Below are 288,358 nucleotides of genomic sequence, written 5' to 3' on the forward strand. Positions count from 1 at the left end.
TCTGTCATCGAAATCTTGGTGAGTCCATTTCTAACCCCAGGCCTGTTGCCACCCAACTTCAGCTGCAGCTCCATCACACTCTCTCTAGCTTTTCTAAAACAACTAAAAATTTGCTTTGACATTTCATTCCTGTAATTAATATCTATATATAATATATAATAACAATAATATCTATGATCAAGGGTATGATTCATCACTGGAAATAGCTATAATAACTTTTTAAGAATGATTCAGAGGGTTTTATTATGTAAAAAAAATAAAATAGTTTCTATTCTCATCCTAAACAGACACATCTCAACCAGATTCTCCAGAACCAACAATTTCTACTAACTACATCAAAATACTCAATGACTTCATTAAGGTTGTTCCTCAACAAATGAATTGGGATAAAGCTGCAGAGTACTGTAAAAATGACGATGCCCTCCTAGCTAGCCTGAGGAATGAGTGGACGCAAGCTTATGTTGAGCTCCTGGCGCTGAATCTCAAGGCTCCTCTTTGGTTTGGATTACACAAAGCGCAGGTAAACTTTTGAAGACATATAAAAAGTTCATAACTCAATAATAGGGCCAACCACTTCGAAACTTCTGACTGCAAATTCAATCAAAAATCTACTTATGTGCACAAAAAATTATTTCAACAAAGATTTTATCTAACGAAATAATCTGTAATTATGAAAATGAAATCTTCGTTGATGGATAAATATACTGGCCTAGTTATTTATCCAATCATTCGGTTATTTGTGAACTGAGATTAATCATCCATCCATTTCAGTTAAATCTAGCTATTGCTTTTCATAATACGTCTGCCAGCACCACGTAAACACATTTGAAGTTGCTGTGTAGCACTTGCTAACTTGATTACAAAGATGCCAATAAAGGTCATATAAAGAAGCAGTTGCACATTATGCTGCATTAAAAAATAAACACTTTTAAATGCAGCAGTCATTAAATAAGCATTGTGGAAAGTTTCACTGTTTTACTAAAGTGCCTACCTTACCCAGGGCATGATCAGTGCAGCCTCCCTAATCCAGCAGGGAGATGCTCTGTGTGAGGAAGGCATGTTGAGCAGCAGCACTTCTTATGTAAACTCTTAAACTGTTACTTTAAACTCCATCATTTTACCCAGCTCCGGCTGTCTTAGCTAAAGGAGCAGATACTGATCCTGCTGATGAGTTAAGGACCTTCTAAAGACCTGTCCACCTCTTCCAGAGTAACTGTCTCCTGGAATCTCTTCAATGCTCTTGAGACTCTGCTGGGAGACACAGCAAACCTTCTGGCAATGGTACATTTTGATTTGCCATCCTGGAGGAGCTGGACTACCTGTTTTTTGAGCAGTATAGATTATCATGTTAATTTGAGTCAACTCCGTTCAACTGTTATATCCTCTGTGCAGCTATGCTTACTAAGGGAAATATTCCTAAAAGCCGAATAAAATAGATAAAAACAGGTGTGGGTCACAATCAGCCAAGGTTTCCGGTGAACCCACTGTTAGATCTTACGCCACCCTATCATTTGAGTTACTCAGATCAAATGACCCAAGATGTGAGAGGGCGTTAAGGCGTGTGGGAAGGGATCTCAAAACTGGATTACAGATGAGAGGGTTCCTATGGTTCTGCTAGTTTTCTTGATTGGTAACTGCTGTCTCATTAATCTTTTCTTTCAGATCAATGGCTCTTTCCGCTATGTTGATGGATGGCATTTAATATTCAGTCGATGGGGTAAAAATGAACCAAGCAAGGACAGAAGTTGTGTATACATGGATGTGGATGGAAAATGGAAAACCACTCACTGTAATGAGACACTAATGAGTGTTTGCATGAAGTCTACAGGTACGACCAAACACTGGCTAATAGATACCCTATAACCCTGTAATGACTGGCATGTCTGTTTCATTTAAACTTGAATCACTGTTGAGAAGCTTAAATTACAGATCACAGGTACTGATGTCCGTAAAATTTCTCTCTCTCTCTCTCTCTCTCTCTCTCTCTCTCTCTCTCTCACACACACACACACACACACACACACACACACACACACACACACACACGTTTGTTGTCAAAACAATACATTTAAGAGTTTTAAAAGATGTAATTCATTGATCTCATTGACATCATTGTCTCATTCACAGATGTGCTGCCAACAGAGTCAACTCTTTTTCCAGGAGTTTGTCCTCTAGACCCAGAGGCAACAATAGAAAACAAGAACTATATCTGGGTACCATTCAGGGGTTATTGTTATATTTTTATTACAGAGCAAAAGCGCTGGCAAGAAGCATCTACCAGCTGTGTAGCACATGGTAGGCGACTTATCTGAAAGATACTTTTATGCAATAAATTGCTGTAGTTTTCATTAACAACTGATTTGTTTTGTTAAGGTGGAATGCTTGCCAGCATTGAAGATTCCTCTGAGCAAAAATTTCTAGAAATTAACCTGAGAACTTTTCAAGATGGCTACACATCTTTCTGGATTGGCCTGTTTAAAAAACAACACAAAGGTGAGTCATTATTTATTTTTATGGTAAATAATAATAATAATAACAATAGTAACATATTTTTTGATCATTTGTTTTTAAACCAAATTTTCAGTTCAAAATAAATATTTTTTTTAAATGATGTACACTGTTGTTTTTGTCTATTTGCCTGCAGAGGAATGGCTCTGGTTGGATAAAACAGTCATTAGTTACACTAACTGGGCTGAAGGTCAACCTGTTAATGGCAGCAGATTACCCCGCAGAGGAGAGATTAGTACATCAGATGGGACATGGACAGATATTGGCATGTGGGTTCAAAGACCTTACATCTGCAAGATACAAAAAGGTAAAATAATCTTTATTTATAAAAGTGTTTTCTCTTTTTCTTTTCTGTAATGATATGAATCTCTAGTAAGATGTTCACAACAGACATGACACAGTCATATGAATCCAAAAGGAATAACTCTTGTTACCGTGTTACAAATGCAAATACCTGTTTACGCCATAGCAATTTACTTTTATTTTTAAATGAAGTAGAGTTACTTTGTGATAAAGTGTCTTATTTGATTGTTCTTTTTTTCCCTTTTGTAGTATTGCTACCAAAGCCATCACCATCATCGAGTAAGAAACACCTCTTTTAACTATTTATTTTACATATCTTGTTTCAAATTATTACAAATGTTTTTTAGCTGATTACCATCTACTTTTTCACTCTGTACAGAAACTGGATTACCTCATCATCAGCGTGTCTATATAACCACTGCAGTTGTGTTAGTCATTACTGGAATTGCAGTGGTGGCAGTCACTGCTGTCTTCTTCTTCAAGAAATTTGGTCATCAGTTACCCGCCCCTAACACTTTCGATAACCCGCTCTTCTTCAGTAGTAGGGTGTCACAGCCTGAGCAAGCTGACACCAGTATACTGGTAGAGAATGCAGCAGAAGAGAACACTGGAGATTTAATCAGTATGTAATTTAAATATTTTGGGCTCATTTGCATGGCCCATGTGATTCCTAGTATGTTATGAAAATTTGAGCTGAGGTGGCAGTAAATGGCTAAAAGCATATTTGAAACAACACAGGAGAATGTTTAACCAAATATGTATGTTATGACTGTGAAAATTGATTAAATTTGCTTTTGTTACGAAATCAGTTTTACCCCGGTTCTTTTTATTCCTCGAGCATCCAGAGACGGCACCGGACTCAGTAGTCATTTCACAAAACCTTTATTCATCTTTACTCATCTTTTACTCATCTTTACTCATCTTCTTTACTCATCTTTTACTCATCTTTTACTCATCTTCATTTAAGCATGGATCTTCTAGAAGGGAAGACGAGGCCGGTGTGTCCCTCTCCAAATCTTCACTCCTTTGTCTGTGAAACACAGTTTTGTAGGGGCGACCCTATCATAAAACCCCCCACGGTGTGCTGCAAACTCTGTCTGTGTCTATGTGCACGAGCACATGAATGCCTACATGTGCGCGTTCCCGCGTGTCTATGTGAGTGCTCGTGTGTGACTGTGTACGCATACCTGTGTGTATGTGTGTGCACATGAGTGAGTGTGCGTGTGGATGTGTGTGTGCACATGAGTGAGTGTGCGTGACAGTTAAAACACTGTGGGTGTAGGTGACTCCCTAGGTCATAAAACCCATCTCCCTTCCAGACCACAGTTATCCAGTTACAAATGTTGAGACTCCCACCCAAACATCCTCTGGGGAATTTCCACTCAGCATTAACTCCTCTCTGTTTTACTTTCACAGTTCAAGTGGGGGAGGGGTCTCCTACAATCTACTCCTAAGTTCACAACACAATGAGGCCTTTATTATATTAAGGTCAGTGTCTCTACAATAGTTCTACATTCTATGTTAACACATTTCTAAACTCTAAATCAGCTAAACATTCCTACACTTTATTTTCTGAATGTAAATATTTAAAACATTGTATATGGACGGTGGCACAGTTTCCTCACAGTATGAAGGTCCTGAGTTCCATCCTTTCTCCCATAGTCCAAAGACAAGCAGTTAGTGGGGTTAGGTTAATTGGTAAATCTAAATTGCCCATTGGTGTGAACGTGAGTTTGAATGGTTGTCTCTGTGTCTATAGAACCTGTTCTAATCCGGTCTTTAAGTCTGACGTCATTAGCCATGTCTGCAGTATTGCCAACTTAGCGACTTTGTCGCTATATTTAGCGAGTTTTCAGACCCCTTAGTGACTTTTCTTCTAAAAAAAAGTCGCTAAAAAAAGACGTGAAAGTGCGTATCGCTTTTACTCTCAACAAGCAGCGGGTGCTGTAACGCAGTCAGTTCTTCTTTTACTCTTTTACTCTTATGCTGTTTTGTGGACCACAAGGTTTAAAACTACTTATAAAGACACACACACACACACAAAGTAACTCCACCAGAGTGCCTATTTCGGGTCACTTTTGCCGGTCCAAGCCCGGGTAAAGGAGCAGGGTTGGAATTGTGACATTAAAAAAAACAGCAATTGCTAAAAGAAATTTAATTTGTAGTTCTAAATAAACTCTAAATGCATTTAGGACATTTTTTACTCACTTTATGTCTCTTCCACGATGTTATTTCGCTCTCCAACAACATAGGTTACAATTAGATTAGCATGACCAATTATGCAAATTAGGCGATGACGTCATTTAGCGACTTCTAGCGACTTTTAGGACAACCAATAGCGATTTTCCTTACTGAGGAGTTGGCAACACTGCGTGTCTGGGCCCAAACTCCGCTGCAGGTCCATAAGTCAAGCAATCACTGAGGAAAACTGTCTAAATCATGCCTATTCAACTACGAAGTTAGTTGGGCCAGATTTTCAAACCGAGGACTTTATCTGGGCCAGATATTTTTTTTGCAGCCAGTAAGCAGCAGATCATGATCAATTTCAAACCCACACAACTGTACTGAAAAACAAGTATTTTTTTTATTCCTTTTCCCCTGTAAATCTGGTGGTGACCTCTCACAAATGCACACCAAAAGGTCCATTTAAAAAAAAGGGAGCTATAACTAAACTATTTTTTGCACATTTGAAATAATAATAATAATAATAACAACAAAAAACATTTTGATAATTTCCTTTCAAATTAAAATAAATATTTCGCTGACCACTCACTTTTCCTGCCATGGATGGAGCCCCATCGGTCACAAGTATACAGACACGCTTCATATCCAGACCATTTTCCTCAAAAAGAGCTTAAATCTTCTCAAACATCATTTCGCCAGCTGTGTGTCCCTCTAACGGTAGTAAACCGAGCAATTTCCCATCCAAAAAACGGACATATACGCACAACTGTGCATTATCAGTTCTGTCTGTGATCTCCTGCTATAGACATTACATCAGTTTTCTTCAGGTCATCTAACAGCATTTCAAACTCGTCTGACGCCAGAACTTCAATTCTACGAATATTTGAACTGTCCTACAGGGGTACGTTTTTAATAGCAGATGTCACACTCACTTTTCACCGCATCCACCACGGCCAGCATGCAGTCTTTCATTGTTTCAGAATCTGTGAAAGGCCTTTTCTTCTTCGCCAAGAAGCAAACACGAAGGGAAGATGCTGCAGCTCTATCTTGGGCTGTACAGGACCCTCACCATGGTAGTACAACTCTGGTTGTAAGATTATTAAACTCGGTAAAATGAATAAGTATTTGTCAGTCCAGGCAGGGTTAAACCGACAGTTTTCATTGTCAATTTTGCGCTTCTGGAGTGAGAAAGACATGCTGTTGTCGCATCATATATTACGATGATTGTTTAATATGTTTACATCACGGTGCATTGTGGGTTAAATATTGCTAGGCTACTAGGAGTGTTGCATTCACGGTCTACACTACGCTGTAGGAATTTTTAATTTTTTAAAATTAATTAATGAATTAATTTTTTGCGTTTTCTCTGTGTTTCTGCCAGGACCACAGGCAGGGCCACTCGCAGGTTGCTTCTGGGCCGCATTTGGCCCGCGGGCCGCCATTTGAATAGGCTTGGTCTAAATCCTTTCATCTGTTATAAAATGATCAGTGTGGCTGTTCTACCAGGTGTAACAATTAAGTTTAACATCCAGGCATCCATGAAAACGGAATTTTCATGACATTTTGACATTTAATGGAGTTAGAAGTTAGCAGGGAGTTAGCACGGTAGCTTCCATCTAAATACAATATAGCATGTCCTGACTGAGGGATTTCAGAAACTTTTAAAATGTACAGCTATCACTTCCGACATTCAGTGGGGCAAAAAAGTATTTAGTCAGCCACCGATTGTGCAAGTTCCCCCACTTAAAATGATGACAGAGGTCAGTAATTTCCACCAGAGGTACACTTCAACTGTGAGAGACAGAATGTGAAAAAAAATCCATGAATTCACATGGTAGGATTTGTAAAGAATTTATTCGTAAATTAGGGTGGAAAATAAGTATTTGGTCACCTCAAACAAGGAAAATCTCTGGCTCTCACAGACCTGTAACGTCTTCTGTAAGAAGCTTTTCTGTCCCCCACTCATTACCTGTATGAATGGCACCTGTTTGAACTCATCATCTGTATAAAAGACACCTGTCCACAGCCTCAAACAGTCAGACTCCAAACTCCGCCATGGCCAAGACCAAAGAGCTTTCGAAGGACACCAGGAAAAGTATTGTAGACCTGCACCAGACTGGGACGAGTGAATCTACAATAGGCAAGCAGCTTGGTGTGAAAAAATCAACTGTGGGAGCAATCATCAGAAAATGGAAGACATACAAGACCACTGATAATCTCCCTCGATCTAGGGCTCCACGCAAGATCTCATCCCGTGGGGTCAAAATGATCATGAGAACGGTGAGCAAAGATCCCAGAACCACACGGGGGGACCTGGTGAATGACCTGCAGAGAGCTGGGACCAAAGTAACAAAGGTCACCATCAGTAACACACTACAACGGCAGGGAATCAAATCCCGCAGTGCCAGACGTGGTCCGCTGCTGAAGCCAGTGCATGTCCAGGCCCGTCTGAAGTTTGCCAGAGAGCACATGGATGATACAGCAGAGGATTGGGAGAATGTCATGTGGTCAGATGAAACCAAAGTAGAACTTTTTGGTATAAACTCAACTCGTCGCGTTTGGAGGAAGAAGAATACTGAGTTGCATCCCAAAAACACCATATCTACTGTGAAGCATGGGGGTGGAAACATCATGCTATGGGGCTGTTTTTCTGCCAAGGGGACAGGACGACTGATCCGTGTTAAGGACAGAATGAATGGGGCCATGTATCGTGAGATTTTGAGCCAAAACCTCCTTCCATCAGTGAGAACTTTGAAGATGAAACGAGGCTGGGTCTTCCAACATGACAATGATCCAAAACACACCGCCCGGGCAACAAAGGAGTGGCTCCGTAAGAAGCATTTGAAAGTCCTGGAGTGGCCTAGCCAGTCTCCAGACCTCAACCCCATAGAAAATCTGTGGCGGGAGTTGAAAGTCCATGTTGCTCGGCGACAGCCCCAAAACATCACTGCTCTCGAGAAGATCTGCATGCAGGAATGGGCCAAAATACCAGCTACTGTGTGTGCAAACCTAGTAAAGACCTATAGTAAACATTTGACCTCTGTTATTGCCAACAAAGGTTATGTTACAAAGTATTGAGTTGTATTTTTGTTATTGACCGAATACTTATTTTCCACCCTAATTTACGAATAAATTCTTTACAAATCCTACCATGTGGATTCATGGATTTTTTTTTCACATTCTGTCTCTCACAGTTGAAGTGTACCTCTGGTGCAAATTACTGACCTCTGTCATCATTTTAGGTGGGGGAACTTGCACAATTGGTGGCTGACTAAATACTTTTTTGCCCCACTGTAAATGAAGACAGAAAACTAAACAACAGTGACGTTTGTAGGGTTACTGAAGTTTGGCTAGCTGGTATATAACGATGTTCTTTGTGATCACTAGCGACACAGCTATGTTAGCATATTATAAACAGTGAAGCTGGAGGATGAACGCTAACTTTTTCCCACTCAATAAAAGTTAACGTGTGGATTCTCGGTGGTCAGGGACCAGAGTTGGGACTAACGCCTTATTAAGTAACGCGTTACAGTAACTACGTTATTATTGTGGTAACGAGCACGGTAACTAGTTATTATGCCAAAATCAGGAACGCGTTACTCGTTACTGGGATTTAGATAGGCTCGTTATTCGTTACTCCTTGCGGTGGCTATCGCGGAGCTTCCACAGATTCAATAACATTAGCAAGTGGTGGAGGCCAGCAGGTGGATGAAAGAAAGGGGAGGCAAGAGGAGAGACCCGAAGCGGGCGCTGGTCCGAGAGTATCAGGTGAACTGAACTTCAGGTAAGAAGTTATGACCTGCAGTCCATCTGGGTCAGATATAAACCAAGTTTAGTTGGAGTTTATTTTCGTTGTGCTGACTTTTTCGTACTGCATGCTAGCTAGCATGACAGAGTTTCTATACAGCTGGGTGGGTGCTATAATGTTACTGATGTTGAACTTTATTTTGTTCATAAGGTTAATTATTAGAGTTGCCAACCATCCCGTAAAAAACAGAATCGTCTCGTATTCAGAGAAAATATTACGTGTTTCGTATTGAGGTGAAAAGGAACAGTTTGTCCCGGACTTCAGCTACAATGAAAAAGACACAAAGCTGGATTTATTCTGTGTTTACGCTGCACAGCTGCCTCTTATTCTCTCATTCTCTCCTCTCCTGTTTCTACTTCAATCATAAAACTGATCAGTGATCAGCGTATCGGCTTTTCTCTCTTGTCTGTTTATCGCCCACTTTGCGCCAGAAAGAGGAAACCGCGCTAAACAACAGCAGCACATTTAAGCTTGATCAGCTGATGTTAGAATTTATTTAATATTAATTTCTAGTACAGCTGATGTTTGCTGGAGCCACAGCTGTAAAGCTGCTGGTCATGATATGGTTTGGTTATCTGGTGAGACGGAAACATGAAGATGAAACCAGGAGATGTCCTTACTGAATCATCAGAGCTGAACAGGTGATGGAGAAACAGGTTTACCTTTTAGGTGACATGAATGAGTTGAAGGGAAGTTATGAACTGTTTCTGAGAGACAAATAACACCAGGATCCTTTTCTATGTAGCTGACATCTGGTAACGGTGCAGGGGCGGATCTAGCAAAGTGTTGCCAGGGGTCCATGTAGGGCATTAACAGGGAAAGGGGGGCACAAGGAAATACTTTTCTTTCTTATTCTCATTTAAAATGTCTAGCTTTTAAAAAAAATAATTATCTGAGTCTTACATCAAACGATTGATAGATTGCTACATATATACATATATACCATCAGAATAGTGAACATCACTGTCACAACAGCATTTGTTTTCATTCAAAGGCTTTATGATTTTTCCTATAATGGTGGGCCGGTCTCTAGTCATATTCCCCGGGACGATTTTTTTTTGTTCCAGTCCAGCCCTATAAGCAGCTCATCTGCAGTCTGGTGTTACCTACATCTTCCTATTCAGAAGGCAGAATTTCCGAGTTCTGAGTACAATCGAAAGCACCTCGACTGCAGTTTTTGTGTTGGATGTAAAAAACAGGCTAGAATCATGCGGCGGTCAAAGACGGTCCAGGCGTGGGATTTCTCTTGTGGAAATGTGCACATTATTTTTTTCCTTTCTATTGGTAGGTGGCACAATGCACTTGTGGCAAGTAAGCAAGCTAGAAGACTGGCAAACTTGCTGGGTATCCAGTTACGGAACCAACACATTAACAAGAGAATTCTGAGTAAAACCAAAGTTACTTTCCCTAGTAAGTAGTTACTCTGAAAGCAACGAGTAACTTGAAGTAACTGAGTTACTTTTGATAGAAGTAACTAGTAATGTAACTAAGTTACTAATTTAAAGTAACTTACCCAACACTGCTTATCATCTTTGTCCTTTATCTTTGGTTCCTACATTGGCCTCTACATAACTGCATGCATTGGTGAAATGGAAATCTGGAGAATGTGCAAACAAAATGGGGAAGTTATAAAAGGAAAAAGTGAAGTGTAAGGACAGGAAATTCAAAGCAATATGGGTTGAAAATAGGAAAAAAACATGAAACATGCTTGACATTGTAGTTTCAGATTGGATATTACTTTTTATTACTAGGTTATGATTTCATTTTGATCTTTTAGTTATTGAGTTTTTCCTGTCTTCCTATTTTCCGAATGCCTAGTCTCGCAATAGTCCAACTGTCACGGTTCTGGGTCCGGTGGACCCAGTATTTTGAGTTTATTATGTTTTGGTTTATTTCTGCTTCATTGTTTTCTTCTCGTAGTGATGATGATGATGATTATTTCTTGTTTCTGTTTATCCGTGCTTAAGGATTTGTTCTCAGTTATATCTCACGTTTAGTTTAGTTCAGATTCCATGTGTCATTCTGTCTGTCTCTCAGTGTAAAGTCTGCATGCTTGTTTTGTAATTCATGTTTCCTGTTTTATTGTGAAAGTCTTTGTCTTATGTTAGTGTGTGCAGCTTAGCTCCCCCGTCTCGTTAGCCCTGATCTCTCCCAGCTGTGTCTCCCTCCTGTTGCCGATTCCCCCGTTACTACCCTGTGTATATAAGCCCTGTGTTTTCCCATGCTCAGTGTCGCGTCGTACCCTCAGAATTATGCCTGTGTGTCCTTGGTCTCAGTGTTCCATCCTCACTCCATGTTTGTTTTTCTGCCAGCAATAAAGCTGAGGTTTTTTGAGTTTCAATTCTGTGTTTGAGTCCTGCATTTGGGTCCTCATCTCTGCCTGCCCGCACACAGAGCCCTGACACCATCTGAGAGATGATAAATTAATGGTTAACAGTTTTTAAGACCTTTAATGATATAATTTGCTTTAATTTAGCAAAGGTTCTTTTTTGGTAAAAACTGACCTTTACAATATTTTGCCATTAAATAAAGTTTTGATGTATGTTCCTAAACAATTAAGTTCTTTGGAGAGGATATTTGTGGAGCTTGGATTCCAAATAATGTGACTTCCATTATGCTATTTGGATAGTACAGATTATTAGTTTGACAGTAGTGTCTTGAAAGTTTTTTTTCCACAGTATCATTTAAAAATAGGAACTTCCCCTTTTTGAATAAGTATTAATCACTGGGCCAAGTCATTCTATTTGATGGTAACTCTGACATGTCTGAGGGCACAAGTACATCACTTGTGATCAGAAGAGGGTAGAGTTGCTACAGAGGGGGGGGGGGAGGTAAAATAGCCATTATCTTGCACTCCATAACATTTGAAACAATCCGGAAGTGTTTTTACAAGCAGTAGTTCACCAATTTAAACTTATAATGACACAAGTCACAGAAGACAAAGATCTAATTGAAAGTCTAAATCCAGACAGCTTTCACTTACTTACACATCAAACACTATTTGTAGATGAAGAGTTTCATATGTCAAGGATCTATTTGTAACATGTTTTATTTTAGTACTCATTAGAACTGTTTTTATCTTTTTTGAGTGCATTATCAGCAATCTTAATAGTCTTGACATGTATACACAATAGTGTTTATTACAACAGAAAACCAGAGATGTTGTTTTGAAACTTGGGAGTAAAAATTACCGCTATTGGAGCTCAATGGGACATGTTAGCTTCAGCCTCGCCACCTCTGATGCAGAGATTCGAGGAAACATGCAATGGGTCTATAGAACATACAACTAGCTCAAAGTCTTCTCTTTATCAGACTGTTAAATGTTCAAAACCGTTTTATTGAGCAAGTATTTGCTAACTTCATTAAACTTACAAGCATCACTGATACAGAGATTGTTGAGTACAAATCACAGCTTGTGGTTATCTGCACTGTTGTTTGAAATCTGAAACTACAAATTCTAAACCCAATAAGGAAGTAGCAGATATAAATTGAGAAAGTTTGATACTGTTTACTGAGAATTTTACGTCCTTCCCTATTCCTGACAATGTTCTGACTCACAACAGGAAGCTTTTATGCTGGGCTGTGAGACCGCTGTAGAGGACACTGGCACTTATATCATTTAGAGTTCTAACTTTTTAAATAATTGCACAATTTTGCAATACAACAAAATCTGATGGTCATGTAGGTAGGATCCTCGAAGGCTGGGTATGCAGCTAGAAGCAAAAGGAGCTAGAAAGACTTTATCATCATCGCCGGCATGTTTTGTACCTTAGGCTCATCAGAGACAATCAAACAATTTTCTTTAATTGACACGCATTTAGGAATTACTTAGCTAATTTCATGAATAATTTCAGCGAATGAATTATTGCCGGGGTGTTGTGCCAAAAAGTGTTTGCCTGCCAAAAACTGATTTCCAATGTTTCTGTGTGTATTTTTATGTGTGATATCTTTATCTATGTTGGTAAATAGACTTCAGTGAACAGGGTTTACAAAGGGGTTATATATATAATTTAAAAATGACCTGTTTTTAATTGCAGACTGTGATTTCTAATCAATTTAAAGGTTTTTAAGCATACCTGAGACCAGAAGTTTTGGTCTAGGCTGACTGATAAATCTGCTTCCCACTTTGCAATAAGAAGGGATATTGATTCATCTATTTTAGAAAGTGTTCTGTATATTTTAGACAATAATTTGGGGGATTTAAGAGTAAGAAAATGTACCGCACTTGGTGGTGTTTGTAATTCAACTTGACCGAGGTTAAATTTCTTTTTTACTATGGATTTAATTTGTTGATATTCTAAAAATCTTTTCTTGTTGATCCAAAATTGTATAACTAGTCTGTCAAACGGAATAAAGTCTTTTCCTTCTAATATTTAATTCCTTTATAACTCCAATCTGGAAAATTAATCATATTATTGTTTTGTAATATGTCAGGGTTATTCCAGATAGGTGTACGTTGGCATGGGATTAATGAAGACTCCGTTATTTTTTAGAAACTCCCACCATGCTGTCAGAGAAGAGCTGATGTTGATGCTTTTAAAGCATTCATGTCTTTTGATGTTTGAGCTGATAAATGGTAGGTCTGAAATCTCTAGATTATTGCATAGTGCCTGTTCAACATCTAGTCAGGGCTCATCTAAGAAGGTATGTTTTAACCATCCTGAGATGAACTGAAGCCTGTTGGCTAAGAAGTATTGTTGAACGTTAGGCAGATCTAGTCCTCCTTTATCCTTGGTTCTTTGTAGTGGTTTTAAGCTGATACGTGGGGGGTTTATCTTTCCAAAGGAATTTAGAAATATACAAATCAAGAGATCTGAACCAATCTTGTGATGGTTTGTTTGGGATCATTGAAAATAAATAATTTATTTTTGGCAAGATCATCATTTTTATAGTGGCGACCCTTCCCATGAGTGATATGGGTAGAGATTTCCATCTAGTCAGATCGCCTTGTACTTTCTTTAGAAGTGGGATGTGGTTTAATTTAGTTAAGTCTGAAAGCTTAGGAGAGAAATGAATACCTAAATATTTAATATTTCCAGATTGTAGTGGGGCAGAAGAAGAATTATGGAAGGAGCAGTTAATGGGAAGAACTCTAGATTTTGACCAATGAATTGAATAATCTGAAACTCTTGAAAACCTGTTTATTAGTGTAATTACCTCAGAAAGGTTGGTTTGTGAGTTTTGGAGAAAAAGCAATACATCATCCGCATAGAGACTGATTTTATGTTCTACGTTCTTACATTTTATGCCCTTAATTGTTGTAGCCTGTCTAAATGCTGCTGCTAGTGGTTTGATAAAAATTGCAAACAGTGAAGGGGAGAGTGGGCATCCCTGTCTGGTGCCCCTCAGGAGACAGAAGCTGGAGGATGTCTGGTCATTTTTTCTGACACAAGCTGTTGGGGAATTATAAAATATTCTTATCCAGTTTATGAAAGAGTTTCCAAAACCAAATTTGTGTAAAGTTGCAATTAAAAATTTCCAGTTAACTCTGTCAAATGCTTTTTCTGCATCTACAGATAATATTGTGGTTTTAGTGTTTTTACTGCATGAGTAGTCTATTAAATTAAGTAATCTACATGTATTTGTTGATGAGTGCCTGCCTTTTATGAAACCAGTTTGGTCAGGATGAATTAAAAGGGGGGTTATCTTCTCTAATCTTTTTGAGAGAGCTTTGCAGATTATTTTGAGGTCTACATTTATAAGGGATATTGGACGATAGCTTGAGGGAAATAAAGTGTCATGATCCTGGGTCCTTTTGACCCAGCATTTTGTGTTTTCTCTTCGATTTTGGTTCTGTTCTTCCTTTGTTTAGTGTTTACTCTGTTCTGCCCGTGTGTTCCTGTTTTATTGTGAAGGTCTGCGTCTTATGTGAGTGTTTTCAGTTTGCCTCCCTAGTCTCGTTATGTTAATCACTCCCAGCTGTGTTTCCCACCTGTGTGTAATCTCCCTGTCTTCTCTGAGTGTATTTAAGTTGTATTTTCTGTCTTAGTAATTGCTGGTTCGTCTGTGTTGTTTCCCCTTGGTCTCCCTGCGTCTTCCCATATGTATTTCTCCGGACCTCCCTGCATCCTCGTTCTGGTTTGTCTTATTAGTTTACCCAGTTTAGGTTTCCAGTTTCATGTTTTGTCGCCACCGCTGTTTGTACTTACCCACCCCTGTTAATAAACACTCACCTGCACCAGAGCTGCTGCCTTTTGGGTCCTTCCTACATTCCACACGGCTTGCCCCGGTAATCCGTGACATAAAGGGTCTTTGTCTGGTTTTAGCAGGAGACTAATGTTGGCAGAATACATATTTGGTGGTAGTCTGCCATTTTTCTTGATTTCCTGCAACATTCTGTGGAATACTGGTGCCAAAATTGTCCAGAATTCTTTGTAGAATTCTGCAGGATAGCCATCTGGACCTGGAGCCTTATTATTGGGCATACTTAGCGCTTCCTGGAGTTCACCTGGTGTCAGTGGCGAATCCAGTGCCATTGCTTGACTGTCTAGTAATTTTGGAAGAGTAGACAAAGAGTAGACAGTAGCGAAATAAAAACAACAAAACAACTCTTTGTAATTGCACATTTATTAAAGTGTGTTCTTAAGAATTATCTTCTTGATAACACAAGTTATCCCATGTCTTCTGGCCTGCAAGGCGGTGACTTTCCCCTGCAGGCCCATCTTCTCCAGAATTGTCCTGATCACACACAACAAATAGGAGAAGAGAGGAAACCATGGCAACTATGTTAATCCCTAAATCCAAAAGTTTGCACAGGATAACATAAGACAAATACCGTCTGGACATCACAGGTTCTGTACAGCAAATAAAGTTGTACCCAGTAGCCACCTTACAATTTCTGGGCCGATACCAAGTCGTTTGGTATCGGGCCGTGAGAGTTGAGGCTCGGTTGTGAAATTGATGGTTTTCAGGGTTTTTATTGTTAATTCGGTTTCCCTGGGTCTTTTCCCGTGTTGTAGTTGTGTCTCTTATTTCGAAAGAAATATTTACACGTTACCATAGCGACCAGAGAGCGTTAAAGGGCAGAGAGGAAGATGTTACTCTCAATGTTGTTCGTGCATTTTCAGGAGGATGCTGCTAATAAAGTTGCGCAATTACACAGTGAATTCACATTTATTGTTATATTTACAAAATACCACAGTTTTTGTCTTGGTCCTATCATTTTATTTTGTTGTTTTTTTCCACAACACCTTAAAGGCTGCTCCGTGTCTGACATTAAACCGGTCCATGGCACAAAAATGGTTGGGGACCGCTGCTATATAGCATGAGGGTTAATAAAACTGTACTCATATGAATATGATGTGTAAATTGATTTATTCTTGTACCTCCATGCCACAGTGGCTGAATTCTTCACCCCAGTGAAGAGGTGATCATTTTCTCCTTGTTTTAATAAAATGAGCCCTTTGGTCTTTGTTCCCTACAACATATCACAAAAAGGTTAATTTGCAAAAATCAAAATTGGCTGTATGGAAGCAGTAATATAGGATAAACTGTGGGACCCACCTTACAAGCTAGTTTACGATTATTTTAATTAAAAAAAAAACACGTCTATGCAGATGCCCACTGCTTAACAATACAACCACTATAACAATTTAACTTTTGTACCACCAGATGCTTCATTTTAAATCATGCTTTTTATTGGTTTTTGTTTTTTATTGTCTCTGTAAAGCACTTTGAATCACCTTGTTGTTGAATTGTGCTATTTAAATAAACTTGCCTTGCCTTGAATTTGGACACAGCCTGTGGCTGTATCTCAATTCAGGGTCTGCAGCCTTAAAGTACGCAGCCTCAATGATCCTCAAGGGCCGCGTACGTCCTTAAAATTCAGGGAAATTAAGGACGCATTTGAGGGCCGCATTTCGAGCAGCCTTCGAATTGGGACAGCCTTCGTTGCGTCGCGGTGACATAATCGGCCTTAAAATGCAGCCTTTAAGGCTGCAGACCCTGAATTGGGATACAGCCAACGTCTCTAGCCTTGTCTCCCCTTAGTCTCGTCAAGTGTGATAAGTCCCAGCTGTGCTCTCCTCCTGTGTCTCATTCCCTTGTTATCCCTCAGTGTATTTTAGCCCTGTGTTTCTCTCTGTCAGTGTTGTGTCGCCCCCTCATGCTGTGTGTGTGTTTCCCTCTGTGCTCCTAGTCTCTTGTCTCCAGGTTTCTTAGAGTTTAGTTTTAGTTTCTAGTTTTAGCTTGTTTTTTGCAAGTTTATTGTTTTCGGAGTTTTGTCCTATAACTGCAATAAAGCAGCCTCTTAGAGTTTACTCCTCTGTCTGAGTGTCCTGCATTTTGGGTCTTACATCTTGCCTGCCCCAGCTGTTTCATGACAATTACCCTATGCTTGTAATTATCAGTAATAGCTGCTCTCCGGAACAGATGTGAATCATGTTTGGCTATGCTTATGTTATGTACGGCCCAAAATGGCTTAAGTACCAGAACGTGGTAAGCTCTAATATCGACCAGTAAGGGACCACCACACTCACACTGCAATGGGGTACACAAGATTTATTTTTTCCCTCAGAGTCAAACTACTGGCTGAAGACACAACTCTGGCCGCAACTGTTGCAACTCCGCAACACTTAAATCACAATCTGAGTCCCTGTATCTTTCTAACACAACTGATGAATCACTCAGATGATGAAAACCTATCCTAGCTTCATGTCGATATCTACTCAGATGACTACATGACAAACTATTCTGTATTTTTATTGTTAGTGTTTTCTTTAGGGAAAATACTGTACACCACAAATTTATGTTGAGTTTTTGAGTTTGTATCTATCATAGTTGGAGAGTTCACTTACATGTATCTATAAAGTGAAGTTTTAACTTTAATTAATATTTTACTTTTACTATTTCAACCAAAGAGTTTCAAGGTTATTTATCTACACTGTTTGCTCAGTTGTCCTTAGCAAAATTCACAGTAACTTTCCCTCCCTTCTTCTTGTGAAACATCACTCATCATGATGAGGCAAGACAGGATATATAAAGACTCATGGTCGACAATCATTGCACAGGACCTAAACATATGTTTAGGTCCTGTGCAAGTAGCTCATATAAAAATATAAGACATAGGAATGGGAATACTAACAATGAGGATAACTTCTACAGCTTTTGTACTTCTCATCCAAACATTTGTCTGTTTGGCTTCAAATGGTACTGTAATTCAACTATTAATTTTATTTTTTTTCCTAAGCCTTTTACAGAGTATCGTGCATAATTAATGTCCTGCCTATCTGTACTATATGTAAGATTGTTATGTCCTCTATTTCTCTATAATCCTGTATAACCTATTCTTTATTTTTTACATCTCCAACAGTACTGTTTTTCAATATTTTTTTCTCTACAGATTCCCAATTTCAACTAATTAACAGGGCCACTGGTTTTTGTTTGGTAAAATTAAATAACCACTGCAATGACATTCGCTGGACATCTGGGGATCGACTTTTGGTTCAGAATAAGAACAAGTGCCTGGGTGTTCAGGGAAAAACTGTGGGCAGTGAAGTAAACCTGTATGATTGTGATGAAACCAGTGAGCTCCAAAAGTGGGAATGCATGAATGAAACTGTGATCGCTCTCAAAGGCCAAGAACTTTACATTGACCTCACTGCCGATAACACAGCTGTGCTCTCAAATAAAGTTGTGCCCAATAGCCACCTTACAATTTCTGGGACTTCCAGCGGTGCTTGCACAAGAACATATACAGGTAAATGAAATAAATAAAAATACATTGTAAAGTAATTCATGATAACTTTTATGGAAATAATATTAGTGGCATAATAAATTTGTAGATTTTCATATTTAGTTCCAAAATAATTGTAATGCAAAGATAGTGTGTCAAATGATTACAAGATGTTGATAAATGATAAAAGTATCATTTTGCTTAAACTATTCAAGCTATTCTTTGTTCTTTTCTTATATGTTTTCCTTATTTTGGTCCTTCAGAACTTTACACCATTGAAGGAAATGCAGCTGGGAGGCCGTGCATGTTTCCTTTCTTTTACAAAAGCAATTGGTATTCGGAGTGCACTGCATTTGACTCTCCAGGGAACCGTAAATGGTGTGCGGTTGAAACAAAATATGATCATGAACTCTGGGGTTACTGCCCAACTAACTGTAAGTACACAACAAATTCTAATACAGGTTTTCAGAGTAATAAGCAGAACCTGGACATCCAAATTTAAATGTTGAGGAACGCCATCTTGAGGTACAAGTTCAGTGTAACACTATAATACCTTAACTGTGTTTGTGTCACAGCCAAAGAAACCTGGAACAAAGACCCTACAACAGGAGCATCTTATCAGCTGAACACACAGTCAGCGCTGACCTGGGATCAGGCTGATGCCAGCTGCAAACAGCAGAGTGCCTCCCTGCTCAGTATCAGCAATCCTCATGAGCAGGCTTATATTTCAGGTAAGGAGACAAGTCTCCACACTACACTGAATATATTGAAAACAAAACATTTCATTTAAGCTGAGGTTTGACAAATAGCTAAAACTTGAAACATTAAAGTTACTGTGTTAGGGCTATGCGATGTGACCAAAATTTTGTACTCCAATTTAAGACATTTATCGTCACAACAACGAAATATATATATATCACAAAAATTTTAATTTTTATGTAAATTCTGTGAATCTCGGGACACTCAACTTGCTTGAAGTGTTTTCAGCTGGGCGTTGTGTACCTGGAGTCAAGTGTTAGGGTTTAGACATAAGTTGTAACGGCCACCATTTTCTTTGTGAGTATTTATTACACGGCGTGCTGCTGGGAAAAGTCTGTTCTAACGTTTGAGTCTAAGGTTTATTTTTTAGCACCTAAAAATACACATATTATGCATATTCTGGCACGCTGGGTTTACCGTCGTTGTTGCTAACCACAACGCGTAAAAACAGTTGCTTGTCCATCCGTAGTGTAGTTATTTTAAATATAAGAGAAAGAGAGAACTTTAAGAAACTAATATAGCCACTACAGTGACCATCAAAAGGATTAAAAAAATATTGCCGTAAACAGTTTATTTTGCAAAACCATGAAACAAATGATAACGTAATATGTGGTCTGTAGACTGTAGACACTGCTCCAGCTGATGATTATGTTTTGAGTATTACACTTGGTAACTTTTGTTTTCTCTGTCTCTTTTGTCTGTTAAACTCTACTGACAGCACTATTAGGGGCAAATTGGGGACAGGAGTACAAGCTCTGGGTTGGACTGAGCTTCCAGGATTTAGATTATGTGTGGAAGTGGTCTAATGGGAATCCTTATGCATATCTGAATTGGGATTCAGGTAAGTTTACTTTCAAGTTTCAGGAGCTTGTGTTACCATTCTGATGATAATTTATCTTACTATTGTTAAATTATCTCATCAATTCATCTTGATCATGTTTGCCATCTGTTTTATTTATATAAGAAATCTTGTCTGTTAGCAATTAAATAATTTTTTCCCTATTTCTTATAAATTTCTTCCACATGGGTGTGCTAGCCACACTGTAACCTTTTACTGGTCAGCAATTTCAACCACTGCTAAATTATTGTGGTGGCGTTGTGTGTCACATAACCTTGTCACTCTTGGGTAGAAATCATAGGCCTTTACTTCTTTTCCACTAAAACTAAAATGCTCATACACAATACACACCATGCTTCTAAATATCTTGAGAATCCTGTGAATGGAAAGTTGCCGAGTCTCATCTCATAAGTGACAAGTTTCATTTACCATCACTGCTCTGTAGGACATCCAGTTTCTAATCCAGGATATAAGTGTGGAATTATTGATGGCGCTGTTCAGTTTTCTTGGCAAAGTTCAAAATGTAACAAGAAACTGGGATACATCTGCTACAGTGAAGGACCTTTGGATGCACCTACTGAAGGTATAGAAAAAAAATCCCTTCTCTACCCTTCTCTTAAAAAACTTGATTGACTCTATTTCTTTGATCTTCTTCTTTTGTTCTTTTGGTTCATAGCTCCCGAGAGTGGATTTTGTACAGCACCCTGGATCCCCTACAATGGCCACTGCTTTTACCTTTATCGTAATGAAACAAAAAAATGGTCTGATGCTCAGAAAGCTTGCGGTAAAGAAGGAGGAGACCTAGTAAGCATTCGTAATGTGGAGGACCAAAGCTTCATCATCTCTCAACTTGGATATGGTATGGCAATAAAAACTTCTGAGCACCATTTGCATTCCTTCAACATAATCTTCACACAAGACTTCATATCCATCTTGTTGGTAATTTCCCCACACGTCTGCCCTTTTAAAATGAAATATTTTTGAGGCACGATCTAATATGATTATGTTGGTATGTTTCTGGATCAACCAAAGTAATGTTTGTCCAGGTTTAACGTTGCTTGTTATCAATCACATTGCAGTGATGTCATAGTGTTGCGATGTGGAAACACCATCACATCGCACACCAAACTCTAATCCTAACCCCATTACCCAAACCACGATCACATACTGATGCCCAACTCTAATCCTAACCACTCCCTTTTCTTTTCCAAGTTGAAAAGCTATGACATCATAACAATGTGATTGGTCAGTTGCAATTTCAGTCCTGGACCAATATTATTATGTTGATCCAGAAACAACACCAACATAAGTTATTGCTAAAGTTCCAGGAAGTTTTCAGCTTGTGTTTAAGTCATAAGAAGTTGCCTCTCCTTTATTTTCCAAATGTCTAAGTTGGGTTGAACATCACACTCAAAAGTTAAAGACACACCAAACCCAGATATTAATGAACATCTTATAGCTACACACTTCATAAGAATGTGAGCAATCTTTTCCTAGGAAAGAGGTCTACTGCTGTAGTTTCAATGTACAACTCTCCTCCAACTTAAGAAAATGCAGTTCTCTGACAACAGGTAATAGTCATTTCCAACTGTTTGCCAACAGGTAGACTTCCTCTTTATAATAATGACCATTTGTCAGTTGTTAGTTTTTGGAATCGACTAATAATTTGGCAGGTCTTTATGCCTATCTCTTCATAAGCATTTAATCACTTCCTGTTGTTTTCTGATCCCTGTATCACTGCACATCTCACATATGATAAAGTTTCCAGCAATTCTGGCAGACAACAATTAGCAACAGTCTAAAATTTAGATGTAAAAGTAGCAACTAAAAAGTAGCAAATGAGCAGAATGTATCAAGAAAATTATACAACAATTAATGTTATTTTCTGTCTGCAGCATCCACTGATGAACTCTGGATTGGACTAAATGACAGGAAGAGAGAGAGGCTGTTTGTCTGGAGTGATCATTCTCCTGTGAGTTACACTAGCTGGGACTCTCAGGAACCAACTGTCACCTCTGAACAAGAAGACTGTGTTCTGATCAGAGGGGAGGTAAGGTGCACAGTGTGGGAGTGATTATTGATGATTATGACACACCAGTGTTTTTCTGTAAAACTATGCAGTTCTGTTAAAGAACACTCTCTCTAAACCTATGCAGCTATGTATCACACCTTACTTCACAACATACAGTATACACATATTGGCCAAAGTAAATTTCAAAACCTTTGCCACATGTTTAGTCTGGGACCTGTCTTTAAATCTCTTCTATGCACATATGTATATAAGCACATATTTCCACTATATTCTAACAGTGTGAGAAATGTATTGTTTCAACATCATAAACATAAAAAAGGAAATGTTATGCAGGAACTTCTTGTAGGATTGTTAGGAAGGCAATTTAAATCAGTTTCACAGCAAAAAGATGATTTAGCACTCTCTGGAAGCTGCCCTGCTACTGCTCAGCCTGCTAGTAGATGAACCTATGGTATGAATTTGAAAGTCCTATGTTACTTCCTCTTTGAGTTATCGCATTCACATGATTTTTGAAACAAACAAAAGAAATACAATAAAAAAATAAAAATAAAAACCCAGTCATATCAAAGAGTATGAGGCTTTTGTTTTATGATATGCACCGCAGCCTGTCTATCTCTTGTTAATTTCAGTTTCCACATATATTTTGTTCTTTTCATTCTTGCAGAATGGAAACTGGGCTGACCGTGTGTGTGATGAGAAACATGGCTTTATCTGCATGAAGACAAGTGACTCTGAACCCTCTGGAGATGAAGTGAAGCTGAACGCAGGCTGCAAAACTGTATGTGAACCTTTCATATATTTTCCAAAGAATGTCTGCATCTGGTTGGTCTGAATGCACACATTCTGTTATCTGTTTCTGTTTTGTAAAGGCTGTTGTATATTTCAAATGGCACAATGTCTAAAGCTACTTTTGTGCCTGTGGTCCAAGAAATAGCTGGGAAACCAGCATACACGTGGGATATGATACCTAATCAAATAAATTGTATTTGGATGTTGTTTATAGGAAAAACAATTAAGAAAAAAAAGCAGGCAGATTCTCTTGATTAAATTAGCACGTGGAGTGAGTGGAGTAAGCTATCTCAGGATAATACAAAGTATTATCAAACTTTAAATTGTACATTTAAAATTTTACCCTAGTCTTAAAGTGTATATTTATTTTTTACTCTTCTTATATTTATTTTTGTGTTTTGCACTGAATGTAACTGGAGTCGTCTCGTCTCGCTATATACTGTTCTGTATATAGCAGAGATGAAAATAAAGTTTACTTTGACTTTGAAGTAGTCACACTGATGCAGAGTGATTCTGCATGTGGGGTCTTTCTTCTTGCTATCACAAAAAGATATGTACACAAAGACAGCATTTAACGACAGGCTTGAATAGTTCTTCAACTGTTGTTTCTCTGCGATGCAGGGTTGGAAAAGACATGGATCCTACTGCTACTTTGTAGGGATTGAGACAAAGACGTTTCATGAAGCCAACGATGACTGCAAGAGCTCAAACTCTTATTTAGCTGATGTTTCAACTGGGTAAAAAAAAGTTTTTATGATTCCTAAAATTTTTACCATAAAAAAAGGTAATATACAGTGGTGTAAAAAGTGTTTTCCCCCTTCTGATTTCTCTTGTTAAATCACGAATTAACTGTGATTAACCACATTTTTTGTAAAGTTGTGTTCAGTTTCACTAAATACACTCATGCCTGATTACCGGCAGATCTGTTGAATCAAGAAATCACTTAAATAGAACCTGTCTGAGAAAGTGAAGCAGGCTAAAATATCTGAAAAAGCAACACACCATACCACAATCTAAAGAAACACCTGAGAAATAAGTTCACTAACATCTGTCAGTCTGGTAAAGGAAAAGGTTTCAAAGCCATTTCTAATCTAATCCATTTCTGATCTAAAACACACCAAAAGTCCACCTTTTAATGGTTTAAGAAAAACAAATTAAAACATTTGAGTCATGACCTAAATCCAATTCAGATGCTGTGGGATGATGTTAAAAAGATGGTTCATGCTTGAAAACCCTCCAATGTGGCTGAATTACACCAATTCTGCAAAGGCAAGTGGGTGAAAATTCCTCTACAGAACTGTGAAACACTCATTGCCAGTTATCACAAAAGCTTGATTGCAGTTGTGTCACGGTCCTGGGTCGGTGACCCAGTGTTTTTGGTTTTGTACTTTTACTTTTGAATTTACGAAGTATGACTGTTTGTTTTGGTTTCTATCCTAGTATTTCAGGTTTCTAGTTTGGTAGTACTTCCTGAGTTCTTGTTTTTAGGTTTTGTTATTTGGTTTCCCAGTGTTTATTCTGTGCTCCCTCTTCTCTGTGTTCCTTCTGTCTGTCCATGGTGTTATTTTGTCTGCTCATGAGTCTGCGTCTGTTAAATTCTGTGTCTCGTCTGGATCTCTCTGTCTGTCGTGTACTTCCTGTTTACTTTGTAGGTCTGTGCCTTATGTCTGTGGGTTCAGCTTTGTGCTCTCCCTGTCTCATCAGTGTAATCAGCGTCAGCTGTGTCTCCCAGCTGTTTCCTCTTAGCGCTGTTCACCTCTTGTATTTAGTGTCTGCGTCTTCCCTGCTAGTTGTCGTGTTCTACCCTCACTTTTACTCTGTGTTCTGTTTGCCAGCCTGCCCACCTGTTTAGTTTGTTCCGTATTCACAGTTTAGTTAGTTTTTTGTTCAGTTTCTTCCCAGCAATAAAGCTGAGTATTTTGAGTTACTTCTGTCTCTGTGAGTGCTGCATTTTGGGTCCTCTCTTCCTGCCTGCCTGCACAAAGCCATGACAAGTTGTTTCTGCTAAGGGTGGCCCAACTGCTTAATAGGGAGCAATCACTTTTTCACACAGTAGGTTTGGATTTTTTCTCCTTAATAATAAACGCCTTCATGTTAAACTGTATTTTATGTTCACTTGTGTTGTCTTTGCCAAATATTAAAATTTGTTTGATGATTTGAAACATTTAAGTGTGGGAAAAATATTAAGCAAATCATCAAGGGGATAATCACTTTTTCACACCAATGTATCAAGTTGCAGGCAGTCTGTAATCTAACTTGTGTAAATATTTCCAGGGTGGATAATACTTTCCTTGTAAGTTTGGTGGGGCTGAGGCCAGAGAAACACTTCTGGATAGGTCTCTCAAACCTGAAAAACAGAGAATATTTTATATGGACCAACAATGCCTACGCGAGATATACTCACTGGAACACTCATATGCCAGGTAATGAAACAATCTCATGATCTATATGTAAACTATAGTTGGCAGGTGTCTTCACAAATGACAGCTAACATTTTCTTTTATAACACAAGGTCACGTGCAGGGTTGTGTTGCTATGGCAACTGGGCATTCTGCTGGCCTTTGGGATGTGTTGCCCTGTACCAATAAGGAAAAATACATCTGCAAACACCTGGCAGAGGGGGCAGCTTTAACCCCTGCTCCACCAACCACTGCCACACCTAACTGCACAGATGGATGGATTAAGATGCAATCCAGAGGCATCTGTTATAAGGTGCAGCATGTCTCTCTCTCTCTCTCCCTATGTGTGTGTATATAATTCTATTGAACTTATTCATAATAGGGATGACATAAAAACAGAGATGGCTGCCCAAGTTTAGTATATAGTTTTAAATGTACAAATATTACCAAAGCTTCAGATCACAATTCAGTTTCTTATATTTTGTTTAAGATCTTTCCAGAGGCTTCAGAAAAGAGAAAGACCTGGTACGAGGCTAGAGATTACTGCAGAGCCATTGGAGGAGACCTAGTCAGCATTCACAGCGGTGCTGATTTACTACGGACATACAATAACATCTACAATCATTGGTATAGTGTTTTCTGGTCTACAGTTAGAGCTACATAAGATGAAAATGTTTTGTATAGATTTTTATCATTACAAAAGATTAAAAATACAGTATTTTTTATATATCGTTAGCTTCATAGCATAAGTGCCTAAGTCATTGGACTAAGTCCAATGACTTAGGCACTTATGCTATGAAGCTAACGATATACAATGTAATTAATTACTGATGTAGAAGCCACCCCCATTTTATCCTCAATGATTGTTCAATGATGGTCATATTTTTGCAGACTAGTGCACCATTCCTCCAGAGAGTGCTAAATCAAGTATTAAACTTTGGAACATACATTTGTCCATTATAGGCCTAATCAATACTGGATTGGACTTAGTGCTCCTGACCCAGACACAGGTTATGTATGGAGTGATAGATCCCCGGTGAGTTTACAGTTTTTAACTCTCTACAATGGTTTATGTAGCCTAAATGATGATAACGATCAAGATGATGATTATTAACATTAATAATGTTACAGCTACTATTACAACTGATACAAATACTACTACTATTAATAATTATCTTGTTTTTGTATAAAGGTAAACTTCCAAGACTGGAAAGATGGAGAACCAAACAATAAAAATAACGCTGAATTGTGTGTTGAAGTAGAACCCGTGTATTGGGATAACATTTTGCTTTGGAGTGATGTGCCCTGTGAGAAGTACAATAACTGGATTTGTCAGATCCACGCAGGTAAAGCATGGTCACAGTTCTAAAATTCCTTTGCAACATATTTTTGAACTAGACATTTATTGTTGTCGGCCTCATGTATTCTCACAATGTCAAGCTGGAGGTGGTCACTAGTAATTCAACACTATTTTGTTTTTATACCTTTACAGGAGTCACCCCAAAGCCGGCTCCAGACCCTGTCACCCCTGGTATGTTGAGGAATTTGACCACATTGGCGGTCAGCATCTTTACATGACTTTTGACTTTCTATTATGATTACCAGGCCATGAGGCATACTATGCTGACACGAAACTAATGGATGCTGATTTACTGCATGGCGAATATCTGTGGCCAAACAGTATTATTAATTTTGTTTTTCTTGTAGAATGCCATGTAGAATTATATATGATAACTCATATAATACATTGTTTAATGTAACCCAACAACAAATCCAAAATATAAATAGGAACCTAAAGTTGCTCTTCTGAAGTCTCGTAAGATAATGAGATATTGGTTAAAAAAACAAAAAAACAAAACATCTGTTTACCTGATTGATACAGTATGAGTATAAAACTTACAGTGAAGAAAGTGAACTATGTAGTGTGAGCATAAGATCAAAAACATGCAGATTTTTTTTACTTAAAAAATTGTTCACTTTAAAATCTGCTCATCAGCTATATTTACAGTGGGTTTTTTTTTTCCTAAATTCAACCAGAGAACCACACACATGCACATTTCTTATCTATTCTCAGAGTATAACACGACCTCTGATGGGTGGCTAGAATGGAATGGGGCTCAGTATTACATTAATGAAAAGGCGATGGCCATGGAGGACGCTCGTACGTTCTGCAGACAGAGGCATGGTGACCTGGTATCTATCAACAGTGAAGCAGAAAGGATATTTTTATGGAAACAGGTAGGCAATGGCATTTGTAAAAGATTTACCAAGGCAATGGGTAAGGTGTAACTGAACAAACTGAAACTTCCACACAGACAGTTTTACTATGCATCCATGCTTTTGTGCAGATTTCAACAGGTTATGAGAATTCTTGGATTGGCCTATCTGTAGATCTTGATGGAACATTTCAGTGAGTATGAATTGATTTATAAAATTTAAATGCAACAAAATAAACTTAAATTTATGTGACACCATGTTAAAAATAGAGAGTACTTAGTGCAAGGCAGCATGCCAGATGTACGAGTATACCAGTTTTAATTTCATTTAATCATATCTTGATTGTTTGATATAAAATCTGATGGCTAGTATACAGAGACAAAATTACCTATTAACTACCTAAATACATATTAACTGTAAATTGTGGTTAATTTACATTTCTGTTTGTGATCTTTAACTTTTAATTAATATTTGTAAAATGAATCAGTTACTATTCCAGTTTGCTATCTTTCTTACTAACTTAATTCAGGTACTATAACTAAAACCAAAAAACTGTGACTAAAAGGAAGAAGGCAAAGAGTACTTTTACTTAAACCAGTATGTGACTGTGTTGGTAATATAAGTTTTTACAGACATATTTAAACCATGTGTCTTTTTACATTAAGGTGGATGGATGGTTCTCAAGTGGTGTTTCAAAGGTGGGATGAAAATCAACCTGAATTCAAGAACTTTGATGAAAACTGTGCTGTCATGACACATCATAATGGTGAGTGTACCGAAATAATAGGTATAGCCATAACAAGAAGAGCCCATAGAGAGTTTTTAGAGCACCTCTACAACCATGTATTCTGATCATGATTCTGCTTATTACATAAACTACAAGAACTGATAGCTGGCTTGTGTGATATCAAAACTGATTAAAGATAGTTGATTTGATTTTTTAAAATCTATCATTCGAGTTGATTATATGATTAATTTACTATACTCAAATGGCTAGCAGGATTCTGGCATGACTCCAACTGTGGGCTTGAGTATGCGTCCTTTTGTAAGCGCAGCAGCTCAACTCCCACAAACACCACTGCTGCAGTGCCTACAGTGTCCCCAAAAGGTGGATGTCCACCCCCTTGGAAAAAATTTAACTCTAAGGTCAGATATCTTTCATGTCTTTTAATTTTTCTGTTATTTACTGTTGAAGGGATATGTTCTCAGTGCTTGGAACACTATATTGATCTTTTTCATGTTTCAATTTTAGTGTTACAGCATAATTTTTAAGAATCAGAATTTAACGTGGCAAGATGCAAGGGAAAAATGCAAACAAAAAGGTGGACAATTGGCATCTATTACTTCAAGACAGGTGGAAGGTTTGTTTCATTTTCATTTTACTCAAATATGTATTTAGATCTTGTGAACTTCTCCTCTTATGTGGTCCATTTACTGTCATTGCAGATATCTGTTCTTAGTAGCTAAAATTACCACTGAATTTCTGTTGTTGTGCAGTTCTGGCATACCTACAAGTTAGAACTGATACCACGGTGCACTTTAGCAAGAAAATACAAACATGAATCAATTTTATTGAAAAGTTCCATTTTGGTCTCATCTGACCAGAGCAGCTTCTTCCACATGTTTGCTGTGTCCCCCACATAGCTTGTGGCAAACTGCAAACGGGACTTCTTATGGTTTTCTTTAAATAATGGCTTTCTTCTTGCCACTCTTCCATAAAGGCCAACTTTGTGCAGTGCACGACTAATAGTTGTCCTATGGACAGATTCCCCCACCTGAGCTGTAGATCTCTGCGGCTCGTCCAGAGTCACCATGGGCCTCTTGGCTGCATTTCTGATCAGGGCTCGCCTTGTTCGGCCTGTGAGTTTAGGTGGACGGCCTTGTCTTGGTAGGTTTACAGTTGTGCCATACTCCTTCCATTTCTGAATGATCGCTTGAACAGGGCTCTGTGGGATGTTCAAGGCTTGGGAAATCTTTTTGTAGCCTAAGCCTGCTTTAAATTTCTCAATAACTTTATCCCTGACCTGTCTGGTGTGTCCTTTGGATTTCATGGTGTTGTTGCTCCCAATATTCTCTTAGACAACCTCTGAGGCCGTCACAGAGCAGCTGTATTTGTACTGACATTAGATTACACACAGGTGCACTCTATTTAGTCATTAACACTCATCAGGCAATGTCTATGGGCAACTGACTGCACTCAGACCAAAGGGGGCTGAATAATTACACACACCCCACTTTGCAGTTATTTATTTGTAAAAAATGTTTGGAATCATGTATGATTTTCATTCCACTTCTCACGTGTACACCACTTTGTATTGGTCTTTCACGTGGAATTCCCATAAAATTGATTCATGTTTGTGGCTGTAATGTGACAAAATGTGGAAAAGTTCAAGGGGGCCGAATACTTTTGCAAGCCACTGTATCTCAACCATAAATCTTTGTCTACATTTTCAGTGTTTCTACTGTCTCAAATGGTTGATGCACCTACTACAGACTTGTGGATTGGTTTATTTCGGTCACAGTGGAAAACTTACTGGACTGATGGACAACCAAAGTCATATACCAATTTGGGTAATAATGTACGTGGGATAATCTAAATATATACATTAACTAATGAATAATTAAATGAATGAATTATAATAATAAATTATTGTGTTTCTCTTTCTGAGAAAACATTATACTCATTAAAAGTGAACAACCATAACTATATGTGCAACCTCTGTAGGGTCCAGGTATGGCCTCATGCTACCAGTAGTGACACTAACTCTAGTCAATGACAAAACTAGTGAAAAAACAAAGAGAAAGATGAGCAGGGAAAAAAATGTGAGGGTAAACCATTCCCGTTTTGGAGGGTGTCTCACTGTTGCCTCACTAGTGCACCTGTTGATAATGTTATTAACAGCAAATCAGCTGAAACCAATTAACAGCCTTCTCTGCTTATTAAATGATCAGTATCCCAGAACTTACACTGACTCGATGCTATACTTTGTTTAAAAAGTGTTTCTTTAACTTTGAGCAGTGTACTTGCACCATGTAGATACAGAATATAATTACCTATTGTGAAGGGTCAGATACTTAGAAATAATCTATAACTGTATATTCTTGTATAAATATTTAAAATCTCTGTGTTTACATTGCAGTATTGGTATTGGTACGATCAAATGGTAAGTAGTTTTTAAAACTTATTTGTAAAGTACAGTGACACTTTATGGCATGACAGTTTACAGTTCTTGTTGTATTTTACAAGTTCTACAGTGACAGAACTACTATTTAATTATTTATCTGTTATTTATATAGCTATATATTATGCAAGGGCACTCAAATGTTTGCATGTTTAAATAAAATAAGAAAGAAAACTTTCCTAATATAATCTGCTCTGATGATTAGACAGTAACCAATAATACAGTATATTGTATGTAGAAGTATATGTAAATTCCCTGTGTCACCACATAGCATCATTCTGTTGACCCAACTCTGTTTCCACAGAAAAACTGTTTTGTGATCAATACCAAGCCTTTGGTTGGTATTGGGAAATGGATTCAAAAGTCATGCAATGACACCAATGGATTTATCTGTCATCGAAATCTTGGTGAGTCCATTTCTAACCCCAGGCCTGTTGCCACCCAACTTCAGCTGCAGCTTCATCAGACTCTCTAAAACAACTAAAAATATGTTTTGACTTTTTTAGTCCTATAATTAATATCTATATCTATAAGTGATATATAAAATCTATGATCAAGAGTATGATTCCACATTGACAAAAGCTGTAATAGTTTTAAGAGTACCGTAGAGAGGTTTGTTATGTAAAAAAAAGTCAATAAATAAAATTGTTTCTATTCTAATCCTCAACAGACACATCTCACCCAGATTCTCCAGAACCAACAATTTCTACTAACTACATCAAAATACTCAATGATTCCATTAAGGTTATTCCTCAACAAATGAATTGGGATAAAGCTGCAGAGTACTGTAAAAATGACGATGCCCTCCTAGCTAGCCTGAGGAATGAGTGGATGCAAGCTTATGTTGAGCTCATGGCGCTGAATCTCAAGGCTCCTCTTTGGTTTGGATTACACAAAGTGCAGGTAAACTTATAAAAACCTATAAAAAGTACATAGCTCAATAATAGGTCAACCAGTTTGAAACTGACTCTGGTAAAAATTCTAAAACTTACCTATGGGTACAATAAATTGTTCCAACAAAGATTTTATCTAACTAAATAATCTGTGATTATGAGAATGAAATTGTCATTGATGGATAAATATACTGGTCCAGTTATTTATCCACTCATTCAGTTATTTATCCAGCACAATTTTTGCATGATAAATTTGAACTGAGATTGTGATCCATCCTCTTCTTATTATCCAATATAAGGATGTTGGAGGATGGAGCCAGCCTCAGCTGACATTTCTTATTAAAAGTCTAGAGCTAGCTGATGTTGTGATTCCGTTCTAGCTAGAAATGCACCACACCAATGGGATGGTTTTCAGTTTTTTGGCCGCAATAATAGTCCGTTAATGTAATAGTGACCAGTATTAACCTGTTACCTAATGTCAGCTAAATCTAGCCATCCCTTTTGACAATAAATCTTCCAGCATTAGGCAAACACATTTGAAGTTACTGTGTGTTTACATTCTGTACTCTCAATCATGGTTGGAAATGGCTGACTGTTATAAAGCACTGGCTAACTTGACTACATTTAAGGAAGGTACCAATAAATGTGATGTAAAGAAGCAGTTGCACGTAACACCAACAAACTCAAGAACACTCTTAAATTCGGCATTCATTAAATAAGCAGTGTGGCAGTGCAGCATCCCTGCTCCAGCAGGGAGATTCTCTGTGAGAGGAAGGCATGTTGAGCAACAGCACCTCTTAGAGTAACTGCATGTCTCTTTGGATTCTCCTCCGTGTTCTTGAGACTGAGCTGGGAGACACAGCAAACCTTCTGGAAATGGCACATATTGATGTGCCATCCTGAAGGAGCTGGACTACCTATGCAACCTCTGTAGGATTTTTTTAAGCAGTATAGATCACCATGCTAGTTTAATTCAACTGTTTTAACAGAAAGAAATCTCTTTTTATTGACTGTTTTACCCTCCATGCAGTTAAGCTTACTAAGGCAGATATTCCTGAAAACCAGAAAATATCGGTAACTGCTGTCTCATTAATCTTTGCTTTCAGATCAATGGTTCTTTCAGATATGTTGATGGATGGCATTTAATATTCAGTCGATGGGGTACAAATGAACCAAGAAAGGACAGAAGCTGTGTATACATGGATGTGGATGGAAAATGGAAAACCGCTCACTGTAATGAGACACTAATGAGTGTTTGCATGAAGTCTACAGGTACGACCAAACACACACACAGTTTGAAAGATACTGTTTTGACAACACAGTTTTAAAAGAATGTAATTAATTGATCCCATTGACATTACCTCATTCACAGATGTGCTGCCAACAGAGTCAACCATTTTTCCAGGAGTTTGCCCTCAAGACCCAGAGGCAACAATAGAAAACAAGAACTATATCTGGGTACCATTCAGGGGTTATTGTTATATTTTTATTACAGAGCAAACACACTGGAGAGAAGCATCCACCACCTGTGTAGCACATGGTAGGCAACCTATGTGAAAGACACGTTTATGCAATAAATTGCTGTAGTTTTCATTAACAACTGATTTGTTTTGTTAAGGTGGAATGCTTGCCAGCATTGAAGATTCCTCTGAGCAAAAATTTCTAGAAATTAACCTGAGAACTTTTCAAGATGGCTTCACATCTTTCTGGATTGGCCTGTTTAAAAAACAACACAAAGGTGATTTATTATTTTTGCTATGTTCTTTAAAAATATTATTTTGGGGAAAAAAATTACATTTTTACATCTCTTTTTTTTGTCTATTTGCCTGCAGAGGAATGGCTCTGGGTGGACAGAACAGCCATGGGTTACACTAACTGGGCTGAAGGTCAACCTTTTAATATGAGCTTTGGATCGCGCACAGGAGAGATTAGTACATCAGATGGGACATGGAAGGATATCGAAATATGGAATTATAGACCTTACATCTGCAAGACACCAAAAGGTAAAGTAATCTTTATTTATTGCAGTGTTTTTCTTTTTTTCCTTTTTATAATGCTGATTCAAATCAGTTGTAAGACTTTGACTGCATACATAACACAGTCATATGAATCCAAAAGCTGAAAGAAATACCTCTTGTGGGTCAGAATCTTGAGTGCACAGTCAAAATTAGATCCATTTATAAATGCCTGTTTACTCCACAAGAATCTTGAACAATTTATTTTTACTTTGAAATGAAGTAGAGCTACTTTTTTTTTTATAAAGTATCTTATTTGTTCTTTTTCTTTTGCAGTATTACTACCAACGCCATCACCACCAGCCCGTAAGTAACACCTCTTTTATCTATTTATTTTATGTAAAATTGTTACAAATGTTTTTTTTAGCTGATTACCATCTACTTTTTCACTCTGTACAGAAACTGGATTACCTCATCATCAGCGTGTCTATATAACCACTGCAGTTGTGTTAGTCATTACTGGGATTGCAGTGGTGGCAGTCACTGCTGTCTTCATCTTTAAGAAATTTGGTCATCAGTTACCCGCCCCTAACACCTTCGATAACCCGCTCTTCTTCAGTAGTAGGGTGTCACAGCCTGAGCAAGCTGACACCAGTATACTAGTAGAGAATGCAGCAGAAGAGAACACTGGAGATTTAATCAGTATGTAATTTAAATATTTTGGGCTCATTTGCATGGCCCATATGATTTCCTAGTATGTTATAAAAATTTGAGCTGAGGTGGCAGCAAGTAGCACATAATGGCTTACTGGAAAATAAAAGGTGAGAATCATCTCATATTATCATATTCTGTGAATGTAGGTTACATAAATGCTGGCTTTTGTTATTTCAGTTATGGTTAGGATAAAAGGTAGGGTAAATGGAGTTTAATGCATGTCCTAGTCAACAATCATATATGCATGCAGCAACCTGAAATATCAAGACAAATCAGGAAGGATCCATGGTTTCATGTTGCTGAAATTAGATTCTAACCATACCATCCAAATTTCACAACAAGAGCTCAGACTCACCAGACCAGGCAACATTTTTCTTCTATTGTGCAAGCTGACAGGCTGCTGTAGTCCATCTGCTTCAAGGCTTTACATGTTATACATTCAGAAATTATTTGAGTTACTCTTGCCTTCCTGTCAAGTTGTAGTAGCATCATCATTCTCCACTGACCTCTTACATCAATGAGGCATTATCATCCACAGAACTGCAGCTCACTGGATATTTTCTCTTTTTCAGACCATTCTCTATAAATCCTAGAGATGGTTGTGTGGAAAATTCCAGTAGATCACCAGTTCTTAAATATTCAGACTATATACACTACCGGCCAAAAGTTTTAGAATACCCCAATTTTTCAAGTTCTTTATTGCAATTAAATTTGTTCAAGTCCAATATATAGCTTGAAATGGTACAAAGGCAAGTAATGAACTGCCAGAGGTTAGAAAAAATGTAAGGTTAACCAAAACTGAAAAATAATAAACATTTCAGAATTATACAAACAGGCTTTTTTCAACGAAGACAAAATGAGTCAACAATTTAAAGCTGTTCTGCAGCAATGGAGGTTGACCCAGCCTTGAAAGCTACTACTAATTCCTACAGGTGTTCCAACTTTTCTGCATTACTTACAACCCTTTCTGTCTCAGTGTTGCAATACACTGTGGTACCTACCAACTGAGCATCGGTTGAACAGTATTGTACTGCAGAAAGTAGTGTGTTGCTAAAGAAAATGGCAAGAAAAAGGCAATTAACAATGGAAGAGAAACAGACCATCATAACACATAAAAATGTAAATTTTCCTACAGAAAATTTTCCTGCAAAAAAAAAGTCAAAATGTCAGTTAGTGGCTATCCATTTAACCATTTGCACTTGCTTATCCAGTTTAGGGTTGGGGGTGGTCTAGAGGCAAGGTACAACCTGGGCAGATTAACAGTCTGTCCCACAGTAGTGGCTATAGCTGTCAAAAATGGTATTGAGCATTTTTCTGAGTTTCTGCATCAACTTGTAAATTCTAACATTGTAACATTTGGGATTTTTGTATGCTTTTGTAGCTTTGTTGTTTGCTGTGGACTTGCTCAACCTGCTGAATTAAAGTTTTGTTCTGTTTAACCTGTCTACCTTCTTTGTCTGTGATTCATGACAATAAGTTGACACAAGTTGTATTCATATCATCATGATTCATGCTTAATAAAACAAGCAAGTAAGACCTATTCAGTTTGAAAAAACAGGCAATAATATTCACATGACGGCACAATTAATGTTTTGATGCTGAAACCTGCAAATTTCTCTTACTGTCACTCTTACCCAGCTATTTTGTCTACTAAGCAGTTTATAATTTGACATCTCAGCTGCTAAATTTTTGGATTTCTTCCTCTTCGTTAGGGTTCATTTCTCAGAGTTCCACTACCCACTTCCTCTTAACTAGGGCCTCTAAACAGTGTTTCAATTTTTAATTAGCCACTATGCTGTAGAAGATAAATAACTGTAATTGGCTGTGTCTGTGAAGGTTCTCAGTCATCCAGGTCATCGTAGTCTAAGGAGCTTGGAAAGAAAAGCGTCTGGACTTCTTTGAGTTGCTTGAAGACGTTTCACCTCTCATCCAAGAAGCTTCTTCAGTTCTAAGGTCAAATGGTGGAGAGTCCCAGATTTAAACCCAGTGGGAGTTTCCCCCCCAAAGAGGGACAAAGGACCCCCTGATGATCCTCTACCTAATCACATGAGCCAAGGTGTGAAAGCAGGTGTGGGTCCCAATCAGCGAGGGTTTCGGGTGAGCTCATTGTGAAACCTGGCCCCACCCTATCATGTGATTTCCTGAGGTCAGATGGCCCAGGATTTGAGTGGGCGTTAAGGCGTCTGGGAAGGGATCTCAAAACTGGATTATAGATGGCAGACAGATGGTGTCGTAAACCACTGCCTCTGTTCAAAGATGGTTGCTCACAGTGGACGTGGGACTCTCCACCATTTGACCCTTAGAACTGAAGAAGCTTCTCGGATGAGAGGCGAAACGTCTTCAAGCAACTCAAAGAAGTCCAGACGCTTTTCTTTCCAAGCTCCTTAGACTGTAATTGGCTGTCATCAGATATGTGTGCTTAAATTACCATTTCAAAAGAAACAATAATCTATTACCTTAATAAAAACCACTCTCCAGCCATGCAGACAATTCCTCTACTCTCTTTGCAAGCCAAGGCTTACATTGTGTGTTTTCTCCTCAACGTAACACTGATTCATCAGCTATACTCAATGTTGAGTTTTAATTATAATAAAGCTTTAATTGTATTGCACGTATCAAAACTGTTAATGTAAAGTGTATAAGAAAAGCACATGTACATCCATCATATAGGTAGGGGGCAAAGACTAAACAGGATAAATGATAAAAACCGGTGCATCAGTTTAACAGAACCAGTGCATCCATGGAAAGTCCACTGAGTTCTTTCAAGCATTCACAGAAGGATATCATAACTTCCTCAGTGTGGTTGTTGCAACATAATTGTAACTGTAATTCTAGCACTTCCTGTTTCACACACTGATTTGTTTATTACTCAGTTTCAATCACGTAGTAATTTGTGTAATACTGGAAGTCGACAAGGCCCTCCTTGTTCCTCTGAGACAGAACAAATAATACTCTTAGGACTGGTGGTCAACAGTCATTCACACAAGCCTTAAACACTTTGCAAGAAATGCATGTATAAAGTTTTCTAATACAAATTGCAGGAATACTAACAATGAGGATAACTTGTAAAATCTTTGTGATCCTCATCCAAACATTTTATTGTTTGGCTTCAGATGGTACAGTAATCCAACTTTTAATTTTAATCTTTTGTCAGATTTTATTGATTTCCTCTGCTCTGTGTTTTTAAAACGAGCATGTTTATCCTGTAAATTTATGTCAGCATATCATTTGGCTCTTCTTGTCAGCAAGAAGAGTGAAATGATTCAGAGTCAATGAGGCACCAAAAGCAATCCCAGTCATGGAAATGAAGTGAATTTATATCAATGATTTTTCAACAGACTCACCATTTCAGCTAACTAACAGGGGCACTGGTTTTTGTTTGATAAAAACAAATAACCACTGCAATGACATTCGCTGGACAACTGGTGATCGACTACTGGTTCTGCAGAGGAACAAGTGCCTGGGTGTCCAGGGAAAAAGTGTGGGCAGTGAAGTAAACCTCTACGATTGCGATGAAGCCAGTGAGCTCCAAAAGTGGGAATGCAAGAACGAAACAGTGCTCGCTCTCAAAGGCCAGGAGCTTTACATTGAGCTCACTGCAGATAACACAGCCATTCTCTCCAGGACAACAGGACCAAATAACCACCTCACAATTTCTGGAACATCCAGTGGTGCCTGCACAAGAACTTATAGAGGTATTGTGCCATGTGAAAAAGAGTATAATGCAATTTTTCTTAGATAAGAGGGTTGTATTAAATGGATGCACAGGTTTCTACCTAGCTTCATGTCTTAAAGCTGTTTGTGATAAATGTGTTTTACAGTCTTTGTTTTGTTCGTTTGTTTATTTGACCTTTTAGAGCTTTTTACCATCGGTGGAAATGCAGCGGGAAGGCCGTGTATGTTTCCCTTTCTATACAAAACTCAGTGGTATTCAGACTGTACTAAATTTGACTCCTCGGAAAAGCGTCTTTGGTGTGCAGTTGAAACAAACTATCAAAGCGAACGCTGGGGGTACTGCCCAACTATGTGTGAGTAATGAAACCAATTGAAGGAAATAATTGAACCATTAGGACCTACAATTATTTTTCAGAGCTCTTACAAGGATTAACTGATTTATTATATACTTTTAACTTAAGTCAACTCCCATAGCTGAACAGAGGCAAAAAAAATCAACATTAAGTTAGAGAAGTAAAGTATTACCTTTACTATTGCACCAGTGTTGTTGAAGACCGGGGCCAGAATTGGCCTGGGAAAGACTCCAAAACAACCCACTGGAAGACTCTGGAAAATATGAAGAAGTGCATAGACTTTAAACTTTTAACTGTATTTTGATAAGTTCTGCTGCTTTTCTTATATTCCCAGTTTTCCTTGATCATGACTCAATCACTATTTCTATTCATACTACAACAAAGTCGTTAAATTACAGAAAAACAATTAAATGACAGAAAAGCTGCCCCCCCCCCCCCCCCCCCCCCCCCCAGAAAAAAGATAATTTTTCTATAATATTTGAATTGCATTGAAGGAAAGTTGAGTTTCACTGGTTAGGCCCACTAAAGATTAAAGTTACCCATGATCTAAAATGAGTTTGACTTATAAACATATATGCATTTTGTATATACAGCCAAGGAAGACTGGAATATGCACCCAACAACGGGAGCGTATTACCAGCTTAACATACAGTCAGCTTTGACTTGGCACCAGGCACAAGTCAGCTGCAAACAGCAGGGAGCTTCCCTTCTCAGCATCGATGATCCTCACGAGCAGGCTTATATCACAGGTAATCTGCCTCGGACACACTGAAAAAGTGATCATGTATTTATGTGCATACTTTAACTCCTGTAAAGTATATGTATCCAAACATAGTATTTTATTCTATTTTATATAGTATATTGTTCTTTTTATCTTATTCTATTCCATTGTTTTTCTTGACTGTTGCTCCCTGTAACTTTGCACTGTCCACTTTCTGTCGTGACTCAACAAATTTCACACGTGTGACTAATCAGAGTTTATCTTATCTTTTCTTATCTCTTATCTTTGTGTTATGAATTACATGATTTTCCCCCCATCATTTAAAAAAAAGAACATCAACACTAGTTTTGATTATTGTTAAGATAAGATAAGATAACCTTTATTAGTCCCACGCGTGGGAAATTTGTTTTGTTACAGCAGTGGACAGTGCAAAGTTACATAGAAAAATTAGAAGAAAAAAACACTGGAATAATATATCCATAAGATAATGTACACAATATACACTATAATACAACGATGCCAGAAAGAGTATTGCACTTAGTGTTATTGCTATTGCACATGTGTGGATGTGTGTGTTTGATCAGTTGAAGTCTTTGTTGTGGAGTCTGACAGCAGTGTGGAGGAAAGACCTGCGAAATCTCTCCGTCCCACATCATCGGTGCCGCAGACTGCCACTGAAGGAGCTGCTCAGTGCTGTCAGAGTCTCCTGCGTGGGGTGGGAGATGTTGTCCAACAGGGATGATAGAGGTTACAATTAGAGATTTATTTAACGCAAAGTGAAAGACATTTTTCCTTTTTCATTTCTGTACTCAATGGCTCCAACAGCACTGCTATGGAAAGGGGGCAATACACTTTGGATTGGACTCATCCTAGATCCAGAACATGGCTGGAAATGGATAAATGGCAGGCCTTACCGTTACATGAAATGGGACTCAGGTGATATAATATATTCTAGCAGATTACTGGTAAAACAGCTGTTTAAGTTAGCATAAAGACATGAAAGAGGCAGAACAGCCTGACTCTCTATGACGGCAACAATAAAACATATTAATAGAAAATATACAATTTGTTAACTGAAAAAAACTGAAATGCATCTGCAAAAAGAAAGATAGAAATTGGAGCCCGGGTATAAGACTGTTGTAGAGTTAACATGTAAAGTATATCTATCATCATGTTTAGGACATCCACTTCCTAATCCGGGATACAACTGTGCAGTTGTTGATCCTAGTGTACGGTACCTTTGGCAAAGTTTACCTTGTAGCAATAAACTGGGCTACATCTGCTACAGTAAAGAGGCTGAAGAAGCTCCTACACGAGGTAAATAAAAATATCTTTTTTTTTCTTCAGATTTTGGTTATAGCATAACTGAAATATTCCTCAACACTTATTTTATTACTTTGTTATTTATGATCAGCTGGGACAGGTTTTTGTTCAAACCCCTGGATACACTACAATGGCCACTGCTTCCACAGGAATCAGGCTCAGAAAACATGGTCTGAGGCTCAGGTAGCTTGCCACCAGGATGGAGGAGACTTAGTGAGCATCCACAGTGTGGAGGACCAAAGCTTCATCATCTCTCAGCTTGGATATAGTATGTATGGATATTTATTTTAAAAAGGATCATTGTTAAGGAACAAATAATTAAAACAAAAAATCCCTGTAAATCCTCAGGTGCTGGTCTCTATTCCTTGAATCAATATTTTGACATCAGAAAAATATAAAGACCATTGAGGTTATTCAAAAGATTTACAACCATGAATAAAAACAAGCAAACTGCATGGAACATGTTTTCTAACATGCATGTAATCCATTTGTAGATTTGGAAAAATACAAAAATGTCCTTTTGTTTTTAACCAACGTCTGCAGCATCCACTGATCAGCTTTGGATTGGAATGAATGACAGGAAGACAGAGGGGTTATTTGACTGGTCTGACCACTCGACTGTCACCTTCACCAGCTGGGAGTTTGGGAAACCAGCTGTGTCTTCTGAAATAAAAGACTGTGTTCTCATGCGTGGAGAGGTATGCAGCATCATCGAGTGCATACGGTGCACATATTACTTCAATCTACACTCACTGGCCACTTTATTAGGCAGTTTGGCAGCAACTCAGTGCATTTATAGGGAGCCGTTGAAGTTTAAACAGAGCATCAGAGTGGAAAACAAAAATGATGATGAATGCTTTCAGCTTTGTCTACTTTGAGAAGACAACAGTAACTCAAATATTCAATAACCAATACAATACAACCTGAGGCTGTAGAGCATTTCCGAACACTAGGGATGGAAATAGATAATAATTTTGTGATTCAGATTCCATTATCAATATTACTCATTGATTCGATTACTTGTCGATTCTCTTATCAATTCTTTTCGGGTTCTCATTGGCTCTGCTTTGAGAGTCACCACCATTGCTGAGCAGTATATCAAAAACATTATAGTCATGCAAATTAAGTGCACACTGTGTGGTCAGATGTTTGTGCATGTTGGAGTTATTTCCCTTCTTTGTTCTGATCAGTGTAATCATCTTCTCATTACTTTTGTTACCTGTTGAAGCTCAGATTCTGCCTGCCGGATTGGGGTCAATCTGCTTTCTGTGCAGGTGTTTGCTAAGAGCGTGAGTTGTGTCAGGAGCGTTATACATTTTTTTCTGTCCCGGATGCAGTTTGCATTTTATCAGCGCGCTCTCTTTTGTGCAATAAATATAACAGTCCATAAGCACACTGTAGACTGTACCACTGTCTTTGTCTTCCAACATACTATACTGAACACACAATGCACAGCATATACAATAAATATTTACATTAACATATGACATTAAATTTGTAAAGTTTAAAAAATACCAATACCAGTACTTCCAGATCTACTTATGGTACTTTGTTACAGAATGGAAACTGGGCAGATCTTGTATGCGAGGAGCAACATGGCTTTATTTGTAAGAAGATGAGTGCCTTAAGACCATCTGGAGAGGAAGTGGAGCAAAACACAGGCTGCAAAAATGTGGGTATAATTATGAATTTGTTTAAAAAATAAACCATAAGAATTGTGAAGTTATTAGGTTGGGGTTGAGGTTGCATGAAATAATGATTATTTAATTAAATGAATATTGTTTTCTGCAAAATTTAAAGCTAAAGAATAATTTCGTACAATGAGACAATTAGGTGAAAGTTAGTGGACTGGGTTGCTTGAGCGTGTTGACAGTCATTTTTAACATGACCGATGTTTGACAAATACCGTTGAACCTGTTCACTCATTTCAAGCTCCATATTATTACTCGTGGGAGCCCCACACAGCTGCTGGGTCATAATAAGAACTGACCATAACTGAGCTTTAAAAAAAATCTCCTTTTCCTTGTCATTGTTAAAAATCTGAATCATTTACAGTGTTTCTTCATGATCTTCTTTTCCATCAAACCAGGGGTGGAGGAGACACGGCTCATACTGCTACTTTATAGGAATACAGACTAAAACATTTGATGAAGCTAAAAATGACTGTAAAGGTTCCCTTTCTTACTTAGCTGATGTTTCAAATGGGTAAGATTTGTTTTACATGTCTTTATTCCATATGTTTTGAGCGCACAAAACAAAATGTGAACGAAAAACAAACATAAATAATCACATCAACTTTTGAAGCTTTTTAAACGGCTGTACTCTTGAAATTATTTTCAGGGTGGATAATGCATTTCTTGTAAGCTTGGTGGGGATGCGACCAGAGAAACACTTTTGGCTGGGGCTTTCAAACCAGAAAAATACTGAAGAATTTGTATGGACCAACACAGACTCAGTGAGATTCACACACTGGAATGCTGAAATGCCAGGTATGGTGACACATTTAACTCCGTCAGTAAGACATTGCAGAACATAGCCTCACAACTAAATTTTTTATTATTTCTCTGACAATGAAAGGGAACAGACAGGGTTGTGTTGCGATGAAAACTGGGATTTTTGCTGGCCTCTGGGATGTGGTGCCCTGCACAAATAAGGAGAAATACATCTGTAAGCACCTAGCCGAGGGGGCAGTTTTAACCCCTCCACCACCCACTCTTTTCCCTCCTGAGTGTGCATCTGGCTGGACTCGCCTGGGGTTTAGTAACCGGTGTTTTAAGGTACAATCTCAAGGAAAAACTTAATTTGATCAGGTTGTCCTAACTCATACTAAAGACAAGATCATATACTTATATATGAAGGGTCATCAAAAAGTTCCCAGTATAGATCAATAAAAGTGATTTAAATGTGCTAAATCTCCCTTTTAAACCAGCTTCTATTTTCACATCACTTCATTGCAGTCCTGTGATCTTCCTTTGTGCTTGTAACTCTGCAGTGCATGCTGGGTCTCCTCCAGTTGTGATACTCAACTTAATTTTACATTTTGCGAAGTGGACAATGTTCCAGCGAGGTAAAATTGGGAATGTTTCAAGTTGGCAAGCAAAGATTATGCTGGTACGGCCAAAGTGCCGCTGTGTTTTTCAGGGCTCGCTATAGTAGTGTACGCTAGCATGCTAGCATACACCATGTTTCAGGCTACAGTTCAGGTAATTCTGGTCTCGGTCTTCACACGGCAGTCTGTCATTGTGGTTGGAAACTGTTCAGCTAAAACCTGCAGAAAACTGCTCAGTCATAGCAGCAGACCCAGCTCCCATCAGCTGTGTTGATCCTTTTTGTAAGACATTTGCACCAATTTAAAACAGAAGTTGTTTTTTGCTGTTTGTGCAAGTTTAAGGTCTAAGTTGAAACTGCAGAGAGCACAGTGTGTATGATCAGAACAGCACTTCCAGAAAACAATTTAAAAACAGCAGCCTGACAAAAATTTAATTGGGTAATATTTTTTAATGTTTAAGTCCAGTAACCTTTTGATCACCCCACGTGAATACAACATCTTAGCCTTTGCACAGTATATAAAAGTTGTGTGACCTTGACATTACCAAATCACACTGAGCATCTTTATGCCGGTTGGTGTTAAGTTGTTTGATAGGTATTCTATACAAAAGAAGACCTGGTTTGAAGCCAAAGATTACTGCAGGGCTATCGGAGGAGACCTGCTCAGCATCCACAGTTCTGTTGAGCTTCAGTCCGTACCTAGGTACAGTATAAAAGAAAATAGAACTAGTTGTTATAATAATAATAATAATAATAATAATAATAATAATAATAATAATAATAATAATAATAATAATTGCTAGCAAGTTCTTCCACAGATAACTAATGAGTTGGAAAATGTCTAACAATTATTTTTTAAGTTTATATCAATAATGTAAATTTCTATTACAGATTACAAGCAGCTTGGATTGGACTTAGTGCCCCAGATCCTGACACGGGTTATGTATGGAGCGACGGAACTCCAGTAAGTTGTTCATTTTTATGCATTATTCAGAAGATGCAATTAAATAACTTTTTTTCATTGTTTCCTTCTTTTTAAAGCTAAATTTCCAACAATGGAAGATTGGAGAGCCAAACAATAAAAATAATGTTGAGTCTTGTGTGGAAATGAAACCAGAGCGCATATTCAGAAGACAATCTTGGAGTGACATACACTGTGAGAAATACAGCGAATGGCTGTGCCAGATCCGTGCAGGTGAAATTGCTAACCAAACACATTTATGCATTTGTTGAAGGTGAACTCAGTGAGAGTAACTTTCACACAATGTCTTCCTAAGATTTATTGTCCTCAGATTTTGGAGTAAACATCAAACTATTGATAAAATCTTTATTTGGGAGCTGATTTTGTGTACAGATTGGTTTGTTCCTATATGCACAATTTCTTGGTTTAGTATCCATGTTCTTGAACACTAGGATGCACAGTCATATTTCTTGACATATTCTCTGCTTAGAGCTGTGTTGCAGAACCTCGAATTCTCTGTCCAGTGCACTGTTTTTAAATGATTTTATAACAATACAGGAATGACCCCAAATCCGCCTCCAGACCCCATCACTCCAAGTAAGTCTGGCATTTTTTTCATCAAACCTGAAGAAAATCACCTTTATCTCCATTTTTTTTTGTTCTTCTAAGCACAATAAAGCTTACAATTGTGGGTTAACTTTTTAAAACCTATAGCTGATCTGTTGTTCAGTCCACTAAATTTTCAACCACACAACCACTATGTCTTCCTAAAAAAACAACAAATCAAAAAAACAACAGTTATAGTGAATATAATCCATATTGCAAGTTTTGATCTATTTCCAGGCTATAATAAAACATCAGATGGGTGGTTTGAATGGAACAGGAATCAGTATTATATTAACAGAAATCAGATGGGCATGGAAGATGCTCGTCGGTACTGTCAGCAGAGGCATAGTGACTTGGTAACTATCAGCAGTGAAGCTGAAAGGGTCTTTCTATGGAAACTGGTGAGCAGCAACATACTGTACTACACTACTAGCATCCATTTCCACAGAATTTAAGTTCAGGTCATGCTACAAGTTAAATATTTCTGATTCAGCCTCCTTTCTACATATCTGGGCTAGATACAAGACACAGGTCATCACCCTTACTGGATTGGCCTCATTGTAGATCTTGATGGAACATTTGCGTGAGTATAAAACAAATAATGTTTCTAAGTAAATTCCAAAAAGTTGATTCTGTTCATCTGTACAGAGCGTTTTCAGTGGGAGAAATGTCCAAGTGGCTTCTTCAGTCTCAGCTGACTGCAGGTTTCACCAACCTCATAAACAGTACATTTGCATAATGACTGAAAGCAGCACTACTTAATGAACAATGGGCTAGCCCCACCCAATCATGTAGGGTGAGGCTAGGTTTCACAATGAACTCACCCGAAACCCTGGCTGATTGTGACCTACACCCGTTTTCACACCTCGGCTCATGTGATTAGAGGATCATCAGGGGATCCTTTTGTCCCTCTTTGGTGGGTTACTCCCACAGAGTTTAAATCTGGGACTCTCCACAAAAAGCTTCTCGGCTGAGAGGTGAAATGTCTTCAAGAAACTTAAAGAAGTCCAGACGCTTTTCTTTCCAAGCTCCTTAGACTGCCTTGAACATTAATATGCAAATTCTCATTCTAAGTAAATTACATAAAAATGTAAAAAGAGAAAGAAACTTAACAAAAATAGTTGACATATAGCCGATATTACCTGTTGAACACTGTGTTGTGTTATTTGCAATTTGAAAATTAGGCATCAGAATCTGTGAGATGTCGGTCAGGGTTTTGTCACTATCCAACCAAAATTTACTGAACCAGCAGCAAAAAAAGTTCGAAACTACGCTTCACATTTGATAAACATCATCGTTAATTCTCTCTTACTTTTGCTGTTTTTCTTTCCCCATGATAAAATCACACAACCACATCCCAAAGTGTTCTATTGGACTGAGAGCTGGTGACAGCGGAGGCCATTTGAGTACAGTGAACTCACTTTCAAGTTCGAGAAACCAGCTTGAGATGATTTGAGCTTTGTGACATGGCTCATTATCCTGATGGAGGCAGCCATTACATGATGGGAATACTGATTCATGATGTGGAAACTCTTTTTTACTTTTAGGAGTACACTTAAAACTAAACTAGAAGTTTCCTTTTTTGATAAATCCTATAGTTTAGACTGGTCATCCTAATGAGAAGTGACTTGGCACTATTTAAAGATTTTTGAATTGAATTGAATTGTTCCTAACACACAGTGAGTGTAGAAGGTATGCACATTTATGTTTTTGAAAATTTGTGTTTCAAAAAGCTGGATGGATGATTCTCCAGTCGTCTTTCAAGCGTGGAGTGAAAATCAACCCAACTTCCAGAACAATGACGAGAACTGTGTGGCTATTACTCCCTCTAGGGGTGAGTAAGCTGATACATTTTCACTAGCTTTCATCCAAATATTAACATGAGTATAAAACACCAATGAAGTCCATTATCTACATATTTATTCTTTCAATTACAAAAAAATATTTTATATTTGGAATCGGCTCACAGGGTTCTGGCATGATTATAACTGTGGATTTCAGCTTTCTTTCATTTGTAAACGCAATAGCTCAATGCCCGAGCACATTTCAGTGGTACCAACTGTTCTTCCAAAGGGTGGCTGCCCACAGGACTGGAAAAAATTTAATTCAAAGGTCAGAGTCGCTCCTAAATATTGTCTCCTAAAGAAATGTGATGTAACTCATGAGTGCGTTATAACACTGCATTTTAAAAACTACAGTTATGCATAAGAATGAGCAAATCTGAAGTATCACAAGCTGATCATTTTTCAACTACAGTGTTACAGCATCATTAGCAGGGAATTAGAGACGTGGGAAGGAGCAAGAACACAATGCAAAAACAAAGGAGGAAATCTGGCCTCTATTCTCTCAAAGCATGTACAAGGTTTGTCCTTTTTATATTATACATTCTCTTTTATAACAAAGGAGTCAAAAAGTCTGAACCCATTCATTATTTGTGTTTTTATGCTCTGTCATACTAATAGAAAGATGTATTTTATGTTACCAGGAAAAATATGTAGTGGACACATGAAAGTGTGTCCATAAAGTCTGGCATCTTTTCCTCTGATCCCCTCAGTCTTTTGGTTGCTTTTCTTTATTGCATACATTTTCCCTGCAGACATGCTGATGGGTTTCCCAATCATGCTTCATTAAGAAACATAGTTATGCTTTTGTGTGATGTGCATGTAGTAACCTGTGATGTAAACTGTCTAGATGTGTGTAGGACAAGAGACTATTTTATTGCATAAAATAGTGCTGATCATGTCAGCTTATTGCGCTGCTGGATACACTTGGCCAGACAAGGAAAAATAATTTACTGACTCCAGTTTGTTGGTCTGGTGAGCCACCTGTCACCTGACTCACAGAGACTTTCCTCCACCCTGTCCTCATTCACAAAGTGCTTTCTAAGCCTGAACATTACAGCTAACAGGTGGATTTTCCTGCTTCAGTCCAGCTAGCCAAACAGCATACAGCCTTTCACTGCTAACAAAATGGAGAGTAAAAGTGGACAGTATATCCTCAGTCTCTTAACATAAAACTCCTTGTTGCAGTTGCAGCCAGGGACAGCACAAAAGTGATCCCCTTAAACTGATTTTTAGTTTTATTTTCTCTTGAATTACTGGTTCTGTTACTAGTTAGCTAACATAAACTAATTTAAGTCTATTGACCACAACCAACCAACCAACCAAACTGGTCATGTAACATTCCATACTGTCAGAAGATGGCAGTAAACGTGTTTTTAAAGTTTAATTTTAAGCACTTATTTCTTAAATCCAGCTACACAGGCAGTGTTACATCTATGTAAGTTTTTGAGAGCAGGGCTCCATAATGTAAAACCATAAATGTAAATGATGACACACAGTGCTCAACAGTGCCCTGTCCTACCATTTTCTTAATTTAAACTGCTAACATGAAATTCAAAATAAGTATATATTTGTGACAAACACAAAACAATGTCTGTTTTTTATATTATTTCTAGTGTTTTTGACTTCTAAAATGTTGGACGCGCCTACAACAGACCTCTGGATCGGTTTACATTATTTGCTTGGTTATTCATTTTACTGGACCAATGGACAACCAGTGCGGTACACCAACTGGCGTTCTGTGAGTGGTCATCAGTGTACTTGAAGTTTAACCTTGTCAGTTTTGTTATTCCCCCTACTTTACCACAACAAAAAAATATTAGCATTATAGTCATTTGTATGCATCTGAATTGTATACACTGTATTTCTGTGCATTGTTAAGCATGTTTAACGTACCAGTCTTCAGTTGCAGATGACTGGGCACTGGATGTTTTTTACGGATGATGAGGATGAGGTACTTGATTATTTAACTGGAAGGTGCAATAACACTTAATTTGTTACAACTCACAGAAAGGTCTGGTGTAGTTAATGATTCTAGCACATGATACATTGAGCTTTTTATTTAATTGTCATTATATGTAATATACTTTCTCCTTATATTCAAATATCACTCTAGTTCATATCCTAATTTTCATTGCAGAGAGATCATCGTGGTTATTTCTCAAGAGATGCCAAGGTAACTACTCTCCTTATGCCACATTGAAAAAAAACCAGTTAATATTATTTACCCTTGCATACTATTTGTATTCTATATCTTGATCCAGACCAAGAATTCCATCATAGTATTGATACAATAATAATTTTGAATAAAGCTCAATTTAGCACGATAAATAGTCTATCTGGAATGGATGAGCAATCCATTACATAACTGGAAGTCTGGGACTTCCAGATACAGACAGGCAAACTGGTGATGGCTAACCAACCAGCCATAGTATTGTGGACAAGCAGTGGAGGACACCCGTAGTGAAGGCAACAGTGGTCCTAGTGGTAACAAGGGCACCCGGGGCAGTGACCCCCAAACTTGGCGAGTATGTGCGTTGAAGAAAATATAATCTGATCAAACATTATTCAGCTTTAAATATTGTTCAAGCTTTAAAGTTACTGTGCAACTGTGTAATAAAAATGTGCTCACGACTTTGGCCTTGAGAGCGATAAGAAGCGATCGCCTCATCCTGCAGGTGCAAGATATCTGCAAGCGAAGAGACTAGAACACCCAAGGCCGATTTCCTTTTATGGAGTTGTTTTTCTGCTAATGCAGCACTTTCCTCACAACCCCCTCCTGTAAGTTTTAGAGAATATATACCCATCCTCACAGCAAATCTTGGGAATCTCCTGATGTGAGCTGTGTTGAGAGGTTGTCTCTGTCTCAATAAAAGTTCACTGATTCCCCATCTGCCGCAGGTGTCCGGTTGTCTTCATTCTCCGCCAGCCTGGTTAAGTCAATTCCTCCTTAACATCTAAAAGAACCTATTTAATGAAGGAAGACGGGTTCACTTTGTGTTTAATATTATTCTATTGTTGTTGTTGTTTTTTTTATATCCTTCAATTGGCGTCACGGAACAGGATCCGCTCCAGGTCAACTGGAACGGATGGGAGGACATCGGCCGTGGTCTGAGTGAACGGAGTTTGGACAAAAGCTGTGCGCACACAAAAACAAGGTAAGCAGACCTTTTATTTCTGCTATATTGAACATTATAAAAATACTTAGTGTCCAAACTCCTAGTAATTCATAACCAAAATTGTCTGGCTTACTTAAGGCTTGTTGAGAATCAGACAAGTAAATAAGAGATAAGTGAATAAGAAATAAGTGAATAAGTGAATAAAGATAAGAGTGAACTGAGGTCTGACCACGGTTGCAGCCGACGGGTTGCTCTCCGGTGTCGGATACATACCTCAGTGCAGGTCTGGGACCTTGAAAGGGTTTATTAGTAACGCCTTTCTAAACAAATTAAAAGGTTAAAGGCCTTGAGAATATTTTTTAGTAATATTCTCTAAACTACAGAAGGGTTAGGAAGGCCCAGAGGACTTTATTAGAAAAGATCCTCTAAAACTTAAAAAGGAGAAGTACTGGTTGGAGTCCAAAGGAGGGGTCCCTTTGATCAATAGGAGAAAACGGATCTCTTCTTAAAACCCCGATGATTTTAGTGTTTTAAATGTTTTGATGTTCTGTTTGATATTGGACACACATAAATACACGCTGAATGCTTGCTGTGGAACACTGGGCAGGACAGTTTGGTTCTCCGTTGTTCACAGATTACACAATTAAAGGAACTAGGTTCCTCTTTTGGTTAAAATAATACACCACACATAGAATTTTTTTACACATTTATTACATACATAAGGAGGGTAATGAGTGACTGCAGGTAATGTATGAAGTGTGAATGAGACGTGTGAACAAGGTGACAACCAACTAGCACCCCTATCAGGAAGCTCTAGGCAAGGTTACCCGCCAGACTCCGGTTTGGTAGAAGCTTGGTAACACCTGAAGGGATATTTCAGTGCTGACTCACCTTTAAAGCAGCGCCCCAGCTGTTAGTGCCTAACAGAGGCAGAAACCCAGCTGGCCCAAATTCTCCTTTAAAATCAATAAAAGAACACTCCTCCATTGACAGTAAAATGGATGGAGAATTAGATCGAGAAACTAATGATGATGGTTGGGGTCCCGGTGTTATTCTTAGCACATTGGGAGAACAATTAACATGTGTTGAGACAGTCATCAACTCCACACACCAGCCTAAAGAAGCAAAAAAGCAGAAAGAGTCATTGAGGAAAACAGCTGAAAGGTTAATGAAAGAAAAGGGAAAGGACGAGGGGAGTAGTGGTAACTGGGGAATAATTTGGCAGAATAAGGCTATGCAGGCAAAAGAGAAAGAGGAAGAAGCCAACTCAGCAGCAGCAGGTGCAGGTGTGATGAGCGGGGTGAGACACAGAAAGGAAGCAGATAAGCACGCAGGCCGCAAAGCTAAATTTAATCACTGGGTGTGTTTATGGGAAACTGCAAAACCACACATGAAGAAAAATAGGTCTCAGCCACCTCCCTATTCTGCCTCAACTCCTCCCTCAGCAGGCATATATCCGGTACTTAATATCTCTGGTGGAATAATGACTATTGGAGAAGAACCGCCCGTAGCTCCAACTCCCATAGATACCAAGCATTTTTGCCCAGGAAGCTCCTCTCTGTCGGCGACATCCTCAGCTAGTAGTAGAGCCCCCTCTTCTATGTCCCATAGTTTTGGAACCGGATCTGAGGGCCTAACTGACCCATTTGCGAGCGCACCATTTGCGGTTCGAATGAACAGACAGGAACCCACTGAACAACAATTAACTGATCTAGAAGCAGCATTACGCAGCTGCTTAAATGAACATAGGTCAGTGGTCCAGGTGAATAATCGTGTTGCGTCAGCCCCTCTTTCCCGGTCCAACCCCTTTGCCAGCACTCCTGTCGCTGTTAAAGGAGATCTGACCGCTACTGCAAAAACTGAGCCTGGCACTTCACCAAATGTCACAGTTACCATGTCTTTGGTGGGCCGTCAGGATCCGGAAACACAGATGAGTTTAGCCCACGTTTTTGCTGACACTGCTACCCCACCAGGCGGGGAAGAAACTGAGGATACTGATGATGAACTCAGTGACCTTAACAATACACCCCCCTCTACCCCTCCCAGTCTAGGATATCAGACTAGATCTAAGGGCCCTGTGCCTCAGCCTCCAGGCATATTTCCCCTGGTCCAGACTAAAGCGCAACGTAGACCAGTGTATCAACCTTATTCATTCGGAGATGTCCAGGCCCTAGTGGACAAACTCCCTGACATAATGGAGGGAGGGAATGCCTGGTTGGCTGGTTTGGATAAATACACAGCTGGACAGGACCTCGCACTGGGAGATTTTAGAGCTATTATAACTAGGTGCACATCCCGATCTCAGGCAGCGGACCTGGAACAAAATGCGGGTACTACCATGCATGAGAACGAGGTGCCACTAATGCAGGCCTTGAGGTTTATTGGACCGGCCCTGCGCAAACAATTCCCACCCAAAAATCAAGGCACCTTACAGAAATTTAAATGGGAGGGAAAGCAAAATCCCACCCATTATCTAAATCAGGCTGTTGAAGACTGGGTGAACCATACAGGTCATCACCCCAGTAGGACTTGTTCACAGAGCATGTGGTTTAGAAGGGCGGTGCTGAGGGGCATTCCGGAGTCAGTAAGCCAGAAAATGGAGGATAATCCTGATTTGCAGGACTGTGACTTTGCAATCTGGAAGAAACATTTGATTTTTAATCTTAACAAAGTGCAGATTAAGTCTGATGATAAAGCGGAGAGCGTCGAAGATTTACAGTTGCAACTGTTGAAGGTTCAGCTGCAGAAAGCTAAAAACGACCTGGGTGGAAAAGGTGACAAGCCTAAAAAGCAACTTGTGGCCGCTGCGGCTCCCCCTCCTGGTCCAGTTGCCCCTGATTTGTATCCGAACCCATGGCCAACTGATCCACAGCCCCCCCAGTATGGTGCTTATCACTCCCCGGCCCCTTATGGGCAGAGAGGTTCCCCATTTGGAGGAAACAGAGGTGGTTTCAGGGGAAGGGGTCAGATGGGAGGTGGTAGGGGAGGCCAGATGTATGTTTGTTTCCGGTGTGGACAACCTGGACACTGGGCTAAAGCGTGCCCTTTGAACCCGGCTGCTGGAAGAGGCAGGGGAGCCCGTGGTGGGCCCTATCAGCATCCTGGCCACAGAGGTGGACCTCGTGGTGCTTTAGTTGAAGTGCCCCCGGCCCCACAGATGCCTGTGATGGGGTGGGAGTACTACGAGGGTGGTCCCCAGCTATAGGACACCCCACAGACTGCCCAGGACGGTGAAGGGACAACGGCGGACCCTATGCTGTCCATAACTGTAGATAGAAGAAGAAGCAGCTTTTTAGTGGACACTGGAGCTACGTACTCCACCATTAAGGATGTTGCTCGTGAAAGACTTACTGACAGAGTGATTACAGTGGTGGGCATATCTGGGGAACCTAAAACTCTGCCTTACACCGTGCCCCTCCCCACAACGGTTGGAGATCAGACCTTGTTACACAGCTATGTTTGTTCAAAACAGGCGCCTGTGAATTTACTGGGAAGAGACTTGTTGATTAAATTAGGAGCCACAATACTCTGCTCTTCACAAGGCCTAACTGTGACTCTCCCTACTGGGGTTGTACTTCCCTGCTCTGATGGGCCAGAGGGAGGTGGTCAGTTTCTGCTGCAACCCTCCTCCTGTTTGACGGACTCTGCTGACATCTACTGGGCATTATTGGAAGTTGAAACACCTGCTGAACCAGGAGTTTGTACTGCTTTTCAGCAATGGCGGCCGTGGCTCTCACTCCTACATCCTTATGTCCCTCCCCCTGACCCACCTCATGTTACACTGTTTTATGACAGGCATGACACCACCTGGTACCAGCACATGTTCCAAGAGCAGTGTGAGGGGCGGGCTTGGTCTCTGAACATGTCGTGCATTTTTGCGGCACCGGAGGGAGTGGCAGCAGCGGTTACTTTTACAACAGATCAATTACAGTGGTACATGATGTCTGATGAGGCAGCTCCCCATGTGTCACTGGCCTTACATCCTGGACACCAGGCTAAGGAGCTGGGTGGAATGGTTAAACGTTCCCTTGCGGCCACTGACTGGACACCTACAAAACTCCCACAGGTTTTGTTTTCTCCATCTACCAAGACATACCAAATTTTAAATGATTGCTTTAATTCCTCAACACTGCAACATGGAGTGGTCAGCGGGTCACATGGCAGAGAACACACAGACCACTGTGATGCTGCGCCTTTACTCGACTCTCTTCCAGATTGTTTGTGGTCCCTTGGACCCACAGATGTAGGTTTAGTTGATGTGGAGCCAGTCTCTTTTCAACTGTCATCTGCTACCCCTTTGTGGCAGCCTCAGTACCCACACAGACCGGAGGCTGAGGCTGGGATTGCAGAAACAATTTCTGGTTTGGTCACTGCCGGTGTCTTGGAGCCCTCCTGCTCTAAGTGGAACACGCCCATCCTACCCGTTGAGAAAAAAGGCACGGGGAAGTTCAGAATGGCACATGATTTGAGAAGGATTAATGCCTTACTTGGCACTCCTACTTTGCCTGTGCCTAATCCTTATGTTGCCTTGACCAACCTCCCACCATCTCATGCCTGGTTCACCTGCATTGACTTGGCTAATGCCTTTTTCTGCCTCCCACTTCGTGAGTCACTGCGTGACATTTTCTCATTTACATTTAGAGGCCGACAATGGCGTTACACTCGCTTACCACAGGGATTTGCCCTCTCCCCCGGACTGTTTAATCAGTGTTTGAAAGAACTTTTACAAACCAGCCCACTACCATCTGACTGTATGTTAATACAATATGTGGATGACCTTTTGCTGTCTGCCCCCACGGCTGACATCTGTTTGGAGGCCACCAGAGTGGTACTTCACCACCTGGCCAACACAGGTTTTAAAGTGAGCAAAAACAAACTACAGATTGCAAGAAAACAGGTTTCTTTTCTAGGCCGCATGGTCTCACAGTCCGGTATTTCCTTGTCCCCAGAACACAGGAACTCCATTTTGCACCATCCAAAACCTCTAACTGTAAAAGACATGTTGTCATTTTTGGGCCTGACTGGTTACAGCAGGACCTATGTCCCAGACTATGTTGGCCTTACTTCCCCTTTGCGCGTTTTGGTAAATGAACAAGGCATGAGAAACCTCTCTGCTCCCCTCTCATGGACTACAGAAACAGAACAGGCGTTTATAAAGTTAAAACAACAGCTTTCTGTCGCCTCTGACCTTGCTGTGCCAGATTATGCTTTGCCTTTTCATCTTGATGTTTCTGGAACTGGAACCCATATCAATGGTATCCTGTTCCAGAAAAAAGGGGGAGAGAGAAAAGTGTTGACATATGTAAGCGTAATGCTTGACAACACTGAAAAACGCCACCCACCGTGCACACAACACGTTTCTGGACTTGCAAAAATCATTCAGAAAACAGCACACATAGTGATGAACCACCCACTAAAAATTTTGACATCACACAGTGTGGTGGCCTACGTCTCCTCACAGGCCTTCACACTCACTTCACTCAGGCAGAGACGCCTCAGTACCATTTTGGAAGCACCACACATCTCCTACTCACATGAAGGCATAAACATGGCTGATCACATGGGATCAGGGGAACCACATATGTGTGAAGAGGTTGTGCAGGTACAGGAGAAAATCAGGCCAGATTTGCAGGCAGAACCTCTAATGGATGCAGAAAAAGATTGGTTCACAGATGGATGTTGTTTCAGAACTGAAAGTGGAATGTTGAAGGCTGCATGGGCAATAGTGGAACAGACAGACATGAGATGGAAAACAGTGAAGGCAGAGCAGTTGACAGGACAACAGTCTGCACAGAGAGCTGAACTGAGAGCGGTGATTGAAGCCTTAAGGATGGGAAAGGGACAGAAAGTGAATATATACAGTGATTCAGCTTATGCTGTGGGAGCAGTGCATGTGGAGCTCAAGCAGTGGCTAAGAGCTGGTTTTTTGACAGCCAGCGGAAAGCCTATTAAACATGAGATAGAAATGAGGGAATTAGCGGAAGCACTGTTGTTACCTGTTAAGGTGGCAGTGGTAAAATGCAAAGGACACAGTGCCGGATTGGACTTAGTGGCATTAGGTAACAAACAGGCCGACTTAGTAGCTAAGCAGACAGCTGGTTACTTACCCTCCCTGATTATGGTAATGGACCCAGAAGCCACACCCCCTCCAGAAAGACCACCCATACAACTAGGCCTAGCCACAATCAGAGAGTTACAGGACAAAGCCAGCCCCCAGGAAAAATCATTATGGGTAACAAGAGGGGCCACAAACACAGATGTTTGGCGTGGCCCAGATGGAAGGCCCATTCTACCGCCAGGGGTCAGACAGACAGCAATGGAAGAGGCACATGGAGTGGGGCATGTGGGACCTGCACAAATGATGAGGAACTTAGCCGCCTGGTGGCACCCTTATCTAAAAGACATGACAAAATACATGGTTAAAACCTGTAAGGAGTGCAACCAATTTGGAATCAAGCCCGCCTTCAAGCCAATAGCAGGGTACTTCCCCATCCCACTTTGCCCAGGGAAAGAAATAATCATTGATTACACAGACATGGTGGACAGAGTAGGTAGTTACAGGTACCTGCTGGTGGCTGTGGATGCATTTTCAGGTTGGCCAGAAGCCTGGCCGACAGCAAGTGAAAACAGTGGAACTGTGGTGAAGTGTCTGATTAATCATTATATACCACAGCATGGGTTTCCCGAGGTCATAAGGTCGGACAATGGTTCACATTTCAGGAACCACGATCTGCAGAGGGTTGAAGCCGCATTAGGTTTGAAACATAAGTTTGGCTCAGTTTACCACCCCCAATCCCAGGGGAAAGTGGAAAGGATGAATCAAACTCTAAAAACTAAATTGGCTAAAATCTGTGCACAGACCAAATTAGATTGGGTTAAGGCATTGCCTCTTGCATTAATGTCCATAAGATGCTCAGTAAATCAAACCTCTGGTTACACTCCATTTGAGTTGGAGCATGGCAGGCCTTTTCCTGGCCCCTCCTCTCGCCTGTTAATGTCGGATGAAGCTGATTCAGACCTCGAGCCGAGGACATATTATAACATGCTCCGCAGTTTTGTTGCCCAGTATTCCTCACAGGTCGCTGAAAGAAACCAGCAAGAGCTGAAAGAGGCGGCTACACCTGGAATGGACTACGTCCTCCTGAAAGTCACAAAGAGAAAGTGGGCTGAGCCTCGCTGGACAGGCCCTTACCGCATAACAGAGCGGACCTCCCACGCTGTCAGGCTCGAAGGGAAAGGTGACACCTGGTTTCATTACACACAGTGCGCTGCTGCCACCGAACCAGGAAGAACCTTGAGAGAGGTGCAGAAGGACCTGTCAGAAGGAGCTGCAACAGCATCACCAACCACTTGAGGGAGCCAAAACTCAACCTACAAGCCGGCTGGTTACAAAAGGGGGTGTTCTTCATACTGAACTAAACATTTTTATTTTTCTATTTTTAACATCTTTTATGACTTTGCTTTTATATTGGCTTGAGTTTTTAAGATTTACATTTTACATTGCAATAGTTTTAACCGCTGAAAGCTCATTTAAAGTTGTGTCACTGATACTTTTTGTTGCTCTTTAACTCCTAGAACACGCCCTTGGCGAGGTGGGGGGAACTGGACCACCTTTCTGTGCCCCATCATCCTCTATTAGAAGACATCCAAGCTAAGTAAACATGTCTTGGCCCTTTCCCCCTGAAATGACAGGCAGGCAAAGATGTTGCGTCTTTGTTTGCTTCCTGGCCCTGGGTCTCTAAACGTTCTCTAATCCCAGGTTCAGCTCATAATCCAACCTATATTGATGCTGTAGGTATACCCCGTGGGGTCCCCGATGAATATAAACTGCGAGACCAGGTTAAAGCAGGATGGGCCTCGATACTTTGGATGGTTGAAATAAATGCGAATGTAGACAGAATTAACTACATTCACTTTAATGTGCAACTGTTGGCTAATTACACTCGAGATGGTTTTGAAGCTGTGCATGCACAGTTATCTGCCACTTCCCTAATGGCTTTCCAAAACAGGGTCGCAACGGATTTTCTCCTCGCAGAAAGAGGCGGAGTCTGCAGCCTTTTTGGTCAGGAGTGCTGTACCTATATCCCCAATAACACAGCTCCTGATGGTTCCCTCACTAAAGCTATTACTGGTCTCACAGCTCTTACTGTTAAAATGAAGGAACACTCGGGCGTTGATACTGCCATGTGGGACTCTTGGCTTAACATGTTTGGCAAATATAAGGCCCTTGTAGCTTCCATCCTAGTTTCCATCTCAGTTTTTGTTGCTGTCCTAGTCACCTGCGGTTGCTGTTGTATTCCATGCATTCGATCCCTCTTCCAGAGACTGATTGTTACAGCTCTCACTCCTGAGGATAAGGATCTCGCCCGGCAGATGCCTTTATTGGCTAGTCAACTTCCCACCTCCTCGCCAACGGATGATGAAAACTCTGATCGTGAGGGTGACGAACATTATCGTCTTTCTCTTGTTTAAATGCTTCTAGAATGGTTGTTTCTCTGTGGTGTTTTGTATTAGGCTTGTTATTAATTGTTTCCCTCACCCACTTCCTCTTGAAGGATATATCTGGTTGAACTGTGTCTGGTCGGGTTGTGAGGGTTAAGCGATGTTCTCAGGGTCTCCGGACTTAAGCCTGAGCGAATGTGTACTCCCACCACTGGATATAAATTGTTTTTTTTTCCACACCCCTTCCTCACGTTTTACCATATTCACTTTTGAATGTCCTTAGCAGTTACCGTTCTGGGTTTATTTTACTGTTGATTTATTCTTTCACATTTTCACGTTTATATCTCTCATTATTATAGTATACTCTGTACTCTCCACATTTTTATCATTACTTATGCTTTTTGGTTGCTGGGTTACAGGAACTGTTAATTTTGTGTCACTACCCTGGTTGCACTGACTCGTTGTATCCTTGTGTGCAGGACAGCTGTTACTGCTTTCGTCGGGAACCGAGACTGCTTGCAGCCGACCCCTGGGCAGGGTGGTGCCTGGACTCTTTTCTCCTCATCTGCAATGACAGATAAAGACAAATGATAAGACCCGAGGAGTTTTTCGAGCCAGGCTTCGACACGTCTCTGTGTTCCTTTGAATGTTACTTATTTTTGTGTGTTGACCCATTTAAGATGGGTCAAAAGGGGGATTTGAAGAAAATATAATCTGATCAAACATTATTCAGCTTTAAATATTGTTCAAGCTTTAAAGTTACTGTGCAACTGTGTAATAAAAATGTGCTCACGACTTTGGCCTTGAGAGCGATAAGAAGCGATCGCCTCATCCTGCAGGTGCAAGATATCTGCAAGCGAAGAGACTAGAACACCCAAGGCCGATTTCCTTTTATGGAGTTGTTTTTCTGCTAATGCAGCACTTTCCTCACAACCCCCTCCTGTAAGTTTTAGAGAATATATACCCATCCTCACAGCAAATCTTGGGAATCTCCTGATGTGAGCTGTGTTGAGAGGTTGTCTCTGTCTCAATAAAAGTTCACTGATTCCCCATCTGCCGCAGGTGTCCGGTTGTCTTCATTCTCCGCCAGCCTGGTTAAGTCAATTCCTCCTTAACATCTAAAAGAACCTATTTAATGAAGGAAGACGGGTTCACTTTGTGTTTAATATTATTCTATTGTTGTTGTTGTTTTTTTTATATCCTTCAGCGTCAGATCCCAGGAACAACATACGAGATCTCAGGTTAGAACAACGCAGTCCTAGGAACAGCAGAGATACTGTGCAGCCTAATCCTTTATTGACCAGAAGGTCCCTTTCTCTCATGTTTAACCTGAGTAGCGAAAGACCGCAGGGGGTTTGAAAACGATGTGCCGGGAGTTCGCTGTTCTCGCCCTGGCTAGCTATCGAGCTGGTGGGTAACAGACGTCTCCAAAAAACGTCGGAGCACTTTTGGAAATATGTGATATCTTGATAAACCGAGCAGATATTTGAAGTTTACACAGCTACATTCAAGCCTGGAAATATGTAAAAAAAAATTATTTTGTGACCCAGAAAGAGTAAAAAGAGTAATATTAAAACTAGTAGCTGCCACCATTGTTGGAAACTGGAATTGGCTGGGCTGCGCTATGAATTCTGGGATATGGTAGGCCACGAAGGATACACCCAACCCATCCTTCAAATCTGGGGAAAAGGAGGACGCATTTGGCGGCTGCATTTGGAGGATTCTACGAATTTGGACAGCCTTTGTGACGTCGCTGTGATGTAATCGGCCTACAAATGCGGCCTCAGGAGGATGCAGCCTATGAATTTGACACCCCCATTGACCTGGAACAGCTTCAATGTTCAAAAATTCGTAGCACCTGTACAACATTCAAAACATAATAAATAACCACACCCCACCCCCCCCCCAAACGTAAAAAAAATTAAAGTAGTATTATTTTTGTTTAGTCATCAAATGTCATAATAAAATAATGACATTTAGGACATTTCTCCGGTCAAATGTCAAAACACATCAAATTTGACCTGAAAAGTATATAAGGGTTAATAATGAATTAAAGAAATTGTTCACAGTAGTGTATTGGCAATAAACACAAACCATAAATATGGAAAGTAAGGCCAGCAAAACAGATCCAGATATAACCTTAGTTTCTTTATTTCTATTCTGTCTGTCTCACCAGAGAGGATGTGCTGTGATGACAACTGATCGTACCACTGGTATTGGGAAATGGGACCAAAGGTCCTGCAGTGACAAAAATGGATATATTTGTCTTCGTAATCTTGGTGAGCCAAGATTTTCAAATGCTTGTTATATATATTTATTTAATTGTATTTTTATACTGTAGTGCATCAGAAAAATTGCTGTAGCTCTATGTATGTAGCTCCTCCTGTTCCATCATATCCCTAAGGTGCTCTATTGGGTTGAAATCTGGTGACTGTGGAGGCCAACTGAGTACAATGAGCTAATTACACATGTTCAAGAATGTGTTGTATTGCTGCCACATTAGAACACAGAAGTTAGTATATTGTTTGGAAAAAAATGTTTGACTAACTATCAGTGCATTTTGTGTCATGGTCCTGGGTCTTCAAATCAACGTTTTGAGTTTTTATTTTGAATTTAAGAGATGATTTAAGTTCATGCTCTGTATTATTTGTCTTGAATGTAGTATTTCATAGTGCTCCTCAGGTTTTTTTTTTTTTTTTTTTTTAATTTAGCGTTATTCCAACAGAATAGTGTCACAATTGGGCAAATAAGTAATTTCTTCTCGGAAGCAGAACAATATTCTAGCCTTCAGACATAGATGAAGCAAATTAAAATTGAAGTTTTTTAACCATTTTATTTATTTTTACTGTGCACAGATCCATCTCTCCCAGACTCCCCTGAACCAACAGCTAACAATGGCTATGTGAAAATACTTAATGATTCAATCAAAGTTGTTACTCAGAAAATGAACTGGGATTCAGCCAAAAAGTACTGTGAGCTTGATGGCGCTAACCTGGCTAGCTTGCGAAATGAGTGGTCACAGGTCTATGTTGAGCTGATGGCTTTGGAAATGGAAGGTCCTTTGTGGATTGGACTGAACAAAAAGCAGGTACAGCACACAAATGGTTTCACCTAATCTACTTGTAACTTTACTAATGTAAATGTTTGCGTAATTATTTAGTTTTGCTAATGTACCTGATTTTAATAAATCCCCTGTAGGGAATTTACACTCTGCATTTAACCCATTCACCCAGTGAAGCAGTGAAGCATGGAGCATGTTATATATCATCTTCATCTTTTTCCTTCAGACTGGATATTTCAGACCTATTGACGGCTGGGAAATGACCTTTTCCAACTGGGATCGATTTGAACCAGAAATGCAACAATCTTGTGTGTATGTGAATAATGAAAATGGAAAATGGAAGACTGCTGATTGTGCTCACAACATGGCCAGTGTTTGTATGAAGTCTACAGGTAGGGCTCATGTAAAATCTGATAAAGCACCATTTCTGGTGCTATGAACTTTTTTTTTTTATTTCCCTATTTTAGATCTGACATAGTTTGTTTATTGTATATCAGTACCAATTAAAGATGCTTGAATGCTCATTGGATTTAAACTATATATCTGGTTACTTTTTAATTCACAGATGTTCCACCAACAGAGTCAACAGAATCAGTCAGTTTTCCAGGAAATTGCCCTGAAGACCCAGCATCAAGAACTGGTTATACCTGGATACCCTTCAAGGGTTATTGTTACCTCTTTGTCAAAGGAAGTTTTGACTGGGGAGATGCATCTGCACTATGTATAAGATATGGTAAGGATATGGGAATGGTGTAATGCAAATTCCCAGTCCATCAGCTGTGTTTGGATTTAACAGTTTGTTTATCTTTTGTTGGTCAAGGTGGAACTCTAACCAGCATTGAAAATCCTGCTGAGCAAAGATTCATTTTTAACAACGTGCTAGTCTTTAAAGACAGCCAACCCCTTTTCTGGATTGGCATGTATCAGACTCACAAAGGTACAGTCATTTTTTCCACTCTTTCATAGAAAAATATTAATGTATACTTGAAGATAAATAAAAACAGAACACATAAACTGAAAATTGTAATTGTAACCGTGACATAAAATATCTGGTTAGTCTGTCTGGTGCTAGTGTATTTATTATCTCATTCTTATTGGCTGTTTATGCCCTGTCCTTATCTTCACTGTCATGCTGCTCTGTTGTATCTTAATTGCCCCTTGGCAATAAATAAAGTTTCTCTGATTCTGATTCGGTCCCATGCTGAAGATTCAAGCTGAGTGTTAATTAACACAATCTTAGTGTTTTAATATAACATGTGATTAGTGACAGGTTGCTGTGATTGAGAAAGTGATTTTCCTGGACTCTCTGCAGTGACTTGTTACTTACAAGGTAGACCAGCCTTTGGACAGATCCCCAGAGATCAAATTTCCCCAAATGATTAATGTTTCATGTTGCATTCAGAAAGACATGAAACAAACAATTGAGACAAACTCAGTGATTACTTCAGACTTCTAGACATCCACACTTCTTTTGGCTACCGATGACTCGTCACCTATTGACCATTAAGAAGGAGGGGAAAAAAGCAAACTGCCAAACACAACTATGAACATTTGGTAGTGGAGCATTAAGGTGCTAGTGTTGTGTTTTCAGTCACTTCTACTGCTCTGAAGTGGCTAATTAATGTAACTTTTCAAGTTATTCCCCTTCATACATATTTCCTATTGCAAGAGTAAAAATAAAGTACCAGTTTTCTTGCAACTGAACTAGAGCAAAAGAGAAATTCTGTTTGTTTCTAGGCTTGTGGAAATGGTTGGATAAAACAGCCATTGACTTCATTAACTGGGGTCCAAATGAGCCTGGCGGTTTTGGAACCTATGGAGCAATTGCATCTCTAGATGGGAGTTGGACAACAGGCAGGGTGTATAGTAGCAAGGGATTTATTTGTAAAGCACCTAAAGGTAAGTCCAGAAATTTAAAAAATGGTTTTGTAATAGCACAAATGTGCAACACATACACCTAACAACATGTTTCAATTAGTGCTGTCAGCGTTAATCTTGTTAAAATGATGTTAACACCATAACCGCATTAACGCGGCAGTTCTCCGTTAGCAAGTTAACGCGGATCGCCATGTGGGAGGAGCTGCATGGCGCTAATGCGTTAACAACCTAACCACGCTAACGCGTTGACACCGTGCAGCCCTCACACGGGGCAATCCGCGTTAACTTGCTAACGGAGATTTGTCGCGTTAATGCAGTTATGCAACATTTAACAACATTTTAACAAGATTAACACTGACAGCACTAGTTTCAATTGATTTAGCATTACAGTACCAGTCCCTGCAGTGACACAGAAATTTTTATCTTTTTTAAATCTTCTTTTTAGTATTACAAGCACCAACAACAATTGGTAAGTTGTGTCTTTTTTTATATTTGTCTTACATTTATAATTTAGTTGGACTAATCTATGTGCTCAATCTATACAGCAAGTTCTTCTATAGAGGATCCTAAAGCCAATGGCCACATGGTTTTGGAGGTTTTGCTTGGCATTACTGTGACTGCCATAGGGATAGTCATCATCATCTTCCTGTTGAAAAAGTCTGGTATCTGCCAGTCCATCTCTGAAAACTTAACTACCTTTGATAACCCGATGTTCTTTAACAATGAACAGGTCCAGGCTGGTGTGGTGGGTGAAAATTAATTGGTATCAAATGCATATGATGGGAACTCACAACTAACTGTTTAATGTGTATACCTGCATAATCTAATAGACCTCTGATTTAGAAAATTTAGTTTTATTTAGTCAGTTAGCAGTAAGTGGCATATTTTTAGATAATCTTATTTGATATTTAATTTTGTGTTTTTTTTTTTAAATAATAAAAACTCCCAATTAAAAGATAACTGATCAGTAATTTTAATCCATACATTTTTTAATTTTTAATTTTTATTTTTTACAAATATAAATGTTAGAATAGCTCTACATGGATAGATGTAGATTGATTTTTGTGTGTTAACCAAAGTTGGGATGTGTAGTTGATTGTAAATAATGCAAATACTGTCGCATGTCCCACTGATCCATTTTGTCTTTGAAATCTTGATCACAAGATCTCTATCACAGGAAATGAAACAATTTGATTAAAGTTATTTACAAGAATAAAATATCGGTTTCACTTTTGCCAAAAGATTCATCGGATTTATTCTAGTACTTCCTTTGCTTAGTTTACAATGTCTGAGCATAATGTCTGGTTACACTAGTTAGTGCAGTGCAGCGAGGAATGCCCAGACCTCTACATTGGAGAGACCAAGCAGCCACTTCACAAACGTATGGCACAACACAGAAGAGCCACCTCCACAGGACAAGACTCAGCAGTCCATCTGCATCTAAAGGCTAAAGGACACTCTTTCGAGGATGCCAATGTTCACATTTTGGACAGAGATGGCTTGAAAGAGGAGTGAAAGAAGCCATCTATGTCCACTGTGAGTGACCATCTTTGAACAGAGGCGGTGGTTTACGACACCAACTGTCTGCCATCTATAATTCAGTTTTGAGTTCCCTCCCCAGACGCCTGAACGCCCACTCACATCCTGGGCCATCTGACCTCAGGAATTCACATGATAAGGTGGGGCCAGGTTTCACAATGAACTCACCCGAAACCCTGGCTGATTGGGACCCACACCCAGTTTCACACCTTTGCTCACACGATTAGAGGATCATCGGGGGGTCCTTTTGTCCCTCTGTGGGGGGTTTCTCCCACTAGGTTTAAATCTGAGACTCTCCACCATTTGACCTTAGAACTGAAGAAGCTTCTCGGATGAGAGGTGAAACGTCTTCAAGCAACTTGAAGAACTCCAGACGCTTTTCTTTGCAAGCTCCTTTGACCACTTAACTAGCAAAAATGCTTTATTTTATACACCCATTACATTTATCTACTGGTTAGGTTAGTATTTCTTCATTGGATATAAATGGAAAATAACATTCATGGAGGCATGTGACACACGACACAGGAGCTCTAGTTTTACACTCCAACTTTATTCACCTCCAAACATGAACTGAGCATATTGCGCCAAAACAGCAGAATCTTTCCTCCCAGCTTGGGTGTGAGTGGAGCCCTCTAGTGGGTCACCACACATTTTATCTTGAATGTGTGATCATTCTTTTCCAAAAACAAAGCAATAACTTGTAAAAGTGGTTTGGTTTATTCACCGCTAACAGTAATTGAATTCTTCTGATGAAAGGTTTTGTTTCAGAGACCATGATGCTTTAAAATTATACGCTGTTGCATTCATAGGAGCGACCGAAAAACATGTTTTAGACCAAAACTAGCAATAATTTATTCAAGTGTTTCTGTTTCTGAAGCAGTGAAAATACTTAATAAAAAGAAAACTCACTTTCTCACAATGGGGAAAATGTACCGAACATGCATTGTAGGGCAATGTAACTGTTCTATTGTTTACTTTATATTAGGTGAACTTTAGCTTGAAACATTAAAGATACCCAAAAAAGAAACAAGACAAATAAAATCAATTGCACCGTAGATCAAGGAACTCTGAAACTATAGATGGGTACAAGAAATCTAATTCACAGAAGATTCACAGTTTGTCCTCTATGATTTTCTTCACATTTACTCTTATTACTTATGAAACATAATTCTATGCAGCTTTCAGTTCTCAGATCTGTCAACAAATCCAATAAAAAATTAGAAATTAGAGCTATGCATGTTGCTATGCTTTGTATTTGATTAAATATTTGAGTTTAGGGCTTAGTGGTTTTGATTTTCTTCTTTGTTTATTAACAAACTAGACTGTACTGCATCGTTTTTGTGGTTTATGATTGTGTTCTGTTTACTTACCCCTCATGTGTGATAGTGGTCTGATCAGCCATTATATATACCCTTGTGTCATTTCCTGTTGAGGTCAGTTATGTTTGTTTGGGCAGTCATTTGGTTTGTTAAGTTTGCAGTTGTTTGCCTGAGTTTAGTTTTGTTTCTTTGACCTCTTTTATGAGCTCAACATTTATTACTTTTGCTTCTACTCCACTGTACTTTGGATGTAAGTATTATTCTTTGTACTTTCATATTTATTTTAAAACTTTACTCATTATTTTGCAATTTTCAATATTATAGGTTATGCTACACAACAATAGTAAAACAATCAACAGCTACATTGAACTCTCTTGCAGCACCACCGTTATCATATTAAATCTATAATGGAACACGTGAACCTGAAAATTGTGCCCACTGTTTTCTGTGTCATTTTCTACATTGACTTTGTTTCTCTTTAAATACTGTGCATTAAACCATTCGACTATCTTGAGAGAAAATTCTCCAAATACTGTAATGGAAAAATAATTTGCTGACAATATTGCTCAGGATTTTATCAGCAAAACACAAATTATAAGTCGTGCTTTTCTCTTTCTTGGCACCTAGTCTAGTGGTTGTACCATAAGACCCAGGAAAAGTGTAGCGATAGGAATTTATGCTTTCTGTTGGTTTATTTGATGTTTTAAATGAAATGAAAAATATATATGAGCTTGCTTAAATGTTTGTCCATCTTGGTTCCCGTGACCTTAAGTGTTCGGGCAAGTTACCTTGTTTCTCTCTTGCAATACTGCTGGATGATCTTGAGTTCATCTTGAAAAAAAACTTTCGCTGATAGATTCAGTGGACAGTAATTATTGAGTGTGGTGTCATTTAACACATTTTACAGTTTAATGATTTTCAATAATAGAATGCATATTTGTCGAAATTAACTTCTGAATGCTGTACAAAACCAACCAACCAACAAACAAAGATAGCCAAAAAAAAAGTCTTAAAAGGAACAGAGTCAATCCCGTCTTGTTAAAGTCTGTGGTTCTACCAAAGTCTTACCAAACAGTGCAAGAGGCTCTCTGGTTCTCCTTACATTTACTTAACAAGGCAATTATGAAGTATGTACAAATGCATAGAGATTGTATTCAAGCAATATATTTTATCACAAGAAGATGCATAGAGTATCCAGCATATAGCACAGGTCAGTGTCACCAAAAGATTATTCATGCTTCCAGACACAGCAAACACAAGTCAGTAAATATGCTTGTACACCAGTGTAAAAAGTAGGAAGTAAAGTAGTGACTTCACTCTCAAATCATGTAGAAAAATAGTTTGACTTTTCATAACAGTGTTTAAAATAACTTGTCTTTGGACACACCAATTTAAATGAAGATGTGACACCGAAATGCACAAGTCAGTTGTTCGCCACAGTTGTATGAACATTTGATCAGACAAAAAAATCTCACTGTGCAGATATGTAGAAGAAAATATCCTAAAATACAACATTCATTGTTGTAACTTTTCTTTCACATTTTGTGCATTTAATGAGTTAGTTAATTGTCTGATAAGGGAGATAAACATTAATGGGCTGCAACTAATGATTTCGTTTAATTGATTAACCTGCCACTTTATACATTAGTAAATTTACTCTTTAGTCAATAAAATGTTAAAGATTCAAATTGCAGTTCCCCATAGCTTAAAGTGACATTTCCAAACTGATTGTTTTGTTTGGTTCAAGAACCAAGTTGACACAAAATAATGTTTCACAATATCAAAACAAAGTCACAGTAAAACATTTTAGTCTGATGTCACAGCTACTGTATACTGAATCAAAACATAATACATGTTTTTTGTTGTTGCTGCTATTCTGAATTACTGTAAACTGAGCATCTTTCGATATTTGACTGATGGTCAGACAAATCTATTGGCTGCTGTGATCATGACAAATTAAAAAAGTAACCTTAGTGGATACTGAAATTATATATGAAATTATTATCGTGAACGCTAGACTAGAGCGAGTCATGAGTGTTCTGATGCAGTTTAACCTTGACCACTGTTTGTGCCAAAACACGTATGGAGCCGTAAGACTTAGGATAAAACATACAAAAAATTTTATCTTACAAGAGCTAAAATAAGAAAGAACTAGATGTGTGCATGTGGGACAGGGTAAATCTTTAAAAAATGCAATATGAGGAGAAACATTGACTACAAAGAAGACATAACCTGCCCTGCCCATTAGTGCATTATAAGGTGAGAAGCATAATTCCATGCATCAACCTGGAGTAGAAACAACAGTCACTAGTGTATATAGGAATCTCTGTGCCACTGTCGAGCATCTCTGTCTCTATCTCTATCTCTACCTCGATCCCTATCCCTGTCCCTTTCCCTGTCCTTATGTCTTTCTCTATCCCTATCCCTGTCTCTATCTCTGTCTCTATCTCTGTCTCTTTCTCTTTCCCTGTCTCTGTCCCTGTCTCTCTCCCGGTCTCTGCCTGGGTAGTGGTGGTAGCTGTGATGGTTGTGTGCAGTATAGTGATCCGTTGTGTGGTGTGTCCGTGGTGGAATATGCTGGTGATGTCTGTGCTGCCGGTTGCGTTCATTGTGCTCCTGTTCGTAGTCCTCCCCAACATATGGCTGGATGTTTCCACGATGATGTTGGTGGTGGTGGTGGTGATGGTGTTGGTGGTTACTGTTGTGATGATGGTGGTTATGAACCCGGAAGTTACAGTAAATCTCCTCCTCGTCCTCCTTTAGGACATCGTCCACCTCACCATCCCTCTCCTCGGGCATGTACCTTCGAGGAGGCCTTGAGGCGTAATCCCTGCTCGACTGTATTTCCATGCCACCTGAAGTCTGGCTGTGCTGGACGTGGCTGTGGTGCTCCGTCCGCCGGTGGTGGTGGTGATGGTGATGGTGGTGGGTGTGCTGGGGTCTTTTTGGCTCAGTCTTCAGGAGCCGCTCTTCCTCCTCTCTCTGGCCCTCCTCAGCGGTCTGCTCCTGAGCTGGGACTGAAGGGGGCTCATGGTCTAGATGGTTCTCCCGTGAGCCTTTCCTCTTAGGGGCACCTGACTTCTTGCTTTTCTGCTCATCCTAGGAAAAAAAGAAAGAAAAAACATAGTGTTTTCTGACTAAATATAACCATTATATCACAGATTATACATCTTACAAATTTAGGCCAGGAAAAGCTTATGGACAGATCTTTATGAAAGTTCTTTTTGTATTATAAATTATAGAACTTGAAATGGTAATTGGGGCAAAAAAGTTAAAAATATGACTTTTAGACGAAATATTCTCATGAATTAAAAGATAATTGTGATTACATTAGTATAACTGGATCACTGGTTTAAAATGGTCATTCATGATGGAAACCATCATTTTATCTTAGAATAATATTTATCTTCTTATATCTAATGATCTGGTCAAAACTGTCGCTGTAATTGACAGATATCTTATTTTTGCATGTAGTGGAGGGTGGAGAGCTTAAATCCTCCATTACATTACAGGTCACGACTGTTTAATAAGTATTGCAAAGATCTGTGAGACATTTATTTTGATGTTTGACTTTTATTTTCTTTGTCAGTATTTTGTCCTCAAAAAACTATTTTCAGTTTGGTGAATAAAGACAAAGTTTCCACATTTACTGTAAAAACTACAACTTAGTATATGCACAAAGGTAGAAATGGTGCTGTTTTATTTAAAGCTCAATCGTTGAAACTGTATAGATGTGCGCAAGCATGAGCCTGATTTCCATAGTCAACACTCCTTTTTTAAATCATTTACATATTAAACTGTTTGCACCACAAATATTTATTTTAATCAGTTAGGACAATGGTAAAAAAGAAATGCAACTTCACCAAATGTTAAGAGATTCATCAAAGAAGAGAAGAAAAGTACATGTGTTTTAATTGATAGCCTTAGCTTGGGATAATTAACTTAATTAAATAAAAGTAGGTCAGCCTATCAATCCAACTATTGCCTTTTGTTTGTATCTACTACAGTATTAGTCTATCTTCATATAGTCTGTGTTATTTCTGTTTTCTGTCATTTTCCCAGGAAGTTTCACAGCACTATTAAGTTGTTTCTACATAGATTACACTATAGTCATGATAAACATGGTACTAACTACTCATCTCCACTGCTACACGAGAGTGACAATAGAGTCTGAAAATATCTCACTCACCAGAGGTAAGCCTATCTCATTTCTTCAACTTTCCAGTGAAGTACGATGAGAGGAAATGAAATGAAAGTGTTAGATGAATTCTGATGAGATTATTCACAGTTCAAACCTTTATTTTCCACACTCAGCTGTCTTTCTAATACATGAGATGAATGGGATGAGATTAGATGAAAGGAAGACTTTACATCTGTTTTTTCTTTGTAGTTTTTCTCTGTACTTGTTTGTGTTTTAAGTACCGGTATTACTGTAGGACTGGCAGGCAGTGTATTCTCAGCCAGCTGGGCCACCACTGCGTTGGCAGGCTCCATCTCTGGCGGATGAGTGGCTCTCCAATAGGACTCCAGGTAATCAGCAATGTGCTCACAGGCATCCGATAGCTGGTTTTCATCTAAGATGACATCAAACATTTCCTACAGGAAATGGAAAAATTCAATTGAAAAGTGTGTAACAGTCAGGAGACAAGGGCAAATCTGTGGTTATTTTTGAGAATCACAAATAAGGTCTAAATGATGTTTCAACGGCACACCAAAATCGTCAGATATGTTGTTGTTGGGCCCTCAGCAGTGCCACTGGAAATAACACATGTAGTATATATTCATGCACTAAAGTAGTCACAATTCTGCCAACTTTTCTCATCTGCCACTAGATGGCACTCACTGGTGGACATTGAGCAAGCTTGTCTGCTGCCACAAGCTGAACATTGAGATGTTTGGTCTGAGACTTCCCCCTGGTCTTGATCAGTCTTGTCAACACCTGTTTGTCAGGAATCAAGAGAAGGAGGAGAATAAAAGAGGAAGTGAAAAAAGGGACTTGCATTTTAAAGTTTCTCTTTATTATTAGTTCAAAATATTAAACGAACTGAAATAGTCCAAAGTTCACGTTTAGAAAAATCATGTCTCATCGGATTCCACAGTCTTTTCCGGTGAAGCTTACTTTTGGTGAGGAGATCTTTACATAGACAAGAATTGGAGCTAGGGAGGTCTTGGACACCTGCATAGGGTGGTTGACGGTGTCTGCGTCTAAAATGACCAACTGCAGACTGCGGGCGAGCTCAAAGATACGCTCCACCTCCCCTTGGATCTGAGCTGCAACACCAGAAAGCAAAAGCAAGACTTTAACATCTAAAATCCAGGAAAGTTACTCTGTGCATGATTAAACATTTTAACATGTACAACAATAACGCATCTTAAATATAACTTGTTTTTAGGTTCCGGATGTGTATCAAGACATACCAGTGACTTATCAAGACTGTATCAAGACAATACTTTTATATATTTTATGGGGAGTCATTCAGGCTTGATAATGTACAAAAAATAAATGTCAATATTAGTTTTAAGCACATCTCACTGTCACGTGCAAAACCACAGACACTCTAGGATATGTGCTTATTTGTAATTATTGTCATCTTTTCTCTGCTATACCATTTCTAATATAGAAAACAAAAGGTACGCACACTCACTTCACAAAACACATCAGCAGATTAAAAACTGTGTTTATGAAAAACATGCCATGCTTAATAAAACTTCTTTTAAAGGTTATTTGTTTTTATTTCTGTGGCAGCACGGTGGTTAGCACTGTTGCCGCACAGCAAGAAGGTCCTGAGTTCAATTCCAACATCAGGCCGGGGTCTTTCTGTGTGGAGTTTGCATGTTCTCCCCGTGTTTGCGTGGGTTCCCTCCGGGTACTCCGGCTTCCTCCCACCGTCCAAAGACATGCAGCTTGTGGGGATAGGTTAATTGGAAAATCCAAATTGCCACTAGGCGTGAATGTGCGAGTGAATGTGAGTGTGAATGGTTGTCTGTCCCTGTGTGTTAGCCCTGCGACAGACTGGCGACCTGTCCAGGGTGTACCCTGCCTCTCGCCCTATGACAGCTGGGATAGGCTCCAGTGCCCCCCACGACCCTGAAAAGGATAAGCGGAAGCGAATGGATGGATGGATGGATGGATGTTTTCATTTTCTTGGTGAGCTAATCCACGCGGTGAGTAAGACTTGTTACACTCATGGGAGTGTATTTAAAGACTGGCCACGAGAGGGAGCGTGAAGCAGGGCATACAGAAAATGTGGCTGCTTCTGTCCTTAATGAGTTATAGTGTTCACAAATAACAGTGAAGCACATGCATATCTCTCAACCCAGCAAACTGAGAAACTTAATAACAGTCGATTTCAATTTTAATGACAGTGAAGTCCACAAGTCAATGGCTGTATACATACAGAGTGTTAAAAAAGTGGCAGCTGAGACAGATGTGATGAGGTAATGATAGGAGAAGGAAAGTGGAGCATTCAAAAACACAAGGACTACCAGTGCTTTCAGTCAATACATACCGGCAGCATCTGGGATGAGACAGCAATGGGAAAGACAAGAGTAGAGAAAACCAAACAAATTTTTATCACGCTTCTGTCTGATACCAAATATTTACTCTTCTAGGAAAAGGCGAGATTTGCACTATCCTAGTGCACAGTGTCACTGGGACAAAGACATCAAATCCACAGTAAGTTTCCAGTCAATATATAACCATAACTGACAGACAACAGACTGCTTTACGCAGATCTGATGTCAGTGTTCTCATCTGAGTTTCTGTCATATTTAACTATTCATTTCAAACTCTTTGTCTTCATGGCAATGGATAAATTATTCTCTCACATTATGAATTTGGAATAATCTTTGGACCATATATAAAAGCAAACTCTGTGAGCATGAGCCACACTGTGTTAATGGGGTAAAGCAAGCATCATATCAAACCTGGGTCAGACAGTATTGGTTTCCTATTTTATCCTAATTAGGTTTCCAAAAGTTTTTTGCCACCAGAGACCAAAAAAGTGAGTCCCAGAACGCTTAAACAATTAAAGAAGTGTAGTCAGACCACTGTCGTTTGAAATGATTGATTCATTACAGCAGCAGACAGTTAAAGGTTGATGTCCATGCTCTGAGCTCATAGGGATGCTTCTTTATCACTATGTGTTTCACATTAGAGTGATAAGTTAACATGCCCTGGAGCCAGAAGGTGGATGCTGGGGTGGTGGAGGGGTTGAACTTGCGTGCAGGGAAGCCATAACACTGACATGTCAGAGGAAGAGATGCTAAATTGGGACATTGTGTTTTCATATATGATGCATTTTGAGTGGCTGTCATGATTTTCTCCATCTGTTTTTGTAATTGATTTATTTTCTTATTGCTACTACTGCTTCAGTTGTCTTTATGCTGTGAATGTCAACCAGGGAAGCTGTTCTGGAGATGACAGACGGCATACCTAAATTGGAGCGGGTGTTGGAGCGATCCATTAAGGCCTTTTTGCCAGGGTTGTTGAGGATGGATCGTTTTGCCAGTGAGATATCTGCTGTTACCCGCGTAATAGTAATTCTGGAGCAGAGACAAAATAACAATCATGATTACACAGTTATGATTTTTGTTGTTTTATTTTATTTTGGGGTTGTTGTTTTTTTTCAAATAAATTATGTGATAGATTATGTGAAGAATTAAATCAGAACTTACCTGCCTTCAAATCGATGTTTTAAAAAGTCAAATAGTGCTTTTTGCATCATATCTGTTACCTACAAGAGGGAAACAAATAAAGTTACTCCAAATTCAACAAATAATACTAGAGTTTTATATTTCTTCAAAAGTCAAATTAAGCTCACCTCTAAGCCCTTCAGTGATGGTCCCATTAGAACCACAGGGCGCATTGTAGGCACTACATCATACATAGCCACCTGCTCCCCCTGTAGCAAAAAAAAAAAATTAACAAAAATCCCCCAAAGTTAGATTTTTGCTTATGAAACAAGAGCTACATGAGGAACCACTATACCCATCATCTAAAGGCTAAAATTATCTTATTTTTATGAACAACCTCAAAGTTTGATAATGCATGATGATCACAAGCTCAATTTTGGCTGTACTCAAATGCTTAAACATATAAAGAAGAATAACTTATTAACATGTTATTAATACCACTTTGAGCATTAGATTTTGTTCTCACTTTTTAGCTGGTCATATGAGATAGCAACTTAGAAATTCATGAACTATTTTTTTAGCCCGTAATATACCAAGGTGATCTAAATGCAAGTCAAAAGTTCAGTTGGCCAGTGTCACGGTCCTGGATCGGTGACCCAGTGTTTTGAGTTTTGTACTTTTACTTTTGATTTTATCATGGATTATGACTGTTTGTGTTTTGGTTTCTGTCCTAGTATTTCTAGCTCCCTGGTTCTGTAGTACTTCCTGAGTTCTAATTCTTAGTTTTTGTTGTTTGGTTTCCTGGTGTTAACTCTGTGCCCTTCTGTCCTACATTTCAGGTCTCGATGTTCTGCCTCCCCAGTCTCTGTTAAGTTTACGTGTCTAGAGTTCAGTTTTACTTTGAAGGTCTGTGTCTCATGTCAGTGTTTCTAGTTTTGCTTCCCTTTGGTCTCGTCATGTCTCATTTCTCCCAGCTGTGCTCTCCTCCTGTGTCTCATTCCCCTCATTATTCCCCAGTGTATTTAAGCCCTGTGTTTCTCTGCGTCAGTGTCGTGTCGTCCCTCATGCTGTGTGTTTCCTTGTGTGCCTCTTGATGAAGTTTATATTTTCCAGCTTAGTTTAGTCCTGTATTATTTCCGTGTGTCAGCAATAAAGCTGAATTTTGAGTTATTCCCACGTGTTGGGAGTTCTGCATTTTGGGTCCTCTTCCTGCCTGTACACAGCTGAATCATGACAGCCAGTTTTACTGACACTGTCAGTCCAATGGACAACACACATATCCTTGCTTTAGTCTGAAAGTTAGAACAACATTTGTAAAATGGTACACAAGACAAAACCAAAGCTTCTGCATTCAAGAATTCACTGTATGCAGTGAAAATATGAATAAGATAAAATCAGTTGTTGTGTTTCTAGAAAGCAGTGTTCTTTATAATGAGGATCGATGGGCTGAAACGGATGTAAACAGAGTGTAAACACTTTCGTCACTTACCGGCTTCTTTTTCACCTGCTGATTGGCTGCTTGTGCAGAATGACAAAATCGCACACGTTCCACAGTTATTATGAATAAAAAAGTAAACATATTTATTGTTACTCCCTTGTATGCACATACTGACCTTGTGATGGAGGCGTATATTTCTTCGAGTTCATATCTTGAGCTACCTGAGATGCAGCTTTGCTAAAATGAGAGGAAATCTCTGATTTAGTTTAAGTCTGCAACAACCAAACGCTGATTTTACCACACTCTGAATTTCAGTGCTTTAGTAATGATAAAAATAGACCACCATGTTTCTACGCAATGAAGGATTTTGGTGCTTAGAGACTGTGTGTCTATTTATAGCATAAGACACAAATATATGAAGCTTAGAGGGCAAATCCCTCAAAGTGGTTCAGCGCAGTTTCCACCAAAGCAACATTTTTAAGATTCTTTAGATGTGTTACAGTTTAACTGTGTCAATCAATGAGCTTTTGCCTTCTGGTGAGGGGGGTGGGGGTGCAACCTTTTGAAGTAACAAAAGGAAAATATAGTCATCTCCGTTATAATTTACTACCACACATGATGACATGAAACAAACTTAAGTTAAACAACATAAAATACATAAAATAACTAATGTCATTCATACATGAACACACTAAATTACTAAAAAGTAAGCTGGGAAAGTGTATGATACAAGTTTTAAGTCAAAATGTTATTTGCATATCACTACAGCAAACTTGTTTACCAGTCTGGTTGATAATTTTTTTAAATTGAAAACTTATTATTCCACACCAGTAAAAAGACTTTAGAATTGTCTTTTTGTTTTTTAAAAAAGGTCCGCTACCGAGCCACCACCCGCAGACAGGCTGATATCACAACCTTTCCTGTTTTTTTTTCGTCTTTGTGCCAAAAGTATCAGTGTATACACATTCGAACCAACACTGTTTCCTCAAAGTCTCTCTGCTCCAGCAATTTTATTTATTTGTGGTCAATTTAAAACACAACTTTTGCATTGAAATTCCTGCATAAAAACCCTCATGAAGGAAATGAAAGAGCATCACGATGTACATACTTGGCTAATGCCTTGGCAGCTTTCCTCGCTTGGACTTCTCTTCGGATAAGAATGGTTTCCAGATTGACTGGACTGGGGACGAAGCCCACCACACCATCCTCCTTCACCGGCCGTCCGATCCACCAGTCATTGTTAAACTTCTGCTCATTCAGAAGAAAAAAAGAAGAGCGGACATTTAAAGATTGATGTTCTCATGTGACATTATTTTTATCTGATGATGTTAATGGTCCAATTTAGCAACTGTAGCTTTGCATTTTATGTTATCTGTCTCTAAAGATTAACCCAAATCTTAATTAACAGGTGTCAAGCTTTGGTAAATGGCCTGTATTTGTATAGCGCTTTTCTAGTCCCTAAGGACCCCAAAGCGCTTTACACAACCTGTCATCCACCCATTCACACACACTGGTGATGGCAAGCTACAATGTAGCCACAGCCACCCTGGGGCGCACTGACAGAGGCGAGACTGCCGGACACTGGCGCCACCGGGCCCTCTGACCACCACCAGTAGGCAACGGGTGAAGTGTCTTGCCCAAGGACACAATGACCAAGACTGTCCAAGCCGGGGCTCGAACCGGCAACCTTCCGATTACAAGGCGAACTCCCAACTCTTGAGCCACGATCGCCCCATAGCTTTATCAGCTAAACCACAGCACATTTCAAAATGTGCGAAAAGAAGAAGAATGCACCAAAAGTACGCCACTATCTGGACAATTTGGGATGTTGTGTTGCTTCTCCTCTTTGGATTTCTTTTCCGTCTCTTGGGTTACATTCCATCAGTTTGTTGTCATTTTGCTTCTCATTTTAAAATCCGTCTGGTTCTGCCCTGTCAGTTAGGTCCTTTTAACAACCCCCATTTGTACTGTTTGTAATTTTGCATGATATGTGTATTTGTGTTTGTTTCAAACCTCTTTGATATGTAGGAAGTCCCTGGCCTCAAAAGTGACAGCCTTGCCTGGTACAGGGACGTTGTCATCGTCTGCTGGCGTGTAAGAGAAGTTGCATCGTACAGCAAATGCCACAGGCTTGTACTGGGAATACAAGGCAGGAGTTATGATTACTAATAAATCATATTATATACAATACAATCTACATCAGGGTAAGAGAGTAACCTTGTGTATTCCATTTTACAAAAGCTAAAAGCTAAACTTTTATAAATATGACATTTAATGAATTAGGTCAGTAATAATAGGTAAGTAAAAAAATAGTAGGTTAAAGTTAAAAATACAACCATTAGTCAAGAAAAGAGAGTTACTGTGATAATACCACAAGCTGTAACGTACGACCAAACAAGTCACTGATCTTTTATCCTTGTATTAATATTCAATCCTATTTTACTGTATGTGAAGTTGCAACTAACTATTAGAGAATTTCAGAATGTTGACTTCATTCCAGTGTTTTAACATCATTAGATCATAACATTTATCAATTTTTTCTCCCTTTTCTACATTTTTTTTAATTAAGGGGTGTGGCTAAACTGCATAACTGTGTCAAGTACAATTGGCTGTGTTGCCAGCATTTTGTGTACATACACAAATATGTGGCCTGATGCACATATAAATCAACCTTTTGACAGATGTTAGGAAAACAAGTATAAGTTTAATGTGAAGTGCTATATTTTAGAAATATAGCTTAGACACAAATTCTGGAAGATTCTGCATTTCAGCTGTATAAGACGAAGCTACTGATGATTAAATTCCTGTTGTCTGACTGTCATAGGACACGATAATGTTTTGTTTGATTTTTCTTCCACCAAAGGGATATGTTTAATTTATGCTTAGGAAAAATGACCTGTTGCTGTTTCTTCTTTGTTGCACTGTAACTACTGTATGGTTCCTCCTGACCGAAGGTTGGTGTTGTAATCCAATCAGAATCAAATGTCAGTGGCTTGTCATTCAAGCTGCTAATTACTCCACTTTGGAAAGATTAGAGACTGTGGGAGAGGCTGCAGGGTCAGCAGGTGACAGGTCGGGTGTCTTTGCCGCCTTAATTACAAAGCAACAGTGGGAGCACATTAAATCTGTGGGGGAGGATTTAATTTAATATACAACACATCAGCAGGGTCTGCTTAAAGGGCAAAAGAGAGGAAGTCTGCTATCAACTGGGGCTTTAAAAAAATCACATCTCTAATGACCTTAATTGTGATTATGCCCCAAAAGGAAAACCTCGCAGATTGTATGTATGTAAGCCAGACTTAAAAATGATAACCATATGATATTACATTCATAGTATAATACCAGCAGGTTCAATCGTTTTACCTCATCTTGACTATCTACATATTGTGTTTATTATATACACACTGCAGAAAAATGTTGTTCCACTTATGGAACGCCAGGACTGCCATAATGAATTAATTAAATACACCATTAAATAATTAATTAAATGTGGCAATAATTAATTAAAATTGGAATTAATTAATTAAATAAATAGTTATGACACATGTAATTAATTAATTATTGACACATTTAATTAATTATTTATGTATTTCACATTTTAATTAATTATTGACACATTTAATTAATTAATTATTGACACATTTAACTAATTATTTATTTATTTCACATTTTAATTAATTATTGCCACATTTAATTAATTATTTAATGGTGTATTTAATTAATTCATTATGGCAGTCCTGGCGTTCCATATCCACTGTTGTTCTGAGGGCAAAGTAATTAATCACATATCAAATTTAAATGTTGTTGCATTACAATATAGTTTGTGTCAGTTAAATTGGTTATTTTGCTATCTTGCTAGAAAGCATATGGCTGAAGATGAAAGTATTGTAATTTATGTGAAGCAATAATCAATATCCTTGGTCATCATCCTTCTCCTGGCAGTGAGCACATAAAGGAACGACAAGGATGAAGACTGTGATGACTCATTTCAGTAGAAGAATATTGCTTCGCTAATCCAATGTCCTGATGTGTGTGTTTCATGTCTGTGATGTAATCATGTCCTTGAGAGCAGCCTCTCTCAAAAATGAGTCTGTAAGAGCCACAGTGGGTCAGATCAGGTGATACATGATGCAACAGAGCAAAAGTACCTTTGCTTTCTCCAGCTGCACCTGGGCGTTTCTTTCCTCAACGACATCTGTGTCCTTATGCTCTCCCTGCAGGAGATACAAAGGAGGAGCAATTAGTTTGATCAATTCACTGTAAATAAGACAAGAGAGGAATGCTGCAGAAGGAGGACAAGAAATTACATATTTTCTGCTGCAGTCATTTCAAGGGTGGTTACATAGTGGAGGACATATGAGACATTTAAAATGTATTTAAATCAATGCAGCAGCAGCAGGGTTACAGTCCAAGCATGGTTCAAATTCCAAAAACACTGGATTCAAAATAAAGACCTTAGAATAATAGAGAGGAAAGCCCACCAATCAGATATGAGCAAACATGTTGCAGCAGTGGAAAGGAAAACATTCATATTTTAAAATTCAATCCAGTAATGCAACTCAGCAGCGTCATTAGTTAGCCATACTCTTTCTGACGAACAAACAGCATAATTGACATGTCGCACTTTATTTTTTAAAGTTTCTCTGTCCTAGTCAAAGTCGAATCTATTCAAGTCATGTAGGGTGTTCCAAAAAAACGAGAGCTGCAGTTGTTCAGCAAACGAGAGCCAAAAAGGAATCGTTAAACAGCAGAGTTTTAGCAAGAGAAAAAACTAATGTCATAATGAAAGTAACAGGAAAACCCTTATGGAATTTAACCAAACAAAAGAAAACTACAGTAAATAAAATATTGCCTCACAATAAACTGTCCCTTCCTATACTTTTGCCTTCTCAACTGCATGGACTCTATCAGTTACACGGGTAAACAACATAACATAAACGACATAATATGTTATATATTATTTTTACAGAATTTCAGCAACAGAAAAACATTCTCTTATTCTACCTTACTTGTCTTGTGTCCCAGTTGCTCTTGGGTCAGTCCTATCAATGCAAATATGGATTTATTACTAACGACTAACAGCTGATTCCCAGGAAACACAGATGCAAAAGAGAAACTGATCATGTGATCAATAATTGCAATAATTAAACAACTTATCAATTAGTTTTCAAGAAACTTTTGCATGTAATTCTGCAAAAATGTAGCAGCAAACTCCCCCAGGGACACCCAGGTTTATGCACCATGTGTCCCTAAGATTAGATTGTCCTCTCAAAGACATGGTAATTAACGCTCTCAGTGTCATAGCCAGGAGGTGGCAAAGCCCATCGCGTCAATCTGGCACTCATGATACGCACTCGCATCCCAGAGTCACAAATCAGGTCTGTTGTTGAAGACAGTCTGCTCTGCCTGATGCATTTAGATCATGCGCCCTTGGTGGGTCAAAGTCAATATTCTCAAATCTAATCTGAAATTGGTGGTGCACAAAGTGATTTTTGTATTAGGTCCCTACCAATGATATAAAACATTAAAATTAGTTTGCAAATGTTTGCTCTGCCTTATTTAGATGCTCTTTGACTTGTTAACACATTGAAAATCATACACAGCTAAATGGAGAAGTAATAAATAAGCTCAATTATGGCAAGCCCAATTTTTACTCTTTAAGTGTGCGTGTGTGTGTGTGTGTGTGGGGGGGGGGGGATATGTGTGTATTCACATCATTTATGTTAATGAGAGTCTGGGGAGTGAGTTGGAGGGTGGGGTGGGCTGCTTTTAACTATGTAAAGCACTTTGTGCTACATTTTTTGTATGAAAAGTGCTTTATAGATAAAGATTGATTGATTGATTGATTGAATCCACACCCCACTCCTAGCTAAAGTGTTTTTTCTGCAAAAGACTGGAATTGCAACTCCTCGTCTTCCAAAGTGAAATGGAGAGTTGCTTTTGCTTGCCCGCTGCCCACCCTGAGCAATGCTCCCCACAGTGTTTCCACTTGATCACAGTAAAGGGAACAGTTACATTCTCCAGCAAACATTGCAGTCAGCTGCAATACCTGCCTCCTCGAAAATCTAAGAAAATGTCGACATATTTTAAACATTTAACATGAAGACTTTTACAATCCACTAGTTTATGGCTGTTCATATGATTAAGACTTTTTTTTTTAAGTAATTGAGAATATAGGCGGCTCACTGTGCAAACCCAAAGAACCTTTTTTTTCTGGCACACCTTTACTCTACCACCTGCTCCCCCTCTCCATGTTATTCTAAATGAGTGCACACTGACACTACTGAAACACTTATGATGATGGATTATGCACCATGTCATTACCATAGGCCAATTTTTACTTCTGACCTATCTTCAACTCCAAAATGGCTTAGCTTTAAAATGAAATTGAAAGAGAATAGCAGGGACTGCAACGAGGAAGGAAAGCATGAGGCGTGAGGGAAGCGACTGAGAGCGCTACAGTGCTACAAGAAGAAAACAAAGTAAAAGAAAAATATCTTCAGAGAGAAAACAAAAGCACATTCAGTGGTGGCACAAATGTGCACATATTTGCTCATTGGAAGGGGGGACACACACACGACTAATACTCGAGAAACAACAAAAGTATTGATCAAAGAATCACAAGGACATAACGTATCAACGTACTAGATTGCTGGTAATTACACATTACAGTTATGAAAAGCTGGTGGATGCAGTAGAGACAATGTCAAAACAGAAAATTGAAAATCAGAGAGAAGGAGGAAGTAAATCTCCCTGGGGCACAATTATGCCCAGGCAAGGATTTTTGTTTACCCATGCCTGGCAAAGACATCTGGTCGCACAGCACCCAGCTCTCCTGTGAGCCAGTGTCACCCAGCCAATAGTACAAAACGCCCCCGCTGAATTATTAAGCAACACTGAACTACTGCTGATGACTTTACGAGAATGAGTTGAGCTCTCCAAGAGAAAGGAAGCAAAAATCAATAATATATATATATATATATATATATATATATATATATATATATATATATATATATATATATATATATATATATAATTTTGAAAGAGATTGTAATTAATATCGCAAGTTAAGTAACCTTTTACTTTACAGTTCTGATTCACATATTTATTTAAGAGTTTTACATATGTGGGGAAGATCTTAATGGACATGTCTGTGGTCTGGCATAACAGTTACAGTGTGTGATTCTAGACTCTATTGCAGATGAAGACTGTGCCTGGTTTACTTTATTCACTGTGTTGCTGCATTGAAGCCATGTAGATAACTGTACCTGCTTGAACTGAAACATTTTCTCATTGTGTCTCATAATTATTGGATTATTCTCTCAGATTTCCCAACCTGTGCATAATCTGGCCCCGGCCTCTGAAATGTGAAGATCTGATCTTTTTCTTTGAGATAAATTACATTTAACTAAATGTTAAAAAAAAAGGCTTTTGTTTCATTGTGTTATTGTGATTTTAAAGATGTGATCAATTCAGAAAATAAATCTTCACATTAATAGATAATCATTAGTTCATTAGTTGTTACAGTCCTTTCTCTTTTGATATTAAATTGAATCAGCTGAGTTAAAAGAAACTGCATCTTTGTTGACCAATAATACCCAGACTTCCCTGCACAGTATTTTCTCTCTATCACTAAACTTTTCTCTTATATAGGTACTCCAAGTTGATTTTTCATTCCACTCTTTCAAAGTCTTTACCCTTAACTGATCCCCTCATCATTTCATTAAACCCCCTTCTTTCTTCTCTTTTGTCCTTCTCTCTCTCCCTGTTGGAGAATCTTTTTAGACCATTACTGTGATTACGTGGCTTAGAAGGTGGGCAAAGGAAGGTAGAGGGCAAGGATGACGTGAAAAAAAGGAATAAAGGCACGCTCTCTCATGTGCTACCTGAAGGTGACTCCTATTCTGCTGAAAAGTGTTTACACAGCTCTTTCAGCACACGCCAGGAGAGTGCATTAGGAAAGGAGCATCTGATTGGGGAGATGGACTCCATCCCCAAACCTAAATAATCAGAACCATCGAGTCACCAGGAGCCAGCTGGCTGCCCTGGAGGATTGTGATTCCCCAGAGGTCGAACTAAACTCTGAACCAGTTTTTAAAAGGATCCTGTTATACATGCAGCTTGCATCAACATCAGATATTTAGCAGGTATTTTAAGCCTTGCGTGACAAAATGTGCAAAATTATTAGAACATTAATAACCAAAGAAACCAAAGAAAAAAGGAAAGTGTGGCTTTGTACCAAGTTTGGTAAACTAAACTAATATCTTGATGCATGCTCAGTCATCTAGGCAAGGAAATCCCAGAAAGTTTCTTATGTTCATCTAATTTTAAGGGGGGAAAAGTTTCGTCAAACATTCGTCAAACATTTCGTCACTCATCCAAGTGGATAATGTCTTCCTCAAATGACTCAATCATCCAAGTGGCGTTCCTCTCACTAAAACACTGTGTCCAGATGTACAGAATCAACTTTTCAACTTTGAGTGCAGAAAGTGTGAACTGAGAACTCCACTGACTGACATTGACCGAATAGGAGATATATGAGGGCTAGTTACACAGCTGTCAGCTGCAAAACAATGGAGGAAAGCACATCTGTTTATACAGATACAGCTTTATAAAGTGCATAATTTTTAAAAAAAAAGTATTTTTCAATTTAATTAGTTAAATAAAATATCAAAAAACTTCCTTTCAAAAAGATCTGGTAATGAACGTAACCTCCCTTTTTTCATTACCTTACATCAACTGAGTGTTTAAGTTTCTTGATTGGTTGATGACTGGTTGACAGCTAAAGCAGTAACTACAGTCTCCCAAATGCTATTCAAAGAGGTGCATCGCCCTCTCTCACTGTAAGTCAGGTGAGGAGGGACCAGGTCATTGCCTGGTCATCCAACCATGTAGTGAAGTACTTGGATGCATGTGGTGGAGCTCAAATGATCATTTCCTTTTTGAATGTTGGAGACTTCTTTATGACATTTCCCTCCTTCTTTTCCTTTCTCTTTCATTTAGTTATCTTGCACTTAGCACTATTTGGAAAGCTTTTATTGCACTTACAGTAACATAAGTTAATAAGAGCTGGACAAACTTTTTCTTTGCTACACCTGTCTTTTATCTGCTCCATGTCGGTAAAACAGAAACACAAGTGGTGAAAAAGAGAGTAGGTAATGGCTAAAATGGCTTTGACACTCCTGAAAGTCCAGTCTTGAATCAGAATCAGAAAGGGTTTTATTGCCAAATGTTGAGCAGGTTTACAACATTAGGAAATTGCTGCGGTGCTTCAGTGCAAACATACTGTCATAAATTACGCTTAAATAGACATGAAAAAATAAATAAATAAATAAAAAAAAATAAGAATAAGAATTAAAAGTGCTAAGTAGATAGATATATACATGAGTGCAGGTGGTGATCAGTGCCAAACATGGAATGATGAACTGACAAGTTTGCCAAATTGCAAACCACACAGACCTTTGGCCCACCAGAGGATATAACTGTAAAAGAAGAAGATATTTTCAGTCTTTCACAAAGAGTAATGAAACATTAACTATCAAGGATGAAATCCCAAGTAGGTTGGGAGAATGTATAGAGTCTTCATGTCTACACATACTAGCTGTACACTGGGAGGCACGCTTGACTCTTTGCTGTAGGAAACTGTATCAAACAGTACAAGAACCTTTTCCTCTTGAGTTGAGGAGATGAGTTCAAATACAAGATATACGGTGGGAAAATTGACAATTTAAGATAACAGATGATCTTTCGATTTGATTTGATTTGTCAAAGGAAATAAAAAAAAAGATTACTACATTAAACAATTAAAATACAGTGATGTGCAATCCAAATTTCCTTCAAGGTGCAGCATGATAGGTGGTGACACAAAGATGAAAAGGCTCATGCATCATGATGTGTAAGTTCAGAATATAATCAGAGGGAAAATCCAGACAGCTATGTGCACAACCAGTCATGTAGGTCTCTGCACATTAATTGTGGGAAGACTCACATGGGGAGAGTTTACTTTAAATGACCGCTCTATGATCTTTGGCCATACCACCCACCATTATTCAAGAATAAAAATGAAAAAGGAAATATTACTATGAATGCTGAATCACAAAATACCTCCTCACAGGGTTAAAAACTAGAAAGGAAAATCCATCTATTATCTTAAGTTTCTTTCAGTGTCTCCTCTTGAATATATTATTCACTGTACCGTGTAGAGTGTATTGGCCGAAGATACTCATACAGTAATTCCCGCTTCATATTACTCAAAATACAGAAAGACATTTCCACGGCAACCATATGCAACGTGAGCATAAATTACTTCCACTGACGAAAATACGTCTGCTGTTACATTCTGTATACCACAATCCTCAGAAAAATATACATACGAGTCACAACAACCCATACCTGACACCTTAACTCTCCTTCAAATTCATCACATCCTTGTAGACAGACTAAAGACATTAAGTGAGCATTACATAAAACTCAATGGGAGATCCATCAAGGAGCTAGTTAAACCGTCATAAAACTTTCATTATATTTATGTCGGCTTTGAAGTGCTGATAGCACTTCATTACTGTACTTCCACCCTCAGATGACACAGCAGAAAACTATTACACCTGTACACTCATCTATAAATAGTATTTTAAATATGTCATAAAAATCAATCTTTTTATCTTTTCACGAAGTTCAGATGCTAATCCAACATCAGTGTAAAACATCAGCATGAAAGACAGGAAGCAGAAGTTAGTTAAACTAAAGATGCTTTTTGGATGAAGATAACTTTTTTATAGTTATTTTAACTGCTGAAAGGATGAAAGAAGTATCACCCTTTTAATATATTTAAAGAGCAGCAAAAGATTTGAATTCTACCATTTAGAGCTCAGTTTTTAGGGTATCTTTTGGCTTCTTTTAGCATAAATATATAGTGTTTGGGCTAGACATTAATATGTTAATTGGACAAACATGAGTGCACTAACACTAGTAAAATTCTAGCCCCCTAAACAGCAGAAAAGGACACATCTTAAATGGATTTATGTGATGGAGTACCCATTGTCAGCTCTAATACCACTTCAGAAGACAAGCAATTTACAGGACAAAACCCAGAGAAGTAAAACATAGTTATTTAGGAAGGTAAGGATATAGTTAATCCTATAGTGATTTGTTCAAAGCATTCATATTCATATGGGGAAACTTTTTTTTGGTTGATCTCTGGTTGTGTGAGTATGGAGATTTGCTACTACCTCCTGTACCCTCCCATGCATTCTTGGATACTCCTCGGGTACTGCTGTGATCTCACTCGTCACAAAAAAGACATCTTAGGCTAGGAGTTTCCACTTCAATGAACAAGACCAAGGTGAACAAATCTGTGGTGCCTTCATCCCTGTGGCAGTTAACTACTATAATAAGAGCCTTAAGTTTGAGAAGAGAGCTCAAACACTTGGCAGTTTATTATAGGACTGTGACTCCAGCATCATTCACTGACATACCACACAATGCAAATGAAAATTATGACAGCAGGGCTGAAAAAATGACAGTATGGTAATGATAACAGAGTTTTAAAACCACCCTGTGTATCTCATGTGTGATGGTGAATTGGTTGTTGCTCTGTCCACAGCTGAATAATCACAGGAGAAAGGCATCAGTGCAAACTCTGCATAAAAGCCCCCAAGGACAATACTGAGAAGAGATTCAGCATGCCCACAACTCCCAGTTCCCTGAAACTGCATACAGCAAAAACCATCAGGACTTTTACATTCTCAGGCAGCGCCACAGTAATTCTTTTCACTCACAGCTCACTTAGACAGCAGGCTTTGATATATTACTTTAATCCAGCTTTTAAGAAAGTAATGATACAATTCTACTGTTGACATGAATCCAAATTTGAATTTAAGTCAGAACCACAAAAGACCATCTTGAGCTGGGCAAAAATCAGTGGTGATAGCAATGAGTCTACAGACCACATTTTGGGTACTTGTAAAGCTTCAAGCATGTTTTTTGAAAAATTGTGATGCTGCTGTGTCGGTAAAATCATACAGAAAACAAAATATAGATGAGTCACAAATAAAAACAAAAACTAAAAACTAAACAAAAAGCAATGTGTTGGACCTTTTAACCCGCCTCTGAGCCATTGCTTTTAGTTAAAGGATGGCTTTGCCCATCTTTCAGCTTTCACGAGATACTGAGCAAAGTGTAACTATTCATAGGAACCACAGACAGTTTTTATTTCATGCTACACTATAGTGTGGGCTTACATTAAGAAGTAAGCTGTTGCTCCTATATGCAGCCACAAGAGCTTCAGTGGGATTTGGCATTGGCTCTTCAAGTCTCTGGAATTCTGCTGGAGGGAGAAACACAATTCTCCATCCATCCATTCACTTCCGCTTATCCTTTTCAGGGTCGCGGGGGGCGCTGGAGCCTATCCCAGCTGTCATAGGGCGAGAGGCGGGGTACACCCTGGACAGGTCGCCAGTCTGTCGCAAGGCTAACACACAGGGACAAACAACCATTCGCACTCACATTCATACCTAGTGACAATTTGGATTTTCCAATTAACCTATCCCCACAAGCTGCATGTCTTTGGACGGTGGGAGGAAGCCGGAGTACCCGGAGGGAACCCACGCAGACACGGGGAGAACATGCAAACTCCACACAGAAAGACCCCGGCCGGATGTTGGAATTGAACTCAGGAGCTTCTTGCTGTGCGGCAACAGTGCTAACCACCGTGCCACCGTGCTGCCCGAAACACAATTCTTCCTAAAGCTATTTCCTTTTTAATGTTTGTGGTGCAGACATGTCAGTCCAAACTCTTGCACGGGTTTTTAACTAGGTTGAGATTTGATGACTGTGATGGCATTAATACAATTTATTGTATTCCTACTCAATAAACTGTTCCACAGCTCCGCAGTGCAGTGGCTTACACATTTTCACACGAGGGAAGATCCCCAGGAAGAGATTGAATCCCTTGCGAGTTGCTTTAGGAAAGTAAAAATCTGCCCAATCATAAATGGTGGACCCCTGCCTGGTCGCTTGGATCTCCGACTACCTCACCGACAGACCACAGTACGTCAGGCTGAAGGACATCACGTCTGACACAGTGGTCAGCAGCACAGGAGCACCACAGGGAACTGTGCTGTCCCCTCTTCTCTTCACCCTGTACACCTCTGACTTCTGCTACAACTCTGAATTATGCCATATTCAGAAGTTTGCAGATGACACGGCCATCATGGGGTGTATCTGGGATGATCAGGAAGAGGAGTACAGAAGTCTGGTGAGGAACTTTGTCGCATGGAGTCACACAAACCACCTGCAACTCAACACCTCAAAGACTAAGGAACTGGTTGTGGACTTCGGGAGGTCCAGAGAAGGTCCACTGCCGGTTCAGATAGAGGGGGAGGAGGTGGAGGTGGTCAGCAAGTACAAGTACCTCGGGCTGTGGGTGGACAATAAACTGGACTGGTCATGCAACACAGAGCACCTGTATAAAAAAGCCCAAAGCCGACTGTACTTCCTCAGGAGGCTGAGGTCTTTTAACATCTGCAGGAAGCTCCTGAGGATGTTTTACCAGTCAGTGGTTGCTGGAGTACTTTTCTATGCTGTGGTGTGCTGGGGGAGCAGCACAGCAAAGAGGGACTCATCCAGGCTGGAGAAACTGATCAGGAGGGCTAGCTCTGTGGTCGGCATGAAGCTGGACACTCTGGTGACAGTGGCAGAGAAAAGGACATTAAAGAAACTGATGGACATTATGGACAATGCTGGGCATCCTCTGCACACGGCCATAAACAATCAGAAGAGTCTGTTCAGTGACAGGTTGCTTCTCCCCAAGACAAGAACTAACAGACTCCTTTGTCCCACACGCCATCAGACTGTTTAACTCCTCTCTGGAGGGGAGAGGGAGGGGAAACAGGAGGACAAAGGAGGGGGGAACAACTAAGCTGTAGTGCCTCTGCACCTCACTGTACAATACCTTGTGCAATACTTTTTGTAAATAGTCAACAGTGCAATAGACTCAATACTTGAAATGTGCAATTCACTTGTATTTTTATTTTTTATTCCTATTTATTCTATTTATCCCCTTTGTATATTTTATTTATATTTGTCTCTGTATTTATATATGTGTGTGTGTGTGTGTGTGTGTGTGTGTGTGTGTGTGTGTGTGTGTGTGTGTGTGTGTGTGTGTGTGTGTGTGTGTGTGTATATATATATATATAACAATTCTGTAACTGTAACTTCGGTCGTTGCTGTGCTTTTTTTGGAAATCGAATTTCCCAGAGGAACCCACCCGAGGGATTAATAAAGTTCTATCTTATCTTATCTTATCTTATCTTAAATGTGGGAGCTTCCTGCTATAGGTGACGCCTTGTAAATAAGAGAGAGGCTTAAAGTCACTTTATACAAACCACTCAGTGTGCTATGGATGACATCATCCAGGAAGAGACTATTCGACGTTCCAAATTATTATGCAAATTGTGTTTAAGTGTCATAAAGATTAAATAAGTTGTTTTTCAATTAAACTCATGGATGGAATTGTGTCTCAGGACTCTTTTTATCACTGATATCAATCTCGGACACCTATGATCATTTGTTTGCCAGGTGAGCCCAATTAAAGGAAAAACTACTAAAGAAGGATGTTCCACATTGTTAAGCAGACCACCATTTTCAAGCAAAATAGGAAGGAAAAATGATCTTTCTGCTGCTGAAAAGCGTGAAATAGTTGAATACCTTGGACACCTAATGAAAACCTTAGATATTTCACCAAAATTTAGGCGTGATCACCATAATGTAAGAGATTTGTGGCCCATAAAGGCACAATGAGGAAGGTTTCTGCCAGACAAATACATCAGATTAAGCAGCAAACACATATTTGAAGCTGCTGGTGCCTCTGGAGACCTGCGAACATCAAAGTGTAGGATCCTCCAGAGACTTGCAGTTGTGCATAAACCTTCTATTCGGCCACCCCTAACCAATGCTCACAAGCAGAAATGGCTGCAGTGGGCCCAGAACTACATGAAGACTAAGTTCCAAACAGTCTTGGTCACTGATGAGTGCAGTGCAACCCTGGATGGTCCAGATGGATGCAGTGGTGGATGGTTGGTGGACGGCCACCATGTTACAACAAGGCTGCGTCGTCAGCAAGGAGGTGGTGGAGTCATGTTTTGGGTTGGAATCAGAGGGAGAGAGCTGGTCGGCCCCTTTAGGGTCCCTGAAGGTGTGAAAATGACCTCTGCAAAGTATGTGGAGTTTCTGACTGATCACTTTCTTCAATCCTGTTGAGAACCTTTGGAGCATCCTCAAGCAAAAAAATTTGAGGATGGGAGGCAGTTCACATCCAAACAGCAGCTCTGGGAGGCTATTCTGACATCCTGCAAGACATTCAAGTAGAAACTTTCCAAAAACTTACAAGTTCCATGGATGCAAGAATTGTAAAACTGCTATCAAATAAGGGGTCCTATGTTAATATGTAACTTGACCTGTTAAGATGTTTTTGATTGAAATAGCTTTTGGTGTCAGTGAAATTGATCTACTAATGCTGCAAATTCAACAAAGGATCATTTTCAATTCTCTACAGCCTATAAAATCTTTTGAAACTCTGTGTGCGTAACAATTTGGAACAGTGCATTTTAAGTTTTTTATTTTTGAAAAACATACTGTTTTCATTGGGAGTTTTGTTTAGTAACATTTGAATTATACCCTATTGGTCGATGACTCGAAAATTATGCCGACTGTCATTTGAATCGACTATTTAGGAAAAACAGAGAAAAATATCATTTGCATAATAATTTGGAACGCCGTGTATTGCAGATCAGACAGGATGAGGCTGATCTTACTTCAGTTCAGGATTTCAGGATTTATATAGTACGAATTCACAATAACAGTCATCTCAAGGTATTTGCAGCAATCCTTACATCTACAGAGACAAATGGATTAGAAGAAGGTATTGCTTCTACAGACAGCACCATCAGATACCCCAAAGAGGTCAATGGTTCTGTTTTTGATTTTGATTTGTCACCTGCCTAAAGCACCTGCCAAAATACATTAAAACATAGCGAAAGTAGAGTGAAAGTTGCCACCACAAACGATGTTGCACACACCCAACTGCTGACACACACAGATAAACATATTGCCATCCCACTTCTAGTACCCTTTACTCATTACTCAATGGAGGGACCTGCACTCATCTTCACATTTGGCCTTCATTTTGGCCTCAGCTATAAAAGTGCCATGGCTCTACGGGTGCAGTGTGGTTAGTTTGACAAAATCTGTCAGAGAGGCATATAAATACCTGACTGACATGCTCTAAACTGCCTATGTAGACACTGTTGCTGCAGAAGGTATCTCAAGGACCATATTTTTCCATGACAATAGCGGCCTTACTGTTGCAGCACTTGGAAGAATCTTTCTACTGCAGCTGTTTAAAGTAGATGTGCTGCTTTTGGCTCAGAAAGCATGAGTGTAGAGTCTGTTGGTGAGTTTGACGTTTTTATCTTGTATGAGTCAATGATTTTTTTTTTTCATGAACAAGATCAAAGATGTAATATCTTTACTCATATCACACTTTTGATCTGTGCATACATGCTGGGATGGTTATTAAAAGCTTGCTGCTGAATAGAGAGCCATGCATCAAAAAGGACCCAAACATAGGCCTCTTCCCCTTCATTACAGTTTATTGTTATCTGCAGAGCAGGTCAGTGATCTAATTGTGACTAATTTCCTGTCGGACCACCAATGAGGCGCTGGCAACAAGCCCAGGTGTGGTGAAACATTTGTCAATTTTTGCCAATAAATATTTCCTCATATTTTTTTCTGTAGGTGAGGAATAATGGAACTCAGCTCTCTTACACCCATCTTCTTCTGCTGTTCATTTTTTACTTTGACATCCTATTCTGTATATTGTGATGATTTCTTTGCTACTGTATCTCTTGGTCATTAACAGCCAGTTCATTTGCATGCAGTGAGTGTTCTGATCCTGTTTTCTCCAAGCCCTGTCTAATCAGCTGCTTTGCATCATCTGTCTGAAGGAGACTGGCTCCATGCCCTCTCCCTGATGCTACCATAGAGCAGATACGGCCGGGCTGGCACAGCTATCTTTACTTTGGCACGGATCTCCGTCTGTGAAGTTTAAGGCTGCATCACATCTCTTTAGATCTCAAATTATAGATCAAAAGAGGCAGTAAATCAGTACCACGGTAAATGTATTTTAATTCATATATAGTTTGTTAATGTGGGCTTTATCATTATTATGGCTGCTGATATTGCCAGTAAAAATAAAGGGTAAAAAAAGGTTGCTGTTGCTGCAGTGAAAAATGTAGAAACTGTAGAAATTAGATTATTAGTAACTTAATGGCTCCTCCAATTCAGACAGATGTAGACAAAATCTGATGGCTGATACATGATCACATATTTAAGGGCCCATACTGAGCAAAGAGGAATAACAACCAGCAACATTCCAGCTTGTCAGGAGCTGAAATGTCCTAACCACGTGGCCAATGGATCATCCATAGTTTGAATACTAATGCTATATTAGTTGTAAGTGGGTTTTGAGAGAGTAGGCTTAATTTTCATGTTACAAGAGAAATGAGTTTTACATACTGTAGCAGACCAGTCCCCATCCTTAGCACACAAGAGGATACAGCATATTTGTTAGAATGAGAGGGTGGTGCAGTGGTGGGGTGGGCATCCTCTGCCTGTCTCCCACTGTTCAAAGGAAATTTTAAACTGGCTGCAGACGTGGATGTGAGAGTGAATTGTTGTTTGTCTCTTTATTTGAGCCCTCTGACGGACTGGCGACCTGCGCCCCGCCTGTTGCCTATGAGAGCTGGGATAGCCTCCAGCCCCTGTGACTCTGAATTGGATAAATGGAGGGAAATGGGTGGACATCTGTTAGATAAAGCTCTTCACCACCGTCATCTAAATTTCTGAAACTTTTAAAGGCACACTCAAGTTTCTGGCAACACGTGGTGGCAACAGCTTTTTTAATGCAAGCCCACAACTTAACCATACTTCTAGAAATTCTGTTAGGACATAATTTCTAGAAACCAGAAGAATAGGAGCATGATTTTTTAATTTCCTGGAGAATCTGTTAAAAGAGGGTAAAAAAAAAAAGGATTCACACGCAAAAAATTTATAAATTAGATTCCAACTGACATTGGATTTTTTAAGATATCTGATGTGTGGAGAAAACCCAATATAGAATAGAATAGACATATTCTTTATTTTCCCTCACTGAAGGAAATTCAAGTGTTGCAGCAGCAAAGTGACAGGCAGATTGAGCGGGCGGATTCACACAAAAGTAAAGAATATAATAATAAAAAAATCTGAAATAACAAACAGTACAGTAAGTATGGGATATGTCATGCTTCTAATTTTTTGCGTAGTTATTCTTTGGTTCTGCTAAGATCAGCTGGTAGCTGTGAAGAGTCAAACACATTTCATGAACAACAAAGTTGCAGAGCGCCCTCTGGTGGACAATCTATGTAATGCCAACACTCACTGTTGAAGGGTGTTTCAAGATCATTTATCAGTCATTACTAATGATGACACAAATAGATCGATATGACCAATAGTATGAGCCCACTAACAAATTGTTCAGGCTCTAGTATAAAGTGCTGAAAGAGTCTTGAATCACTGGACAACAAATAAACATAGGGAACTTATAGTAGTAGTCAGTGCCATCAACATGTCATGCTGAGAGAAAGAAAAAGGCCAACAAAGAAGAAATATCACTGAACAGTTTAAGATGGGCTTGCAGTTTCGTATGGAAGATTTTGGGATTACCCCTAAACTCCCTGCTTTATTAGCAATGTTCCAAACTACATTTAATGGCAGGATTTCATTTCATTCATGTATTCTTTTTTTTCTGATTTCATCACCCTGCAGTGTCTAATTACAGTTTGTAATTGCAACTAAAGAAATTAACAAACATTATTTGATTAAATTTTTTTTTAAACGTATGAAGAAGAACAGGTCGCTGCTCTGCTATGCCTGGGCATGAAATTAGAAGTCATCCTGCAAGAAACACATTGTAGCTGCTTAAATCTGTGGGAAACATTAAAACATACTGCAGAAAAAATACTCTTGGAGTGATTTAGAAAAGGTGGCATTACAACAGTTCTGATTCCACTGCTTGCAATACTCTTAACTCTATCAGCACTGTGTGCAGCACATGTAGCAGAGCATGCATCACAGCTGGACCACAGTTGTGTCCTAATATTAAGCTGCTAACCGGTTTGTGAAGCTCCTCTACCACCAACACATCAATATCAAATTTCTTTTCCTCAAAAATCTGTGTCTGTATCATCCTCATAAATCCAATATTGGTTAGTCTTTAAAGAGTAACATCTCATCACTCCGTCTCATCACTTTGCAGTTAATGATTACTCATTCATCAAGAAGTACAAAAAGACAAAAAAGATATTTGCTCATATTGAGTGTGTGTGTGTGTGTGTGTGTGTGGGGGGGGGTTATAAGCATAAGACGCAATGTGTATTTGGATCCTTTTCTATCTCTGTCTCTCTCTCTCTTTGGGTCATGATTGTCTTTGAGTAAGGAGATTAAGATAGCATGCGTCAATCCAGGATTTAGAGGCAGAGAGACAAATGCAAACTCCTCACAGACAGCCAACACTGCAGCTTCGACTGGATGTGCTCAAGTGCTCCCTGACAGTCATCAGATATACATAAAATAGAAGCATTTGTCGTATCTATATCACTTAAATCCTGGCTTGCCGGGCCCCCGTAATAGATACATTTCATCTATAGTTCACAGAAATCTCTCTGCTCTTCTGCTCTGCACAACGCTGTGATGCAACGTGATTAGAACTGGCGTGCCGAGAGGTGTGCGCATGTGTGGGGATTATAAAATATCATTTTGCCAGCCACTGGTGTTCTGATCATTTCTCACTTAGTTATTGCACAAGTACTGAGCAACCACTATCACTGGAACGTCACTCTATGAGCACAAAAACCTGACATCAAGCTAAACACAAAATAAAATAAATATAGAGTCGTTTTTGTTTTATTTTTAAACTGCAAAAAGTTTGATGCAAACAATAACATTTTAAATTTGGAAACAGCCCCAATTTCACAGGAAACAGGTTTACTGATACTTCTGGAACTTTCCACACAGCTCCACATCTTATTACTCCCCTTCCTGCCTGGAAGGAGAGCAGGTATCAGCATGTAATGCCCCAGTAACAACTACTAAGAGGCTTTTCCTATTCTAAGTAACAAGCAGTGGGCCAGCACTAACTAGCACTGCAATCCAAGAGAGTAGGCCAGCCAAAGTCTTCCTGCGATGTGTTAGTATTACATCTCCAAAAAAGGAGAAAAATATCAGCTTTGTTAAACCAAGAAGCGTATGTCCAAACACTTCCTCCTGTTCTAAAGGTATCCATGAACCTTTGAAGGTATATTTCCAATTATTTTGGCCACTACAGCTAGCGTGTTAAACTATACTTCATTTTACATATTCTGCAGCTACAGAGGAACATTAGTATTTGAAGTAATGTTTCTAGCCACCATGCAAATGGTATTCACTTTCCTATAGCCATTTTTGTTTTCCGGCAACTACTGTCTCTCACACTCCCTTCCCACTCTGTTTCTCTAACTTTGTGTTTTGTTAGGTAGTAGCACAGTTTAAAACAAAAAGGAAAAGCTGTATGTCACAAAAACAATGAACCTAAAGACCAAAATATAGAAGAAATTCTTATAGTTGCTTCTGGAAATGTGACAGACAATACTGGCACTGTATTTTGTAATATGAGATATTAGAAAATAAATAAACAGAGACCAATATGACTAATGATTAAACGTATATTAAACGAATACCCCCTAACATCGTTAATTAATGTTACATCACCCTCAAGCTGTTTAAAAGACTGAGAAGTGGGTGCCTCACTCTGTGAAGTTTACCTGAATACTGCAAACTGGAGCTTGGTTTCATAACTAAAACAAAACAATGCATGGACTGCACAGCATGTGCAAGAAACACAAAACCATGCTGCTGATGGCGTGCTCTACAGCTACAACACGTGAAGTGAAAAGAAAGCCAAACAGGTGCAGCACATAGTTTGGGGTTTAATACCACATGCCACAAAGTTCACCGCGAGTACAAGAGTCATAAATGAGAGGAAAAAGCTCGAGAAGAGATTTAATCCATTCGATTTTCACAGACTATTGGTTATGCAACCCTATCTGAAGTCTGTTTTTCAGCTGGACATATGACATGATACAAGCATGCGGATATGCATCTCTATCTGCCCTGCGCGCTGTTACATAGCGAGTGCAACGATGTGGAAAGGCCTCACACAAGGATTAACGCCCAGTGCAACAGATGGCGTATTCTCCAACCCTTCCTGTTCAGCACACGCGCACGCGCACAGATATGCACGAAAAAGAAATATCTGAAATGTTACCTTCTTTTTGGGCGGCATGGCAGTTAAAGGTGTCCTGTAGCGCTATTCCAAGGCTGTAACGACCACTTCAAATCACCATTCACCTGGCTCCAGTAAACAAATGGGCAAGGATGCCATGAGAGTGGTTCTCCCTCCACTCAGGTGGATAACTCCAAAGATGCTCTTCAGTGCAACAGATACGCGTGTTCCCTGCGCGCCAGTTTGAGCGTGAGGATGCAATTTCTTCTCAGAACCGCGACGCCGAGGACACCACCGGAGACTGCGAGAGTTGCGTGAAGGGTTTCACTTAAGTCGCTGATGTGAGTTGAGTGTAGTTGCCCCTTCCCGAGTCCTGTGGGTATTAAAGGCTTATTTCTCCGTGCGGCATCTGTTACGCGGCACACCGCTCACTCTGACCTCGGGCACCAAACACACCAGGAAAGTCTCCAACCCACCCGAGCTTTCTATGAGTTCTAAATAACGGAAAGTGAGGAAAGTCTTACTTTCTTTTTCCCCCTTTTATTAAAGAACAGGCTCCATCCTGTGTGCGTGCTGTCCCTGATTAGTGTGTGCGTGTGTTCCTAGGGTTTGTGTGCAAAAAAGAAAAAAAAGAAGAAATTGGAGTGTTATAATGGCATGGCTCCAAAATAGAAAGATGGAAATTTAAAAAAAACACGCAGACCATAATTCCATTGTGCGCCCGATTTACAGCATGGAATTACAGACAAACAGAATTCATCATCCAGAGAGCGCAGAGAGACTCTTTCATCACATTGGTTCGGTGTCATTATGTCACCACTAAAACTCGATGCCAAGTATCAGCCACACACAGACGCTGCTTCTTTTGAAGCTAAATCGACAGAAGGTTTGCAAACCAGTTATTAACTATCTTGTATATTATCCATATTATTTCGTCATTTTAAATAGTGTAATAGCTGTTTATTAAAGATCATTGAACACAATGCCAATTTACTTTTATTGCTTAACTATTTTGCTGATAATACCTCTGATTTGAAAAGGTTTATAATTTAATTTTATCATTCTGTCTTTACGCATTGCATAGGACCTAAAAACAAACAAAAAAACTGTATACTTCCTCTTCCACTGTTTAAAGGTAAGTAACAGTGTTTGGCCCATTTGTCACCATGGCTTGCGACCTGGACAGCTGGACAGGGGACATGAGCAGATGGGCGTGTGGTACCAAAATCTCCAGGGAGAGCTTATAAGGAGAAGAGGGACAAAGATGGGAGTGTTACATAAAACTGAGAATAGAAAAGAAAATGCAGACCTGTAGTCAGCTGATCCAGGTTGTGACTCTATGGAGAGATGATAATAAATCCTGGGTCAGATGTACATCTGGGCTCTATACACACATAAACACACACAGCTCTTGTCCTTGTCAATATCTATGCTGCTGATCAGAGGTCAGACAGCTGCAGTCACCTGAGCTCTAACAGACTTTGGCCTTTACTAAACTCTGATCTGTGACACCTTAAATCTCCTCAAGCAAGAGGAGGTTCCCCTGCAGAGCCAATGAAACACTCCAACAAAGTGAAAATTTTGGCTGAAATCATCATCAGTACAGAGGGGGTCAGGAAAGCGATATGACAGTGAGTGTTGACAGACATCTGCAAAACACTTTGGAGGCTCCATCCTGGTTTGGTGCTGCATTTAAGCCAGTAGTTTGGGGGATCTTGCCAAAATAGATGGAATTTTAAATTCAGAAAACAACAGATGGATTTTGAGCCACCATGCAATAACATCTCGAAAGCGTCCGAATGGCAACAGTTTCAATTTTCAGCATCACAATGATTCAAATGCGCTGTTAATGCAATAAATTAGATAGAAAAAGACAATGTGCAGCACTTTTAGACATGGATTTGCCTCCCCAAAGTCCAGACTGTACACTAGTAAAGCAGAGTGGGAACAAAAGGCAGCCAACATCCCCAAAAAAGTTTTGAATGTCCTTCAAGAAGCATGGAGAACGATTCCTGCAGACTACTTCAAGAAATGACAAGAAAGTTGCCTAAGAGACTTCAAGCTGTGATGAAGAATAAAGCTAGTCACACCAAACATTGCCGTTCAATCTGCACCGATTTCCCATTTTCCTAGTAAAATATAAAGAAATGAGCTCAAGACTTGTGTACCATACTGTAGCTCTATATAAACACTACTTTCTGTCTGCACATTAATCGGGACCATAATTTACAAAATGAAAATCATGTTGTATTAAGTAAGAACTGAAAATAGAAACTGAACCCACAGCGGTCAAAGATCAAGTGACACGAGCTATTTTTCCCAGAACTTTTTATACAACCAGATTTCTTCAAAAGAATTGGCCAGAATTTTGGCCATTAGACAGATAACAGTCTCTACAGCATACACTGGTTTCACTTATCAGACACAAAAGCTACGTGCAACATGTCTATACTTTCTATAATACCGCAATATTTTTTGGACTTACAGACAAGGATAACGTTAACCTTTTCTTGTTTTTTCCCTGAACTATCAAAGCCTTTAGAATAATGTTTGGCAGATTAAAAGAGATAAAAACTAGTTTATTCTGCTGCTGCCATATACCCAGTAAAAACATATGTAAAAACATATATTCAAACAAATGTACTTATCAAAATATTCACTATAGAAAAAGTAGTTGACAGAACTCACTACTCTAACTTAATCTGAGACATTGGACAGAAACAATTTTGTAGACTTCTTCACTCAGTTATCTCTCTCTCTCTCTCTCTCTCTCTCTCTCTACATATATATATATATATATATATATATATATATATATATATATATATATATATATATATATATATATATATATATATATATATATATATATATATATATATATATATATTATTGATTTTTGCTTCCTTTCTCTTGGAGAGCTCAACTCATTCTCGTAAAGTCATCAGCAGTAGTTCAGTGTTGCTTAATAATTCAGCGGGGGCGTTTTGTACTATTGTTCATGTGCACATGTGCTTTTACACATACATAAACAGAGACCTGTCCATAAGCTTCTTTTAACCTTTGTGTGTGTGTGTTCTGTCAATCTGGGGCCGGTACTGTGGGACTGCTGAGCCAGAGATGGACAGCATGCATAATTTTCAGGCAAGACTAGACACTCCACCCTCCCCAATGTCCACAAACCCACACACCTCCCCTGAACTAAAATAATAAATAAATAGATAAGAAAAGACTGAAAATTTTATTTTTGGTAACAAGTGAACACAACCAAAATTTTTAATCATCAATACTGGAAGCCTGGTGAACACAAGTCAGCCCAGAGTGAACTTTACAGTTATTTCCATTCATCGATTTCAGCCCAGTCAGTGTCTTTTCATACGTTTTTGTCAGTTGATGCTCTGACGGTGTACGACTGACACGGCAGGATGGTGCAAAGCAAGCTGAAGAAGAGCTGAGCCTTTTATCACCACACAGCTGTTGGACAAACCAAAGCAGATGTGCAGAAGAAGCATCACCGACAGTGAGTTTGTCTTTTGAATATACAAACCAAACTCTGATATACTGAAACTTCTACACGCATCATTCCTTAGAAAATGCAACCGTAGACGACAAATTTCAAAGCAGATAAGCCTGACAGAATTGAGAAGCATTAAACATTGAGCTGAAATAATCTGCCTCCCCCCATCAGCCTACCAGACAGGCAGTACTCACCCAGGACACATTTTTGTTCTTGAGCAATTTTGACATGACTTGCAGGTGAAAAGGTCAAGAACCCGGCTCGTGATAAGCTTAGCATCCACAAAGACCCAGATCTCAGTCCACCTTCAAGTGCAATAGCCCGTTTGGAGATGGAGACAGGATTTTCATTTGACATCCTCTGTTTCCCCCTGCGCCAACAACCCTCACCAGATTTACATCTGCCTGGAGCGTTGCCCTCCAATCACACCCGGCAGAACATGCTCCAAAACTCAGTCAAGAAGGAGGAGGAGGCGTGGGAGTGAGACAGAAACAAAGATAGGATGACTCCAAAAGTGCCCTTCAGAGGCAGAAATAGCACATGGAGAACGTTCTTTCATTCGTCCACCTGAGTCTCACTGCTCCTTCTCTTTATCAGTGGCTTCATCTTCATGAAACCTGTATGAATAACTTAGGAGGGACTGATGCCCCCATCCTTGCGATGCTGGTGGTTGGATGCTGATGCCAATCCCACCCTTCTTACAACTGGGAAAGAAGAGACTGACAATGGAATACGAGGGATAGGGCAGTGAGTGTTTTAAGATGGAGGGAGAGTGAGTTAGGAAGGAGAAGGTTATGAAGTGGAGGAAGTAGTACAAAGAACTGCAAAGACACAGATGTGAGAGTCAGTTACTGATCCCTCGTGTGAGATTAAAGAGGAAACATTAAATTGGCTGCTGTGAAATATCTCATTTTTCTTCATAACCTGCTAAAGCAGGCAGCAGTGAGAGTACTATAAGAAAGTAAAGTTCATCGGGAGTCTTGAAATCTTGAGATGAAAATTCCACTGCTCACACTGCACTGAACACCTAATGCAGAGAGAGGACTACAGGCAGCGCGCACCGATGCTCACTGTCAGACCATTAACCTGCTGACTGCTGCTTATTTTGAGACTCTGCAGTTCATTCACACTGCTGTATTGAATCATGCATTGTGTGAATAATCTGGCTACATTTACTGGATACACACAGCACAATATGATCCACAGCACATGCTGAACTCAGTCAAGTGCATTAAAAATACATGTAATACATGTGCAGGTAAGCACTCAACTGTAGTCTAAGTAAAAGTCAGCAAACCTATTTGTTTAAGGCGAGCAGTTTGGATTTTAAACATTTGTTTTTCTGCTCCCTGGAATTACAACAACTTAAGAATGTTGAAAACATTCGTAATTCCGGGATACTATGGGGATAGTAGTGGATACTACTAAACATTCACAGGATTTTTAGTAGTATCCACAATTATTAGTGATAACAGTGATATGCAGCCTCCCCTTGTGTTTGCTTCTTCTGTCCTTCTTTCTTCTCTTCTGTTTCCCTCGCTCCTCCCTCGCTCATCTCCTCTGTCTTTCTTAGGGTGGTGGTGTAACCCCACATTTAAAGGAGGCTATCTCCAGCAACCTCAGATCCCTGCTCTTTCCCTTTTGGAATGCTGATCCTGGTGTTTTTGTTGCTTTATTTGTTAGTTCATCTTTGCCAGACCTCCAGACCTTTCATTTATTTTACTTTATATTTTAAAAAGAACTCTTTCTGGTAAACTGAAACTCAGTTTAAACTCTCTTTGTATGCTGGGGAATCTGTGATAAGTAGAAAACATCGTTTTTTTCTGACTGTGGCTGAAAAGATCATTTAAAAATCCCGCATACAAGGATACTGCGACCCAGTGACCCTCAGAGTACAGCTCAGATAATAGGCATGAAGAGGTTTAACAGGTAGTATCACTGAAAGCAATACAGCTGCTGCAGACAAAGCAGCAGTGTGAGTATGCATGTGAAAGGAAAAGCACTACACAGTAGTTTAATATTAAAAGTGGGCCCTTTAAGTGCTTCAGTCAGTAGAGCTGGAAAAGAGTTACTATATTAGTAAAGTTTATCCTATTTGAAGCCAGGGAAGAAAGAGGACAAATATGCTGACAGTGTAAGTTAATAGATTTATCAATATCACAGCTCTGTCAATTAAGACACAGGAGAACCTGATGGATAATATTTGAGTATTTCATTAAGTTAATGTGTAAAAAACAGTTGTAGTTTTTATGCTTTCAGCTGCAGACTTGTTTGAGAGAAAAGAAAGAAAGAATATAAAAGCTGAGGTCAAACTTCGGCCACTATGTGCAAATCTGAAACGAGATCAGCAAGTACAAATAGATGCCCAGAATTTGGGTCATATATTAATAGCTGAAAATACAACTGTGGTCAAATTTTAAAAAGAATTATATTTCTCATTGATAGTCCAACAATTGAAGGTTAATAAAAAGCTTAAGAACCTCCTACTCTAACCTGCTCTGGAGCAGGTCATGTTCACAGTATGGGTCCGTGTGTGACGCACCATCATGCTTGGCCACATTATGTGATTTAATTTTGTATATTGTGTAAGTTTTCATACGCAATTTTGTTAAAGAAAGGCTGTAATTTTATGATTTTTGTTGAAGAGCCAACATATAGCGCGATCCTACCACACTACCTGTCGTCACTATCATTTAACTGGTCTGTTCAGGACCAAATATAATCTGTCAGTCGACCTGCCACTAGGGGGCGTGTTACATAAATTACTGTGGTGATATTCCCTGTAACAACTGAACTAACTTCATGCTGCAGACAACTTCAGCGTTAAATCTGAAATTACCCAGGTAGCAGGAAGTCATAGTGGTATCCAAGGGCCTTTACTGAGGACACCACCTAACAACATCAAATAGCATTTTTTGCATTCTAGCCTGTGTACATCAGAGATGCATGTTTGGGAGAAAACTGCTTCCTTCTGTCTTTAGTAATTTATGGTCCACTAAGCTATTAGACTCTTGTGTAAGACTCTGTGTGTAACACCCATTCTTAAAAAAACAAACAATCGTCAAAAATAATTTCATATTTTTATTAAAAAAAATATTGTATTGATTTGACCAAATGACCTCGAATAATTTATTCATTATAACTCTCCTTCAGTGAACAGTGGATCTATGTTTAAATACATAAAAAAAAGAACTATATTTGAGCTGAAGGGTTTTTTTGGCCTGAAGAGATACTCGAGTATGAATCACAATGCCATCGCCTCCAGTGAAGGAGGATATAGCAGCATGAGTGAAGAAACAAGTCAATACCAACCACGGCTTGCAGCGTGTTCACCAAATCCAAAAGGTTTTGATTGAACGTTATAATCAATGCCCACCCTAGCACAGTATAGATCTGTGGTCCTTATAGAGTCACTTCTGCAATATAAAAAAGAAGCCAAGAGTTCATGTTTAATGTTGGATTCTGTGCAGAAAATAAACCTAAAGGTAAAAATATAATTTGAAATGTTCAGAAATGCTGTTGGACTAAAAAAGGGGAAACATGCTGTAACAAAACCATATCTTGGCATGTGTGAGAGCCGGTAAATATGCACTGTTATTGTGATCTGTTTTGATTATATTAGCATGAGGAAGAGTCCCACTTAAGAAGAAATAAAAACAGAAACTTCTGTGTCACAGATAAAAAAGTGACTTTATCTGTTTGTTCAAACAGATCTCATAAAGTGAAAAAAGCGAGCCCCAAACATGTGAGTGTTCAAGTTTACAGCAGGAGTATCCAGGCAAAAAGCACGGCTGCTACATCTATCATTTAAAGCTTTGATTCTCTGCCAGAGCTGGTTTTAAATTCCCCTTGTTTTGAATATCAAAACCCACACGAGTCAGCTCAAATGTAAAAATGACTTTAACATGCATTCGTTTTGCCTGTTCCACAACCCTCAGTTTAAAATTTCACCAATGTGATAATGAATGAATGATGATGTGTCCTTGCATTAAACAAGCCCTAGTGGAATTATTATTTAAATGTGTTTTTATTTACATTTACTCTCAAGGTTTCATTTGTTAATGGGTTCCTTTTTTTGGTAAATGACATTTGGTTGGTTAAAGCAGCCAAACAACAAAATATTATGCTCATGTCGTGCTAACATTCAGATAATGTACAGTAATGAAAAAAGTAATGTCAATGTAAGTGAATGGGCACGATACTGGGCTGTGAGCACAGGTCTCATTAAAGGACATCGGGAGTTGGTTTCTAACAGTTTGGGCAGGAACATGCATGAGTACCCTCCTGCAAGTAATTCTCTAGGTCTAGCAGTGTGCCTCCTGTGTAACAGCCAATTTCCTGGTATCTCCCCCACAGTTGCAGTGCTTTACTGATAGAAAGTGTGGTTGGTTTGTCTGAAAGAACTAACTGTGGAAACTGTTGTACCAAGTGTGAAATAAATAAATAAATGAAATGAAAGTTATAAGACTCTGCTGGGAGACACAGAAATCCTTGGAAATGGACGTGTGGTTCTGCCAACCTGGAGTAGCTACCATATCTGTGCAACCTGAATGGGATACAGCTACCGTCTCATGCTACCAGTGTTGACAAGAACCCGAGCAAAACACAAAACTAGAGAAAAATCAGTCAGGAGGGATGAGGAAATAAGGAAAAAAAACAGAAACCATTCCTTTGTGGGGGATTGTCTTTTTGTTGCCCCTGCAGTGCACCTGTTGTCACTTCCATTTGCACCAAAGCAGCTGTGGATTGAAGTGGTTCCTAGACAGAAATACCTGAAGTTTAACTGACGTTATGTTACACTGATGATCAAATGTTCCCTTCATTTCTTTGTATGTATCGTTGTTTTGATTATATATACTTTTAAATTAATGCTTTTATTTCTAAAAAAAACCAACTTTAAGTGGAGAGGGAAGAATAGGGAATTTTAGGTAACATACAAACCGATTCCTGAAATTTATTTTGTGTTTTTAAGGTTTTATCACATTTGCGTAATGGGGATAAGCATGCCTTGCCCTTCACCTATTGGCTAAGCTGTTGTGACTCTCAGTGTAAAAAATGGCAGCCACTACAGAGAGAATTGTTTGATATCTAAAGATGCCCATAACCTCCTTCTTAGAGCCAGATGAGCACTTAAAACAATCCAGCTTTATTCTACAACACAGTGAAAATAAGAATTTAAATTGACTAATGATTCAGTTTCTTTGCTATATATATTTATTTAAAACGGTGACTGCAAAGACAAAATATAAAAAATCGACCACTTAATATTTCCAAAGCCTTGTTAGTAGAATTTGGATGTTTCATCTTAACTTAGCTTTTAAAACAGTTTACAACAGTTCAAATTTCTTAAAAATAATGGAAGATATTGCATTATCTTGCTAAAATAAGTAAGGCCTTCCCTGAAACATGCATTTGGGGATAGCAACATATAACGCTCAGAATCCTTTGGGTCAGAATGTATATTCTGTGTTAAATCAGAAATCTATGCTACTGTATGTATACTATGACAAATGTAATAACAAAGAACATTCGATTATGGAAATTGTATATTAGAACATGTTTATTTGGTTATTTATCGATCTGATTATTGAGGTGGTGACTTCTGTGATTTATTCTCCAACCTTTATTGGCCCAGCAGCCTCCGGCCTGTTTATTTATTATAAAAGTATTTATATCTCACTCACTCAAGTGTAATTAGCACCCTGACACATAATGTATCATAGCAACATGAGTAAAGATAATGCATGAGTAATGTAGTTTCTGCACAGAAATTAGAAAGAGTGAGTGCATCTACAGAAGAGATTTTGTAGAACTGTGTCTTAGTTCGTTATATTTGCACGCACTTATTTAACACTAGGTGCTAAACTAAGCCTGCAAACACACACACATGTCAATGAAACTACGCTGAATGTCGGGAGGATGTGTCACTGCTTTTACCCAGCCATGCCTTTCGAGTCTGTAAGCTCCTTTCCTGGCTCGTTGCTGAGGTGGGCACACATTACATGCAGCACTACAGTACGTGGTAATCTGCGCGGCTCTGCGCTGACAGCCTATTGAGTGCTGAGGGCTGACAGTAAGCCTGTTTCATGTAGGAATGTGGTTAGGGTGCTCTGCAGTCAGCGCCATCGCACAATGCACAACTCTCACTCCATCGACTACAACACAACTAAACAGAGGATACACAGAGACTGGATAGAAGGAGATAGGAGGGCAAGTGAAGAGAGAGTTAGATGACAGGCAAAAGCACGAGAAAGAAAAACAGGTGGATTAGAGCGCTGTAGAGGCTGGAAACTGTCCTCCCTTCTCATCTCTGTCATTGAGAGGACAGTAAAATTGACTTGCAATTAGATAACAGCACCTCTCTGTCCTCCTCCGCTTCTCAGCCAGGACATACGATGTGAGGAAGACGGGAACTGTCATGTTGTATCACTTAATCATCTTAATTTTGAAGACAATTTTCACACATTGTTTACTTTACTTGCTCAGTGACCAAACTGTTGCCTGGGTGGGAAAAAAAGGAAACTCTCCATTACCTGATATTCCATCTTTTGGTACGGTGCTATTAAGTCCTGTACTGGAGTCAATACGCTGAGCTGTTTGACATTTTCACCATCTGGTAAAATGCAGCCCAGGTGAAAACTTATTGTTACTGAGAAATGAACAGCTTAGCAAATAAAAGGTTGCAAGACTCATGCTCACAGCTGCTTGCAGGCAGTAATTCTGTCATGCTTATTCGTTGCATATGAATGACAACCCTGGATATAAATATGAATGCATCATCGGCATTTCTTTTTGCAAAAGTATACGATAAATCCACACACCACCAAACAACTCCAATGTTGCTATGAGATCAAAAAGATGGGATGGATGCTGTAATGGTCACTTACATAGGTGGACTGCACTCTCCGCCAGTGTCCCAGCCCACAGCAATACATCAAGACATCTAGTTGGGGGGAGAAAAGGGGACAGGCTGATGAAGCCTCCGGGATGGGTCGTTTCAGGACAGGATCTTCATGAGACAGGTGATCCACCTAATTGCAAGCTCATCAGGGAGTTTTTTTGTTTTGCTTCTTTTTTTTTTCTTAGGGGGAGGGATCCCACAAAAGAAAAAAAAAGCCGAGCTTCTGTGTCCACAGGTTGTCGCAGGAGAGAGTCACCTGGGAGTTTAGTGGCTGGTTCTATTCACAAGTTCAGTCCTCAGATGAATCCAGGGGATCCCGACGGCAGACGTCTTAAAGCATTTTCAAAGTCACGCACTTTGCGAGGAGCAAGGATCCAATCTATCGTGAATCCTGCGAAACTGTCCTGAAGACTCGGTGTGATGTGCAGAGTGTGTGCGAGGTTTCTGTGTGTGCTTCTGTTAATGTGCGCTCACCTCATCTTAAGAAGGACAGGTGGTTCTTTTCCCATCCTGTGTGTGTTTACCAAACCTGACCCATTTTTTTGTCCCAGCTCACCCTGTCCAAAAAAATTAAAAACCTCCCATTCAGCCTCCCCCCGGCTTAAGCCCTCCGAATGGTCTTGCTATAAAAACTAAATATCATTTTCTGCTGTGTCCCTTAGTGCTTTGCAGCCTCACAAAATTGTCCAATAAGAGCACTTGCATCGCTCCACATCCATCTTTCTTTTTTTTCCTGTCTATCCTTCAATGTAAGCCCACCCTGGGAGTGCAGATTCAGAGATTTTTAGCTTCAGCGTGATTCCTCTTTTCTCCCTCCTCAAAGAAATGCCAGCTCTATGGCTCCTCCTTCAGTATCTCTCCCTCTCACTGCACACGCTGCTTTGCTCTCTCGAGGGTCGTCTTCCATCAGGGGCGTTCCTGCTTACCTGAGTCACTCTTCGCACTCCTGTTGTTGCTGTGCATGCACGTGTGTGTGTGTGTGTGTGTGTTTGTGTGTGTGCGTGTGTGTGTGGAGGCTGCAGCTGAAGCTCACCACTCTCCCTCTCTCTGTTGCCATGCTAGAGCAGGTAACATTCGGCTAGCGCAGGAGACACACAGCCTGAATTCAAATGCGCTTCCAGCCTCTCCGATTTACAAAACCTCACCCCTCCCTAAACACCACCCCCCAACTTTCCTCCTCCCCGCCATCTCTCTCTGTTATCTGTTTTTTTCCTCTCACTCTATCGTATTATCCTCTTTTCTTTCCACAATATCCTCTCTCTGTCTCTCTTTCTTTGCCATTGCTTCCTTTTGTGTCATTTTCCCTCCGATGTCAGGGTTTTTCCATGTTATCTTGAGACTGGGCTTAGAAGGTACAGGAAATTACTCTGTTTCCATTTGTGACAAAATATGAAGACTTTACAATTAAGTTTAAAAAAAACTCACTGAAATCAAGAGAGGAAAATCTGTGTATTTATCCGTACTATTACCATCCATTTCCACTTTAGACAAGATTTTAGCAAGTGTCAAGTGCTCAAGTGACATCAGCATGCAAAAACAAGTGTGGAAGATCCTTGATGGGAACTGCAACATTTGCATAAACTCATAAATAAAACTTACTGCTGATGGTACAGTCCAAATATAGACAAAACCCCCCCAAACTTAAAAGATTTAAATCTTTTATGATTTACTAATGAATGTGAGTTAAGCCAGTAAAAATGCAAAACAGTGTACCATGCTAATATAAATACATCTTTATACAGGTATTTATCCATGTTTTCTAACAACCCATTGCATTGTGGGAGCAAAAAACCCAAAAGGCAGAAAAAACACTGCACACTGACATGTTTCATTTTGATCTTGGACTCTACCTGATGAAATATCAAGACTTATATTTTTAATTAAAATCACAACGACAAAAAACAAAAACAGAATAATCATATTTAGAACATTTTGTTTTGAAAGAGTCGGTTTAGTCAGAAGTATTTTTGAGTCTGAGCTTTATATTTAACATGTGAACAGTCAGGCACAGTTTGATCAGTTTGTTCCTGCCAGTTTTTAACCTCAGGCAGTCTAACAGTGGGTGATATGACTAAATACTAAGGTTAGCTGCTTGCGTCTCTCAAGACTGTTGGTTTGTTGGTTGGTTATATACTGCAAATAATTTTGACTGCTTACAGATATAAGCAGGAATAGTTTGGGGTACTATCACAAGTTTTGTAATGTGTTAATTAAACTACAGCTAAGAATCACAAGATAACCCAGCCCTCATGACTGGGAATTACTCCATATGAGTAAGCAAGTGCAATTTTATTTGTATAGTACCTTTCAAGAAAAAAATCACAAAGTGCTTCACAGAAGCTAAAACATTAAACAATAAAAACAAAAAAATAACCAAAAGCAAGTTTAAAAGGATGAGACCAGTCCAGAGATCTCAAACTCAAAGGGGAGTCTGGGGGCCTCTGTCACCTTTCGTTTTCAGCCTCATATGATGGACAGCCAGCAAGCCCTGATCACATGACCTCAGGGACCTGTTGGGGATTAACGGATGTAAAAGATCTCTGATGTATGGTGGTGCTTTACCATGCAGAGCACTGAATGTCAAAGTCATGATCTTAAAGTGGACTCTGAATTTAATAGGGAGCCAGTGCAGCTTGATCAGCAGAGGTGTGATATGCGAGTACTTGGAAGACTTGGTCAGAAGCCCAGCACCAGCATTCTGGACAACCTGCAGACATTCCAAGGAGGCCTTACATAAACAAGAAAACAAAGAATTACAATAGTCCAAATGAGATGAAACAAATGCATGTAACAATTTCCAGTTCAAAGCGTGACACAATGGGACTCAGCAATATTTCTCAATGAGCAAACCAGAGATTTAACGTGAGTGTCCAAAGTCAGAGCTTATTAGACATTTACCAGGCTTCACGCAAAAGCCAGGCTAAAGTCCAAAGTTTTCATTCATTCTTTGAGATTAAAATGCAAAGAGCAGATTCATCGCTCTTAGTTTACAGTCTTAATTGTTAACTTGAAAATGACAAACTGTGTTGATCCATTCTTTGAATTATTTTGGTTTAGCAGCAGTGGAAATTGATAAATAATCAACCTGACATTGTACGATACATGGGAGATACACCAAGATACACCAATTCAGGGCTGGTCTTACCTAAATTCAGGGCAGATGGGGGACACAAAACTAATCCATTTATTCCATATTTTGTAGAATTTGTCTTTCCGAATTTTTAAAAAGAATGTCAATTTTTCCATTTTAAATATTTCGAAAACCACATTAAACCAATCCTCAAGTGTTGGCGGAGTTGGATTTAACCACTTTATATGTACCTAATGTAGTTTTTGTAAATAAGTTAAACATGCTGCATTATGTAACACATTGTCAAGCCAATGAGTTAATTTTATTTTTTTGCTATCAGAATGTAAAACAAAAGGACTAAGAAAAAGGGTTTTGGTTTTTTTTGTTTTTTTTTATTTTCCTTTTCTCTTTTTTTGACTAAATAATGTCAGTGCACTCTATTGTAACAAGTCCCTTTTTTTTCTTCAATAAAAATATAATTTAAAAAAAAAGGAAATTGATAAATACTCACTCATAGCACATTTAACAATGGTAAAATTAATGCAGTTTAACACAATCCACACAGTGTAATCACCACGGGCTAAAGATGGAAAAGTGGTCAGCATCAGAAAGGGAGGAAATATAACTGGCTATGCAGCTAGCTTACGCCCTTGTTGTGTAGCTGCGCTGAGCAGGATTTTTCTTTCCACAGCTTCAACAAAGATTTAGGGTAAAATAGGAACTTCTTTATTTGCAGTTTGTGCATCAGAAACTAGTCAATAAAGGAAAGTCTTTGGATATAGTTTTGAGAGACATTTGCAGATAGTAAAGTAAGATATGAATGGAACTATTTGAAATTCCAGTTTTTCTTGATTGCTTCATTGCTTGGCTGTTTTGGCACAGCGAGGATTCTCTGAATCTTTGTGTCCATTTTCTTAGCGACTTATTCAGTTCAGGGTTTCAGAGGGATGGCACCTATACTAGCTGGAGCCTATATTACTGGGTAAGAGGCAGGGTACAAACTGGACACGTCACCAGTCTATCACACCCTCACATTAACATCTTTTGATACTTTAGGCTCACCAGTTAACCTGATATGTATGTTTCTGGACACTGGATTAAGAACCCACAGGCACAGAGAAACTGTATAGACCTGTGGCGTCAAAGTAACTGTGATTCATCCTCTAAATGCATCTATAAAATTAAATTAAACATAATTAAAAATCATAAATGAATATGTCTTTACATTGTACAACCAAAAAAATCACCATTTTAGAGGCAGTATGAAAAAAAACTTTCCATGTATACTATCTGGACCACATATTTCTTCGAGCAGAAGATTATTTCCTCCTGTTATAAGGAAATTGGACTTTCAAGCCAGACAAAACTACTTAACAAAAACTATTTTCACTGTGCTGAATATGAATTTTAAAATGCCAGAATTATTGCAAAGCCTCTCTCTCAGCAGACTTGATGGGTTAATTTGATGGCAGATAAATAAATAAATAAATGAAAGCCTGCCTCAGAGAACTCTCCATCCATGAATGTGGATCTTAGTCTCTTATTGCAAGGCTGTTGTGTTTTTGCTTTGATCATTTCGAGCATTTAACCAATGTCACAAGGGAAAGAAAAAGTGCTCTCCATCCTGCCAACATGACGTATTGCAACATGGTCATAATCACTCGAGCTGCACTAATGCCTTCTTGCAGATTATAATATGAATCATTAAAGAGTAGGCTGATGGTGGCTATGGGGAAATTAAGGGAAGATAATTTTAGTTTCCATACCGGTAAATGAAAGCAGGCCAGCTATGGTCCCTCACTGTGAATCCAAGCTGCTTGTCTATTGCCCTGTCATTTGTACATCATTAATAACACCTTCAACAAATCTTCTCTCTTAGTGTGGCAACAGATTTACAGCTCAGATTTATCAGCAGCAATTCAGCTGAATCCATTCATTTCTTCCTTTCTTCACTCGAGAATAGTTGCTGGTTTGAAAATTCCCTTAAACAATTAGTCCTGCAGCCCCGGCTCATGCATCAGAGGAACAAAGACCAAATGCACCATGGGTATAATTCTGTCAGGTTTGTCCGGTTGGAGGACTGCCGATTACAGTAAACACCAACAACAGCTCTCTGTTGTGTCACAACAACAGATACACACAGAAACATGCACACATGCATATCAAGGTTCCAGTCCACTGAGTTATACAGCCATAGAACCATATAAACTACCGCTATGCCTTCATGCTATAAACAAAAGAAGAGGGGAAATGCTAATTTGTGACATCCAAGGACAGAAGAGGCAGCACATAAAATCCAAGACTTTTCGACTTCTTAGTTTTTTTGCATTTTTTTCCACACTTAATTGTTTCAGATCATCAAATACATTTATGTTATCCAAAGATAACTTGAGTAAATACAAAATGCATTTTTTAAAATCAGAATTTTATTTATTAATGGAAAAAGCTATCCCCACCTCCACTGTTAAATGTACTAGCCACACCCAGGCCTGATAGCTGCCAGATCACTTAAATAGGCCCAGAAGGACGCCCTTGCCTGCCTTGCCTCAGTTAAGGTCAGAGTTCATGATTCAATATATAAAAAGGCTGAACAAAAATGGGATCCATAGACAGAGGTGGGAAGTAACAAAGTGCAAATACCTCCTTACCGTACTTAAGCATAATTTCCAGGTATCTGTACTCAACTTGAGTACTTTTTTACTTTTACTTCCTACATTTTTAAACAAATATCTGTATTTTTAAAACAGGCTTGTTTCTTTTGCTTTAACGCATTTGGGTCGAGCCTCCAAACATCAAACCAAGCCTAAACAGAAACACATGAAAGGCAATCCTGTTCATTTCTTTATCACCAGAGGATGGTGCATAGTCAGAGGCTAAAAGAGGAATGGGGGGGGGGGTTGTTGTTTTTGCCACAACACCCGAATTATTGCAGGTGTCTGTACGTTGCGGTAATTCAGCATCTAGCTAGTCCTGACTTTTTTAAAGGGAGTGACTTTTTTAAGTGGCCGGTAATTTCAAATGTAACGTTTCTATCAGCTCAACAACCATCAGCAAACACACAAACTGTTTGTGTGTAGCTTGTTACACAGTGTGTTGCTAGCTAAAGGTCCAGCTGCTGTATTTCACAGGGAGAGAAAAGAAAGAGCTTCACTCAGAGATGGAGAAAGATAAGAAAGAGGACAGAAGAGGAAGAAGAAAGGCTAGATTTAAAGGTAAGGATGCTCAGTGAGATTTGATAAACTTGGAAATTTAAAGCTTATGTGTAAGTCCTCATGCTTTTAAATGTTTAAATGTCATTTTTTCATATTGTGAAACATGCTGCAAATCAAACTGAAGTAGACTAACTGCTACTTAAAGGTTGCATTAAAATCCTCTGTAGGTTAGTGCAGGATAAACACATTAGTTTGCTCAGCTGTGATAAATTTAAAGTAAAGAATAGTGTGTGAGTTGTGCACAGTGGCTGTGGTTTCATTGTCAGAGTTAGGTAAGTGTAGCAGAGATTCATTTGAATTTTAGCCCATGATGCTAAGATCCACTCCAATACAATTAGTATGGATGCTGATTAAACATCCACAGTATTGTTCTTCTACTTCTCATCTTCAGTACATTTCTTGTACGCTATCTCCTTTAACACTGTTCAACTTAGAAAAAACATTCAACCACCATTAGATTCCTCTTCTTTTAGACATGTGTGCTTGTATTTTTCTCATTTTTAACTTTTATATATTTTTTAAATTATTCAACTTTATTCAACAAAAATTTACAGTGTATTTTCAATGGGAGAATTCAAATTCTCATTCAACTTACTCCTCTTTCAACTCTAACTACTTCCACATACATTGACCGACAGACACCATTCAAACTGTAAAATGAAGCCACGACATTGAACTATTCAGGTTGTATTTATCTTTTTAATATCTTTTATACTTTTTCTTCAGTTCCAGTCACCGTTTCTGAGTTTATAATGGGTGTGTATGGGACGCAGTGTTGGAGGTTAGAGTGAGACAGCTCAACTGCTTGAGTGGGAGCAGGGGAAAAATTGATCTTAAAAGTTTAAACTGCTGCTGCTGTGTCCACAGTGTTTGGTGTACAGCCATCATTTTACTCTCAAAAGGTAGCCATCGTTGTTCCCTTTCATCCAATGTTATTGTTATTGTAATGGATGTTATGGTTATTTCATAAATGCCACCAATGCACAGCCTCCTCCATGGAACTCTTCCACAGAGTCCAGTGATATTATTTTCTCATTATGCTAATATAGCAACTAGGTTCACAGTTAGCTTTGCACAAAAATAGAAACATCCTCGAAAGAGCTCATTTTTACTTTCTTACTCTGAGTACATTTTAGTACTTTTTTACTTGAGTAAATAAGTTGAATCAGTACTTTAACTTTTACTGGAGTGTTTTTTAACAGCAGTATTTATACTTCTATTTAAGTACTTTGCCAACTCTCCAATAGGAGAGTTCCAAGGAGAAAACTGTTGCTGACTAAAAAGAACACAAAGGCTTGTGTAACATTTGCCAAGAACCATATTGATGATTCCCAAAACTTATGGTAAAATATTCTTTGGCCCTTTTTGAATTCAAAGCTGTTTTAGATAACGCTTCAAATAAGTGTGCAAATAATTACCCACAGGCATATTGAAATGGCTGCCAAGTGGCAAGACGTTCTTCAGGAGGAAGTTAATCTGTGTGGTCTGTGTGGATATTTCTGCCAGATGAGGATAATAGCTGTAGCCTAGAAGGACTCATCAAAGATTTTGTGGACCATGAAAATGATTATCACATGCTGTGATCTCCACGATTATTAAATCCCAACAAAATCAAACGCTCAAACAATGTTTAGAAGCACAGCATATCTTTTGGAAGAATGGTGTTTATCTTTTTGGAAGCTCTTGATAGCCCAGATACTTGTTAAGATGTTTTACTTTTTGCCTTTAACAAACTAACCATCTGTTTATGAGAATTCTTGATTGGATGCCCTGTGGCACTAATTATCTGACCATTACTGCCACACAATTTCTTGAGACAAATTCCCAAAGATTGAGCAGTAAGCCACTCCATCTGAACAAACAAGATATTTTATAAAGGATGTCCAGGTGAGTATGCTGTATAATAAAACTGTACTTATCGAGCAAAGACAAAGCATCAGCTCTTAAATCACAAGTTTAATTACCTTGTCTGAAATCATCATGCTTATCACCTACTTGACACACCCAGAAAGTTTACCGAACAGTTATTTATTTCTAAGTTAACTTACCTTCATTTGTTTATTTGTTGCATTTTTGAGTGGGTTGTCCATCCATGTTCTTGCACTAATCTAATTCTGGGTTGTGAGGGGAGCTGAAGAATATCTCACTTGTAGCAGGGCCAAATACACCTGGACAAGTCACCAATCTGTCGCAGGGCTAACACCATACAGACAGTCAGTCATGCCCATGTTCACACCAGTAGTCACTTTAGGATCACCAATTAAGCAGCTATAAAACCAGCTCCTAGTTTAAATTTGGGAGATAAACACTCTCTTAAGCTTATGCTTAAAAATGTCATTATAGTTAGAGCTGGACTGAACCAATAGGCTTGGGCAGCTTGGGGGGTTCCCATGATGAACTTCTTTACTTGTCTATTTTAACTCTATTTTCACTTTCATATACCACTACTGTATTTAATGATTAGCAGTTATTACACTCTGGTGCTCTCTCCATAGTTTGCTTTTTGTCCTGTTTCACTTTGCTCTCTTCTCTTTCTCCTCACCTCCAACCAGGCAGATGGCCGCCCCGCCCTGAGCCTGGTTCTGCTGGAGGTTTCTTCCTGTTAAAAGGGAGTTTTATCTTCCCACTGTCGCCAAGTCCTTGTTCATAAGGGGTCATATATTTGTTGGGGTTTTTTCTATGATATTGGTCTTTACTTTACAATATAAAGTACCTTGGGTTGACTGTTTTGGGAATTGGGACTATATAAGTAAATTTGAATTGAAATGAATCTCTTTGGGCCTCACAATGAAAATTACACTTTGAATTCACTTCAGAATCATGTGTCAACATAAAGGATTGTTTTTCAAGGTTTTATTCAAAAGAAATGTAAACAAATTTAGAGTTAAAATACAAAACTAAGCAGATAAACATTTGCACCAATAAATATATTTTAATCAAGATGAGAGTTGGCTTACTTTATACTTCCATCTGTACACCTGTTTTTTAAACAAAATTCGGAATGATTTTTGCACTTTGGTTTGAATGTCCTTTTAATGCATTAGAAGCCAGAAAAATTCAAACATGCTGCTCGCCATCATCAGCACCAGCATCTTGTTGATTTGATGCTGCTCTCCACACATGAAGACCAACTGTCGAAATACTCACAGTCCAAGTGGCTTTTTCATCAACAACAGAATGTGCCACTCCTCCTCAAAACAGGCTGTGATGTCTAAAAATTTTCAGCCTGGTCAGAAATGTGAAATAGATAAAAGCTAGGCTTACCAGGACATTTTTCAATGGGTATAAGAAGGGTGTTACAAAGCCAAACACAGCAATCAGAGAAACCCGCAAAACAAAGAAAGGGAAGTCCTGAAGAGCAAATCCAGCAGAAGACAACAAGGGGTTGTGAGGTGTGATAATCATACGAAGAGTAGAGAGGAAGGCGAGGATGTAGACTGGGAACACCCAGCCTGAGTAGAACACTGAGGGCAGTCCTGCCACTCTCACCATCTCCACAGTGTCAAACCAGAAAAGGAAACTATCCACAAATATTTCTGACCTTCCGTCCCTTTTCCACAGGATGCTCGGGCGACCCGAGTACGACAGAGGGCGTGAGGTTGAGGAGTACAAGTAGGCAGTGCTGGTGATTCGTGTTCTTGGTGGTGAGTTGGCAACATCGTGGAATCTGTTAGAGGGACTGCCATTTTTGGCCTCTGGTTGGCCTTGGGTCACACCGTTCTGGCCTTCTTCAGGATTCATCTGGCTTGATACGGTGGTCACTGGTTCCATGTGGGTGAGGACAGGGCCGGATATGTCAAAGTCTGAATCTAAGCTGTCTGCTATAAATGACAAAACCAAATTTTTCTGTATAAGTTAGGTTATCCGAAAGACTAGCTAATAACAAGAGAACTTGTCTTTTTTTAAATCATTTTTTAAAAATAAGAGAAGAAAAATCATCTTTAGCATAGGTAACGACAATTATGTGACGGGGTAAGGTGGTTAGTGTTAGGGTTTACTGTAGACTGTAAGGTCCAGCTTCCATGAATCAGGCTTCTTACTGTACATTTAGCAGATACATGATTTGAATTTGGAGAATTTGTCATCTTGGTCAATGTTTTGTGCTCTTGTGTTCTCCAGCTGTTTAGGTGGGTTGTATTCACTGGTTAGAAAATGCACAGGAAGTCTATGACCAAAGTCCCAAAAACTTGACTCTGTTCATCTGGATGTAGAGTTTTCAGTGGTAGAAACATTTTCAAGTATCACTCATTCAAGTGTTTCTTCTGTCTCAGCTGACTGCAGGTTTCCCCAACCTTATAAATCGAGTCAAGTCACTTGGTGACGAAACATTTCTCCCACTGAAAATGCTATGTCTAGATAAACAGAATCAGGCACTGACGCAATGTAGCAGTGGTACAGGGATGTATTAGGGAGAGCTGGAAAATTTTGCAGCTGACTAAACAGCTAAATTAGGAAGGGTGTGTTTATTATCATCCTCTTTGGCTCTTGGCCAAGGCGGTTGGACTTTTTCTCCTCTCCTCTCCCCCTTATCTTCCCTGCTTAGCCTCTTGTATCCTTGTCTAGTCTTGTGTATTTTTGTATTACTTTTCCCTGGAACACTCTCTCACAGTCTGTTCTCAAAAACCTAAAGAGGAATTATGGATTTGATCATCTGGTCCCTGAATGCAATTGACACCCTTCTCTCAACGAGAAGTCTGGGCTCGGGTGAGCCTGAGTGCTGAAGATATCTACCTATTCGGAACCAGGATAACAGGGTTCTTGCTGATCGGAGCTGGCTTGGCCCTGACTTATCGAAGATTAAAGCAAGTGGAATCGGCTGTTCAAAACCCCACAAGGCTGCCCGCTGGGATTGAATCAATGGGACTAATGGTGAGTTCTCAAAATTGGCTCATTGAGCGCAGCACGGATAAGATCTTGGAGAAGCTTACGGCTGCCGTGAACACTCAGAATAAGACCTCTGAGCGAAAATTGGATTACATCTTGGAGAAGTTCTCAGAATCTGCTCTTTGAGCACAAGAATGAAAACATCACGGAGCGCAAGTTTGATAACATCATGGAGAAGCTCACGGCTCTCCAACAGGAGATTGAGAGACCAGTGTCGGACTGTTAGAACAGCTTTGAAATTCACATGAGTTGTTTGCACTAAAGTAAAAACCACCATCATTTCATGCGGCTACCACTTCGGCGCCAGCTGTGGTCTCAAGGCTGGAGCTGAACAAAAACACCCTGATAACAGACTGTGCATAGACTGTTCTTCCTATCCTACACAAGGCCACCTGGGTTGGCTGGAAGACTGTTTACTTAGCCTAGCAGGGCGAAGGACACTGTCTCAGCTGAACTCTGGACACACACACACACACACACCCATACACACTGATACACACTCATTCCCCCTCCCTTTCCAAACGCCTTCGATGCTTGTCCCCTCCCGGGGAAGATGGCGGTCGACTGGACCAGCGCAGACATGCTGCAGGACCGGATGCGCTGTCTACGCCGGCTCTCTCTTACCCTTTACCCGCCCCTGTTGCTTGTCTTGTGTTTCTATGGTGTATTGATAGTCATGTGCTTTTGTGCTGAGGTGATTTTTTCTGTTATCAAACTGTTCTCCCACTAGGAGCTCAGTCTGAGTGGAGTTTTTTTTCTCCTCCTCTCACCTCATGTTATGTATTTTTGTTGTTTTTTTTCCTATCAGCCTACCTCTCTGACATGTCTTCCCAATGTGATGTTTGTGTAAAGTTTGGTCAGAAGGTTCCTTTGTAAGTGCGCATGCGCCATTAGCGTGCTGCCTGCTGTAACCCTAATTTCCTTCGGGATTAATAAAGTATTCTGATTCTGATTCTGATTTGAAATCTGATGTGAGTGAAGTGACTGATATTTCTCTGAACTAGCTTGCAGTCTGTGCTGCTTTAATGAAATAACAAACCAATAAAATAAAGTGTTACAAATAAGCGCAAAAGGTCTATGGATTCAGTTAAATAACCACTCCCGCAGAAGATGAAATGTGACGCAAAAATATTCAATAATCATAAAAGATTTGGAAGAATTCAAGCCTTACATTTTCCCATGAGTTTGCAGGGTCGAATCCTCTCAATGATATCCACCCAGATGAGGAAGAAAAGCACCAGGGAAACTGGCAACTCAGAGAAACTGTCCAGTGTCTGTCCTCTGTCCACCTGCACCTGTGTTTTCACAATAATAGAAAATACTCATAAGTGGAACAATGAATGAATACATTCATTGTTCCACTGGTAAAGGATGGTAAAGGATAAAGTGAGGGAAAAAAATGAAACTGAGAGTCTTTGTAACATTTGTCTCCAATGAGAAAGAAGCGCCTACATTCCAAGTTTTATGAACCCATTAGGATTTACTTCCCTATCCTTGCAGATTTACATCTTTACGCCCGTAAAATAAGAAACACTGGGTGAATAAATATGAGAAACATCTTTGTGCTTATTTATGTTCTTGTTGGAACAGCAATAAAATACTAAGTGACACAGTGTAATGTAGGAATAAAAAATCTTTTCTTTTTAGGGTCGGGGATAGCATCAAACCTTAAGTTAATGGACAACCTGTTGTTTTCACTATAGGTTACTGAATAGCTCAGAGGGAGGGCAGTCTTGTGACTGGGGACCTATTTTCCCTGCCAAAGTCCTTCTCACAAATTCTTTGACAATATGGCAAAAACAATAGGTGTACAAACATGTAGTATTTACTTCATTACTATATTATTACCTAATAAAGAATACAATACAACTGTACAAGAGTACAACTTCTTGCTACCTGTAGATTGACATTGAATAAGTAAACCTCAAGAGATCATGGTGAGTCCGTGAGAAGGGATGCTTTTCTTTCTCTGTGGTGCAGTGTAGCATGTCGCTGTTCACTCAGTGAATAATTATAGTGTCTTAATACTGTGGCCTCTAATGGACTGTTTACAACAAATTCTGTATGCCTCTTCAAGGACCCTGTCAGAGCATGACTGAACAAAACATCAACAAGTGCTCCTCAGTGACAAGATCAATCAGTCTTGGTGACATTACCTTGGAGCTGGCTATTAGGATAGCAAAGCACGGTAATGTGCACAGGATGAGATATGCCATTGCTGTTGGTCTCCTGAAAAAAACACAGCTTACATTTACATAATGATCATCCCATAATGAAGAGTAACTGTTCTTTTTTTAACAAGTGCATGAGTTTATATTTAGATTTTTAATTTGTGTTTGAAAAGACTTTGAAGCAGTCTTTCAGTTTTATGCAGCTTAATAATTCTAATCTATAACACAGCAGCTACACTCAATTACAGTTGTTATCTATGCTCACTTGGTTTATATTCCCTTTTGAGAGTAAGGGAAGACTTCATTTCTAAGGCATAAATATACTTACATGATCTAAAAGGTTGTATTATTAGGGGTAGCACTTAGTAGAGAAGAGTCATTAAACTAATAATTAATAGTTAAAATAGTTGATCTGTAATTTCAGTTGCAATAAATACTACCAAATGATGAGCTGTAATACCAGACAATTTAAGACTGTAGCAGCAAATCACAGAACTGAACTAAAGTTTACTCAGTAAACTCGACTTTTCACATTTAAGATGTGATTTATTCTTTTTTTTTTAAGGTTACACAGACTCGGTTTATGTTTATACACACAAAACGATAAGCTTGTCACTTATCACGTTCCAAAAGCCTCAACTCACCACTGCGTGACCTCTCTGATGAATCGCCGCTGCTTAATAGTCATATATCTGACAGGAGCCCACACCAGCAAGGTCACAGAGGTCACATAGGCGATAGAAGCCGCCACAACGAGCCAGTATGCTGTCTGATCCCGTCCTTTCACGTTGTATATGAGGCTGGCAAATCTCTCCATGATTACAAAGATGGGTACAATCAGTGCTGCAAACTGCAGCACCTCATACAGGATGAGCTTGACTTTCTTCCCCGAGGGCATGGTGCTGGATTACCAGTCGCTGATCTGAACTCAGAGATTAAGACTTTAACAATCATCTCCTAAAAACGAGCCAGTGGAGACGCTGGACTCTGCACACTGACATTGCTTACACTGCACTGGAGGCTGTATTATTTTATTGCTGAGGTAATGAGGTGATCATGCTTGTCTTTTTTTTTTTATGGGGGGTGACAAAGAAGAGATCTCCCATCCTATAATATCACAGGGGCAGATTACACCGAGCTATAATTGTACACACCTTCCAAAAAGGAATAGTGACATTTGTTTTTAAATGCCCATCGCAGGTGAATATGGAGGATTTTTAGGAATGTGTCATCCTGGATACTTGTGTAGTTTTGGAGAACCTCACTGCATTCCCTTATGCGAAGAGGAGATGTAGGTGGGATCCTAAAAGTGTTATCTTAAGATATTTGGTTGTTTGACCCATGTGTTGTTGTTTTTTTTTACAGTAATACACACATTGTTTGCAGATATAATTTTACAGTGAGTTGATGTTAAAATTTCAACCAGATAAACCTTTATAGTGAGCATAAACTATTCTTAATAGTTTCCTACTGCAGTTACAATCACAGTGACATGCTGAAAGGCTACATGCAGCAAGGCTACATGCAGCTTTGCTCAGACATGCTCAGATCTCCACCTGGTGGCAAGAAGAAGGATTTTCTAGGTTCTTGCTTTTCTCTAAAGAAAAATTACTTAGTTATGAAATACATTCTTGATATATAAAGCATTAACATTTGGAAAACCATGGATGGATTTGTGTGTGTGTGTGTGTGTGTGTGTGTGTGTGTGTGTGTGTGTGTGTGTGTGTGTGTGTGTAGCTGAAACGGAGGTATACCTTTCCATCGCTAAATTCCCAACCAGATAAAACTTAATTACTTCCTACTGCATTTAAAGAAGCCAGTTGTTGTGATTTGGCGCTGTATAAATAAAACTGAATTCAATTTAAAATCACAGTGACACGCTTACAGCCTTGCTTACACATACACCAAACTCCACCTAGTGGCAGGGAAGAGGACAATTTTCTAGTTTCTTACTGAAAGGAAATCAAACTATATAATCATTTAGTTTTTCCAAGTTTCTCAATCATGTAGGGATGATTGTAGGAGGGGTTTGGGGGGAGCTTAAGGAGTTTAAGTTTGGCTGGCCTGTCTTTGACTGGTGAGTATGATATGAATATAATATCCTGGGTGCTTGTGTAATTTTGGGAGAACTTCCTTGCATTGTGTTATGTTAAAGGCAGAGGGCATGTAGGACAGAGACTGTAAAATATTGTCTTACCTGTTGTAACAGATATGTCCATTATGTCTAATTTATATCAACCAAATAGGTATTTCTGCATGAGGAAAACTTAAGTCTCACAAACAGTAAACAATTAAACAAAATTGCTCAAAAACTTAACCATTAAAGCATCAATCATCACAGTATAAAAGTTAAACGTCAGTGACATCTTCTGTCCAGTTAGAAAGCATAACGTGTTGTTTCTTTTTCAGATCTGGCACATCTGCTTAGCATGAACCTGCTCTCATCTGTGAAGAGAACAGGGTGTCAGTGGTAAACACCAGTCAAGCTGCATGATGCTGAGCTGTGAGCATTGACCTATATGACACCCTGATGGAGTCTCTTTCATAAACCTGTTTGAGGTCATTTTCTAGAACTCTGGCAGCGCTCTTTTTCACACAAACAAATACCGGTCCTGCTGCTGGGTTTACACCCCCTCTCCTTCCCTGTTAAGCTCTCTTTGCAGTTGCAGGCCCATTTCCTGGTTTGTCCTCCACACTCTGGGAATTGCGCTGGGAGACACAGCAGTGCGCTGGGAGACTACCTGTGCAACCTGAACCAGCTGCAGCAAAACCAGAGAAAAATCAGTCAGCAGGGAGAGAGCAACAGTCTGCATCGACCACCTGTACAGTCTTTGCTGTTTTGGAGGGGTTATTTGGTCGTTGCCTAATCACTGCACCTGTTGTCACACTGAGTCACACCAAAGCAGGTGAAACTGATTCATGGTGGTTTATACTTCTTAACATGACGGACGGATCATCCTATAAATAACGCAGACTGTGTGTGTCATACTGTGATAATCAGGACTACTCTTACTTGCATAAATATATGAACACAATATCAAGCCAAGTGAAGTCATTAGTATTCTGTACATTTGGCCTGGTTTTATTGTGAATACCAATTAATAAGTATGGTTAAAAGAATACATACAAACAGCAGGGTACACCTTTAGACGGAACCTTTACAATAATGTTGCTTTAAAACTAAAAAAAAAAAATGGCAGCATCTCAGTCCTGTACAAAACAAAAAAAACCACATCAGGTTACAGTCCAACTCTGGGGGTGCAACAAGATGTGACATTTGGATGATACGTGACAATAAACTGGCTCCTATGGTCCCAGAACAGCTGCTACTTTGATATTTTTAACCCTCTTTGAACAAACAGATTAATTTTCCATTTCGCTCCTGATTTTAGTTGAAGGCAACAAAACAAAGAAACAAAAAATATTCCTCATCTTTCTAGCGCTCAATTAAGGAACTGGAGGTACAAAGCTTAAAACAAGTCGGTTTGTAATCTCACAGTGGTGTCGAGAAGTAGGAAGTTTGAAACATAGTACCTCCTGAAAACCTTAAAACGACACCAATTTGTTAGATCAACACACTAATTTCACCAGAAATTGAACAATTCTTAATAATTCCTTCATGTAACATCATTTGATGTCAAATACAACAGATAAATTAGTTTCCTTTTTTATAGTCCAGTCAGTTTTTGTAAACATGAACTCTTTCCCAAAGGCTTTGTCCGAGTAGAAGCAATATAAATTAGATAAATATGAAGAATAAGGTGAATACGGTAGGATATGAGGAGCAGACCTGTACATTTGATCTTGAATGACTTACATAGCGCTAACTGTTTAGCTTAGGGAGACTTTGGTAAAGAGCCGTTTACAAATCCTGACTCTGAATATTCAGAATCAGAGACACCTTCAGGTAGAATCTGTATTAGTGTTAACGGACAGGTTTGAAAAGCATGGAGGGGTTCAGTCAGCTTTTACATTATCATTTGAGCCTACAGTACATCAAGCATGTATCAAACACAGAGAGAAATGTCCATGTTCTTGTGTAAGCAATTAAATATACAACTAAGTTAGACAGAATATTACATATCCTGATCTATTCTCTGAATACATACATCCTTCACTGCTTCTCCATTTAAAATATCTTAACAATAATCAAAACATGAATTAAAACGTACTACAAAAAGAAAAAAAATAAGCATTTATTTTTCCAACACTAACTAAAGAAATGCTTTAAAGACACTGGGGAGACACTGGGGCTCTCCCACTTAGTAGCCAAGTCTGTGGTGCGGGTTTGCTAACACAGCCCCTGATGGGTACAAAGCAAAGCCATCAAAAAAGATGCGTAACCGCCCGATTTAAAAGGAAAACTCTGCAGTATGAATTAAGCAGTCAGTCTTGTTTCTTTGAGAGGAAAAAAAACAATGCAAAAAGAATAGAAATAAAGAAATATACCATTTTGTTTTCAGACACTTTTTCCCTGCAACCACTTTGTGCTCTTTGGCTCGACACCTTTCAACACATCTGGAAAATCCCGACTGCAGAGTTCGCCTTTAAGGCTGAGAGAAACAGCCGGAGCTGTGCTAGCATACAGCTCCACCCATGAGGTCATCATGTGGCTTCACTACTAGTTCAGTACAGTATATACAAGAGTTATGTGCATGCTTCAGTTCCTCTACTTTCTTTTCTCTCCAAAAACAAAGTGGCTTCAGTTTTCAGTACTTCTAAAATTTGACAACATATACAGAATGTAAGAGTATCCTGATGTTTTCAGCAGACCAAAAGTCCTTTAATTAAAAAAAAAGAAGAAGAAGAAGAAAAAAAGTTGACACCCCTTTCTGAGACATGATTAGAACTATAGTTTGTTTAAGTGGGTGAGAAAGCTGTGGGACACTGTCATTTTATTTCTATGTCAGTGTGTGAATGAAGGAAAATGATCACACACTACTACAGGATACGTGAACCAAGTAGTGCAGCTGTGTCTGTATGTGCATTCGCTGCTGTATGCCAGCCTGTAGTGTGCATCGTGTGTGTGCAGTCTCAGTGTGTGTACTGAGGGTGGTGTGAAGCTGTGTGTTTGTGTGTGTGTGCATATATTTCACACTTGATCAAATAGTAATTGCATTTTTTAAAATAGCTAGCTAGAAGTGGGAAACTGACATTTCTTCTTATTATTTTTAAGTTGTTGTGTAAGAACTATTAAATTTAATAATACAGGAAAAAAAACAAAACTAATGGCATATTCTGAAGTCAAGCTTCAGCATTAAATATTGGAAGAGAGAATCTAATATTTAAAGAGTATTTGTTTTGCTGAAAAACAACCCTTTTATGCATGCAAATTTAACTCCATATGTACTAAAAAACAACTTCTTAGCACCAAAGTTTTAGTTTTTCTTCTAGGAACTAATTGGAAAAAAATGTTTTGTAACTCAGTGTTGCCATAATTGTTCAATAGTCTGAAATAAATACAAAGCAATTAATGCCATAATGGTTTTGCATGTGACAAGAAAAAATTTGAATGCATGTATTGCTATCAAATCTAGATTTGAAGTGATTGGGCTTGAGAGATGGAAACTGAAAGCCGCTCCATACTTTTATATCTGTGACTCAGTGTAGTGTGAGCTCTTTAAATAAATCCCCATGATCACTTCTTTACTGGTAAGAGAAGCAGAACTGTGTATTTAAAGCTGGAGTGTGGGACCTTTGCATAAAAATGAATGTCTGCTATAGTCAAGGCTATTAGCACCTGATAAAACTCTCTAAACTTTGCAGTTTATTGAAGTTTGAAATGTGAAATGTGTGGCGAAATAGCCAGAGCTAAACTTTGGGAGCTATGCAGTTGGAGTTGGGCTAGACGTATGGCAGATAGAAACTGAATCCTTAGTAGATTTACGCTTCTAATTTCTTTGAATACTCTGGATGAAAAAAAGAAAAGAGTTCACCAGTCAGATGAGAGACTAAGATCTAAAAAAGAAAGATGCGATCTTTCTGGCTATCTGAATAGTTGTTTAAAAAGAAAAGAAAGTTTATCCAACTATTTCTTTTCCTAAAATACATTGTTCCCTTATTTTACTAGCACCTGGTAGGATGTAGTGTCTACTACCACCAGAAGATGATGGGAATGGGACTGCACCTAGAAACTGTTTGCAAGCCAAAAATCACATAACCAACAAAATCAAACAAAAACAGAAGAATAAAGACTCGCATCTAGTTGGCATCAGGCTTGTAGAGCGTTTCGTATTGTGAGATTTGATGCTTGTATAAACAAGAGAAACACGGAAAGCCAACAACAATGAACACTCTCCAACTCCTTCAAAAAATAAATGGAAGTCCAGTGTAAACTCCGCCATATAAAAGTAGTATGTCAAACGTCTGCTAGACATATGCGCAGTCATTTGACAGCAGCATGAATCTTCAAATAACAGGTTAATGCTTTCCAGTGAAAATCAAATAATATTTTTGTTTAATTACTCTGACTGCCAGAGGAAGGAAATTAAAGTTCTGCACTGCAGCTTTGACTGTATATCGGCTGAATACAACAGAAAACATGTCAATGTTAGTTTACTCTGTTTAAATTGTGTTTTAATCGATCTGGTGTCAACTTATGCAATAAAAACACATTTTCAACTATAACTATTTGATCAGGTCTGTTTTTTTGTGAGTGTGTGGTTGTGTCTGTATGTAAGAGTGCATATGTGCCTGTGAGGATATCAGTGAGCTCCGGTGGCCCTATAACAATGCTTTCTCTGAGAAGGGGGCCTGTGGGACATCTGTGGAGGGTGCTATGCTCACGCCAGAGGCAGCGCTGTAGTTTGCGGTCTGCGTCATGCCTGCGGGAGTTGTGCATGGTGCTGGGCCAGGGTTGCTGGCTGGATTCTGGTAGGACTGAACATCTGCTGGTGCCATGCCGCCTGGAGCTGCAGTGTACACAGGCGGCTGGCCCATGTACATATGAACGTCACTGTGAAAAGAATGATGGGGAAAAAGTGAATATTATACTACATCAGTTATTTTAACACTAGTAAGACCTCTGTCTGTTTAAGAACAGAACTGTTGTGGTGTGTAAGGAATTGCTCAATGGTGAGAAATTACTGCTTTCAATTCCAAGTACAGCAAATACTTTGATTTAAAATGTGGAAACCAAGATTCAATTTCAATGAGGAAAAACCAGAAGTTGTTCAGGTATTTAAGAAGGCTTCGTCTATAACGCTGGAACAAGTGAAAGTCTGGTTCTGCAGCTGAGTAACAGCCTCTGATACCAGCGGAAAATTTACCATATGTAAAAATAACTTAAAGAATAAGTGAAACGTGAATTTAATTAAGCATTTAAATGTATTTGCCATTTTTCATCTCACATAAAAGAGAGGAGAACAACAGCGGAAACTGATAATCTTAGTATTTGTACTGTGTGCTGTAGCAGGACCGTGGGTAACCTCAAACTCACCTGGGAACTGGTTGACCAGGAAGGGGAGTTCCAGGAGGAAGTTGCTCCATAGGAACGGTATAGCCTTGCACCCCAGCACTGCTCATGGCATATGAACCTGATGCAGGCTGACCAGGGTAGACCTGTGGTGACAAATATAAACATAAAGTAAATATTAATATTCAATCAGCTTTAAAGTCCTTGAAAAAATGACAACACCTAATGTTGTCTGTGTAGATTCTCAATCATTCAGGTTCATGGTAATCTATCTTTTCTTTCCAAGCGTCTTAGACTTCCCAGTGTTGGTACTTCCCTTTCAGAATGTAGCTGCTTCTCAAATTAAAAAAAAAAAAAAAAAAAAAGAAGTTTGTATTGACTTCACCTGTTGTGCGGCGCTGGCAGGCTGCTGCATGTAATACTGTTGGCTCTGCAGCTTGGCATACATGGCATAGACGGGATCTTCATTCATCAGCTTGGCATATAAAGACAGCGCTTCCATCACCTTCACGTTCAGCTCTGACAGTTCCGAGTGCTTCCTGGTGATACAAACAATCAGCAATCCATATCTTGTCAAACACCTTCTGCATGTTATTCGCTTCTGCTGAGCTTACAATGTTCTGAATTTCTATGAATAAAGCACGCCACATCAACACAATGTACCTGTCAATATCCTCCAACTTCTGATCAATGAGGGGCCCCATTTGATTGCAGGCACCTGATGAAAAAATTGTTTAAATCTCTTTCTTTGGCTGACAGAAATCCACCTTTTCCAAAATGCAGCATGTGTACAATGTTATTAAATAGTTTTCTTTCACTTTCATATATTCATATTTTGCATAAGAAATTAATAAATAAATGAATGAAAATTACCTTCAAGCTGTAATAATTCAACACTGTCAGACTGGTTGTCTGTTGGATCCGCACTTTGAATCATTTGCAGTAACTGGTCCATTTTGTCCTGAGAAGATGTGATAAGTATCGGATAGATGTGAGATCATTTCACAACTTAATCCAGAAGTAATAAAGTTTTTTATCTTATACTGGAAGAGATTTTTTTATTTACTGTAGAAACTTGTGACCTTAATAAATCTGAATGATCTGAGTAAGAAAGCGCACACAGCAGAGCACTCACCTCGTCTATGTACACTGGCTCCTGTTCGGGCTCTATGGTCTCTACCTGAATGTCCTCACTGAACTGTACTGTCTTTTTCTCCGTCTTCACTGTGGGTTTTCAAGTAGCCGTAGATGCAGCAGGAGAAAAACAACACAACAGTGGCAGTGGTCAGCAACGCAAACGTAAGAGATAAGAACAAACTAACTTGATCGCCTGTAATGCTCTGATAGAAGCATGCAGCACAGGAACAGATATCAGATAAAAATAGAAGTTACGAGCTGATAAAAGTTTTTCTTTAACTCGAATTACAAGAAACGGTGGCACACAGCATGAAGGCAGTAGAAGTGCAACAGCATGATGTACATACCCAGTATGCAAACCCACAGAATCAACAATATGACAAAGCCATACAATTAGCAAGCAATAACAACAAAGGTTATCTTAACCAACAAAAAGTGGATGTGATGAAAAAGCCAGAAAACTCCCAAGAATAAATTTTTAAGACTACACATTTCTGTGGAAACAATGAATTAGATAGAACAGAGCATCAAGATACCAACATATGAATATGAATGTTGCATTTCAGAGGGCTCTGTAATTATACCAGAAAAAGATTTGGTACATAAGAAAAGATTATCAGCAGGAGAAAGTGCTGATCACACACTGCTTGAACTCCTTCCCAGAAATTTAGGCAGTGTTATTTTTTCAGTACCTATTTTGTGTCTCTTACTGCACTCTGCTCTCTGGATATCACACTCCCAGATCTATAAAGCAATGCTGCTAATGGACTAAATGGGCTCCCAAAGAAACAGCAATGATTCAAGTGTGTGTACTCACTCATCTCAGGCTCTGCAGTGAGATCAGCAGTGACAAAGTTGGAGGGAAACAGCCCCACCCCCTGATATGTTTCCCCTTTCCACCAGTTTGGGTCACTGGGAGAAAGAAAACAAAAAGTCCATTCAATTATGAGAAAAATGTTGCCTTTAGTAACTGAATTTAATCCTTAATAATTTCATTGGCATTTTACAAAGTCATGTCCAGACCTCTTTAAAGCATGAATACATAGATGTGATGTTTAAAACATATTTTTCTTTTGAGTTCATGGATTCTGTGCTTTTCTAAAGAGCATTTCAAAAAGGCTTCAAAGAGAACAGCCATCCAAATAAGAACGTAGCATAGTCCCAGGAAATCTGCTCACTATTATATACTGAAAGTCCTGGTTTGTTGTGTGCTCTTGATTATATTTGTGTAAATGTTCACCTATCGTCCAGGATAGTGATGATTTCTCCCGACTTAAAGGTGAGCTCATTGTCCTCTGCAGCCTCAAAATCGTAGATGGCACGGACTTTTCTGCCGTCAGACTTGTGTGAGGAGAGCAGGGTGGAGGTGTTTGGGTAAAGACTCGACATTGAGGTCTGCGGTTGCTGACGCTGCTCCTTCAGAGACAACTCGATAGCTGCACACAAGAGAGATAATAAGATAATCACAAGAGTGTGATTGTGTGTTTGCCCTTGAAAACCTTGTGGAACATCTGCAATTCATTAATCCACAATAACAGGGGGAGTTTTGCAAAGCCAATAAACAACAGTTAAAATGTGTTTAATGAACATGCTTCTAATGCATTTCTATGTGTGTCTGAATATTAAAAAGAGTATTTATACAAGAGTCCTTTACAAAAACAAAATAAAAAAATGGTCCAGTGCTCTGATTATCTGATAGAGTCCTCTTTACCTTTGGCCAAATCCTCCTCTTCTTTTTTGTTTGTTGATGTGGAGGGATCCTTTGCCACTAAAGCTGGGCTTGCTTTTGCTTGCTCAGCAGCCTGTGAAGACAATAATCATGTGCTTCACATAAATAATGACTTACACTCATGACTCAAAAGAATAAAAGAACGTGGATGGATTTTGAGCAAACCAAGAGAGATACTAGCATTACAAATAGAATGAGCCAGAACTTAAAATTCTGATCTTAACCACTAGCGCTGCAATGATTCGTCGGCATAATTGATGACAGACTATAAAAACATGTCGACGTGGAATTTTAAAGGATTTCCCAGAAAACAAAGTTGAATGCAGACTGTCAAAGCAGAGCTTTTCCTTCCACAGCAGCACGACTGCAGTGCACCAGAATGTAAAACGTCAGCAATCTGGAGCTGTGACGTCAACTCTGAGTGGGTCAGTTTTAGAGAGTTAAGTTAGTGTGTCGCTTTGATACCTTGTTTATATTAATGTTTTGACAGTAATGTTTATGTTAGCTTACCTGTCGTAAGGTAAAGATGATGCTTGTTGAGCGAACATCATTTCAGTTTTGTTAGCTAATGAGTGAAATGCGATAGTAAACCATTAAACAGGAGTCGCTACACTGTCTGCTAGTTTTTGTTTTTCTCACATTAATATTAGCGTTTATTCTGAACAGTAAACATTTTCCAACTTACGTCAGGTACGTATCCACTGCAATTGTGGGGGTGGGGTATAAACCACCATACTCATATACCAACCTGGGAGCCCACAGCAGGGAACGTGACACCCTGTTCCCGTAAATTCTTGATCATTGCTGAGATCAGACTGAGCTGCGGATCATTGCGGAAGTCTTCCGCCCACTCCACCATCAGGGCCTTCAGCTTCTCGCAGACTTTGGGGTGGCCCTGGAGAACACGCATTAAAGCATTTTATGCCAACACGGATCAAAAGTGAACCTTTTTGAAGAAATCCCACATAGTTAATGTGGCTTATTTGGACAACACACAAGAAAGTGAAATTTACCACACACCTTGTTTAAGACATTACTGACTTCACTGGCAAACTCTCTGGAGCACACCTCCAAGTGGAAAATTTTCCCACAGTTTGAGACACAGGCACCGAGAAGCTGCGAAGACAAAGTGTACATCCTCTTCATGAACCTCATGAAGTAAGTAAACACCTGAAATACTTTTGACATACGTAATTTATCACTTATAAAAGAGTAAATGTGGTTACTTTATTAGCTTATAGCTTAGTGTCATTTAAGAAATAAGTTATCAAACATAAACAAAACATGGCTGTTTGTTAAGAGTCTGCTTACAGTCAGTGCCTGCATGGCTACGTGAGGGTCCTTGTGGTTCACTCTTCTCATTATAGAGCGGAGGCATTCTTTGGGCCTGGAACAGAACAGCACAACTCAAAGGTTTGAGAAGGTTAAGCTATATTAAGCTCTTCTTTTAAACTTCTTTAGACTTCCTTGAATATATATTCTAATGATCCAAAACTCAAAAATATAAAAGAAATGTGTTGGTATGCCTCAGAATGAGGAAAGTTAACTGACCCAGTGCGTGACTGCCCTATCTTGTCACATATGTCCAGAATGAGGCCCCAGTCCTCAGCAGTGTTCATCTCACTGGTTGCTTTCTCTGCAGGAAAGAAGAACACCAACCGGCGTGAGAAGAAGTCTTTACAGCAAAAGCATATTTTTTTTGCATGACTGTATTTAGAGATGGGAAAGAAGAGACATGGGAATTCTGTAGAGGAGTAATAAAGCTACTGTAATCCTACAAAAAAAAAAAAAGAATCACTGTTGTAAACGGTCCGTGAGAATCCTCTTTTCATGATCATGTTTGGTATTGAGAAATCAAAACAACAAGATTACTATGTTCCTCTACACATAAGCATAAACATGATGAGATACAAAGGGCTGACAATATATGAGAAGTGCCCCATCAACACTACCGCACTACAGTGAACACAATCTAACAGCTCATGATCTGCGAAGACTTCACCTGAAGTTTATCTAAGGATCAGTGCATTTCAATCAGCAGTGGGTTCTATTTGCCACTTAAGAATTGTGTTTTTGGGGTTTTCCTTCCAAATGAAATGGTTAGTCTTGCATCTACTCTGTGTGTTTGACTCCTCTGGTCTTGGAAGCAGCTTCATGTTTTACCAAGTACCACTTGTGCAATTTTGAGCAGATAAGGTGTTTAACAAGAACATTTTAGATTTAGATTAAACAGATGTTAAAATGCTTTGTCAGACAACATTTTAACATCTTCTTGAATGTTGTGCCAATAATATTTAGCCAATAATAAACATCAGCCAGTGGCATCACATAGCAATCAACAGCGCTGATTTTTCAGGGTTGCAGTTGGGCTGGAGTCTATCCCAGCTGTCATAGAGCAAGAGTCTAAGTTAGCCCTGGACAGGGTCCCAGTCTATTACAGAGCTATTTAAGTGTATTCCAAGTATAAACATAGGAATAGAAATAAGATGTGTAAATAGCTGACATTGCTTTCTAACATGAGTCATCAGTTGCTGTTACTGGGAAGTAGAAGTAATAATTGGGAAGTAATAAGTACATTAAAAAGTTTTTTTTTTTTTGCTTCTTTTGCTCTTGACAAAAGAAGCATTAGAAAAATATGTCTATATACCCTAAACAAGATTGGAAGTATTAGAGAGGGACAGAAAGCCAAAATTCATTATCCTTGTTATGTGGCACCCAGTTTTATCTACCTGCCACACCTGACTGTGTTCAAACCATAAAGAACCTCTTTGAATGTTTGGAAGATCTGGAATCACAGATGTAAAAAACAAAAACAAACCCTTAAACTAAAGAAAGAAACTAAGAAAAACTGAAGTTATTTTATTCAGACCCCCAAGCTACACAACCATCCTCAGTGAGGCAGTTAGTCCTTTAACCAGACAATCTTTGTGTTTTTATGAGACATTCCGTGAATTTTAGCAATCAAAGGAATGTTGTGAAGGAGAGCTTTTACCAAGTGAAAACCACTGCTAGAGCCAGTTCTGTTATCCAAGCCTTTACCAAATCTCACCTGGTCTAATGCAATTCTCTGTATATAGGATTGCCCAATTCCACGCTTTCCAGTTGGTTCAAAACGCAGCTGATTGACTCTTGTACAAAGAAAAGATAGCTCATCGCTCCTGTTTTAGTTGAACTGCATTGGCTGTCTGTGAAGTTTCCAATAAATGAGTTTCACAACAGATATTTTTTTTGTCTGTAGGTCACCAACTCATTATCCCAACAACTTCTCTCAGTGCCCCTTACTTGACTGAAAGCTAAAGGCAACCAGGCAAGTGTGGTTACTGCCACTGGCTCTGGAATAATCTGCTTCCCCAAATAAGAATCTGATCAACAGCTGATGATTTAAATCAGCTCTAAAGATTTATTTACACTTGCTTTAATTAAGTCTGAGGTCCCTCATGGTTTGATCACACTCACTGCAAATGTCTTTTTTCCACCCGTTTTAGTTGACTAGTAATGTTTTTTATTCTTATTTCTGACGTTTTTTTCCACTTATTATTTTTCATTATGTTGACTGACTATGTGAGCCTGTAAAGCACTTTGGCTGCTGTCATGTCATACAAAACAGTATAGTGAAGTAACAGATGCTCACAACAGTAGTAAAAGCCAGGAACAGAAGAGCACGATCAGTTAAAGGCTGGTTTGTTTTATCAAAACAGCATTTACTGCTGGGTTTGGGCTTGAGGCTGTGTATGGGGCTGTGCAAGTGAACGGTGTTGTGTATTTTTCATCTATATGAAAACTACACGCTCTACATGAAAATTAGGTGGCTAACCACTCGACAAAGATCAAAGAGACGACAGGAAATACAGTGATACTCTGTGGTTTCCCATAGCTCCGCATCCTCTTTCACTTCCACTCACTGTGAGAGGTCAAGCACATAATTGTGGTTAGTTAACAGAAGATGGGATACATAAAGGTAGCCAGTGATATGGCTTGCTAACTCAATTCAGTGATCCGATGACAAGCCTGTGTCTCCGCCTTCATTAAGAGTTGGCCTGACTTAAATAATACACGTAATACATCTCGAGAATAACATCACCAGTTTAGGATGCTTTCGCCAAACGGTCACTTGCTGTTTGCTAGCTAAATATACACATAGGATAGGGGAGCAAGCTAGCCATCTATGCTCCTCAAAAACAAGCAAAACAGACATCAAAATTAATATCATGGGCTTCAGGTTGTCAGTTTACACAACCTACAGTATGTACCAAACGTTACCCATATACCAATAATATATATCCAGTGGCTAAGTGAAATGTTGCCCACAGCTGGAGAACACAAACAAAGCTGTTTGGTCACAGCTACTTAGCTAGCCTGCTAATAACAGCCTCCAGTTGTGATTACTCACCAACATCTTGGTCAAAGGGGTTAGTCGTGAAGAGAGGCATCGCTTGGTGTATAGACGACAACAGATTTCGCCTTTCCCAGATATTTTCTTTCCCTCTTTTTTCTTATTTCATACAATACAAATGCATAGTAACGACAACCTAATGGGTATCAAAGGCAGCTAACTGATTCTTTTCACACAGTCACTCCTTCGCCAGACGGCAACAAGCAGGGCATTCTGGGTAATCGAAGGAGCCCTCACTGTATTTAATAAACGGTTATAAGCTTCTACAGTTTAACACTCCCTGTCGGACTACTGTTCATCCCTGTGTGCTGTCTGCAAACTAGAGAGAATGAATCATAAGTCACCAATTGTCCTTGGCATAGAAAAAAATAACATGTCATCGTCAGGTGATGTCGATCACGTGACAAAATGTGACTGTGAGGCTGCAGCGCGTGAAAATGAGTAACACATAAAGACTTTAATCTTGTAGTTAAGAGGATTTGTGTGGCGTAAGTGAAGCAATAAATGAGTAATTACTAATTTAAGTAATTAACAGTGGTCTAAACTAAACTACATTAACCAATATGTAATTCTAGCACAGATGACATTAACTGCTTGATGTCTACAAACCTTTTAAAATTGAACAGAGACAAGAAAGAAATATTTGAGATATTTATCCAGTTATATTATTGGATATATTACCAGTTTAAAGCAGCGGCATCCAGAATCCCTACACAGAAACAGAAACTTTATCAAATTACCCCAATATTGAAGTCTTCACTGGGTCCTGGTTCCACCCAGGATTACGTTTAAAATCTCTGTTAGTTCATACAACTCTCAGTGGTTTGCTCTTCAAGTACATCTCTGACTTGCTCAGTAAGACCAAGTGGGCCTCTCTAGAGAGGTGCAAATCTTTTAACTATTCCCTGAGTTGGACCTAAATGCGCTGAGGGTGCTTTGCATCACTGTTGTCTTGTCCTTTGGACCAAGATGCCTAAAGTCAAGACACAACTGTGTCTATGTTAAAGTTCTGTTTAGTTGATAATTAGTTGTTAATTGCTTTAGGACATTACCGAGATACAGTTTAAAAATGTTTTTATAATGTATGGAAAGCACACTGAGTTTAATTAAAAGTGTATATATGTGTATATATATATGTATATATATATATAAATAAAACTGGCACCAATATTAGCATATATATAATTCAAGTATATTTTTGAAAAAATTATACATTTTAAGAATTTTGTTAGTGCTTAGAACAAGTATATAATCTTAAAAAAGGTATTATTGTCAGTATTTATTATTTTATGCATTTTTCACTTTTTAGACAAAGCATACATATCAAAAAACAAACAAACAAACAAACAAACCCCAAAACATACAAATCTACTTTAGTACATCTGAAATTTTCTATCTGAATATAGACTGAATATTACATTATATAAATCCATTATTTAGTCAATGTGTTGTAATTGTCAATTTATAATATTAGCATGTTATTATTATATTATTAATACAATAGTATGTAGGTTTAGGCAGCATCAGTGATGTTCACACACTCTGTCTAGAGTGTGTGAAATATGTAAGTTTAGCTGTAGTTTAGATTTTTTGTAATATTTTGCTACTTTTTCTCAAAGTACTGATGCTATACTGTTATACACTCGTTTTATTGAAGACAAAATAAAAATGCAAATAAGACATAAATAGCAGATTAGCAGTAATATTTGAAATTTAAAGTCTCTATTTTCCTTCAGTTTTTATGTGTAAACACTTGGCATTTCATGCTAACCAGTCTGCACACATTTACTGAAATATTTTATGGACAACAGTCAGTGATTCCACACAAATTTTTTCCCCATTTTATTGTGTTAAGCATTCTGACCCGATCCATCGGAATGTGGTGATTGAATGAACTCACAGATGAACCTTAAACTGGATTAAACATTGCTATTCAGTCCATAAGATCAACAAAAAAAATTGATTATACAAATTATAATGTTTCGCATATTGCATTTGGCATAATGAAGAAATCATCTGATAATGGATACATTACAAACCATGTGCATATGGATCATGTATATATCAGATTAAGATAATACTGGCAGGTCAAAGTCCAAGAAATACAGTCCTTTGTAAGGCAGCAACACTGCTCACATCAGCAATCAATTCTCCCCCAACCTCCAAAAAAGCACTGAAAAAATTTACTCTACTTTTCTTTCTTTTTGTTAGGTTACAGGTATTTATTGGGCAATGATGACAAGTGGTTGCTCACCATGTTTGTGGGAACTTGCTTGTAAACAAATGATAATTCTATGATTCTGTGGAGTATTTTATCGGATACAAAGATTTGAAGTATACTCTGACAGTTTAAATGTGTAAAGACTGAGTAACTGAACAAATCAAACAATATCAAATTCAGTTCCAACCAACTAATTGTCATTTGTAAAATATTATTTACAGATACACATGTACAACTGTGGCTGCATCAGCCTAAATAAATGAAGATGCTCATATTTTTTCAGTACAAAATCTAAATTAATACAACAGTGGAATGGCTCTGTGTTTGCTCTGCCTTTTGCACGGTATTATGTTGTAAAGTGCCTTTAAAGACAAATAAAAGTCTAAGTGTCAGTGATGCTCCACTGGGCTGGCTTTATCAGAGTCTTCTAGTCACGTAGCGCTCCTCCGCATGGCCCTCGTTATAGTGACCTCTTCAACCTCTTCACCTTTCTCCTGAAAGGAGACTGATCACTACTTCTTAGATGGATGCTATAAAACTGGAACTTTCACTGTAAAGAGAACAAAAAAAATACAACACATTTTGTATCTGTATCTCTGTGTGTGCGCCCAAGATGTTGCATTTAAAGTTATAGCTCTCACAGTGACAATTTGAGGCTTTATTGTATGAAAAAGCAGCTATTAATGATGACTAAGCTCCACTTAGCAGGGGATGTTCACTGTTACAGTGCATCCGGACAGCATTCACAGTGCTTTACTTGTTCCACATTTTGTTACAGCCTTATTACAAAATTCCAAAATAGATTAAATTCTTTCTTTGTGTGTGTATATGTCTCTGTGTGTATATCTATATAACTACAAAATAAACTAGACTGTTTATTTTTCTTTTGAAAAACTTAATAAAATATATTAAGGTGATCTTGAATGAGTCCAATTTGAACAGGGGATCATAATTACTGGATCTGTTTAGATAAACAAAACTGCATCAGTCTACAAAAGAACAGCGTAAATGAATGTAGTATAATTTTTTAAGACATTACACATTTGTGACACATTTTAAAAATATACATTTGGAGTTGAATAAACAAACTTGGTCGTCATATGGGCTTTGTTTCCAAAAACACAAATTAAGCAACTATGGAAATACACACAAATAGGAAATTTAAAAGTCCAATATGAAGAAGGTACTAACTGTCAAAGGCATGTTCACAGATGAAACCAATGCGGTCAGTGCAGTAAAAGTCATTCCAGTTGGCCTCATGGATAAGGCCAGCACAGTCCTCGCCGTCTTCGTGACCATGCTTCCAGTTATCAGGTTGGCCAGGCTTCCACTTCCTAAAAACAACCACAAAGACACTTGGTTACACTTTGTTAAAATTGTCCTGTACAGTTAAAATACATACACAAATTTGCAACTCACGTGAAAACTGGTATGGTTCCATCTACCCACTTCCAGACATTTTCCTCCTCTCTGTCACTCAGTCCAAGCCAGAAATATCCTTTTCCTGTGATGGATTTTTTTACAAATTGCTAGAGGTAGAATAGAAAAGAAGATGTAACAAGAAAAAATGTTTATAATAATGTTTTATGTCAATTTGTGCAATTGTTTAAAATTAGCAATAGCTTTATATGGAATATATGGATGTAATTTAATTTACCTGTTCTTCACTGTTATTGATAATGAGCATATGAGCTGAACGATTAGTACAAAACTGGTTGGCGTCATCAAAGTTGAGCCTCTGTGAACCAGAAGAAAAGTAATAGCAGCTGTCTCCAAAGTTTCTGAATTCACGTGGACAACCTGGAAGAATGAATTACCACATACATGTTATCCAACAAAACAAAATCACTAGAGATGCTAGTTAGATGGTACAAGGTATCAACATTTACAAAAATGTCCTGGTCTAATTTATCTAATCACTTGATTCTATCCATCCATCCATTCGCTTCCGCTTATCCTTTTCAGGGTCGCGGGGGGTGCTGGAGCCTATCCCAGCTACCATAGGGCGAGAGGCGGGGTACACCCTGGACAGGTCGCCAGTGTGTCGCAGGGCCAACACACAGGGACAGACAACCATTCGCGCTCACATTCACACCAAAAAACAGGGCAATTTAGATTTTTCAGTTAACCTATCCCCACAAAGTGCATGTCTTTAGACTGGGGGAGGAAGCCGGAGTACCCGGGGAGAACCCACGCAAACCCGGGGAGAACATGCAAACTCCACACAGAAAGGCTGGAGTGATGCTCAGGCTGGAGTGAACTCAGGACCTTCTTGCTGTGAGGCAACAGTGCTAACCACTGTGCCACCGTGCAAGATTCTATCTTATTTTATTTATTTAGCACCAAATCACAACAACAGTCACCTTAAGGCACTTTATATTGTAAGATAAAGGCCCTACAATACCCTAATACAGAGAAAACCACAACAAATAGACAACCTCCATCAATAAGCACTTGGTGACAGAGGGAAGGAAAAACACCCTTCTAATAGGAAGAAACCTCGAGCAGAAGCAGGCTCAGAGAGGGGCAGCCAACTGCCGTGAACGGTTGGGTTTGATGAGAGTGAGACAGGACAAAACTCACCAGGCTTTGGACTTGTGGCAACAGGAGGCTGGACCGACACAGAGCCCTGTGGTTCCTGTACTTGTTTAGAAGGTTGAGATGGTTTGGGAGGTTGAGTGACTGGACGGGGCTGAGTGGGCTGAGGTGGCTTTACAAATATGGGAGTTCCAGGAAGTCCTGGGAGACCGGGAGGACCTGGAGGGCCCATGGGTCCAATAGGCCCACGGGGTCCTTCCATACCTGAAGGTCCTGCTGCTCCTCTGGGCCCTTGTGGCCCGGGCGGTCCTGGCATTCCAGAAGGTCCATCCGTCCCAGGAGGCCCTGGAACCCCAGGGTCACCTTTCTCACCAGGGTTTCCAGGTCGACCACTAGGCCCTCTTGATCCTTTAGGTCCTACAAGACCTCGAGCCCCAACTGAACCTTTTGGACCTGCTGCGCCTGGTGGTCCGGCTGCACCTTGTTCTCCTTTAGGTCCGACCAATCCTGGCATTCCTTTGTCTCCTTTATCACCCTTTTGTCCCGTTTGGCCCATTGGCCCCTGAGGACCCCTATCACCTCTGGGCCCTCTTGGACCTGGTGGGCCTGAAATACGAGCAGATAAGTGAACTATAACTGATAGAACAATGTGTAACAATTAATGTTTACATGCACTGTCACACAAAACATCACACAAATGATTTCTTGTAATCTTATATTTCTTTTCTGGTACAAATGCATACTACAAATCAGAAGAGGTACAATCCTAGTCACTGTCAGAAGTCACAAATAATTCATAAATATGATTCTTCTTAAGACCAGAAGGTTGTAGACGATGTAACTTACCCCAAGAAACTGAAAACTGTTGTACTTATTTATTTAACAAAATGGAAGTGGAAGAAATCTATCTATATATTCTTATACTTTTCTATATTAATTAAAAATGTACGAGTTCCATACCTAGAATAATTAAATATACTTGTCATAATTTTCACAAATAATTGGAAAAGGTGCTTTATTTACATATGATGATGAAAAGCTCTAAATCAGGCACGCCAGGTATTCCTCACCTTGTAGGATGGTAAAGTTGGTGATAAGCTGTGTGTGCTTGCTGTCCACTAGCTTCATCTCCTCCATCACCATGGACAAGTTGTTGACTTCTCTGTCCAACCGGGCTGTTAGTTCATCCTGCTGGGCGCGCAGCTCTCTGTTGTCTGCGTTGGCCTGTGTCACACTTCCATTCAGTCCCACTAACAGGTCAGAGTGCTGCATTACTGTCTCAGCACAGGACCTCAGGCCATTCAGCTCGGAACTGATGACACCAAGAATCTGTGCGGCAAAGCTAATGTTTCCAGTCACGCGGTTCATGTCATTCTCGTGTCTGTCTAATCGTGCTTCCATTTTGTCAAACTTAAACGAGGTGGCATTATCATGGTCTCTCTGGTGGTCCATCATCTCATGCAAGCTCTGGTCATGTCCCTCTGTGAGAGCTGAGGTATTCTGGATTTGGCTGGCTAAAGTGCTGAGCTGAGCTCCCAAGTCATTTAGAGCTTCTTCATTGTTTCTGGCCAAGGCGGAGTTGTTGGCTGCCAAAACCTGAAGGTTCTGAACTTTTTCCTTCAGCCACTCTGTGTCAGCCCGTGTTTGTCTGGCTGTTTGCTGCAGAATCTGATAGTCATTTTTCAGTTTCTGAACTTCCTGTCCTGCATTTTCAATTGTCTTCTGTAGTGTGCTGAGGAGATTGCGCTGCTGGGCCTGCGTGATGTTCAGCGCACTGACATCAACCTGAGTCTGGCTCTCTACTTTGACCTGGCTCTGTATCTCAGACTGGAGCCGTGCAGTGTCCGCCTCAAGGCTGTCAATCATTCCACTGTAAGAGGTCAAGGTCTGCTTGATGCCACGCAGTGAAGCATCATTGTTTTCCATAAAACTCTGCAGTGAGACATGTCCACTTTCCGTATCACCTCCTGTTATCCTAAGTTCATCCAGCCTGTCGCTGTTACTTGTTGCCCTGTTTGCAATGCGCTGTAGTTGATTCTGTAACGCTTCCAGATCTGACTTGAAAGTCTTCATCTCACTAGTGGCATTAACTGACATCACTCCAGCCTGATCATCTGAAAAACAGTCACACACTGTTAATAGGACATACAAATATAGTATAGTGTCAAAGCCAAAACCTACTTTCTTGTACACGTCACTGAAATCTCTGCAGCTTTCGGCATCTATGATATAATCTTGTGTTACTGGAACTTACCTAGTTTCTTTAAGTCTGTCTCCACAGCAATGATCTTGCCTCCATAATTCTGCATGCCCTCTGTCATGTTGTCCATTTTCTCAACCACTAAGAAAAAATGAAAGCGACTGTCTTAAAGTTGAAGATAGATATAGTATATTCTGCAGAAGGGCTTCTTAACAGCAGAGGGCATTGTTACACTCATACTGCTGCAATGAAAAACTGGAAAAGTTAAACGCCACTGATGGGAACATGGGATTGAATGGAATGAAAAACTTTCCTAACATTTTTCCTCACAAATTCCACTTCATCAGTGTAAATAATGTCAAACACATAATCAATACCACGCCAGCGCTTTACGACGCTGGTTCCACTTTCTCTCTCCTTACATCTGCAGGAAGAGTCTCCTCTCTTCCATGCTTTGTTTTTCTCTCAGCATGTGGGCGTCTAAATACTGAACTGGAAAACACCCTAAGCGTTCACTGTTATCATTCCAGGAGTGACAAAAACATGAAACAATAACATGCACTTGGGACAAACAAAAACAGCTTCAAAGAGCTGTTGGGTAACTGCTGAGAACTGAAGTTTGAAGGTAATCTCCTTTAAATCTGTCTTAGTTTCTCTGAAATGGTCACATGCTTTTCTTTTGGGTAAATCAGAAACACTCTATAAATTTATTCCATTGATAACAGTGAGAAAAATCTAGAATAAACTAGAAACACCTGCAAAACTCCCCACTAATCTTGAACATACCTTCTCATTCACCCCTGTTAATCTTTCCATCCTTTTCACATCCTTATATTGGAAAGGCACTGCGAGTTATATAAGGCTGCTAATTTAAGTAAGTCTTTTAGTAAGTCTGGCTGTCTATTGGGACATGTTATGAGCAAAAGCTAGGCAGTTACCCAAACTGAGATTAACACTGATGAAAGCTGCTGGAGCAAACATTTAAATAAACAATTCTTTAACAGGAATTAAAGCATTAACTTGAAAAATAGCAGCATATCTATAACAAAGTGCATAGAAAAAAAATCATAGAATGCAGAGCTCAGATTGGTTTCTTGCACACTCAAAGTATTTTGGACACTCGCAGCAATTTGTGAGTTAGTCTGTAGTTCACGAGATAACAAATTGCAACCAAGCCATAAAATCTGCTTTGGGCTGTTAAGCCTGGGTAGTCGCTGCACAGTCATCTGGTAGACATTAGAGCCAAGACATCAAACTCACTTGGGCTTGACGCTAACACAGATGCAAAGCTGGAAGCCTAAAACAAACCTGACAGCACCTAATTCTGATTTAAATCTAAACTTGTGCAGTAGTTTGGATTAAGTCTTTCCCCATTAGGCAAATATGCCATCCGTTGCCTGTGGAGCAGGTAGGACTGTAGCAGTGTTTCACTCGAGGATACTTTCGGCATATTTTTCTGTGACTGCTCTGGACCACAAATGTGTAAGGCACAGAAAGCATTCCCCGATGATAACGCCTGAAATATGTGGAATTCCTGTCTGTTTCTATTTAATATTATTTCCATTGTTCAAACAGGGAGTAACAGCAGCATGCGTGTAGTAAGGACAGCGCCACACAATCTGTTTCCCATTTAGAGCTGTGGCTAAAGATGTCAAATATGGTGGACAGTAAACAACGGTTTCTGTCAACAGAGTGGTTAATCTTAGGCCAAAGCCTCTGGCTTGACTGTTAGTGATACAACCATTTAATTTTTTATCAAACATCAAAGAAAAAGACGAAGGCAGAGAGAAGCTGTGGGACCATGGGAGTCAGAAGGCAGGGCAGGAGTAAACAAAGGGAAAAAAAACTATAATTGTGCCAAAGTCAGACATCTTAATTCTCTGTCTGTCCAAAGTCTTTCCTGAAGTTGGCCTTATCATCCTTTCTGGACTTTCTAGCAAGATTTTGTGTACTGTATTTTCTGTTTGTTATCGTTCAATCTATTAGACAAAAAAAGGAAAAAAATCAACCAAGTTTGTGTGAAGAGAAAGAACTTCATAATAAAATTATACAGAATTTCATTCATACTGATCCCCTCTCACTTTCTGTGAATCACGTCATACTAAACCAGCAAACACACCTACAGGAGTACAATACAGGATTATACATCCAAGGGCAACAGGGCCAGTTGCTATGCCTTTTGACAGTCCAGGGGCTTGTACAAGTAATATCACCACAGCACAGAGGACAGGAACTTAATTCACATGTAAATATAAGGAAATGGCAAGAATATGTTTTTTACATTTACATAATTGGGTGATCTAATATGCCAGTCCGTGGAGGGGTAGTGAAGTAGTGAAGAATTAAATAAGTGTTCCATCATCTGTAGTTAAAGGAAAGTCTATGTATTTGGCTTAGAGCATCAATATTTCTTGGCTTGTAAGAAAGGGTCTAACTGAGCCACTGTGGAAAAACTGAGGTCACCATCTGCCATTCCACTTCAACCCGTTATGCACACATTGTGGGTTCAGTGTTGTCAGGTAAGTTGTTGTGGATGTCAGAAGCTGCAATCCAGCTGAAAACTAGAGTATTTGTTTAAGCAGGCATTTTAACTTCAGTTACGGCTTACCTTTGTATCCGAGGACAGCCACCGCTATAGCGAGCAGGGCACAGAGCACATAGAGGAGTGCGATGGCTGCCCTTAATGCCCAGTCATTTTTGCACTTGGTGCACTCTGTACCCTCCTGAATTCCTGTAACACACAACAGGGTCTGTGTCACAAACCAGTGAACAGTGTACAGCACTGTCTATTTATAGTTTATATATTTTATTCCGGGACAGTTGGCATGGGACACCCATAATGTCGTTGTACATTTACAATAATAATAAAGTGCTATTCTATTCTATTCTATTCTATTCTAGGTTGGCTGCAAGCAAGAAGAATAAAATTGCAGTAGTAACCCATACACGCTCCAGCTGAAGAAGGAAGTTCATAAACACATCCCAAATGTTTTCATATAAAAAGTGAAACCACATGGATTCTTTCTTTTTTACGTCATCACTAAGTTTAGACCTGCGTGTCTGTGGTGGCACACGCTGTGCTTTTCTCAAGTTGAGTATCAATTGAAAACATTTGGCCCCATTAACTGGCAAGAAAACTCACTATGAAACTTTGAAAACACTGCACATGTGTTATCCATATGACTGAGGAACCAATACAAAACACTACTATTCCCCTTCTGTGTCATTGGCAACTAACCTAGAACACTGGGACAGTGAGATTTTTGGTCATTCGTGTCGCAGACGTTTACTTCTGCTTCCTAAAAATCCCCAACACTAAGTGATTTAATGCTAAACATTGTAGGCAGGTTGGTTGCTTGACTTTACTCGAATTGACAAAGTAGCATTTAGTAAGCAGAGATACAAGACAGCTGCCGTGAATTCACAACAGGCCAAAAAGCTCTTAATGGAAGAGGTCAGGTTATCAGGTTATCAGGTTATTTAGGAAAGGAGAATTTATGGAAAATTGTCACACATTCCCGATTTGGATGTTTGCAAACAAAATGTGAAAATCGTGCAATATCACCATCTGCCGTTACAAACAAATCACAGCAGCAGTGTGGATGCAGGACTTACAGTTCAAACTTTAGTTATAACTAACATCAGGGTTTCTCTAGTATAATATCATACCATTATCATAACTCATCAATACAACTTAAGATGCAACAAACTATTATTTAAAAGATGTTGTTAAAAGGTGTCCTGTACATAAGATTCATAAAATGTCATATTGCTATAGATAATCATAAAACAAAGTGGGTCTTCCATTTACTTTCAACATTGGTTCTATTATTTATAAAAACCGTGCACTCACAACTGCTGTGATCACTGAACACAGTGACACTGCTGAAAGATAAGACTGACTGGGGAAGAAAGTGCAGCTATCATACAGACTGTAAGCAAGCTAAATGTTTGGAGAGACTGGCTACCACTTCATTTGAAGGACAAAGGAAGCAGCGGTATGGATAAAGGTCTTAGAGTTCAAACTTCAGGTAGCCAACATCAGGGTTTGTTTACAACCACTCTAATGTCCTGGCTGCTCATCTTTCTTTAGTTATCATTATCGGAACTCATTACTAAAACGCAAACTGTAATAAATTGTTTTATTTTATTTAAATCTGAAATACATTGAAATGGGTCAAAGAACCTCACAGAGCACAACAGCAGTCTTCAAGGCTGTTGACCATGAATAATAACAATAATAAGGAGAGAATTGTTTATAGAAACATGTTATACCCACCATGGTCACAGAATACAGTCAGAAAATTTAATCCAAAAGATAACTTGTACAGTTGAGTATATCTATGCTTTAAAGTCAGGGGTAGGCCGGGACCACCAAAAGGGCAGCGAGGGTTTGTCCTTTCTGCTTTGGACCCAGACATCTGTACAAACATCATGTCTGACAAACTAAAGGGGGGGGGGGGACCACCATGGAGCTAGACATGGATATGCCGGCCACTGTTGTCCTTATGTGTACCGACAGCCCCATGTGAGTGAATGTGGAGAGCTCCATCAGAGAATCCCCCACTGTCCCTGAAAACACGCTGTTTAAAGTACAGCATCACACCATGTAAACATGCAGCTGTACATCTGCAGGTTCTGGGTTGAAAGCAAGGTAAGTGTAAGGTGATGAATTTCACATACGTTTTTGCATCAATAACTTTTCTCCTGGCTGGATTTCTCCCACAGAAATAGAAAAAAAATGTGTCTGTGACTTTAAAATCTTAAACAAAGACAACAAAAGAGTGTTTTAATTGTTGTGGCAGAAAAATAATTGTGGGGGTTTTTTTTGCAGACTTTTTAGTATCTACACTTAGCATAACAAGAATTTAGCACATACTGTGTATAACCTGGGTTAAAAACCATAACAGCCATGTTCTTCCCCACAGCGACGCTTAGACTGAACTAACATGGAAATTCATTCTGGGCAGAGCAGCTGATGACTTGTTCCAGGGCTGTAACATTTTCCCACTGCTTGTCACTGCCGGGTTTTTTTTTCTAACCTCCAAGAGATTTTGCATAAACAACAATTTTGTGTGATGTGGTCCACACTAACACTTCCAAGGTAGCTAAAAGATTCTTTTACAGAGAATCAAGAAGTAAAATAAACCTACGTTGTTTCTATAACCATTCATCAGACATTTTTGATTGTTTTGACACAGTTTTGTTTTGACCTTGAAATGTGCTAAGGTGAACAAGTGAAAGGTAGTCAGAATCTCTGACATTACACTTATACTGTTTGATGTCAATCAAAGTACATTACAACAAAGTTTGATAATTTAATTTACCATATGGAGTATTTTAAGAAAAAAAAAGCTCACTCAAGTCCTCTCTTTATGTACATGCAGACAGCAAATCTACTTCTGTACCTCATTAGTCAGCACATGCATTTTGTTTTATATTCATAGGACCACTGTGACTGAAACATAAATATGATGACATATGTCATGAGTTGACTTAAAAGGGACTGTTACACCAAAGGCCTGGTGCAGAATGCCGAGAACCGTTGAGGCATGGTGAGAGCTGAGAAGCAGGAGAGCAGCCAGATTCCTCATCAGCAACCTGGACTTGAGCCAAATAATCCCCACAAGGCAAATAAATGTCATAAAATGCTACAAAGAGCAGAGGTATAGTGGAGGATACTGCAACTTACATTTTATTGATGTCAAATGAAAACCTTGTGCTTCCAGTCTGTTTTTTGTGGTTTGTCCTTTTGAATGAAGACAAAAAGAAATATATTTCTAGAAAAATGCAAGACTACTTGTGTCTTATCTGGAGAACCAGAGCTAGCAGTGTTGCTCTACAAGGATGGCACTCCTTTGTGTCTCTAGCTCAGGAAACAAGGACTAGCAGGGAACGTGCTGCAGATATTGAAAAATTCAGCATTTTAGAATTGCAGCTGCTGGTATAAACATTGCTAACATGAGTATTAAGCTCTACACTTCCCCATGGAGTATTTCTCTGCAGGATTGACTGCAGTTTTTTATATTGAATACTAAAATGAATGCTAAGCCATCAGATTATTTAGGCAGATCCTGTGGGTCCTGTAGTATGCAGGATGGCGTCTCTATGCATCGAGCTTTTTCTAGTGTATTTTGTTCCCTTTTGGAGATCTGGGATATGGAGAGTATGGAGCCTGGGTCATTGTTCCGAACTGTTGTCTCCCCTGTTGTGGGATACTGCTGCCATTTCAGAGTCCTATCGCTGTCAGCGTGGATGAGAGGCTTGGTCAAAGTAGCATCTGCATGGATGCCAGAATCCAAGGTTTCCCAGTATATCGTGTCATTGTAATGATAAGATCAGTGATGTTAAATTGACCTGTGAGTGCTTTTAAAGTTGCCGGTGATACTTAGGAGAAGTTATGCTCTGTTATGAGTCAGTTTTGGCAAATCCTTTATTGTTGCCATCAAAGTAGAAGAAAGACAGAGGATGCGGATTAGGAGACAGAGGGAAAAACAGACTGAAAGATGAAGCATTCCACTGTGGTGTCTCTAAAACAGCTGTACTTCATCTGGACTCTAAGCCAGTCAAAGAAAAAAATTCCCCAGTTCCTTATACCTGACATTAGACTTGCTTGCAAGCCCTCCCTCCCTCCTGCGTAGCAGTGGAAATTTCCATAGCAACACAAAGAAAGCCTGTGCAGGTCAGAGCCTTTTATACAGTAGCTGTGGATGGCTATCACATTAATTCTTTGATTTTGCCTTGTGTTTTGTATATAAGTGGAAAATGATGATAAGCCAAAACCCAGATTAGTCACACAGAACTTTTCTTCCCCACCTGAATGGAGTCTGACACTTTCTAATCCTGTCAATACAGCATGTTCACATTTCCTAAGGAAACGCAAATATTATTCTTTTAAATGGTAAACCCCCGTGATATCTGTCTGTCTACAGCTGTAAACTGTAGATCTATAAACCGTCATAACTTTACTTAGATATATTTGTGGATCGAGTTCAAGTTTGTGATTTCCATAATCATTCTTGGACTTGTCTTTTTACAATCTGGTTTGGAAATTCAACAAACTGAGTAGATAAACAAAAAACACGCAGTTTATCAAACAAACATGTACCACAGTGGGCCAAGGAGGATGAAGCAATCCATTTAATAACTGCCGAGTTATTTCAGCACAGCGAGAAGAGGTGGATTGAATACATCAAAGCAAACGACACTTTTATCTTGCCGGTGGAGTTTGGGTTTAAAGAACTTGATTATGTTTCTCCTGATGCCATTTTTAGGACCATGTTAAACAGTTAAACCCTGAGCAGGTTTTGCAAGTTGAACCGATGTCCTTACATCTCACTCCGGCTCCTGCAGCTAACAGTCGCCAACAGGAATGTTAAAAAGTAAGCAGCACTACGCCACAGGGGAAGCTACCACTGAGACAAATTACCTAGACATTAGGCACCTTGAACTACCGAGCTAGCTTAGCCAGCCTGCTGGGCTCTCTCTCTCTCTCTCATGTTAGAGATGGCACGTTACCACTTTTTTATGTCCGATACCGATATCATAAATTTGTATATCTGCCGATACCGATATAAATCCGATATAGCGTATTTTATAATCAATAAAATGTTTTTTTTAAATATCTTGCTACATTTTGTATAAGTTCATAATCAAGTTTAAAAAAACAAAACAAATCTAAAGCTATTCTGTTATACTTGTATGCAAAAAATACACTGCACCCAAAATATTTCATAGTTCAGCAATACTTATCAATCTAATAAACTTAAACCTACACCATCCTTCCTATTCTGGTATTTTAAAGAGTACTTCGCGGAAATATTAAGCAACCTAACTAGTAGGGTTGCCAACTCCCAGCAAAAAAAACCAAACAAAAAAACATAGGGAACCACCCTCCACCTCATAATGCTTAATTGACGTAATCAACTTTAATTTAATACACGTGTAAAAAAAAAAATGCACAGAAATCAATAATTTTTCCACAATAATTAAATAGATTCAACATCTTCAACAGAATTGCAGACTGCACACATGGTATCTTCCCAAAGGAAAAAGTACTATAGCTTACTAGGTTATAAATTATAAAGTTCCTATACTGTATACAATAATGGATTTCTATACATTTTACATCAGATGAAAACTTGTTTAAAAATCAGATATTTATTTATTAAAAGCTAGACATGAGAATAAGAAAGGAAAGTATGTCTTTGTGCCCCCCTTTCCCTGTTAATGCCCTACCTGGCCCCCTGGCAAAACTTTGCTAGACCCGCCCCTGCACAGTTACCAGCTGTCAGCTACGCAGTGGCGTGTCCAGCAGGGTGGCCCTGGGGGGGCCCCAACCAGACTGGCCACCCCGGGTGCCACCCCGAAGCTAAAACAATAAAATTAAATCAAATATCAAATGTACGATTATGTTTTCACAGTGAAGCTCAGATATTCGAATGTAAGTGAATGCAGCCTCGGCTTCTGCACTATGAGCATCACGTTAGCAAAGGAAGGAGAAAGACAGAAAACAATTTTTCGATGAAAGAAAATGAGGAGAGAATAAATGTCCCGGTAAGTAATATTAAGTTTGTTGAGTTTTGTAAACTTCTGTGGCATTAGAATACCAAGGAAAAAATAACACTTAGAGAATTATTGCAACCGTCTAATATTTCAGACAGTAGGCTACTGGGGGGAGCTAGCATAAGTCGTAGCCTATTTTAGCTAAATGTTTGCTAGCATAGCATGAGTCATAAGATATAATCCAAGTCTAACATTGCTTTATGGAGCTGCAGATTTGGTTGCAGGTTAACATAGCTGGACTGGCTATCGGGCATACCGGGCATTTGCCCAGTGGCTGATGACTTATTTATAAATTTTTTTTGTAACGGCATGAACAATGAGAGGTGGTGGAATGGCCAGATGCTGGCCGATGTGAAAAAATAACTCAGTTGTTTGGTGGTGGCTATGGCGGAGCTTCCACAGAGGCCAGCAGGTGGATGAGGGAAGGGGAGGCAGGAGGAGGAGAGACCCGAGGCGGCCGCCAGTCCGAGTGTCAGGTGAACTGAACTTCAGGTAAGAACTTATGACCTGCAGTCTATCTGGGTCAGATATAAAACAAATTTAGGTGGAGTTTATTTTCGTTGTGCTGACTTTTTACAGTCAGTTACAATAACTCGTACTGCGTACTGGCTAGCATGACGGAGTTTCTATACAGCTGAGTGGGTGCTATGATGTTACTGATAGTGAACTTTGTTTTATTCATAAGGTTAGTTAGTAGACTTGTCAACCACTCCTTAAAAAATGGAATGGTCCCTCATTCAGAGAAAATATTACACGTTTCATATTGAGCTGTAAGGAACACAGTTTATTCCAGGCTTAAGCTAAAATGGAAAAAGACACAAAGCTGGATTTATTCTGCGTCTTCACGCTGTCAGCTGCCTCTTCTTCTCTCATTCTCTCTCCTCCCTTTCCTGTTGCTACTTCAATCATGAAACTGATCGATGATCAGCTGATCGGCTTTTCCCTCTTGTTTATTTATCGTCCACTTTGCGCCAGAAAAAGGAAACCAGCGGATGTCGTGCTAAACAACAGCAGCACATTTAAGCTTGATCAGCTGTTGTTAGAATTTATTTAATATTAATTTCTATCAGCTGATGTTTGCTGGAGCCACAGCTGTAAAGCTGCTGGTCATGATGTCGGTTTGGATATGTGGTGAGAGGGAAACATGAAGATGAAACCAGGAGATGTCCTTACTGAATCATCAGAGCTGAACAGGTGATGGAGAAACAGGTTTACCTTTTAGGTGACATGAATGAGTTGAAGGGAAGTTATGAACTGTTTCTGAGAGACAAACAACACCAGGATCCTTTTCTAAGTAGCTGACAACTGGTAACTGTGCAGGGGCGGGTCTAGGAAAGTTTTGTCAGGGGGCCAGGTAGGGCATTAACAGGGAGAGGGGGGCACAAATAAATACTTTCCTTTCTTATTCTCATTTAAAATATCTAGCTTTTGTTAAATAATTATCTGAATCTTGCGAACAAAGTTTTTATCTGACGTAAAATGTATAGAAATCATACATATACCAACAAGACTGTACATCACTGTCACAACAGCATTTGTTTTCATTCAAAGGCTTCATGGCTTTAATACCTGGTGGGCCGGTCTTTAATCAAAATGCCCGGGCCGATTTTTTGTCCCAGTCCAGCCCAGCAGGTTAATACTGGCAGTGTCACCATGCCAGCTGACTGTATTTCATCATCAGCCAGTGTTCTTTATACATCAGTATTACCAAAGTTTATCATAAGGCAGCATAGAAAGTATTTACTTGCTTCCAGGTTTTATTCAAATGTTAGTCTTTTCATTTGTTTCCCCACTTTTTTCCTGTTTCAAAATCAAACACCAGTTTGTGAGAAGATTATCTTCTTTTTTAATAGGCAGATAAAGTTTTGCATTGGCTAATTTGACAATTGTATGTTAAAAATGTTCGTATTTTAATATTAAAAAATGTTTTTGCCCAAAACATATGTGCACTATATGTCAGTAAAAATACTATGCAAATATTGCTGTCCTTGAATGCTGAATAAACACTGACAAAGCACTGATTGTATCTCTTGTACTTTATCAACGCAGTACCTAAAAAGTTTGCACCGTAGTGGATAAAATCTCATTCTAATAAGAGTTAAAAGTGCATTCGGTTATTAGGTTTATAGGGTTATTGAATTATGGTTGGTAGATTTTTGTTTTTTTAACATTATCTGTGCCCCTACCTGGCCCCCCCAACAAAAACTTTCTAGACACGCCACTGCAGCTACGTAGAAAAGGATCCTGGTGTAGAAAGTAATATTAAATAAATTCTAACAACTGCTTATCAAGCTTAACCATTCTGCTGTTGTTTATCCGCTGCTTTCTTCTTTCTGGCGCAAAGTGAGTGATTTTATTTAACTTTACAGTGTCATAAATCCGCTGACAGGTTTATAACACTTTAAATTGAGCCCCAGGTTCTCTCTAGCACATCTGGGCCTTGTTACAGTGGAGCCAAATCAAAGGATGCATGCAAACATTTGATACATCATTCCTTCGTGCCAAGCAAGTAGCTAAGTTCTAAACTTTGCTTTCAGTGGACTATGTGGAGTGTTTTTATAAGAAACCTTCCCACTGGTATTCACTTCCTTTTCATGATGAGTAAGGAGTTAAGAGTGTTACAGTTAGGAGAGATCTGTATGTTGTTAAATAACATATAGAGCAGCGGTCCCCAACCCCCGGGCCTCGGACCGGTACCGGTCCGTGAGTCGTTTGGTACCGGGCCACGAGAGTTGAGGCTCAGGTGTGAAATGTATAGTTTTCAGGGTTTTTATCAGTTTTCAGCGTTATTTTGTTATCGTTTTTATCGTTTACTCGGTTTTCCTGGGTCTTTTCACGTGTGTTATGAATAAATTTTCTTTTTTTCGGTACCGGTACTAGTTTTATTTTGTTGTATTTATCCGCGACACATTAAAGGCCGGTCCGTGAAAATATTGTCAGGCATAAACCGGTCCGTGGCGCAAAAAAGGTTAGGGACCGCTGGGGTAGAGGACTGCATGTCTGAACAGGATAACATGCACATGTTTTACACACACACACACACACACACACACACACACACACACACACACACACACACACACACACACACACACACACACACACACTAGTTAAAGCTGAAAAAACTGTATATTGTACTCATAAGGCTTTGGCCAAAGACAATAATACAAACACTCCACTGGGATATACAATGTGGACGGGTGACTCAAACACATCCTCTCTTCAGAATGCCATCAACCTTTGTCTTACACAACAGAGGCCTCCTCATTCTAGTTTCAATTTTAGCTAGTGAGATTTAATGGTGAAAATATAACAAATCCAAGTATTACTTACAGATGTTTAATATCATGTTTTCATATCTTGAACGTGTAATCGGGGGTATTTCATTTGACAAAAAAGAATAAACAAAACATTAATGACCATCAATCCATCAATTACTATTATGACTAATTTTTCAGACTCTCTTGCTTGCTTGACTTATGCAACAACAACAAAAGAACAACACAATTTCATGCAAAATTATCTCCTTAATGAGTCTTTCCTAATGCCACCAGCTGCTTTATAAAAACAAACATTAATTTCTGCCTGCAACATTTGTTTACCTAAAAGCCCTTTGAGTACTTAGTTCCAGTAAGATTTCATAACAACACAGAGCGAGTAAAACAAAAAATTGGAGCTACTGAAGGAATTGTGCAAACTGTGAAAAGGAATAGAACTGAGCTTGTTTTTTAGGGGAAACTTTATGATGCATTTCTCATTTTGAGCACTCCTCTGTGTTTTTATTTCCAACTGGTAGAGGGGAAAAAAGAAAAAAAAAAAAAAAACGGTTAGCTGGCCTATCAAAGACAATCGCAGATCCAAGATGGAGTTGATTAACCCCCAGTTTTGTCATTCCATCTGTGCTTGGTTAAAGAAAGACAGACTATGACAAATGGGTCATATATTGTAATCCTAAGACATACATTTAAGTGTGCATGTGTGCCTCGTAAACAAAGCTGGGCCACTGTATTGTTCATACTTTGTGTGGCTGTGACCAAAAAGCCTTTCTGTTCTAGTCAGCAGTTTCCATTTAAATCCAGGCCAATAGTGTATGATGGGATGAGGAGATATGTAGGTAGAGTCACATCTGCTGCCACAATATACAGTGGAAGAAATGCCAACTGCTGGCTGTGTTATAAAATACAGGGTATGAGGTAGGTCCACTACGAGCTGGCAAGCAGAGGCAGTGCTCACAGGCAGGGCTTTTTAACATAACTGGGAGTTAATATTACCGGGGACTGCTGTAAAGTGCAACTCAAACAGCACCTGCAACCACAGGCGCATGCAAGTATGTATTTTCATACACATTAAGTGCTTATAAACGTTTGATATCCCAGTTCCCCAGAACTGGCATAAAACCATTAATTACAATGAGAAAGATTTGCTGTTTTCTTGTGCAGAGGGGCACAAGAAAACATATATTTAGTACAGCCAGATAAAGTATTATTACACAAATAAACACAGACATTTTTGAAACTACATCACGAGTAAAGCTCTAAAGAGAGACACGTTAAATTCCAGGCAGTAGTCTATTAATGTATAAAACACAAACTTTTCATCCTTTTAAGCTTCTTCTTATTTTAAAACAGATATCCATCCATCCATTTTCTTACGTTTATCCAATTCAGAGTTACAGTTGGGTTGTCATAAGGGGAAAAAAAGGCAGGGTATACCTTCACAGGGATAACATAGGGAGAAAGACAACCATTCACACTCACATTCACACCTACAGCCACATTAGTGTCACCAATTCACCTAATGTGCGTATTTTTGGACTGTGGGAGGAAGCTGAAGTACAGAGAGAACATGAAACATGAAAATCCCACAAAGAAAGGCCCCAGCCAGCCGGTAAAACAGGCATGCATGAATTTGAAAAACAAAACAAAACAAAAAAACAGAACAAAAACCCAAAAAGCAAAACATAGAGAACCCATAAACAATTTTTATTGGCCTGTGAGCAGTACAACAGACCCCCTGGTCTCTCCTGATCATGTTCCAGTGTTGGCATGTTGGAATGAGTTAATGTCAAGTTAAACAGTACCCTGGAAAAGTTAGACCACTTAGTATCAGTTCTTGATGAAAGTCAATGGAATTCAACCAATTATAATGGTCAATAATTTTATTATAGTTGTTTTAAATTTAAACAGCAAATGATAGTGTATTAAACACACTAGTGGTGCATAAAGTCAAACCAACCTTTTAGCAGGTATAATTATCTCCAACAAATGAAGGTAAGTAGTGTGAAACACTTGTGGAAACATTTAGCTAAAATAGGCTACGACAAAAGCTTTGCATTTAACCTACATATATATACGTAATTAAATCAAACAGGAACTTCTAGCGAATCATTTCAATCATCACACTCCATGTTTTTTCTGCAGCTTAATAATATACTAAAAATCTGAACAGTTTCAGGCAGGAACACAAAACTGAGCTAGGAAGCGATGTGTGAATTGGCAGGTTACCCATCTGCATCGTGTCGCCAGAACAGCAAATCAGTCAGAGTGAAATCGAAACACAAGGCTTTCATGTGTTTTTATAGAGTGGAGGCTTGCGCCTTAGCTTCTGCTTTTGCAACAGAGTCAAAACATATTTGAGCAGCAGATAAAAGCAAAACACCATTCAGACACATAGCTGTTTATATATAATGAGCCAAATTTTGTCTCTCTAAGAAGTATTTCCGCTTCTGACAGATTCCTTTGGCACTCTTGAGATAAAACAATGGTTTTTAGGTTGAAAAACAATTTCTTCAAGCATAATAAAAGGACCAATATTAGCTAATCACATCATACGTGGGGTTAATGCTATTTTCAAATTCTTGCCAATTATATTACTCTATCTGCCAGAAAAGAAATAACATAAACAGCCACTCACTTTCAGCATCCCTGATGCAAACAATACATTATGAAGGAACATTGAAAATTAGTTTTAATCACTTTGTCCCACAATAAAAATCCTTGCAAGAGCAAGAACAGCTTGTATGCATGAACATAAAGTAATGTAAGATTCAAGTGCATACATTTGGCCTGTAGTCAATGGTTTTGGTATAATTGAGCCCTCTAGCCCACAGAAATCAGTTAGTGTTGAGTTGTTCTGTGTACTTTGAGGTGACAGTCCTTCATATATTCTGCCAATACATGAAACAAACAAACAAAAAAAACAACAAGAATAAAAGAATTGACCATATCAGTGAGCCCCTCAACCTTTAAAGTTCAAAGTGCTTCATTCACTAGATGCTACTAAAGAAAGCACCTTTTTTTAAACTTTGGAAACCTCCATGTACGAATGTGCCATATCTATAATCTCATTATGCCTCATGAACCACGCAATTTTCCTATTACCAGGAAAGCATGCTGTGCTCGTTGGTAAAATGTGGATTGCATAAGTGTGATCAATATCAAACATTTCTTTAATTGTAACCATGTTATTCAGAGAAAATTGTTTTTATGATGGCTCCCATAGCGGAGCCTCACGGAGAACTGTCTGTGTCTTGGATGACATTCATGGAGTTCACTCACAAAGCCCCACGGATCTCAAATTCACCACAAGAACATGACCTCAATTAAACTGAGACATATTTTGTCAAGAAGGTTACGAATCTTTCATTGCGTTCTCGTTTCAGTCCAAACCTGCTATACTCGCATTTTGACTTGAGCGCTGGCGTTAACTCCACACACCATCTGTGCAGCTGGATTTTTGTGTGGTCATGCCGGCTGGGTGGCCCAGCGTGGAAGCACTTACTGAATCAGCTACAATCATCACCCAGCCTGATGGTCATAACCCTAAGTCTGTCTGAGGTGGTGCTACACTCTATCCCATCGCCACAAAGCACTTTCTTTCAAGCTTCATCGCCAAGTAGAGCCAATAAAACCACACAGCGTGGACTGAGCAGGCTGTCCAGCCAAGTCTGGCTTTACTTGTGGGGAAAGATGCTGACCACAGAGACGATGGTATCTAACTATTTGTTAAGCAGCTGCAGTTTTAATGTGATCCATATCAAAGTAGTTATTTAATGCAATATAGCTTTTAATCTGAAGATGCCAATACATTTCATTTCTCACTAGTCTGATCATTCAGACAGCTTTTACTGTATCTAATAAGATGTGGTATGTCACCACAAAGACAGAATAAAGAGCTCTCAATCATTCACATATGTCGTGGACTCTTTGATGGCTGATTAGGCAATTTGAAACTACAAAAACTAAACATCAGATTTTTTGATGTTTTTGTCACTGATGCAAAATAGCGCCATGAATTAATGAAGAAAATTTAAGATCTGATTTCACTGCATTCCTTCCCAGAAACAGTGCACCTATTACTCTGGTCCACATTTCTCAGAAGTAAATTAGCAGCTGCTATTTGTTTTATGTCAAATGCATCGAATTAAAAAAAATGCATGCAGTGTGTCACAGGGCCACAAAATTATTTCAGCTTTAATCACAAACATGACATGATTCCCACAATTAAATAAACATGATCTACTGATTTAAAACACTGCTCGAACGCAAAGCTAATCTAACGCTATTGCTCCCTAAGCCACTACCTGACCACATACCTGCATCTGCCAATCTAAGCTGTTCCCTGTGCTGCAAAGTTTCTTGGATAAAGTTTGAATCAGTATCATTATCTTAAAAGACAACAGATAACAGACCGTCAAAACAAAAATCAAATGTCTGGCACAGTTGAAGGCAAAGAGCTTGTTCCTAAAGGTTGCTTATCTATTGTTTGGAAATATTTCAAATTTAGGGAAAGTGATGTTAACCCAGAACGAATCATATGCAAAGATTGTTGTATAGTGGCGCCTGCATTGCAAAGCTGCACAATTAACTTATTCAAACGCCTGCAAAATCACCATTAGTTGCAGTAGAATATACTGTAGGTCAAGAAATGGTTGCTAATGTGAGTCACCCAACATTAAGTCAGTCTCAAAGGTGAGCCTGTACTGCACATTGGATACATCTATCCATTTTACAAAGACAAAATACTATCACATTCTATTTGGCCAAAAATATGTGTCCAATAAACATGGTGAGTAATGAAAGCTTTATTTTTCCACAGTGCCAACACCTACACTGTGTGCGAAACACACTGCAGTGGAGACAGAGAGGGATCTCACAGCAGTGAGGACCTGTTTTGTTTACATCAATCATGGAGGCAGAATAAATGGTCTGAAGTATATTCTGTTTCTTGGCGCTTGGGTAATGTGAACAAACACCTTGTTTTTACTTATAGTACTTACACTATTACTTAACATCTTACTACTTTTTCTTCAAGATGCACTGAATTTCGGTGTAAAGGGAAGACCAGTATTTTTTGGATGCAAAGATGTGTACATTAGGGGAAATATAGCACAGGCCAGATGTAAAAATTATGTTGAGTTGATGTGACAAAGCAATAAAAACATCTTTGTCACTGATATCAGTGAATAATCATGATAAAATATCCTGATCTCAGTCTTTTAAATCTTTCAAGTATTTGCATGCTTTGAAAGTTTCTTTTACACTTTAAGCCCCAGAAAGGAAATTAATTCAGTGAGTCAGTGTCTCCAAACTCCAAACTTGACTAATGCTAAACTATTCACTGACTCTGACTATTTGTAAGAAAATCTGATTTACAGGAGTGTGGGTGAAAAACACTGAAGTATTGTACTGAACTACGTGTATTCAGTCCTGCATAGTAATGCTCAGGGTGACTGGGCGGTTCTGATTTTCCTTTGCAGCAGATGCACCGATGTGAATACACAAATGCATACTTGACACAGTCATTTAAAAGACATGAGAGCTGAGTAACTGGAAAAATTACATAACCTACTTTTCTGGATAAAATGCAGACATTTTAAGCCATCAAAATGAAAGTATTAAGGCATAAACAAGACACTTAGCTCTGTGCTGGACTGGGGCCAATGTAAGCATAGCCAGAGCAACAAGAGTCCCTGAGCCAGGTCTGCGAGTCAGACAGCGAGCAGCGAGGTGATTCACGGCAACGCAATGACAAACGCACAGTTTCAGTGAAGCTTTCTGCTGTTTTTCAAAGAGAGGAAGCAGATAAGTTTATGTTGGCCATCACTGGGGCCAGAAGACTTTCATTAAGTGTAACGCTGATGCTGAGACATATACACAAGTTCTTCATCCAGCCCGTCTGAGACTGTAGAGAGAAAATACAGTCAGATGCTTCCAATATTGTCCATGTTATTCTTAAGCCAGAACCTGCCATGAATGCAGAGCTTGACAAGCATCCATTATGTGAGAGAAGGTGACAGTCAGTTCCAGGGATCTCGTTAAAATTGACCAACATATCCCTTGGGGACGAAGGATGAGGTGGTTAGGCCAATTTCAGTCAAAAACAACTGTGGCTATATATAAAACTACTTACTGACAGAAACTCTGCTGCAACTCTAGAAGTATCATGTTTTAAATTGGAGATCCTTTTTCATTGACATTTTGAGTTATTGTGTTATTGAGTTTATATCTATGTGGCAATGTCTGTACTAAAGGAAGTCTGATATACTGTGAATAAGATGTAACTGGAGGCAGCTGGAATGTACTGTGATCTCTAAATTGCCTTAGTGGAATTCAGACAGAATCCCAACTCAATACAAATTCATATACACCATAAAACATCCAGCTGTGCATGGCTAAGACCTATTTTGGATACAAAGCAGTTTATATTAAGTTTGCACTCCTACTATCTGCGTACAAATGCTGGTTCTGGAAAATTCTATTCACTCTATTCTCCTATATTTATGTACAAGTGTATTCACAATCATGCTCTGCATGAGGGTTCAACTGGGGACAGAAACAAAAGAATGGTTGAGATATGCTTAAGGTTTGGTTAGGCTAGTGGTTCAGGCTAGACAACTAAAATTATGGCAGGGCTAAAAAAAAAAAAATCTGTTGGTCTGTAAGAAATGACTAACTCTGCTACTGCAAGAAAGCCAGACGCACTGCAGTTCCACCCCACCTGGCTTTCACATCTGAACACCCTTTTCCACAAATTTGGAGTCAAACATTGAAGATGGAACAATTTATGGTCAGCTGAAGCTACTACTGCTTATACACGCAAGAGGCCCTCAGTTGGAAGCAGGGTGAAGTCAAGAAAGGTTTATCTTTATGCAGAATGTGGAAAAAACAATGTGGCAACAACTTACGTGTACTATTCCTTAATGAATACAACATGCATGGGGACAGTGGCCTCTGACGCACATAATGACACACTAAAGTCACTCACAACCCAGAAAAAAGAATAAATAGATAAAGTTTTTTTTAGAGGAACCCTGTAGATTGAGACAAATGATGTGTGAATAACTACTGCACTGATAATGTGAGCATCAAAGACCAACATTAGCGGATGTACCACAAACAACTTTGCATTTAATGTCTGGTTTACAGTAAATGATAACACAAATATCTAATCAGCCAATCACATGGCAGCCACTCAATGCATTTAGCCATGCAGACATGGTCAAGACGACCTGCTGAAGTTCAAACTGAGCATGGGGAACAAAGGTGAATTTACGTGACTCTGAACATGTCATGGCTGTTGGTGCCAGACGGGCTGTTTTGAGTATTTCAGAAACTGTTAATCTACTGCGAATTTTCCTCACAACAATCTTGAGGGTTTAGAAGGAATTGTTAAAAACAGGAGAAAATATCCAGTTCTTGAAGGAAATCAGCGTATAGGAATCTTACCGAAGTCAGTTATTTCCTGTTTTTGCTTTTAAATTGTGTTACTGCTCCACCATGTACCCCTTTAAAACACAGCTGGATCCTTAACTTCCTGTCTGACAGACGCCAAGTGGTCAGACCAGGCAGCATCACCTCATCCCCCATCACACTGAACACTGGTGCTCCACAGGGGTGTGTACTGAGCCCTCTCTTGTACTCACTCTACACCTATGACTGCACGGCCACTAGCAACTCCAACATCACTGTGAAGTTTGCGGATGACACTACAGTGGTGGGTCTTATCACCAAAGGTGATGAGACGGCCTACAGGGAGGAGGTCAGCGCCCTGACCCACTGGTGTCAAGACAACCATCTCACCCTCAACGTCGCAAAGACAAAGGAGTTGATAGTGGACTTCCGGAGGTGCAGAGAAGTACACACCCCCATCACCATCAATGGCGCTGCTGTGGAGAGAGTGAGCAGCTTCCGCTTCCTTGGTGTACATCTGGCTGAGGATCTTACGTGGTCAGTACACACAAACAAAACAGTGAACAGGAAACTGAGACTACAGTTCCCATTCCCAATTTGTGCTCACCAAAACTGCATAATTAACTGGTCTAAAGAGCCTAAATTTTTCTTGCAACATTTTAAATAAAGAACAAGAGAGCATGGATCCATCCTTCCTTGTATTTATGGTTTAACCCCCCCGGAGATAGTATAATCCTGGAGATGGTGTAATACTGTCACAGATTTTTTTGGCACACTTTGGGGCAATGCTTACATGCAACAGTCTAACTCTATCCCTTTATGACCACAGTGTACCCATCCTCTCTTGGCTGCTTCAAGCAGAATTACGTGCTATGTCAAAAAGCTCAAATCATCTCAAATTGGCTTCTTGAACATGTCAATGAGTTCATTGTACTCAAATGGCCTCCCTACTCACCACATCTGAATCCAATAGAGCATCTTTGAGATGTGGTGGAATGTGAGATTTGACTCATGTAAATCTGCAGCAACTGTGTGATGCTATCATATCATCGCGGATCAAAATCTCTGAGGAATGTTTCCAGCACCTTGTTAAATCTAATCTCCTTGGGTCTGTTCAGCTGCCCTGCGACTGTCCCTCTTTGATGCTCTGAACAGAAGCTCTTGTGGCATGCTTTACCATTTACCATAAGTCCATTCCTGCCAGACTATCACTGGTCAATCCAGGATTAACTTATCTTCTCTGTGTGTGAGAAAGAGTTTTTTTTTTGTTTTTTGTTTTGTTTTGTTTTTTTTTGGGGGGGGGGGGGGGGGGGGGGTTGTCCTTCATTGTTTCTATTTTAGTTACCTAGTTTCTTAAGTTTGTTTTTTTCTGTTTGCAGTCATATTCATATTTTCACTCTGTTTCCTCCCAAGACTCCTGCTCTTTATTGGAAACACCAGAAAGTGTTTTTTCATTACGACAACGGAACATAAAGTGCATGCATGCGTGTTCTGGAAGTGGGGTGCAAGTAACAAGGAGGCATTTAGAAAGCATTCTTTTCTTCTAATAAACTCTGCATAAATTAAAACCACTTGTTCCCAAAAATAAGTCAAGCAAAGAACGTGACTCATCAGCTCCAAAAAGAAAAAAGAAAAAAAAAGAAACAAAAAACAAAAAAACCAATAACCCAAAAACAAAACAATGGAAAAATGTTTCCCTGTGGAATTAGTCAAAAATAAATGCAGATTACAAACTGCAAAAACAACCACTGGGCACTGAGTGATGCTAAGATAAAGGAAGCATTTTAAAATAAAATAAAAAATAGATTTTTCCACTTCCCTCTTCCCTCTCTCTCCTTTGGCATTTTGCTGACACAGCACAGGCCAGACCTGAAACCCACACTCCACCTCTGTCTCATTTTCTTTTTTGGAGTACGGGCCGGCAATGAATAAACCTCCAGTATGGACACAGGAAGCAGCTCAGCAACTTCTCAGGTTTGGACGTACTCTTAGTGGGAAAACAGACCACTTGTGAAAAGTAAATGTCAGAATGAGTCAACACCATCTTTCCTGTCATTAAAAGAAGACATAGGAGACGCAGGGCAACATACCATTTTTTGCTAATGTATAAGTGTAGGAGACAAGTTAAAGGTACAGTTTAACATTTTTTGTTGGAGAAAATCCCTGAAATGCAGGGTGGATGTATAAACTATGCAGGCTACATGTTTTTCTAAGCTTCCCGTCTTCATGGCTTCTAGCTCCCTGTTTTATGCAAAGACGTGAGCACAATATCAATCTGCTCATAGTATGTGACTGTTTATATCGAAACATCAAACTACATCTTGAGTGGACAAACAAGAAATGCTGATGCTTCCCTATAAGACTGAGGACCTAAATGACTAGTTTTAGTATGAAAAATATAGAAATGACGTGCTGAGTGAATATGTTTTGAAGGTCTGAGAGCAACATGAAACAAATTTCTCCCTGCCAATCAAAAACTAATATTGCTGGGGAGGGAGGGATTGTGTTTCTTGTACAGAATCTGTGCCAAAGAGCAGTTTTGATAGGTTTCAAGTCCAGCAACTACTTGAAAAAATACAATTTAGGTATACAACTTCCCTTATCGCTTATGTGATCTGTTTAGAAACCAGAGGTCAAACAGCTCAGTAAAAAGTGCAGATGGTCTGAATAAATAATAGGCAACATATATATTGTCTGAATGACACAAAAACACATTCATAGCAACAACGATGTTTGGTTTGGAAGCAAAGAAATGCAAACTGCCCTATTCTTGTAAGAAGAGTTGGATCAGCACATGCATTCATGTTTAACGCACATACAGTAATAGACAGCCTAGAAAATAAACAAAAGCTACTTGTAAAAATAAACAACATTTGGAACGTCTTGTACATGAGATACATTGTTATCCAAAATGCTGCAACAAGAGTACAAACAGGAACCAGGAAGAGAGAACATATTTCTCCTACATTAGCTTCTCTTCCTGATTAAAACCAGAACTAAATTTAAAATGATTCTTTCCATATAAAAAGTCCTGAATAATCAAGCTTCATCATATCTTAGAGACCTCATATTCTCCCAATACATCACTTCAATCTCAGACTGCAGGCTTACTTGTGGTTCTTAGAGCTTCCAAAAGTAGGACAGGAGGCATAGCCTTCAGCTTTAAGGGCCCTTCCCCCATCGAACAAGCTCTCAGTTTGGATTCAGGACAAAGACACCCTCTCTAGTTTTAAGACTGGACTTAAGCCTTTCCTTTTTGATTAAACTTATAGTCGAGGCTGGATCAGGTGGTCCTGAACCATCACCTAACTATGCTGTTATAGGCTCAGGCTGCTGGGGGACTTCCTATAATTAACTGAGCTCTTCCTCTTCACTCACCTATTTTCACCAATAATGCAATTACAAGCTAATATTGTGTGTCACTGACTTGTCTTCTTTCTCCAAAAGTTCTCCCTATGCTGTCCTTTTTCTCTTCTCCTTCCAAACTGTCATGTTAGACAGCTTCCCCCACACAGAAGTCTAGCTGTGCTGTAGGTCTCTTCCTGTTAAAAGGGAGTTCTTTCTTCCCACTGTCACTAAATGCTTGCTTGTTGAGTTGTTTCTTTCTAATTGTAGGTTCTTTACCTAAAATTAGAAGACTGTTGCTGCAAATTGGATCTCTACACATAAAATTTAAACTGACTTTAACTTATTTAAGGTAGGTATTTCACCTACTGCATTTAGGCTGCATAAACACTAAGGACTCTGTAACACTCAAATATTAAAGGGATAAAATTTGATCTGTTTTTATTGGGCATTTATGGGAATTGCAGGAAGCTGCATTCCATTTAAGCACCACACATGGTGTCTGAAAATTAAAGCCAGTACAGAAATGTCTGAAATGTACATTTTTCATCCAACAATGGGTACCTCCTCTGTAAAAGAAAATCTTATGTAGTGTTTGTGGACTCTCAGATCCACTTTACATATCAGAAATCTTTCCTGTTGCCTACAGATTCTGCATATGTCACAAGCCAATGGCTGATATCAATATAGCCATACATCTAGGATGTTAACAACATCTGTTTTGAGGTATATATATATATATTACCTGATGAGTGGGTAAGTCAACAAACCTGTCTGCATAAGACCCAAATACATACCAAGAACAGATCCAGTGGGAGGCAGTTTTTATGTTTTATATAGCCCAGGGTTTAACAGAAGTACACATGTGCTGATAAAACTGCAAAGTTATCAGCTAGTCAGGAACACCCAGGATATTGTGGTTTCTCGTTCCACTGTAATCCTTTTCTGTTATAACAAAGAAATAAAATAAAAAAGAAAGCTACAGCCAAAAATAAGTACCTTTCTCGGAAATGAGTTGCAGTCTGCATTTAACCTCAAGGATTATTGCAGATGGGCTACAGCCAAGACACACACAAAAAAGTGTGCAAAATCACTGATGTGTCATAAGAAATATGAACCAGTTAAGGTGGTCACAGCAGATGGTTCCAGAAGTCACTTTATACTTACCAAACCTTTTATAACCAAAGGACTGCACCTCCTCCTCATCAGCAAAGTCGTCTGGAAGGAGAACAGTAAAAGGGATAAAATTTAATGGAAAGTAAACAAAACCAAACCAAAAACCAATAGAATGTTAAATTCAGTCAGACAGAAATAAAGAGATGTGAGCTTGAATATACTGTAAACTGTGCCTGTTGATGAAGAGATTGAAACATTACTGAAACCCTAAGATTAGCTTTTGTTTTCTACACAGATTACAGTTTAATAAAGAACAGACTTCTCCAGTCAATTTAAATCAAAATTTTCCTTTGTAGAGGATATTTAAAACCATGTCTCTCTCAATGAGTACTGTAAGAAAATCATATAGGAAATGTTATTTGTTGCCCACTGAATCTGCCTTAAACATTTTAAAAACATGTCCAAAATTTGTCCAACTGAGATCGTCTAAATCAGACTATCAACATGTCCAACCTTGACAGGATTGAACCCCAAAACCACTGTGTGGGATTATTCTCCCATGTCTGTGGGAACAACTCTAACCCATGAAAATAAAGAAACAAAACATGTCCCAATAATCTTATGACAAAAACCCCCTTTTTCATCTATATAACCTTAAAAGGGGCAATAAATGTCTGAAGACTAGAGCAGTGACTCTTTTCTATCAGTGCTTCTTCAGCTGGAAACGGGAGAAGTAAGAAATGTGTGATGGGAAGCTGCCTCTTTCCAAGGTCTAGTACTGAAATAAATGACTCTGACCTTTTAGCAGACCCCATGGACAGAGAGCAGATGGAGCTAAGAGGTGACCAGAACAATCTAAAGTGTTGTAAAACATACTAAACCAATCTTACAATTTGTGTTTCCCTATCCCTACACCCCCAACAACCTCTTTCCTGTTTATGTTTCCAAGTAACATGAAAACATCCCATTACAATAGTTGTATCAGTGTAAGTCTGGAGCTGCTGAAAAGTCATTTTTGGGAAATGGAATTTTACCCGAAGGGCTGACCTGAAAAAAGCGCAAGTCAAAGTGAGTGTTATTTGGATTTGGCGATGCGTACTGCTGCATGGGGCCAGGATACTTAAGAAAGATTGTTTAACATTCCAGAAGCAGATACTAGTGAGACTAATAGTTACATAATACTGAGAGGACACAATTTGTCCATTTTGGAAGGTTAGGCCATCTGTCTCTCTGATATAAACAAAGTCCTGCATGGAAAAGAAAGTTTAAAATATATAACAATGATAATAATAATAATAATATAAGATTTTTCACACCGTTACTGATATTTACTGATTTAAAACTCTGACATATATGTTGGCTGATATTTTTTTTCTACCAGACAGATGAAACATTGCCAGATTTCAATAACATTTGTTATATATAGATATTTATGAGTCCTTACTAAGATAATACAAAGAAAAATAATGTGCTTTATTGTCACAGCAAGTGGTGGATTACTTGTTTCTGCGCCGCCTGACTTTGCTTGGATCAGCTAGCATTCCAAAAGTGTTGACAACAGAGAAGTTGCATTAACAATCATAACACAATTGAAGGGTGTTTCTTCGATCTCTTCTTTAAATGCTGATACCAGTATATTGAAAAACAGCTAATATCGCCCAATATATTGGCCCCATCAACATCAGTATTTTAAAACTTGAATCCTACAGCAGTCCAGTGCCTCTTTGTGTTTGCCTTCTATAAGTATCTATTTGCCTTTAATTATCTTCTGTATTAAGACGTCCCTTCACATTTATATTCAAATTTTAAATGAAAGCAGTAACAATACATACAGATAAACAGTGTAAAAATACTGATATTTATCCTGTTAAAATCTCTGCTTGTATTAGCAATGTGCAGTATCTGTAAGATTAGAAAAAAAAATACACTTCCATGTCTCTATATCTATATAAAAATAAGCAGTAGGATTCAGTAGAGTGGAGTTCCTTAAGGCTCTGTGGGGCCTATTCTGTTTTTGATGTACATTCTTCCTTTAGGCCAGATAACACAGCAGTTTCTTGATGTTTCTTATCATCTTTTGCTGGTGATATTCTGCTATACTGCTCATTTAAGCCTTCTGAAGGTCACAAACTCTCCAAGGTCTCCAAATTTAGGTTTTATTCTTGGTCAAGCTTTTTCCTTGGAGTGACACTTAAAATGGATAGTAAGAACCTGTTTTTGTGATTTGAGAAACATCTCAAAACTTAGATTAATTGAGTCAACAAGTGAACCTGAGATGATAATTCATGCTTTTCTTTCTACAAGACTGGACTACTGTAATCATCTGTTTACTTGTCTAAACAAGAAAGGGCCAAGAATCAAAACCTTCTAGTGGTCCCCCACACCCGTTTCAGAACTCGAGAGGAGCCTTCCAAGCTGTTGCGCCCAGATTGCAGAATGCACTTCCTCTATTTCTACAGAGTATGGACTCTGTAGAGTCTGATCCTAGCAAGTATTTACCTGCCTTAATGGATTTTATATGATTTGCGGTTTTTTTTGTTTTTGCATTGAGGTTATGCAGTGCCATAATTTCTGAATTCTTTAATTTGATGGTCAGGCCATAAATCATTCCCTTTCATTATTATTATTATTATTATTATTATTATTATTATTATTATTATTATTATTATTATTATTATATTTGTTTTTCTAAAATCAGGAATATCAGAAATTGAAAGTATAAGGGCAATGTCTGTCATTCTGCTGGGCGGAAATAATGTGAAATCCCAGAGATGATCAAAAATGTGGTCAAAATGTGAAGCTCTCTAAGAGAGACCACAAGATGGCAGTAACCAGTGTTTTTTATTTGTAAGAGGGAAACAGCTTACTGACCTATAAAGCTTGGACCTCAGAGACTGACATGGAGGAGCTTAATTTAGTCCAAAACACCAGGGCAATACATGAGAATCGCATCTGGGAAATCTTTATCTAAACCTTGATTTAAAACAACACGTTCTCCCTCCCGAGGCAGTCACACACTGCACCATGATTCATTTTTTTCCTAAGTTTTGAAAAGTTCTCCTAACACGGGTTAGTGTTTGATGTGCAGCAGTGGACAGATGCAAAACAATCCCAAACAGAGTGCCTTAATTGATTCCAGATGTTAGACGCCAGTTGTAGCCTACGCATTCCTCATGCCCCAGACTGAGAGAGAGAGAGCGCGCGCAGAAAAGTGTGACAAAAAAGCGCGAGAGGAATGTGGGGTAAACAGAAAGTAGACCGAAGTTTGCTATTTAGATATTTTCCATCATTTTAAAACTTTTGTCCCCAGACTGAGCTTACCTTTCATTGTGGTTTACAGGACTCTACCGTTGTGAAGCTGCTGTTTGAAGTCACATCCACAGCATCGCAGTGGCATTTGCCCGAAACCTCCCGTTATGCGCCAAGGCACCTTGAATCCGTGGGCTTTCCCGGTTTCCTTAGCGTGTTGATAGGTTATTAAAAAGAATAATAATAACAATAATAAGATTTCAAAGCTCCATCCGCAGCTCTTTAAGCTAGACCTCCTTCAGCGCAGGTAACTTTAGTGCTGCATAAAAAGGACGCACTTTGCTAAAAATAAGAAATGGAAGAAGAAGTTCTAAAAAAGTAGGGAGGAAAAATGTAAAATAGTTATGTGGTTGTTGGAAGGGATGCTGAGTTTGAGGGTGTATCCGAGTCATGAGCGCTCCAGTCACACCCGCAAGAGTAACAGGAGAAACTCCAAAGTGAAGGAATCCATACGTGAGAGGAAGTGGCTGCTTGGAGAAACCACGTGTTCCTCACATCTGTGCGCACCGTCTGCAGAGGGTGTTTGCACATACACACACAGCGCACAGCTGCCATTGTGCGGTTCATTTTGATTTCCCCAGTCTTAATATGGGAGAATGATTCTGAATTATAGTGATTCCAAATGTTGTGTTCCCCGTTATTGGTTCAGTTTTTATGTCCGAAAACACAAAACCGAAGAAGAACTCAGAGTGGACTGAAATGTTTGTCTCATGGCAAACTAACTAAATAAATACATAAATAAATAAAATAAAAGGTAGAAGACTTCTATTTTATTTTCAGATTTTCCATATTATAGTTTTATTTTTACGTCATCATTCTTATTATTATTACTTTTTTAAGAGGAGCTCCAGTTGTTTAAATATGCGCAGTTAAAAATGTGAAGAAATTGGAGAAGATTTTTTTTCTCTTTTGGTCGCTTGGGGAGCTAATTATCACGAGGTGTTAGGGCGTCCAGAATACATGAGGAGCTCTGGTATTCATTTGAGGATCTGAGTACAATAGTGCTCCACACTTCTTTTGATTCTCTTTTGGTCTGTATAAATAACTGCTCAATAAAATGGAAAAAGATGCAAATATTGAATAAAGGGGTTATCAGATGAATAAATACAGTCACACACATTTTATTAGGTGCATGCTGCTAATGCAGGTGTCATGCCAAAAAGTCACTTCCAATGTTTGTATCTGTTTTCATGTCTAATATCCCTGCTCCTCTTTGTAAACAGGCTGTAATCAAGAGAATTTATCAATGGGTTTTACCTGTTTTGCAAGGATCCTTATGAGTTCCTAGTGTGAATTGTAGCCTCAGTTTTCTGTTCTTAGCTGACAGGAGTGGCACAGTTTTTAACAGTTTTTAACAGTTTCATTCATTATAATTCAGTTCTCTGCTTATGTCTTCAACCCAGGACTTCAGACTTTGATCAGTGCCACAATATTAAACATGACACACACACCCAGCACTATTTGTGTAATTGATTATAATCAGGATGTCCAAAAACCTCCCAGAAAAGCCTTCAGTTAATCCAAAATGCTGCAGCAAGAATACTGACAGGAACTAGAAAGAAAGAGCATATTTCTCCTGTTTTGGCTTCCCTTCATTGGCTCCCTGTTAAATCCAAAATTGAATTCAAAATCCTGCTCCTCACATACAAGGTCTTAAATAATCAGGTCCCATCTTACCTTAATGACCTTGTAGTACCATATTACCCTATTAAAGCACTTCACTTTCACACTACAGGCCTACTTGTTGTTCCTAGAGTATTTAAAAAATAGAGTGGGAAGCAGAGCCTTCAGTTTTCAGGCTTTCTTCTTCTGTGGAACCAGCTTCCAGTTTGGATTCGGGAGACAGACATTATCTCTACTTTTAAGATTAGGCTTAAAACTTTCCTTTTTGCTAAAGCATATAGTTAGGGCTGGACCAGGTGACCCTGAATCCTCCCTTAGTTATGCTGCAATAGGTGTAGGTTGCTACGTGATTCCCATGATGCATTAAGTATTTCTTCTTCAGCCACCTTTCTCACTCACTATGTGTTAATAGACCTCTCTGCATTGAATCATACCTGTTATTAATCTCTGTCTGTCTTCCACAGCATGTCTTCCTTCTCCCGCCCCTCCCTGAGCCTGGTTCTGCCAGAGGTTTCTTCCTGTTAAAAGGGAGTTTTTCCTTCCCACTGTCGCCACAGTGCTTGCTCATAGGGGGTCATATGATTGTTGGGTTTTTATCTGTATGTATTATTGTAAAGTCTACCTTACAATATAAAGAGCCTTGAGGCAACTGTTGTTGTGATTTGGCGCTATATAAATAAAATTGACCTGAATTTCTCAATGAGTAATTGTGTGCTTGAAATCTTACACAGCCAAGTGCCATTTTATACATTCAACTGTTTTATGTTGAGCTGAGCCATGGAAGGACATGGGAGGAACGGGTTTGCCCTGCAGTGTTATAGGAACCAGGTGCAGAAGGTGTCAGTGAGGCTGAAGCACTGGCTGTTTTTGATTATTATCCATAAGGACTCTATTATCTGGGTCACACCATGCAAAGAGGGCACATTTTTGAGAATGATGGGAGCAGCAGTGAGAGAGTCCCTCGCATTTGACCAAGAATGAAAACTTTTAATGGAAACAGCTTTCTGCTGAGAGGAATGTGTCCCTTTACTAAAAAATAGGCTGGACTGGCTTCTATTCATATAATATATAACAGAGTGTACTATTCACCTCTTTCACCTGTGCCAGTATAGGTTATGAGATCAGTCCGGCTCAGGTTAAAAAAAACCCAAAACAAGCTTAACAACAGAAAGAATAACGTGTAAAGCTCAGCTCACTGTGTGTGTGTGTGTGTGTGTGTGTGTGTGTGTGTGTGTGTGTGTGTGTGTGTGTGTGTGTGTGTGTGTGTGTGTGTGTGTGTGTGTGTGTGTGTGTGTGAGTGAACAGGACTGAGACAACCATGTGTGCTTGGTTGACTGGTTAATGGTTAATTTAACATTAATATTTGTGTGTGCAGCAAACATTTCCAAAAGCCTTTACACAGATGTACAGCTGCTGGCAGATGTAATCAGAATTTGCTGTTGATTCTGAGACATTTTGACTCTTTTGTGGTTATTTAACTTGAATCCCTTCAGGGACATCTTCTCTACACCTCATATAAAAGCCAGCCACATAGTAAACCTCGCTCAAACCTTTCAGCCTCTAATGTGCACGTACAAGACTTCTGGCCTCTGATGTCTTGTCTGACATGTGCCGATACCCCATTACAACATTTGAAATAAATACATTTTTCTGGTTGTCAACAGTACGTTTGATGTGACTAAGCAGTCTCTTGTCCAAAACAAACCACTCAGTCAGTGTGACGACTGCTGGATTAACGGGCATCAACCTCAAGCAAGGACAGTAATAGGATAAAGCTGAAGTGGAAAGATTACCAACAGATCTCGTCAGGTCAAGATATCCTGACGAGATCTGTCCACACCGAGCACTTTGTTTATTTCGGTCGACAGAGAAGCACCTTCAGTCTGCTGCTGGTGAGTTGTGCCTCATGTAATCGCTCTGTTGTTGTTATGTTTGTCTTTTAGTTAATCAACACTTCTTCAGCTAACTTTTATCATTAACGCTTTTTCTAAGTGAAGTCGGAAATTTTCCATGAGCTGTGATAGCACAGCAACAGTTGTAGATAGATAGATACTTTAATTATTGCCATAAATAAAATTCAAATATTCAGCAGCTGTATTTAAAAATTAACCTAAATTCATAACCATAACCATAAATAATGAAATCATGTTAAAAAAAATTACACCATTCTTCCCCCTTTTTTTTACCCACTCATCCTGGATGTCAGCTGGCAAAGGGCAAAAAGTGAGATACGCCAAGGAAAAGACAGGAGTCTGTTATTGAGTTATAGTTGAATCAGTTTAAACATATTTTAATAAAAACTGGAGACAGTAAAATAGAATAGAGAAGCTGTTTTTAGCACATCCCTAAAAAGTTCATCCCTGTTTACTGTAAATCCCTGCTGCATGCCAAATTGTGTAACTCACGAGGCTTATAATTGAGGCACAGGCTCTAGAAAATTCAGGCAGATGATTTAATTGTTACCAAACTGGCAACCCAACTCAAAACAATTCAAAAATGTATTTTTAAAGTTTCCTCTTTTGTGTATCCTTGTGATTTTATGGAGCTTAACCTCCTGACACAACAGATGTCCCTGTCGGAAACACAGCTTGCAAAATTTTTGAGCTGAATTTGACCCTACGGTGCCTTTTGCTTGGTGATCACCGCCTGCTGCTGACCTCACACTGGTGCTGCTTAAAGTAAAAACTAAACTCAGTCAGCCAAATGAATAAAAAGATAAGAAAAGAAAAAGGGCAAAGCCTCCTCATAGAGTCATAACAGGCTACACCATTGCTCTAAACAATATAAGTTAAATTTGTTTAAATGCAGTAAAGTATAGTGATCACTATTCTGTGCAGGAAACTATTGGTGAAATGTAAACAAATATGGTAACTGAGAAGTAAGTATGAGAGAGGTGGGATTTTTCGCACGATCTGACCCTGACCCTAACCCCAACCCTTTAATAAACGCTAAGCAGAATTGATATTGTCCTTGCAACACTGGAATTTCATAAATGCACGAATGGCTTGGTGCGCCAAAGAATAAAGTCAGAAGAATGTGATTGGTCACTTGCAATGTTGATCCTGGAACAACATTTACTATGTTGTTCCAGGATCAACACCAACACGACGATATAAGATCATCCGGATTTTTCAGCGCCTAGTGGCTGTGTAGCGCCACCAAGTGGGAGACTTCTATATGACCACGTTAAATCAGGCTCACGCTCACCCTTAAATCCTGTCGCCTTTGTGGCTGACTAGATAGCACTTATTGTTTTCTTGAAAATGGATAAAGATGGATTTGTGTATGCAAGCACAAATAAGTCAAATTGTTAGATTTGAAAGCAAAGAAAAGAAAGCCTAAGAAAAAAACTCCAGAGAGCACAAACCTCCGCCTCGGCAGCTCACTCTCTGGGGAGTAGTTACATTTAAAGGGAAATAAGTATATTCTTTATATATTCATGTTATTTTCATCGTCCTTTTTAGAAGTTTGTAGTGCAGTAAAGCCAAGTGCAAAGTGCAGGTGTTCACCATCTTAATATATTTGACATAATTTTGAGTATAATTGTTATTTTGAGTATTTTTTATTTTTGTGCATATAGTTCACATGTGGCATTCATTTCATTGACTATTAAAACAATGGAATGTTTAAATGTTTAGGGATAAATATCAAGTTAAAAAGGTTTTAAAATACTCATGAACATGCTATATGTATTAAAGTTGTTATCAATTTAAAGTATTATAACTTGTAATTGTAATGTACATAAAAAATAAGATTTAGCTGTACTCAAAAAGTTCTTGTCAGTCTCAAAACTGACATTTGAAGTAACTATGTGTAGCATTATTTGCATATTAATCTAGTGACCTTAAATGAGAGGTCACCATGATGCCATGATTTGCTTACTCATCTTTGCAAAACGATCTCTTTGATAACAATCTTAAAGTTTATGCACAGATAGGCTCTAATTGTGTTTAAATCTCAGTGTCTAAATGTGAGTCGGTTTCATACGTAACCCCTAAATCACACTTGGTATATCCTGTCAGACTTTTTATTAGTCGCTGTGACAGAGCTCCAAAATGAACTTCCTGCTGGGTTTAACACTTTTGTTGGTGACGCTGGGTCTCCTCGATTCTGTACCTACGGATCAAGGTGAAGGCATCTCAGAGGACACTTTAAAACGTGAGTTTGCAGAACAGACACTTCCAAGTAGATTTGGTTCATCTAATTATTCTTTTGTTCAGAAATATTTGTAAGTGACTTTGAAGGAAATGTGTTTCTTGTTCTTAATATTAAACTTTTAGGGTTTAATAGTGTGTTTATGTGTAGACTAAAATGCACTCAGTTTCCTTTTGTTTTCTCAGAGTTGTCACTGGGTGGTGAGAAGCTTGTGGATGAGGAGGTAAGGAGAGCTTTGTATGGGGTGAAGCAGATGAAGGAGGTGATGTGGAGGAATGAGCAGAAGCATGAACACCTGATGAGGTCTTTGAGAAACAGCAGCGAAAAGAAGAAGGTTGGATCCACGTTTGATTTCCTGCAAAAGAAAATAAAAGATTCAAGTCAATGATGAAAACATATTAAAGAATCCTATTTTGACCACCAGGGGGCAGCAGAACTAGCCAAGGAGGTGACTGAGAAGCTAAAAGAGGCAGAGGAGCAGTGCAAAGACTCCCTGCAGACTGAGTGGGAGGACTGCAGACCCTGTCTGGAGGATGCATGTAAAAACTTCTATACCTCCACCTGCCGCAGGGGCTTTGCTTCTTTCCATACTAAGGTATGCAGACTTTCATGCCCTTCAAATAATGCTGCTAGAAATAAAGTTACATGTTCTCAGTTGAAAAATGACAGTTGTACAGTTGGCGCAATCTTCTCCCACTGACAGACTGTTGTATTTTCATAACAATGCATTGAATAACTTTGTCTGAAGTCGCTTGAATAAATTAGTCAGTAATGGGAGTCATAAAAATTGAGTGCAAATCCATTTTAAAAATAGATACATACCGAGACAAAAACTGAAATATTATTTTATTAATTTATTATCATTAATTAATTTTTTTCATTGTGTATTTGTTATAATAGCGTTTTTGTTTTGTATATTAACAATAAAACAATACCTCAAAATAAATCCTGATGTTTGAGTAGTAGATGCTAAATTCAGCTAAAACGGGATGTTTTTGAATTATCTCCCAATCCTGAAATCACAGTTGTTCTATTCTATTCTGTGAAATGCATCAATTTCCATCACTTCTGTTTTGTAGGTAGAAACCTTTTTTAAAAGAGTTTCCCGGCGCTTTGGTCCCCGTGAGACCAACTTGGAAGCAGGGGACATTCTGGTAAACCAGGATAACAACACAGACACAGAGATCGTCCAGATGGAAGACTCCTTCAACCGACTGGTCAATAAAGTGGGAATGCTGGTGAACCGTAGCGTCACCCTGGTCTCTAAGCTGAGCAGCAGGCTTGACAAAGCTCTTCAGAGAGCCTTTCTGAACAACACCGATATCCTGATGGAAGAAACCACCTCTGATCCCTACGACCCTGCCCGGGACTCGGGCTTCCTGCAGGGTGTGGGACTAGAGGAAGTACTGGAATCCTTCTTTGACTTTGCTAAAAGTGTGGTGGATGAGTTTGGAGCTGTGGTGACCCAGGTGTTTGATGATATCCACAAGACAGTGGAGGAGGAGAAGAAGAAAGGTAATGATTAAGCCGAGCAGTTTGCCTCACGTGTGCCAGTGAGCGTGTGCCAAATATACAAAAAATGATAACAGCTGCAGATTTCTCTGGTTCCATCTGTAAATTTATAGAGCTGCTGCTGGAATTGGTTGGAATTAAAATATGCAGATTCCTTGCTCCCAGTGTCACATGGTTTGGAACTACTGAGTTGAAATCATTTTAAATGTAATTGAACAAATTTCAGTGCATTTTCTTATTTGTAAGTTAACTGTACAGACTGAGTTTTATTATTCTTAGCTGTTCCATAAAGTGTTAGCAAACTAAAAAATAAATAAAAAAATCTGTTGTAGAGAGGGAAAGTCTTCCTCGCTTCCTGCAGAACAGGAAGCTGTGCAGAGCCCTCCGCAGACAGACATCAGAGTGCTGGCAGCTACAGAGCGAGTGTGAGAACTGCCAGGGAGCTCTGCTCACAGGTGAGCAACCACCAGCCTCAACCTGGACGTTTATTCGAGCTGACATTTTGAAACTTAAAACTTTATCTTCTTCTTGGCTCCAGAGTGTCCCAGTGTTCGGGAACTGCACGTGGAGTTGGATGACGTTTCTCAGCTGCTGGAAATCTCCAAAGAGCAGTTTGATGAGATCTTGTCTATTGTCCAGCACCACACTGATGAAACAGTCAGTTGGCTCAGCAACATGTCGGCTGTATACAGCTGGGTGGCTCAGGCTGTGAGCAACAGCAGCGCTTCACAAAATATCTTCCACATCACCAAGGTGAGGAGGGATGGTGGAAGAGGTGGCAAAGCTATGATGAAATATGAAATAAAAACAGCAGATATGTTTTCTTAAAGAGAAATTTAAATGGAGGCATATCCACAGAGCTTTTGTCATGGAACTCTTAAATCTTCAATAAACCGAATTTAAATCGCAAACATTTATAAAATAGTAGAAATACTTGGTGACAATGGGGGGAAAAAAAACTCCCTTTCAACAGGAAGAGACCTTTGGCACAACCAGACTCAGGGAGGAGCGACCATCTGCTATGCCTGGTTGGGTGAGGGAAGGAAAATAGGACAAAAGATAAAATATAGAAGAGAGCCAGAGTTTAATTGCTAATGATTAAACACAGCAGTGGAGAATAAATGCACAGAGTGAAAAGAGACGAGTGAAGAAGAAATGCTCAGTGCATCACGGGAAGCCCCTCCCCAGCAGCACTCACCTATAGCAGTGTAACATAGGAATGGTTCAGTCATCTGATCCAGCCCGAACTTTAAGCTTTAGCAAAAAGGAAAATTTTAAATCTGATCGTAAAAGTGGAATATTTATTGTATATGCCACTGCAAAGGAGTGCTTGATGTAAAATGACTTCTTCCACTCTCCAGGTGGCGCCAGAGAGCCACAATGAACAGAATGAGGCTGTTCGTGAGACCAAGGTGGAGGTAAGCATCCTAAACTCTCCTCCGCTTACCCTCACCGTTCCCAGCGAGCTGGAGCTGCAGGACCCAGCCTTCATTCAGTATGTGGCTCGAGAGGCTCTGGAGAAGTACAAGGAGATGGTCAGGTGAGAGCCAGAATGACTGAACCCTTCACCCATGCTTTTGTCAGTATCACTTGTCCTTTTTTTTTTTTTTTTTTTTAAAGAAAAAGGCAGAAATGTCATTAGATAGCAAGGCTGAATCTTTCTGAAATATTGATGCAATATTCATCAGTTTTACAACGACGGTGGAGATCATTTAGGTATTGCTTTCTCTGCTTCTTTACAGGTTTGAAGATGAGTAATACTGCAGTGTGCAACAGTGAATACAACTCGAGCATGTTTGTATTGTAGCCATCATCTTGTTGAAATCTACAAATGTCAAATCAAAGTCAGAAAGCATCAGTATTCAGTAAAGTAAAAAGAAGCATAAATTTAAATGAATTTTTAAAAATAGCCACGTTTAAGAAAACATCTGGACGTCTTGGGTCCGACTCTTCAAGAAGATCACTGCAACTCGTCAAGAACACAAGTAGTAAAAGTAACCTTTGAGTAAACCTTTTATTTTTTTTCCTGTACAAAAATCATTATTAGTAACTTTTCTCATTCATTTCATTATTCATGTCCCTACTAGTTCAAGTCCCCATGTCTTTATGTTTAAGAACAATCACACATGTTCTTTGAGTGATGAACAGAAAGAATTACAACAACAACAAAAAGTTCACATCTTTGTAGCTTTCATACTCCCAAATTTCCCCATCACACACACCTGGACAGAGAATGGAAGCATTTCTAAGAATTTCTTATTAGATTTTGATCTGTAAAAGCACTAAAGCCCTGTCTGGAACACAGTGTGTGCCAGGTGTTTGTTTTGTCTGTCTGTTTCTATTTAACTCGCACACGAAGTGATATATCATCTGTACCGCCGGGAACTGAACTATGAAAATCATAGGAGAGCGGAGCTGCTCACATGCAAATACCACTGGAGATGCTTCATTAAACATCACCACACGCACGGCTTTGCATAGTTGCATTTCAAACCTATGAGAATACTTGATTGAGGTTGTAGCTTTGGATAAAGCTTTTCCCTCCAGCAAAATCTGAAATGAGGACAGTGTCGATCTGCACACAGTCCCACGTATGGAGACTCCTGCACCGTCAGTCACGGCGCTGCAAAATTCGACTGTGTAGATGTGTGCAATAATGAAGAGAAATCTACAAGAATCTTCTGTAGCAATCAGAGCTGTACAACAGGGAAAGAAAGACAAGAAGCAAATCTTATAGAAAGATGAAGACAATCTTAATTAAATTTCACAGCTGAACTGTCTAATCTTTTCTTTTCTTATACAAAACGTTAATCAGGAAAAACTGTTTGCACTTGTAAATTAGCAAAATACCTCTTTATGATTTCAAGTCCCAGATTAAATGACAAAAAAAGAAGAAAATTTCATTTTGAGATTCAAACAACCCTGTTAAAAAAGAATCATATAAAACACTTGTTATTCCTGCTTCTTCCACCTCGTCACACCTGCTCAAATACACTTTTTATACATACTGTATGTACATCTGCGGTCATCTCTCAGTACATTCTTGCATCCATACGATACCACCGTTTTTCCTCCTCCATTTATTCCACCTCATAATGCTCCACACTTTACAGTCAGAGCACATACGTAACATCTCACACAGTAATTGGGTGCCCACTACATACATATGGCTGACAAATTAAAGGAAATACTCGAATCCTTTGCTCCTTTTGTGCCCACTGAGTCGCCGTTTGTTTTTCCTTTGATTTGTCAGCAGTCTGTTCTTATCAACCTACATATTCATACCAAACTCATATACATATAAAAGCTCTCACTCGAATATCAAAGACTTTTTGTTGTTAAATTTAATTTAAAAAAGATGGTGGATTGGAGGAAGGGTAGGGGAACTTCTCATTTAAAAAAACGTTCATTAAAAAAATGCATCCGCGAGTAACCATTCATTTGAAAATTTGGATCACAGTGTTGTGGCCAGCCTATATGGATTATTGTGATATGCACAGTTCTCAGAGTTCAACCCGCTTGGACATTTCCCCACATATTTGGCCCCCCAGGTACATAAGGGACAAACCTCTACTTCCTCTACATCGGGTATGTCAGTTTGGAAAAGTTTGTAAAAAAAAAAAAAAAAAAAGTATTTTCTGCAGCTTCAGCAGAAACGTTGGTTTTCCTGGATTTTGATCTCTGCCGATGTACCGCGGTTTGCCAGAGTTAGTCCCAGATCCTCCCGACTAGAGGTTGTCTCCTGGCTGATACTGTGGCTCTGTGGCTGTGAAGTAGTCTTCTAAAAAGGACTGGATGTACTCGAAGGTCGGCCTTTCATCTGGCTCCTTCTTCCAGCACTGCTTCATCATCTCGTGCAGTGAATCGGGGCAGCCCTGTGGGCAGGGCATGCGGTAACCTCGCTCTACCTGCTCGAGTACCTCTCGATTCACCATGCCTTAAAGGAAAAAAAAGGACAAGAAATACAATATAAATGGACAGCCATTATATAGTCAGGTTATCCAAACATTCATTACAAAGGTACTTCATACATCTATTCATTTATTTGATCTAAGTAAGGCAGTGGGATTGTAATCGTGGAAATTTACACTATAGACACACAAAAAGGGAGATTATCGCACCATCTAACCTATGTGCCGAGTGAAGCTGTGCACTCTGATGGATGGGAATAAAATTTCATAAATTGGTGGTTTAATATAACTCTAGACGTTTTTTATATAATTTATTTTATTTATTATGGTCATGAGAAATACATCTTCAGAATTTCTGAAGATCTCTCAAAGTTTTTCTTTGGACATTAGCAGCTTTTCCACTAATTTTCACTCTAGTCCTTGTACGGATGTATTCATTTATTTTTGCCTTTGAAGCATTCAAGCACACGCACACACACACACACACACACACACCTAATATAGTTTGACTTCCACATTAATATGACTTCTCTCTGTGGTTATTTGAAAAACCATATAACAGAAGGAGTCTTCCAAAGTTTTCTGGTCAAGAAAACTAGTACAACTTTTGATTAGGAAATAGCTCAGTGTGCAGCCTGACTGTAGAAAGCGCTGCTGTCATACAGCTGACAGCAGGATTAAATGCCCACGCAGACCACTGTGGTACGGGGGGAAAAAAAAACCTCAATGACCCAGTTGGAAGTTCACTCATTATTTCCTGTTAAGACTTTTAGTCAATTTTAAAACACATACAGGGAGATAAGACTGTTAGCAGAAATAAACCGATACAGGTGCTCCAACGCTCTCACAGAGAAGTCTGCGTAGCTTCCTCCAGTTTACTGGTTTACTCGTAAAACTGAACAACAAGAAAACAAACAGAACTGCTCCAGCTCCGCGTCCCAGTGTCACAGATTTCTTCCCAAGACAGGAAGATCGTGATCATGAACTCTGTGACACAGCACAGAAACAGCTCCGTGGGGAGCTCAACTGCAGCTAAAAGAGGTTATGACACAGAGTCAGCGGCATGGTCACAGCATAGCCGCATCCTCCCCCCTCCATCTCTCTGTGGGAGAGTGGGGATCAGATTATCTCACAGTCGGAGAGGAGAGGAAAAGCCCCGAGCAGCTGCTGAGACCAGGATGTGGTGGCAGCAATATGTCGGCTGCTGAGGTGGTAGAATGATTTACATCTCGCATGTTAAAACCTCAGCTCTAACATCATGTCTGCCTATTCGGGTAACAGTAGATACCTATACACACACACTTGATATAAAATGGAAAAGAAATGACACATCACGGTCCAGACACTTGGTCTAACTGCATCCAAATACATCTGCACTGTCTAGCATCGAATTCAAATAAGAAGAGCAGACCATACATGTACAGTTAGACACTTTATGGTTTAAAAAAATGCAAATAAGTGGGTTCAACCCCCTGAATCTGCAGCTCTGGGGTGAAATAATTAGAGGAATGATTTGCACTGAAACCAAGAAGGCCACTGGAGCCAGATGGACCTCTACAAGACATCGTTAAGTCGTCCATATGGCATGCTCTGTAATCACTGTCAGTTTAACACAGTTCAAGGCACACACTGCAGTACTGATCTCATACAGCAGGGGGCAGAAACGAGGTGGAAGAAAGGGATAAGAAGGGGGATCACACATGCAAGGGTACTTTGCCAGTGACTGACAAGTCACTAAACACCTGAGATGACTCATATCAGATCACATGTGTGGATTTCTATTCTAATTCACAGGGTGAAAAAGCCCCAGATGACTGAGGATGACAATAGCGTGCTGGAAAATAATCATGACGCAAAACTGTCTCCTGGGGCAAACCATCACGAGAACTCCATTCAGCTGAACAAAGGAGGAGGGGCCAAAAGCATCTACAGCAAAAATTAAAAGTGCATTACATGTATCTGCGTGTGCTGTCTTTACCTGGATATGGTACTCTGCCCTTGGTCACAAGTTCAGTCAGCAGGATACCGAACGACCAGACGTCTGATTTAATGGTAAAGCGTCCATACAAGGCAGCTTCAGGTGCCGTCCACTTGATGGGGAATTTAGCACCTGGCAAAAAAGAAAAGGAAACAGCGAGGCGAGTCAAGCATGGGCAAAGAAAACATCAATAAGACTGCTGAATATTCCTCAGTTGGTAAATCAATAATTTAAACTTTTCAAATGTTAGAAACTGTGAAAAAGCAGCACATCCTCACATCAGGATGCCAAATCGGTCAACTGATTAGAAACGTTAACTGATTTTTTGAACCACCCTTCAGCTCAAAAAAATGTAAGCATGTGTAGCCTAAATGAACAAAATCATGGTTCATGTAGCGGGCCTGCAAATTGCATTTTTAATTATAGCTAATATCAAAATCTGCTGTGACATTTTCAGGTTCAACTCAATTTATTTAAGCTCCAAGTCCTGTATTAAGCAGCAGTCATAACTAAATAGATCAGAGCAGGCACTGAGAGGCCCAGTATCAACATGTTCTCTATTTATAGTCAGTGCAGACAAACATGCGTCCAACTGCATCCGCTCCCTGTCACACACCTTGTCTGGCGGTGTACTCGTTGTCCTCGATGAGCCGAGCCAGGCCGAAGTCAGCGATCTTACACACCAGGTTATCAGCGACCAGAATGTTGGCAGCTCTCAGGTCCCTGTGGATGTAGTTCATCCTCTCAATGAAGGCCATGCCGTCTGCAATCTGGGATTAAGTTGGATTGGACAGGACGTAATGGTGTTATTCTAACAGCTTCAGAAAGCAAAAGTGCGAGCATGAAAAAAGGACGTTTTATTTTCAATTATAGATCAAATAAACATAGCTGCATTTAGGTGTCAAGAATACACGAAGACAAAACTCAAACAAGGCACTCTACACCTGTAACAATGACACCAACAGCATCTGGATAAACATCCTGAACACAGCCATTCGACACCATTCTCACACTTGTTGTAAACTCCCTCTGAGGCGTCTCTGGGTTTCAGCCTGTTTCAGTTTTAATTCCCCCCCAAAAAAAGGAAAAGAAAAATTACTACTCTGCAGAGTGGAGAGGGAGCCTGTGAGCGTGAAGAGGCAAATTAAGAGCAGATCACAGTAGGTGACTGAACCAGCGAGCTTAAATGGCCTCTGGTGAGCAGCGTTTAAGTGCTACAGGCAGTTAAGTGGGGGACAACGAGGGGAGGCACACGCAGCGGTGAAGAGCTGTCGGAGGGGGAGAGGAGGCGCACATTGTTGCACAGGAAGCGGCAGAGAGGGGAAGGGTAGATTTTAAATAAATTATGCCAGCCAGATGGAGAACAAACCGAAACCAGTATTCACAGGGCGTGAATATTTGACTCATGCACACCTACACACACGGCTGGAAAGAAGCCCGCGTGGAGCTTTCTCCGCTGCATTGCTGATGTATGATAATCTTTCCCCTCAGTCAGAGTTAAAAGAGCAGCCGGGCAGGGAAGAGACACGGGGAGCTGCTGCACCTGTGTTAGCATTTAAACACTGAGTTTTTATCCTACCTGTGAAGCCATGTCCACTAGCTGGGGAAGCTTCAGATACTTTCCATCTCCCTCCTTCAGAAAGTCCAGTAAACTACCTGCCAGAGTTTAGAAGACTACTGTCAAGAGAATCAATACATCCGTCTGCAACGTGTATAAAGACAACACCAAAATAAACAGAAACAGAAATAACCTGGAGGCACCGCGACTGTTAAAAAGTGAATACAACCCTTCAAATGAACTGTGATGTGTTTTTAAAGGCTGCTGGACTGCGGGGGATCCAGTGGTGCAGGGGTGAGCAAGTTGTTGACTGGAAGGTTTGTGTGTGTTTAATGGGGTCAGATTAAGAATGAAATACTTATTAAATGTTGATGGAACTATCTGGCTGTTCTAATCACAGTTCTGTACCAGTTAATGAGTTCAAATTTTACCTTTTTGCTGCTCTTGTTTAACATCTGCTCAAAAAATAAATCAATCAATCAGAGTGAAAGGAGTGGCTATTGATCGCTTGGCTTAAGTATAATCTGTGTGACAGCTCTAAAAAGAGCTCTGAGGCCAGGGATAACATTATATAAGCTCTGAAATAATTTGCATTTACTTTTCTGAGGTTAAAAGATAAACAGAAGATCTTTTATAGAAACACTCTAATAGAAAAATTGACAGACACAAATTATTATTCCAAGAGGACGTCAGTTTTTTTTTTATTCTTTGAAAGGTCTGTCGATATTTTCACTTCTAAGGTTTACACAAGATATGTCAGACTTCCTGCCTCACTCTTGGAGTGGAAAAAAAATGTATTTATCTCAAAGCTGCACTCAAACAAGCTCTGCATAAACATACATTTTCTTGCCGCTCTGACTCTCTATGCCACCACAGTGGATTTAAATCCAAATAAACAAATCAATTTGTGCTTGAAGGGAAGATTTTTCAGCTTTAATTCAGAGGTTTTACAAAAATGAATGCATGAAGTGTTTGGGTATTATAGCCATTTTTTATACACAGTCTCCATTTTCAGACAACTGACTGAGGAGCAGTTTCGTGGCCAGGTGAGGCGAGCTCTCCTGTTATTTCATGCCAAATGAAGCACACATCTGAAGTTGATTCAAAGTGATTGTCTTTTGATTTTTAGTGTTATTTTAACTACAAGCCCCAAAGAGACGTCACTGCAAACAGTATGGGCACGTTTGGCTGGCTGTTCCTAAACAGTTTATGGATGAAAAAAAAATGAGTCACAGCACGACTCTTTTATAATATACTTGAATGTTTTAGATCATATTATATTATCACTAACAGAAAATTCATCATCATCTACGGAGATCAACCACTCATGACTTCTATGGCGTTCCACAGGGCAGTTGTCTTGATCCATTATTTTTCTCCTTATACATGCTGCCACTTGGAAACGTCACCAAACAGCAAAACATTTGTTAGCATAGTTGTGCAGTCGATACACAGCTATCTGTAGAGCCAGGCGACACTGATTTAATGAGCTTTTTAGCACTGTGTTTAACATATGAATGACTGCAAATGCTTTAAGACTAAATTTCATTTCTTCATTTCTTGGCTCTAAAACCAAACACGATTTGTGTGTTTATTTGTGTTTATTTCTGATGGACTGTTTGTTTATTTAAATGTCTGTTTTCATATGGGTTCATATGCTTTAGTTCCTGTGAATCTCTTTGGAACCTCTGTGTTATACTGGGCTATACAAATAAATTTAAGATATACATTCTTTGTGTGCATCGTCATAACTTCTGGTTTGGAAACTGAACAGTTCTTACCTTTGCCCATAAACTCAGTAACAATGTATATGGGCTCCTCAGACACCACGGCATAGAGAGGTACCAGTTTGTCATGCCTCAGTTTCTTCATGATCTGAGCCTCCTGCAGGAAAGCCTCTGGAGACATGGTGCCCGGCTTCAGGGTCTTGATCGCCACCTTAGTCGTACCGTTCCATGTGCCTGAATATATATGAAACAAAATGTGAATGATCACTTATTTACTTTGCAAAAGTAAATACTTTGCTTGAAAGATACAGAGGAAATACACTTCCAATTCATTAAAAGACTAAAAGGCCCATTTTCTAACCCTTTCACGTGATTAAAAAGTCAATCCTAAAATCACTTGGACCTCTGGCAGGGCTCCCATGTATGGAGAGAACATGGCAGCTGAAATAATCGGCCACTTCCTGATTGAGAGCCACTTACTCACGCCCTGCTTACATACAATAAGCCAAGGCAGGAGATCTACTGCTTTCGTTAGAGGGCTGAGCTTCATGAATGAATCATAGCGAACAAACTCTGCGTGCACGCACGCAAGCTGAAGGACAAAGTAAGACAATGATAATATCTATAAGTAATAACGTGAGGTGGGGAGTGCATAGAGAACATCATCTAAAAAAACAAAAACACACGAGCAGCACGAACTGCAGCTGAGCAGAAAACCATCACGAAACCACGAAACAGTGAGTGACAGAGAGGGATTCCTGGGATTGCTCAGTGGAGGCTTGCAGGTCGAGGCTTGCTGCAGGGCAGGCTTAATTAAAGACTCAACGATGAAAGAAGAGAGTCGTGTTCACTCAGAGGCCCCCGTCTCACAAGCAGGCCAGTGAAAAGAAGCGTAGGAAGTGACCTGTGATTACTGGAGCTGTGTGTGTGTGTGTGTCTATGAAAACCCACAGGAATCTGTAATCAGCTCTGACATCAGTACGTGTGCCGGTGAGGCAGCAAAACAGGCCCACTCCTGACGTTAAAACACTAACATAAATCAGTGTCATTTGTTTTTCACATTAACTCTACATAAGTTTCATATTCATGCGCATATAAATCATGCACATTGGGCATGTTTGTAGGCCCTAATGACTGTGTGTGTTTACGTCCACAAAGTTGTTCCTGTTCTTCACTAATTCATAAGTGTTTGTGTCAAACACCTGGACTACAGCGGGGATTTATGTCTGCAAGTTGTTAACATCGGAAGTACTGCTCGAACGCACGGAGGCCACTGGTTTATCGCAATGTATCCCTTAACATCGCCATCTACAACCCTGTTAATAATTTCATTAATATGAAAGTGCAGAAAACAGAATGCAATGACCCACAAATCAAATCCCATATTTAATTGAAAAGGACACAAAGACAACATATCAAATTTTTAAGACTTTTTCGAAACGCCGCGGCTCATCGTGGTCATGTTTACAGCTCTGCTTCATCACCTCGTCCTCAAACAGCAAATTCTTTGGAAACATGGCTCTGAGTAAAGTTCCTGTTTCTGGCAGCCTTTCCAAGTATTTCTGACATATTTCACACAATAACTATTCAGCTACTAACACATTTACGTAGGCGTTTACTGTGTCGGGAGTACTTTTGCAGGGAAACATCCTCTTTTTCTGTCTCTTTGTGGTTTGAATAAACTGAGTAAATTTGAATCGACAAAAAGGGAGGGGAAAAAAACAGCATCTGTTTTATATTTTCAAATGTTATCTTGCTCTGTTAGAGCAGAAATGGATCCAGACAGATGCAAGACAGCATCTTGTTTATTCAATTTGTACACGCATAATAACAAAACAATAAAACCCCAAACAAACAAAAACAAAGTTGCTCCTCCTTGGCAAGAATTCCCCTTCACAGTCAGGATGCTTCTATACTACTACTTCCTGTATACAGGGAGTGCAGAATTATTAGGCAAGTTGTATTTTTGAGGAATAATTTTATTATTGAACAACAACCATGTTCTCAATGAACCCAAAAAACTCATTAATATCAAAGCTGAATGTTTTTGGAAGTAGATTTTAGTTTGTTTTTAGTTTTAGCTATTTTAGGGGGATATCTGTGTGTGCAGGTGACTATTACTGTGCATAATTATTAGGCAACTTAACAAAAAACAAATATATACCCATTTCAATTATTTATTTTTACCAGTGAAACCAATATAACATCTCCACATTCACAAATATACATTTCTGACATTCAAAAACAAAACAAAAACAAATCAGCGACCAATATAGCCACCTTTCTTTGCAAGGGCACTCAAAAGCCTGCCATCCATGGATTCTGTCAGTGTTTTGATCTGTTCACCATCAACATTGCGTGCAGCAGCAACCACAGCCTCCCAGACACTGTTCAGAGAGGTGTACTGTTTTCCCTCCTTGTAAATCTCACATTTGATGATGGACCACAGGTTCTCAATGGGGTTCAGATCAGGTGAACAAGGAGGCCATGTCATTAGTTTTTCTTCTTTTATACCCCTTCTTGCCAGCCACGCTGTGGAGTACTTGGACGCGTGTGATGGAGCATTGTCCTGCATGAAAATCATGTTTTTCTTGAAGGATGCAGACTTCTTCCTGTACCACTGCTTGAAGAAGGTGTCTTCCAGAAACTGGCAGTAGGACTGGGAGTTGAGCTTGACTCCATCCTCAACCCGAAAAGGCCCCACAAGCTCATCTTTGATGATACCAGCCCAAACCAGTACTCCACCTCCACCTTGCTGGCGTCTGAGTCGGACTGGAGCTCTCTGCCCTTTACCAATCCAGCCACGGGCCCATCCATCTGGCCCATCAAGACTCACTCTCATTTCATCAGTCCATAAAACCTTAGAAAAATCAGTCTTGAGATATTTCTTGGCCCAGTCTTGACGTTTCAGCTTGTGTGTCTTGTTCAGTGGTGGTCGTCTTTCAGCCTTTCTTACCTTGGCCCTGTCTCTGAGTATTGCACACCTTGTGCTTTTGGGCACTCCAGTGATGTTGCAGCTCTGAAATATGGCCAAACTGGTGGCAAGTGGCATCTTGGCAGCTGCACGCTTGACTTTTCTCAGTTCATGGGCAGTTATTTTGCGCCTTGGTTTTTCCACACGCTTCTTGCGACCCTGTTGACTATTTTGAATGAAACGCTTGATTGTTCGATGATCACGCTTCAGAAGCTTTGCAATTTTGAGACTGCTGCATCCCTCTGCAAGATATCTCACTATTTTTGACTTTTCTGAGCCTGTCAAGTCCTTCTTTTGGCCCATTTTGCCAAAGGAAAGGACGTTGCCTAATAATTATGCACGCCTGATATAGGGTGTTGATGTCATTAGACCACACCCCTTCTCATTACAGAGATGCACATCACCTAATATGCTTAATTGGTAGTAGGCTTTCAAGCCTATACAGCTTGGAGTAAGACAACATGCATGAAGAGGATGATGTGGACAAAATACTAATTTGCCTAATAATTCTGCACTCCCTGTACTGTTTACTGTAGTCCTTCTAGAAGCAAGCGTTGCCACACAGCAGCCATCTTGAAATGCCTCCAGGCACTTATTCAAGGACTTGTGCATCAATAAGGATTATAATAAGGGTTTATACTCCTACCAACAGCTTCCATTCAGGATTCTTTCAGTAGCATGTCTCTTTATTATGAAGTCTCTGCTGCTTTCAATCCCCATCTCCATATTTAACAAAGACATAAAAGTAGCGTCCTTGCTGTCAACCAATTGTACAGGAATCAAAAACTACAGCCATCATTGTCACATAACATCTGGAGGGCATGTAGATGAATTTTGCTTTGTCACTCTTTAGTGTGAGTGAGCACAATGAAAGATTGAAGCATTGGTTTCTGTGCCTGCAGGGCTGATTTCAATAAATAATATCATTCATACTGTGTGCTTGAGTATGGCTCTAGTGGCCTCTTACCCATCCAAACTTCTCCAAAGCAGCCCTGTCCCAGTTTGACCTCCAGCCGGAGTGACTCTCGTGGGATTTCCCAGGCATCCTTAGCTAGTCCCTGAGTTTGCGGCTTTACTGTGGGACACACAGTCGTCAGCCTGTAGCACAGACCATCCGCATGTTCTACACAGGAAGAAGTACATAAAAAAAAAAAAGAAGGGGAATGAGTGAGTGAGTGAGTGAATGAGCTTTGATGCGGAGTGCTTTATCCACATGCAGTCCTGGCCACCAGCAGGTAGCAAACTAGAATCAAATCACAACAGATTTGATCCCCGTCCCCACACCTCACAGAAAAACTTTATTTCCAACATGCACTCCAGAAATAATCTGATTTTCACCATAATAGTATCCCGTGTTTTATTTTGATTTCAACTACACTAAAAGGCAAGAAGATCAAGGTTCTGGGTTTTTGTTTTTTGTTTGGCAGCAGCAGCAATCGCTACATCATGTCCTGCTGGAATTCTGCACACAAAATAGGGGAAAACAGAGGAATGAGTGGAAATCCAGCCTGTATTCAAACACTGAGCAGTTAAGATCCAGTGAAGATTTTCTCACTTGTTCCTGACTTTCTGTCTCCAGATCAAAGGCTACACTGCTGCAGAGCTTTGAGCCGTAACAGTTCTTTAAAAAAAAAAAAAAAAAAAAAAAAAAAAAAAAACCCACACAGCAGCGAGTGATTTCTATCAGTTATGTGGAAAAATGCGGTCAACACAACCAGAAACGCAGTCTCTTTTAACAAACACTCTCTTTTAAAATAGATTTTCTTACAAGTTTAACAGGATTTGTGCAGTTCGCAAAAACAGTTTGTACTGAATGTGTTTACACACCATGCGCTGCAGTCGCTTTCTTTTAAGATACCAAAGGAGACCTTTAGAATGACTGTTTATCAATACTGTGCAGATTTCAGCTACATGAGACAGTTTTTTTTAAAAAGTGAAACATTTTTTGTATTCATGGCCTCCTCTGGCTTAAGTCCCAGTGGGTTAAACTTTTTTTTTTTAGAACCTCGTTACTGAGTTACTGAGCTGTGACCGCGTCGGTGAAAGCGCTGCTTGTGACTAGTTCAGAATCACCATAGCAAAAAAGCCTCTGTAACACGCATACATATTCAACACATAGATCTGCAGCTGAATAATACATTTCCCACTGTGAGCACTGAATCTGCTGGTCTACACACTGTATGGAGCCAGAGTAGGAGGCAGGGGACTACTTGCAATGCTAAAACCCTTCAAAAGAATAAGTCTCTATGGTCTCAGTGACTTTTACATCACATCTGCCCAAATAACACCACTAGGCTTCATAAAACATGCATCTGAAAAAAGGAAAGAACTAAATAAATAAATAAATAAATCTGTCCAGTTATAAACAGCACTTTGTCTAAATGCGTTCCACACGTAAATAAGACGCCCGAGTGTGCAGAAGATGGGCAGCGTACCTGTGTAGTGTTTCACCAGCTTCTGTAATGACTCAAACTGCGCTCGTGTCGTGATGTAATAACCGCCGTTGTCCAGCTTGCGGATCTTGTAGTGTTTGACGTTGTCTCCCTTTACATCGTCCCAGTCACGGATGGACAGAGAGTACGCACCTTAACAATCCACAGAAATGAACTTAGATGTGTTGCTCGGGAAAATAAACACTCTAAAATAACTAAACCGATAAGAAATAAAAAAAATATTTAGCCACAGTCACAGATGAGCCTACAAATCTCATGAAGTCGGAAGGTGAACAAAGACATACAGATAGATCTATGGTTCTATTTTACAGTAAACTACACAGTAAAGTGATAATGGTGGGTCAAGTGACAAAGCATTACAGCCATTGGTATAGCTACGCTGCTAGTGTGTCCAGTTAGAGAAGGAAAATGAAACACAAAAGTGCCAAAAATTTCAATCCACCAAATGAGAACTTGAAGCACCGGATCTCAATATCATCCAGTATTTAAAAATGCTACACTCATTCCACGAATCAGCAGGTATCTGTGTTCCTGTGATGCCCCCAGCACTCTATAGAAACATCTTTCTAAATAAATTGTTAGAAAATGTGACGGGGCAAGCTAACACTTTGCTCTTGTGTCCAAATAGAGTCACTTATTGGTCCAAAAGAAGAAAATCGTCATGATGCTAAAGTTCAAGTTTAAAGGGAAAGGGTGACGTCTCTATACCCACGCCCATCTTTATGTCTGTTATAAATCATCCTACCTTTAGTCGTCTCACTCTCTCGTGCCAAGAAAGTTCCCCGCTGGTTTCCTGGAACCAATAAATGGCGTTCTGCATCTTTGCGGCCCATTTTACCAAAGTACCATCTGCCAAAAGAAATAAAGTCAAACAATCAGTCACAAGAGGAGAGCCCACTGTGATGTACTGCACACAATTTACATTTTCTCCTTCATATAGTAGGGATATGTTTTGTAGTGATGTGACAATATATTTGACATCAACCAGTTGACAGGTATTTATATGTGGAGTTAACATTATTGCATTGAAAATAAGACAGGGGAAAAAATATAAAATATAATTTAAGGTAAAATAATAATCACTTGTTTAAAACTTTGCTTCAACAAGCGTTTTGCATGTTTCAATTTATAGTCATGTGAAAATAAAGTTATAAAAGATTTTGCAATCCTTTTAAAAACATATACCATGCTTTAATAGGTCAAAAGGTACAACCACCTTTAGCAGCAATAACTCGAAGGACTCATTTTCTGTACGACTTTATCAGCCTCTCACCTCATTGTGGAGGAATTTTGCCCCACTCTTCTTTACAGCGTTCCTTCAGGTTTGCATCTCAATCAGCTTGAAGTCTGGACTTTGACTGGGCCATTACAAACCTGATTCTTTTTATTTTCAAACATTCAGTTGTAGATTTGTTACTGTGCTTGGGATCACTGTTCTGTTGCACGACCCAATTTCAGCCAAGCTTTAGCTGTCGGACAGATGGCTTCTGACTCTAGAATATTTAGGTATATAAAGACGAATTCATGGTTGACTCAGTGACCAAAAGATGAACTGAGGGGTCTACTACAGAGGAGGTTCAAGAAAGCGAGGCTTTTTTTGAATTAGCTGGCTCGGCAAAATAAAAGGCTCCAGTCAGAGGACATGCACAGTGTGGTTAATCTTGTGTTATAATAAAACCCTTCAGGTCCTGTGACCGCAAAAAAAGCTCAAATCATCACGCCTCCACCACCGTGCTTGCAGCTGGTATGATGTGTGTTTGTTCTGATATGGTGTGTTTGGTTTTCACCAAACGTGACGCTTTAGCCAAATATCTCTACTTTAGCTCACCGCTCTAAAGAACATTGGTACAGAAGTCATGTGGTTTGTTCAGATGCAACTTTGCAAACCTAAACAGTGCCGCCATTTTTTTCCTTCACCTGGCATCCCTTCTAAACAAGCTATACTTGTTCTGTTTGTGTATACAGTGTCTGGGCTTTGTTTGCAATTTCTCTGAACATCGCACGGTCTGACCCTGGGATGAATTTGCTGGAACAGCCATTCCATGGTATATTTTCTATTTTCCACTTGTCTCCCAGATGTAAATAACAAAAATCTAAATTTTCTTGTTTGTAAGGCTTACTTTGCGAAGTTCAATCAAAGAAATGAGTTTTTTTTCTTTTTCTTGCTTCATATACTAAAATCCTGCAAACTCAGTCACAGTAAGTTATTTTTCATGCTAAAGGCAAAGTTGGGCAGGTTTACCCAGTTTTTTATTTTATTTAAATGAGCAGTTTAAACCTCAAACATAAGTGAAAATGTGAAAATGGCCAACAGCTAAAAGAGAAACTAGGCCACAACTGTGTAAAAGCAGCACAATGTTTCTGTCACACAAGAAGAACAGAAAAGAGAACGCCATCGGCTCCTGTGACAATACATGGCTTCATTGTTTAGACTCTCTGTTGGGTGAGGAACGGGAAAATAACAAGAAGGGACAAGAAAAAAAAAAAAAAAGAGACGTGGAAATAAAAGTTGTTGGATGACAGAGAGAGGCAAAGATACTATGTTTGGAAAGGCAATTGTGTGAGTTCTTACTCTTCAGCCTGTATGGAGTCTGCTGGAGCCACATAGTTACTGGGGATATAACCTTTCTGCCCTGTGTTGATGGAGCGCGCCTCCCACCAGTCGCCTTCCCTGAAGAGAGAAGTAAATTAGAAATCAGAACCACATAATACAAACACAAAAGTGTGACTTAAAAAAAACTATCCTATTCCAAAAGAAAGGGAGCTGGTATGAAAGCATACAAAGGGGGAAAAAAGACAGAGAGAGGTAGGATTATACATCATCCAAAGACGTCAGCAGTCTGAGTCATCAAAATGTGGGTGGAGTTCAGATGCTGAATGTTGTTGGTGTTTTTTTAGTTTTTTTTTTTTTTTTTTTTAAATCAACTGAAACTAAATAACTGATATATTATATATAGTATTAAATGAACAGATCAAGAATACAAAATTATTTAATAAATGATGACTAAAATTAGCTTTTTTGTAAAAAAAGAAAAAAAATTACTTGTACAGATGATAAAAACATGTTTAAAATAAATTTCAAGGGTTTGAGTTTCTTTATTTTAATTGCAAACAACTGACAAAGACTTGTGATGTGACACAAAGACCACATATTAAGCATTTAGTCAAAACAGGAAGTCAAGCTCAGCTTGCGATCAGCTGATAACAGCTAACCTCAGCAGGAAGCAATATTTAAATAACTCAAGATCACCTACAGTTACTGCTGTTGATAATAATAATAATAATAATAATAATAATAATAATGGATACTTTATTGATCCCCATGGGGAAATTACTTGTTTTTCTCTGCATTTGACCCATTCACTCAGTGAAGCAGTGGGCAGCCCACTAAGCAGGCGCCCGGGGAGCAGTGTGTAGGGACGGTACCTTGCTCAGGGGTACCTCAGGGTAGCCGTTAAGTGGATTCGAACCGCCGACCTTCCGATCATGGGGCGACCACTTTACCTACTGAGCTATCCCTGCAAACCCATTTGGAACCCACCCTTAACCCAGCTCTTCCTTTGCATGCATTACTTAATTAAAACCCCAGTTACACAGACCAGATTGGTCGGCAACCAACTGCTAACCATAAGCTGCAAATGTATTCCTGACCGGTTGATGGCGGCTGGTAGTGTGAAAATGTTCGCAAAGAGATAATGTGGTGCTGCACCAAAAATTTTCTAGCAATTGCTCTGGTCGCTAGTAGTTTTCATGGAAGACTGCAACTTGTCTGCAAACACTCAAACTACTCGGCAAGTGATAGTGAAACTGAAACGTGAGGCATAAAGCAGGAACAGAGGCCGTTTGACTTCAAAGTTTCAGAAGGGAGGCACAGCTTTTACTTTGATGGTGAGCGTTTATCTTTTCCAGTTTGCATTGTTCTTTTTGAAATTGCACTATCACCACAAGTTTCCTTAGCAACCAGAGGTTGCCGTGGGAGGCGATGGACTGGTTTCCAGGTCTGTGTGACCTGTGAGTCCTAACAGAAGTGGTCCTGACTGAACTACTTTTTGAGGGAAGTCACTGGCAGAAAATGGGAAAGTAATTTGTTAAGGAAAAGTTAAATTACGCCTCAATAACATTATAAGGCTTTGGAGCATGACATTGTGGGAGGGGGCGTGGCCAGGATTTTTGGTTGAGGCGCCATATTTGCAGGCCAAACAAAAAGCTAACAATTGAGCGGAGCGAAAGCACACGGATAACATCAGCTATGGGTCGTACTTGCTGTGTGGTCGGTTGTAATGTTAGATTGCATGACCGGCAAGGGAATAAGCTTGAAAATGGTCTACCTTTTCATTCTTTCCCCTCCTGGAAGCAACATGTGGGATCTCAAGTATCGGATGTTACCAAACGAAGGCGTCAAGCCTGGATAGCAGCAGTGAGACAACCTGATATCCAGTTCTCTATTATCCCCAGATATCTGTTGGTGTGCTCCATCATTTCATTCCAGTAAGTTCATATTGCTCTTTATAGCCTATTAGTTTTATTTTCAATGTGCTCTGAGGTCATAGCGTAATAGAACAAACATCCTAATGAGTGATTTTGAGGATCTATGTTTTGCTAATTATTTGGCGTTATTGCAGGCAAACCAGCCTATGAAATGGATGAAACAAATCCTGACTTTAAGTGACAATAATTGCACACACACAATATGATATGGAGATTGTGCAGTTCATTAATAAATGTCTAATCTACGGAGGGAGGGGGGAAATCAATCGCGTTTTACTCGCAGTACTCAAGTTGACTTACCTTTGTTTGAATGACAACGTACTCACAACGCGGAGGCTTAAAAACAGCCAAATCTTGAACCCTGAAATCTTGTAAATTGGATGTGTGCCTCCAGAGATTTATAATTCCGAAACTGGTTCGCCATGTATGCACCGACTCCACATACAACAGGGGTGGGCAATTCCAGGCCCCGAGGGCCAGTGTCCTGCAGGTTTTAGATCTCACCTTGGGTCAACACACCTGAATCACATGATTAGTTCGTTTCCAGGCCTCTGGAGAACTGCATGAGCTAATTTAGCCATTTAAATCAGCTGTGTTGGTTCAAGGACACATCCAAAGCCTGCAGGGACACCGGCCCTCGAGGCCTGGAGTTGCCCACCCCTGACATACAAGGTACGAGAAGGTATCAGGGTAGGGCAATGGCGGTAGGTCATCAGGGTTTCTACTCCACAGCCATATTTCATACGTGTCCACATTACCAACGCACTCTATTTTTTCCAAGTATCGTCTCTTCGCATCCGGACGCAATCAGTCTCTATCCCATCCCTTTTCTTTTGAGCTGCTTTTAAGCATGGTTCTAGCAATCGTCCACCACAGTGTGCTTGTTTTGATTCGTGACCTGCAAATATGGCGCCGCAGTCCCACAATACATTGGGCCGTTATATCAACTCCAAAGCCCTATATAATGTTATATATGCTTTTTCTATTATTTAAAAAAAAAAAAAAAAAAACAAGTAAAACTGATTGGAAAAGAATCAAAATTTTCTAGAACGCTAAAATAAGCAAGTAGCCACAATTACTAGTGTGTTTAACAGCAGATGTGGAGCTTAAATTAAAAGTGAAGGAAGAGAGAATCTGTCTGAAAACCTTTAGCCAATCTGTACTCGTCCCACCTCTTCTCTAGAAGCAGATGGCATTTTCATCACCGCAAAAGCAATGTGGACACACACAGTGGTAGGATGGGACGTGGAACGTGACAAACAAGAAAAGCAGAGCACTTGGCACGCCGCCTATTTTCACACCTGAGCACATGTGGGGTACAAGGTAAAGCTGCTGCGGCAGGTATTGAGTGACATATTTCTCCTTCCAAATCATGATATCCTTACAAAGCACTATGAGAACTAACATGACTGATACTGAATTGTCAAATTCAAGACTTGAGTAATCCACAAAATAAAATCAAAAGAAGTAAATGAGCATTGGTTTACAAAGCTAATTGGTTTGTCAATACTCTAATGAGCTTGACCTTCAGTGATCATCAAAGCGCCAATAATAAGCATCCTTTTTTTGGTATAATGTCATAAATTTAACTGCATGTTTTTCTTTGGCAAGAGAAAAATCAATGGACAGTAAACAGATGGCCCATTAAAGGAACCCATTAACCCAGACAGATCTCGGCCTTAATATCAGACCTGAATACACTGAAGGATTAAACACACACACACAAATCCGCCTAGCATTTTGTCAGTGTAAAAAGCAAATATACTCACGTGTTGTTGATAATCTGAAAGCGATCCCCTTTTTTGAAAGACAGATCGTCTGCCGTCCTCGCTTCGTAGTCGTACAACGCTACAAAAAACGTTACACCACCTGAAAGTGAGAGAAATTTAAACGCCTGATTCCTCTAAACACACACTCATTTTGATCGCTCTTTGTTACAGCCTTAAATTACAGATTAATACAAAGGTAAGATGGAAATATGGCAGAACACGGTGAAATATTGTTTCAGATATTTATTTTCCTTGCTATACCACCAGAGGTGGTCTGCATATACACCTGGCTCTCTCAGCTCTGATTTATTTTTAAGAATTCATCAGGGAAGCAGAATATTCCTCCTAGCGTTCTCAAACTGAGTGGCATCACCTCAAATTAAAGGGAGGTCATTTAATTTTTTATTCACAATAAAAAGAACTGACAAATGATGGAGTGCAGAGAGACAACGGGACTCAGATATGTTTATCTTGGAGAGAAAATTAAAAGGGCTGTATTAGATGCATAGGAGCCCCTCAGGCCACAGCATCGTGAAAGAGCCATGAAGGGAATGAGGGATGTGTGCGTGCTTTAGGAGGCAACATTATGCTTTGTTGCATACATTTCCTGCATAATTTAAATATAAATCCACTCAGAGTCATTCTATGACCGACACACCCTTAATTCTAAAGTCATTCTAAGTCTAACTAGTGTAGGAAATAAAAACGTTCAATATGCAATTTGCATTTACTAAAGCCACTCAATCCAGTCCATGTTATTGTTTTTCTTGGCTCAGGAGAGGCCATGCCTCTGCATTGCTTCCCATAATACAGACCTATTTTGGGTTTCTGTTCAGCAATGATGTTTTGGCTGACTCGTTTCAAATGTCTCATTTGCATAACATCTGCTGCTTATAACGTCCTCTGCATAACAAATGATCAACTGAGTTTATTCTAAAGTTGTACAACAGTTTGTGCATCACACAATAGAAAGGAAAGCTGTTCAAGTCATTCATTTATAGCTTCTCTAATACATAAATCTATGAATACAGAATATGTTGATTCACCACAAACTAACCTGAGATGACACTGGGAAAGGGACTGTTCACAGCCACTGAAGTAAAGGAGGTGGAGGCACCGCCAAAGGGTGTCATGACTGAAGACGTCCCGCCAAAGGGTGTGAGGCCAGCAGCATGACTGTTGTAGCTGTTGTTGTGAGCATTCATAGCAGGTGAATGACCCATCATTGTAGGCTCGGGCCCATAGTGGCCCAGGAGCGAGCTGGCCGGAGTGGCATTTGAGTTGTCTGGTCGGTACTTCAGAGCCGGGCCCTTGTCCTCTTTACTCCTGACACAACCCATCGTCAAGCCTGCGAGGAAGAGGAAGATTTGACGATCAAATACCAGGATACCAGTAGCCCAAGAAAGATGCTTTGGGTTAAAGATGCTTTTGTCACCCTTGTGGTGTAAATGCAATGCTGTTAACTATAAAATATGAAACACAAATGATATAATTTCCAAAAAATGTGTCCAAATTAGGCAAATTTTAAAAAACAAAAACAAAGTACAAATCTGTGAAAAATATCTGTAACATGAGCCACCATCCTTCTCGCTGGATAAAAGAAATTTATGCTAAACACCATAAATGTTGACTTGATAATAAGCTTTGTCATGAGGGCTGAACTTGAATGACACAAATGAACAGAAACTACTATGTTGTTCATCATTAGCCTAAAGCATTTTGGAGGGTTTCAGCCTGACTCTAGCATACAGAAAACAAGGAGTGACCTCACGTGACTTTACAAGTCCCGACAAAACCTGTCAAGGCTGCACAGCAAGAAACGATTCCAGCCTACGGGCATCTCTCCCCTGTGTTCACACTACACTGACACAGATTTGAAAGGGAGAAAAAGCCCTTTGGCATTCAGAGCTGGTGCTCTTCCCTCCCAGGCTTACTGATACACATGACTCAGTGAGTTAGTAATGTGTGTGTGTGGTCCAGGGATTACTCAAATTGTGAGGACCTGTATCTGTTTATACAGTCACATTATGGGATATTTGAAAAAAGTAATATTTTGGCTCATATCTTCAGAATAAGTTCCCAATAAGCCCCAAAAAGGAACTTTTAAATGACTGTACTCAGTGCAAGCATACCAACCACACCTGCCCTGGAGCAGTAAACTGGATGCTCGCATTGTGCATGAAATGCATGCTGGGATAAAGATATATAAAAGCATGTACATGGCAGTTTAGCAGTCTAGTCTGCACAGCGTATGATCTGGGCTCAAATTAGGAGAGTGTGTGATCGCAAAGAAACGTATTCGGTGTCTGAGTATGAGAGCTCGTGTGCGTTGTCAAGGGTTGACAGCATCCTCTACAGTGCCTGCTCTGTTTACTCATTTTTCTCACCTTTGACCTCTATGTCAAACTACTTGTGTGTATGCAGGTCGAGTGCATGTGCGCGCGCACATGCGCGTGGCAGCAGAGTGAAACAAGCTGCCACTACACAGCAGATGGATGCTCAACTCCAAGATTTCTCCAGTTTCAGTGACTCATATCCTGGCATTTGTAAAATGTTACAACATAGTTTCAAGTGCCCGTAAGTGAAGGGTCACATTGGTATTTGTAACAGAATAGCTGAAGTGTGCACTCATCCCTTATGATACCGTTAATGCTGAAAGGATTTGCATACAACTGTTACGGGTTTAATCAATCAGCACTTGGTGGAGATAAAATTACTTGGGGAAAAACTACATTTTCAATCAGTCAAATCTTCAATTCACACATAAATAATATGTGATAACACACAAAAAAATCATAAATCCATCATATTCACAAAAACATAATCTAATCACTACCCTCTCCAAGTTAATCAATTAATTCCAAATTAATTCCAAACACTATCCATCTCATTTTATATAACTGTTTTGATTATGCAACCTATAATATATTTATATGGTATAAATAAATATGCCAATCTAATACACAGATTCAGCTTCATAAAAAGATGTTATATTTATTTATACATCATTATAAGTTGTTCTAACCACATGTATCCAAAAGTACTGTTTTTTTATAATATGTCATTATAAATGGATAATCGTTTGTAGAATCTACTGTATAATCGCATATACTCTCTGATAATACTAACAATAATTATGTTAGGGATCAGTGGTAAACGGCAGAGCTGTGGCCAAAGTGAGTTGGCATGAATGAAGATATCAGATCATGGTTGTTTTTCCCGTCACACTTTGCGCTCATTACACTCGGTCAGAGAGACTGAGGGAGAAGGGAGGAGGACGCTGGTTCAGTGCACGTCCTAAAAGAATGAGTCACAGTCCCTTCCTCACAGTGAGAACTACAGTTCATCAATTTAAAACCATCACGTCACATTCTCAGATACTAAAAGCCAATGTAACTGGTACTGGGTGGGAAACTGAAAAAAAGCTGGATCGAAGCATCTTTAGCTTTAGTCGCTGATTTTACTTTTAACTTGTCATTCAAATGTCAAAGAAAAAAAGATAATGTGTGTTCAAATGCTGGATTATGGTTGAGTGTTTGCCTTGTTTTCTGTTTTGGTTGGCTTAAATCACATGGGTAAACTTTTTCATTGGTGTGTGACCTACGGCTGCACGGGCTGTAAATGTTTTAATAGTGTGTTTATCAGATCTGTAACATTAACATAATGGGTTCATTGTTTATACCGTATCTGAAGCCAAAAAAATTCACAAAAGTTTTCAGTGTCTCAGATATTAGGATTTCCAGTTGTTCTCTACCGCAACGCTATCTTTGTATTCCAGACCACATGACGCGGTTTGAAGACACTTGAAATCTGATAACTATGTGCAAATTGCTGTTCTTTCACTCAACTTCACAAAGTGTTCTTCAGTCATTAAAATGGAACAAAAGTGGTACTTCTGACTAAAGAAACTTTCGCAAGCTTGCAGCGTTTCAGTTAATTAGCTACAGTTGACTACATTTGCGAGGAACATGACTGGTTGACTAAACTTTAAGTGAACTTTTTTTCTCCTCCAGCTTGTTAAGACATTAGCTGTGCGAGTTATCATTAAAAGTGTGAATCTTGTAATTTGGAAATTGCAGACTTTCAAAAGCCTGAATAAACTTCAGTATTTCTGTAAGCGAAAATAATAATAATAACCCTAAACATACCACAATTTAAGCCTAATTAAGGGTTATATAAGTACATCAAATCTCTTTTAATGTTCCAATTTGAATTAGTATCTTTGTTCTGAAGCTAGTTAAGGATTATAGCACTTAATATGTGAGCGGCTGAGTCAGGTGAAGTTATTCTTCTGTGCTAAGAGGTTAGGCTGTAGCTTTGGTGGCTCTGAGCTTTGGCTCCAAGGTTAAGTGGCCTTGAAGCTAAAGAAACACTGTTCAGCAGTCACCTCCCATTAAGTAACAAAACACCCGACAAAGAAACTGCAGCACAAATCCCCTGCTCGGCCCGTTTGTTGTTCTCTATGAATAAATGAGCCCTAACACAACGACTGCACATTTCTCTTTGTGTGTAGCTCAGTGCAGCTCTGCACCACAGAGTAAATAAAAGATTGAAAACATGCCGACTGTTGGGAATAGCGCCAAAGGAGCCCAACACAGCCTGATCGCAATCGCAATGTGCAAGCAGCAAGGCAGCGATTATATCAGCAACAAAATCAAAAGCTACACTGCACTGAGACCTAGAGCGTTACTGCTGTTAACCCTTTGAGCCTTTCTACTTAAAATCCAGCTAAAGGTCGACAGCGACAATAAACAACAAAGCAAGCAAAAGACATTAGACGCCCAATTTGTTTCATCAAACTGGGACCAACTGACTTTCTCGGAACAAATAAACAGGACTCACGGAAAGCTAATGCTGAGCAAGAAGAATCAGACCTGAAACAATCAATATTTATATTTATAGTGTACTGTACAGTTAAATTCTATTTATGTGTCTGGAGCAACAATGTTAGAAGAAATCAAATGCAAATATGACAATTATAATGACATATATTACTAGAAATCACGAGGATGAGTCAGCTGCTTCTCAGAATCCAGACATCCACTGCAGAAGGAGGTCTAGCTAACAGAAGTTTTAGCACAGACGAGATAACCAGCTGGTGACAGCAGCATGTAAGCTGTGTGGGCACGGCAGCACTACGACTGGCAGTTAGTTAAAGTCGGTTATTATCAAATGCAAAAAATAAAAAATAAAAACTAGATTAGAAAACTGTTTTGGAAAACCAAATATGCTGGGATAGAAAATAATATTCTCCAGATTCATTTTTTAAAATTTGTCTACTAAATTACTAGTATAACAAAATACTTACGCAGATATTTCAATGCAGAAACTCTATACTGCTAGCAAGCTGACCAAAAAAAAAAAAACAGGTCCAAGTGGATTTTATGGGAACAATGATTTTTATTTTGATGCCACCAAAATGTACATTTGCCGTTTAGGCCTCCCCTTTAATGCTCTTAATGTTTCTAATGTGTGATGGATCTGAGCTGTGTCCAGGTCAGTTCAGCACTCAGCCTGCTCCGCAATGGAGTTGTGTTTTTGTAATGAATGACATCATCTTCCTAGGCCTTTCCTGAAAAAGAAACCACACAATTGGCAGAATAAGCTGCTCGGAAAACCTATATTGTTGAAGTCCTTCAAGTGCAAGCCTCACAGTTTGGCAAATATCTCGAACCAGCTCTGGGCACTTCATTGGTTACCAAGACATATTCACCCAAAATAGACTATAAAAAACAAAACAAAACAAAAAAACCCAAACACTTGATACTTTTACTGACTTTCTACCAACAAAAACATAACTCACATTTAAAGTCACATGCCTCTCTTTTATGATGTCCATGATTTTGTTTAGCAATAATGGAGCCTCCACAGATGTATAAAGATGCCATGTGCACTAATGCACCTCCATAACTTATCAATACTGACTTTTGAACATTGATGACGCGCTTGCATATACTCCCCACTTCTGTGTTTTTTCTCTGGAAGCTCTGGGTTCCTTCTCATTCATAAAACAACACACAACATCAAACTGTTGCACAACTCTTAATCACAAGATCAAGTAAAGAAGTAAAAGTCAGATTTTTACCAGTCAGATTTGCTAAATACTAGGAATCTTATTTTCGTTGGCATTTTGTCACATTTTCATGAGAAACGGGAAGTGTTACTTCTGATTGGATCCATTCCAAACTCGTCCCGCCTTTCTACAACACTTAATTAGTTCTGTTTGGATCTCATCTCTCCAGAACATGTTGGCCTTGACAAGTCTTGATACATTACATTATATTTTTTGTCCTTGTGCATTAGTTTTTATTTAGTTATCCTCTTGTTTGAGTTAGGAAAAAAAATGGTTGTTGACAGAAACTATGACTAACATATCATTATCTAATTTGTTATACTTTTTTCCCCATTGCACAACCTTTTTGGTCTATTGTTTCACTTCCCCACCTTTTTTCAAAACGTGCTGCTTCATCTGTCCGATACACAAAGTGCAGAACCTTAGAGCTGACCTGGAACAAATTTGTGAAAACATTTCTGAAAAAACATCCAAAATTCTGTTTGTTTTGGAAGCAGCACTTTAGCCTGCCGCTAATAGCATAAAAACTGATGAAGAAGAATGCAAGTGGCATGTCTACTTTAAGATGAAGGGTCAATAACTGGAAAGATGAAGACCAAATCAATTTAAATCAGTATGGATCACTGTATCAACATAAAAACAGATTTAAAAAAATCTAGACAAAAACATGGCTTTCTCTTGTGAAGACTACCGTTTTGTTCCCAAAGTCACAGATATGTTTAAACAACCTTTGCTGTTTATACCATTATGATTTCATATTATTTGCTCTCTAAGACAGTAATGGATGGATAACAAGCCTGAGCAAGCCCGAATGTCAAACTGGCTCAACAGCCACAAGTTTCACTTTAGATCTCAAGAATTGGCTTGAAGCAGAATCTAGACATAACACAGCAGCAACTTATCAAATACAAATCTTCAACGATGCCTTAAAAACATGTGGAATGTGATTCCTTTAGAACTGGAACTAGCTTTTCTACTGTCCGTGTCAAAATATGCCCCAACATCATTGGAGTTGTCCATCATATTCTGGTTCAGTTCTTTCTTGGGGGGGTGTCACATAACAAATGAACCACCCAGTTTTTCTTTAAAACTTAAAACTGGGAAATGTGCGCTGAGAAAAGGCAGAAACTTCACCTCTCCCTCTGGCTTTCTCTTTTGTCTGCCCCCACCTTTTGTTATGGACAAAGAGAAAGGATTTTGTGGTGCTCCCCCACAGATCACATCAGAATCCCCCGAACTATACGATCCCATGCATATTCCTACAACACCAACAGCACAAAAGCTTATAAGGGCCCGGAACTGTTCTTACAGTGGCACCCAACAGCCAACTATCAATCAAATGCTCCAATTAAATATTCAAAACAACCAGATGGCCTCATAGACAAACATTTACAAGTACAACTGGCATGAATAGAAAATGGTATCATTACAACAGCTTAGCCAAATCATTGTACTATACATCAATTGCAGTTTTGTAAAAGGAAAAAAAAAGCCCGATAATGCATGTCACAAAGATAAATATTACTACCAGTGTTTTCTCTAGTGTGACAAATCTGCCAACAGCAATGACAGCTTAAATCGCCTTCACAGCAAATCAAATTACAGGCAGATTACTGTATCTTCTCTCAGATGGCTTCCTAAATGAGGCTGTTACACACACAATGAGTTTAGCTGAAAGAAATGTGCCATTTTTCTGGTGGTTCCAAGGGGCACGGTAAATGGTGCCTCAAGCCCATACAGTGATTTGGGTCATGATCTGATTTAAGATGGATAATGTATAGTGCATGCTACCATTGTGTTATTGCCCTGTGCAAACTATACATTCTAAAAAACTCAATTTTTCGTGAAGCTGAGCTATAATTTTTTTTTTTTTTATTTAAGAAATGGGAGTATTTTGTCAGCTCACAAAGGACGTCTTAGTCCCATAGTTTCTCAAAAACATAACATAACAGCGATTTTGACAAAACTGGGCATGCTGATCTGGCATCGGCCTGATCCTGTCTCAAAAAGTTTTACTAGATAATCAGCAACACTGCAGTGCTTTACAGGCAGAACTATTTGTTCTACAGTTTAACAACAGGAGCAGCTAGCAAAAGAGCTATGCTCAAGTTTTGCTACAGCGTGAAACCTACGCTGTGACCTATGACATAACCACAAAACCCTCTGAACTCTATGCTGTAACCTGACGCGCTCCTATAGAGAACCGTGATTAGCCTGTTCAGCACCGTCGATTCTTCCTATTCAATTCTGGCTAGTTTTTTGCCAGTTTTTTTTTAATTATCAGTAAGAGAATAACAATCATCACCTCAGTATAAAGAACAATAATTGTAGTATCAATATAAGGGCTTACAAATGTTAGCAGATTCCTGCAGGCAGATTACTAAAACTATCGGAATAGAAGAGATCGTAAAAAAAAATAAGTACAACAGGAATAGACAAATACAAATAGACACAAGAATGAAAAAACATATTAATCTTGGCATTAAAAAAAAAAGTCTATCGACTGGCACCACTTGGAACATCCACAGTAATTAAACAAGCTGTGCACTACACATCAGCATAGGTGTGGGCAACATCATATCATGTAACGAGCCTATGATCTATGGCATTATGAGTTAGAATATTCAACTGGAACAATCCCCAAAAACTTCCAACTTGAAAATTCAAAGACACCCTACCAACACGGACATCACCATCCAAGATGGAAGCAGTGCTTACAAACAGCAGTAATACTGCTAAACCTGTAATCTGAACTATATTTTTATTGTGTACTGATTAGTCGATAAAGAGAATGCAATCATAGTACAATTAGAATTAAGCATGTTCTATTGAGAAATGTTACAATTACATTAGATTATTTTTAAATTTTCAAATTCAAATGTTCGTGAGTCATTATTTTAATTTGCTGTGGGACGAGACAACAGGGTGACATTCACAGGTGAGCAGACTTGAGGAGGTGAGGTAGTGGAGCCTGGTGCAAGAGGTTTGCCCACAAGAAGTGGAGATAAGAGTTATTGAAACAATCGTTGGCACACTAGTCGACTACCAAAATAATCATTAGTTGCAGTCCTAGTTTGCATTAGCAAAAGCTGTTGTGATTACTTGCCAAACTTCCTGTAGATTTGTAACCTATAAATTCCTTTTAGGTAAGAACTGGAAATAATTCCAGTTGGACCAGGAAGGGCATCAAGCGTAAAGAAAAAAAAAAATTGCCAAATCAAACATACAGAGTTGCCTGCTGCGGTGATCCTTTGTGAATAAGCGAGCAGTTAAAAGTAGCTTCTTTTATAGACTGTATCCAGACAAGTTATTTTGACAAGTGTCACTTGTTGGCAGATGATAGCTGTGGTGGTCTCGCCTATCATTAAATGTTGTCTGAAATAAACTACCCACTAATGTTGCCAAACAGCGCCACAAAGGGTGGCCCCACATCCGCTGGTGCGTGCCAGGCTTTGTTGTTGTTCCAGCTGGTCGTGTTGTTTTTAAACCACCACCTCAGCGATAGCGCAGAACCTCTGATTTCCAGAGAAGATCAGACTTTCCGGAGAATTCTTTAAAGGAAAAAAAAAAACAAATTCTGATTTTCTTTGCTTGTCTTTTTTGACATTTTCTTCTCCTAGACCAGCACTTATGCTGTATAGAAGTCTGAGTGGCGACACCCATCACTCAGAAGAACACTACAGTGAGTATGGCACACCCTCAGCGGCTGTATACGTGGTGACTGAGCTGTGGTGTCATCACAGCTTGCGTCAAACATGATCAATAAAGTGACCTTAATAATGTTGATGCATTATAAATCATGTTCGAGGATTTTTTGTGAGTTCTTTTGTGGTCTCTTTGATTTCTTTAGTAAAGTACATATATTAAAAAAACCCAAAAAAACTGAAGCACTGATTTGGACATTGATTACCATGGCAGTGCTTGAAGTTTTGATGCACTTAGGTCAACAACATTAATTGAATGGTATTTTTTTTTAATATTTACCATAACCCTTCACGTTCATTCAATTTTATTGATCTTCCTTCAGATCAAACGGACCATTTACAGGAATGAAAAATATGTTAATTTAGAAAACAAATGGTGCAATAATAAAGAACGACAATACTGATTAGTTGCATTGCACTTCAAACAACCACCACTGTGTGGAATAACAGAAGAAAGGGAAATATACTTATCCAGATACTCCCACGCATATTTATGAATAACTTTACTCCCAGCGACTGGTATGTGTTCAAACAAATGTTGGCAATAGACTGTATCCAGGGACATGCAATGCTATGTGCCAGACTACCAGTGATGCTGATGCAGATTAAGGAGACACAGGCTGCTGCTTCCCAGAGGGGAAAATACAACAATGAAGCTGCACTACAGGCGGGAAGCTATTTGCTGCGGCTGGCATGCATCAACATTCAAATTAAGAAAAATTCCAGCATTACAAACTGTTAGCCTTATACTTGTTATAATGGCACGAGTCAGCGAGCTACCACACAAGAGATAACCAGTTATACAGTCAGTACAGCAATTTGATGCAAATATCAGGCAGAAACTGTAAGCAGAGTAACTAAGCAAAAACAGGGAAAAGAAAACGTCATGCTAAATCTCAGATCTGTCAAACGAAAAGAAAACAAACTCAATCCTAATGGACAAACTGGTTTTAATTATTTGAGGGCTTTTTTTTTTTTTTTTTAAAAGAAACAAAACAAATTCCAGCATGTCTGCTCTCAGAAAAATGGTTCAGTACAGCTCTGTATAAATGCGATATTCATGCATTATGTCCTGTGAGATGAAGCTCCTTACTCTGGCTACTGAGGTGACAGATCGCGAATGACGCAACTTTGGAGAAGACTTTGACCCTTACACAACTGCCTTTCGCAAACTTTGCAGTCACTTGGGACATTTCTGTGACGCAGACTGGGCTTGTAGGGTGTATACCAGAGACCGGAGCTCAACAGAGGATGTATTTTTTCAGAGTGTAAGACTTTGTATATTAAGTCAGAATATGTAAGCCAGAATAGAGTGTAAGTCTATATAAAAAAAACCACTCAAGTACGGAAAGCTATCAGCAAAGGTTTTCATCGTTCAGTCTCTGTTTCTGACAGCTTTTAAGGCAAAGTATTCTGGTAGCTTACAGGCTTATCAACATTGTATAAACCAGGTTTCTTCTAACTGGTTCCAATCTGGTTGGACCACAACTGTTTGCATTGGTAGTGATTGAGATTGCTATAATGGGTAACTATAAAATGACTGCAGTGTAATCCCACTAGACAACTGTCCATGTCAGACTAAAAGTGCTGTGTTTGTCACTGAAAGGCTCAGATGGTAGCTGTAAATGCCTGAATAATACTTGATGTTATCTTGCAGTGATAACATATGTACTGCTTCCAGGTCAGCACACTCATTTCAGCTATAACATAACTTTTGTCTGTGAAATTGTAGGCAGATTATTTAATTTAATGGTCCGTCAAAGACAAGACATGTAATGTGTGGAGTAACCAAGGTAGCTGTTTGGGACCATTATTATTTTGTCTTTTTATTAATGATCTTATTAAAATAGGCTCAGATTGCTATATATGCTGATGACTCAAGAGTTATTTATAGCGTCAACCGATAAGTTAAAGGAAACACGTAATGAGGAGTTGAAGGCTGTAGAAGATTGTGTGACAGATAATAAACTGGTGTTAAATGTTACCACCTGAGTGTTAAGAATGTTCCTATCGAAGAAAACTAAACTATTTGATATAATGGTGGATTGTAAATTAACATAGTCTGATAATAATGTAAGTAAAACAGGTGGAGGTTTGTCAGTCATTAGAAGAGCTTTAAAATGAATGACACGAGGTTATAAAATGCATTAGTGTGATCTGTTCCAGTGCTTCAACAAAAGGAATAAATAAGTTACAAATAGCTCAAAATGAATCTGCATGATGTGCACGGCAATGTTCTCACAAGTTAAATCAGTTTAAATATCTGTTAAAGCAGTATTAACAAATGGATAATGAAGACAGCTGATGGACACAGGATGTAAATATACTGTGTGAATATGAACGCAAACTTAAAGCCCTGATCTTGGAACCAAAGCAATAGATATAAGTTAGTTGTTTAAATTAAAATGTTCTTTTTATACAAAGAACCTGCTTGTTTTGTTTGCATGTTGCGATTGTTGGATTATGTGTGTAGGGACCCCAGGATAAATAGCTAAGCTAAAAATAGCTAACCTGAGGCTGATCTAATGGATCTAATGCTGCTAATGGAGATTGTGGTTAAACAAACTGGTCATAACTCAGGAAGGACACTTATTTATTCATTTTAAATAAAAGAAAGGCATTAATGTTTGCAAATGTCATCTGACAACAATAACATGGAAGTGACCAGAGAGTGAAACTTGGCACAGAGCAGTACTGACCACTATTTCACAACTTATAGAGACAAATATAGACTGAAGCCCTATTTGGAACATTGCATAAAGAAAAACCTTTGTATTGAAATACTCAAATACCTGGAGGGCCAGATTATTAGAGCAGGTACAATTACAGAGAGAAGCATGTTTATACTCTATATCCAAGAATAGATGAAAACGTGCACCAATTTCCTTATGGTTATGTGATCCAGGTAGTGGATTAACCCGATCAGCTGGAAATCCTTAAACATGAGTTGTTTTTGAACTTTTTGGACACTGAAAACAAAAATCGAAAAAACTGAGTCATAGTGGTGTAAATGAGACAAATGCAGAAAAAAACCTCACATCTGAAAAGTTTGAAAACCAGCAATCGTTCAGTATTTTTTTATAGATTCTTCAGATGAATTCATCAATCACTCCAGCCTTGCTTATTTGTTTTTCATTGATCTTTTCAGCACCGTAAAAAAGTTATTAATGAGCATGTGCAATATGCATAAGTAAACATTATTTCTACAGCCAAACTGCTCATTCTGATAAAGATAAAGCCATTGCATAATATTAAAGTTAATCGCCTTGGTTTTTAACGCCAGCCACAAGCACTGAGCAATGAAAATATACAAGGGCCTGAAAACCCATTACTAAAGCATAACGCAGTAATTGCCCTGGCACACTCTCTGAGGCCCAGCTCGGTCTTATCTTCAGGGCAGCCTGCCATCTCTGCCAATCACAGCGAGAGGAGGGGACTGTCGGGGAGCTAGGAGATGAACTTCCTTCCGAATCCATTCATGCCGTCGAGGCCACCTGCTGTGCCCGTCAAAGGCTAGAGTGAGGCTGGGAAAGAGAAAGAGCCATCTTCAAGCTATTAAAAAGAAGAGCTCTTCTTGTTCCCTCTGCCCACGGTGAATTCTCCTCTTTTATTTTTTTATTTTTCACCAAAAATCCAAACATTTGTTCAGATTGCCAACATGTGTGGAGCTGCCTTACGACTTCAGCCTTTCCACTTGTGGCACAAAAGACTGGAGGCTTCTAATCAGCAAACTTTAATGACAGTGAAGAGTCTCATTCGTGCCATGAGGACACTCAAAGAGTATGCAAGGATCCTTCAACCCAGTTAAAATTCAAGCTCCTGGACCACAGCCAACACCACCTGTTAGTGCTCCTCACTCCTCTACCAACTGCCCTCTCCATTCCAGCTGTGTGTGTATATGTGTGTGTTTGTGTCTGTGTGAGAAGGAGACACAACTGTCCAGCCAACTGGGGCTGTACTAACAGAGGGATTACCGTGGCACCAGAGTATATAAGCACACCGACAGACACATGCAGAGTCAGGGGCAGTAAATGTTAGGATACATACACAATCCAACACAGCAGCATGCCTGAAAATCTTACACACGTGTGTATAAGTCTGAGGAACAGAGCTGCACTATCACAATAAAAGCACGCAAGAGCAAAGTTGGCATCAAAACACTGGCCATTTAGAAAAATCTGATGAGTGCCTTGCATTAAAAGGCCTATCACAGCTGAGGCCTAAAACAGCTGATGCATGTGTGGAGAGGGAGACTGGGTGAGGCACAGAGATAGGGACAGGGTGGTAAACTTTTATTGTATGAAAAGAACCAAAATATGTAGTTGAAATAAAGATTTCCAAGATGTAAATGAATAAATAATACCTCTCATCATAGCTACAACTCTGCTCTCGTCTTGTCCCAGGACGGTTTTGGAGCCTTTCCAAACAGCTGTCCTCTCCAACACAGGACCGACCCCCCACCCCCACCCCACCGGGGTCTTAAACGCGGATTAATAATGAAACATGCTTTTACGACAATGTAACACAGCGAGGAAACTCCTCTGGTCCCTTCCCAACTTTCTCCAAGTGTCACAAACACAACGAGGCCCTGCTGAATCGACTTCCAACGTAAAATGTCAGTTGTTGGCGAGCGTTTCTTACCTCAAAAGCGACCGTAGCAGTGTGGTGGGTCGGCTACATGCGTCCTGTGAGCCTTTTTCCCCCCAGCGTTTTCAATTTCACGTCGACAACCTTAAGTGGAAACGGGCGACACGAGCAGACTCTACTAACGTGGAATCTCAGTCTTCCGTCTGTCCCATACCGATTAACTACTTCACGAGCACTGAGCCCTTCACTGGGATCCTTTTTTTAAATTAAAATTCCCTCAAAGCGAGGACACGCCGCCAGCTGACAAAGACTACTTAATATGGCGGTGGAGGCGCTGAGCAAAGCAGTTTAAAATATCAGAAATCACCGCCTGCCGATAGGTCAGGGTTGCCACGAAAGACACACAACAATAGCCGGACTAGGACCGAGGAACAGACGAGGCCAAAGAAGGAATCATGTTGCCTTCACTTGCTCAGATTAGACTCGAACATCGGCAAATCCCAACTTCAAACGCCAATCCGACCTCCAGTTTGAGAGGCAGCATAATATAAATATCCATTCTTATCCAGTGTTACTATATATATATAATAGCGCGGGTTGTTTGTGTGTGTATACTATAATGAGGATTGAAGACGCTTATGTTATAATAATAATAATAATAATTATTAATCTGACCATTATTTTTCTGAATGTTTGGCCTTTGTTTCTTTAAAAATGCGATATCACCAAATTGCTTCTTCTAATTGTCAAACTGTACGAAACCCAAAGAATTTTAGCTTGCTCACAGAAGTACAGCAAATAACCACACCGAGGATAACTTCAAAGTAATTACTTTTGTCTGTCAGTGAACTACTCATGTGTAACGGATATCTTACTCCGTGGTATATTTTGTACTGCAACAAGATAAAGAGTCTTTTAATCTGAATAATTCAATTATTTGGTCATTAAAAAAGACAAATCAAACTTTTATCTAGCCCACGCCTGGTCATGTCGACGTTTTGTTATTTCCGATAGAACTTGAAGGTATCATTGTGTCCTATTGAACGGTTTTCCCGTGTGCCCAATATGGCCGACATCCCTGTAAAGGAGAAAGCCCACCATCTGCCCGGACAGCTAAAGCGTTTTCAGTTATGCTCTCCAACAATCTCCATTCATTCTTTTTCTTTTTTTTAAGATGTATTATTTGGCCATAAAAATAAAGCGCAGTCGCGTCGTGGTGTTCACCTCTGAACTTTGTTCATATTGCGCAGGCATTTAGCGCCATCTGGGTTTTACAAACGGTTAAAAGAGGTGTGTTCACGCAGATACTTGAGTTAACAATAGGTGTAAAAGACTGCGTGTTTCAGCGAGGCTGTCTGCGAAGCACAGACTGGAAAATCATAGTGTGTAAAACACTTATTAAAATATTCATTGTTTCCATAAGATTTCTAAACTTACACAGAGGCGGTAGTTTAAAAAAATCATATTTAAAATAATTTCAAAATATTTAATGAGAAAAGGAAGGAGAGCGGGAGGCTAATGTTGGGCTTTCATCTTGAACACCTAACCAAAAGCTGACTACAGACACAGCGGGAGTGTGTCTGTAAAGGGATGAAACAATTTTCAAGTGATTTGCTGACCCCTACTGACTCTAACTACACAGTGCGCAGGCGCCACAGCATGTCCCCCAGATGCTTTTTTCCTAGAAAGTGGCTCCGTCTGCAAAACACTTCGGATGCATACGAGCAAGGATTCTCAGAGTTTGCACGGTCACTGTTTGTCATCATGCAATGATTTCCACTGCTCGATATCTACATTTTGTTTTTTTCATCGGTCAGATTTAATATTATATTTTATTATCGGTTAGCCTTTAAAGTTAAATAATTCAATTCCATTTAATTCAATTTGATCTATATAGCATCAAATCACGACAACGGTCATTTCAAAGCACGTTATATTTTAAGGTAAAGACCTTACAGCAATACAGAGAAAACTCCACTACCCACCAATCAGGACCCCCCCCCCCCCCCCAAATGGAGCAAGCGCTTAGCGACAGTGGGAGGGAAAAACTCCCTTTTAACAGGGAGAAAGCTCGGGCAGAACCAGGTTCCGAAAGGGGCAGCCATCTGTCGTCACCAGCTGTGGGTGAGGGGACAGACAGGACAAAAAAGAACAATATTTACAGTAAACATCCATGCTCAGATTAAATATCATGCGAACCAGTTATTGGGGTGGAAATAAACACAACTGTTGCTCAAACACGTTGGTTAAATTCCATTCAGGGCAGCGGATGTGCAATTAATTTTCCCTAAGGGTCACATAAGAAACTGGGACTGTGGAGGAGGGCTGCAGCAATAAGCTACACTCAGTTCTGCTCAGTCTTAATTTGATCTCTTTATGAGCTTATTGGTGGTGCCCTCCATTAATTGCTGACCTCCTGATTCAGGCGTATCAGCCAATGGGCCGTGCATGGCTTGCAAGGAGATGCAAGATTAATAGCATTTCAAAATGTCCTTAAGAAAGCCTTCCTCTTATTTTTGTAATAAGGTCATTATGTGGGGGAGTAGCATTTGCCCTAGTGGCAGCTATAGTCCAAATAACCTGATTAGGAAGTTTGAAGCTGTTGTGGAGAGGCCACTGAGCAATATACCATTATCCATCATAGATAATCCTGACCACCCCACCTCACCCTTCTTCTTCTTCTTCTTCTTTTGATTATTATTATTATTATTATTATTATTATTATTATTATTATTATTATTATTATTATTATTATTATTATTATTATTATTATTATTATTATTATTATTATAGCAGTAGTATTGTAGTAGTAGTTCAGTACTGCCCCAATTCCAAAAAAGGTGGATATTGTGAATAAAACGAGAATGCAATCATTTGCAAATCATTTGCAAATCTCATATACCTATATTTTATTGACCATAGAAAACTGAGCTGAGATGTTTTACTACTTCATGATAAATATTAGCTCATTTTTATTTCATGGCAGAAACACTATTTAAAACAGTTGGGACAGGGCAACAAAAAGTGGAACTAAAAAGAAACACGTGGAGCAACATTTTGCTACTAATTAGGTTGATTTACAAGAGGTTGGCAGTATGATCGGATATGAGCCGTGATTGGACAGGAAACGTGACCGGGTATAAAAAGAACCTCTTAGAAACAGAGTTTCTCAGAAGAAAGGACAGATGGAAGATTACCAGTTTTCAACAAAACTGTGTCTACAAATTGTGGAGCAATTTCAAGATAATGTTCTTCAATGTAAAAATTTGAAGATTGTGAATATCTATATATCTACAACAAATAACATAATCAAAACATGAGAATTTGAAGAAATCTCTGTGTGCAAGGGGTTGAGAATCAATATTAAATACCTGTTATTTTCAGAGAGACATAAAACCTTTTGGGATTGGGTTAGGAAGGTAATCTAGTGCAAGAATCTATGAAATCAAACAAGCAAAGCTACCTGTGACCCCTTGTGAGTGAGGGAGCAGTCGAAAGTAGCATTTCTATGCAAAAAAAGAAGCCGTATGCCGATGAAAATTAGCCTAAATCTGGCATATTTACATGATGAATTTAAGTTCTCATGTTAATTAATAGACATGATCTCTTTAAATAAACATAAACATAAGCTTGTGCTACCGTCTTGTCCTTTGGACCAAAGCTAATTTAAAATGGACTGAGGCAAAAGTGGAAATCTGTTCTGTGTTCAGATGAACTGAAATGTAAAATTTGAACCTGTGTCTCTGATAGTATGGGGGTCCATTGTAATTGGCAGCTTTCACAGCTGGAAAGACCAGATGTGTGCTGCACATCAATGCTGAAAGGTATATGCAACTTTTAGAGCAACATGTGCATCCAGATTACATGTTTTCCAGGGAAAGCCTTCAGTAAGAGAATGCTAAACCTGGCTCTATTAGAAAAGAATCCCGTGGAGACCCTTTCACCAACCGAAGAAATTAATGAAACAAATATGACAAAGACTGTTGAGTAACTAGAATCCTATAGCAGACAAGAATGGAACATTTCTCTCCCCAAAGACCAGCAACTGGTCTCCTCAGTTCACACTTGTCTACAGACTTTAAAAAAAAAAGAAAAAAAAAGAAGACGTGTTGCCATAGGGTGGTCTGTTTTCTATGGTCTTTTGCAAAATATGGCTTTTGAGATCACTGAATCATTGAATTCGGTTTTATTTACATTTGATAAAGCACATAAACTGTTATTATTACTGCATTGTATTATGTAATAGATAAACATGGACTGAAGGGAAATCTGAATTTGGGCACTTTAAATCTTCCACGGATAACAAATCGGACAGAAATCTGTAGAAAAGCTGTTGAACACATATCCCTTTTCCTTATCTATGATCTCTCTGTGGTGTTGTGTGTTTCTGATTCTGATGGCCGATGTTTAGCAACTCACAGAGGTTCCAGCTCGAAAAAAAGAGTACTTCAATTATGGGTCAGCCATATAGGGAAACTGGCCTTTATGAGCCTTCACTAAACTGTAGGTGCAGTGACATTCAAAGCCACGCTGGAGTAGCTCCATTTTACGCGTCTGTGTTTTAAATGCAAAATAACCCTCTCAGTTGTAATGTCATGCCGAAATCACACGAATTTTAAATGAAGCTCTCAGTTAAGCTGTTTCACTAACAAGGTGACACTTTATGAAGAGGAATTACTGGTGTGAGGATTTGCTCCACTTCTCCCTTCTTTCTTTCCTTCTGTGTGCTTCTGTGATGATGACTAAACTTCGGTAGACTGGCTCAGCGTGTTTGTCCTCTGTCCTCATGATGGCGCCGTTTGCTCAGGCTACGGAGCTGCATGCTACCTGCTGTACCCGGCCTAATATTAGCAGTCTGCTCCAGTTGAAACGCATGGGCTTTAAGTTGTTGTCTTCATATGAATCAAGGAGAGGTTCTAGATAGCCCCCCTCCCGCAGTGACTGGCTCTTTTCGTCATATTGCGTCAGCGTAAACAAAACGCTGACGTGAATGTCTCCGTCTCCCCTCTTTGGCAAACTCTTCAATTGGTTGGTGAGCTATATATCTGATTCAGTGGGGGTGCATAGTTAAACCTAAGCGTCTCCTGACCTCTCCATTTGGCGAATATTACCAATCCCCACGAAAAATATTCAAGTTTGCTAGACTGGCCTCCGAACCTCCAAGATGAAAAGTCTCATGTATGGAGTAAAAAAGAATGCCAAGTTTTGCTCCAATCATCTGACTGCGGCATTAGAACAAACAATAAAGAGAAAATTGCTCAGAAGCTGCAGATACAGAGAGGTTCGACTTACTCTCCACGAGCTCGAAATTAGACGTCACCAGTCCACTATGGGTGGAGAGGATTAGGCCTTCTTCTTGGTTATTTGACACATGTTCTATATAAAAAGCATTGCATCGTCGTTTTTCGTTTAAACACATCAATCAGCAGATTGTAATGACATAGATAATTTGAGAACAATGCTGGGAAAACGTGAATCGTTTATTCGGCCACGCAGACTCTCCGAACCAGCATCCTGCGTCACCAGCCGTTGTTCAAATCCGATTATGTGCCTCGTTTATTTCAACAATCCAGAGGTTAGGTTTAGACCTTAGCGTTCTCATTGCACGGCCATTAAAGCCACCCCTCGACATCCAGTGAGCAATTATTGTAAACGATTAGAACAAAAAGAAAAGTGAATATAAAGTCTGAAAGCCGCAATTTGAGACGAGTCGTTTCAGCACTGGACAGCTCCCGACTCCCCAGGGGCCTTGGACTTGGTCATCGGAAGCCTGATCACCCTCCATCAAAACCATCAAGTCATTTGAAACCACCAGCACCACTTCCCAGATCAGAGATAATCACTAAAGCGTAATTAACCTATTGGTGACGTGAAAGTTTTATTTATTTATTTTATATTTTAAAAAAAGAAGAAAAAAAAAACAAGAAAAGCAGTAGTGGTTAAGGCGTTGACGAACTGATCTGTATTGGGCGTCACATCAAAACTTGATGATTTCATGTATGCATTCACAAGCGTCTCTCTCTCTTTCTCTCTCTCTCTCTCTCTCTCTTTTTTTTTTTAAAAAAAAGAAGAAAGTTTGAAAGTAAACTTCCATCTTCGGAGGGAGGTGGGGGTGAGTCTGACGGATGCATCGATGAGGAAGGAACTGTACTATTATATTCCGGGAGGAAGACTTGACGACGTCTATAGCATCCTTAATGTGACTTATTGGAGGGAGGTGGAGGACGAGGAGGAGGAGGAGAAGGAGGGGGGCAAGGCTTGCGATACATGGATAAAAATCCAAGGCAATCACAGCACAGGACAAAAGTTTAGAGCAACGATATGTAGACGCACAGACAGCGCGCTCTCCCACCGAGTTTTTGTTTGGCTTTGCGACCGGTTGAGTCCTATTAATTGGGTATAAAAGTGAGATAGGCAGCACTGAGGGGAACATAAGGAGACGACGGAGGCGCTTCAGCCAGGGAAGAAGTGCCGTGAGAAAGATACCGTCTCTCTCTTTCTTTCTCTCTCACTCTCACACACACGCAGACACGCACTGCCACAACCGCGCCCGGTTCACAACCTACAGCACAGCCTCCTCTCTGCTTTCCTGCTATAGGTATGTGCTTTATCTGCGGACTGTCTTACAACTCGGAGAAATTTATGCTCCAGAGCGAGATAAAGTAATGGAAATTTTTCCCTTTTTGTGAACTGCGTGGAGATCTGCAATTTTTTAGCTACTTTGACGCTGAACATAGAGGATTTGGTGTCATTACCGCAGTGTAACTTTTACAAGATGAGGTGAATAAAACACAAAATATCCAGTTTTTTCTTCCCACCCCTCGTTTTTAATGATCCTTTTTTGGTATAAGCCAGTGGACGCTATCTTTATCCAGTTAATTCAAACAGGTTCATGTTCGAACCAGCTTTTTAGTTTTATTAGTGGTGATAAAGTAGCACCGCCTTGTGATTTTGATACAACAAAGAAAAAGCCGCTTTATTGTCAGGTAACTGCTCTGTTTAATGTTGTGTCTGTTTCTCATTTCCTAACAGCATGGCCAGTTCGAGTAAAGCGACTTTAATCTTGCTCATCTACGGGATCTTTATGCACTACAGCGTCTTCTGCACACCTCTTGGACTAAGTTACCCCAAGATTAGGTAGGTTTCTGGTTTCTGGGTTGTTATCGTTGTCCTTTATGTTCTATTTGAAATGCTCCTCAGCAACACGTTTCATTTAATGTTGCTGTTACGTTTGCTGCAATCAACGAAAAAGAGGTTTGTTCACTTTATTTCAAATAAATGCGCGCAATTGCGCAGAAACTCCGCGCGCAAGTTTTAGAATCTCCCAGTTAAGCATGATAACAGAAGGACATGCAGGCTTTTAAACAATCAAATGCAAGGCTGGTGTGGAAAATGAGTATGGAAATTGCACAGGAGTATCTGTCCGGTGGGACGGTTCACGGAACTCCCCTTATTAAAAATGAGAATGCAGTCGATGCAATGGATAGCCCTCGGGATGACGGTGGACTGGCGTCACCAAGGAGAGGCGAGGCAAAACGAATAGGGGAGCTTTATCCATTTAAGATTTAGTCTTCTTCTTCTTTTTTTCCTTCTTCGGGAAAAGCATATCCATTATTTGGGCGTGGTTCTCGTTGATCAAATTATAAATAAATAAATACATAAAAAAGGTATTTTCTGAATTCTTTTTAATATTTTTGAGCTCCACGCCTACACTAAATGTGATCATTTTCACACCCATTGTTTCGAGTTTTAAATAATTAATAAGGTTGGAGCCGGCAGCATCAAGTGGAATATATATATATTAAAAAAACCCGATTTCTTCCAGAAAGAAAAACATATTCAAAGAAAGAAAACAATACAGCAGGACGCATTTAATAAAATTCAAGTCATTATTTTCGCCAAATTTAAATTATTCGTTTTCTGGCTTATTTTTCTTTATTTATTTACTCTAAAAAGCCTCTTTCCCCCGTTTTTACCCTTTTTCATTGCATTTAACCGCCCGCTGTTTTTAAAGGCAGATGCAGACATTTGGCATCCTTTCACTCCTGCGTCCACACGTGTGCATTGATCAAAATTGTGATGAATGTTCTTTCTTTATGCAGACTTGAAAACGACGCATTCGATGAGGACGGGAATTCGTTATCCGACATGGGTTTTGATAGTGATCAGATTGCTATACGAAGCCCGCCATCCTTAAACGACGACGCATACACCCTATACTACCCACAGGAGAAGAGGTAAATGCGCCTTCGTTTCACAGCCAAAGCCTTGGGCTGGATTCCAATTTAATGACTTTGTTGCTGTTTGCTATAATGTTTGCTTGCTTTATTTTTCCCAGAGTTTCTCATGTTATTTGTCCTGTCTTATTTTCATACCGAGTAGCCTAAAATGTTGATTCCCTGCAGTTGATAATCAAGATTAAAAAAAACGAAAAAAAAGAAGGTCGGCAGATTCGTAAAGGATAGCCTTTAATCTCTTTCTTTCTTTCTTTCTTTCTTTCTTTCTTTCTTTCTTTCTTTCTTTCTTTCTTTCTTTCTTTCTTTCTTTCTTTCTTTCTTTCTTTCTTTCTTTCTTATTTATTTATTGCACTTGACGTGATATTGGACATGCGAGTGGGCGGGAACATTTTAGGCTACTTTTGATCATTTTGTCCGCGCTTTTTAATCTATTTTTTTTTATTTTGTTTTAATTTATTTATTTTTATTTTAGTCACTGACGATCTATGTGTTTTGGCGTTTTATCATCTCAGACCAGAAAGGCATGCTGAGGAAGAATTAGATAGAGCCTTGAGGGAGATCCTGGGTCAGTTAACAGCGAGACATTATCTGCATTCTCTGATGACAATTCGTGCAGGGTAAGGGCATTTCTTATTAGCGTTCACCTGCAGTCATCATTTTTATTTTATTTTTTTTATGTTTCTGCGCTGCTCAAGTTCAGGCTGCTGTGTCACTGTCTGTCATTTTACGTGCGTGTGTGGTTTATTTCTTCTTCTTAAAAAAATGCTACCCCTCTATATAACGTCTGGACATTTTCATTCCACCGTTTTGCTCCTATTTTGATGTGGCGTGACATTGCATCCACGATTTATGTTCTTTAAGAATAAGATACTGAAATACAGCGCTATTTGTAGCCCTTGTCTTACCTATCAATTGATTTTGCTTTTACAAACATTAATGGGTGGTGGTGGGAAAAAAAAGCAAGCGTCAGAATATGTAATGGGATGTAAATTAATATTTGATAACCTTTCCAAAACGCTTAAATCACCAAATCTTTCCTCACATATATATATATTTTAACGTAAAAAACAAAAAAACAAAAAAAATAAAAAAAAATAAAATAAAGGCCCATAAATGCATTATTAATGACTACTGGCCAGATGAAGAGATGATCAAAGTTGAAATGCCACATCAAAAAGAGCACAAACCAGTCAAGACCTCGCAGCTTTAACTAATGTCACTGTTGTTTTATTTATCTTCTGTATTTTTTCAGTGACGACAACAGCATGGAGGAAGAATCAGAGCCCTTATCCAAAAGACACTCAGATGGGATCTTCACTGACAGCTACAGTCGCTATAGAAAGCAGATGGCCGTGCAGAAATACCTGGCAGCGGTTCTGGGTAGAAGGTACAGACAGAGAGTTAGGAACAAAGGACGCCGGCTTGCCTATTTGTAGCGCTGTTAAGGCGCTCAAACTGCCCTCCTGTGTATATACATCCAGTCGTTAAATCGAAGTCATTCAGATATATCTGACCAACCAGTGGATTGCGCCTGTGTTCTTTCAACATGTATTTATGTATGAAGTAAAGCCATTAAAATGAATATTTTAATAATAATATCGTTTTTTTTTCTTTTTGTACAAAAGCACTTGATACCGCACAGTTATACTTTGTGGACCAATATTTTATTTTCATGTTTACGATGTTGAAAACAAAACAAAATGATAAAAAAAAGAAGAAGAAGAAGAAACCAGTAAAAAAAGAGATAATTGTGCACCTTCAACATTATGCGCTTGAAATCTTTAAAAGTCATCTACATATGCAGAAAATAAATAGATTTTAAAAAGACAATCAAAGTATTGAATGTTATACTTATTTTTGTAACCAACGTTCTATTTTTTTAGTGTTGTTTGTTTTCCAAACAGGCCCAAAGAAGCAGTGAGCATGCTATGTGAGGCATATCCGGCTTATCCTAAATGATAGATGTTGCCCTTGTCCACGCTTCTCCACGCTCCCTTAATGGGAGCTCTGTGGGTTTGTATAGCTTGCTGCCCCTCCAAGGGGAATTCAGACGGCTTTTGTTCCACAGCCTCTCATTTGATGGTTAACCGATTGACTTACACATTCAGTCAATGTAAGTGCTGGTAAAAATTCAACCTTCTTTCCAATTTCATTGCAGGCTTTTGCAAGGGCACTGATGCCTTTACTAAATCGAAAGGAAGCACTCGAGTTGCTGTTAACAGTATGCAGAAAACACTGCTTGCTCACTCGCCTCGAGAGTCATTTACAGTGGGAGATAAATTATGCTCGATACGACTGTCTAAGGAATGTTTCACATATGTGTATTGTGTACAGTATAAAAATTACACAGAGCACATAGTCATCTCAGTGTTGTCTCTGTTCAGTCAACAGGATTAAATGGAGAAGAGAAAGGAAAAAAAATGCTTAAACTGTTGATTGTATTTTGGCAGAGCTCCGAAATATTTAGAAAGGACTCAGAAGGAGCAGAAAGTGATGCAGTTTGACAAAAGAGGAGGAGAGGGAAGGTAGCGTCTGAGTTGGGGTTAGAGATACTGGACTCTTATTTCTGATTTAATGGTGCATGTGAAAACTGACACCGTGCTAATTTTCCCTTACAAACTGCATGCGATTGTGCTTTTGTTGCTGTGTAGGAGATGAGCTGTGCTAAGCCTCTTTCAGCCCCCCCCCCCCCCTTTCAGATGTTTTGTGACAGAAATGTGAAGAAAGAGGGCTAGAAGTGATAGAAACTGGTACTGCACTGACTTGTTGATTTTATTTTTTCCTGTCCTGCTGCTGTCATTGTGGATATCATAGAACAAGACACTGGACCCCCCTCACCTCCCTTATATGCTGATTGCCTTTGTCTTGGTTGTAGTAGTAGTTCAAGTTTTTTTGCTTCTAGATTGCCATGCCAAGTTTCTGGTTTGATGTTAATGCTCTAGTTTCACTGTAAAGCTGATCTGTGTTAGAGTATGTGAGGAAGCAGGTGAAGAGTGTTAGCTGATAAAGAGATGTGTGTGTGGAGTCGAAGAAAAGGCAGTGGAAAAAGAGACGGTGTGTGTTTGTGTGTGTGTGTGTGTGTGAAAGAGAGAGCGCGAGAGAGGAAAGGCAAGCAAAGTAGCCTGTTGCATAAGACACAGGTTACAGCACCCACGAGCCAGAGGAGGTTTGTCGCACGTCAATACAGAACCAAACAAACAAACAAAACAAGTGATGGCACCACTGCCTCTGCTCACCTGTTGAAGTGAGATCAGGGTCAATGAGTCTGATAAAAAAAAATGTCAGACGTTGAATTCCCTTCACTTTGGTTTCATAAGAAGGTTTAAGAGTATGTGAGTCAAGGTGGATCAGACCAGCAGAACAGAGGTGTATGAAATTCAGCCCTCCAGCAGAGGGATATTCCCTATGACTTTTATTAGAGAGATATCTCATGTATTTATTCAACATTATGCAAATGCAGCTTTATGCACCCCTGCAATCTAATCAGTGGCCTGTGTTCCCCCATAGAAACTATCAACACACTCCTTCTTCAATTTGGCTCCATCGCACAGGCTTTGCGTGAGTGCGTATGTGCATATTGCGTTTATCTGTGAGCGTGTGTGCATTTAATGTTTGTTTGTGTGGACGAGTGACTGAACATGCATGCGGAGGTGGAAACAGCTTTTGGCTTTTGGTGCCTTGCTTCGACGTGAGAAAAACATAAAAAATACTAAAAAAAAAAAATACTAAAAAGAATATTCACCACAAGTGACAGATGGCAATTTTAGTGGCCCTACAATGCTGCAGTCCATTAGCTTACATTAAAACTTCCTTTTCCTCTGTTTAATCGCTCGGCTTAGTCTGCCCCAAGAGTAGTAGAATTAGGCTTTCTTTTAAAGCATGGCAATGATTTGTTGAGTATAAAGTATATTAAAAAAGTGAATAGAATGTGTATGTCGGTGAAGCAGGCGATGTATGTGTGTGTGTCTGACTGTTTGTGTGTGTGTGTGTGTGCATGGGGTGTTCAGTGTCTGTGAGAACAGTAGACAATGACCAGTGTTCCTTGCTGTTGATTATGACGTGTTGTCGATTATTTTGGGTCAGTAATTTATCAATGAGAAAATATCCCCTACATATTAGAACTTTGTGCATCACTATCTAGATTTAAAAGGGTTTGAGAATATAATAGAGATGTTGTTCAGATCATAGAAAATGCCTGTTGTTGATATTTCTGAAAGCGCCGAACGCCTTACTTCAATGTTTAATCTCTTATCTATCTGAAAACAATGTGTTTTAAAAGTGAACCTTAGTACAAGTGACATCGTTATACACACAGGAGTCCTTATATGGGGTTTTACGTTTGTCATTGTTATGAAAGTGTTGTAAGATTTGTATGAATAAATTTTTGTAAACAACAACATTTTCTAATCAATGTCTAATCTTTGAAATACATCACTTTGTTTTTCGAGGAGACGTGTCTTTTGAACAAAGAAAGTGCAGCGGAGCCACAGTTACATCACACACGCTGACTAGAATATATATTTTGTTTGCAGTTTACTGCCCGCATATGAATGTTGAGCTTACATGAAGAACCACCTATTTCCATGAGCACAGATCTCCTCCTGTAACAAACATAAAGTTGCACAGCAGAAAATAAAGCAGCAAATGCATTGTGTGAAGTTGGTCTAACTTTTAAAAGACACGTTTGCAATGCGTCAAAAGGGAAATCACAGATGTGTTTTTGCATTTCAAGTTGAGGAAATAAATAAATGAACCTGCAATTCAAACTGAAGAACCATCAAACATCTCTGAGGAGCTCATCAAGAGAAGCTACGGCTGAGCTGCAGAGCCCCACACAGGGCTTCTCTCCTCCTGGACTGCCTTGTGTTTCTCCTCACTCCATCCTTGGCCTTGGTAGTGCAGCTGTGTCCTGTGGGAGACGAGGAGGATGGGTGTGGCAAAGGATTATGTGTGTGATCTGATACTCATAAGCCAGCAGGAGTATGTGTGTGTGTGTGTGTGTGTATGTGTCTGTGAGTGCACATGCACCAGAGCTCAACTAACCCAATCAGAGAAATGTTGCATGGCAACGGTCCACAAAGGGACACGGTTATGTATACGCATGTGTCAAGTGTGTTTGTATGTGTGGAAAAAAGGAGCGAGACAAAGACGGAGACTGTGTGCATTTGTGTGCATGTCTGAGTGTTTTGGGCTATTTGTGTGCACTGCACAGGCAGACCTTGAGCGGGCTCTGCATTGGAATGGGGTTCTGCATCACACCTTACAGTTTTTGTGCACACGCTGCCTGTTGAACAGAAGAAACAGATGCACAGTGTGTGTCTATCAGAGACACAGTAATAACACCAACAGCTACTGCCACAGAGGAGCACAGGTATTAAATATGATTAATGAAATTCAACAAAGTGAGTTAGCCATGAGAAACTGCCACACACTCATTCGACGTGCATCTCTGTTTCTTCCCTGAAGACACCAATTCATGGGAGTTGCCCTGTTGCTAAGAAAAGGCTGACAGATTGTTGGTTGTCAGGGGCCTTTTTTTTGTGCTAAACCTACCTGTGTAATATAAATGCTGTCTCCGGTCTTTATTTATACCCCCTCTACCCCTTTGCTCTTCTGCTGTCAAAGTGAAAAGCAGCTTCGGTCCACCTGACAAGCAGAGACTGCAAGACTTGTTCTGTATGGAGCAAATGAGGCAGGTGAAACGAACAAAAAAATGTATTCAAAAATAAATTGGATTTGATATTCACCCCCACAAGTGGATATTGAGACAAATGCATCAATTTGTTTGCACAGCTTCCACATAAGGGGCCACCCTTGACCAATTTGTACATACTGTAATGTACATTAATGCCTGAATCAATAAAAGATGGCTCCTCCCTCTTCATAGTGCCGCATCATCTCTCCTCTCTGCAGTCTACGTCTTAAATCTGTATTAGCATCTTTGAGCGATTCCACAACTGATTTTTTCGCAGGAATTGTCTCTCTGGGTTGTCTGTGAAGGTTCTCAGTCTCTCTGGGTTTTTTGTTTTGTTTCGTTCTCTTGGGGGAAAATGGAAAGAGCTCCTAAATTTAGAGTCTAACTCCCTCAATAAACAGTTTGGAATCAAACACGGCTTTTAATAATCAGCTCTCTGCCTCCAGACACGTCTTAATCACGTATGGAGTGTTAGAGGGGGAAGGAGAGGTTTTGTTCAGGGCTTTTCCAGTGGGGATACCCACACCTCTCCCAGTCCCGCATGGCCACACCCATCTTTCTTTGTCACCATGTTTTGATGAGCATGTGAAGCCAGAAGTGTGTATGTGTGTGTGAATGAGCACTACTGCTGTATTGTGTGTATGATTAACATTTCCTTCCCTTCACAATACTTTTGTGTGTGTGTGTGTGTGTGTGTGTGTGTGTGTGTGTGTGTGTGTGTGTGTGTGTTTGTGTGTTTATTTATCTCAAGTGCAAACACTGCCCCCTCCTTCTTCCATAACATCTCTCTTGCATGTCAGGGTTAGGAGTACAAGAAAGGCCCAGACACCGCAGTGATGCAATCACCATCCCACCCACTCCACCCCCTCGCATTTTACCCCATGAATCATTCAGTGGTCAGGTTTGAGCGGGGTGGGGGGTGGTGGGGGGGGCAGTCTAGTCATGCCTGCTATGAAACTCTTGATTGTGGCAGCCACGAATCCCTCAATCCTCCTCTCCCTTAAATCCCTTCTTGTGGCGGGCTCTGTCACATCTACCATTGAGCAGGCGGCACACTGTGGTGAACATCAACCCCTCTGGGAGCAACGTGTTAGAGAGAGAGAGACAGCAAAGACAGGGAGGGAGAAAATAGGAGATGTGGGCGAGGGTTTGCAGACATGGACCACTGATCAAGAGTTGCTTCTGGCTTAGAGGGAAACACTTTACCTGTGCTGCTTGAGTAATCATGGGTGACCAGAACTATCCATCATTTATTATGAGGCTATTTGGCCTGGAAAGAAAATCACCTCAACCATCATTTTCTCAGCTACTTTACTAAATGTACACATCTCCAAGCTAAGCTTGAACATGAGTGCACCTTGAAAAAACAACAACCCGACTTTACAAAAATAAGCTCAAAATATCACGTGTAGTGGTTATTCCAACAGTCTTTGGACGTAGGTCAACTGAAGTTTCGTCTTGGATGTGAAGCCCATGAAACGTCTTCACAAACTTGAAGAAGTCCAATTGATTTCTATTTTTCAAGGTCTTAAGAGGTTACATTGTTGCTGATGACTACTAATAAACTGACTAAAGAATGGTGCATTTAGCAATACGCCTGCTATAAACAAAAAGAAAAGAATTAAAAGTCATGAATAAAAATTACACATTCTAACCTATTTAGAGAACAGAGAGCACATCTGTGAAAAAATGAATCATCTCTAGACACCTTGAGGCTAGCACGAAAGGCTAGAAAAACAAGATATTATAAACTTATACAGCTTCTATGCTAGCAAACAGTTGCCTATTTGCATATCCTGTAGATATGCAGCAGATCTCAGATGTGTAGTTATGTCTCCATCCACCTCTCCAAATGTAGTTCAGACCCTTTCAGCTTCTGATTTTTTCTTTCTTTTTTTGTTTTCTTTCTTTGTTTGTCTACATCTTTGTCTTAAGCGCTCTGGTTGCCCATTCCTCTGAAAAACATCTTGCTTTTGTGGCAAGGCTGATGTTGCTGCACTCGAACTAAAAATCTGAACAATAAGCAGTAAAACTTTAAAACCCTCTACGGAGCGGCAGGAAACGGATGAACCGTATGTATGTCCTTTCATATCACACAGTAATTTGATCCAGTCAATATAAACATGTTGACTGGAGCAGTTCTGAAGAAGAAATCAAACAGCCATATCAAGTCTTCCATTTGTAGATGCTTCAGGTGTTATAAAGCTGGGCGTTTATTATGCTTGGGTCTACATAGATGTGGATTTACTTAATAAGACAAAGCGTTTGCCAGAAGGTCTGGGACTGTGCAGACAATAATCTTGTCTGTGGAGGCCAATACATACACCCATTGATCTAAGTGTAGGCTCAAACATAATAAATAGAAAATAATGAATAGTTTGCAAATTGGACCCTCAGTTAAAGACTATTTGCACACTGTCTCTCACATGCGAGTCCAACATGCCAGTGAAAACCCTAATTTGTTAACACACATTTTAATAGGCCTATTCCCAGAACCCCCTATATTCCCGTTAGTCGCTGCTATTTAACTGTAAAAAAAATTCCCCAAACCCCATGGCTCTGCGTTGTTCAACATCAAACAATTTTCTTTAAAGCTGTCTGATTCCAGCTTGGTTCTCCAAAAGACTTGATCTGAGAGCTGTTTTGTCCCATGTGCTTCTCAACATTTCTGCTGGTAGCAGTGGTAGTGGCAGGGTGGGTTGCATTTCAACTTCCTGGGGAGTGGGAGCGGTACTGGGACGTTTTGTTATGCTAATACGTCAAACTCAAAGAACATTTTTGGCTCTTGAAGAGAAGAAACAGGGTCACGAACGACAATATCTAAACCTTACGCACGCAGACCTTAAAGGTTCAGCGGGATGCAAACAAACCAGCATCTTGCAGCCTGACCGTCTTTTTCGCCTTCAATTTTTCTTGCAGCTCGTACATTCGCTGTGCCCATTCTGGTTTAGGGCGAGGCTGTGCAAACACTGAATAATGTATCACTGCTGGTGAAGTTAGGTGCAAAGACTCAGTGTGAGATTTGCGAGAAGAAATATGTTCATGCTCTTTTAATTCTCCTCCCCATCTCTTTCACCTGCCTCTAAAATGAAGGAGGAAGACAGCCTATTACTCCTTCCCCCTACAGACACCCACTGCTGCACCCCTTTCCACATCATTCACCCTCACGTCTCTAAAGTTGTGAGAGATTTCCTGAATGAGATGAGTGTTAATGAATGAAGAACAGTGGAGAGCAGAGAGAGACGCTTGTCAGGCTCAGGCTTCATGGGTTATGTGCTCATGAGAGTCAAATTTTCACGCTGACACGCAGCTTGTGGTTATGTTATCTTTCTTCTTTCCTTTTAATGAACGCAATATGAGCGTGTGTGTCTGTGAGGGTTGGGAAATGCTTTAATAAATAGGCAAAATATTTGAGGAGACTGTAGAATACAGACAGATGGAACAGTACTGCTTTTGAATGCATGACTCCTGACAAAAACAAGTTTTGTGGACAAAGAAAACAACAAATGTTTGAAGAAAAAGTTGCTGGAGAAAAGAGAAATTGCAAAGTCCCCTTTCTCCAGTTTACATCACAAAAGATTCAAGAAACCTGTGTTATTTCAACATCTTTTGATTATAATAGGAAGAGTTTCCTTTTCTGCCTTTCTAAAATGCATCTTCTCCTTTTCTTCCAGTCTTACAAACTTCTCATGCTTCCAAGGGTTCACATATAGAGATCCTAGAGATTGCTTTACCCCAATCCTCACACGCACACCAAAAAGGTAAGTGTTCGCTTTGAGCAAAGCAGGCTTTTCCCATCTTTTTCACACATATTCAAAACAAAAGGAAATGCCTGTCACAGAGAAACACACAACTCTTTGGGAATTGTCTGTGGCAGCTCTATAAAAAGTGAAGCTGTGTTATAAGGAGAGAAGTGTAAGTGGGAAACATAGGGAGGCGAGGCAACCAACCAGGTTCTTCATTCACACCTGTGAACAGCATCCTGTGCTCCCCGGGGTAAAGCATCCAAATCGTGTAGTAGAAAAACAGACTGTGCTTGCGCATCCCACCATTTCTCGCTTCTTCTTTTTTTTTTCCTCTTCCGTTTGTTGGAAGGGTTGCCCTCCTACACAGCTCTTCCCATCAGGGAACATTTGTTACAATGATTGACACACTGCTGAAACATTAATGTTCCTAAGGCAGATATCCATGTCATTTGCATTTCATACTTTGTTACACAATCGCAGACCTACAAACGACAACAATGCCTGTTCCGATATTTAAAAACTGTTACTGTGGTGGCAAGGTTTGGCAACACTGTCTACAGCAGCACGGATAACTTGATAGCTGGACTGATGACATTAGACAGTGGGCCAAATTTTTAAACACAGCCTGAACTTTTTTAGATGAGCGGACTTTAAGTAGTCTTCAGGAATAGTTCTTCAGGCTTCTTGTAGGACACTCAAAGCTCTTCTTTGGATCTTGGCTGCCTTTTGGTCCATTCTCTGTAAAGATAATTCCACACTGCTTCAATAATGTTGAGGTCTGGGCTCTGGGGAGGCCAATCCATGCCTGATAGTGCCGCATTGTGTGTTTTTCTATCCAGTTATGGTTCTACTGCATTGGCAGTGTGTTTGGGATCATTGTCATGCTGAAAAATTAAGCTGTTGCCTATTACAAGGTTTCCAGATGGTATTGTGTGTGACTCAAAAATGACCGTACTTTTCTGCAATTATAATGCCATCTATCTGACAAGATCTCCAACACCACTGGCTGAAATGCTGCCCAAATCATGACAGAACCTGTTTCTCTCCCTTACATATTGATGAACATATACACTAAAAATGACAAATTTGTGTCCATTAGACCTGTTCCATTTGATTTTAACACGAGTTCTTGGGTAGTATGGCATAACTCAGCCTTTTCTCCTTGAAGAATGGCTTCTTGAAGCATGAATCTACTATATGGCCAGATATAGTTGGATAATTCTTTTTGTAGATTCAGCTAAAGAAAGTGTCCTGTTCAAAAAAAATACAAATTAAAATGAGTTCTTTGCTAAGCTCTCTGCTGTGTGCATCCATAGATTGACAGATCACTGCATTACTTTTGCATTACTCCATAAAATGACCTGAGACTACAGTCCCACACAACAAAATGAATCCCTATCCTGATGAGGACACACACAACTTATGAACGTATGAACACAAAACTAACAACACAAAGCAAAGTTAAAAACAGATTTCCAAGCATCACCAAAGTAGTTATACAGTACAAACATGTACAGGTGGAAAAATTAGGCTATAGTCCCGCAAGCCTTACTGCTCACTCTCATTGCTTTCACTATCCACTGAAGTAGAGGCTGTGGCTGCTGGGCTGGGGTCAGCATACAGCTTTAACATCACTTCGCTATGCAGATGCTTGCAGAGAGCTGAAGTTGTGTATCAGCTGTTGCAGTTGTTTTTGTCCTGGACACAGTTTGCATTTCACCATTGTAATCTTCTTCTTTTGTGCAATAAAAATAAAAGTGACGTCTGTATCTCCACCCCTAAGAAGCTGTGGACTTCTCCACCATTTCCACAAACTGTTGTTAAACCCAACACGGGTTCATTCTGTAAGTTTGGTGCCATATTTATGCTTGAAGGATTCATTGGTTAGTGTTAACTGGCTTAACAGACAAACAACTGTTCCTCTGAAAATGGTCAGGTACTGTCAAGGTACCTGGGTTGTTGACCTAGTGTTTTCAGTATGGACACTGTTTAGTTTCCTATGTATGTTTCCTGCTTTATTGTGATAACCTGTTGTTTATATGCATTATGTTTAGTTTTACTTCCTCTGTTCCATTAGTTAGATTCATTCCAGCTGTGTTCTCAGCTGTTTCCAATTCTCATTTACCAGTCCAGTTTCTATCAACTCCTTGTGTGCGTTTCCTGTCATTTCTGTTCAGTCTTTCTGTTCAGTCAACAAACACTCCTTGGAGGCAAAACACTAAGAAATGAGGTGTGCACAGTATTGCACATGGATGCCAATCTTATCTTATTATACCTGCTTTGGTTTCATGTTAAATTTGTGATGGTTAGTTTGCTGCAGTTGGTGCAACTTGTTAAATTTTACAATAATGCCAAAGTTAGCTGGCTGAGAAAATTTGTTGTTTGTTCGAGCAGTAGTGGTGACTTATTTCTGGAACTTTCCCCCAAAACTTTTTTAATGGAAACAGGGAACACTGACATTGGAGCATTTCCACCTGGTGAAACTTAATCTAAAGGAAGACTGACATTGAATCTTAATGCTGCCTCTTGGAATGAACTGCAGAATTTCCAAGGTAAATCTTTTCAGATTTTCTGCTGAAAACACAAAGTCTTTTGTCTTCTCTGACAGAATATAAGAAGTTGTATCAACAGCTTTTCAGTTCACTTCAGTTTAGGTTTATTTATATTGTGCAAATCACAACAACAGTCGCCTCAGGGCACTTTACAGAGTAAAGATATTACAGTATTCTTAAAGAAACCTGGAAAATCAAGCCACGCCCTATGAACAAGAGCTTTGTGATGGTGCAAAGGAAATATTCCCATTCAACAGAAAGAAACCTCCAGCAGAGCCAGGTTGAAGGAGGGGCAGTCATATGGGGGAAAGAGAAAAGGAATAAAGAGAGAATAGACAGACAGGACAAAACACCGAATAAGAGAGAGAAAAGCCAAAAATCTAATGACACACTGCTGTGGTAAATTAACATGTGTGAAATGAAAAGAGATGAGACTTGGTGCAAAATAATAACAATGTAAAAGGTTTGGAAAATTGTCCAGCTGCCTGCTCCAAACTCAAATCAATGGAAAGCAGCATTTTTGACATGGAATCATTCTTCCTTAACATGTCGCAGATATTTTTGTCTCTTCAGACATGGTCACTGAGGCACTGTGTTAATTTCATCCCTTCTGTTATTTGTAGTTGCAGTAGGACAGCTCATGCCTGTTTGTTTGGAGGTTTGGCAGCTGCTGCAAGTCCAGTGACATCATCATGCTGGCACAGTGATTACTGAGAAATGCAGTGAAAACAACATGGCAATGACTGCTAAGCACCAAAGACGTCTCCAAATACAAACAAACAGACTGCAGATAATCACTTAGAAATAATTTCATTGACTGGTCTTAAGAAGAGTGGAAACATAAGACACAAAGATGAAATAAAGGCATTTTCAGGTTTTCTTTCACCGCAAAAAATAAGTAGCCGGATTAAACTTGGGTCAGGGCTGCTTAAGTCCACCAATAATCGACCGAGTCAAGGTCAACAACCCAGTCAGTCCTGCATAAGCCCTGTGTGGATTGGTCAAATATTTCTCAGCAATGATCACACCACGCTTTCAGATGCTTTTCTTCCAGTGAGAGCTTGTGAGTGTTTATTTCATGTGAAAATGATGCTATTTGTGCTTGATGAAAATGGAAAATCAGCATCAATATTTAGTGAAGCCATTCAGCAAATATTAGATGCTCACCAAACCTTGGAGGTTAACATCACAGTTTTCAACAAAGTTGGAAAAATCAGGTAAAAAAATCAACTTAAAAATGAGAAGCTACATAATGACCGGATCTACGATGTTACATCTTTGTCCAAATTAAGTGTTGAACAGATTCAAATAATCACACACATTTTGCTAGTGTATGATATACTTAAATGACTGTGTGATAAGTGTTAAATGACAACAGCTAAAACAATAAAGTCTTCCGAAACAGGAAAATAATGTAAAAAAACAAAAATAAAACAGTAAACAAAGGCTATTGTTACGTGTCTGCAGGCTGCATGTTTTCTTTCCCTCCCCTTTTGTTTGCCATTCCCTTAGGTCGCAGACTGCAGGCTGATGTCAATCTGGGCACGTCCAATTAATTAGAGGAGGGAGGCCCTGATTGGACAAACCAGGAGTGAAGCCCTTGATAAGGAGACTCACCTGTGGCTGGGCGCGGCTCTCTTCCCTCCTTGAATTGTTTGACACGTGTGTGACGGTTTCCTGCTGTCTTTCTTTTGTTTGATGATTGTGGTGGGAGTAAAGTGGACTAGGTGAGTTTGGGGACCCCATACACTTACTCACGTAGAGTCTTTGTGTTAGAAACACTAGGTAAGTAGGTTGGTGCCACCCATGTAATTTTGAGCTTGTTTTAAGTTGAGGTTTGGGTCTATCTCTCCTGTTTGTTGCTTTTCTAGGATAGTAGCTCAGCTCAGCTAAGTTTTGGTTTTGTCTTTCTGGTGGGTTTTTTTTTTTTTTTTTTTTTTTTGGCACAACCTAACTGTCCCTTTTCCCCCACATTTGTTGTTTGAGTCTGGGTTGTTTATTTTGTGAGAGCGCTGCCATTAAACCTTTTTTCATAACACCTGTACTGAGTTTCCGGAGTTGTTGTGTTATCCCCTCCTGCCCTCGGGGAGACGTAACACTATAAATATTGAAAATGAGGCAGTAAAATGTTTAAATCTCTTAATGACCCATTAGCTTCCCAATTTTAAGGTTTTCCCACGGTGTGAAGCAATGAGTGTAATCAACCGCTGCTTTACAAATGTGGTGTTTAGATGGTTTAGATACATAATATCTCAAACCGGAGATACTTGCAGCTGTCTTTTATTATTAGTATACACTTAAATAATATTTTTCTTTATTATTATTACAGTGTATAGAAATACTGCGGAACCAGAGTGAATCTGTTAACTCATTCCAGATCAATTTAAGGTTCCTTTGTTCATCTATAGTAAGAAATCAAATCACGAGGATGCCTTTGCATCTGTGACTACAAGCTGAGTTCAGACTGTTTTGAAATACCTCATTCTAAATGAGCAGATACTGGACACAATCATGGATTACTGAACACAAAATTTATGTAGTATATTACAGCAAAGCAAACATATATTCAGACTTTAGACCCCATTTATAACCATGTATAGGCATAACCACATGTCTATATATGTTTTATATGTGTATACAAATAAATAATCAATATAATATCATCAGTTTTGTTTTAACTCTCCACAACTGGGATCAGTGAAGTCGCTAAAATCAAGGCTCTATTACAGTACCCATCTATTTTCAGAAACTATTATAATTCAGTGTTCAGTGAGCTACAGAAAAACAACGCAGCTTAATGAGTTTATTTTTAGAGGCTGTGTTTTGAATATTTATGAATTTCTTTAAAGAATGAAAAAGTTGCTTTTATAATCAAAAAAGGATTTTTTTTTTTTTTTTTTTAAAGAATGACATTTTATGCAGTTCTTTAAAAAGTCTATCCTGTGCCGATTCTTCCTACATCATTAGTTAATGATACACCGAAGGGCACATGCTCATGACATCACATCTGTGATTAAGCTTTTTGTGCCAACCCCCCCGGGCAGCTGATTGCACAGTAAACAGACACGTACTGAGAAACAGCTGTCACTCACTCGAGTCTCAGAGGTGTCCATCACAAAGGCTCGCAGATCTAGAATTCTCACCATCTGCTGCTGTTTTGCTGGACGTGCAGTGCAGGCCCAGATCACTTCCACTGTTTGGTGTAGGAGGAATCGTCACTGACCGACGGCAGCTTGCAAGCATGTTCGGAGCCATATGGGGAAAGATTGACTAGCGCATGTTTCACAAGGCAAAATCATTATTGTTTGACTCACAGTTTCAAATTTCGCACCCTCCCGGACACACGCCATCTAGCTGCTCGTTTAGGACATTAATTTACAGCTTATAATCACCATAGAGGCCAGGACATAAATACTCGACTCAGCACCCAGTGTCACATGACTGTCTGTCATAAATAAATTACTTTATTCACACAAATGTACGACCAGATAACTTCGTTAAGGACAGCCCATGCCTACAGTTAGGCAAACGTGGCCTAATCATTAGGTAATGCTGTTCAAACAGCACCACAGGACATAAATTTCAGTGTTATGCAAAAAAGAAAGATAAGAAAAAAGAAAGTTAGACAAAAAAAAGTCTAAGTTCGTGGTTTTTAGGCAGATTTATTGAAAAACAGCAACAACAAAAAAACAACCTTTGAGCACTAATGCTAAACATTTAAAACGAATGTTTCCTAAGTGGCTAAACTTCAGTCTGCATAATTCTGAGGCAAGCTGACTCTGCAGGCGCAAGAGTCTTTCAGAGGTAAACTTTATTACAATCAAAACCACCGTCTCTTCAGTCAGTGCATGGCCAGACAGGAAAAGGGAAAACAAAATGCAGCGCTCAGACAAAATGCCTAAGGTTTAAAGCGGGGAGGGAGCGAGAGAGAGCGTATCGATCTTTGGTCCCAACTGCTTCCTCTGTCAGCAAAATTCTATTTCTAGATCCAGCATATCTCATGAAGCCAATCAGACCCTGATTTGCGCTGAATGGCACTATATTACCTTGTTGTTCCTCAATTTGCAGTGATCTATTTATATACGAGCTTGCTAAACTAGACTGTCATTTAAGCTAAATTTAGGTGAGACGGAGAGACTGACAGAGGCAAAACTCCTTGTCATACTGTTGTGAAGCTTGCACTGCATCCCAGTTAATTGCCTCATCCCATGAGTAAATTCCCACTCCGAGCGGTGCTATCAACCCGTGCGACACATTACCTAGCTAGCATGAATGAAACCCGAAGGTAGTGAGCAATCCCCCTTCCTCGTGTCAGCAGACGTTCATGAACAGTGTGGTAATGCAGAAACTCGAAGTCTACACGGAGACTGCTTTTGCAAACAAAACTGCAAAAGTGTCAGAATCTTCCCCGCAAAAGGAGGGGTGTGGAGATTTTTTCCTATCAAGCTGCATTGGAGACTCTTGTGGGGCTTGTGAGCGGTGCCAGTGACAGGAAAGTCTCCTGAGAGGAAGGGTCTCATGTTCATGATCTCAAGCACTTGGATGTCGCACTTGGTGACAATATAATGTGGAGAGCAAAACTAACAAAGTCCTGCTTTACTGCTTTAACAAAGATGCTCTAACTGAACACAGCTGACATCGAGCAGAGTATTTATTTATTTTATTACTTAGCCAGAAAAAAAAGCCTCTGGAGAAATGTTTGGAGCAATCAATGAATTCCGATTAAATCAACAACTGCAACGGTGGGGCTGTTGTAGATGAGAGGCATCTGTGGGTGATGCAGCATGATTCATGACGATCTCAAGAGTCATTCATCCGCTATCAGCCAGTCATCTTCCCAAACCTCTGGGTCAGCCCCGTAATAAATATAGATGTTGACACACAGATTCTACCAGTCACGGGAGCAGACAATCCATGTTGTGGGTGGACTGAATCTGGCCCCATGTCCACACCTGACACCCTCCAATTATACGTGACAGATGCTTGGCGTGTGCACACGCACATTAATACTCTACAGCATGGAATGAAATCTCCATATCTGACACTGCCCCCCACCTCCTCCACTTCTCCTTTTGTTCTCTGGGTGTATGTGACCAGATGTGGCCCTACTACAAATTTAATAAAGGGTGCTGCACTGCTACTGTGTGTGTCTGGCTGCAGTGTGTGATAGACTTTGACACTTTTTTAAGTGTATAAGCCATATTGTTGTTGTAGCATGCATGTAGGTGTATGGATATGTGCGCCTGGTGTCTGTTACACATGTAAATACTGATCCTATGGATGGGTTTTACCAAACCACCTTATTAGCAGGCTCCATGTGTCAGTGGTTAATCCCCTGGTCTCTCAGGGGATGCCCCCTCCCTCTTTTCCTCCTCCTCCTGTCACCCCCTCATCACCACCTCCACAGATGGGTCCTTTTATTTCCCCACAGAATACTAATGATGGCAAAGAAGGATTCCAAAGGGGCTGGTGTCCCCCCCCCCCCCCCCCCCCCCCCCCCTTTAATGCCAGCAGCGGGGAAGAATGGCAAGCAGTGGATGAGGGAGGGGAGAGGGAGGGGAGAGGGAGGGTCCTACAAGCAAACAGACAACAGCTAATACAAACAAAGATGGATGTTTAAGTGCTTTCCTTTGAATGAATGAAGTGTTTCTATGTCAGCCCTGTCTTTAAGAAGATGTGTCTATATATTTTCTGATGAAGAAAATGAGTAAATGCTGATACTTTAGATGTCAGTTTCCCAAATGTTCTGACTGTATGTAGTACTGAGCTAAAATCTGGTTTCAAACCTGATTTCTTTATGTTTCGCTTCAAAGGAGCCAGACTTAAACCATTCCTGTAACTAACATGTGAACAGTTCCTGGTGTGAGTCTGTGAGGAGAGAAAAATACCCCTGAGGTTGACTCAAGACTTTTGCACAGTACTCTATGTTTGCAGTGTAAACATGCAGAACATCTGGCTAAAACTTGGTTAACAAGCAAGTTCAGAAAATGTCATTCCTATTAATTAACCTAAGTGTACAACAACACAGAATCAGGAAACGTTCTTCCCCCAATAAGAATAAATTAGTAAAGGTTCAGCAACTCAGCGAATACTGTTTATTACAGACACATACACAGAATCAGGAGGGAAATTAATGTGCTGTAACAAAACTGTGGATATTACAAAGTTACTTATATTGCAGGTAGCCATATGGTGGCAAAGTATAGCTCATATACTCAAACAAGGGATGAAGGCAACAGCAGGCTGAAATGAAAAAAAAAAAAATAATAGAAGAAGTGACACTAGAGTTTCTAATTATAGACGAACATTACTGAGTGTTTCAGTGATGTGACAGTGGATTCTAAACATAGCCCTGGAGTAAATCACTTTGTCTCTGAGGCTGGTAGAGGAGAGGAGAAGGAGGGTTAGCGTTAGAGAGGACGACAGAGAGATTTTAAACTGCTTAGGTGTCCCACTGCCAAATTGATTGCTACTGAATCCCAGTTGGACAAAACGGTTTTCATGACTGGTATAGCATCCAACACCGCAAGCAAAATTAAAGACAAGCTGTTTCATAAGGACATAAAAGAAACAAACAAAAAAATCAAGTTACTTGGGCTGCTAGATCTCCAGCTGGCAGGACTGCAAACAGCTGCATGAAGCTTTTGTCAAATTTGGACCAATTGTGTGGTCGGCAAAAATAACGTGAGCTTATCTTCCTCCACCACAAATATTTAGTTTGGACAGGTAAAAAGAAAATGATGATCAAACCTTTTCTTTCCTTCTCCACGATAGATTACAGCTATTGATATACACTTGGAGAGATACGGGTAACTGAGGTTTCACTTAAAGCCATGGGATAAGAAGATATAGGTTTAAAGCAAATCTATTCGGGTGTGTCACAATGTACCACAGTCCTTGTGTAGATACTGCTTGCTTAGGAATTGATTTAAAGCTACAGATCACCCATTAATAGGACACTAGATGGATGTGCTTCTCATCACTAAGCTTTAAATACATCAAAGCACATGTTTCCATCTGGTCACTGCATTAAATATAAAGTTCATAAAAGTATTTCTCTCCCTTTTTTGTGAAATGTTGTTTGTTATTGAAAACTGTGATAAAAAAGTAGACAAACTATTTGATCACAAAAAGCTATTTGAATGCAAGAACCATGAAACAAATAATGCTAACAATAACTTTCATTTGTAGACCTTTTTTTCTCTCTCAGTATATCTATTAACCCAACGTCTTATTGGATCTTGACTTTTTGTATTAGAGCTTAAAGTGATTTCCTTTATAAGGTGATTAAATTGTCCTAGGTAATATTTTGCACAAACCTTGGATGTTTTACTACTGCAAGAAAATCGCCAGCACATTTTTTTTAGATGCCCTAAAAGCATGTTTCTCTTTGGAGTATAGTAGACAATCTGTTGCAAATGTAGAAAATTATCAATTGTTTATGCTCCATATAATATAATTAGCTGTTGGCAACCTTTTTATGTGGGCAGTTCCCAAATAAACAACAAGAATGTTCAATGACTAGTTGGAATTTGCTTTGTATGTTTTACTAGCAGGACCTGCCAATACTATTACAAATTAACACACGGACAGAGCTGAACCCCAATGTCAGCACACAATGTCAAAAATGCTTTACTGACTGAATTGGAGCAAACAAATCCTTGAGGGCTCAGCCTGACAGTGGAACAGGATTATGCACCTGAGGTCCCTTCAACATCCTCATCAAAACCCTGCTCCTGGTCCTTGTCCAGGCACTTCATCAAACCTTCCTCCCAACCTTTGATAAATATAAATTAAACTGTCCAGTAATTATTCATGCTAGTCTTGTAAACTCAATGACAACATTTGCTGAACTAGTCACTCATGTGTTTAAAAATACCTGTAAGGTCAGTTTATACGACCCTCAAATAGACACAAATAAGTAGAAACTTCAGTAATACAAAAATGTATCTTAAGTTGGGCTAATGTATTTATTAGGGCAGGAAATCTTCCATAATTGAGATATTTTGATAAGTAGTGTGTTGGGGTTATTACTCAAAAGACTTAATGCACTGCACATTACTCATTACTTTTTCTTTTTTTTAAACTAATGCATTCATTGCTTACTCACTTTCAGGAGAAAGTAATCTGTTACTCTTTGTATTGCTTACTCTGTAACTTATATAGTCAGGACTGATGTTTATATACACATGGCCACAACAGCCTGGCACCTCCTCCTCATGCTAGTCAACAACTTGGTCATACAATGTCGTGGGAGGGGATCTCGTTCTTCAACCAGCAGTCCCTGTGAGATAGGAGGCTGCCTGTGTGCGGTCTGTTCTGGATTGTCTGGGTAGAGAGCAGACAGCCACATTGTCCTGCAGATCTGTAGAAGACTGCCTACGCTTCTTAAGTGCTGACATGATGAGGAAACAGCTTCCTGTCGTGTTGTCTTATTGGGGCCCCACTGGTCTGTCTCTGACATCTCCCGTGTTATGGAACTTGCCCTGTAATTTGGAGATGGCACTAGCAATCACTCCAAATAATGCTGCAACTTGTCTTTGTTAAACAGCAGTTTGATATTACCCTATGGATAGGGCTCTATCAAGAATGTGACATGCTGGGAGTAGAGAATCAACTGGCTGCTGTAGCAAGGTCCATGCTCATCAGGTACCAACCAGAGACCTGATTTTCAGAATCTGGGGTACAAGAAGCTCAAAGTCAGTAGCAGAATAAATTGTTTGGCACTGGCAAAGATTTAGCAAGTTTTTCTGGGTCTAACCCACATACTCAACTCTGCTGCTCAAACCACAAATGTATTTGCCACACAAATGTGGCACCATTTAAGGGGAAATAAACAGGCTTTCCAACTTTATAAGATTTATTAACAAGAACCATTGTTACAAGTAAGAAATAATCCACCAAGCAAAAATTCCTTTCTTTTAGTTCTGTTTATCCATCCATCCATTCGCTTCCGCTTATCCTTTTCAGGGTCGCGGGGGGCGCTGGAGCCTATCCCAGCTGTCATAGGGCGAGAGGCAGGGTACGCCCTGGACAGGTCGCCAGTCTGTCACAGGGCCAACACACAGGGACAGACAACCATTCACATTCACTCGCACATTCACACCTAATGGCAATTTGGATTTTCCAATTAACCTATCCCCACAAGCTGCATGTCTTTGGACGGTGGGAGGAAGCCGGAGTACTCGGAGGGAACCCACGCAAACACGGGGAGAACATGCAAACTCCACACAGAAAGACCCCGACCTGATGTTGGAATTGAACTCAAGACCTTCTTGCTGTGCGGCAACAGTGCTAACCACCGTGCCACCGTGCTGCCTTAGTTCTGTTTATATCCATCAATTTTCTTCCACTTATCCTGTTCAGGGTCAAACTGGAGCCTATCCCAGCTTTGATCCTTAACCTCTCAAAGGTATATGTCAATTGATGCTGGCTCTAAAGCACCAGTCTTTCCTTACAGAACTACAATTACACAATCCCCCACCTACACTGCACATTCAAATTGTTCTTTTAGTTTCAGAAGAAAGGTTTCATATTTCCTCCTACTCACTCCAACACCAACAGCATCTAGACTCTGAGGAAATTCAGTCCTATTTCTGTTTTTATGGCTCTATATTGGGCCTCTCTCAGTATGAGCAAATATTTCTGAATCCTAGTGTGACCTTTAATTTACATTTTGAGTTTGAGCCTTTAGGAAAAAAACTGCTTTGGATTAGACTCAAAGTTATTAGACATGTTCTGTAGAATCTAAAGGAATATTAATTTGCTGAGAGGAAACATCTTTTCTCAGAGGGACAGACTGAGTTAAAGTGCTTACAGCAAGTGAAGGGCCACAAATTGAACAACCAAATGGAAACATGACACAAAGTGCTGAAAATGAATAAATTGTCTTCTTTGACTTGGATAAGGCCAGTAAAAACTGTGGCTTCTGAAATTGCCAATATGTGTAGATTATTGGGACATGGAGCGATTTGTTGTTGGTGGGAGCTTGGATTCCAAATAAAGTGCAGATTCACATGGAACATACAGTTCGTTTCCACAGTAATGCTAGGGGATAACACTTGGTAATCAAGCAGCGGTTTGCAGGGAACCACTAACTGACTTTTGAAAATCAGTGCAAGTGAGTAAACCATTTCCCCCATTTTTCATTTATGTAGCTTATGTTTTATGATTGAAGACAGTTTGCACCTTTTCCTCAGCTCTAGTGGGAGCATCTCACTGCCTTAGTGAATGTTTAATAATCCCACTGAGGGAGTTAAAACAATCCACAACTTTCTTGCTGTGAGATTTTACAGGAAGAAAGTTCCTAGCTTGAAGTCCTGGTCAGCTCGAGCCTTTCTGTGTGAAATTTGCATGTTGTTCCCAGTACTTGTGTGGGTGTCCTTCCACAGCCCAAAGACATACTCGTTAGGTTTTTTGGTGATTCTAAATTGTCCATAAGTGTGGGTGTGCAAGTATGTGGTTGTGTGTGATGGACTGGTTCCAGCTCCCATGTAGGGATGGGTACCGGTATCGGTTCTGACATAAAAGGTAGTAACCAGACTGAAAAGCAGCGCACATTTCGGTGCTTTATTTCGGTGCTTTTTTTCCTGAGACGTCATACATGTTGGATTCTAGCCAATTATCTTACCTTTCCGGGGATAGTAGGCGGGCCCAGGTACGTGCGTTCTTTTAGAGCAGAGCTACAGAATAAAAAGTCTGGCTGTACTTCACAGCAAAAGATGCAAACTCAGCAGCCTGCAATAAGTGCTTTAAGGTGATACTGTGCAAAGGAGGTAACACCTCAAATCCGATGAAACACCTGGCGACTCATAGCGTTTTTTTAAAAGCCGAGAAATGCACAGTATTTCATAGCTTGCTGCGAGACCTCACACCGAGCACATCTACTGCGGGTGGGTTGCCTGTTATCAGTCCCAGAGTTAGCAATGTCCCCCAAAGAACCCGAAGAGGAGAGTCCTGGCCCCTAGCCCTGCCAGTGTAGCAGAAATGATGACGGATGATGATGGCAGCAGCAGCCGTTCTTCTCTGCGTGAGTAGCTCAATGCTGTTCGTGTGTAATTTACGTTGAGTAGGCTAACCACGTTATTACATTAATGCACGTAAGGTGAACTAGCAAACACCGTCGTATAGGGATGGGTATCGAAAACCGGTTCTTGTTGAGAACCGGTTCCCACTGTTTCAATTCCTTGGAATCGTTTGCCACTTTTAAAAATGATTCCCTTATCGATTCCAGTCGCCCCGAATGACGTCATCACGTTGAGTAGCGTCTTTTACCCAGTAGGAAACACGGCGCCTGAGCGGCACAAACGCTCAAAAGTTTGGTTACACTTTATGAGAAAGGATGACAACAGGGCAACGTGCAATACTTGCAAAGTAGAGATTTCATCAAAGGGAGGAAACACTACGAATATGCAAAAGCATTTGCTCAAAAAACACGCGATTGCTTTCAACGAATGTCGTGTTTTTGATCCGCTCCGGACTAGCGAAGCTCAACCCAGCAGCAGCGGTAGCGTTTCCATGTCCTCTCCCGTTAATACTGCAGGTAACTAATCAATTAGCATTGCATATTATGTTAGCGCGATTTACCTTATTACAAAACCTGCTATTACTGTGCGTTGCATTTAGATAACCATGATGAGAGAGACAGAGTCTGGCTGGCTCAGATGCTGGCAGTTCTCGCTGCAGTCTACCGGTAGCGTCTCCTTTCAGGCCAGGATAGACGAATGTCACCCAGCAGTGTCTAAGTTTGTGGTCAAAGGCTTGCACCCATTTGCCACAGCAGATGCCCCCGATTTCACTTTGGTAAGTGAATGTGTTTCATTGTAGGCAGGACATTACTGGATATTCTTGTGTAATTGCTACAGAATAATTTATGTTAAACTTTGTTATTGCTACAGGAGAATATTTATTTTATTATTTTACATATACATTTTTTTTCCTGGGGACCCTGTGACACCCCATTGAAGAGCCGTAGGCTGTGGATCTCTTAAGATCTCACTGTTGGGTTTGTAAGGCCATGTTACTCCTAAATTTCTATCTTGTTCAAAGAGAAGATATAAAACACAGTTCTAAGCTAATCGACTTTAGTGTTCTCCTTTTTAAAAAAAAAAAGAATCGATAAGAGAATCGATAAGGAATCGAATCGTTAAACAGAATCGAAAATGGAATCGGAATCGTTAAAATCTTATCAATACCCATCCCTACCGTCGTAGTTACATGCGGCTGTCTTCTTGTTTGATGGCAGATACTCCCTTCACCCTGGCCAAAAAGGCTAAAATGACCAAAGAAAAAGTGGGAAACAGTTAAACATGAGAGGTTTTGGATAAAGTTTGTGTTTTTTCCATTGATTAAGCACTGCTTCCAGCCAAGAGTGATACCATATACGCTCTATAGCTGCAGAAAAGGCTAACATTGTTATCTTTTTACAAAAAAAACAGCTAAACATGACATGTTTTTGGACAAAGTATGTGTTCTCCATTCTTTAAGCACCAGTTCAAGCACCGTTTAAGCACCGGCACCGTTTTAAAAGTACCGGTTTGGTACTGGTATCGGATAAAACCTAAACGATACCCATCCCTACTCCCATGTGACCTTATGTTTGTTAAGCGGTTAAGAGAATAATAAAGTGGATGTGGTGAATGGTTCACTCTCATGAAAAGTTTGAAAAGGATATATTCACTGCTGAGAATTTCTCTCACTGCTTCTCCTCAAACATGCTTGGTGCAAATTTACATTGGCAGGTGCAGTCATAAGATGAACTCAAACTGATACCCTGTCTTCACGTATCTGCAATTTCAAGTCCATCGTGTTAGGAGAAGTATGCTGTCCTCCCAGGGCCTGCATGGAACAGAGCGGGACATTTATCTGTGTCTATATTTCATTTCTTCCTTCTGTCCGCAGCTGAATTATTGAACAGAATGCACTCAGGAAAGTAGTATTTGTGATGGGTTTTGCAGATACTGCAAATTGTACCCTTTTGGGTCTTTCTCTTTCTTTTGGAATAAAACAAGGGGCTCTGCACAAGCTTGAGAGAAGGAAAGGGTGGTGGAATTCCTCCCTGCTGGCTACAGCGCCGGCCGACTCGTCTGCCTGCAGAAGCAACAGATGGCCATGGTCTTGGGTTGCTAGGAAACTGGTAATCAAATACTTTAATTCAGATTGATTTGGGAATCTGAGGTTTGTTAAAAGCAGGGTGAAGTCTTTTGCTATTCAGATGGCAAGATGTCTTATTTCTCCTTATTTTAGTTGGACAATATTTGGTTGCTCTCAGAGATGGATACAGACTTTGCATTTTAGTCTGGACAGACTGTAGTTGTTGTGTGCACAGAGCTGTGAATTTACATTTTTTACTAAGAGTGACAATGATGTGAAATAAACAGACATGAAAGCAGAAATATCCAATATGTGTGCTAGTAAATTTAAACCAGAGGTGATATTGGCTCACTGGAACCATTTTATGTTGTTGTCTGTGGTCTCACATTCCTTGTCCTTATTTCTATCATTATGTTATTAAAACATAACATATATCTAACATAACATAAAATCTCAAATTAATTGTTTTTATTACTCTTTGTTTTTTCGTGCTTGTAGCCCATATGCTGAAAAAACTAGATGAAATGAAATGTTCACACAGGAAAGAAGTAAAAAAAAAAAAGACATTCCTGTCCTCCCATATTCTTTGATATGTTTTTCCCTGATTCAACCCATTTAGTCCCACCTGGTCAACCTGGTTATTTTGTGATGACATAATGCACTTTCAAACTAGCTTTTGTAGGTGAGATATCAATCTGTGGATTTTAAATGTAAAGCACAAGTGACAAAACTTGTACAGATGTCCTTTGCATATATGTTTGTGGGGAAAATGTTTTGGAGGATGAAGATGAATTTTTTCAAAAGCAGCTCCTTTAACATCTCAGGCAGCTGTACCACTACACATAACCAGCACCACATCTTGGCTTGAAAGTAATTCACTCAAAAGCAGTTTCATAAATAAATTCAATCTGCTATTATTTTTGTAATGCCCCACTGAAATCACGACGGCTCCTGTTCAGTAAGATTGACAAAGATTTGTAATAAATATTTGGATGGATTCAAAAAGGCAAGAAAACACAGATTAAAAAGTTGTTCCAGCTTTGAAACTGTGTAAATTATTGCATGACTTACTCCAATAATGCAAAAAAGAGACTGATCATTGACTAAAATGAGAAAATATATTCATTTTACTAGCATGAGTTTGGAATCTTTGTGAACATGATACGAACTCTGCCTATTTTAATGTATCTTCTTTCTGTAACATCTACCATTTACCATTGGCCATAAATAAACTGACTTTGCCTCCTAGATTTTTAAGTAAATGATCAAGAAAGGGAAGAACCACAAGAGAGCCAAAGTGAATGCATCACTATTGGCAAGCACAGCATTCTCCAGATGATGACTGTTTTGCACACGAGTTTTTATTAGAGAGCAGATTTGTTGATTTGGCCGGCTCTAGTGCAGGAACAGTTAAACCTCCTGTGATGCTGCAGTGCTGCAGCTGGTTCCCTCAGTCGGTGGGACTGATTGGAGCTGATATAACATTTCCCTGGTGAGTTCACAAATAGATCCAAACACAAGTCAGATAAAAACTAGAGGAAAAACGTGGCCGCTGACTGTTGGTGTTGACGCTAACTGTTCAAAAAAGGTGTGTTTTATTTATTTTCTCTTTCATCTAAAAATAAACCTTAGACAGTATTATTTCAACCCTTTATTCTTTTTATGTGTCTGTATGGCAGACACATCTGGGGGTGAAGGTATGGGGGTGAAAAATTATAGGAAAAACGAGCCTAAAATATCTTCCTAACAGCTTCAGTGTATGCTGGCATTGACCCCACAAGTTTCTGTGACACAGGTGGAGGGATGCAACTCCGTTCTTCCAAAAGATATAACCTAGAAATTGCTATGTAAGACCTAAAACCTCGTGACCTTGAATGCTATTGCATATAATTTTCATACCCAGTGTCCTGTTAAAGTGAGCAGCAAGAAAACACCACCACACCATCAAAGGATAAAGGTGATCAATGAGAGCAACTTTTTATTGATTTATGGCGACCCTTTCCTCTAAAAGGAAACTCAAAGTCTACCTTACTATAAGTCTCCATGTCCCTGAAAGCTGCATTATGATCTATAGGACTGATCTACACACAAATGAGACAGTTATGGTGTATTTAGTTAAGGCAGATCAATCATTTAAATCACTGCACATACACCTGCTCGAGGATCGAATACATGACTGTATCTCTAAAGAATAAGAGAAAGGATTTTCATTTGCAGTAAATAACCTGAGAGTGTGCATTCAGCTAACAATGTTGTGTGTTAGCAGATGTTTTTTTCACCTGCAGCGCATTTGTAGCGCTGCACCTAAATACACATTCATAAGAGACTTGCAACAGAGACTAAATTAAATCATATGATTAAACAGCTCGGCCCATTTGTCTTTACTGTCATATCCATTGTATCACTATTGTCTACAAACACAAAAATACATCATTTTTGCTTGTCTTTTAATTGACTTTAAGCAAGTACACATGAGAGACGGAGACATACAAGGAAGGCCCCTTTGGCAGAACTGAACCGTGAAGATTGGATTACGACTTGCTTTGTTTGTGAAAATGTGAAAAATCTAGGTCAGATTACCTAAAAGTTAAGTCAGACATGTACAGCAACATTTTAATTAGGTGTGACTAACACCTAATTGACTATTTATTTGTTGATGAAAACAAACATTTTAGAATTATATCTTTCTAAGTCATTAGGAGGCACTCAGCTGGTCTCAGCAGATGATAAATCAAACTGACTCAAGTACATCTAAGATCTACTTTTGCCTAATAAAATGAAAATAAAACAATACTTGACATTTATTATTTCTCTCATCCTTGTCTGAGGTTTTCTTCTGTTGAGATGGCGCTAGAGAGATGATACTTTTTTTGGCTTTTTTTTCCTCTCCTAAGAATAGATGTGAAAAGTTTAGTCTCAAGGTGATTTCCCGCTCATCAGAAACCATTAGACGGTATCAAATCCACATGTCAAAAGTTTGCATCCTCAGAAGCATTTCCCAGTGGTAACACGTCATCAACCTGGTGACACATCCGGTCCCCATACACCCCGTTCATGGACCAGCAATCCATGAGGCACATTTTCAAACATGCCCTACAGATAAAACAGGAGAAAGCTTCTTTGTGAATAGAGGACAAAAATCTCTTTCTCCAAAATCCTTTCTTCTATTCTTGAATATTGCTTAGGAATTTAAAAATATAGGCCAGGGAGTAAACTTCACAAGATGTTCAAATATGATGCACTTCTTGTAAAGCTCACAGGGTGTCTCACACTGTCTCCAGTTCTATAAGAAAGTGCAATCTAATATCTCTCTCTCTCTCTCTCTCTCTCTCTCTCTCTCTCTCTCTCTCTCTCTCTCTCTCTCTCTATATATATATATATATATATATATATATATATATATATATATAAATAGCAAGCCAGAGAAAGAGGCAGGAAGGTCACACTGCTGCAGGCAGTTGGCACAAAGCACTTCAAGGTGGCTGAAAGAGGAGTGTATAAATGCATTTTTACATAATGCCATAAACATGAATTTAAATGACAACATTTATAATAAAAATGCGTACTCAGTCATAATGTTACAATTAAAAGTGTAAACTTTATAGTACGGAGTAGTTTTTTCATCAGGGTTTGTCCTTCGGCTCACACATTAAATCTACGGTCGCCTTTTAACCCTGCCTCCTCCTTCCTATTAAAAGAGAGTTCTTCTTTTCCTCTGTTGCCAAGCGCTTGGTCATTGGGGTTGGTCTCATCACCGGGGTTTCCCTTTACTACTACAGCATCTTTATCTTACAAAATATGGTGCCTTGAGAAAACTGGTGATGTGAACTGTTACTAGAATGGAAATGAAGTTATAGCTCAGTTGTTTAATAGAAGTCAATAGAATTGTGTAGTTAAATACCAACAATGACATTTGTTTTAATGTAAAGTGATTTATTGGGTTTGTAATTTACTCATTAATCACAGTGCTCATTATCAGGTAAAATAATGAGCGCTATGATGTAGACATGGTGGGCCAAATTTCCAGTCAGTAAATAGTCTGCAGTGCATAACCTCGCTGCTGACCCTCTCTTTCTGAGCAGTAATAATGTCTCAGGAATTTTCTTTTAGAATGCTGACAGTCATTCCCAAAAGACTGTCAAGTTCCCAATACTTCCTTCCGCACTGCTTATTTTTCCTCTACTGGCAATGAATGCAATGATAAACTTACACAAACTTCAGAAACATTGAGGTATGATGGAGGAAAATCACTTTCTGTAAGTATGGAAAAATCATTTTGTAAATTAACTGCTTAACACACAAATAATTATTATTTTTTTTTGTTGTAAAGATCAGAGGGCAGAAAAGCACTGGGGTGGATGATGAATTAAATACTCAAGTAACTGGAAAAACATAACTAATGCATGTGCTACAATCATTCACACTAAAACATCTATCACAAACAAGCACTCACTCACAGACACGCCACACTAATTAAAACATTCTGAAAAATGAGATGCAAAAGATTTAACGTCTCTCGCTTACAGGGGATTGTGAGTCTTTAACCTAACGCTGTCATGCAGCCCATTCCAGAAGTGACGTGCATAGTACCAGAAACTAGACATCTACAGTTTAGAGTTTGTAAGAAGAAGTTTCAAACCCTGTCTGTCATTATTATTAGCTCTGAACTGAAGATGTTCAATATCTCAGAAGGCCTTCCTCTCTGCTTTGAGAAATACTCAATATGCCTGCCAAGTGTTTTATCCAGGAGTGGGTGAACCATTAGTGCAGCCAACGGGAGACTGAATGGTGGATTTGTGTGAGTTGGGTGACCATAGACACAAGTCTTAATGAATATTAAACATTCATCTGTTGATACACTACCATGTCTCCAAAAAATTACATAGACTAGCAAATAGATTGTACTGTTTCCACTCCAAAAGCAGTCTTATACTTATATGTCCAACTCAGGAGGTGTGAGGAGTGGGATAAGTCACACTACTCATAGCCAAGAAAATATGTCCCTTATATCTGAATCATAATTTTGAATTAAAAAATAGACAAATCTGTTCTAATTCCATAACCCTTCCTCTGTGGAATTAGTCACATTTCACGGATACAAATGGCTCAGCAGGTGACCAGTGTTTAATTAAAGAACTTTTTGGTAAACTAAAGTCAAAGTCTGTTCCTTGAACTGGAGGGACAGGGAAGCAATCCTGAAGTCCACGAGAGAAACCTCCAACATACAGGCAGGAAGCGAGGGAATGACATATACCCAGCCCCACTTGTTGCCTCTCTCTGAGGGCAACTCCAGACCCTCTCCAGCAAACACGTTCTAATCCAACCTGTCTGTTGAGGTGATCCTGACTATATAGTATCTCTCAACGTCTAGTTCAGGGTCCTTTCCCACCAGAAAGGTGAAGTTCCATGTCCCAGGACCTAGGTTCAATAGCCAGAGAATCGACTCCCAGTGCCTCCATCCCTGACTGACGCCTGAAGCACACAAGCGGGTCCAACAACTCAAAGAAAACAAAATGCAAGAAAACACGGAGCACACAAATAAACAGGGAAGTAAAAAGATGACTCAACGAGTAAAGGCGTAGACATGGAAGTCTCATTAGGGATGAGACACAGGAGGAGAAATGAGACACAGCTGAACACAATAAACAAGACATGAAAACATTCAAGCAATCAAGTTAATAAAGATCGGAGGAGCAACTAAAACAGAACAGACAAAAAAAAGAACTAGAAAATAAAGCAGGAAATGACTGAAGAAAATTAACCCAAATCAAAAAACAAACACTTTACAACAACTACAGGACAAGGACATGCAGAGGAACTGAGGCATAAACACAAGACAACAATCTACAAATATTGGACGATGTGAAACAGAAAACTAAACTATTCCCTAAAAATCCATAAATAAAACAGAAACCAGGGACTCGATAAGGAAAGAAGGTCATAATATAACTAGAAAGTGCATTTTCTGAAGAAACTGCAGTGTGAATGCTTGAATCTGAATGTATGCACTGAAATGAATTAATTACTGAATTTTGAGTTAAAAATATTGAATGAGATAAAAAAAAACAAACCCGAATTTAACCTGAAAACAAAAGTGCTGAACTGCTAAAAGCTGAAGGTTACACAGAAGAAGAAGTTGGAAAAAAGCTGAAAATGTTTTAATTGTAAATTAGAAAAACCTAAGAAATGAGAAAAGAACATTTAGAGTCAGAAAACATCTGAAAGAATATTAAAAGGTCATATTCTTTGAATCACTGAATGACTCAAATGTGATCCCTCCACTTGGACCCACACAGTTTAAAAAGTTGACATCTCTGAGCTTTGAAAGACAAGATGTTGGAAAAAGAACAACGATGGCGACGTTTTGAGGGTAAAATGATGGCTTTAACACTGTGGACACAGCAGCAGTTGAAAGAGAAGTGCTTAAGATGAATTTTGGCAGAGTGGCAGAGAGAGCTCGTTAAGCAGGCAGGTGTGAGCCTGGTTGCTATAGTGACCGCACCCAATGGCTCCATACACACGCACACAGACATGCACCTCACTTTTGCTGCTTAAAATGAACAGAAAAGTCAGGCCGAAACAAATCGTTCCCAAATGAAAAGTAAAAGTCGTATTGACAAAATTCTTTCACCGTGAGCGACAGCAATGTCTAGTCTACCAAATTCTCAGTTTTCATGTCTGTGGAGTTTATTATATGGACGTGGTGACAGTGGAAAGACACCATGCTCTTCTGATTTTCAAACGAACCTTCTGAGCCATTTTAACATTAGAGTCTATGGAACAGTTGGAGGGAGGAGGCTGTGCATTGGTGACATTTACGAAAGAACCATAACACCTAGGACAATAGTAAACACATTGGATGAAAGAGGACAGTGATGGCTACGTTTTGAGGGTAAAATCATACCTGTAGAGCAAACGCTGCGGACACAGCAGCAGTTTTAAAAAAGATTTTAAGATTAATTTTTTTGCTCCTCTCACTCTAGCAGTTGAGCTGCCTCACTCTAGCCCCAACATTCCGTCCCATACACACCCATTATAAACTCTGAAACGGGTGAAAAAACATCATGAAACTTAAACTGGAACTGAAGAAAAAGTATAATAGATATTGAAAAGATAAATACAAGTTCAATAGTTGAATGTCTTGTCTTCGTTTTAAAGTTTGAATGGTGGCTCTATGTCAATGTATGTGGAAGTAGTAAGAGTTTAAAAATGAGTAAGTTGAATGAGAATTTGAAGGGTCTCCCCATTGAAATACATGGGAAATTTTTGTTGAATAAAGTTGAATAAAATTAAAAATATAAATGTTAAAAATGAGAAAAATACAAGCAACAGTGTCCAAAAGAATAGGAATCTAACGGTGTTTGAATGGTTTTTCTAAGTTGAATGGTTTTGAAGGAGTAGGCTTTCAAAAAACGTACGGAATAGATAATAATAATAAAATGGAACTAGAAAGTGCATTTTCTGAAGAAACTGCAGTGTGAATGCTTGAATCTGAATGTATGCACTGAAATGAATTAATTACTGAATTTAAGTTAAAAATCTTGAATGAGATAAAAAAAAAAAAACCCGAATTTAACCTGAAAACAAAAGTGCTGAACTGCTAAAAGCTGAAGGTTACACAGAAGAAGAAGTTGGAAAAAAGCTGAAAATGTTTTAATTGTAAATTAGAAAAACCTAAGAAATGAGAAAAGAACATTTAGAGTCAGAAAACATCTGAAAGAATATTAAAAGGTCATATTCTTTGAATCACTGAATGACTAAAATGTGATCCCTCCACTTGGACCCACACAGTTTAAAAAGTTTACATCTCTGAGCTTTGAAAGACAAGATGTTGGAAAAAGAACAACGATGGCGACGTTTTGAGGGTAAAATGATGGCTGTAACACTGTGGACACAGCAGCAGTTGAAAGAGAAGTGTTTAAGATGAATCTTGGCAGAGTGGCAGGCAGAGGTCGTTAAGCAGGCAGGTGTGAGCCTGGTTGCTATAGTGACTGCACCCAATGGCTCCATACACACGCACACAGACATGCACCTCACTTTTGCTGCTTAAAATGAACAGAAAAGTCAGGCCAAAACAAATCGTTCCCATATGAAAAGTACAAGTCGTATTGACGAAATTCTTTCACCGTGAGCGACAGCAGCTTCTAGTCTACTGAATTCTCAGTTTTCATGCCTGTGGAGTTTATTATATGGACGTGGTGACAGTGGAAAGACACCATACTCTTCTGATTTTCAAACGAACCTTCTGAGCCATTTTAACATTAGAGTCTATGGAAGAGTTGGAGGGAGGAGGCTGTGCATTGGTGACATTTACGAAAGAACCATAACACCTAGTACAATAGTAAACACATTGGATGAAAGAGGACAGCGATGGCTACGTTTTGAGGGTAAAATCATACCTGTAGAGCAAACGCTGCGGACACAGCAGCAGTTTTAAAAAAGATTTTAAGATTAATTTTTTTGCTCCTCTCACTCTAGCAGTTGAGCTGCCTCACTCTAGCCCCAACATTCCGTCCCATACACACCCATTATAAACTCTGAAACGGGTGAAAAAACATCATGAAACTTAAACTGGAACTGAAGAAAAAGTATAATAGATATTGAAAAGATAAATACAAGTTCAATAGTTGAATGTCTTGTCTTCGTTTTAAAGTTTGAATGGTGGCTCTATGTCAATGTATGTGGAAGTAGTAAGAGTTTAAAAATGAGTAAGTTGAATGAGAATTTGAAGGGTCTCCCCATTGAAATACATTATAAATTTTTGTTGAAAAAAGTTGAATAAAATTAAAAATATAAATGTTAAAAATGAGAAAAATAGAAGCAATGTTGTCCAAAAGAATAGGAATCTAACGGTGTTTGAATGGTTTTTCTAAGTTGAACGGTTTTGAAGGAGTAGGCTTTCAAAAAACGTACGGAAAAATAAAATATAATAATAATAAAGATTAGAATAACAATACTGTGAATGCTTTTCAAGCATTCACACTAATAATAAAGATTAGAAGAACAATACTGTGAATGCTTTTCAAGCATTCACACTAATAATGAGCAAATCAAATAGTAATCCAGTTTCTAAATACAGAACAGAAACTTGGTTGTATTCAAAACAAAAACAGTTTTACTGGAACAAAAATGATCACAGAAAGACCAAAGAAAAACACTGATAACAATGAGGAAATTAAAAACAAACACAAACTTCACTAACACTAAGCTGTAACTAGAGCATAAATGCCACAAGAAACTAGAGTACAAAGAAAATCCAGGCCTCAAACAATAGTCAAGAAAAACTGAGAGCAAGATACACAGTGAAAATAAAATACCTATTAAACAAGAATCAAAACTCCAATAACACCGAAACCTGGTGGCAAACCACTGATCATGACATTTTTTATGTTTGCTCTTACTATCTACAAACAAATCCAATTTATAATCCAATTTACAATCAGCGGGAAAAACAAACTGAACAAACTCATTGGCTGTCTACAAAAAGAAAAAAAAAATCTAATTCGACATGAAAATTTGGGCTTTAATTAAACCAACAAGACATCACTTAGATTTTTAAAAAGCGTTTGTAATCTGATTACATTTTTAGTCAGTGAGTAACACATTGTCCACCGAGACAAGCTGTCAGCTTGATGCTGAAAACCCTATTAATTTAGGCACACAGCTGTTTCATCTGCCCATCTGTTTCAGCTGGCACTCTACTACTGACAGTGCTGCGCTGTGTTGTTTGAATCTGATGTTTGTGCTGTTCCCACTATGAGTCTTAGGACTTTCCATTACATCCCGTCAGCCAAGTCGTGATTGTCTGGATGCATCCAAAGCTGGCAAATAAACTTCTGGGATCTTTGTGTGTCCTCTGTCATTGTGTCTTTGAAGTGTTCTTCAGCTATTAAGCATATCTAACAGGTCATGTGGAACACAGATGACTGAACACTGAGAGACAAGTTAGGCTCTTTTTTCATGACAGCATACGGTGTGGGCCACAGGGGGGATTTGTGGTGTGAATTGACATTTTTGCTGTATACACCGTGGGTTGTTTTTCTTCTACACTTTGGATCTTTACTGTGAATGTGACAAGTGTTGAAATGGGTGTCGTCGTGATATTTTGGGTTTGTTGTGATATTGTTAACACAGTGTGGGCTTTGGAGTTGACCTTTAGCATCAAATTCAGGTTGAACCAAAGTCACATTTTTACTTATTCGCTTATTGATTTCTGTTTTTACTTGTTTGCATTCACAATGTTTTCTTTCCTTTCCTGAGTAGGTCATTACCAGGGTTAGATTTTTGAAATCAATATTATTACTAGTGCCATTAAAATTATGGAAACCAATTTACAAATAGAAAACACAAGTCATCTTTTTGAAATTATTTAGGATTTTTTTTTCCAAAAATAAAGCAATATATAAAACCACGGTACTGTGCAAAAGTCTTGATACATTTCTTTTTATCTTCTTGCCAAGAAACTTTCCTGTAATTTTTCAAGGTGGTCTTGAGCAATTCTCCAGGTTTTCTACAGGTCTTTCAAAGTTTTTCCTTGGACTTTGGCTGCTTTTTCAGCCATTTCAAGGATTTTTGAAAGCTGTGCAATGCTGACCTATAATTCATTCAAGCATAAAACAGGCATCTACCTCAAGGAAGGAACCACTGTTACAGACAATTTAGCAAAGAACCAATTTTAAATAGCATTTTAGAGATTTTGTTACTTGAAGCTTGTTGAAAAAACACATCATTTGTTCTCATTTCTTTAGTAAAAAAATGCCAAAGATATCACAGTTTGTCAAACAAATGAAAGGCCTGAAAAACGTTTTACAGAAGATAAACAGTATGCGAATGCCATGTTGGTAAGAAGCAGTGATGGGAGTAATGGCGTTACCTTTTTCAGTAACGAGTAATCTAACTAATTACTATTCCCATCGTTACAACGCCGTTACCGTTGCTAACAAGAAAATGCAGTCCGTTACTATTTTTCAACAAACAGAAGGTTGAAGCTGTCTTCAGCTTACCGCAGCTTATATCAGTTGCAAAGGAAGTAGCTGTAGGTAATCTGGGCGCTACAGCTTTAAGCAGCTGCGCGCGCGGCAATCACTTTCTGGTAGACAAACCACTTTTTGGCACAACACCTGGAGCTAGGGGGAAACAATATTTTTCCTCAATATTTTCATCACGTTTACTGTCTAAGGACAGCGCTAGCAAGCACTCTCTGCTTATGAGCAAAAAGTTAAAAAAACAAAACAAAAAAACGTTCGTGTTGGTGGAAAACTGCACCATGTCAACCAATCAAAAATGATATGGCAACATGACATTTGGTTGTTTAGGAAGAGGGGGACGTTTTAGGAGTGATGGCGAGACAGAGAAAGCGAGAGAGAGAGTAGAAAAAGAGGGAGAGCGAGATTTGAGATGTGAGAGATTTGTGATGTTTGGCGTGTTTGGAGTGTGTAGTTAAGTGTGTTGTGTGTTGTGTAGTCAGTGTGTAGTGTTGTGGATAGTTTTGTGTTGTGTGTCAGAACAATGAGGTGACTGCTGTCTCCAGGTAGAAAACAGGAGTGATACTCCTGCTGCTGTCAGACCTGCAGGTATCAGGCTGTGATGTTCTCCTTTATAGTCGACAGAAATTATTTTTTTGGAGTGGCACAAATAATTTGTGTGGCATCTTATTGAATGCAGAACAGCTGATTGTTCTGTAAATAGTTTGAAATGGTTATAAAAAATCAAGGTAAAAGGTAAATTGATGCAAATAACTTTGTTGTTTGCAAAACTTGTGCATGGGATTTTAAAATTGACAATTTATATTTGCATTTAAAGTTATGAGATAGGATTCATTAAATGTTTGTGGTTGTTACAGTGCAAATATAACTTTTTCTACTCTGATTTTATGTTTTTTGTCTGATTTTAGATCAGTTGTGTTAATACACCATATCAAAATTAAAACATAACTGTAAATTCAGACACATGAAGTTGTGCTGAAAAAATGATGCCAAACAAGGCAAAGTAAATAGTTTTTAAAGGTGAAATGTTGAGGTAAAATCAAAAGTGGTTAAATGGCCAATTATAACCTGGACCCCAGAAGCTTAAACATTTTTTTTTTAAGTAATGCAATAGTTACTTTTCAAGTAATTAATAACTTTTAGAATCTGGTAACTCAGTCACTAACTCAGTTACTTTTTTGAAGAACTAACTAGTAACTATAATTAATTACTTTTTCAAAGTAACTTGCCCAACGGGAGCTTCCTCACCAACCCCCTCAAAACCTGTTTGTTGGAGGCTGATCAAATTGTGTGCATATAACCTTGCTGCACAAGTACTTAACTTCTGATTGGATCACTTCCAAGCCCATCCTGCCTTTTTACACAACTTAATTAATTCTGATTGGATATCCTCTCTCCAGAACATTTTCAAAAGTGTCAATACACTTCATCATAGCTTTTGTCTTTGTGCATTGGTTTTTATGTAGTTAGCATCTTGTTTTCACCTCCTGCATAGCGGCAATATCTACCCATCCAGATTGAAAATGCATGTAGCTTTTCTGTATTTTGAAAGCTTTCATCCTGTCAAATGTGTTAGAAGTGCCTCTTTTGTAAATGAGACATTAAGTCTCAACGGGACTACCTGTATAAATAAAATAAATAAATGAAGATCAGCAATTCTCTACAAGATACACTTAGATGTCACCATCCTGGAGCTCTAGGAGAGATTTAAATAAAGCTGCCAGGGCAGAGTATGGATCATAAGTCCCCAAAATCTGTAGTTTCTCTTCATATCTTTGTTTTTCCTTCCTGGATACATGATCTAAGTAGTCTTTGCTCGAAACACGTGAAAAATACAAACCTTTGGCCTGCAGTACTATTGACAGTCCGTAATTTGCAGTCACAATGGAGTAATGTTTTGCCAAGGTAGTGAGTCGGCCTTAAAGAAATGGTATCAGTGGCTGTCAAGAAGATGTTCTTAAGGAAAGGTTAGAGGAAAATAAGTATAGGCCAGTTGCCACCAGAGCTGGCCTGGGAATCAGTGCCAACAGGTTTTATGGCGTGATGAATCATCAATATGCATGGAGGTGCTCAGGGGAGAGGTTCAACTGTGAGTCGATACAGGAACCTGTAAAACACGGTGGAGGCTATGTCATGGTTTGGGACTGCATTTCAGTCAGTGGTGTTGGGGATTTTGTTGAAACTGTAGGAATTGGGCATGCAGAAATGTACCGTCAGATTTTGATCCACCATGCCATACCATCCGGAAAGCATCTGATTGCAATGGGTTCATTTTTCAGCATGACAGTGATCCCAAAGGCACTGACAATGCAGTAGAAGCATACCTGAATAGAAATGCATCATGGTGAACGGCAGGACTCAAACACAGTACTCTGAACGAAACAATTAAAGCGAGTTTATTTACAGAGTCACACCAAGTGCTATATACAGTGGTGAAGGGAAAGGGGCTCGAGGGAATCCAGGGAAGGGAAAACACATCAAGGCTCCCCTCTTCACAAAGCCAGTCACTCACATGTCCAAATTCGCACTCCACGCTGACGCTCGCTAATGAACACTGAGCATGATGCAGGGTGGCACAAAAGGCAAACAATATCTAAGAAGATATCTGGGATGTCCTTGAAGCCTAAAGAACTGTTCCTGAACTGTTACAAGCATGCTTGCCTAACGTAGTCCAGGCTATTTTGTAGAATAAAGGTGGTCATTGCTATTGCTATCAACTACTAATTTTCAAGCTTGTTAGAACTGAACAAACCGTTTGCTTATGTACTGTATTTCCATGTATGTTCTCCATATTTTTCAGTAAATTGCTGCACCTATTTGCCATTTTCCTAGCAAAATGTCAACTTTTACACAGCACTTGCTAATGTATTACTATTCAGCAGATGAGTTACTTTAGTTTTGGCTGATATTGGTCAGGCTCCAGTTTTTATAGTCAGGTTTAGATATATTTTCGAATTTACTGAACTTTCTGATTGACAGCGTGGACATAAAGTCACCTTCATCTATTTTTTAACATTGAAGAGGGCCTGACAAGCTCCAATCAATGAATATGAATGAATCTTTGTGTGGTGTCAGCGGGTGCCCAGATAACAACAGATGGCAGACATACGTACCTCTTCAAAGCCGGATGAGCGGTGGAAACAGGTTGAGCCTGACCAGGTTCTGTACAATGCTGATTCATTATTGCATTAGTCATATCAGAAAACTCCAGTTTAGCAGGAAGACTTCAGAAAACATTTTGAATCTCATAAAATAAATATGAAAAAATAAGTACAACACTCTTTGTTGGGATGGAAAAGATCTCCCTGTGCTTGTTAACAGTCTGGATCCGTAGCCAATCCTTCCCAGAAAAGACAGGCATTTTGTTTCCTGGAGAAGGTCAGGGTAATCTACAAATGGCAAAACTGTGAAATTGAGATGTTTTCCGGTTCATTTTCGCAGTAAAAATGTTATCAACTCAATGTCAGGTGCTTCTTCCAAAAGACATATTGCAAGATTTAAGGAACTGCTGCTGATTATACTGGACTAACTGACTGCCCAAACACCTAGTTGTGCAACATCAACTGTAATACTGTCTGTAGATATCAGTGCTACACTGGTACTGTTTCTTTTCAAAATATTATGTGATGTTGTGCAGTTTATCATGCAGTCTTCAGTATATACATTACTCAAAGTAATGAGCAAGTACATTCTTACACACAAATATGACTCTTTGCAGGGCTAACCAGACTGATGTGGCTGAGTTAGCACAAGATAATTGGCTTAAATGGTCGTGTTCTTCCACTTACAAAGCCACATGAATACTAAGGTACACAATCAAAAGCAAGTTTTTTTTTGGTAACACACTTTCCTAAAAAAGGCTAAATCAAAGTATTAGCTTCACCTTACACATTGGTGCTTCAGCAGCTGTGACTCAATGCAAGAGAGCTGCATATTTTCAGTGATTCATGTGAAACTACCACACATGGAATGACAGCCCTGAGTGTTGTTCGGTGGCTTCTAAGACGGTCTCACTGCGAGGGGAAAGGTGCAGGTTCAGTGATTCGTTTACTGAACAGGTTACACAACGAAGCTGAGTCCCCTGAGTGAGTCAGTGGACTCAAACAAATCATCTGAGCAACTTTTTTTTTTTTTTAAAGAAATGCTTCTATTGATTGAAGACACTGAAAAGAACTCCTTTGCACATCCCTAAAGTTAAAACCAAAAGTTGTGTTTTTCAGAAAAAAGAAACTCGATCCAGAGTTTCTGATTAATTGCATTGTTACCAGTAAGTCAGACCATGTAGAAAGAGAGTCGACAGAATAACAAGGTCCAATTTCTGAGAACCATGGTGATGATGATGTTAGTGGACAAATAGCAGAACGAAAGTCATTATCAGGAGCGACATTTAGATTTTGCCTCATTTAAAGCAGTTTTTCCTCATGTGCAGGAAACGGGAGTGTACGCGTCTTACATTCAAAAGTGTTTCTTTTTGTGCATGTGTAATTTATTTTCTAGTTCGATGACTTTTTTGTTCCTCTGCTTTCCCGACTTGGTGTGTTCTCTTTGCCCAGGCATTTCTTCTTGCACATTGTTCACATATGTAGGCGTGTTAAGTCCCTGTATATTATTAACTGGAATCCAAGGTAGCAGGTCGATACAACTGCTGCCCACCAGTGTCCCCCTGAAGTCTTACACACAGCTTTGCCTTCCTATAGTCATCTATGGTAATCAGAGGGATCACATCACAGCACATCCTTAATCATGCTGGGGGCGGTTCTGGGAAGCCAAGCATGTAGCCAGTGAACCACTGACCTTACTGGACTGTCAAAACTGCTTTCATCTTGGAGGATAGTTTGTAGCCTACTCTGTCTCCCCCCAAAGTCTAATTTGGAACACACTGCAGCATCATGTGAGCTCGGATCATAAAGCTTTGAAGTTAACATAAATCTAGTTTGTTTACTGCCCCTTATGAGAGTAAAGCGATTTAAGTAGTAGAATGTTTACTTATTGCATTGTATAGTACTAAAATGCAGTTAGGCACATTTACTCATGTAGTGAATCTGTCTATTTTCTTCTGTTTTATACACTACAACACTTTCAAAAGCAAATGGCAGGGGATCTGAACATGGTGGTCGTCGAACTGGAAGCAAGAGAATGGTGATGAGTGTTTAGTGCTGTTCCCTCACAGCAAGAGGGCACGTAAAACATGCTAGGTTCATGCCACACACGATGGCCCAAGACACTCTTGCAAATGAGTTTCTTAATCTCAAGAGTTTCACTTTCCTGTAAATAAAGGTTTAATTATCTCAGAGCTTTTTCTACCACCACTTGGCTGTTTGTATTTATGCACAGGTCTGCAGCCATGACAAGTTGAAGTGTATCTGCTCCTTGAGACAAACATCTGTGTTTATGTAGAGATCCTGTTAGTTTGTGGGTCATCCAAACACCTCTCCCACTGAACCCTTGAGCTAGGCATCCATACACTCTGACTCCTTCATCACAAATATTTAAAAATTCCTAAATCAGACAGAAAAGGCAGCAGCAAAATCATATGCTCAAATAATAAGTTGACTCATTATCTGCTGCACGTAGGCACTATAATCAGCTCAAAAGCGCAGGCACCCGCACGTAGGAATATGTACGCAATGAAGGTGATTGTAACCAATAACAGCTTCAAGCTCCTGATGTATGCAAAACAGAGAGATAGAAGATAATGAAAGATTAATGAGTAAATCTCTGCCCATGAATATTTGAGGAGAGGAAGTCTGTTTAATACATGATCACCCTGTGAAAGGCTTCCTGTACATGCCACCGCCTCATTCGCTGATTCAGAGAGGATGCTTATTAGATTTTCAGGCGGATGGCATTTTCATTGCCCTACTCTCCAATGAGCCTCTTTCATAAATCACGTTATATCAATTTTTATTTGGGTTTTATTCGTAGACTTGATATATACTTGGGGAATAAAAAGCTGGCCTTAGACATTAGGAAAACAGATGATGATTAATGGTGTTTCTGATTTTTCTTGTCTTACTTGATTAGATTTAAGTTACAGACAAATCTATAATGAATATAAAACCATTCATTAGTTATACATGTTAATCAATTTCATAAAAAGGGTTGAGTCTTAATTAGAGAAGAAGCTATTTCAACAACCTCTTTCTTGTGTACTACTCATAAACAAAGCTGCCATTTGACCATTTGCATTCCACAATATCTTCACATTGTCGAATCCTTGGTGATGAGAGCTACACTTGACATAGCATAGCTCTGTAGCTCGCAGCTTTAACTGCTTTGGTGGCTGACACAGAGTGGGATCAATGGATTAGTTTCCATGAGATGGGTGTTCTTGGGGGCCGTAGGCGTGCCTGTACATCCTAAGAGCGGGATTACGGCAAGGCAGATAGGAGGTCTCTGGTCCAACGGGCGTCTTCCGGCCCATCTCATGGCTCAAGATGGTGACAAATGGAGAACACTGCCAGCAGAGTGCACTCACATCTCCAACTCAATCACACTGAGTCAACACTGGAAGTCATTCTGTCAATCAGGCTTTCCCATTTATGCAAACACGAGCAAATCGCCAAACACCAGCATACACAGTCACGGCGTTATTTGCCTAGTTTTACGTCAGGGTTTCATGCGTTCTTTCATTTCTGGAATATTACTTTTGTTTTGTGTGCGGGTCTGTGTGCATCTACAAAATACTGTCAATCTATTCAGCTTTGCTGTGTTTCTATTATGATGTTAGGACTGACAAAAAAAATCTCTGTGATGGAAGATCAGTCATATTCCTTACAGCTACAGTCTCTATCAAACTGAAATGACGAGGAGACTTTTAGAAAAATGAGGTATTGTGAGGGGGGGGGGGGGGGGGGCACGTGTTTTTTTCATTTTTCCATCACATCCGTTATCTTGTCAGAGTTTTCAGATTATGTAATTATCCTGAAATGAACACAGACAATTTTTTTAACAAGATGGTGGTTAGATTTTTCTCTGACAGTGCCTGAAAGGGGTGTTTCACCATCTAAGATATTTATAGTACAGAGGGGAGCTGTGTTCTTTTGTAGCCTGTGCAAGGGAAACCCAAAGCCCGGAATATGATTTATGGCTTTAATAAACATTGGTACAAAACCAAAAGGAAAACTGGGGGACAATGACATTAAGCAAAATTGCATATTCTTCACACATGCATGTGCATGCATTCATGCACACAAAATACCTGTGCACATAAATGTAAGCATCTATTCGCAATTAGATCTCACCTCCACATGTTAGTATAGTCTTATTAATGATTCCTGCGTTCAATGTGATCACAGCAACTGGGAAAGCACCGGTGACAGCAGATGTAAGCGGCGCAGAGTCTTTCCCCCCTTCTTTGCATGTCTTCAAAGTGGTGGTCGGGACTTCCAATTCCCCTGTCTCCGTAGCAGAGTATGAATAATGCAGCAGTGTGGGGTTGCCTGGCTGACAGAATGACTTGATAAAAACAGCTGGGTGAGACTGTGGGAGATGTCACCACACTGAAAAAGGACTGCAGCGGCTAAATATATACGCACTGACAAAGTCCACTGAGCCGTTCCCATACATTGGTAGTTACATGTATAGTCCTGGTACATTTAATGTGTGCTCTTGTGTTGACACAGTATTTTTCACATCTGTGCCAAGGCACACACTTGAAATGAGCTCCAGGATGTGGTGCATCACTAGCACCATACACAGCAGGTTTAAACAATGAGAGTATTACACAAGGAGAAAGGGCACAGGAAACAATATCAGCATATTCAGCTATTAGGAAAGAGATCCATTGTAGTCACCATTTACAGTGGCATCATGAATGAACAAGAGGAAAAAGGCTTTCAAAAGTTTTTACTATAATGACAGCTAAATACTTTGTAATGTTAAAGTATTTGAACCTAACATCTAGTCTAAATATTAATAATATTGCAAATGCCTCTCGGTGCAGGAATGTGTAGCAACTAATCTGTTACTTAAAATGATCATCTTCATGATTGCTGTTTTCAGCTCTGGTTGCTGAGCTGAGGTTGGCATTTACTCAGCTTCATCATCACTCTGGATTCTTCGCTAGCTTTGTGTTAGCATCCTGGCTATGCAGATGTTTGCAAAGAGCTGAAGTTCTGTTACCAGTGCAATTTAGTTGTTTCAGTCCTGGATGCAATTTGCACTTTACCATTGCACTCTTTGTTATTTTATGGAATAAAAATACAGATCTCCTGTATCGCTGTACTATACCATGATTTTCATCTTCCTGCACACAAACTAAAAACATCCGATTGTTAAAGATGTGCACAGGAAGAAAAAATAGGATTATTTGGTGATTTTTTTCTTTGTTCAGATAACTGAAGATGCTTTGTATCATAAGTAACATCATAATTGTAAGTGAAATGTAGCACGTTACACAACTGTAATGTGATTGAAGAGCTGTTTACATGTTAGCTTTAAAAACCTGATTAACAAAGTAAAAGAAATCTTTTTTCCACTCTATATGACTGTTGATTTTGAGGTTTTGCAGACATGTGACCCAGATGTCTTGTGCTCTATTTTAGGATCTATATGGTGACAACGTAGATAAAGTGAATAAGACCACAGAAGCAGGCCTAGAGATAAGGAGTTAATCACTTGTGATAAGGGGGGAAATAAGCATTCCCCACTTACCTGTGAGTAGTTACAGAGTGTTGGTGGTAGTTGCTTAAAAAGTTATTTCTTAAACCCCAGTGACACAAGCCTACAGATAGCCTACAGCTTTTTGACCTCCTACCAAGCACATGTCGCTAGGGAACAATGTGCATTAACCAATCGTTTGGCAGAAACATCCTTGTGATTGCTCTGGTGGCTAGCACACTGCAGCAATTGTAGTTTAATGGAAATGATTGGGCTGTCTATAAACACTGTCCATGAGGCGTCCTACATGAACGAAGTGAAGAGTCTGGCATCATGGTGCCAGGATAACCACCTCCAGCTGAACGTCGGCAAGACCAAGGAGCTGGTGGTGGACTTCAGAAGGAGTCAGCACAGAGACTACAAGCCCATTATCATCAATGGAGCTCCAGTGGAGAGGGTGCAGTCCTTCAAGTAACTTGAATGTTGAATGATGTTTGTGTAAAGTTGGTCAGAAGGTTCCTTTGTGAGTGCGCATGCGCCATTAGCGTGCTGCCTGCTGTAACCCCTAATTTCCCTCGGGATGAATAAAGTATTCTGATTCTGATTCTGATTGGTGTCCACATCTCCTCAGACCTGACATGGGCTGCCCGCATTCAGGTCCAGACCAAAAAGGCTAGGCAGCGCCTGTATCACCTACGACAACTGAGGAAGTTCAGGGTCTCTCCAAAGATCCTCAGGATTTTCTATACAGGCGCTGTGGAGAGCATCCTCACACAGAACAAGCTACATTGTAGCCACAGCTGCCCTGGGGCGCACTGACAGAGGCAAGGCTGCCGGACACAGGTGCCACCGGGCCCTCTGACCACCACCAGCAGCTAGGATGCAGCCTGGGATCAAACCACCGACCTTCTGATTAGTGGCTGACCTGCTCTGCCACCTGAGCTACAGCCACCAATTTTAAATATGTTTATATTGTCTAGTCTGTAAAATAGTCAGATGTCTATTCTTATTAATGTACAGAATTCACCTGCTTGCTGCTACTACTGCACATTCACCTAATGTATATACTATATATATAATGTTCTTCCTCTACCCCCCCCATTTTTGCACATGTCAAGGAGCGTGTCAGATTACATTTCACTGTGTGTTATACTTGTATAACTGTGCATGTGACAAATAAAGAACCTTGAACCTTGAACCTACTCTCTCAGCTGTAGAGAAACTGTGAAAAGTACAACACAAACTGGAAATACAGACCATTTTCCTTCAAAGTAAAAGTGGCTCCTTATGAAATACGCTGGCTGCAGCACTGAGGTATAACTTGCAAGTAGTTAGTGAGTATTTACACACAAACATGAAAATCTGCAGGCAACTGTGGCAATCAATCAGCAACCAAAGCAATCATTGGTTGTTGGTGCAGGACCTTCTTTGAATCCAGTTTCACACAACAGGAGCAACAAAACCTCCACAAAACACTGTTGAGAAAAACCTTGAAGTATAACTATATAAAAATGAACAAGTAGCTAAAATAAATAAGCAGGAAACAATGACACCAGGCTGTTGGGTGGATGGACCACAGAGACTGAACCTGAGGCTGACGTGTCAGATGTGAAGTCATTTAATGCATTGTTAATTATGATGATGCTGATTGAATTACACCGTATCGAAATCATGGTTTAATCATTGACTTGTTGACTTTCAAACTACTGTTGGACGATCAGGCTTGGAATATAGAAACATGTATTTGCATGCAATATTAAATTCAGTTCTATTTCTGATTCCCAGATGTCTTACCTTTGAGTTAGCTACTTATTACTAATGTGTTGCAGTTGTTGTATTTGTTTGTTCTCATTCTTAATGCACCTGGAATTTTCTGCGTCCTTGTCAAATTCACCTTACAAAAACATCAGCGTGTTGCATCATTAACATTATGGTAACGTAACAAGGACAAGAAATGGCAGAATGTTTATTTTGAAAGCAGAAACTGCTTTTCGCATTCTCACACATCCTTTGTTTTGGGCTAATAATGATAGCCTGTCTCTTCCTTACCAAACAGTCAGACTGTGTTGTGTACCTGGCTCTAACCCCCAAAGAAGCTTCAGACATCCTCATAAAGTGTTTGATATCATACTAACAATCAGGCAGAGTGGAGAGCACATAAAAATCTGTCACCCTCTTGAATAACTTAAGATATTTGTAATGGATGAAAATAATGAGCCGTGAAAGGCATTTTCTCAAAGGTCAACCGTGTGTCATAAATCCATATTTTACTGAGCTACCTCAAGTGAAATATTTTCCACAGACATTAAGTAAAATCTTGACGAACTTGATGAAATGAGCAGCAAGGTGACCTATACTACAAGCCTATTCTGGTGCTATTATTTATTCAGAGCAGCAGCTGTTTATAAATAGCAGAGCGTCACAACCTGTCACCCTTTTGTCATGGCAGCAATGATAAAAAAAGAAAACTTGTAAAGTTGAAGTTAGAAAAAGTAGATTACATTACCATGGTGATTCTAACTTTATTGATGTGCAGCCAGAAAGTTATTTCTGTTACATGGGTAACAATAAATCATTATAAGGCTTGGAAATAACTTTTTTTTAATTTCTATTCATGACACTACAATTTGTTAGACCACATTTGCCGATAAAGATGGTCATTTATCCATTAGAATAAATAGAATGTAATGCGGTTAGACTTGGAGAGCATACTTTGCATTTCCCACTCAGCTGCAATAGATGCCTCTTCGGGGATATAATTAGTATAAAAATCAACCTCCAGATTACTTTGGTGCAGCTTCTAGTCTCACATGGCTCTCCATTAGGAATGATGCTCAGTACGTGCAGATTATATTCATTCATCTCCGTGAATGCAATCTCCACATACCCAAAAGCACCTAATAAAAAGCCACACATGGGTTTGGGGTATTTCTTAACCAAAAACTACAGGAAACTACATTAAGCTAAAGTGTTTTCATTGGTTATGTCATTTCTCAGTATCTTTGTACATGTGCCACATGATTTAATAAGCCCTAAAAGTCTATATTAAAGTGCCAAAACTTCAACTTTATTAAACTATGATGAAACTGGAGCAGAACTGTGCACGCATACATACTTGATTGGCTAATTTAATGTGTTAGGTAACATTAGAATTAAGAAGAAATAGGACAAACAACACTGCACTGCTGTGATTAAAATTAATTAAAACAAAGCTGGCTTCACTGTTCTCGTCTTCGCTGTGTAGGACAGCTGAGGTAAAGGCTTTCGTTCAGCCCCATTAAGAGGCTCAATGTCATGGTCCGGGTCTGTGGCTGGAATTTTCCATCTGGCTCCTGAGTCTACCTGGTATCCGCCCCTGGCCATCTTCTCCTCTGCAGTTCCACACACCTGGGGCTGATTGCAGGCAATCAAGCCAGAGTGATTTGAGCCTCACGCTGTCGTTCGTTCACCGCCAGTTTGTCATCAACTCACGTTGGCAGCCGGTTTGCATGTTTCAAGCTCTCTTTGTGATTTACCCTGCTAACCTTGTTTTCTTGTGCCACAATTCCTGAACTCACCTTGACTTAAACCTCAAGCTTAAGCTTTTCTCTTGGACTCAGGATACCTTACCCTCATTTTGTAAATCACTCTGTGCCTCACCTGCCTGCCCTCCTGCCACTGCACACCATCTAGAACCTCTGGATCTCAGGTCAGCCATTCCACACCGTTGACCTCACTCCAGATTTACATCACATCACTCCTCCCTCATCGCTTACTTCCTCCACCTGCAAGTAAGAAAAGTTGTACAATATGCTCACCATGTACAGAGCTCCTCTCCACTACCTCCCCAACTCAGTTTTCCTCTATCCTCAGTAGTGATGGGTACCGGTGTCTGACATAAACGGTAGTAACCAGACCGAAAAGCAGTGCACATTTCGGTGCTTTATTTCGGTGCTTTTTTTTTCCTGAGCTGTGATACACTTCTAGCCAATCATTTTACGTTTCCGAGGATAGTAGGTGGGTCCAGGTACGTACGTTCTTTTAGAGCAGAGCTACAGATTAAAAATGCCCAAGGCGAAGCGGTCAAAGTCTGGCTGTACTTCACAGCAAAAGATGCAAACTCAGCAGCCTGCAACAAGTGCTTTAAGCTGATACTGTCAAAGGAGGTAACACCTCAAATCTGATGAAACACCAGGCGACGCATAGCGGGTTTTTTTAAAGCCGAGAAATGCGCCGTATTTGATAGCTTGCTGCGAGACCTCACACCGAGCACATCTACTGCAGGTGTGGTGCCTGTTATCGGACCCGGAGTTAGCAACATACCCAAAAACTCGAAGAGGAGAGTCCTGGCCCCTAGCCCTGCCAGTGTAGCAGAAATGATGAGGATGATGATGGCAGCAGCAGCCGTTCTTCTCTGCGTGAGTAGCTTAATGTTGTTCGTGTGTAATTTACGTTGAGTAGGCTAACCACGTTATTACATTAATGCATGTAAGGTGAACTAGCAAACATCATCATAGCTACATGCGGCTGTCCTCTTGTTTGATGGCAGGTACTCCCTTCACCCTGGCTAAAAAGGCTAAAATGACCAAAGAAAAAGTGGAAAACAGTTAAACATGAGAGGTTTTTGGACAAAGTTTGTGTTTTTTCCATTGTTTAAGCACTGCTTCCAGCCAAGAGTGATACCATATATGCCCCATACAGTAGCTGCAGAAAAGGCTGTTATCTTTTTACAAAAAACAGCTGAACATGAGAGGTTTTTGGACCAATTTTGTGTTCTCCATTCTTTAAGCACCGGTTTGAGCACCGTTTGAGCACCGGCACCGTTTCAAAAGTACCGATTTGGCACCGGTATCGGATAAAACCTAAACGATACCCATCCCTAATCCTCAGTGTCACTGCTTAACTGCCAAGCTCCAGGCTGCATCTCTGGCCCAATACCCCTGCCAATCCACGTCCACCTAGCCATGTTAGCTAGGCCTCGCCATATCAAGTTCTGTGTTTTGTTTACTTTGCCCTTGTCGCACTTTTGAAGTTTTGAGTTTAACAACTTCAACTTTCCGTTATCTCTTCTCTAGGTTCCTGCACTTGAGTCCAATTTTTGTACCGACCTTTCGGTCTTGTGGCACTCAACTCATCCTTTAAGTACTTGAACTTTGCATAACTCAGTTTTCTTCTTCTGTATCCACAAACAGATATTGAGATGTTAGAAATATAGATTTGTTTCTCATTTGGACCTTGTATGCTAACTACTGTTATTCTGAATTATATTAAAGCAGAGCAGTCACCGTTTGTGCATTGAGGGGACAAACCAAGTGATACTGACACCCACTGCCAATATTTGCAACACATGATTGTTATGTTCACAGAAACGTGACTTGTGACTTCTAAATGAATGGAGTGACTCTCTACTTAATTCAATATTTCAAAATATACACGAATCTCATCAAAATTGGAAGTCATCAACAAAAACAAAAAATACTTTGCATCACATCCTCTTGAGGGTCACTGTGTACAATTATCCAAAGATCAAACCATAATTACTGTGAATAGAAGATGAATAAAAAAGCTAATAAACAGCACACAGACTTCAGAAAATGTAATATACCGACTCTGCCATTGCACAGCAAAAACATCTCGTCCATCTTTATCAAGTTCCCAGCTGTCAGTGGGCACTGAACAGGTCACCAGCCTGTTGCAGGGCTAACACATCGAGACAGACAACCATTCACACTCACATTCACACCTATAGCTAATTTTGAATCACCAGTTAACCTAACATGCATGTCTTTGGCCTGCGGGGAGAAGAAGGGAGAACATGCAAACTCCACTATGTATTCAACACGAACAAGAGATGCACAAAGAAAAAAACAAAAAACATAATGAGAAGAGCAGACAGTGGCTGCAGTGGACACTTTTCAACACTTGGTTTCACCAGTTTCACTTGAGCTCTTTCTCTACAGCTGCCAAGGACCAGAAATGGCACAAGTAGCCCACAGACCAGTTTGTGACACTGTAAACAGGTACAACATGTAGACAGTCTGCAAAGCTGTCTGTAGGCTGTGCGTAGGATACAGCAGAACAATGTTGGAGCCCTCTAACCACTGCATCGCTCTGCCTCCTGTGGAACACATGAAACAAAATATAAAACTCACATTTCACCTGAATTAAAAACTGTACGTGTGTCCCTCAGAACTGTCTTATCAAAATTGCTTGTCAACTGCTATAGACCACGCATGTCAATCAAATATGTACTTAATTATGGACATATTTTTAAAATGAACACCAGCACACTAATCAGGAGGAGCAGATTTACACGATGACTCTTTGAAAACGATTAACTTGAATGGAGGTCCACTGGAGCCTAGAGTTATATTTCACTTTAAAGTATTACACGTTGGTTTTGTCATTTGCTTGGGTTCATCTCATCATTATTACCCCACTCTTCTAAATAAATGGAGTATTGAATTACTTGGAATTGTGACACCTGGTCAATACCCACTCTGTTGATCCACTATTAAACAAACACACATGCATTGTTGCTCTGTGTGTGCATCCCCAGCTTTAGCACAGCAGGTGCCATCATAATGGCCTCACAGAGTTTGTAGTAATCTGGACTGAGCTAAAAAGAAATACTTGCTTGCAGCACTATGGATTCAGCCTGTAAGTATAATCCCAACAAGCAGTCGGTAATGAACTGCGACAAAGTAGAAGTGTAAAGCATTGGCTAACATGACTAGCACTCTTTGGTCCCATTTTCTTGGTTGCATAATCCTCTCTACTTTTTACCACAGTATGTTGAGTAAAGCTACATTCCCAGAGTCACTCTTTTGTTACATATTAATTCAATATTTGTATATTCATATTTTATAAAGTCGTAATCTTGGATGCAGTAAAAAGGCCCTCAAGTTAAATTTGTTCCAGCTGAGCTGACTTGTTTGCTGTGCACTGAACTCTGCGTGTGTCTGCGTCTGTGTGTGTGTGTCTGCACTATAAAGGCAGAAAAAAGAAGGAAAAAAATGACAATCATGGATCCAGCTAGAACATCAAACTGCTAATGCGTGATGTTCTCTGGTTAAAACCCATTCATGATGGTTCACATGTTAACGCTCACCTGCAGGCACTCCCTGAGCTTTCTATTTATTTCCGCCACCACCTCTCACTATATGGTGCACCATTTGTTTTATAGCAACATCTCAATTATTCAGGAGTCAGCCAAATCCATATGTGCTTCTGTGTACGTGTCCCTACATTTTGCTTGCATGTGCGTATACTGCTGTGTGGGTGAGCCTGTGTGAAGGAAGATGCGATATGCGTGTGGGAGAAAGTGAATAGTGAGGGTACGCTGAGGTTACATTCCCATTCTTGGCCGGGCACTTTCAGTAAAAAATTCATTCGACTCTTGGACTTATTTTTCCCCATGTATGAGAAACAGACTTGGACCTCATCTGGCCCCTGTGCGAGAAAACACTATGTGCTGTAAAATCATGCCTCCTATTACAGCACTCTCCCTTTCACCGTGAACATGAATCTTTTGCAGGATTTCAAACAACTGGCAGAGAGCTGGGAACATAAAACGGCACACAGCACTGTGAGCCTGCAGCAGGTGAGAGTGAAGAATATCAGACCAGAAGGATGCCAGCGTGAATCCCTGAACTAGTTAGCGAGGTCTGTGAGGAAAACTGAAATAATACTTTTTCCCCCTCTCCTTAACTGCCTTGAGCCATTGTGAAAGTTGTGCAGTTGCTCCTTACTCTCAGAAAATAAAGTACCTTATTGTAACTTTAGGGCTACAATTGCTTGTCACTGGGGGAGTACCATCTGGTGCTGGCATTATACCTTTGACAGGAGGTGCTTATCTTTGCCCCTGTGGACAATGTTTAACTTTAATGTAATAGTGCAAAAATGGACCATTTCAACCCAGGTGCAAAACTGGGTGCAAGTGTACCCATTAATTCATTATCTATCTCACATTTCCACCTGCAGCCGACTTACAGTGGATATATGAAATATATTGGAGTCCTGAGAAATGTATCCAGAAAGACTCCAAACACTGTGACTGGCCGGTTCAGTACCGTCATTTCCCTCTATGCATCTTTGCTACTTGTTATACAATCATACTTGAAGCGACAAACTCCACTGCCATCTAAAAAAAACTGGCAATGACTTGGCCACTTGTTTAGACTATGTCGTACACTTTACATAGATTCAACGAGGAAGTGCAAATGAAACCACAGAATCACAATTTAGGAACTCCGAAAAGAAATAAATAGTGCAAAAATATACCTTTTACTGCTTTCCATTATATTTATTAAAATAAATATTGAAGCTGCATAATGATCGCTTCCTCATCTTTGCACTTCCTTGCAAATAAATAAACCGTTGTGCTGCCTTTCAGGTCAAGACTGGAGCCGATCCCAAAGGGCAAGAGGCAGGGCATAAGTACCGATCCACTCAAAAATGTTGCTTAATCTTCAGGAACAGGATGTGCAGTAGATCTCAGTGCTTGCATACGTGTCTACCAACTGCTTTGTCAGTTATTTCACCCATGTGCTATTTATGTGCCAAAATGCTTTGTCTTCAAATATGCATGATGTGCCTATAAAGGGTTTAATGTGTCATCGCCTCTGTTTGAGTGGCAGAATTGTGTTACAGCGGGCCACAATGGGCAAGAAAACACAAATAGTGCAAGATAAGAGTGAGGTCTGTGTGTCAGGGTCTTGGTTTATTTCTGGAGGGAGTGTTTGGTTTGTGTGGTCCACATGATACACTGGGACCTCATGACGCTAAAAGTGCAGATGTTTTCTGCAGTGGTCTGAAAGGTTGAAGAGCACAAGGAACGTGAACCGAACTATCAGGGTCACTCAGTGGGAGGTTTGCTTGTGGAAATGATATTAAATACAGAGCTGTGGGTGTTTTAATGCATCCTAAAATCTAGTCTTAGAACATAATGTTTCATAAATCCTACTGTGGTCTCTGTTTTTCTCCAAAGAAAAGGACATTAAGAGTATAGGGAGATCCTTGCCTTCATGTTTTTAAATTGACTTTTGAGCTTTAGGAAGGGATTTGTATCATTCTCACTGTGGTCTCCATGTTACAGTGCATGACAGAAACAGAAATTCATGGACTTTCAGTAACAAAACACATGTTATGATGACATATTCTTGCATTTTCCATTTTTCCCCTGCCATTTTCATTTAGGGGAAGAAAATTACTACATATTCGTTAGTTTGATTTACTGTCCTATCACGGCTTAATGGTGAAGCAATATTTTAAAATCTCATAATCTAGAAAAAAACAAATATAGCACATAAAAAGCAGCTGTGATCTTTCTATTTATGAGTGTCCCTGTTTTTCATAGAGACCATTTCCTCTACTTGTTTTCTTAGCCAATATTTTTTGGACCATGGAAGACAATCTATAATATGGATCATTATGTATACTTTTCGCTCTTCTTGCAGCATAAACAGCAAATGATTGGTTTAAATATATAAATCAATTTGCACTAGCTGCAACAAAAATGATAACCAATTTTTTTAAAAAATGAATAAACACCCACATGTTAGAAGTGAAAGAGCTGTCAAAAAATAAAGTCCACTCCCACTTGACCATGAGAAAAGTTTTCACAGCACATGTAGCAATGATTTAGTAAGATTTAGATCTGTTGCAAGTGCTGTGCAATGACCACTTACCATCACTTGAGATGCTAAATTCAATTTAACATCTCCTGGATTTCCACTCTACTGTAAAGCTGTTCTCACTTCCTCAGCAATAATAACTCCTTGCTGGGTGCAGTTAACTCACACCCACCTACAGTATGTATTATTATTTTCTGATTTTGCCACATACAGTATGGGAGACTCACTCAAAGAGTGTCAAAGCAAAACCATCAAGTATGTAATCTAACCTATCACCATTTATCATTTCATTTGTAGATTTGGATATGAATTTGATTTTTTCTTAAAACAAAACAAAAAAACAAAAAACAAAACATTCATTTTTTGGAGGATATATGTTTCATCAGAATAGCGTCATGCCATCTGAGTTGTCAGATTTAATTTTCACGTTGTTAACCTAGACAACAGTACAGTCATATGTCAGTATGATAATCTGAAAGTGGTCCAGGGAGAGAGTCAGAGGAAGTAATGACTTCCCTTTCCTGTTTTTCTTCATCTGTAAACACGAGCAGCAAGCTGCACTACAACGTTCTGCTTCATGTCTCTGTGTAGGTGTATAGGACACTGAGGGCTTGTGAGTCATCCAAAAGTGCATCTGAGAAGTCTGACCAGGTTTCTCTTCTATCCATCCAGAGGCTCCATCTGTGGACCTCATGGGCCAGTTGCTGGCCTCTCTCACGCTCCTTCAGCCCAAGCTGCTTGGGCACAATGCACCAGTCGTTATCCTTCCCCTGCCAGCTCAGCCACCCTGGCCATCTCCTCCTCTCACTTCTATGAGCTTCAGCCTTTCAGCTTGTTTGCCTGACTTCCTGCATGCCTGTCTGGAGCCAGAGAGTGGAAACTCAGTTATGGACAGACATCAGTTAACTTCCTAGCCAGCCCACGCAAACCCAGCCCACGCAGTACAAACAATCGGAGGGCAACACGCACCTGTCTAACTCTGTGCCCTACAGAGCATGCGAATGGCACTGTACAATGCAAAATGAAGGAAAAAGCACAGTCTGTGCTGAATCAAGCAGGTAATTGGGAATAAGGAGATTTTTTTAAGCTTTGCACATATCACATTATACTGTGAATGCTCTGTGGCATTGCTTTGGGTTGTGTACTCATTAAAACTAAAAATAAACCGGACCAACAAATTTAAAAACTACATCACATGTGTATTTGACTGTTTATTAAAGATAAGCATAGGCATGATTTCCTGTTAAATTAGGTTTCCAAAATCTGTCTCAAACAAATAATGAAGGCAATATATGACTCGATTTTAGTTTGCCACAGACCGAAAGAAGTGATGTTAATATGCTACAGTAAGTACTTTTGAAATACGGAAAAACCAGTTAACTTTGTATGCCATTGTCAAAAGATGAGTACGCCTCAGTATTGAGCCATCATTATCAGTATTCACATTCTTAAATATGATCAAAAGTGACTGATACTTATACTGCCATTCTCTATTCAAGAAATGTTTCCACAAGCAGAGGAATAAAAACGATCCTTAGAGTATTTGTATGTGTATTACTAGATATCTCCTCAAATGCTAACCTTCAGCTTTTTTAGTAAAAACAGGCTATTGGCTTGAATTATTAGTTCAAGAACAGAAAACTACTCAGTGGGTTTTGTCAGATGAGGGAGATTATGGACTTACTATGAATCATTCCTGAGTGTGGTGTTGCCTTTCATCTGCATGGCTCCTTGCTTACGTCTGTTGATTGCTGTGACTTATCACTCATTCTGTATTGACATTTGATTTCACTTTGTAATTCATTCTCAAGCTGCCATTCTTAAATTACTCTTCAAAGATGCAAAAATTGATTGCTTGATTTGAATTAAGCAGCAGGATTTGATTTCTTCCCAGTCAAACATAGCTGCGCAGTTGCCAATTAAAGATCCCACTTTACCCTTGTGCGTTTGCTCGACCCATTGATTTCAAATGCATACTGATTGGCCGAAGCAAAGGTTGGCTCTGGCAAAGTCAGCAAGGCCAGGTTCAAAATCGATAAGAAAATTATATCAGAGGCCGTATCTGATGATTTGTAAGCTTGATCTTAGCTTTGCTCGTGTCCTGTAAGTGCAAATTTAAATTTTATTTTATGTGTTCGTCACTCAGGGGGTTAACTCTTCATCAGTGGTGATCTTTTTTAGGGGAGACGGAGTAGAATGGTGTGGCCTGTTTTAGATGTTTTAATAATTCATCAGTGACATGTTCCCAGGAAATGAGTCTTTTTTAATATATTCCTAATGGCCCACTAAAGGTTATGTCTATCAGATGGCTCTAACTGGAGACACGCTGGCATTTTAATCAGTAGAAAAGAAGCCAGACTTTGGGTTTTTCCCCTAAATGAAATTCTATGCACTATTGATTATATAGAAAATGTTACTTCTGTCTTGAGCGAAAACCAGCAGTCACTATGGTTACGTGGGAGATAGAAAGAAAAATTGTATCATGCACACAATTTAGCCTGATTCTATTTCAGGTGCCTTCTTTCTATGGAGAAATGCATTAGGGTTAGGAAACATGCACGTTTCTTAACCCTAAGTGGCTTCTTCAAAATTGAAATTCTACTCTTCAGAGTTTGTTGTAGTTGGAAATTCTTGAAGTGTTAAACAATTAAAATATACACAGTAAGATTCTTTATTTGTCATTGTGGAAAGATATAGCAAAATTCTGTTTGGTGACTATCAACCCGTGGTAAGGGATGAACCATAAAAATAGCAATAGAAGAACCGGCAGTTAGTGCTCAAACAGATAGATATTGATCTTCAGGGTGCTGCGCAAACCAGTGACAAAGAGATAAAATAGCAGGATGAAATCAAGATAATACTTGCAGCTAATGAATGTTATCACACGTGAGCTAATACAAAAGAATCCTAACATCCTAACAAAGACGCCAAATCTGCATTTTAAGAATTTATACTAATGTGCAAATACAGATACATTTTGAGAGAACCATAATCCAAACTACAAAACATTTGCTGTACTTCATTTTGTTTGATCACAGTATATTCATTGCCTGGATGCAAAATCGTATCTGTTTACCTGCTATTCAGACCGAGTTGTGAGCCCACAGATGTTGACTTCCTGATCAGAATGATAAAATTGTTTGTATTTTCTCTCTAAGATTTTAAAGGCGTTCAAATTAAGGAGGTGACCTACAAAACAGAGGAAACAGAGCTACAGATGAACATAATACATTACTTCCAAAATGTTAGTGGCAAAAATAAAGTGGCTGTATTCAAGTGTCTTTCTAGAGGACAGACTAGCCACACAAGCACAGGCACATTTTTTTGTAAATGGATATTCATTTGTGTACTTTTCCCAGTCTATTGTAATTGTCAGCAAACTCCCACATATCCATTTCTTGGCATTTGACATTCAAGCGGAAGTCCCCGTATATTTTTTTGCAGGTAATGAAGGTGCTTATTATTTCCCAGGACTCTCCAATCTCCACTATTACTGCCATTGCCATCATGATCGAAATTGTGCTAACTAATGTGACAAAACCCCAAACTTCTCATGCTCTCATTACTAAAACTGTGTTTGTGTACTGTGTCTGCAGGTAGATGTGCTGATGGAGTTGCCAAAGTCAATAGGGTACATTAATTTGCAATGTGCTCAGCACCCTCAGGACTGTGATAATGTCAGACTCCGGGGTAACATGGTACGATGAATCGAGGAATGATGGTGGTGATGAAAAATACATAGGAACCTTGTAAAGAATGACCTCTGTGAGACAAATCTCTTGTTTGTGACAATTTCTGCATCTTGGGGATGCTGAATCTGAGGGGAAACACCTCATTTGATCATCGTTAGTTTTTAATGATAAGACAGGTCTAAATTATGCTGAAGAGTTAGTTTTTAATAGACGTACCGTTCTGGAGTTAGCTACTACATGCTGTAAGAAGAAAGAAAATGAATGCATTTTGTGTTAAGGAGAGCTTCTTTTTGTAGGGTAGAGTTCAAAGTCAAGAGAAATCTCAGCTACAAAGCAACGAGTGTGACCAGGGGACAGATGAGGACTCAAGTGTTATTAAGCTCTTTCACCATCTGCTTTTTCCAGACGGGTTAAACCAGAGGCATATGGAGCAAGATGTGAGGATGATGCTGTATCTGAATTGTTAATGCTAGCCTGCTATGTCAGCTTGTGCCCACGACACCACTTTGAATGCACTGCTTTATGGCAGATTGACAAATTAAACCATGAAGCTCAAATATTTTGACCCACAAAAAATAAGTGGCTTAAGAAAAAAAAATTGCTGGGAGAAATAGCTGAGGGGAGATTTAATCGAAAGCAGCAATGGGATGTTGAGAGGTCATGTGAACTAAGACTTCTTTTCGCATGAGCCGCTCTAACATGGAGAAAGGACCTCATCTGACCAGCCCATTTCTTCATACAGTGACTAATCATGGATGAAAACCTTTTTTTTCCACCAGTGAATTGTTTCCACCTCTCCTCCTGTCATATATTCAAATATTAATACGCATATCCCACCCTCACCTTGTGTTACCAAACTGAATGTAGAGTATAGAGAAACATGTGTCATACTGAGAGAAAATGCTCTATTATTTTTCAGAAGCTACCTCAAGGGTAAACAAGTATATGATAAACAAAAAGACAGCTGAATAGTTTTCATGATGACTATTGTTTTGTTGACGCTAACGCTATGGTTTTTTAAACGAATAGTCCATTACTTTCACATTTAAATGACCTTGTTAGTTCATTTTACTTTTGCACAGGTTTATTGCTACTTACTGGCATTTCCATCCTAATTAGCCGAGCTCCAATCTGTGTTTATATCTCCTTATTGTTCAGCACTTTAAAGTAGTGGTGCTGAAAATATGTTCTTCTAAAAATGTGGCTATAAGCTTACTGTGCAATAAGAGGGTTCAAGTTAACAGGGACAACAGAAATGTTCTCCAAGATGAACTGCTCTTTTTAAGGGATACCTTAACAATCACTGCAGCAACTAGGAACAATAAATGTGAATTCATTAACTCTGATTGGTCGTCCTTGAAACTGAGCATGAACTCTGGAAGCATAAAAAGCTCGGACAACTCTCCCGCACTCCCTCTGATGCTCACCTGGCTGACACCCCTCCTGGAATCACAGCTGTCTTTTGCACCAAGAAGAATTCATTCCCCTCACTCGCCATCAAAATACTTACCTTGATCCCACCGCTCTTATTCAGCAGATTAATCCAGCTTTTCCTCTCTTTCAATGAAATCTCCTGTGACATTCGCTCCCTGCAGAAACCTGTCCCTTTAGATTCCTGAGTTCAATAAAACCTTTGTTCTAACACTTGCCCATCATGTCTGCATTTGGGTCCAAACCTTGGTATTGGCCTTCTCAACCCTTGAAACAATCTGTGTATATGGTAAACATATCACAAGTGCAGTGCCTACAGTAACAATCAAAACTTCTCGATGAAAACATAATGATTCATGAAAAGTCACTTGTTGAGTCACAAACATTCAACGTAACTGTGAGCGTGCTTGTAATGCTGCCATTTTGATGTATGACATAGTGGTAAAAGGTCTTATATTTAGCGCCATTAAAATGGAAATGGTTTGCAGTATTCATGCTGCTATTATTCCAACAGTCTGGATTGTAGAATGTTAATAAAATGTTGAATTATTAATGCTGCAATCACCTCCTATGTCAACAGCTTCAGTATAAGTTGATGTACTTTTAAATATCTAAAAAATGCAAGGCAGCGTGGCATACTAAGGATTACCCAGGCTGATATCATAATGTGGTACTGTCACTTTCAGCTATTGTTATTCAGATGTGAACAGGAGGTCAAATTGAGGGGAGACAGAAAAACCTGCTTTGCAAAATTGATGATGGGCACCCTAAAATGAACAATAACACAGATCTCTCCGTCACTGCTGTCTATATTTCAACAAATTGCCCACTGGCAAGTCGACTGTCTACTTTTTGACACAGAGCTAACTTGTTTTGAGAGGATGGCAATATTGAAACATAAGAGGAGAGCAGAGGGTAGACCAACAGACAATTTTCTGAGTATACAGTGAGACGGCGAGGCAGATCTGTCTTAATTTAAAGGTTGTCTCAACCAGTGATTGTGTCTGGAGGGGCAGGCCTGAACTCATGCTGAATAAAGGTTATAGTGTCTGCTCTCCTCGTGGGAGGAGTGGATAAAAGGTAAGTCTTGTTGGAGGTCTCAGGGCTAGTGGAATCATAACTGTGGGCTGGGCTCTCCCTTTAACTGTGCTGGTAACATGATAAAGGTTTTTTCCCCCATTTCCCATTAGCCTTCAAGTTCAGCTGGGAGCCTTGTTTTATTTCCTGACAACGCCAGATTTTTGATGTTTCTATTTTTGTGTGTCAGTCTTTCAGAAACATATTTTTATATTTTGTATCCCATGTTGCTAAAATTTTGATTAAAAAACAATAATAACTAGAAAAATTTGCATTTCCTGCGAAAATGCAGTGTGGATGCCTTAACGGCTGAAGATGTCTGCTGAAAAAAGCTGAAAAAGTTGAAACAAAAAAAAAAAAAAAAAAGATGCCCTGAGCAGGATTCGAACCTGGCCCTCCTGATCAAAGGGCAGCTATTTAGCTCACTGAGCCAAACACTTTCTCACAAAGAAAAGGTGGAGAGATTGACAATTGTGCTAGCAGAATTTGGGCAAAAAAAAAGGGGTGAAAATTCTGCTGAAAAGAGGTGAATGAGCAGAATTCTGCTGAAAAGAGTTTTTTTCTGAAAACAGCAGAAAAAACTGAAAATTTTGCTGAAAAGAGTTGAATGAGCAGAATTCTGCTGAAAAGAGGTTTTTGCTGAAAAAGAGCTGATAAAGTTTGGATTTGTGCTGAAAAGGGGTTAAAAAACTGAAAATTTTGCTGAAAAGGGGTGAATAAAATGAAATTTGTGTTGAAAAGAGTTTAAAAAAAGTTTAACTGTTAAGTGAAAGAAATGTTGCCATAAGCTGGATTTGAACCCAGGCCTCCCAGTCTGAGAACGGATGCTTATCTCACTGAGGTAAAGCACAGCTCAACCCATCATGCAAAATCAGTGACCACATTGATAATGTGTTCCATTCATTTCAATGGTCAAAAGTCATAACACACATCAGCAGAAATAGCAGAATTTTTTAAAGTTTAAACATAGCATTTCTGCTAAAACTTAGTATTTATACTAAATAATATTTTTTTCCTGCCAAATCATAGCATTTGTGCTGGAACACAGAAAGTTCCACCAAATCATACAATTTGTACTAAAACATTATTTATGATTTAGCAGAAACATTGGGACTTGGTAGAAATACTATGATTTACATGAAATACTTTGACTTAGCAGAAGTACTACAATCTAGGAAAAAAGTACTAAAGCATAGCAGAAATTCTATCATTGAGCAGAATTACTAGGATTTAGAAGAAATACTAAGATTTGGCACAAACACTGATGTGGCTCAAGAACCTTTATTGTGCAGTTATACTATGATTTGGAAGAAATACTATACTTTGGCACAAATACTATGATTTGGAAGAAATACTATGTTTTAGCACAAATACTATGATTTGGCTCAAATACTATAACTATCCTCGGTCAGAAGGAGAGGCTGACATCCAGGGATTAGATTACCACAGGTGGAGTTTATTGCGGTCAGATGGATGGTACAGGGAGGTATGGCATACAGTAGGAGGATGTGGAGAGGTGATATGGTGTGGTTTCTATGATTAAGAACAGGGTATGCATTACAACATGCATACAGATTAAAGATTAAGAAAACTGGTAACAAATTCCTCCACTACAAATCAGTCTGATGCCACTTTTTACAGGGTTCCCGTTTACTAAGGCACTACCCAAAAGGCGCCACAAGAGGGCACTCCAACACAAGAGATGACCTATTTACACTGATGCACTTAGTAAACAGCCCCTACTTAGCCACTACATAATACAGTGATATTACAGTATACAAATTCACACGAATACTATGATTTGGCAGAAATACTATGACTGAGTAGTAATACTATAACATAACAGATTTCCTAAAAAAAAACTATGAAATTGCATTAATTCTATGACTTGGCAGAGATACTACGTTTTAGCACAAATACTATAACAACGCAGAAATACTATGACTTAGTAGTAATACTATAACATAACAGTTCAATGTTCTTGCACAAATACCACAATATGGCAGAAATACTATGTTTTAGCAAAAATACTGTGATTTGGTGTAAATACTACGATTTGGCACACATACTATATTCCGCAGATACACTATAACATAACAGATATTCTACGACTTAGTAGTAATACTATAACATAACAGAATTATTAATTGGGCACAAATACCACGATTTGGCAAAAATACTATGATTGGGTACAAATACTATGATTTGGCAATAATACTGCATTTTAACACAACTACTGAGATTTAATTGAAATACTATGATTTAGAAGAAATACTATTACTCCATACAAATACGATGCTTTGGGACAAATACTGTGTTTTGGTTCCAATACTATGATGTTCAACAAATACTATGATTTGGCACAAGTACTATGATTTAGTACAAATACTATGATTTGGCAGAAATACTATGCCTTAGTAGTAATACTATGACATAAAAGATATACTATGGTTATAAAGATATAAAGATATACTCTTGCACAAATACCACAATATGGCAGAAATACTATGTTTTACCACAAATACTGTGATTTGGTATAAATACTGCGATTTGGCACACATACTATGATTTGGCAGAAATATTATGCCTTAGTAGTAATACTATAACATAAGAGATATACTATGTTTTTGCACAAATACCATGATTTGGCACAAATGCTATGATTTAGCAGAAATACTATGATTGGGTATAAATACTATGATTGGGCAGAAGTACCATGTTTCAGTACAAATACTATGATTTGGCAGGAATACTCTGGTTTAGCAGAAATACTCTGATTTAGCAGAAGTACTATCTTTTGGTAGAAATTCCTGCTAAAAGGTACTATTTCTGCGTTTTAGCAGAAATACTGTAATTTGGCATAAATACTATAATTTGGGATAAATACTATGATTTGGCACATATAATATATTCAGCACATATATTATAAAATAACAGAAATATTTGGCCCCAAAACCATGATTTTGCACAAATACCATGATTTTGCAAAAATACTATGAATTGGCAGAAATACTATGATTTAGCAGAAATACTATGATTTGGCAAAAGTACTTAGATGTAGTAGAAGTACTTTGCTTTAGCAGAAATACTATGATTGAGGAGTAATACCTAAACATAGGAGAAATATTGATACACAGACACACATACACAGACAGTAAAGGGAACAGGAGCTGTGGAGAGTCTGGGCTTGGTATATGTAGGTCAGTTAAATTAGCTGCACCTGCTGTAGTCAGCCCTTACACACACAGACACAGAGAGAGGTGTGAGTTTTCTTCAGTGTATTTCTGACATTCAGGATTCCCCTCGAACAAATGGCCATAATTTCCTAACCGTAGAGGCTAGAACGGTCATTCAGGCATCGTTTTATTCAGAAGAGATGGGGGAATCTTCAGGTCTTCATAATTCAGAGATAAAACATAAATTCTTAAAGATATATGACTTGTAATACACTGTAACTGAGTAGAGGCGAAGCAAAAACTGCCTTGACTTGCGCTCAAACAACCTTTGGTAACTCTAAATCTATATGGAGCATCAAAATCATTCTTTCACCGTAAGAAACAGCAGGCTTTGGTGAACAGTCATGGAAATTTTCAGGGCTCTGTGGAAATCCATCAAAAAGATATGACGAGAGAAAAAAGTGGTTCATTTCCAGAGATTGAAATCTGATTAAATCTGAGCGAGGGACAAATTTCCTACCCTCAAACAAGTCCAACTCATTTCAGAACGGTAATAGGTGAGAAAGAAATTCTTGAATTGTGAGCGTCAGGAGTGTCTGAACATATACGGGGACAAGCCTCATGTCTTAACTTCGCTTCGTTAAGGAGATATGACAATTTGAAAATGCCTCTCATTAGAGAAATCCAGCGGTGATTTTGAACAAACTCTCCATTGAGTTTATATGGAGAGTTTTCTGACTTTGTGTTACTCTGAGGAGATTTGCAAAATATCTATGAGTCCCACAACAATGATAGTGACATTTTCTGAAAGCCAGCAAAAATACCTACGTTTTGGTGTATAATTTGTGGGGCTTGAGTGGAAATTGAGCGAGTAGCAAGAAGTTGTTTGGACATGAAGAGAAAATTCAAACAGTTTCACTGTCCCCTCTGAGTTAATTGCATAGCAACCATAGCAACGCATGTATTTTCTGAAAAATCACAATTTTGCAACTGAAAACTCAAAGAGGGATAAGATTAAAACGGTAGAAGATCTGAAAAAGCTGAATCATACAGGAATAGCCAAATCATTTGAGAACATTTTAAAGTTTGAATGAAGTTTCTAGGTGAAAGTATGAGGCAGTAGTTAAGTTTCAAAGACAAGAAAGTTTTAGCAGAATTGTGGAAGTTTCCCATTCATTTCAATGGGACAAATTAAAGGAAAAAAGTGTAATATTTTAAAAAGTATAATAGTAATAAACACCAAAAGTCATAGCCGGCATTAGCAGAAAGAGCAGAACAGTTTAGAGTTTGAACGGTGAAAATAGCACAAAAATTGTGGAAGTAGATCCACGGCAAAAAGTGTACGGAAACACCCGGAATAATAAAGAATAAAGAGAAACAGGAACTCAATAGTGTGGATGCCTATTAAGGCATCCACACAATAAAGGTAATACGATGGCATATGCTGCTTGTCCAGATTGCATACAGTACAGAGGTGAAATTACTAGCATTCAGCAACCATCACATTTTTATCATGCATTGCATCTAATGGTTTAGCTATCCATTTAAAATATGAGGGGGAAGGCATTTTGAAAACAAAGCTAAATAAATTCTAGAGTGCAATACAAAATCAACAGCAACTACAGCCTCAATAATAAACAGAGTTTATGAAATGGGAACATTATATTTAAAATCTAGAACCTGTGTTCGTACATTACATGACATAAGAGCAGCCTACTTAATTAAGAGCCATGCAGTGTATTATAAAGTCAATAAACCTGACTATGAGCAAGCACTTTGGCAACAGTGGGAAGGAAAAAGTCTTACAGGAAGAAATCTTCAGCAGAACCAGGCTCAGAGGGGTGATCATCTGCCTTGACCAGTTGGGGGTGAGGGGAGGTAGATGCCATAGAACAGTAGACTTGAATTAGATTTTGATTTAAAGTGAATCTGCATTTCAAATCTGCAGCATAATTAGAAGGATCGTTGGCTTTTCTTACAAATATTTGTATTTGTTAACATTTAAACATTTTTGAACATTAGTGACATTAAACTAATTGCATTGCTTTGTACTCTGGGAAATCTTAAAAGGCATTTTTTTCTCTAATTTCTAATTATTATGATTTATTGACAAGTAAACAAAACTGATTGAAAAAATTATCAAAGTTTTAATTACTAATGAAAAACAATTTCAGTTGAATCCCACTGAATTTCCACTATGTTCCCTCTTTTAAGCATTTAAAAGAAGTAGATGACTAAAACTTGTTGATAAAGACACTTCATCTTGTCCTTAGTGAGCTTATCTGTAGAGTGGGTACTGGAAAAAATCTCATGTCTCGTGTTTTTCAACTGTGTTGAAGTAGAAAAAAGTTTTGTTTTTGAACAACTTTTGTGTTGAAATGTTTAGTCAGTATTAGACTCATTACGTTGGGATGTATATTTCAAGGGCTTCAAGAAAAAAAAAACAATGACTCAAATGTTAGTGACAGGAAAAATATAAAAAACCTCTATATACGACTGTATATTGTAAAATAACACATTTAACTTGATTTACATACACTTTCATTCATTTTTACAAATTCTAGTGTTACATTATTATGCTTCCCCAAAATAATATTGTGAAATAATTTTCCCAAAATTCCAAAACAAAAATATACATATTGTGTGAACCAAAATAATGAACATCTCAAAGTCACCCGTCTTTCTTTCAGATGTTTATATACCACTGGCTAATCTGCTTTGAGCTTAATACACAGGGATTTCTCCGTGCTGCAAAAGGTGTGTGTGATTGTGCACTGCAGCAGTGAAATAATGACTCATCGCTCCGTTTGCTGCCAGCCATCAGACACGTTGGCACACTGGTCAGACCGAGTCCTCGGGATCGAAGGCATGTTCGTCTATTCACCTTGGAATCTAGTTTTTATCTTGAAAATTTGGACATGGAGAATGCCTCGAACGTAATCCCCCAGACTCATCAGCTACACTAATCTAATGAGCATGTTAATTCACCACTAATGTTAGAGTAAACATGACAAAGGCCATGTTTCCATTAGCTAATTAATGGGCTTCCTCATTACGTTACTCAAGAAGGTAATGCATGTTTGGCCTCATATCAACACCAAGCTTTAGTTTCTATAACCATAAGGAGGAATCAAAGTATTTCACAGAATTATTGGTGTAAACAAAGCAATATCTGTTAATGTTCCAAACATTTAGCATAAAGTATTATTTTGGGACATTGCTATGTTTGTCAAGCATGTTAATCTGATTATCACATTCATAATCAGCTTTGTTTGTGCTAAGCGCTTCATTTATTAGCATATCTGCTTCTCTACCATGCAGTGCAACTGTGAATTGTTGAACATATATAAAATGTATAGTGTGGTCCACAGTAGTTTTCACCAGATGGTTTTAAAAATAAGTATTTCTTGTCATTTCTCATTGTAGGAAGATAGGCCTTCTACTTTTTTGGCTTCCAGTTTTTCAGCCCACCTTCTTGATAAGCCATAAATGCTCATCATAGAGTGCTTCTTGTCTGGCATAACATGACCCCACACACCTACTGTAGTTACATTCGTTTATGAAAATCCTTTTTCCTAATAGTTTTATGTAAAAACAACAACAACACGTTTTATGATGTAGATATACGAATAAGTACTTCAGTGAACCTCAAATACACTTACATAAATCGACTCTTACATAAAGTACTATAAAACACATAGTAATGTCTTCAGGCTTCTAAACTGAAGGTACTCAGTTTCAAGTTCTGACATTTGCACATCAAACAAATCAGTGCTTTCTGTGCTTGAAATGGCTTACACAAATGACAAACATGACAACTTTAAAGAACAATTTAGCAATGAAAATCATAGTCTCTCTCTCTCTCTTTCTCTCTGTGAGTGTTTATTTCAAACACCAGTAGCATGTTGCACAGGACAACCCACGGCGCCTGGGATACAGCAGTTAGACAATATCGATATGTATCTAGGCTCTATTGCTGGGATGAGACAAGAAAAGGTCAGAGGAGTGAGCTCCATAGTGATATGGTCAATGATTTATAGAGACCACATATTACACACACGCACGCACGTGCACAGACATGTATAGGTGTGAACTTAATAATACACATGCACTCCTATATCTGTGTGCATGCATATGTAATATGTGGCGTGAGGTCTCCCATACCAAATCAGGACACATATTCAAATGTTGAAATGTTGAAATGCAAAATTATATCATTATATGAGACACTGGAATACGACAGTAAGATTGATACACCCTTGCATTCATAAACATACAAGAAGAAAAACATTGGCTTTTTTTGACATATCTGGAAAAGAAACATTTGATCCTGTTTGAAATACTGCCTATTATGTGATAGGAATGTGAGACACTCAAACAAATGAAACATAAGATTGACATTTTGTTGTCATTTCATGTTTTATTATTTATATAAACAAAATAAGGTCTTGCATGTAAAAAAATAACTACACCTCTACCTTTATCATACCTTCAAATCTCCTGCTAAGGGAGTGACAGATGAAACCTGTATTATTTAAACCTCTGAAAATTTGTCTTGTGATATCTTTCCTTTTGAAGTGTATGTTGTCATCATCTTAAGCTCAAGTGTTCTAAAGCCTTCAGCAAAAACAAGAGAGATGGGGATGATTACTATATGAGATTTCATTTCAAGTTCTTCAAATTGTTTTAAACAAGTAATTTCAGTGCAAGGACAATAATGCAACATGGTGAACACCCCAAAGTTTGTCCAAGGCTGGGTGGTGACGCTCCAATTCAGTCTAAGAACCCCATAATATGTACATCTAGTTTCAAATGTAGGTGCAGATCCACCCTAGGGATGAACTATCCCATGTGTGCAAATCTTTTGGCAAAAATTTAAAAATGAAAATTCAACAAACTAATTTTTATTTATTCTGACCTTTGTTGTCTCTATTAGAATTTGATAAAATGATCAAAAAAGTGTT

General features: G+C 39.3%; 10 protein-coding genes and 1 long non-coding RNA gene across 17 annotated transcripts in view; 6 read left to right on the plus strand and 5 right to left on the minus strand.

Annotated features, from left to right (window-relative positions):
- LOC113010693 (macrophage mannose receptor 1-like) overlaps nucleotides 1–3,460 on the plus strand; it is a 16,925-nt gene extending 13,465 nt beyond the window's left edge. The window contains exons 24-31 of the mRNA XM_026149883.1: nucleotides 1–18; nucleotides 288–520; nucleotides 1,663–1,828; nucleotides 2,128–2,295; nucleotides 2,374–2,493; nucleotides 2,645–2,815; nucleotides 3,061–3,090; nucleotides 3,191–3,460. The exon at nucleotides 1–18 is cut by the window's left edge and continues 85 nt beyond it. Coding sequence (XP_026005668.1) covers nucleotides 1–18; nucleotides 288–520; nucleotides 1,663–1,828; nucleotides 2,128–2,295; nucleotides 2,374–2,493; nucleotides 2,645–2,815; nucleotides 3,061–3,090; nucleotides 3,191–3,441 — 1,157 coding nt within the window. The 3' untranslated portion in view covers nucleotides 3,442–3,460. The remainder of the gene's footprint in view (nucleotides 19–287; nucleotides 521–1,662; nucleotides 1,829–2,127; nucleotides 2,296–2,373; nucleotides 2,494–2,644; nucleotides 2,816–3,060; nucleotides 3,091–3,190) is intronic.
- A 13,450-nt stretch (nucleotides 3,461–16,910) lies between these two features.
- On the plus strand, nucleotides 16,911–35,693 carry LOC113011204 (macrophage mannose receptor 1-like). 3 transcript variants are annotated; one of them, XM_026150639.1, is made up of 32 exons: nucleotides 16,911–17,398; nucleotides 17,719–17,950; nucleotides 18,144–18,500; nucleotides 18,740–18,910; nucleotides 19,052–19,207; nucleotides 19,954–20,076; nucleotides 20,519–20,656; nucleotides 20,750–20,932; nucleotides 21,969–22,123; nucleotides 22,770–22,883; nucleotides 23,516–23,631; nucleotides 25,169–25,317; nucleotides 25,407–25,606; nucleotides 25,784–25,920; nucleotides 26,257–26,329; nucleotides 26,486–26,639; nucleotides 26,786–26,824; nucleotides 27,368–27,531; nucleotides 27,642–27,703; nucleotides 28,176–28,276; nucleotides 28,508–28,656; nucleotides 28,763–28,871; nucleotides 29,965–30,089; nucleotides 30,651–30,674; nucleotides 30,997–31,099; nucleotides 31,363–31,595; nucleotides 32,692–32,857; nucleotides 32,958–33,125; nucleotides 33,204–33,323; nucleotides 33,418–33,588; nucleotides 33,877–33,906; nucleotides 34,000–35,693. In XM_026150639.1, exons 2-32 carry the CDS (start codon nucleotides 17,872–17,874, stop codon nucleotides 34,248–34,250), a joined length of 4,320 nt encoding a protein of 1,439 aa, XP_026006424.1. In that variant the 5' UTR covers nucleotides 16,911–17,398; nucleotides 17,719–17,871; the 3' UTR covers nucleotides 34,251–35,693. The 3 variants fall into 3 exon arrangements, with proteins under 3 accessions (XP_026006424.1, XP_026006423.1, XP_026006425.1); XM_026150638.1 differs by lacking the exon at nucleotides 16,911–17,398 and having other exon boundaries at nucleotides 17,609–17,950; XM_026150640.1 differs by lacking the exon at nucleotides 16,911–17,398 and having other exon boundaries at nucleotides 17,609–17,950; nucleotides 28,511–28,656.
- Nucleotides 35,694–37,250: 1,557 nt separating this feature from the next.
- LOC113010409 (macrophage mannose receptor 1-like) lies at nucleotides 37,251–64,157 on the plus strand. Its single transcript, XM_026149425.1, has 32 exons — nucleotides 37,251–37,370; nucleotides 37,593–37,949; nucleotides 38,112–38,282; nucleotides 38,876–39,031; nucleotides 39,829–39,939; nucleotides 40,183–40,320; nucleotides 40,418–40,594; nucleotides 40,870–41,024; nucleotides 41,885–41,998; nucleotides 42,416–42,531; nucleotides 42,667–42,815; nucleotides 42,904–43,103; nucleotides 43,959–44,077; nucleotides 44,266–44,338; nucleotides 44,416–44,569; nucleotides 44,894–44,932; nucleotides 45,179–45,342; nucleotides 45,460–45,524; nucleotides 46,675–46,775; nucleotides 46,911–47,053; nucleotides 47,198–47,303; nucleotides 48,399–48,523; nucleotides 48,689–48,736; nucleotides 48,923–48,958; nucleotides 60,520–60,622; nucleotides 61,199–61,431; nucleotides 61,631–61,796; nucleotides 61,970–62,137; nucleotides 62,225–62,341; nucleotides 63,142–63,303; nucleotides 63,728–63,751; nucleotides 63,828–64,157. The coding sequence occupies exons 1-32, from the start codon at nucleotides 37,307–37,309 to the stop codon at nucleotides 64,040–64,042; spliced, it is 4,269 nt and encodes a 1,422-aa protein (XP_026005210.1). The 5' UTR covers nucleotides 37,251–37,306; the 3' UTR covers nucleotides 64,043–64,157.
- Nucleotides 64,158–67,030: 2,873 nt separating this feature from the next.
- On the minus strand, nucleotides 67,031–107,526 carry cacnb2b (calcium channel, voltage-dependent, beta 2b). 3 transcript variants are annotated; one of them, XM_026150102.1, is made up of 14 exons: nucleotides 106,976–107,526; nucleotides 79,362–79,427; nucleotides 77,227–77,349; nucleotides 76,322–76,461; nucleotides 75,389–75,450; nucleotides 75,265–75,290; nucleotides 73,964–74,044; nucleotides 73,818–73,876; nucleotides 73,576–73,685; nucleotides 72,650–72,658; nucleotides 71,260–71,411; nucleotides 70,984–71,079; nucleotides 70,563–70,736; nucleotides 67,031–69,239 (listed from the first exon to the last, which is right to left on the minus strand). In XM_026150102.1, exons 1-14 carry the CDS (start codon nucleotides 107,021–107,023, stop codon nucleotides 68,448–68,450), a joined length of 1,938 nt encoding a protein of 645 aa, XP_026005887.1. In that variant the 5' UTR covers nucleotides 107,024–107,526; the 3' UTR covers nucleotides 67,031–68,447. The 3 variants fall into 3 exon arrangements, with proteins under 3 accessions (XP_026005887.1, XP_026005889.1, XP_026005888.1); XM_026150104.1 differs by lacking the exon at nucleotides 106,976–107,526 and adding an exon at nucleotides 96,614–97,432; XM_026150103.1 differs by lacking the exon at nucleotides 72,650–72,658.
- Nucleotides 107,527–116,226: 8,700 nt separating this feature from the next.
- tmem236 (transmembrane protein 236) lies at nucleotides 116,227–122,028 on the minus strand. The gene is made up of 4 exons (XM_026149915.1): nucleotides 120,971–122,028; nucleotides 120,312–120,384; nucleotides 119,327–119,450; nucleotides 116,227–117,092 (listed from the first exon to the last, which is right to left on the minus strand). Exons 1-4 carry the CDS (start codon nucleotides 121,222–121,224, stop codon nucleotides 116,464–116,466), a joined length of 1,080 nt encoding a protein of 359 aa, XP_026005700.1. The 5' UTR covers nucleotides 121,225–122,028; the 3' UTR covers nucleotides 116,227–116,463.
- Nucleotides 122,029–123,570: 1,542 nt separating this feature from the next.
- Nucleotides 123,571–135,371, minus strand: stam (signal transducing adaptor molecule (SH3 domain and ITAM motif) 1). The gene is made up of 14 exons (XM_026149914.1): nucleotides 134,997–135,371; nucleotides 132,158–132,242; nucleotides 131,918–131,993; nucleotides 131,627–131,722; nucleotides 131,355–131,501; nucleotides 130,589–130,679; nucleotides 130,118–130,313; nucleotides 129,695–129,789; nucleotides 128,876–128,964; nucleotides 128,614–128,701; nucleotides 128,404–128,458; nucleotides 128,126–128,279; nucleotides 127,765–127,886; nucleotides 123,571–127,281 (listed from the first exon to the last, which is right to left on the minus strand). Exons 1-14 carry the CDS (start codon nucleotides 135,034–135,036, stop codon nucleotides 127,050–127,052), a joined length of 1,566 nt encoding a protein of 521 aa, XP_026005699.1. The 5' UTR covers nucleotides 135,037–135,371; the 3' UTR covers nucleotides 123,571–127,049.
- Nucleotides 135,372–136,817: 1,446 nt separating this feature from the next.
- Nucleotides 136,818–169,453, minus strand: colec12 (collectin sub-family member 12). The gene is made up of 10 exons (XM_026150540.1): nucleotides 168,997–169,453; nucleotides 165,727–165,777; nucleotides 144,567–144,689; nucleotides 142,013–142,099; nucleotides 140,829–141,872; nucleotides 139,804–140,364; nucleotides 138,878–139,020; nucleotides 138,640–138,749; nucleotides 138,412–138,554; nucleotides 136,818–137,770 (listed from the first exon to the last, which is right to left on the minus strand). The coding sequence occupies exons 1-10, from the start codon at nucleotides 169,001–169,003 to the stop codon at nucleotides 137,751–137,753; spliced, it is 2,289 nt and encodes a 762-aa protein (XP_026006325.1). The 5' UTR covers nucleotides 169,004–169,453; the 3' UTR covers nucleotides 136,818–137,750.
- A 2,965-nt stretch (nucleotides 169,454–172,418) lies between these two features.
- clul1 (clusterin-like 1 (retinal)) lies at nucleotides 172,419–178,578 on the plus strand. 2 transcript variants are annotated; one of them, XM_026148739.1, is made up of 9 exons: nucleotides 172,419–172,499; nucleotides 174,630–174,765; nucleotides 174,948–175,096; nucleotides 175,187–175,357; nucleotides 175,842–176,277; nucleotides 176,607–176,729; nucleotides 176,813–177,027; nucleotides 177,636–177,814; nucleotides 178,017–178,578. In XM_026148739.1, the coding sequence occupies exons 2-9, from the start codon at nucleotides 174,663–174,665 to the stop codon at nucleotides 178,030–178,032; spliced, it is 1,392 nt and encodes a 463-aa protein (XP_026004524.1). In that variant the 5' UTR covers nucleotides 172,419–172,499; nucleotides 174,630–174,662; the 3' UTR covers nucleotides 178,033–178,578. The 2 variants fall into 2 exon arrangements, with proteins under 2 accessions (XP_026004524.1, XP_026004525.1); XM_026148740.1 differs by lacking the exon at nucleotides 178,017–178,578 and having other exon boundaries at nucleotides 177,636–177,818.
- On the minus strand, nucleotides 178,275–211,957 carry yes1 (YES proto-oncogene 1, Src family tyrosine kinase). The gene is made up of 12 exons (XM_026148738.1): nucleotides 211,551–211,957; nucleotides 198,190–198,480; nucleotides 197,133–197,232; nucleotides 193,448–193,546; nucleotides 191,621–191,724; nucleotides 190,858–191,007; nucleotides 189,390–189,545; nucleotides 185,503–185,682; nucleotides 183,743–183,819; nucleotides 182,780–182,933; nucleotides 182,164–182,295; nucleotides 178,275–180,211 (listed from the first exon to the last, which is right to left on the minus strand). The coding sequence occupies exons 2-12, from the start codon at nucleotides 198,470–198,472 to the stop codon at nucleotides 180,003–180,005; spliced, it is 1,644 nt and encodes a 547-aa protein (XP_026004523.1). The 5' UTR covers nucleotides 198,473–198,480; nucleotides 211,551–211,957; the 3' UTR covers nucleotides 178,275–180,002.
- A 6,143-nt stretch (nucleotides 211,958–218,100) lies between these two features.
- Nucleotides 218,101–221,253, plus strand: adcyap1b (adenylate cyclase activating polypeptide 1b). 2 transcript variants are annotated; one of them, XM_026150691.1, is made up of 5 exons: nucleotides 218,101–218,276; nucleotides 218,529–218,633; nucleotides 219,599–219,733; nucleotides 220,246–220,350; nucleotides 220,986–221,253. In XM_026150691.1, exons 1-5 carry the CDS (start codon nucleotides 218,272–218,274, stop codon nucleotides 221,167–221,169), a joined length of 534 nt encoding a protein of 177 aa, XP_026006476.1. In that variant the 5' UTR covers nucleotides 218,101–218,271; the 3' UTR covers nucleotides 221,170–221,253. The 2 variants fall into 2 exon arrangements, with proteins under 2 accessions (XP_026006476.1, XP_026006477.1); XM_026150692.1 differs by lacking the exon at nucleotides 220,246–220,350.
- Nucleotides 221,254–231,247: 9,994 nt separating this feature from the next.
- LOC113011075 (uncharacterized) lies at nucleotides 231,248–233,634 on the plus strand. Its single transcript, XR_003270448.1, has 3 exons — nucleotides 231,248–231,479; nucleotides 231,622–231,726; nucleotides 232,350–233,634. It is a non-coding gene; the product is annotated as an uncharacterized LOC113011075 (long non-coding RNA).
- The last annotated feature ends 54,724 nt before the right edge of the window (nucleotides 233,635–288,358 follow it).

Source organism: Astatotilapia calliptera, chromosome 18 (genome assembly GCF_900246225.1).
Source record: "Astatotilapia calliptera chromosome 18, fAstCal1.2, whole genome shotgun sequence".
In the NCBI taxonomy this organism is placed as follows: Eukaryota; Metazoa; Chordata; class Actinopteri; order Cichliformes; family Cichlidae; genus Astatotilapia; species Astatotilapia calliptera.

Bases quoted from the DNA above. Each gene is read 5' to 3' on its own strand.
- yes1 (XM_026148738.1), bottom strand. From the start codon at position 198,472: ATGGGTTGTGTCAGGAGTAAAGAGGACAAGGGCCCGGCTCTGAAGTAC. The intron at 191,725-193,447 runs GTAAGAACTCAC...TTCTTTTGGCAG, and splicing joins GACTCCATACAGGCTGAAGA to ATGGTACTTTGGTAAAATGG. The intron at 182,934-183,742 runs GTAGGATAAAAA...ACTTAATCCCAG, and splicing joins TAGTGGACATGGCTTCACAG to ATTGCAGACGGCATGGCCTT.
- stam (XM_026149914.1), bottom strand. From the start codon at position 135,036: ATGCCTCTCTTCACGACTAACCCCTTTGACCAAGATGTTG. The intron at 132,243-134,996 runs GTGAGTAATCAC...TCTTTCCTGCAG, and splicing joins CCCCTTTGACCAAGATGTTG to AGAAAGCAACCAGTGAGATG. The intron at 128,459-128,613 runs GTAATTTTCATT...TTTTTTCATCAG, and splicing joins TGAATTATTACAGCTTGAAG to GTGCCTGCAATCAAATGGGG.
- LOC113010409 (XM_026149425.1), top strand. From the start codon at position 37,307: ATGAGGATAACTTGTAAAATCTTTGTGATCCTCATCCAAACATTTTAT. The intron at 40,321-40,417 runs GTAAATAAAAAT...ATTTATGATCAG, and splicing joins TGAAGAAGCTCCTACACGAG to CTGGGACAGGTTTTTGTTCA. The intron at 47,054-47,197 runs GTCAGAGTCGCT...TTTCAACTACAG, and splicing joins GGAAAAAATTTAATTCAAAG to TGTTACAGCATCATTAGCAG.
- adcyap1b (XM_026150691.1), top strand. The intron at 219,734-220,245 runs GTAAATGCGCCT...TTATCATCTCAG, and splicing joins TACTACCCACAGGAGAAGAG to ACCAGAAAGGCATGCTGAGG. The intron at 220,351-220,985 runs GTAAGGGCATTT...GTATTTTTTCAG, and splicing joins CTGATGACAATTCGTGCAGG to TGACGACAACAGCATGGAGG.
- cacnb2b (XM_026150102.1), bottom strand. From the start codon at position 107,023: ATGTATTGCTGTGGGCTGGGACACTGGCGGAGAGTGCAGTCCACCTAT. The intron at 75,451-76,321 runs GTATGTACATCG...CTCTCATTTTAG, and splicing joins GCTGCCAAGGCATTAGCCAA to CAAAGCTGCATCTCAGGTAG. The intron at 75,291-75,388 runs GTCAGTATGTGC...CTGCACAAGCAG, and splicing joins ATATACGCCTCCATCACAAG to CCAATCAGCAGGTGAAAAAG.
- tmem236 (XM_026149915.1), bottom strand. From the start codon at position 121,224: ATGCCCTCGGGGAAGAAAGTCAAGCTCATCCTGTATGAGGTGCTGCAG. The intron at 120,385-120,970 runs GTGAGTTGAGGC...TGTTTTTTTCAG, and splicing joins ATCAGAGAGGTCACGCAGTG to GAGACCAACAGCAATGGCAT. The intron at 117,093-119,326 runs GTAAGGCTTGAA...TGTCATTTATAG, and splicing joins CTGCAAACTCATGGGAAAAT to CAGACAGCTTAGATTCAGAC.
- clul1 (XM_026148739.1), top strand. From the start codon at position 174,663: ATGAACTTCCTGCTGGGTTTAACACTTTTGTTGGTGACGCTGGGTCTC. The intron at 175,097-175,186 runs GTTGGATCCACG...TTTGACCACCAG, and splicing joins ACAGCAGCGAAAAGAAGAAG to GGGGCAGCAGAACTAGCCAA. The intron at 176,730-176,812 runs GTGAGCAACCAC...TCTTGGCTCCAG, and splicing joins CCAGGGAGCTCTGCTCACAG to AGTGTCCCAGTGTTCGGGAA.
- colec12 (XM_026150540.1), bottom strand. The intron at 140,365-140,828 runs GTGAGGAATACC...CTCGTATTTCAG, and splicing joins CAACTTTACCATCCTACAAG to GCCCACCAGGTCCAAGAGGG. The intron at 139,021-139,803 runs GTGAGTTTTGTC...TCATTCTTCCAG, and splicing joins TGCCACAAGTCCAAAGCCTG to GTTGTCCACGTGAATTCAGA.
- LOC113011204 (XM_026150639.1), top strand. From the start codon at position 17,872: ATGGGAATACTAACAATGAGGATAACTTCTACAGCTTTTGTACTTCTC. The intron at 20,657-20,749 runs GTATAGAAAAAA...TTTGGTTCATAG, and splicing joins TTTGGATGCACCTACTGAAG to CTCCCGAGAGTGGATTTTGT. The intron at 30,090-30,650 runs GTACGTGGGATA...TTTACATTGCAG, and splicing joins ATACCAATTTGGGTAATAAT to TATTGGTATTGGTACGATCA.